Genomic DNA, 246,312 nt, shown 5'->3' with positions numbered 1-246,312 from the left:
GCTCTGCCCTTGGCATCTGCTGCGCTGCAGCTATAGCAGGATCGCCTGTGGGAGAAAGTGCTGCCGACATGGCCCTGGGGTCCAGGGACACAAGGCCGTGTTCCCCCAGGATGGTGTCACCCACGGAGGAGCACAGGGAACAGGGACAGGTACCAGGAGAAGAAGGAGGAAAGCAGCGCCCAGAGGCTGCGTCAGGGAAACAGGAATTTATTTCCAGCTCCTTGACCCAGGAGGGGCCAGGGCCTGTCTAGCGCCGCGGGCGGAGCTGCATCTTGCAGGGCTGTGGAGAGTCCTGGGTGCCAGCAGCCCTCCTCTTTCTGGGGCGTCGGGTTCCCCTGGGCAAGCTCACCTGGATGGGGAGCGGAGAGGCTGTGGCCGCTGCCCTGGGCAGAGGAACCAGCAGCCACCTGAGCTGCCTGCCCCCGTCTCCTCCTGGGGCTGCTCCTGCTCTGCAGCGTCGGGTGCAGACGGGGGACATCCAGGACCCTTGCTGAGGGTGGCCTCTGATGTGTCGGCTTCCTTCTCGCCATGGGAGCCTGCAGGGCTGCTGGAGGAGGCCAGGCTGGAATTGGGAGCCCCCTCTTGGGATGTGGTGTGGCTGGAGCTGGAGGAGCTGGAGCCTGAGGAGCTGGAGCTGGCCACAGGGCTGTTGTCCTCATCCCCCACAGCAAGCGACTGCAGCAGCCTCTGGGCCTCCTCACTGCACTGTTCCACAATGATATTGATGATGCCCTGGACCAGCCATGCCGTGTGTTCCCCAAAGTAGTCCTGGAGTATCTGAACCATAAGCTCCCAATCCAGACCGCAGATGCAGAGGCATTGCAGGATGAATGCCTCTGCAGCCTTTGTCATCCACCAGTGTGCCCCATATATTGCTGCCAGCTCCTGGCGCAGCCAGGGCAGCACGGGATCCAGGAGGTGCTCTTGCCTTTTGAAAAGTTCTGCCCAGACTTCAGGCAGGAGGCCACCCACAGCCTCTGTCCTCACAGCTCCCTCCTCAATGGGGGATGGCATCCTCTGTGGAGAGGATGGAGGGGATGCCCATGGAGTGAAGAGGGCTGTTTCTGGCCACACGGTCAGGAGCTCCACTGGTCTGGCTGCTGGCATCTGGCAACTCGTTGCAGGCTGTGATGACACACTGTAGGTAATCGTCTTCTGCCCGCACAGAAAACTTGACATTCTCAATCATTCTTCTGCAAAGGGGGCATGACGTGCCCATTTCTACCCAGCGCATGATGCAGCCCAGGCAGAACAGGTGGTTACAGGGTATTACATAAGCAACCTCCTTTTCAGCTTCCCGGCAGATGGGGCAGCTCCGCTCTGTCTCCTTGGCCATGTCTGTTTGTTGCAGCAGGCTGGGGAGAGCTGCTCCCCCTCACTGGTGTCACACGCTGCAAAATGGAGAGTCTGCACTCAGTCGCTGCCTCGAGGAAGCGAGGGGAGAAAGAAATGCCTGGGGCCCCTCAAGGAGGACACCCTCCCGGCTCCCAAAGTCCCACCACCTGCCCCACAGCCACCCTGGGGGACGGTTCCCCGCATGGCTCACCTGTGCTGCTGCAAGCACAACCCGCAGTGCGCAGTTGCCTGATCCAGGCAGGGCCGGGGAAACACAGGCGATGGCTCTGGGGTGGACACTGAGAGCTACCGGCAGAAACACCCGAAGCACCACCCAGCATCAGGAGAAGCCTCGCTCTACCTTCAGACCTCGCAGGCACGCACTTGGCAGGAGGCCAGGCACGAGCCAGACTGGCCCAGGCTCTGCCGGCGCCCAAAGATAAGCGGTGAGGGATGTGAGGTCACAAGGCCATCACTCGCTGATGTCACAGTGGGTGACGCTGGGTGACATCAGCTTCCAGAACACGGTGATGTCACAGTGGGCCTTCCACCCCCATAGGCGCGCAGCATGAGGAGAGAAAAGAAAATAGCGTTTATTGTTTTCATCTTCTACATTCCTGTGTTGCTCCAGCTTGGACCCCTGTGACCTGCACCCCTGGCTGTGTGTCCTCGTCCTTGCTCCTGACGCCCTGCACGGGTCTCCTGCAAGGGGGAGCGTGGTGGGACCAGTCAGCGTGTATTGCACACAGCTGGATGACGCCTCCTGCAGCTGGCTGCCTTTCCCTGTGCAGTGCCAGGATTGCCAGGGAGGAGCTGGGCGCTCAGTGGCCAGCCTTGGGCAAAAGTCTCCCACCTGGCTGGGTTGTGCCCCCACCACAGGGAGAAGCCTAAAGCAGCATTCTTCTCCAGCCCGCATCCGCTCCCGCTGGCACTTGCCCACGGTGCCAGGTCCCTCTCTGCTTACCACGTTTGCCATGCTTCTGGTAGTTGTTGCTCCCGGCCAACTGTGGCATTGGTGGTCCCCAAAAGCACCAGCAATGGAGCCCGATCCGCTCTATGCCGCAAGGAGTTGTAGTCGCTGTCCCACCGGAGTACGGTAGAAGGGGTGCAGACACTCTGCTCAAAACCCCAGGGAGCCAGGACGTATCAGCGTGTGGGCCGTGCTGTCCCACCATCCCTTCTTGCCTGTGTCTTTCATGGTCACCTCTATCCGTTGGTCTAGGCAGTTCTGTTTTGTTTTGGAAGAGCATTGCCCGTGGTTTTTAAGTCTGACTGCGTGAGAGTGAAGGATGCTCTGCCAGTCAGCCCGTGGCTCTGCCCATTAAAATCTCCTGAGGCGGCAGCCCGTCTCTTCTCCTCACAACGCTTCTCGTCTACACCAATGGGAGAGGCAAACGCATGCAGACATTTCAGGCCAGTGTGCTCTGCACCAACGTTTTGCCAGGTTTGGTTTTAAAGCCAGAGGGTTTCCTCTCTGCAGCTCCACTGGACTGGGGGTGATGGGCACACGGACACATAGGTTCTCTTTTGCCGGCACTGCTTGCCCAGTGAAATGGGTGCCCTTGTTGCTGCCTAGCGGTAGGGGAAGACTAAAGCCAGGCAGGAGTTCTCTCTGCAATTTGTTTTTGCCGCGGCTGTTTCATCTGCATGTTTAGAGGGACAGGCCTCCATCCGGAGAGCCTACCTGAAATGACAAAGTTGTATGCACAATGACAGCATGGAGGTATCTGAATAAAGGAAATCTGCACCTTTACAAATGCTCCCCACGGTTCCGGTGTGTGGCTATACTTGCCTCCTCCTTCTGTCTTCCATCATTTTGTTGAAGAGTTGTCCTAACCATAGGAAGACGTAAGGATTTGAAGGGTACTGTGCTAGCAAGCTTTGGTCGTTGACACCTTTGTTGCTGACAAAGGAAGGCCCCTTCTCGATTCTTCAAGCTACAGAAGTATCTGAGGAACTAAAAGCGTGTCAGAACTATACAGATCCTCAATTTATGGGACTGTTTCAGAAGACAAAAATGCTGTTTGAAGAAGTGCTTAACTTTCCCAGTTCAGCTGCATCTTCAGGCACACCACCATTTTAATGGCTTAGGCGTCAGGTCATTGACTTCCTTAAAGCCTTCCGTAGCTCTCATTGCATTCCAAAATCCTGTTGAGAATGGACAGGTGCCAGAGAAAGAGGTGCACAAGCAAAATGTTGAGCAAAACCATGAAAAAGGGGGAGGCAAAGGTATCCTGCCATGCAGTCGTTGCCCCCCTGTGCTGGTGTGGGCCACTGGCTGGCTACCCGAGCAAGGGCAGGTCTCCCTGTTCTTCTCCTCGCTGCTCGAAGCTCCCAAAGCTGCTTTGCGTGCTGTTTGCAAGGAGCTGTAAATCAGTGCAGCCAGGCCCATGGCAGGGTGTTGCCTGCCTCCTGGGGCTGCTGTAGTACAGTCAGTGGGAAGTGACCAAGTGAAGCGTCGCTTGAAAGTGGGCTGGGACAGAGGAGGGGCTGTGTGTTTAAGCTGTGGGAGGAGAGTTTCCCTACCTGTCCATTACCATCTTCTGAGGACTACCTCCGAGGGAGAAATCCCTTGGCACGTGTCAGGAGTCCGAACAAGCCCGCTTCCTTCAGCCTTCAGTACCTAGTCTCAGGCAGCGCTGACCGAGCAGGTAGTTTAGCTCATATTCAGTACAAACTGGAACTTCTAAAGCCCGGCATCTCTGGCTCTGCAGCGGAGGGCTGCTCTGAATGCCGTCTCAGCTCTTTCCCTGCACTGAACCTCTTCAGTGCCCAAGACGGCACCCCAAGCTGTCACCTGGCCCGTTTCTGTGCCCGCATTGTTGCCATTCTGAAGGGCAGGATCCCTTAAGCATCCCTAGAAGGGTTCTGGCTCCTTCGGGGAGGAAAAAGTTAACACACCACAGACCCCCCGAATCATATCTCTGCTTGGATCACAGACATACGTGAGCATCTTTGGAGATGAAGATCTCTTGTGCTGCTGGCAATGGGGACTGGCTGAGCCTGGCTTGCCGTGCCCAGACACCTCGTGTTTATAAGCAGGATGGGTTGCGTTTCTCTAGGGAGATTTGCTTTTCCACTGGCTACATTATTTACAGAGCCCTGCCATGCTTGGTTCAACGACTTGTCTCTGTCAGGCCGACATCTCTGTAAGATGAGCCTACTCCTTTGCAGCTGTGCATTTCCCTTTCCTACATGATACGTCACAAATCTGGAAATCCAGGTTGTAGACAGCTTAGAATCACAGCACGATAGACTCATTTAGGTTGGGAAAGACTTGTAAAGCTATTGAGTGCAACTGTAAACCAAACACTGCCATGTCCACCACTAAGCCATGTCCTGCAGTGGCCCATCTCCACCTCTTTTAAACACCTCCAGGGATGGTGCTCAACCACATCCGTGGGCAGGCCTGTTGCCATGCTTGAGAACCCTTACAGTGATAAAATTTTCCGGCCTTTTGCTCTGGTGTTTGGGGAACACTATACCACTAGGTGTCACAGAAGGATCTCAACCAGGGACAGAAAGAAGGGGCAAAGAGAGGGAGCAGGGAGAGGAGGGAAGAGAAGAAAAGTGGAGGAAGGACGGGGGGAAGGAAGGGAGAAGGAAGGAAGGGGAGAGGGAAGCAAGGAAGGAATGAAGTGAGGAAGGGAAGAAGGAATGAAGAGAGGAAGGAGAGAGAGAGGGAGCAAGAAAGGATCGAGCAAGCAAGCAAGCAAGCAAGCAAGCAAGCAAGCAAGCAAGCAGGGGACAGAATGTGAGGTCTGGGAGTCTTGAGAGTGGCCAGCCTACTCCCCCATGGACAAGAGGTGCTCCCTCTCCTGAGGTGCAGATGGCCTTTGGTGGCTGCTGTCCCCAGCACAGGTCCACAGTGCAATCTGCACATTGCAGCTGTGATTCACACCAGAAGCCACTCTCTCTAATGCGTACTGGCACACTGGTAATGAGGGATTCAATGACACTTGCCCCATTTATGAGAAATGGGGAAATGAGAAGCAATATCTGTCAAAGGGCGGATGGAAGCGGGAAGACCAGTAGCCTGTTTTGGACAGGGAAGGTGAAGCACAGAGGTTGGTAATGCTCTAGGAGGTGCTGTCACCTGTGAAATACTCTGCCTGACATGAAGACGGCTTTTAATGGCACCGGTAGAAACTCAGCATGACGCGGCAGCTGCCAGTGCCATTGCTCATCTTGAGCTGACCCTAAGATGGCCAGCAATAAACAAGGACACCAAGTCAGAGCGCAAATGTCACTTGAGTGGCACATGCCAAATCACGTGTTGGAGTAAGGGCAAAGCTCAGAGGTGCTGGCATGCCCACGGGCATCCTGGAGAGCTGGGCTAGGCAGGCTCAGTGGGATTCCATGTTGGCTGCCTGCCAGTTTGGTAGGAATGGTGCAATAAGGTGTTCAGGGGGCGCAACGGCACTCTGCGAGGAAGACCCTGGGAGCAGCAACTGCATCACAGCGATAGGGAACAAACCAGTGTCACAGGACCCATGGGCGGAAAGCAGAGACCGACAGCAAAACTGTCTTTTTCCACTGACCTCCTTGATCAGGAGAGAGCGATCAAGAAGTAGTAAGTAGGATTTGCAAAGCTGTGGATTTTGGTCAGGCAGTAATAGGGGGATTGCGACCCCTGGGTCAATGACTTCTCAAGAATGAAGTGCGGAGACGCCACCTCTGGGTGCAATGAACAACTGCTGCCTAAGACAACTAGTCCTAGAGCCCGCAGGAGAGGAGGCCATACAGCATTGCTCTGGCGTGGTGCATCACATGCATGCCAGCTGAAGAGGTTTTTCTTAGCAGGGCTCTTGTCCAACGAGAGCTAGCGTCCAACTGGATTCAGCTGCATAGCAGGGGTGGACAGGCCAGATGAAGGCCACCTTCAGGTGTTCTGGTAGTCCTGCTCAAGAATGGGGGGAGAACAGGGAAAGACGTCCTGCTGGGTGCTGTTGGAAGACGTCTAAAGAACAATGCAATCACTGTCGCCCTGTCTCTGGATCTACTGCCTCTGTCCTTATGGATGATCTGAGCTTCTCAGACATCGGCTGGGAATATCATGGAGTGGACACAAAGAGGCCTAGGAAATCCTGAAATGTGTTGAAGATAACTTCTGGGTGCAGTTACTAAGGGAGCCGAGTTGGAAAGGTGCCCTCCTAGAGCTGTTGTTTGCAGCAGAGAGGGAGTTGTCGGCAAAGTGGTGATTGGTGCTGCCTTGGTCACAGTGACCCCCAAGGAGTTGAGTTTCACACTGTTGGTGAGCGGCCAAGAACTGCCAGCAAAACTTCGACCCTGGATATGCAGAGAGCAGAGCTGGGGTGCTGAAGGAGCGAGCTAGTAAGGTCCCCTGGGCATCTGCTTTTGAAGGTATGGGCATCCAGGGGTGCTGGTTGCTTTTTAAGAGTCACCTCTTACGAGCGCAGGGTCAGGCAATTCCAAAGTGTCAGAAGCCAAGCGAGCCGGGCAGAAGGCCAGCTTCTCTGAGCACAGATCTTCATCTGGGAGTGAGGCAGAAAAAGAAACCGTGGGGACACTGGAAGGAAGGAAAGGAGACATGGGAGGACTAGAGAGATGCTATTTGCCACCGTAGGGAGACAATCCACGTGGCCCAAACTCAATTAGAGTTGAAGCTGGCCAGCACTGTGAAGGACAAGAAAAAGGCCTTTTTAAAAGATGTGAACAGCAAAAGGAGAAAGAGAGATAACATTGGTCTGGATAAGGTCGGTCAGCTCGCTCACAGATTGGGATGCAGACAAAGCCGAGACATGTCATGCCTCTTTTTGCCGCTGCCTTCAACACCGATGGCGGGCCCTGGGAGCCCCACAGCCCAGTGCTGGAAGACCTTGACAGGGAGGGGCGATAATAAGCTCCCATCTGACCCTGAGCTTGCCTGAGACTTGCTGCTGGTGCTGGATGCGCGTAAATCTACAGGGCCCGATGGGATTCAGCCCAGGGTACTGAAAGAGCTGGCCGATGTCATTGTGGGACCTCTCCGCAGTGTTTTTCAACAGTCTTGGGAGTCTGGAGAGGTCCCAGTTGACGGGAAGCTGGCCAATGTTGTCCCAGAATATGAGTCAGCTGTGTGGCCTGGCAACCAAAAGGGCCAGCTGTGTCCTGGGGCGCATCAAGCCCAGCAGAGCTAGCTGGTCAAGGGAGTCCCACTCTCCACTCTCCACTGCACTGGCGCAGCCCCACCTCGAGCACCGTGTGCTGTTCTGGATGCCTCAGGATAAGAAGGACATCAAATGATTAGAATGTGCCCAGAGAAGGGTGCCCAAGATGGTGAAAGGCCTAGAGGGCAAGACTTAGGAGGAGCAGCTGAGGTCACTTGGTCTGTTCAGCGTGGGGAAGAGAAGGCTGAGGGCTGACCTCATTGCAGCCTACAAGTTCCTCTAGGGGGGCAGCGGAGGGGAGGTGCTGATCTGCTCCCTCTGGGGACCAGAGGGTAGGACTCGAGGAAAAGGAATGAAGCTGCCTCAGGGGAAGTTCACTTGGGACGTCAGGAAAAAGCTTGTCACTGAGGGCATGGTCGGACACTGGAGCAGGCTCCCCAGGGAAGTGGTCACGGCACCAGGCCTGTCAGAGTTCAAGGAGTGTCTGGACCATGCTCTTAGTCACACGGTTTAGCTTTAGGTAGTCCTGCAAGGAGCAGGGAATGGGACGCAATGATCGTTATGAGTCCCTTCCAGCCTGAGATTTTCTATGATTCTGTGATCAGGCACAGTCAACACGGGTTTACAAGGGCCAAGTCCTGCCTGACTAAGCTGATGTCCTTCTACGATAAGGTCACCCGCCTAGCAGATGAAGGGAAGGTGGTGGATGTAGTTCTTCTGGACTTTAGTGAGGCTTTTCACAGTGTCCCTCACAGCATCCTTCTGGACAAGCTGTCCACCTGTGGGCGGAGCGGGTTCACGGTGCGCTGGGTGAAGAAGCGGCTGGACAGCAGGTCTCAAAGCGTTGTAGTGAATGGGGCTACATCAGGCTGGCGACTGGTCACCAGCAGTGTTGCTCAGGACTGGTTCTGTTCTATATTTTTCTGAGTGATCAGGATGCAGGAGTTGAGTGCACCATTAGCAAGTTTACTGATGACCCCAAACCGGGAGGTGCTGTTGACTCTCTCGAGGGGCAAGAGGCCTTGCAGAGGAATCCAGACAGACTGGAGCATTGGGCAATCATCAGTGGCATGACATGCATCCAGAGGCGGGCAACGCAGCTGGGGAAAAGGCTGGGAGGCATGTCCCGTGAGCAGTATCTGAGGATTCTGGGTTTGTCTGGTTTTGAGAGAAGAGGGCTGAGGGACAACCTCACTGCTCTCTGCAGCTTCCCGAGAAGGGGAAGTGGAGAGGGAGGTGCTGATCTCTTCCCCCTGGTATCCAGCGATAGGCTCACAGAATCACAGACTCACAGAACGGTCAGTGTTGGAAGGGACCTCACCCAGTCCAATCCCCTGCTAAAGCAGGTTCACCGAGAGCAGGTTGCACAGAATCGCATCCAGGCAGGTTTTGAAAGTCTCCAGAGAAGGAGACTCCACCAGCTCTCTGGGCAGCCTGGTCCAGTGCTCTGTCACCCTCAGAGTAAAGAAGTGATTCCTCCTATTCCGATAGAATTCCCTGGGTTTCCGTTTGTGCCCGTTGCCCCTTGTGCTGTGGGGAATGGCTCAGAGCTGTGCCAGGGAAGCTTCAGACTTGAGGTTAGGAAGCCTTTCTTTACTGAGGGGGTGGTCAAACCTCCGTCTGAAATTAAATTCGCTCTTCTGTTCTGTTCTGTTCTCTTCTCTTCTCTTCTCTTCTCTTCTTTGTCCTCTTCCTCCTCTTCCTCCCCTACTCTCTCTTCTCTCTTCTCTTCTCTTCTCTTCTCTTCTCTTCTCTTCTCTTTTCTCTTCTCTTCTCTTCTCTTCTCTTCTCTTCTCTTCTCTTCTCTTCTCTTCTCTTCTCTTCTCTTCTCTTCTCTTCTCTTCTCTTCTCTTCTCTTCCCTTCCCTTCCCTTCCCTTCCCTTCCCTTCCCTTCTCTTCTCTTCTCTTCTCTTCTCTTCTCTTCTCTTCTCTTCTCTTCTCTTCTCTTCTCTTCTCTTCTCCTCTTCTCCTCCTCTTCTCTTCTCTTCTACTCTACTCTAATCTATCCTATGCTGTGTTATGCTATGCTATCCTATCATCTGCTAGGCTAGGCTAGGCGAGAGTCTGCATGGTTGATGGCATTGGAGTTTCTACTGCTGTGCAACCTGGGCTCAGAAAATCAGCTCAACCCAAACCCAAGCCAAGCCAAGCCAAGCCAAGCCAGCGGTCGTTGTACTTTCTCTCCAAGGTAGTGCTGATAGGATTCCACTGCAAAGGTGACACTTCCCTGCCAAAGGCCTCCTGGTACCATGACTGTGAGAAGTGAGGAGAACATGAGGACACGGAACAGATGCAAGGAAGTAACACCTGAGCACACGCCTGCTGTCAACATCTGCATCTTCCCAAGTTCGTGCTCCTTATCTCTTCTCCTCTGGTGATATTTCTACGCTTCTTCTCTCACTGCCCTGCCCTTTGTCCCTGCCTCCTCGACAGCTCTCCCAGTAGGGAGCTTGTCCTGGTTGAGAGGAAACCAGAGCAGAACAGTGTCACTAGTGGGCAGAGGGAGGGTCTGGATGCAGGCTGAGGGCATTGAACCTGCAATGAAAGCTGCTTCCTCTCCTGCCCGCTCTGCCCTTGGCATCTGCTGCGCTGCAGCTATAGCAGGATCGCCTGTGGGAGAAAGTGCTGCCGACATGGCCCTGGGGTCCAGGGACACAAGGCCGTGTTCCCCCCAGGATGGTGTCACCCACGGAGGAGCACAGGGAACAGGGACAGGTACCAGGAGAAGAAGGAGAAAGCAGCGCCCAGAGGCTGCGTCAGGGAAACAGGAATTTATTTCCAGCTCCTTGACCCAGGAGGGGCCAGGGCCTGTCTAGCGCCGCGGGCGGAGCTGCATCTTGCAGGGCTGTGGAGAGTCCTGGGTGCCAGCAGCCCTCCTCTTTCTGGGGCGTCGGGTTCCCCTGGGCAAGCTCACCTGGATGGGAGCGGAGAGGCTGTGGCCGCTGCCCTGGGCAGAGGAACCAGCAGCCACCTGAGCTGCCTGCCCCGTCTCCTCCTGGGGCTGCTCCTGCTCTGCAGCGTCGGGTGCAGACGGGGGACATCCAGGACCCTTGCTGAGGGTGGCCTCTGATGTGTCGGCTTCCTTCTCGCCATGGGAGCCTGCAGGGCTGCTGGAGGAGGCCAGGCTGGAATTGGGAGCCCCCTCTTGGGATGTGGTGTGGCTGGAGCTGGAGGAGCTGGAGCCTGAGGAGCTGGAGCTGGCCACAGGGCTGTTGTCCTCATCCCCCACAGCAAGCGACTGCAGCAGCCTCTGGGCCTCCTCACTGCACTGTTCCACAATGATATTGATGATGCCCTGGACCAGCCATGCCGTGTGTTCCCCAAAGTAGTCCTGGAGTATCTGAACCATAAGCTCCCAATCCAGACCGCAGATGCAGAGGCATTGCAGGATGAATGCCTCTGCAGCCTTTGTCATCCACCAGTGTGCCCCATATATTGCTGCCAGCTCCTGGCGCAGCCAGGGCAGCACGGGATCCAGGAGGTGCTCTTGCCTTTTGAAAAGTTCTGCCCAGACTTCAGGCAGGAAGCCACCCACAGCCTCTGTCCTCACAGCTCCCTCCTCAGTGGGGTTTGGCATCCTCTGTGGAGAGGATGGAGGGGATGCCATGGAGTGAAGAGGGCTGTTTCTGGCCACACGGTCAGGAGCTCCACCGGCCTGGCTGCTGGCATCTGGCAACTCGTTGCAGGCTGTGATGACACACTGTAGGTAATCGTCTTCTGCCCGCACAGAAAACTTGACATTCTCAATCATTCTTCTGCAAAGGGGGCATGACGTGCCCATTTCTACCCAGCGCATGATGCAGCCCAGGCAGAACAGGTGGTTACAGGGTATTACATAAGCAACCTCCTTTTCAGCTTCCCGGCAGATGGGGCAGCTCCACTCTGTCTCCTTGGCCATGTCTGTTTGTTGCAGCAGGCTGGGGAGAGCTGGGGGTGAGGAGCTGCTCCCCCTCACTGGTGTCACACGCTGCAAAATGGAGAGTCTGCACTCAGTCGCTGCCTCGAGGAAGCGAGGGGAGAAAGAAATGCCTGGGCCCCTCAAGGAGGACACCCTCCCGGCTCCCAAAGTCCCACCACCTGCCCCACAGCCGCCCTGGGGGACGGTTCCCCGCATGGCTCACCTGTGCTGCTGCAAGCACAACCCGCAGTGCGCAGTTGCCTGATCCAGGCAGGGCCGGGGAAACACAGGCGATGGCTCTGGGGTGGACACTGAGAGCTACCGGCAGAAACACCCGAAGCACCACCCAGCATCAGGAGAAGCCTCGCTCTACCTTCAGACCTCGCAGGCACGCACTTGGCAGGAGGCCAGGCACGAGCCAGACTGGCCCAGGCTCTGCCGGCGCCCAAAGATAAGCGGTGAGGGATGTGAGGTCACAAGGCCATCACTCGCTGATGTCACAGTGGGTGACGCTGGGTGACATCAGCTTCCAGAACACGGTGATGTCACAGTGGGCCTTCCACCCCCATAGGCGCGCAGCATGAGGAGAGAAAAGAAAATAGCGTTTATTGTTTTCATCTTCTACATTCCTGTGTTGCTCCAGCTTGGACCCCTGTGACCTGCACCCCTGGCTGTGTGTCTCGTCCTTGCTCCTGACGCCCTGCACGGGTCTCCTGCAAGGGGGAGCGTGGTGGGACCAGTCAGCGTGTATTGCACACAGCTGGATGACGCCTCCTGCAGCTGGCTGCCTTTCCCTGTGCAGTGCCAGGATTGCCAGGGGGGAGCTGGGCGCTCAGTGGCCAGCCTTGGGCAAAAGTCTCCCACCTGGCTGGGTTGTGCCCCCACCCACAGGGAGAAGCCTAAAGCAGCATTCTTCTCCAGCCGCATCCGCTCCCGCTGGCACTTGCCCACGGTGCCAGGTCCCTCTCTGCTTACCACGTTTGCCATGCTTCTGGTAGTTGTTGCTCCCGGCCAACTGTGGCATTGGTGGTCCCCAAAAGCACCAGCAATGGAGCCCGATCCGCTCTATGCCGCAAGGAGTTGTAGTCGCTGTCCCACCGGAGTACGGTAGAAGGGGTGCAGACACTCTGCTCAAAACCCCAGGGAGCCAGGACGTATCAGCGTGTGGGCCGTGCTGTCCCACCATCCCTTCTTGCCTGTGTCTTTCATGGTCACCTCTATCCGTTGGTCTAGGCAGTTCTGTTTTGTTTTGGAAGAGCATTGCCCGTTGGTTTTAAGTCTGACTGCGTGAGAGTGAAGGATGCTCTGCCAGTCAGCCCCGTGGCTCTGCCCATTAAAATCTCCTGAGGCGGCAGCCCGTCTCTTCTCCTCACAACGCTTCTCGTCTACACCAATGGGAGAGGCAAACGCATGCAGACATTTCAGGCCAGTGTGCTCTGCACCAACGTTTTGCCAGTTTGGTTTTAAAGCCAGAGGGTTTCCTCTCTGCAGCTCCACTGGACTGGGGGTGATGGGCACACGGACACATAGGTTCTCTTTTGCCGGCACTGCTTGCCCAGTGAAATGGGTGCCCTTGTTGCTGCCTAGCGGTAGGGGAAGACTAAAGCCAGGCAGGAGTTCTCTCTGCAATTTGTTTTTGCCGCGGCTGTTTCATCTGCATGTTTAGAGGGACAGGCCTCCATCCGGAGAGCCTACCTGAAATGACAAAGTTGTATGCACAATGACAGCATGGAGGTATCTGAATAAAGGAAATCTGCACCTTTACAAATGCTCCCCACGGTTCCGGGTGTGTGGCTATACTTGCCTCCTCCTTCTGTCTTCCATCATTTTGTTGAAGAGTTGTCCTAACCATAGGAAGACGTAAGGATTTGAAGGGTACTGTGCTAGCAAGCTTTGGTCGTTGACACCTTTGTTGCTGACAAAGGAAGGCCCTTCTCGATTCTTCAAGCTACAGAAGTATCTGAGGAACTAAAAGCGTGTCAGAACTATACAGATCCTCAATTTATGGGGGACTGTTTCAGAAGACAAAAATGCTGTTTGAAGTTGCTTAACTTTCCCAGTTCAGCTGCATCTTCAGGCACACCACCATTTTAATGGCTTAGGCGTCAGGTCATTGACTTCCTTAAAGCCTTCCGTAGCTCTCCATTGCATTCCAAAATCCTGTTGAGAATGGACAGGTGCCAGAGAAAGAGGTGCACAAGCAAAATGTTGAGCAAAACCATGAAAAAGGGGGAGCAAAGGTATCCTGCCATGCAGTCGTGCCCCCCTGTGCTGGTGTGGGCCACTGGCTGGCTACCCGAGCAAGGGCAGGTCTCCCTGTTCTTCTCCTCGCTGCTCGAAGGCTCCCAAAGCTGCTTTGCGTGCTGTTTGCAAGGAGCTGTAAATCAGTGCAGCCAGGCCCATGGCAGGGTGTTGCCTGCCTCCTGGGGCTGCTGTAGTACAGTCAGTGGGAAGTGACCAAGTGAAGCGTCGCTTGAAAGTGGGCTGGGACAGAGGAGGGGCTGTGTGTTTAAGCTGTGGGAGGAGAGTTTCCCTACCTGTCCATTACCATCTTCTGAGGACTACCTCCGAGGGAGAAATCCCTGGGCACGTGTCAGGAGTCCGAACAAGCCCGCTTCCTTCAGCCTTCAGTACCTAGTCTCAGGCAGCACTGACCGAGCAGGTAGTTTAGCTCGTATTCAGTACAAACTGGAACTTCTAAAGCCCGGCATCTCTGGCTCTGCAGCGGAGGGCTGCTCTGAATGCCGTCTCAGCTCTTTCCCTGCACTGAACCTCTTCAGTGCCCAAGACGGCACCCAAGCTGTCACCTGGCCCGTTTCTGTGCCCGCATTGTTGCCGTTCTGAAGGGCAGGATCCCTTAAGCATCCTAGAAGGGTTCTGGCTCCTTCGGGGAGGAAAAAGTTAAACACCACCACAGACCCCCCGAATCATATCTCTGCTTGGATCACAGACATACGTGAGCATCTTTGGAGATGAAGATCTCTTGTGCTGCTGGCAATGGGACTGGCTGAGCCTGGCTTGCCGTGCCCAGACACCTCGGTGTTTATAAGCAGGATGGGTTGCGTTTCTCTAGGGAGATTTGCTTTTCCACTGGGGACATCATTTACAGAGCCCTGCCATGCTTGGTTTCAACGACTTGTCTCTGTCAGGCCGACATCTCTGTAAGATGAGCCTACTCCTTTGCAGCTGTGCATTTCCCTTTCCTACATGATACGTCACAAATCTGGAAATCCAGGTTGTAGACAGCTTAGAATCACAGCACGATAGACTCATTTAGGTTGGGAAAGACTTGTAAAGCTATGAGTGCAACTGTAAACCAAACACTGCCATGTCCACCACTAAGCCATGTCCTGCAGTGGCCCATCTCCACCTCCTTTTAAACACCTCCAGGGATGGTGCTCAACCACATCCGTGGGCAGCCTGTTGCCATGCTTGAGAACCCCTTACAGTGATAAAATTTTCCGGCCTTTTGCTCTGGTGTTTGGGGAACACTATACCACTAGGTGTCACAGAAGGATCTCAACCAGGGACAGAAAGAAGGGGCAAAGAGAGGGAGCAGGGAGAGGAGGGAAGAGAAGAAAAGTGGAGGAAGGGACGGGGGGAAGGAAGGGGAGAAGGAAGGAAGGGAGAGGGAAGCAAGGAAGGAATGAAGTGAGGAAGGGAAGAAGGAATGAAGAGAGGAAGGAGAGAGAGAGGGAGCAAGAAAGGATCGAGCAAGCAGCAAGCAAGCAAGCAAGCAAGCAAGCAAGCAAGCAGGGGACAGAATGTGAGGTCTGGGAGTCTTGAGAGTGGCCAGCCTACTCCCCATGGACAAGAGGTGCTCCCTCTCCTGAGGTGCAGATGGCCTTAGGTGGCTGCTGTCCCCCAGCACAGGTCCACAGTGCAATCTGCACATTGCAGCTGTGATTCACACCAGAAGCCACTCTCTCTAATGCCATACTGGCACACTGGTAATGAGGGATTCAATGACACTTGCCCCATTTATGAGAAATGGGGAAATGAGAAGCAATATCTGTCAAAGGGCGGATGGAAGCGGGAAGACCAGTAGCCTGTTTTGGACAGGGAAGGTGAAGCACAGAGGTTGGTAATGCTCTAGGAGGTGCTGTCACCTGTGAAATACTCTGCCTGACATGAAGACGGGCTTTTAATGGCACCGGTTAGAAACTCAGGCATGACGCGGGCAGCTGCCAGTGCCATTGCTCATCTTGAGCTGACCTAAGATGGCCAGGCAATAAACAAGGACACCAAGTCAGAGCGCAAATGTCACTTGAGTGGCACATGCCAAATCAGCGTGTTGGAGTAAGGCAAAGCTCAGAGGTGCTGGCATGCCCACGGGCATCCTGGAGAGCTGGGCTAGGCAGGCTCAGTGGGATTCCATGTTGGCTGCCTGCCAGTTTGGTAGGAATGGTGCAATAAGGTGTTCAGGGGGCGCAAACGGGCACTCTGCGAGGAAGACCCTGGGAGCAGCAACTGCATCACAGCGATAGGGAACAAACCAGCGTCACAGGACCCATGGGCGGGGAAAGCAGAGGACCGACAGCAAAAACTGTCTTTTTTCCACTGACCTCCTTGATCAGGAAGCGAGCGATCAAGAAGTAGTAAGATAGGATTTGCAAAAGCTGTGGATTTTGGTCAGGCAGTAATAGGGGGATTGCGACCCCTGGGTCAATGACTTCTCAAGAATGAAGTGCGGAGACGCCACCTCTGGGTGCAATGAACAACTGCTGCCTAAGACAACTAGTCCTAGAGCCCGCAGGAGAGGAGGCCATACAGCATTTGCTCTGGCGTGGGTGCATCACATGCATGCCAGCTGAAGAGGTTTTCTTAGCAGGGGCTCTTGTCCAACGAGAGCTAGCGTCCAACTGGATTCAGCTGCATAGCAGGGGTGGACAGGCCAGATGAAGGCCACCTTCAGGTGTTCTGGTAGTCCTGCTCAAGAATGGGGGAGAAACAGGGAAAGACGTCCTGCTGGGTGCTGTTGGAAGACGTCTAAAGAACAATGCAATCACTGTCGCCCTGTCTCTGGATCTACTGCCTCTGTCCTTATGGATGATCTGAGCTTCTCAGACATCGGCTGGGAATATCATGGAGTGGACACAAAGAGGCCTAGGAAATCCTGAAATGTGTGAAGATAACTTCTGGGTGCAGTTACTAAGGGGAGCCGAGTTGGAAAGGTGCCCTCCTAGAGCTGTTGTTTGCAAGCAGAGAGGGAGTTGTCGGCAAAAGTGGTGATTGGTGCTGCCTTGGTCACAGTGACCCCCAAGGAGTTGAGTTTCACACTGTTGGTGAGCGGCCAAGAACTGCCAGCAAAACTTCGACCCTGGATATGCAGAGAGCAGAGCTGGGGTGCTGAAGGAGCGAGCTAGTAAGGTCCCCTGGGCATCTGCTTTTGAAGGTATGGGCATCCAGGGGTGCTGGTTGCTTTTTAGGCAATTCCAAAGTGTCAGAAGCCAAGCGAGCCGGGCAGAAGGCCAGCTTCTCTGAGCACAGATCTTCATCTGGGAGTGAGGCAGAAAAAGAAACCGTGGGGACACTGGAAGGAAGGAAAGGAGACATGGGAGGACTAGAGAGACGCTATTTGCCACCGTAGGGAGACAATCCACGTGGCCCAAACTCAAATAGAGTTGAAGCTGGCCAGCACTGTGAAGGACAAGAAAAAGGCCTTTTTAAAAGATGTGAACAGCAAAAGGAGAAAGAGAGATAACATTGGTCTGGATAAGGTCGGTCAGCTCGCTCACAGATTGGGATGCAGACAAAGCCGAGACATGTCATGCCTCTTTTTGCCGCTGCCTTCAACACCGATGGCGGGCCCTGGGAGCCCCACAGCCCAGTGCTGGAAGACCTTGACAGGGAGGGGCGATAATAAGCTCCCATCTGACCCTGAGCTTGCCTGAGACTTGCTGCTGGTGCTGGATGCGCGTAAATCTACAGGGCCCGATGGGATTCAGCCCAGGGTACTGAAAGAGCTGGCCGATGTCATTGTGGGACCTCTCCGCAGTGTTTTTCAACAGTCTTGGAAGTCTGGAGAGGTCCCAGTTGACTGCAATGCAGCATTATCAAGTCGAATGGAGTAGTATGCACCATTAGCAAGTTTGCCGATGGTCCCAAACTGGGAGGTGCTGTTGACTCTCTCGAGGGGCAAGAGGCCTTGCAGAGGAATCCAGACAGACTGGAGCATTGGGCAATCATCAGTGGCATGACATGCATCCAGAGGCGGGCAACGCCGCTGGGGAAAAGGCTGGGAGGCATGTCCCGTGAGCAGTATCTGAGGATTCTGGGTTTGTCTGGTTTTGAGAGAAGAGGGCTGAGGGACAACCTCACTGCTCTCTGCAGCTTCCTGAGGAGGGGAAGTGGAGAGGGAGGTGCTGATCTCTTCTCCCTGTCATGCAGCGATACGCTCCCAGAACCACAGGGTCATGGCATGGTCAGTGTTGCAAGTGACCTTTGGAGATCGCCAGCCCAGGCACCTGCTATAGCACGGTGCACAGAATTGCGTCCAGGCAGGTTTTGAATGTCTGCAGAGAAGGAGACTCCTCCATCTCTCTGGGCAGCCTGTTCCAGTGCTCTGTCACCCTCAAGGTAAAGATATTTTTCCTCCTATTCCGATAGAATTCCCTGGGTTTCCGTTTGTGCCCATTGCCCCTTGTACCTGGGGGGAATAGCACAGAGCTGTGCCAGGGGAGGTCCAGACTTGAGATGAGGAAGCATTTCTTTGCTGAGAGGGTGGTCAAACACTGGAACAGGCTTCCTAGAGAGCTGGTTGATGCCCAAGCCTGTCAGTGCTCAAAAGGCCTTTGGAGAGTGCCCCGAATAACACGCCTTAAGCTTTGCTCATCCCTGCAGGAGTCAGGCAGTGGGATGAGATGATCGTTTTACCTTCCTTCCAAAGGAAATATTCTGTTCTGTTCTGTTCTGTGCTATTCTATCCTCCACTAGGTGAGGCTAGGCATGAGTTTGCATGCATTGATGGCATTGGAGTTTCACACAGCTTGTGTATCATCATCATCATTGACGTCATTATGCTGTTTTTTATGTCCAGAATATATGCATTAATTATTGTTTAGCAGGTTTTTTACTCACATTTTTGTTCCCCCTGCCACACACTACCACCACTCTCCCAACTCTTACAGTATCAAGAAAACCGTTTTGCTGCAAAATCTCTCTTCAAGCTTCTGTTTACCACCAGAGTGTCTTCAGAATGAGAAACCACGGTAAGATCAGTGTAACTCTGGCACTTAGGTTTTTTTCTTTTTATCAGTGAGCATAACAATACATTTTTGTAACCCAAAATGTTAATACTGTTAATCCTTTTGCCTAAAACCCCAACATACGGTTTATGCATATATCAGGTACATAAATGTGCTTCTAGTCACATAGATGAGATTTAAGCTCTCCTTGTTAGATTTGAAACAACACAAAGAACATTTTTAAAACTTATTTAACTAAAATTATTGAACAAATGTCTGCCTTGCCAGAAGCAAGGCATATGTGATGCTTTATAAATATGTAAGTCATGTTCCTTGTGTTGCAGTATTTTAAATCCTTCTTCCCTTTTTTTTACTGCATGGATTTCAGGTATCAGTGTACATCAAATTTCACCATGTTACTGCCCTGTCAATCAGTCTCATAAAGTCCTGGCACAGTGCTCTTGACAGCCCACATCCTTACTAGCCTGTCTAACTTAGCATCACCAGCAAAGTCACTAGTGTCACTCTTCACCCCCTTTTTTCACAAGGTTACCTTTAGGAATGTACTGGGTAGCCTGGGTCCTGGCACTGCAAACCTATGTTGGCAACTTTCCTCCACTGCAGGAGTCAACTGTTAACTCAGATTCCCTTCCTCCATTTCCCACCTGTTAATTATTTAACAGACTTTACTATTAATTCATTCTTGTAGGCTGAAGGCTTCTTTTAAGGCTTAAAGTTTCTTTTAAAAGCCTTTTGGGGACTTGGTGAGAAGCCTTTTGGAAGTCCTGCATATTATATTAACTAGAACTTCGTTGCTCACTAACCCCTTTAAAGTAACATCAAAAGACTGAAAAGGCTTTAAAAAGCCTTTCCCAGGTGAAGTAAACAAAACCAAAGTTTGCAGTGCATTTTAAAAAATCGTGTGACATGAGACAACCAAGAAGCAAGTTGTTACCATGTATGGTATGTGACCCAAAAATCACTGTTCAGACAGATGGGTCACCTACACTATGTTAATTACCTCTAATAAAAGGTTTTGTGTCTTAACTAAGGCTTGACCATCCCAGATTAATTAATTTTGCAGGCCAGGTAATGATAGATCTACATAATAACTACACAGTTGATGGACAGCAGGAATTCGGTCTTCTGTGGAAGCAATCTGTAAATGTGTTATGGTAATGTGATAAACACTTTGAATACATATAAAGTGTTTTGGTATCTAAAATAATGTATCTTCTTTAGTAACTTGGGTGTATACCATTTCAAGCTTTAACTGAGAGGAACTTCAATGTGTTCTGTGGGTTATCATGTAGCTTACGTAGCGTTGAGTTCTGGGCACAAATCAGAAGATGGGCACAGGGGTATAAAATGTAATATTGATGGTAGCGATGTAAGAAAAGAATGTGTAGGGCTTGAATTAATGGTGGTGAACAAAGGCTATTACTGCCAGAAAATGAGCAAGCATCAGTGAAGGGGGAAGACTTGCATGGTGCGTGGGCAGTCTTTTCTACAGCAGTTTCTGTGCTGAGAGAGCAGGAAAAGTGGGATTTTTTTCCACAGTAACTTACCATTGCTGTAATAATTTTACAGGTTAAAGTTTGAAACTCATGCTGATAAAGATCCTGGAGTACCAGACTGACTCCAGCAGGTGGATCCTGCTGATGTGAGTGCTGTGGAGACAGCTGTGCAGATGGAGAAAAGCAAAACCAATGTAAATGAATGGGATGCATTCCCTCTCACTTCCAGCTGCTGCCGTGGAAATTAACTGCCTTGCAGTCAGCCTCTGCCAGCTGCAGCTCAAGCAATCATGGAGGAAGATGAATTAGAAATAGAAAAATAGGATGGTGGCTGAATGTAACAAACCATCAACTGGTAACCCACCACAATAGCTGAACATGCAACAATTGCTAAAGAAAGCACAGTCTGCACGAGAATAGTCCTTTAGCTACGGCGGTGGGCTAGCAGGCCAAGTCAGCATCAAGTTTCCTCAGCTTCCCCTTAACTTTGCAGGATCAGACCTGAGCTGAATACTAGGCCACAAGCCATTCCCTGCCTGTTCTGAGCCGTAAGAGCTAGCCATGTTTAGGAAAGGAGGCAAAAAGAAATTAAGACTAACAGATCAGAAAGAGACTGTAGATAGGTAATAGGTAATGCCACTCTTTCTTCTGAACACATTTTTATTTCCTTTGCATTTGTACAGCACGTTTCCAGAGTCCACGTTTGCTAACCTGTCAGTGTTAGAAGGTTTTATGAGAAACCATACTTTCCCAAAAAATGGCTGTTTGGAAGTGTGAACCTTCTGGGAGCACTGACTGAAGTGTCCACGTAAAGAAACTGACATCCCACACAAACGATGCGAGTAAAACTCCTCCCGCAGGAATGCTGCACGTACTCTGCCGCGGGCAGTTGATGTGAACCTAAAATATATAAAAAATAAAATATATTTTTACAATCTAAAAGATATTAACAAAATGTGCTAAGGGGACACAGGCTGCACAACAGATTTGTGCGGGCTCCTTTTTTTGCCACCGCCCCCCTCCCGTGTCGGGAAGACGCCCCCCGCCCCGCCCTGCGGCAGCCACGCCGGTGCCGCTCTCCCCTCGCACCGCCTGCGCTGGGGGCCGTAGGCTCGCCCCGGCGGCACGGGGGCGGCGGGTGGGCTCGTCTGAGCCGCCCGCTCCTCCCCGCGGGGTCTCGCCGTGCCCGGGACGGCTCCACGCCGCCCGCTGCCACGAGGCACTGCGCTCCCCGGCGCCGCTCCGCCGCCGACCCGCAGCAGCGGACGGGGGAGCGGCCGGCCCCGCCCGCCGGCTCGCCGCGCCCGGCTCGGGCAGGCCCGCCCGCCCCGCCGGGGCTCGCCGGCCGGAAGCTCCCGCCGCCCCGGGCGAAGGCCGCTCGGCAGCCGCGGGTGAGGCCGCCCGGGCGGGGCGGCGCAGGTGCCCGTGCCGAGGGCGGCCGAGCGGCGAGCGGGGCCGGGCGCGCAGCGGAGCGCGGGCTGCTCTCGGGCCGGGCCTCCCCGTGCGCTCTGCGGCGGCAGCGCCCTGTTCCTCCGCCCGGCGCCGGCCTCTTCCCGCCAGGTGAAGGAGCGGCGGCCGAGCGGGGTGGGCAGCGCCTGATGCCGGGCCCGGCGCCAGGCATGTCGAGGAGCGCCGGCTCAGAGGGCGGGCGGCCCGGCAGGTCCCCGCCGCCCCGCGGGGCCGGGGCCGGCTCCCCGCTCGCCCGGGACGCGGAGCCGGGGTCCGCCGCCCCCCTGCCGCCGCCGCCGCTCCCCCTGCAGCCCCCGTTCGGCCCCGCCGCCAGCCCCGGGGAGGGCCGGCGCGACCCGAGCGGGCCGGCCGAGCTCAAGCCGGTCCGGCGGTTCATCCCGGACTCGTGGAAGAAGTTCTTCAGAGGGAGACGCCGCAACGGCTCCAGCTGGGACAGCACGGCCTCCGACATCAGATACATCTCGGACGGGGCCGAGTGCTCGCCGCCGGCCTCCCCGCACCCACCGCCGCCGGAGCGCAGGTCGGTGCCCGGCTCCTTCAGGGACCCTTTCGGAGGATCGGGCGGGAGCTACAGCTTGCGGCAGGAGGCCGAAGCCATGCTGCCCGCGGACCCCTTCGGGTCACTGGAGCGCCGCGCTGGCACCGGCCAGACGTACAGCGAGCGGGTGGAGGCCTACAACCAGCGGTACGCCTACATGAAGTCCTGGGCCGGACTGCTCAGGATCCTCGGCGTGGCAGAGCTGCTGCTGGGCGCCGCCGTCTTCGCCTGTGTCACGGCCTACGTACACAAGGATAACGAGTGGTACAACATGTTCGGGTACTCGCAGCCCTACGGCTACGGGGCTAGCAGCATCTACGGAGGCTACTCCTACAGTGGACCCAAAACGCCTTTCATCCTGGTAGTGGCGGGAATGGCGTGGGTAGTCACGATAGTGCTGCTGGTGCTGGGCATGTCGATGTACTACCGGACTATCCTCCTTGATTCCAACTGGTGGCCTCTGACCGAGTTTGGAATTAATGTGGCCTTGTTTTTTCTGTACATGTCAGCTGCCATAGTGTATGTAAACGACACCAACCGAGGCGGGCTGTGCTATTACCAGTTGTTTAAGACACCAATAAATGCATCTTTTTGCCGTGTAGAGGGAGGTCAGACAGCAGCAATCATCTTCTTGTTTGCCACAGTGATAATCTATCTAATTAGTGCGGTGATTTCTCTAAAGTTATGGAGGCATGAAGGAGCTAGGAGGCACAGGGAATTAATGGAACAGGAGGTAAGTAATTAGTTACCGTTTTGTATCTGCTGGGTATGGTGTGATGGGGAGCAGCTGTAAGATCTTTCCATGCCACAGACAGAGTCTTAGCAATTGTCGTCTCTGGCATTTTTAAGATGTCTGATCCAAAATTTTGGACTTTTTTTTATTTTTTTAATTCACTTGAGTAAGGAGCTAGCTCGGTTCTCTTTGTGTACTCAGCTTTCTTCCTGCGTCAGCTGATGGAACTATTTCCTGGTGTGTGTTTTCCAAACAAAGGAAGAAATGAACAATGCACTTGTTCAGCTGTTCAGTAGGGTTAGGCTTAAAACCACCAAGCATTTATTTGAAAACCGTGCTTTCAGCACATTAAGTGCTAGTGTGAATATAAACATGAAATACTTACTGTTACTTTGCAAGCAAAACTTCAAGCTGCTTCTTTATGTCTTTTCAGCTTTCCTTACAGTAGTTAGCAGAAATTAATAGTTGTAACAGAATTGGCAAGATCTTGGTGTCTTAGATTTCAGTCAGTTTCATCTTTTGCACATCAAGTATTTTGCATTTCTGCTGGGCTTGCCCTTAATAGAAGCATGCAGTACCCACCTAGTTAATGATAAACTGTAATGGTAGAGAATTGCCACTCTCAACTAGAGAGTTCAAAGGAATTTGTGTAAAACCTCCTTCACATGAGAACACCAGAAAAACCTTTTAACAAATGAATGAAACATAATATAGCATAAAAATTAATGTATGTGAAGTCTACATATGCCTAACTTAAGGAAGGGTCAGCATTTAAGTGATTTTAGTAGGAGAGAGTGCGCTTAAAGTTGTATTTCCTCTGCTCTTTGACTGCAGTCTCATTTGCAGTATTTTCATTTAACACTGGTTTCTGTTCCACCATCTTGCATAAAACTGAGATCCCTTTTGAAAAGTACATTGCAGCTCATTGAGAAAAGTTTTTTAACCAACTTTCAGTATGTCCTTCAAGAGTGAGGTGAGTGCTGAAATTATATAGAAGGTGTTCAATCACTCTTCCCTGTTGCTATCCATGTTTTTTTATTCCAATTACTTAATATTTCTAAAGGGAATACTTTTATAATATATGGATTAGGCTGTGGAGAGTACTGTGCAAAACAGCTGCTGGTGGAGCTGCGGGTTAGTGTACTGTTGTATTTTATAAACAATGAATTAGGCTGCAGGGTGTCAGTGTGGGCAGGATTGTGAAATAATAAAGGAGACTGAGAAGTGGATGGATTATTTCCTGCAAGCAGTTCCTTACAGCTATGATCTGGGAGATCCTGTTTTTCTGGGGTTTGGGTGGTTATTTTAGTTCCACAGTTCTTAAACAGTCTTTAAAAAATCAATTGATCTGAAAATATTCCTTATACTAACTTTCTTCATACCTGAATATAAATGTAATTCTCTGTACAGCGTGCTTTTGAGAAAGTTTAGGTTTTAAAGAGTCAGTGCTTTTGCATACTATTTTTGCTGAAAATAAAACTTACAGTTCTTTCCATTTTTTGACAGATGAAAACACAGTCCTCTTTTCCGGAAAAGAAGGTAGGCAATAGGAATTTATTTTTCTGCTTACTGGTATTTCCAAATGGTTGTCTTTTTCTTGGGACTGTTTTGATTGACCTATTTATTTATTTACTTATTTGGCTTGGAAGAGATTAGGTTTAATTCTTTAACATAGCACAGGCAACAGTCTTCTACTTAGAAGATTCGGAAGTTTGTAAAGACGCTACTACTAGGTAGGCTAGGTTGTAAAATTTACTTTAAATACCAAATCTGATGACAGCCTCTGTATGTGCTTTTACCCTCTTTTATGAGGTGACAAGTTCTGTAGCATTTATCACAAGAGTTTGGCAGACATGGCTAGAGCAGCAGGTCATCTGAGGTGTTAGAGATTTTCGAGACTCTTTCCTCCTAGCTGGCTGCTTAACTTGGAGGAGAGCGAGTGGAAGCACAATGGTGGGTGCTCTGTGAGTTGCTCCTTCCTGTGTCTGAGTGTGCTTCAAAGACATTGTTGCCAGTTTTGAAGTATCAGCAATGTTAGTGCTTCTGCCTCACAAAGATGCAGTTGCTTACATTGTAAAGATTGCTTAGGATCTTAACAGCAGATGTTGATAATTCCCAGAGAATTTATGGTGTATTTATTTCATCCTTAAATGTCTCCTGATACCGTGAATTTCCTACCACTGTTTTCTCTGTTGCTTCATTACTGGATCAGGATCCTTTTTTATGTGTTCCAACAAGACTCCGCATGTTTTTATTTCTGGATCAAGGGATAAATTGTGCAAGAGGAAAGAAGGGGGAAAAGGGAACTCCAGACAACTGAGTGATTCTGGTTCATTCACAAACTAGATTGATATCCAAGGAAACTTCCTTAATATTTTATTCTTTTTTTAAATATATAATAAAAATCTTTCCAAGCCCCAAGAAATACTTACCGATCACTGGTACTGCTGTTAGGACGGATTGAAGATGGATGCTGTGTGGGAAACATTACTGTAGATGTTTACTTACTTTCTAATTATAGTAAGTGTTGTAAGAAATATCTATGATTTGCTTCTACGCTGCTTGTCAGTACTTGTATCTCTTTCTTCAAATGAGTTGGGTATTTTGTGCTTTATGTATATTGCAGGTGATGTAAAACTGAGTACATTAAGTCCTGGTTTTTTCCTTTTAAAACAGTATGAAAGTGATGACAGACCGAGAGAAGAAGTCACTGACAGGCAGCTTAAATCTGTGGAAAGAAAACCAGAACTGCGTAATGGTCATATACCTGCAGGTCACATTCCTAAACCTATAGTGATGCCAGATTACTTAGCGTAAGTGACTTAACTTTGATGAACAAACTTAACGGAGAATGCTTGAGTTATGTTTTTCACTCATCATTTCTCATGTATACACTCGTGGTTTCTCTGTCACACATGTGCTGTGGGAACTTACAATTCTTTATTAAGCTAATGTTAAAAATAGAGAGGATGAGGGCTGGTATCAGTGGCATAGAACCGATACTATAAATAAAGAATCTTAAATTTAAAAAAAAAAAACCACAACATCCAAACCTCAAATGTTAAAGCAGAATGTTAGAATCTAGCAGGTACAGTAACTGCCAAGGGAGCAGAAGACCAGCACATAGACAATTTAGGAAAAAATAAAATAGGTGGGAAATTACTTGTCTTTTTAGCCCCTGAAATTTGACTACTCTTGTACTTTCTAATTGCTAAATCTGTAACATGGTCCCTTTTAAAGGGTAGGCCTTCTATGGTGAAGTATGAGATCATATATTAATTTTTACACTATTCGCCATAGACTAGGGCACAAGCTGAAACACAGGTTTCACCTGAATATTAGGAAAACCTTTTTTCACTGTGAGGGTTAGCACAGGTAGCCCAGAGAGATTATGGAGTCTCCATTTTTGGAGATACTCAAAAGCTGTCTGGACAGTCCTGGGCAACCAGCTGTAGATGGCCCTGCTTGAATAGGGTCATTGGACCTTCCAGCTGCAGCAATTCTGTCACTGAAATTACAGAATCACACAATGCTTTACAGACATGCAGATTTCAGCAGGTTATGAGATTAGCAAATAATACAGAAATACACTATCAAGATGAAGTGTCCAGGTGTTTGTTGAAGTCTTATCTTTAAAACTAGTCCTTGAAAACCGGGGTTTTTTTGGCTGTTTCTCTTTGGGGTTTTTAGGAAATACCCAGCAATTCAAACAAATGAAATGCGAGACCGATACAAAGCAGTATTCAATGATCAGTTTGCTGAGTATAAAGAACTGTCTGTGGAAGTTCATGCTGTATTAAAAAAGTTTGACGAGCTGGATGCATTGCTGAGACAGCTTCCTCACCATCCTGAATGCATATATGTAAGTACCTGTGAAATGGGCTCATGGAAAACAGGTGTGGTATTAGGCAATTTCTGGCTGCCTTTAGGTAGGGCACAATGCCTTGTAATGCTGGGGGTGAATTGGTGGAGGAGAAAGTTTCCCTGAATATGTTATTTCTTGTTTGGTCATCAGTCCAAGGATACTAAATTGCAGTTAAGTTGTATGCATGTTTTTTTCTGTTGGTTTTTTTTTTGGGGGGGGGGGGGGGGGGCGGCGGGGTACATGCTAGTAGCTTTCAAGTTTGAGTGAGTTACAGTTCATATACTTTCACTGTTTCTCAAGTACAAGGTTTACATCTAAAATGTCACAACTGGAATGGATTGATCAAATGAGATTTTAACTTCTGACAAGTATTTTGTAGAATTTAAGTGAAAATATGGAGCACACTGGAAGTGTTTAAAATACGGTCTGTCTCTCATTAGGAGCAGGAAAGACTATCAAAAGTTCTGCAAGAATACAAGAAGAAGAAAAATGTGAGTGTTTTCATCTTTATGTTGCTAATAAATACATAATGAATAAAGAGAGTGTAAATAGCAAACATGTCTGACACGAGGGAGAATTTGCTAGGTCAGGGTATCTGTAGCTACTACAGGGCTTTGTATATTTTGTCTTTGACAACTTTGGCAAAGTTAGGACAGAATCCGCTGTGCTCATGCCAACAACCTGTTTTAAGAATAGTGATTCCATTAGCAAGATGTGGGGGTGGGGGGAAGAAAACCCCACAGCTAGGCATTTTCATCTTCTGAGAGTATGTCTAATCTCTTGGCATTCAGCATTCAGACAACTGGGGCTTTTTTGGGGCTCCAGTTTGTTTATATTCAGTGACTTACATGACCAACAGATAAGTAAGCTAACAACAGAAAACAAGTCTTATCCTTGAAAAGAAGTTTGTTGGGTTTTTTTGTGGCATGGAACTTAGACTCTGAAAAAAGTAATTTTCAGTGTAATCCAAGAGGTTTTACATTGTCATTTTTAAATGCAGACATGGAATGTGTACCTGTGTTCCATTAAAAACATAATACATTATAAATACTTTTTTTATCATGGAATTCAAATTTTGTGCCCATGTTACCACTTTTTTAGGGGGAGGGATTTATTAGACATACTACAACGCAGAATATAATGTATGTATATTACATAAATATAAATTATAAAATCTAAATTATGTAATAGTATGACTTATTTGCAGATTTCTGTTTAAAACCAGCTCTGTTTACTAAGTAACTGCAGCATATAAAAGCAGAATCTCTTTTTTCCAGCCTTTCATGAAGGAATGGGAAACGGGAAATAAGAAATTGTAGCCAGGGAAGAAGAGTGATTTTGGAGACTTATTTATATACTGTCCTTAATCAAGAACATAATTGATGATAATAGGCTATTCTTGGAAGAGTCTGAAAGTGTAATACATTAATGTAAAGGGTTTTATGTTTTTGGCAGGATCCTGCATTTCTGGAGAAAAAGGAGCGTTGTGAATATCTAAAGAATAAGCTTTCTCACATAAAACAACAGATTCAGCACTATGATAAAGTTATGAATTGGAATGTAGAAACTTAGCTATGCCTTTGTGGATACTATTTTCTATTTTTTAAATCGATATGTGCATTTTAAACTATTTATTTACTGTCAGAACAGTACACCTATGGGGATTGCTTTATCACTTTGTCACTTATTCAGATGTTGTACACTACTGGTAGTTTTGTATGCATATCCAATTTTAAATCATTGTTATGAAGTTATCAGGTAAGTTTAGAAAACCTGTGCTAACATTCTGTTTTTATTAAACAGTACACAGCCTGGCTTTTTAAATACAAATACTTTATTTGAAAATACTGTATTTGCAAACTTGCAAAGCCCATTAGAGAAAGTAGTTCTAAATACCATGTCAAAAGTTTGCACAGAAATGCCATTAACAATTTCAGATTTTATTTATAGGTGGCATCTTCATGATATCAGAAGGAGTTGAGCTGTTTTGTCTGGCTGGGGTTTGGTGGAGTGCTCAATCATATTGAATAATTCTGGCAGTTGAAAATTAGTTTAAGAAGACTTTTTATACTGGATTTCTAAATGCTTTGCTGTATGTCAGAAATTATCTGGAATTTCGCCTAACAAGATGCAAAATAACTTCCTATTTACACAACTGTAGTGGGGCCAGGGGTCGTGGTAGTGGTGTTTGGGTTTGGGGTTTTTTTTCTTTAGAGGTGATGCAATGAATTTATACATGGCCTTAAAGCAGAGGTCCTCAAACTGTTTAACCAGGGGGCCGGCGCGGATGCAGTGGCAGGCAGCCATCTGCGGCTGCTTGGTTTCCCCCCCCAACCCCCGGCGGGGGGTTCTGTAAATACCAGGGGCCGGATTGAGGAACCTGGGGGGGGGCGTATCTGGCCCGCGGGCCGTAGTTTGAGGACCCCTGCCTTAAAACAATAGAGATATAGGATGAGACTCAAGTTACTGTTGCCGTAGGCCAGTATGCTCTGCATACCTTTTCTGGGTCATCTCAGTAGGAATCCATGGGTTTAAAGGCAAAACACTTTATTCTTCATCAGCAAGTAACAGGACTTTTTGTCTAGGCAGCAGTTGTTTGTGTTGGGATTTGGAGAGTAAGTAGAGCAAAATTTATTCTCATTCAACGTATAAATTATTAGTATCCTTTATAAGGCCAGGTAAAGTGTTTTAATAGACATGCTTTCCAGAGCATATTTGCATAAATGCAATATACATTTTTATATTTTATCTTGGGGATAGATTTGCATATTCAAATGTTCCAATATGCCAGTAAATTTTCTCTTTGTATCCTTTTCAACATCTTTGTTTACTATTTTTACTTACTAAAATTGTTATAAGCATTGATAGTTTCTTTGTACAGTTTTCTACAACTGCAATTTGTCTGTTCTGAAATACATTTTAATTTGGAAAAAAACCACCATGGGTGCAGCCACATTATTCTGTTGCTTATAAAGGCATTTTGTTAGGAGAAGGTGCTCTGATTAAGGTTATTTCAAATTTTTGTTAGCAATTATTTTTTCCTTAAAAGAAAGTTTTCAACTTTTGCCTTAACTTAAAGGAAAGACATCAGGAAAGCTGTTTCCAATTTAGAACAGTGATGGTAATACCACCGCCGTTCTTCCATACTGGAAATGCATTAATATACCTCCCTCTGGCAGTTATATCCCTTCTGATTTTTGAGCTCTTGTCATTCACACTACAGTCCTGATGGCTACCGAACCTGCTTTCATATTTATAAAGTCGACATTCCAGTTTTATCACCAACTTAGTTCCAAGAGCTTTAGTGGATGAAGTAAACACAAGGCACCATGGGAACACAGAGAGTTTGAAAACTTAGCACCTCTTCATTTGAAAGCCTTCAGTCTCATCTACCTGGAAGACATCTCAGTATTTTCATTAGTCTGAACCAGAGGACAGTCGCTGCTACCCCTTCTTCTCCCTTTCTGTTCCAGGTGCCTCTCTGTCTCTGGTTCATGTTTCTATTATTTGCAAAGAAGTGGTAAACCTGTCTACCTTATAAAAGATCTGGGCCAAGTGTTTTGTATCTATTGTGCTGTATACTTGTTAAACTTTGCTTTGTAAGAGAGGTCCTTGTTCAAATCCCTGCAATCTAAATGACCTCTTGCTACACCCAGGTTTCTCATTTTTTTTCTCGGTGGGAGTTCTGGGCATTGCATCAGTACCAGGAGAAGAAGATGAATCCAAGTTTAAGGATAAACTGATGTTTATGAAGTGCTTAAAAGAAGCTGACTGATGTTTTCATTGGAACATCACACCCCTAGTAGGTATTCCTTCCATAGGACACTGAGACCCAGCTCCAGGCTCCCTTTGACAGTGGTCTGAGTTTCAGACCATGTTTAAAGTCTTCATCTTTGCCATGTATCATGTACAACAGGAATCTTAAGACAAAACGTCCCTTCTAAAGATAAACCAAGTAGCAGTCTGTACATCCGTCATGTGACAATAAGGGTCCTTGGACATTTCCCGACTTTTACCTAAAGGATGATGCACCTATGTTTAGTTAAGCAGTGCAGCATTCACTATTCAGTGCCACAAGTGTGGCTGAGTGGATTTTTCAGAGCTGGGGAGAGAAGATAGGAATACCCCCTTCTGCCAGCCTTTTGGGTTTCAAATCAGATTAGTGCAGTGGATGGCAGTGAGCCATGCTGAGCATGGAGCCCAAGGAGAAGGCATTTATTTACCTTTGCAGCTTAGGAAGTCCGGCAGGGCAACACATGGTGACCATTACAGTAAATCACTTGCTCAGTCCTGGATCTGTTATGGACATCAGCAGTGCCAAGCAGGCACTGTTGGTGTATACAATTGTTGAGCTGGTTTTGTTCTAATCATATCAATGGAGGACTGAAAAGGGTCTTGTCAGCAGTGCTCCTAACGTGCCAAAGGAAAATACTCGTCAAAGAAACATTTTTATCTCTCAGAGGAATTGAGATTAATGAACTAAGAATCAACAGCTGGGAGTTGAAGCCAGTCAAATGCAAGACAGAAATTAGGAGGAAATTGAGTGAGAATTAGTTAAAAACTCCTACAAGGGACATATATACTGGAAGGAAAGGAGTATAAAACCACGAACAAAGGAGGGTGTGGTGTGCGCCTACTTGTCGCTTGCTTTAATAAATCAAATCTCATTTAATTGGACAGGTAAACTGTAACAGGTTTGCATGGCAAGGTTTTGGCAGTCAGGGGACTACAGGGTTGGCTTCTGTGAGAAGCTGCTAGAAGCTTCCTCCATATTTGATAGAGCTGGCTCCAGCCGGCTGCAAGATGGACCCACCTACGCCCAAGCCCAAGCCCATCAGCAATGGTGGTGGCACCTCTGGACACCATATTGAGGGGGAAAAAATCTGTGCAGCAATTGCAGCAGGAGAGTGAGAACATGTGAGAGCAACAGCTGTAGTTCTCATTAGTACTACTCTGATGTGAACGGTAATAAATGAAACTGGTTTTCCTAAGTTGCATCTGTTTTGACGGTGATGTTAATTGCAGAGTGATTTCTCCTTGTCCTTATCTCGGCCCACGACGTATTTGTTGTGTTTTCTCGCCCCGGCCCATCTGAGGAGGGCGGCGCGGCCGCGGCGGGCAGTGCCCAGCGCCCAGCCAGCCCAGCCCGCCACGCGCGGCGGCACTTCCGGGCTCGGAAGCGCCGGCGGCCGCCGCTCACCGGGGCCGCTGACAGGCCCAACTCCCCCGCGACGGTCCATTTCCCGCCCGGGCTGGGCGGGGGCGGCCTCAGAGAATGCTAAAGCGCAGGGCCGGTCCGACCCGCCGCTATCGGTGACAGCCACCGGACCCCGCCTCGCTCCCTCCCGTGAGGGCATGTCAGTCCCCGGGCTGCTGGTGAGTGCCGCCCTTCCTCCCGGAACCACCGCTCCGCGGCCCATGCGGCACCCGGGAGGGGTTAGCGGCGCACCGAGACTGAACGGCGCGGCCGCTGGTGGTTCCGGGTCGTCGCGGCGGGACGCTTGGGCCTGACAGCAAGGGCGGGCGACGTGCCCGGCCGGGTCCCCTCAGCGCTCCCAGCCGTCGGCGGCCCGCCCGGGGCCGGTCCCGCCTCACAGGCCCCTCACCCGCCGCGCGGCACTGTAACGGGGCTTTTCTGAAGGCAGGCGTCGCGCCTCCTGAGCCGGAGCCAGCCCCAGCCGCCCATCCCAGCGGCAGAGCGAAGCCGCGGAGATGGAGGACGAGCCCGAACGGACCAAGCGCTGGGAAGGCGGTTACGAAAGGACGTGGTATGCTTTCCTTTTCCCTCCTCACTTTCTTATTGACGGAAGACAAGAAAAAATCTCCCTTCTGCTCAGTAACAGTCTGTTTTGCGTAGGGAGATTTTGAAGGAAGATGAATCTGGCTCGCTGAAAGCGACCATCGAGGACCTTCTTTTCAAGGCAAAGAGGAAAAGGTATGTGTTGCCTCGAGCTTGCTAATAATACTGGTCTGGTCAGTTGTAAGGACTTAATCATTCTTAAAACTGCAAGCTCTAGCTTGAGTAAGCAGGCTGGCAATGTATTTTTGTGTCCTTACCCTGTCAGAGCAGCCAAGATGCACGCTTCTTGCCTGCTACTTACTAATTGTGCCAGAAAAAAAGCAGTAACATTTATTTTGATCTTGAATCTTAAGGTTTGATGCAGGCTAAATAATCCAGATGTAGACTAGCTAAAGAGATGAGGTCTTGATCTGAAGAAACATGGTGCAGAGCACTGCAGTTGCAATTTGCACTTTTTAGAGAAAATCCTTAAACTTTTTTTAATATAAAAATTGTGCTTCAAGCTGGGTTTTGGTATCGTGGCACCACATTTGTGTTTCAGATTGTGACAAAAGTCGCTAGATAAATCTAGATTTGTTTTATTTGAGGTTATGTAAAAATACTCAAATTTGGGTAATATTTTTAAATTCCCTTAAATCAGGTAGTAAGCAGTAGATTTTTGTTTTCTGAGAGGCATGAAATATGCTTGTAATTCAGTTGTCTTTTTTTAGTGTGTCTGTGGTTTGTTATTGCTTCATATTTGTTAGAAGTTTAGTATTAGATTTAGTTTAGGGCTTTTTGGACTTATAGGACAATTGGACTTTTGTTTTAGGAACCATTCACTCATTTGTATCTTACTGAAATCCTATTTTGTTTTATTAGACTCTGTGAACACCATGGACAAGTTCGACTTGGAATGGTATGCTAATGTCTTAACGCTTGTCTGCTGTGTGTCTAAAACTACTTGAATAGAGGTGGTGTGCCTGGTCTGAAATACACTTTTGCTGACTTAATGTGCTTGAGACCAAAGCTCGCATTTTTCTACCAAACCTTTTTTTTTTAAAAAAAAACATTCTTTGTTCATTGGCAGTGTGGGATATGAAGAGTGTTCAGAGGTGGAGGTTTGGCATGTTCACTGTATCATGGTATGTTGTGCAACAGCAGTGAGATCATCCACACTGTGTGGACATGCACTGTCCTTTTTTCTTGATGTGAAAAATGGGCATAATTTAAAATTAGTTGTAAACAACAACGTGGTACAACACTGAGCTCTTCAGATGAAGAGGCGAACGTGTGAACTGTGCATATTTTGTAGCTTGTCGTGAGAGGAAAAGAACAGCGTGCATTTCTCAGTATAGCTTTTTTCTTTCATTTTCAAGGAGAAGAGGAAAAATTGCATTATTTTTTCAGCTGCTGTTGATTGTATAGCTCAGTGTACTGCATTTTGCCTGCTTGGGGGAGTAAGTAGTTGTTTTTTAAAGTAAATGGCATAGTGAGCAGTTCATCTAAATATCTGTTCTGTTAGTGATTATCACTTATGGTGAAAATGCAGATGCGTCACCTTTACGTGGTTGTTGATGGATCAAGAACAATGGAGGACCAAGATTTAAAACCAGACAGACTTACTTGCACTTTGAAGGTATTTCTGTACTCAAAAGTTGTATCTTACTAATCCATTGTTTCTCTGTTAAACCAGTTCCATCTTGCATTTAAAAGAATGGCAGTCTCCTGTGATGAGATCACATTCATAGCCTCATCTCTCTAATCTATACCTTTTTCCCCCTTTATTTCTGTTGCTAGTCTGTAATTTTCCTGTTTCTGAATAGTAAAATCAATGTGACATTAATTTGCCTTGCACAAATACTTCAGTACAGGAAAAGCACTTTGTAAGAACATACAATGGAAAGACACATTATGAAAATGTGGAAATTAAGTTAAAGTGTTTCCTGTAATAAAGGATAAAAGAACAAACGTGCTTTCATGACACATCTAGCTTTTTTTTTTGCCTTTTTTTTTTTAATCTTACAGTTGTGTTTTTATGAATTCTAGTTTGAAATGGATGCTAGACAGGAGTTGAATTAGATTGCTGGTTCAGACTGTGAAGGACTTGACCATATGGTACAAGATGTACAGTTCATCTCAACACACTAAACGTTGAAACCCTGGAGTTTGATGATTTTGTATGGATTTGTGCTTTTTGGTGTAGCATAAACCTCTGTTTGAACCAATAGTAGTCTGGAACTTTATATGTTAAAGTGAAGACTTAAAATACATGTAGATGTGGCACTCAGGGACATGGTTTAGTGGTGGACTTGGCAGTGTTGGGTTAACAGTTGGGCCTGATCTTAAGGGTCCTTTCCAACCTAAACGATTCTGGTATTCTATGAGTAAAATAAGGGGTGGCTAGTTTCTGAAATTTACATTGCATTGGTAACATGGGAGGAAGGAGAAAGAGGAGTATGGAAGGGCAACACTGAGAGGAGAATGGAAAGGAGAGGCTTATTTCCCCCTATTTTTTTCCCCAACTTTGTTTGTTGGTGGGGGGTTTTTTGTGATACTGGATGCTTTGCAAGCGAGGACTACTTAATGCATGTGGAATGAAACTGTATTTAGTTTTTAATGGCCTTAACTTTTCTTTATAGTTACTGGAATATTTTGTTGAAGAGTATTTTGATCAAAATCCTATTAGTCAGGTATGTACAGCCATGCAATAAACAACTGAAAACTATATTAAGGGTTAGCTTTAGTTTTACCCCTATCTAGTAAACTCTTTTCAGTTGATGTGTTCTTCCCACCCCTACTGGTTCTTCTTTCCTTCCACTCTATCAGTCTAGTGAAATTCTTGTTTCTCTGCCTGAACTAATGAAAATAAGAACCCATATATTCTCTTTTTCCTAAACATAAATTCTAATACAGAAGACCTGATTATATGTTTCTTTCAGGCGTTTAGAATTTGAAGGGGTTTTTTTTGTGCCTTGTGGCAAAAGTACTGGAATGTATGTTGACGGATGCATAGTGTTCTGCTGCTGTTTTACACTTAGAGGAAAACTTTTATTATTAAGTAATTTTATCATGAAGAAGTCTTGGGCAAAATATAGCAAAAATTTAAATCAACTCATTTTTAAACTTGGTAAGAAAAGTTTTGCCTTTTTTTTTTTTTTCTTCTCCAGATTGGCTTAATTGTAACCAAGAGTAAAAGAGCTGAAAAAATGACAGAACTCTCAGGTAGGGAGGTAGTATATTTTCTTAAAATTGGAGATGTTTTCATCTATTGCATTGACGTTGTAAGTTCTGCCTGGATGATACTGCTGAAAGTGAAGTAGGGTTAACATAGTATTTTTAATGTAAAGAGAAGTTATTGCAAGTTACATGAAACCAGAGTCTTTATTTTGATCTGTTTTGATCTAGAATTGTTATTGTGTGCTTGTTCATGATGAAGTCTTATGCAGGTTGCAACTAAAGTATTTTGTTTCCCCTTATAGTTAATTTCTTATCCTGTTTGTTAATTTTGTATTTTATGACATCTGTCTTCTGATCAGATGTTAAAAAGCAGAGTTTCTTCAGTTCCTGCCTCTCTCACTAGCAATCCATGTGGCTTCAGAGATGAAGTCATAATTTCTTCTGTTTATTCACCTGTAAGACTGGAGCAACTTTACAGAGGAATCTGAGGATCAGTCAGTCTTTGAACAGTACTTTGAGAATAACAGAGGAAACTAAAGTCTGGTTTTGCTGAAACACTTTGTGAGACACTTCACATTCATGTTAAGCGTTTATTGATATGCAACAGGGACCTTATTCTTTTTGACCTCCTAAAGTTTCTGACAATTGAGTGCCTGTGGAGGAGATGTGTTTCTGTTAACATATTGTTTCATCCTTTTCTAAATTCTGATCAAAAGGTCAGTTTCTAAGGAGAAACACAGAGTTACAAGTCACAGTTTGAAAACTGTTGTACATTTAATAAAATGTGTAGTTTAAGTATTTTAATTCTCTTAACTTGTAATTTCAGGTGAATTGTTTTTTTTTCACTTACAGGTAACTCAAAAAAGCACATAACTGCTCTGCAGAAAGCAGTGGATATGAACTGCAGTGGAGAGCCGTCTCTATATAATTCCCTAAATTTGGCCATGCAGACTTTAAAGTTAGTGTGTACATGGAAGTTTTTTGTTTTCTTTGTTTTCCATAATCAGTATAATGCTGATTGTGAATTTTTGGAGGGGTAGAGACTGTATTTTTTACAAGTAGCATCTTGCATTGTGCTGACTTGAGTCTTAAAAGGCAGCTTTATGTCTTCTTACAATACAAACTGCTAAGAAGATAAATATGCTAGTAGTGCAGAAGTTAGTTTTCTAATGCAAGATGCTTCTATTTAGAGGTGTGATGCTTGTAAAAGGCAATAGTATTTAAAAACAAAGTAGATAGTTGTATATTGTGTATGAATATGGTGATTAAAGACCCCACAATTATTTTTTGACTAGCAGGCTAAGGTATGAGAGAGGGCAGAGTTAGGGGTTAGTGATAAGAGAACGGGAAAAGAAAAATGATTGAATCACAATATTGTGGGCCTTCTGGCATACTTTAGAAAGGTAAATTTCGGGGTAGGATAAGTTTAAAAAACTTTCTTTCTCTGTGAGGTATTGAGATGGAATAAAAATTTGTGTAAGACTTAAGTAATTGTAGCTAGAAACAGTGACAGAACAAAGCTAGCAGTTAATGTCAGAAAAAATTATGTGACTGATGTTTGGAAGAGTTTTCCATTAAGAACTAAAAGACAGTAGTTAATAATAGTGGATTCACATTTATAAACTGGTTAGAGATCTTTATTTTAAGAAGTTAGGAAGACTTACTGCAGTGTTGCTAGTTTGAATGTGAATTTGACCTGTGAGAGTATGGATAAGGTACAGGGATAACTTAAGCATTGAAATAAACAATCAGATAACAACTGCATAATCAAAATACTGTATTTTAGATACTGGAAAGGTTTGGCTTTTGGAAGGTGAAATTCTAGAGCTTAGAGAAGGATCTTACCACAGTCTTCTATGATTTGTAGGGGACTTCATATCATGTCATCTTCTGACTTACTATGTTAAAAGTCCTTGGAAACTTTAGCATACAAGTAGCTTAATGTACAGAATTAAATTAATTGCATACTTTCTTTAGGCACATGCCAGGACATACAAGCAGAGAGGTTTTGGTAGTCTTCAGCAGTCTGACAACATGCGATCCAGCCAACATCTATGATCTAATTAAGGTATAGAAGTGAAGTTTGACTGTATTATAGCATTGAACATCCAAGCTATTAGACCAAACCCAGACAGTTGCAGTGTCATCAACAATTAATTTTCATTTAAAACTTTGAACATTTTTACTGTTTTCTATTCTGCATATGAATTTGAGTATGCTTTTTTTTTTTCCATTTGAAGTGTTTAAAAGCAGTTAAGATCAGAGTATCTGTCATCGGCCTAAGTGCTGAAGTTCGAGTTTGTACAGTACTTGCCCGAGAAACTGGTGGTATGTATCCAGAGTTCAGTAGTTAACACTATTAATACAAGTTTAAAGTTGAAAATAAGTCACTAATTTTGTCATATATTCATTAATGCATTTTGATATTTTAGGATGAATATTCTGTTGTGCTGGCAGAAGATGTAATGGTTTGTAATCTACAAAATGCACAGTATTGAGAGAAATTATTATCAGCTAGTAGCTGCATCTCCAGAGAGAAGAAATATATATATTTTAAAACCTAGTGTTCCATATATAAAGCAATGTGATGTGGAGCTTAATTAATTTAACATGTTCATATCTATTACTACAGTGGTAACTCTTACAATATCATTACTACAATGTAATGTTGGAGAAAATGCTGGGGGCTATCATATCTAATTACATTCTGGTGTTATTAACTTGTAATTTTCAGTAGCATTAACAGGACTTCTCTTAGAACAGGATTGGCTAAATTACTTAAGTTGTTTTCTGTCATATGGAGAATATGTTTGTATTCTTACCTGCTCATAATGTGAAAGTAAGGCATCTCTTTCTTTGTGACAGGAACATACCATGTTATTTTAGATGAAAGTCATTATAAGGAACTGCTGATGCATCATGTTAGTCCTCCACCTGCCAATTCAAGTTCTGAGTGCTCCCTTATTCGAATGGGTAAGATATCGTTTTGTTAAACTCCTAGCACAAGATTTGCACATCTTGTCTTTTTCGTTGCGTCTTCTGTGTTAAAGCCATACAAATAATTAGAAGCATATTAAAGACATTGCACAATTGGGTTTTCTTTAACTTATATTTTGCTAAATAGATATCAATTTTCTTGATGTTTTTCCTGCAAAGTAAAGTTAAGAATTAAATAAGACAAATTACTTGACTGCAGTTGGAAACTATAAAGTGGAATGATACTGCTTGTACAGTAATTGGTATAAATGTAATGCTCAGAAATGAAGGACAAAAAACTATTTTGTTTCTCCCTGGTTTTTTTCCCCTGCAGAAAGCAATTATTATAACCTTAATTGCTATCTGCTTGTCCATGTGTAGCACATGAGGAGCACTGTTGTGGTGTTCTTTCAACAAATGGATTAGGTACCTTTTCTTCTGCTGATGTATTTTGCAATAAATTTAAGCCTAGAGTTAAACCTGAAGTTAAATCACAAAAGAAACTCTAATGCCACAAATTAGATCACTGGTTTCTCACTTTCATCCACCCATTTTCACAGATAAGAATGTATGTATTTTTATGTATAGATTTAAATAACTGAAGAGATTTATTGAAGTCTGAGTAGCAGTCAGAAAAATTAACTGCCCACTGGACATGAGCTGAAAAAATAAATGGTAAAAAGAATTTTATCTGTTGCAGCCTCTGTGAAGTGGTATAGTCTCATCTGTCATATACTGCACTTGGAAGGGGAATATAAGCTTGGTGTCTGCATATAAAAATATTTTCACCTTAATTAGAAACCATTGTTCAACTGAACATTTGTGTAGTGCTTTTTTTGCTTTTCTGCTATTGCACAGCTTTTTCTTTTTAGCTGTTCTTCACAAATGTGTTTCCAGTTAGCTTCAGTTAATATGAAGTCTGAAAAGACTTTTTTTCAGTTGGAGGAAGTACAATGAAGGATTTGTTGGTGGATGTAGGTAGAGATCTTTAGGAAGAGTTTGATACCTACTAGGAGTGTATTACTTTTCCTGTAATAAGAAACACAGGGGGGGGGAAAAGAGGTAGGCCTTAATGTTTAGAATAAACTTTGAACGTCTCCATTGAAGTAAGAAGCTGAAAGATTACTTGCATGTTTAAAATTGATAATACAGGATGTTTTTCTCCTTAGGTTTTCCTCAGCATACTATTGCTTCTCTATCAGATCAAGATGCAAAGCCATCCTTTAGTATGGTGTAAGTAGAGTTGATTAGAATTCAGTGAACTGATCAGAATTCAGTAATAATATGTCATATTTAGAAAACTTTGTCAGTGAAAATGTAAAATAACATGAAAAAAATAGTCACCTCTTGTGACTTCTCAGTAGAAATCGGTATTTTCATTTACACATTCAGTGTGTGGCTATAGTAACCTTTATTAAATACACTTTTTAAAATGTACATGGACATTTTTTTGAAGATAATAAGTGGCTTTTAGTTGAGTTCTGCAGTGATTAGAACACAAGGGAGCCACAAGGTATTAAAGTAATTCCCAGTTCTACTTGCATTTCTTGATTCAAGTATTATTATCACTATAAAGATAAAGATGAGGGTGAAGGATATTATCTGGAATAAAGTATGTATCTGTCTACTAATGTGACCTTAAAGGGAAGTTTGAAATAGGGACTTCATTTGATTAGTGTACGAGTGCTGCTCTTGATGAAAGGAATCATGGTTTTCAGAGATGATAGCGCAGTCTGAATTTTCAGAAGGGAACAGTGTCCGCTGCTTGAAAGAATAAGCACTAATGTGCATCTTGGAAGTCATAAAGAATATTTGTGTGTGTGTGTGAGTAGAAATACTAATACTGTTATCGTTCATAACTTTGTTTTTTAAAGATACATTGACTCCTTTATGTGGGAAAATTCAGTCTTCATTCTGTTTCTGTGGGAAAATGTCGTTACTGATACTGACCATATCAGTTACTTTCTGACACTTCCATACATGTGGAATTGTTACCTGGAAGCTACTGAAACATTTGAAACTATTTGCTGTGAGAACTATGTAGTATTTGTAATTACGTATTATAATGGTATTGTTATCTCTTGGGTATTAAATTGTCTCTCTCTGCCCTAGGCAACTGGAAAACAACAGTGAGCCAGGTCTTACACTGGGTGGATATTTCTGTCCCCAGTGCAGAGCCAAATACTGTGAACTTCCTGTGGAATGCAAAATCTGTGGTGAGTAGCAAGAAAAGGTGAATAGACGAATTATGAACTAGAGATAAGAGAGGTAAGGGGTAGAAAAATTCAGCTGTACTTAGGAATTGAAAGCCAGCTCTGCTTTAAGAAACCTGCACTCCTGTGTCCTGGGATGTCAGCTTTTTACAAGAGACTTTCAGAACTATATCTGTAACAGTAAAGCTGTATCATATTCACTAGTGTATAATGTTATAAACTAAAAGCCCTAAAACAAAGGGGAGAAGAAGGGTGATTCACATGTGAATGGTAATAATTACCTCAAGAATCCTGATTTAACAGACACACCAGTGTTTCATACTCCTCAATGCAAGGCCATGAGGATAGAGAGTGGTTTGGAGTAAAAGGACAGAAGTACCCTCTCACCTCCTGGAATATGTGGATGAAAGGTTTCAAAGTTGAACCCAAGGGCAGGCTGCATTGTGACACATGGAAGGCTTTAGAATTGTAAATGGAAGCCCTTTGGTCTTGCATATGTTAAAGGATGTGCAACCAATGGTACCTCTGCCCCTTAATGAGGGTGGGAGGTAGAATTAGCATTTTTTTATAGTATTAATATTGTCTGAGTGGAAGCTGTCCTCCTGTTAGCTTCTACAGGCTTATGACTAAAACATGATAGGTATTTTCAAGATGCGTGTATTTGGCAAAAGAGTAAACTAATTCTAGTTACGGGTCACGCTGTGTTAGTTTCATGTCAAGGTTTTCGTCTCAGTTTGAATTTCATTTCAGGAAGGTAATAGTGTAACTGGAGAAATCCTGTATATCAGCAACAGATTCTCCACAGCTGCAGCTGTCAGCATAACAAGAGCTCGGAAGTATACACTGTACGTGAATGAACAATGAAGAAGTTTGTGCCAGCCCATGCCCCAGCTAACCTGTTGTCATGGTTTATCTCCAGCCAGCAGCGAAGCACCATGCAGCTGCTCACTCATTTCCCCACGGTGGGATGGGGAGGAGAATTGGAAGGGTAAAAGTGAGAAAACTTGTGGGTTTAGATGAAGACAATTTAATATGTAAAGCAAGAGTCATGTGCACAAGCCAAGCAAAGTAAGGAATAATTCACTACTTCCCATCAGCAGCCATCTCCAGGAAAGCAGGGCTCCATCATGGATAACAGTTAATTGAGAAGGCAGATGCCATAACTGTGAATGTCACCCCTCTTCCTTCTTCCCCCAGCTTTTATTGCAGACCATGACATCATATGGTGTGGAGTATCCCTTGGGTCAGCTGGGGTCAGCTGTCCCACTGTGTCCCCTCCCAGATCCCTGTACACCTCCAGTCTCCTCGGTGGTGGGGTGGGGTGAGAAGCAGAAAAGGCCTTGGCTCTGTTTAAGTGCTGCTCAACAAGAAGGAAAACATCCTTGTCTTGTAAATGTTTGTAGCAAAACATAGCCTTGTAGTAGCTACTATGAACACAATTAACTCTGTCCCAGCCAAAACTAGCAGACCTGTGTTTGCTGAAACAGGGCTAAGATGTGGTTTCAGCAGTACTTTAGCAGGCTGCAGTAGACCTTTGTAGTTGGCCACCATTTTAACTGGTGATGTGAAGCAGCAGAACCATTGTTGTATTAGAACCATTTTGTATTAGAAAAGGTTTTCAGTGAGTCCTCTCTTGTGATAAATTTGATGTTTCTGGTTTTGCAGGTCTTACACTAGTGTCTGCACCTCACCTGGCTCGGTCTTACCATCACTTGTTTCCTTTGGATGCCTTTCAGGAAGTTCCTCTGGAAGAGTATCAGGGGGAACGGTATGCAAATTATATTTGTGATAATGAGTGTGCTTGTGGACCCTGTGGGGTTTTTTTTTCACGGAAGAATAGCCAGCAGCAGCTTCTTTGCTGCTGGAGACACTGTTGAATGCTCAGGTGGTTTGCAGCACCTCAGGCAATAAGAAATACTTGTATTTCCCATTAATAGTTACCCTGTGTGTTTAGTTGAATAGTTGAAATAATTGCCATAAATTGTTACTACGTATGAGATTTTTTTAAATTTACACACTCTTGTTATATTTTTCAGTTAAAATACACAATTTTGCTTTTAGGTATTGTCAGGGCTGCCAGACAGAAATGAAAGATCAAAATGTAAGTATGTTGAACTGCATTGGAATTTGCATTGAAGGGTGTTAGAAGTGGAGATCATTCTTCAGTATGGTCTTCTAAAGAACAGAAAAATATTTGTGGAAGTTTATCTCATGGTTGACTGGAGTTCTCTGTTACAGAGTCCATGCCTTTTGGACTGCAAAGTCTATAAAAGGGATTTCCTAGAGTTGTATAAATAAGCTTCCACTCTTAGCCATTTGGAAGCATGTATAGTGACTTGAGCTCAGCCCTTTGGACATACTTGCTATTAGAAATGTTATTTCAGTTGGGTTTCTGTGATGTTAGCAATATAGTCTGCTTACATTGTCTTGAAGACACAATTGTTGCCCTACTGTGGTGCTATGATAATTACAATTTTTTTCTAATTTGACTTGTTTTTTTTATCTTTCCCACACAGGTTTACATATGTAAAGTGTGCCAGAATGCATTTTGTGTGGAGTGTGATGTGTTTGTTCATGATTCTCTTCACTGCTGTCCTGGCTGCATTCATGAACACCCTGCTCCCATATCTGTATGACATCATCTCTGGTTTTTAGGAACTGTCATATCTATATCAATCTTGCATGAAGCTATTCTGTTTATTCAGCCATAGCTTTCACTGAGTCAAAACAAGAAGGACCTGGATGATAACAGAAGGATGAACATTGGCATAGGAACAAACTTTAATTTTCATCTAATGTATTAATGATTTTGCTAGTGTTAATATTCTTGAATTATCTGTATCTGATTTATTTTCTTTGTTCTTGTCTGAAAAGCTCTGGCTTTGTTACTGTGACTACCATATATATTTGTAAATGTGAAAGTGATAAAACTGGTTTCTGTGATAACGTGGTGGTTCGTCTTTTTTTCAATATTTGTGAAAAAAATAAGCCCTGAAAATATGTATCGATGTTATAAGCATGTGTTTTTGATGAATGGTGGAGTTCTGTAGGTCATAATATTTTTTGTAAGAATTTAACAAAGATGTTGAGCAATTAGTCAGGGGACATTTGAAATATTAATGTCAAGTATTGTGGTTATTCACCTTGGCCTTCAGTAAAGCAACTCAAATACAGCTATTACAAATGTGCTGAAAACACATTTTAGGTTTTTATGGGACAACTCAAAGCTGACTGAATTCTATAACTGCTACTTCTGCAGGTGTGTTTAAGTTTCACTTTCTTTTAGGAGTTTAAGGTTACTGAAGGGCAGTGCATTTGCCGAGGTGTAAGACCTCGGTTTATACAAACTATTGCTTGATGATCACAGTATTGAAGACAGTGATAGTGTCTTGATTCTGAGGCTAGAATGAATAGACAGAATTGCAAGTCATATTTTCTCCTTGGCTAAACCCCCGGAGCAACAGACAGTGAGATGGGGGTAGAAAGGCAGGCATGTGTCCTGATCTGAATATTGAGGAATGGAAATTGAGACAAGTGCAAGACATTCTGCCATTTTACAGTGTCTGTTCAAAGTGTGATTGCAGTTTGAACTTGTGAGAATGTCACATGCTAGACCTCAGTAAAATGAGGTTGTGATGGTACCGTGTCCAGAGCAGTACATCGCACTGGGTTTCTGAAGCCATCTTGTGACATTTGTAGTACATCCAGAGTTACTCAGTTGCTGATGTATCTCAATTTTTAAAACTGTGAGCTTTGTTGTCAGATTAGGAACAACAATAACCTGACCTAATCACTGAATTTTAAAAGTGCAAACAAACAAAAAGAGCAAACCCCTATCTTAAGCTTGTTCCCTGTTTCTCACAGTCACCACATATAAACAATACATGCTGCTTTTCAGTTTTCACAGGCAGTTTTCATTTCAAGTCCTTGAAATATGCAAAGTTAAAATTGTGAACATAGCTCCTTCTCTGCTTTTTCTACTATTTATGTATGCAGTCTGGATAGAATGTGGTAAACGTGAAAAATTAGTTTTGGCATCTGTATTTCATTTTGTCCCCAGCCAAACATCCCTATAAACCCTTTGTGCTATCAGGTGATTTCAGTGCCCGTAATTGTAAAGTGTCCTGCAAACTAGCAGAAAAAGGACATATTCATGGCTTTTGGTATGGTTTAGTACACCATTCCAAGCCAAAGGAACACCCTAAGCATCTGGCTTCTAGATAACTCTGATACTGATGACACTGTTGATGTTTTCTGATAATTCCATCTTGAAAATCGGCATTTCTTAATGGAAAACCAGGTCTGTCAAATCAGTTTCAATCTGTTCTAGCTCTTCCTCTTGCTAGGTACCAAAATAAATAGAAGCTGTATAGAAGTTGTGGCCATATACCTCAATCGTCTGCTGGCAGTCTGGGTAATAATTCAGCTTTGTACTTTCACATCCTTCTCACTGGATAGGAAGAGCAGTTCTAACTAGGTCCTGAAAAATGGCTATTGGGGTAGCATTTTTCTGATATGCAAAGAACACAGAAGCTGTGGCCTTTGTTTTTAAAGCAGCATGGAGGAAATGCTTCCTTCCTCTGCACTCTTCGACTGGGATTCACTGGATCTCAAGTCTCCTTTGCTTGTGGGAATCTACAACCTGCTTAATTCTTGTATTTTGTCATTTACTGTATCTGCTACCAGATTAGTCAATCAGAGAGGTTATTAGCAGGCCTGTTAGAAGTTCTTACACTTCCTGAAAATACTGCGTAATACAGTGTGGATCTGAAGTGTTGAGAAAAGAGACAAAAACATCCTGTGGTGGGTTGAGGACACAGCTGTGGCAAGAACTTTGATGCCAAAAGGCACAGTAAGTCTAGAGAGCGCACTGCCTTGCAGAGTGAAGATTTCAGAAAGGTGAGTGCCCTTGCTTTCCTTCCACTTTCTTTATTTCTTTGTATATTTTTATATATAAAGTATTAGATTGATTAAATTAATGTTTATAAAATAAATCTATAAATTTATTAAAAAGGAAATATGTATTTCTTTATTCCTTGCAGGAATAAAAATTACTGTCTGTGTTAATGGTCCTAACTTTTTCCAAGACTGAAAGTGCTGAGAGTATGTTAATTAAAATCAGAGTAAAAGGCATGTCTGGTTTTAGTCTTGCATAACAACTGCAAGTCCTGAAGAGCTTTTATGGCATCCTTGTGTATCTCATGCAATATTAGGAACAGTTCTATTTCTAGACTGTTGTGATGTAGCTTACGGGTGAAAAAATGCCCTAAAGTACTAACTGATGCATTGCTGGATTGTGCAGACTCCTGGCTGAAGCAACGGGAGTAGATTAATTTTTATTTTAAAGGTCATCAAGTTTGAATTAGAGTCACATTTCCATATTCAGGAAAAATAAATGTGGTGCCCATAGTGCAATTCATGATGGTAGTTTTTCAGAATATAGAACCTGAAGACTTTTACAGCTTTTGTAGCACTTTTTGCCTTGGGATTTGAGAACACTTAAATTGCTGAGTGCACATTTACCTGTTAGAGGGGAATGTGATTTTTGTAGCCAGTGAAAAAGTAAAAACAACAGGTTGAAGATTCTGGATTTGGAATTACTTTCTTAAGGATTAATTTGTTTAGTAAATGTAAATCTCTTTAAGATCCCTCAATTACTTTGGGAAACAAAGCAAAGCTGTTTGAAAGCGAGGGGAGCAGAATTTGACTATATGGAGCTGAACTGTAGACAGGTTTGCTGCGTTCTGAACCATCACATAGCAAAATATTTCCTATGGTTGTCTTACCAGAGTACTAATAACAACAAAAAGTTATTACTTCTACAAGATAAACTATATTTAAAAGACTAGTCTAAATACCAAACATTTAATAAAACCACTTTATCAGAGAGAAGTGTTGACAATGAGTTTGGCAATAAATTTCACTGCCAAATTAATTTCATGTTGTGATGATGAAATCCCAGTTCCTTTTCCTTACAGAAAGATTATGCAAATCCTGCTAGTCACTACCTATATTGAAAACAGCGGACATTTTAAAATACTGTAATAAAACATCTTGCTTTGGGTTTTTTTCTGTTTCTTACTTCTACTTCCATTGGCATTGTACATTTTCCCGCTTGTTTTTCTCCTAAATAAGGAGAAATTAAAAATGTGCTAGCAACATTCAGTCATGACTTTGAGATGGAAGAATTGAGAAATTAGAGGCATACTGGTTTACTGGGGTCTTTCTAGGTTTTTAAGCTACGGGATGAATCTCTTAAGATCTGCCAGTCACCTGTGTCATCCTGCTCACAAATCTCACCTGTTTATGTCTCTTCTTTCCCTCCATTCTGACTGTAAAGTCTTCTGGATACTTGCTATTGTTGTTGTAAGGGCAGTGGTCAATCACGGTTTGCGGAAGTCTCAATTTAGCTGATCAGCTTTAATAATACACCTGTTTATACCAACTTTACAGTTACCTTATCTCTTCTTAGTAAGGTGAAATCAAATGTTAATAACCTGTAGAAACCACATTATTAAGGTAGCAGGGGTGATGACTGTTGTCTAAAAACTGCAGGTAATATAATTTGATAGTTGTCTTTGTTCTTTCACAGAATGTCTGCCAAAGAGGACCCTGCTGTGGAGACGAATGATGAAACATGACCTGAATCCTTCTGCATTGCAAGCTTGTTTCCCACAGGTAGCCTTTAAGTTCTGCAAGTTTGCCAAAGACATGGAGGCAGAATTCCAAGAAGTCCGTGAGCAGCTGCAGAAGAGTTACAACCCTACCATGAGAAATGAACACGATAGATTAAAGTCCTTCTTGTCCTACATATCTCATTCATCATGGTCTTTGACCGAAATGGTAGCTGCTGGGTTTTGTGGCATCCTTGTTAAATCCAGTGGTTTGGCTGTGGATTAGTTTTATTTATTATGAAGGTTAGGTGTATCTCATACAAACAGCACAAAAATTTTCTCCCACTTCTGACTTTGTCCTGGGCAAAGAGGTGGGTAATATTTCAAAGTATGACTTACGTGTTCAGAAGTTGGAGAAGAACCCAGCATGCCAACAGTGAGAGCACAGAGGATGTGAGGCTTCAGTCTGTCGATGGATGGCCGTTCTATGCCAGAGGAACAAAGCTTGATTTGCTTGCCAGAACTGGGTTTTTCTTTACAGGTAATCGGAAGTGATGTTTGGACAATTTCTGATTTGATTTATAATACAGTGTGAGTCTACTTACAATACTTGAATGGATATAACATCGGGGGTTTTGTGCTGCTCAGCATTTTATGATGTATTGTATGCCCCATAAACACTTTCTTTCCCAGGCTGAAGAACATAGGCAGCTCAACTATTCCTCACGCTGAAGGTGTTCCACATTTTGTATCATCCTTGCTCCTGTTCCCTGCATGGTTTTCTGGTCTAATACGGTGGTTTTTGAGCTGAAGGGAGCTCAGTCACATGCACCGTTTAAGATGTGGATTAATCATAGTTTGTACAATGGCATAATTACACTTTTTTCTGCTTAGTTTTCTGCAACAGATGCTAGTTTTACAGATCTGATGTCTCTTCCTCTCCCCTAAAGGTGCAGATTGCTTTTTAAAGATTAGCATTATGTTTTCCCCACTCAGCCGTAATGTATTGCATAATTGCTTTGATTTTGGATCCACCTTCTGGTGTATTTCCCCTGATTTAGAAAATGGTAATCTCCCTGAATTCTTCTGCAGTGAACATTTAATGCAAATATTGTAGAGGACATCACTTTGAGTCCTCTGCAATTGCATTGTCCCCTTTGAATCATTCTTTTACAGCCTGGTTAGCAGCTGGCTCTACAAACTCCCTTCACTGGCTTTTTGTTCCTGCTGTCTGGAAGGTTTAGATTGCTTTAGCTTGTTACTCTTGGAAAATTTGTTTTCAGCCTGCCTGATTTTATTTTCATACTTTATCTGCCAGAGCTTTTGAGCCTTCTATTTGCTTTGCTCAAAAGTTTTAGCTTTTTGTTCTAGATCTTCTTAATTTTTGTAATCTGATTTATTTTCCTATCGGGCATACTCCTTTCCTGTAACTTTTCGTAAGTCTTTTCTAATAGGTAGCATTTGCTGGTGCTGCACTTCCAGTAAAATATCTTTCAGGAAATTCTCAAATGCCTGGAAGAGAGTTGTTGGGAGTTTTTTCGATTGGGTTTGGTGGTTTTTTTGGTTGGTTGGTTTTATTTAGTCACCCATTTCAGCTTCCTTACCTTTACATAGTTACTGTTTTTAAGTTTTAGCACAGCCTTAGTAGGTTCCCTGTTTCTGTGGGGAATGTTGCATCTAAGTAAATTACAATCATGTTACACAGTGACACTTCACTATGAGATTTCGAGCTCTTCTCAATACCAATTACATCATCTTGTAGACTGGCTAACCAGCTGCCCCATGAAATTACAACTGATAGCCTCTTAAAAAATTAAGTCATCTCTACTTTGCATTTCAAGGTGGTATCTGTGCATTTAACTTGGGGGATAACTGGAGTCACTGGGTACAATTCTGTTTCTTGCCACAGTACCTGTCCCATTTCTTTGAGCATTACGTAGTCAGTTTTGTTGTCCTGGTTGGTTAGCTGGGTAATATGGACCAAGAACTGTATTATTCCAATAGAGGCCTGAAATTCCACTCTGCAGAAAATCTCTGCTTTTTGTTAGTTTGATTTTGTTCTAAGATACCTGAAGTTCTGATACTCATTTTCCTTCTACCACCGTGTACTCAGTTTTCCCTGAATATTTTGTACTGGCATTACAGCATTTGAGTGACCTGTCTTTCTTCCATCATGTTTATGCTGACTATCAATATGTTAACTTAGGGACAGAAATTCTAGTTCTACCATCTTATTCCATTGGTTACTAGAATTACTCATTTGCTTGGCTTTTACAAATAAACTGACTAGCCAAATGCTAATTAAATGCCAAATTCAATGCCAAATTTAAAAAACAGCCAACAAAAAAGACAAGTTTATTCCATCAAGCCTATACAATTTCTCAGGTATCTCTGAAGTTTTAATTTGATAGAAAGATCTAACTTACGTTTTCAGTTTTGTATCTTGAGTCAAGTTTAGACCCAGAGTGTTCCAACTGAAATGAAATTGAAATCTAAGTTCTGTAAACCTTTTTAGTTTAATTTGCTATAATCTAAGGAGAAGGCTTCCCTAAGCTACTAGTTTTGGACCAATGATATACACTGGTGAACTCATGGTCACATGGCTATAGTGTGAACAAGTGAAATACACAAATGTGTAATTATGTCAAAGATCTGTAACTCTCTACATGCAGGAAAGAAAAGTGAGTATGGTGGGGTTTTTTGTGATAGCTGTCAGAGAAACAGATGGTGATGATCCTTGGCAAGAACATGATAAATGGTTTCCTGAGTATGTCAACTGACTGTCCTAAAAATATTTCTGTATGTACAAAAAGGTTGATTTGTTCTGATATCTCTTTTTTTCCTCAGCAACAGTGTTAGACAGTAAAAAAAACCCAAAAACAAAACAACAGAAAAAAAAACCCAAAAAACCAACCCCACAGCATTTTTGTCTTCAAGGTCGTTATATTCAGACAATTGATTTCAGTAAATCTTTATTTTTGAGAACTGAAAAGTGTAAGTCTGCTACCCCTAACCTTATAAGTATTCTATATTTATTGTTTTACATACTTTCTAGAGTTCTCCTATGGGCTTTTCGGGGCTCAGAAATCTCAAAAAATCTGGACGCTAAAGCCATTAGTTGATGTAAGATGGGAGGACTGCAAATCCTGCTTGGAAAACGCCCTATTAGGTATCTTAAGAGCATCAGCGCTATCTTCCTTTAGAACCGCTACTGTCTGCGAAGAGCCATTTCTTCTCATTAATAGTAACCTGTCACTAGTCAATTCTGTTTCAGAGAATTCTTTCGAAGTATTTACAAAAGTTGATACTTAGTACTAGCCCTGCTTATATATTATAGTTATTTCTTTCATTTAGCTGAAGACTGAAATAAAAATAGAACACAGAAGTATTAATTTTTAATTTTCTGCTTAGGAGAGGCATTTCACAGCTTCCTTTATCAAGGAGAATTTACCTACTGCAACAGGTGAAAACCCAGACTAGCCTGACTGTTAGCTTTTCAGTAGAAAATACTGTCTTCATATTTCTATTGTACATCAACCTTAAAAATGAAAGCCACTCCAGACTGTTGCACTTTTTTTCTTTAAGCAAGATTACAGAAAAGCTTGTTGGTTCTGTATTTCTCAATTTTTTAGCACAAGTTAACATTTCTTCTTTATAGGAGATAATTATAAAATGTACTGCTTAAGTAAATCTATCTCACTTGTATTTGCCTGTGTAAGAGAGGTGAAAAATCAGTAAAACCTAAAGGCTTTGAAAGAAAACCAGATTTTCATTGGTACTATAAATCAATAATATATTTATAATTCTCTGAAAGATATGGTTCTGTAGTAGTGTTTCTGCTTTGCTTTACCTGAGGAATTCACAATCTAAATCTGTCCCTGCTTTGCAGAACCTGATGGCAGGCTAAAGCTTTCCTAGCTAATCAAGTATCTTTGGTTGCAAAAATGATCTCATCTTGAACATATTTGAGGATGAAGTTTGACTAGACTCTTAATACTCAGCCAGCAGAATCCCATGTGGAAGCCACTGCTCTTGTGAAAACCAGGTTCTTCTATACATGTTTGAAACATGTTTGTTAGCTATATAAACACAAGGCAAGCAAAAGATCCACTCTAACCCATGCAGTGGGACAGAGGTTCAAGGTAGTCCTGGTATCTAATCAAAATCTTGCTTTAGCTTTATCTTCAGTCAGAATGGATAGCAAAAGCTGGAGACGGAATCGAAATGGAATGACCCTGTCTGATGTGAAAGCCAGAGCAAAGAGTTGGAAGGAGGGTATGTTTTTAGAAAGGAGAAACCATTTGTTTGGTGACAATTTGTATATTCATCTGGTGTTACTAAAAGGACAATAATAGCACATATCTCAATTCTGTGGCATTTTGTTTTCTTTGATTTAGTAAGCATGTAATTCCAGCAACAGATAGAGGCCACCAAAGTAAACTCATGAAGAAACTGCATTGTTGCAGTTTTTATGCAGCTGGCATGTCATTAAGGGAAAGAAAATTATGTACATGACCATTTTTGAGATGCATAATTTCTTGCTTGCAGGAGAACATGATAGGGTACAGTGCTTCAGCTGTGCAGGTTGCTTACGGGAATGGAAAGAAGGTGAAGATCCTATGGAAGAATGTGCAAAACGCTTCCCTGAATGAGTGATGTTATCTTAAGACAATTTCCTGCTGTGCAATGCTTTTGCTGGTTTTTTTATTTATAATTTTTTTTTATACTACTTCACATGTATATGTCTGTCATATCATTTTCCTTTATTTTTGACATACATTTTAGTATATATAGTGACTTGATGACAAGAGTCCCATCTTGTAAGTAGGCTGACCATAAGGCAACACTGAAGAGCATATGGGATGGTACAGAATCACGAAGAGATTGTTAAACTCAGTATCTTACATCTGTGCAAAGCTGATCTGGTGTCTGACCTACAGTGGTTGTGTAAACTGGCATTGTATTTGTTTTGGTCTGTAGGCGTAGTATTCAGAATTGTAAACACAGTGGTATCTTACTCTACTACCCATTAATGTGCTTGCTAAAGTACCCTCTTTTATCAGTCTTCTCAGTCTGAGTTACCAAAATGCTTAAATGAGTTCAAAGTTCTAAATAATTTTTTTTTTAAATGTATGGTATGTCAGCTTCACTGTATTTTTGTTCATGTCTCGTGTGGGTTTGGAGCATCTTTACAAATCTTTCCTCATGTCTTATTTTTGCAGCAAAGTTTGCAGACTGTGGAGGTTTCCTGAAGCTTGAAAAGCTCTCACTATTAATTACATTGCAGGAACTGGCTGGAAAAACTTCTTTAGGACACTTAATAACATGCCTGCTTTGAAAGAACATATGTTCACAAATCAGATCAAAGCCATTGGATCAGCAGTGATGCCCTTTTGTCCAGTGTGTTTCTCAATTGCCTGGTTTTCTGACAATAGTAATGGTGTGTCTCCTGCTTGATGCAGAAGATCTTAAAGTGTCTGATATCATGAAGGAGCAACACCCCCAGTCTAGGAGTTTAAAATTATCTTGGCAAGGGTCTTGCCACTTCAACCAATTTTTCAAGACTAGAAAAGTTTGAAAGTGTTAGGGTTTGTTGGTTGGGGTTTTTTTCCCTTTCTTCTTGTATTATGAATTACACACCTGCATTGCGCATAAACATATATTGTAACATTTTCATCAGGATGGAACATGCCAGTCTCTCCTACAGCACGGTTATATTAATGTATAATATATAATCAAGAAATAGAAGACAGGACTAACGTAACTCTGAAAACCTGACTTGCTTTCCAAATAGTTACAAGTTGTACCCAACTGGTATCTTCTAAAGAAAAATGTAAAATTTTATTTGAAACCTACTTAAAATAAATTGTTTCTATTCTGTTGTTTGGCTTGCAATGAAATCACTTATAAAAGTAATAAAACCCCTTTATGAGCAGGACTGCACTAAAAATAGTATTATATGCTACATTTTAGTGGTGTTACGAACTGATAAAAGCCACTTTTTGTAACATAGTGCCAGATACTAACACAGGACTAGGGGACTGGGGCAGATGGCAGCTGTGTCTCTTAAGCAATGAACAGTGGCTCTTCAGCAAATTTAGCAGCTTTGTATCACTGTAAGCAATCTTAATTTACTTCAGGTAGACAATTAAGAAAAAGCTTTCAAAGTGGCTTAGGGAAGTTAAGATTATCTCTTTGTCTTTTTGCTCAATTATTTGTGAGAAAAGTGAGTTTCTGACACTTGACCACAGTAGGAAAAGAAAGTGAGTGCAGCCAAGTTGAGGCCTGTATTTAGCTCGTTTCCCTGAAAAGGAAACGACTGGCATGGACTAAATTACTGTTTAGTTTTGTAGCTGCAGCCTCTGCTCTACAAGAGTTAAGACTGTAAGAGCTGAAATCTAAGACCACACTTGGCATTACCTTTCCAGCCTGGTTTTTTCTGATTTTAGTAATGGTACTCAGAAATAAGTCCACAGCAAACCTTTTTCAGCCATTCATCCAACAGACAGGTATCTACAGAAGCTAAAAATAAGAACCGCCCCAAAATAAACCACAACCCTAAAATTCCAAGTTTGGAAAGTAAATCTTTATTACCATAAACAAAAAATGAGCCTTTCTGAATCCAGCTGTCATATTCAGGATTCTAATCAGACCCACAACATATCTCTTAATACGATGCCGTACTGTTTCCCAGGCCATCGCCACCAGTGACCACTGTAACATGCATTGCTGCCATAGCTCTATTAAAAGAGTACATTGTAATTGCTTGTTCTGGTGGTGTCATTCGGACAAAAAGTCAGAGGGAATACAAGAGGTGATAAAATGAGAGATAAATTAAATCTACCATGTGGGGTTAAAGACTTAAATCTATCATGAGGTAAGAAGACTTAGAATTGCTGCAGGGAATTGAAAAATATTTTATTGCTGCATTGCTTTCTAAATACATTTGACTAGAGGTCTTCAAGAAATAGCTCATTTCAATACACATATAGTTACTAGTCTCAAGTTGGGTTTTTGTTATCAAGGACAAGTCAATGTTTAAGAAAATGTCAGAATTCATTGTCTTCATAATGATCTTCACCATCTACCATCAGTGTGTGATATACACCTCTCAGTGGGAAAGATTTGTACCTGGCTTTAAAAAAGAAGCAAAAATTAGTATACAAGAGCTTTTTGTTTTTAAACAAACAAGAATTTACTCAGCTGCACAGAAATTACATGTCACAGAAAATCAGAAAAAGAAGTCCCCAAAAGAACGTAGTTTAGTTCTGTAAGGAACTGAAAAATACACTGGAGAATTGTAAACAAAGGATTTAAAATAAAATTACAGGCACTGAAGTAATGAAAACAGAATTGCTCCACAACATAAAACTGAAATGTTCATCTTGTCCTGAAAACAAAGTTTAGGTGCGCATCCTGCTATCCCATCCGTATAAAGATGCAGTTGCTTCTGAAGATGTGTACACATATGAAAAAACTGCATTTCACTTAATCTTTTCTTTTCAAACTAGCCCATAAACAAATAAGGTTAACTCTCTAATAATTCAAGTAAGCTGCGCTGTTAATCCTGATGTAGAGAAATGCTGTATCTAAACCTTTCACCACAGCAATAAAATACTCTCCTTCCTTCTAGCCAAGAAAAACTATTCCATGGCTGCTAAGCAAAGAAAGGATTAATACTGGCAGAAGTGGTGTTTGTAGACAGCCGTTAGAGCGGGTGGAAGTCCTGAAGCTCACAGGTTTTGCACAGAATTCAGAACTTGTTGAGAGCTTGTACAATGAATTGTAGTTTCAAATTTGTCAAGCAACGCTGTATCTTCATTTAATACAAAATTATGATACTCACAATCCCTCAAAGCAATGATGGATATTCAATTATTTTGCATGTGTTTGTCTCTCCAGTGCTGCTTCCATTCGACTTTGTTTTAAACCCTACAGGACAGAATTTAGTAAAATCTTGTTTTTACTACCATGGAAATAAAAAGTTTAATTGCAGAACAAAAACCTTTTTTTTAGTCTTTTACAAATCAAGAATAGCTTTTAATAGCTCTTTGGGGAAATCAGAATAAGCAGTTTAAAAAGGACAAAGCCAACTACACGTCTTCTTTATAATCTGTGGCTCTACAGAATAATTTCAAATATAAGCTTCCTGTTCAATTAGAAGCAAATTAAAGCAATCCACAATCATATATAATCTGAAATAAAAAAATCCAAAACTAGTCTTTTGAAAACACCCTATGGCAAAAACCTCCCTGATGTAAAGAGTTTAATTCCTCTTGTAATTTTCTTTCTTCAAATCAATACTCCACATCACAGATTTTTCACAACTACGCTGATAACTCCTGCTGGACCTCCACAATCACCTGGAACAGTTACTAATGAATGGTCTCTGCAAAAATGCCAAATCTGATCCTAAACTGACACTAGCACTCATACTCGAATACATAAAAGACTACTGAATAATAAACATAATCAGATTTATTCCACCTGTCTACAAAGACAAAACTGGTTGTTTCAGAATAACTATAAAGCACTGGCTATAAAAGCACCTCATGGGACCTCTCCAGTGGAACAAAAAACTAAACATTGACTATACACATGTGCTGGCTCATGTGACTCCTACTTAAGGACAAGAACACTTATACAAAATACCCTTAAATTTCACTATCATAAATTAGAACAAAAGATCTAAAAAGCAGCCCTCCCTGTCTAACGTCTTGCAGAAAACAGCACCAACAACACAAAAGCAAAACTTAAAAAGACACTTCAAGAAAACAGTTGCACATACCAGATAATACCCAGTGTGATAACCACTCATGTACCAGGCTATCAACATGCTCCCCAATGCTTCATCATCCTCAGAAGAGTCTGGTGTCATAGGTGGTGGAGGAGGAATCAACTAAGAAACGACAAAGGAAATGTCTCTTTCAACAGGGTATACCCCAGATTAGATAGCAACCAATTCTAAAAGATCAAAATGTAAAACTGAAAAATAGGAACATATCTTCAATGCATTCTCTGAAAAGGTGTCAAATAAGATGGCATTTTCTGAAAAAAATCTAATTTCCAAAGCTTGGGAGAAACAGAATTCCAGTAGCTTGACTGTACACAAAAAACTTTTATTAGGGGAAAATACTGATCTGCATCAGTGGAATGCTGTTATTTAAATGTAAGGTGAGGTTTCTTGAAATTAATTTTTCTCTTGGTATTCTTACCAACAGCTTCACTGTCACAAAAATGAGTGCAGACCTGACCTTGTGCATTAGATTATTTTAGTATTTGTAACTGAATGTATTATCAAATACCCGGAAAACACAGACTTTAACACAGAAATGAGTTCTAAAAACACAAGCAGTGAGCACATTTATTCAGAAAAATTGAGATCACCAATACTCATCTCTGACACTTTCTTCCTCATTCTCCTGTCACTTACTGGTGGTCCTACTGGTAAGGGTGGGGGCCAGCAAGATAACAATGATGGAAGTGCCTTGAATTTTGATCCAGGCTACATTGAAAAAAATTGAATAGTGCAAATTAAAAAGAAATTTCAGGCATTAGGATTTTAAGAGATTTGAAGCAATTCACATACCTTAAACTAAGGACAATACAACCCAGCAAATTTAATGAGACTGCAATAACACACAGTAGCTATTTCTGTGGAGCATTTCACGGCCAGAAAAATAAAAGTTACATTAAGTGTGTCACTGAGGTAAACAGTGCTGAAACAGGGTTCCAGCTAATACAAGCATTTAAAAAAGTTTTTCCTAAACAGAAGTCAGTGGTTGTACTCTCACATGAAGAAATGTATCTAATATTTCCCAAAGGCAAACGGGTAATTGCTCTGCTCCTGTGTGGCTGGGGGCACATGCTGACTAAATTCCATTATGCTTGCAAATGTCTTTAGATCTTTACGTGTCTTTAAAAAGATACAAATCTTTTGATAAGAGAGAAAAAAAGACAAAAGAAAACCTTATAAAGAAATATTGCACAAACAGTAAGATTTAGAAAACATAATGGTGCATTCAACCGCACTATCATTTAGATGCCTACAAACCAGGAAAACAGAAGAGTGTATCAATACCCCAGCCCTCATAATTCCACAGAGAAGCTACAGCTGAGAGCTTCCATGACATCTGGACATCACTTTTGTTGCCTTCAATGTCCTGGGCAGTGAAATATATCTTAGCTAGAAAAAGTGCTAGAAAATAAAAAAGCTAGAAAATCTTAAAACATCAACAGTGCTATCATTAACAGCACTATCACAGTCCAGAGACCACCACTCTTCTTTTAAGTTACAAGGCAATTGCAAAGTTAAGTGTTGGCTACAGAAAAGGCTTTCCTCACTAGCTAGCACTGCAAAAGGGCTACACATAGTAACCTGTGACCAGATTATTCTAAAATGACATACCAACAACTTCCAACATGTGTATTTGTATGTTCACTCTCAAAATGCTGTTATTTGCTTTCTAGACAATGATTAAGTATCATCCTATTGTCTCAGAATTTATAATAACATCAGGCCTAACAACAGTATATGAATTATTTCAGATAAGGCTGAGCTTACCCTTCCCAGGCCTGGGGTTGATGGTGGTGAGAGAAAATGAAAATTTTGAGGGGAGAATCTTGCTTTTGTGCAGTTGTTTTTGATTCGAGGTAACTGAGAAGATTTTTCACTTTCATCTGTTGAATATGGTGTTTCATTTTCATTCTAGAAGACACAGGCATTTTTATGGGACGCCCTAAACAAGGGTTTACAGCAAGCAATTTTAGTCTGAAAAAGCCTGGAAAACCCCACCCACATCCTTCCCTCTCTCTAGATAACCCACTTCTACTGAGGAAAGATCTTATAACCTCATAATCTTAACTGCTCACCATTTTAGCTATGTTATCTCTCACTCGTGAATTTCTTGTTGTCCCCTCCCTTTTTTCCATTCAGAGTTCCAGAAGTAAGGGGACTCTTTCATTCCCTTCATCAGATTGTGTCCTTTCACAATGGAATCGGGTATCGATTCTCACTCTGAACAACACAGTGGTACCAGAAATACTGGAAAAGTTGATTCTCCCACTTTCCTTTTCAGACAAACGAAAAAGTGTCCCTCACCTCCCCAAAATTCCCCATCCCATTTACTGTTTCATCACTGGCTGGAGGAAGTAGATCAGACAGGTTCTGCTCCTCCTGATTTCCGTATCCCGTGTAAGTAACAACACATGTGCCTCTCTTCTGATTGATGGAGGCAATAGTTGCTAGGTACACATTACCATCCTCAGACCAAACAGCATTGCAGCTGTCACCAACTTTCCACTGCAACAGAAGAGGTAAGTAAATAGTGACACCAGTGATCAGAGAGAAAGATGCCTTTTTCTAAACGGCATTTTTTCCCCAACCACAAGAGCGACTACTTCCCCTGCACCACCACCCCCAGAAGTTTTTCTGTTGTATTTAGCAAAATCGCTAAATGTAAACTATAAATAAGGTTAATAAGATTACCACCACCACCCCAGAACGTTACTCTCAAGGTGATTAAAAAGCTGCTTTTGAGTACCACAGAGAAGTACAACACGCAATACAAACATTGCTAGCGTCTACAGGTGAGGTGACCTGTTTCCAAGGCACTGCGTTGCTCTTCTTCCTATTCCTGTTCTTTTTATTGTTTTTTCTTTTCATCCTCAGGCGCTGCTCCTGCTTGTCCGAAGGCTCCGAACACTCACCATTCTTTAAAGCGTTCTTCGGGAAGAGAGAGGAGGGAAGCAATGAAAGGCAACCGAGCGGCGCCAGCCCAGGCCCCAGCCTCGCGCGGGCCGCCCCTTACCCTGAAGGAGGCCACCGCCTTGTCGTACGCCTTGATGAGGGCCGTGTCGTCCCACACATCCGAGTCGTCGCTCTGCAGAGGCCACAGACCGCTTTACCGCCGCTCCCAAAGCCCCGCTGCCGCTGTCCCTGCCCCCGCCCCGGCCCCGGCCGGCGCCCACCTGCCCGGTCCCACGCCGGTACACCACCTGCCCCGCCATGGCCGGCCGCTGCCCCGCGCTCACGCCATCTGCGCACGCGCCGAATCGTCACTTCCGGCGCGCCGCGCCACCGCCCCGCGGCGTCAGGGACCCTCCCGCACGCCCTCGGCCGCGGCAGGCATCCCTCGGCCGGGTGGATCGCCGTGTTCGACCGAAGCGTTGCCGCGCGGGCCTGGCAGCGCGCCGGCCGAGCGCCAGCAAAAACACTTGCTCAGCTCATGGCCAAGTGCAGGTGTTAGGTTGCCCAGCCAGCCGCGCTCTCCTTCAGGTTCCCCGGGGGCCTGTTAACATCGACTGTGCTCCAGTCCAGCTCAAGCAAAGACCCCAGGTGCTCTCCTCCGGAGAAGCAGCTCTACCTCAGTCACTGCATGCACACTGAGCCATGCCTGTAAGTGACCCCTGTGTTTTCTCACCCAAAGTTCTTATTCTTGAGGCTAGTTTACGCATTTTAGGGACAATGCAATTTCAACACCTGCAACTCATTAACTTCCAGCCTGCAGCTTCTCTGAAGTTAGTATCAGCAGCAGATTCACCACCAGTGACATGCACCAATGAAGTCTGCAGCTTTGACAGGCATCTTTCTATAGTGCTGACTTACCACTTCCATTGCTTGTAATAGGCATTTAAAGTTTTATTTATACTTGTATTGCACTGCATTTCTCCATTTGTGCTCTTGGTAACTTGTTGGAAATCAACTGATGATCAAGCATAACCATTTCACATTAGGCAGTATTTCATGCAACATTTTATTATAAAAATAATTTAACATAAGATCTACAGTTTAGACCTCTGTAAGATTAAGCACATTTTACAAGTATGTTCCATTCTCAATGAAGCTGTACTTCAATAATTAAGACAAGAAAATCTGGTCTAACTGTAGATTCAGAAATTCATTGTTACTGGAACCACTAAGTTAAAACCAACAAATGCAGCAAAAGCTGCAGTAGAGCTGTCACTTGTACTTTTCATATACATGCAGAACAGTGTAGTCAGTTTTGAAATAGCACACCAGACAATTAAGCCTACATTAACCAGAAAATACTAAACAGAAAAAACTAATGCTAGCTGAAGAGCTCTGCAATACAGACATTTAATCATTTAATAGCCAGACACTTCTACAAATTATCTTCTAGGCCCTTCTGCTTCATTGGTGCATTCTTATTTTTGCCATACAGACAGCTCATTTTGCTCCTGTCTGCATAGACTTCCTTTCATTAGCTGCTTTTTGTTTTTGCTGCATAATTTCAGAGTCTCTGTAAAGAAAAGAAAAAAAAAGTAGGATTTCAGACACCGGCTCACTGTTTTTCTAAGTAGGGTCTCCTCCTGCTTGTTTTTGCCCTTTACCAACCCCCATTTCAAGGGGAAAAGATTCATATACAACTTTTTAAGTTAGCCATGAGCATACACTGTTTCTATTACCCTTTTTTTTCAGTACAGTACCCCTTGAGGTAAACAAGTTACTTCATTAGTAGACCTTACATAATTATTTTAGTTTTAGGACACAATAGATCAAACATCTTCAAGAAAGTACTACACAATCATTTCCTGTTTGTTCCAAACAAAAAGCTGCTCAAAAGAAATAAAAGCTTTATGGGTCTTATGAAAAGTATGTCTCTTTAACAGCAGATATAGTAAAACATACATCCATAGTTTATGCTCTGGCATGTGAATGGACTGTCAATCAAAGCAAAGTACTTAAATGCTGTTTCAGCTATGACAGTGGATTCTTTCTGACCCATTTCCCCCTCCTATTTTGCCCAGCCATTTCAGTCAACTTTACTAGGTCTTACCTCTGTTTTCTCTGAGAAGCAGACAAGCTATCTTCTTTCCTTTTCCCTTTGTGGATCTCCTGAGTCTTTTTCAGGTTCTTTTGGCGGGCAAGTTCACGCTGGTTTCCACCTGTAAGATATTATACAGTTAATACAGGTGCTACCACTTTTTTTTTTAAACCCAGTTTGCCTGTGTAGAAGTGTATTATAAACGTGGTAAGTTTGGCTCAATCTGGAGAGTGGCATGGCAGTATCTTCCTTCACAGTCTCCCCCTCCAGTGCACAATGGGAAGTATGAAAGCTTTTAGTTCTGACATTTATGTTGCTACAGGTCATGTCCAAGAGATGACCAAAATCCATTCCATCAATAGCCCAGGCAAAATCACAACAGTAACTCATCCGAAGAGGAGCGATCCTCTATCTCAAACATATTCTAGCATCCCAATATAGCTTACAAATTAATTTTAGACTGAAAGAACAGCATTAAAGTAAGGGCAGCCTGAAAGAGTTCAGAAACTTTCTCACACTCTTCCCAAAGCCCTCTTAAGAAATCAAAAAGCAAATGGCTGCCAAGTTTTCTCTAGAAATATCTACCTGCTTTCAGTCTGTAATGCTGTCACACAAAGTCACTAACAGATTCCATCACATCCCATGGTCAAGCACCACAAACTTCTGAAGTCTTGCTCATACTTAGTAGTAGCAATTAGGGGCTTCGCATCTATTTGTAGAAAAAATACATTTCTGCAGATGCTACTTAGAAGATGACCAGGATACCTAACACATATGAGAACTTCGGCTTTACTTTTTACTGTATGAAGTCCTCAAAACTACTTAACACAGGGTTCACAATGTATTACTGGGCACTTGTGCCCCAGAAGCCCAGCCAGCACTATCAAATGCTAGAGTTGCCTTAATCTGGGAATCAAGAAAGCAGAGAAGACCACATAGTACACAAGCAGATGTATGCAAGTTTAAATAATTTTGCTCCAAGGCAGCTCACATGCATGCAGTATAGAGTTACAGCAGCTATGGAGCTTCAGCCCAAGATTTTGTTTACCCACCCTATGCCACAGAACCCCTTGCAAAAGAGGTGGGGGAGCTGACAATCTTACCTTATAGCACAACCAAAACTCCAGTTCTTCATCAAAACACCTTGCTCAGAATAAAACAGCCTACCCCCTTCCCAAGTCAGGGGCATGCATGTGTCCCTCTGCAGGGTGGACAACCCTAATGCTGTTCACATGCAAGAATATTTTCATGCTTTTGAAGGAATTAGCAAACAAACATTCAGGAAGGTTCCTTCTACGCACTGTTACAGATTTTCTGTTCACAGCTTTCTTCCCCATGCATGCTTTTTAGATTTCATTGTTAACCAACATCTGCATTTTTCAACCTTCCTCATTTTAGGTATTTCTCTGTGTAGGAGCTCCCTTAACTTGGCAGCAAGGGCACAGTTACATTTTTTCTATCTACTTTGCTTGTCAAGTCCATTCAATTAGTTATGCTCAAATACTATTAAAGAGGTGACAAGATATTTATCATTTGAAATCAAGGGCAGCTCTTAAGCATGGCCTTAGCAAGTGCTTAGCCTCACTCTCAACTAGACATACAAAGACACAAAACCACATTACTGTTGCCAGTATAGAGGACACGTCTTCAGGGTACAACCAGCTTTCCCCTGGAATACAAACCCCCTGAACTGCTGGCAAGTTAGGTATGCAATACTTTTGATCAGACAACATTCCTAAGGGCATGACATCAAATCCAGCACAACACAACTGCTGCTCAGAGCAGAAGCTACTCTGCATCTAAACACTCAGGTAATGGCCACAGCCATCACAGTTACAAACTCTTTTGCATTCGCTGGCAATCTTTCCTTAATATCCATCTCTTTATGGCAGTTCTAACCTGCTGTAACCTGCCAGAGCTGGTTCACTTGCTTGGTATTTCTTCTTGCCCTGCTTCTTTTGGACTCCACATGTTCCCAATATGCTAGGTGTAATCACTTGTGCTGTTGAACAAACATGATCACATTTTTCTATGCTCAAAAATGAAAGATCCATCTCCCCATAATTTCTGTAGTACCTCTTTTCAGATTCTCTCAAGTCTAAAGACTCCCTATGTCATCTTTCAATCTTGAAGACAGAGATCTCTCCAATCTTCAGGTGCCCGTACTTTCAAGTATATGGAAACAGTTTCAGACTAGGTCAATTTTAAACAGCAACCTGTTGACAGGATCCACAGCTTTGTACTCACCCTGTTTCTCTGATAAAGGTACTTGCCATATCAACAAGTAGACAAAAGCAACCCTAGAGAAGCCAGGGTTCTGTGCATTCTTCACACCAGCATGTGTACTGTCTGGCAAGAGGTGCCAGAAGCCCAAATGAAAACAGCAAATTATGACTGCTGCTTCCTAAGGGCTACTCCTGCCTTGGAAGATATATTTCATCTGTGACAGGATGTCAAGTACTACCTTTTGAAAAAACTAAAGAGAACTCCTTCTCCTTAGCGTTCAGTGAGATCCTGTCCCCAGCTTCCATACAGAAGAGCCACTGTTTGTTCAGAAACTGAATTATACCAGCTATCTATCTCTAGCAGTACTGGTGATTACAACCTGATGAGTCATGAGCAGATGATACATTCCAGGCTATAAATGGTTCTTGGGACTTGTGGTGCTCAGGAGGCATCAAGGTCATGTGAACAAGCTAGCAGCAATGAAAGAGCTCTTGTGCTTAAAGAAATAAAGTATGGAAGTCAAACCACACTGCTATAGTCAGAATTCATAGAGCATTTACCCTCTGCCCTTAGCCTTATGCACTTTCCAAGCAAACATCATGCAGGGTGTCTGCAGAGTTATTCCATACACAGTAAGATTGTAATCTTAAGAACCGAACTAAATGGCATTACTGAAAAGCTTGGCTGCCACTCCTGCACAGGAAAGAAGAGCACACAGAAAAGTAGAGCAATACAGTATGCACACAAGGCATACAGAGCCAAACAACTATTTGAAAAAAAAACAAACCCTTGTACTATCTCTATTTCCAAGTCAACGCTTTCAAGGACTGTTTGGCCCCAGTACCTCAACTGGGATGCTGAATGAGTATCCCTAGCTCCAAGTGAGATGGTGTTGCCTCCTATATTCTGTCACTTCAACCTACATCTTCCAGGAAGGGTGGTCCAGTCCTGACAAAAGACAGTTCAGCTTCCTGTAATGTGAAACTCAAGCATGAACTGCCACATAAAGGCAAGTGCACCCTTCCTGCAGATACCTATGCCTGAGCATCCCTCCCCATTCTTGCCTGACTCTGCAAGACATGTGCTTTAGTTCAAATGTCCCTGCTCTTCCACCTCCAAGATCTAGCTGTTCTTGAAAAGAAAGATAAGCAAAAGACCTCTGAATAGCACTGAAACAAGCAGTAATCATCTCTACTGTAAGGAAGTCAAATAGAACGGCTGTAGGGATTGCCTACTGAGGTCATCATCCCTAGAGTTCTTTCTGAGCAGCAAAGGATGTAATCATATCAAAACTTAAGAGAAGAAGAAAAGTGCCTGCCACCATGTCCCAAAAATGGAAAGCAAAATTAAACAGAGCCATTTAATGCTAGAACAAAGCAATAATGGAAGACGAGTGACAAAAAACCCCATCCAATTCATCCAGCCATCACCATCTTCACAAATTTACTCAGTTTTCAGCTACCCTGAAATCTGGCAATGCAACAAGTACCATAAATTTATGAACTCAGAAGCACAGTAAGTAGTTGATACTAAGTAATCCATTCTTATTCTATTTTGCTATATATCCATTTTAAATCACAGGGTCTAGTCTAGGTCTGACTGACAACAAAGCACTGAAACTCTGATAACATGTACTAAAGCTAGGGCGAGACTGCATGGTAGCACACCAGAACTTCCACATCTCTAGTACTTAAGATACGGCATTAAACTTGGTTGTTGTAAGGTGAAATGCTATGCTCAAGTGTGGGACACTGATTCTTTTTAACCTTAAGCTAGCTATATGTATTTTATCTTCACGCCGAGCAGGAGAAAAAAATACCTAAGCCCTAAACCTTCCTCTTCTTCACATTCAAAGTCTGACCTGTGCACAAATACTTTAACAATGCAAATATTCACCTGCACTTCCAGCAGTATAGTGGCTTCAAAGCTATATATTTTTAAGTGTGAATGTAAAAAACACCTCCTCAATCAGAGGCAGGTTCTGTATGGCCAAGAATATGCAGAAGCCAAAACAGCAACCCCACCAGTTAGGTCCGAATATTCTAGATGTGGTTCACAGTTCTCCACCATTTTAGAGCAGATATACCAATGTTACTTTTGCATACAGTGACGATTAGCAAGTTCTGTTCCCCTTTCAACGACAGCTCCAACAACCACCATTTAAGGAACATAGAATTCAGTCTTTGGCAGTGATACAAAAGCCACTTTGTGACCAGACGGTAGCTAGGACTGAAACTGAGCGTTACTGATCTTCTAGCATATGACCATCTTCCTTCCTCCTCTCCACACCCCCACCATCATCCACCCCCCCCAACACAGCTACGCCAGGGGACGAGGTGCGGATGTTTTTACCGCCAGCCTAGGCGGGCGGTGAGATGTCAGAAGCCTCAGCGGCCCACCCACCTGCCGCCGAGTTTTGCCACAGGGGACGCCAAGTCCACAAGGCCCAAGACCCGACAGCGGCCCCAGACCGACCACCGCGCTGCCCTCGGCGTCGCACCCAGGCCTCGCATCCCTGCCGGCCAGGAGGCAGCCGGGCCGCCGCCGGGCCGGTGGAGCGGTCCAAGGCCCACCGCCCACACCGCTCCCCGGACAGGGCCCCAAAGCAGTCCCCTTGAGGCCCGCTGGCACTCACGGGTCATCGCGAGACGCTAGGGCCGCGCAGCACCGTTACTGCCGCCGCCCACCGGGCACCGCTCCCCACCGCCTGCCAAATCTTCCCAGCTGCCGCTAGCCGCCACCGCCCCCTATAAAGCCTCGCCGGCCCCTGACGTCATTGCGGCGCGCGGGAGGCGGTACACCGCCCGGCGGCCTGGGCCAATCAGCGGGCGGGGCGTTGCTGCCGCGCGCCTGTGGAGGCCGCGGCCGTTCCTCTCCTTCCGCCCGCCCCGCGAGGCGGGTGTCGGGGCTGCGGAGGCGCCGGTGCCGGGCTGTCTCGTGTGGCCGCGGGAGGCGCGCTGCCGGTGGCGGGCGGCCGCTCCCCACGGGCAGTTTTCGGAGAATCAAGCTCCCGTGAAGCGGCGAGAGCTAGGAACCCCGCGGCGGGCGGGCCTGGCACGCTCGCTGTCGGAACGAGCAACGGCGGCAGTGCGACAATCCCACTGAGCTGTGGTCGGGGCGAGAGATTGCAAAGGCGGCCGCATCCGCGCGAGTAGTAGTTCCCGTGACACAGCGCGCGGCTTTCGGCCAGCGATCAAGTGGAAAAAGAAATCACTACAGCTCCTTGTCATTTACAACCACCAAAGCATAGTCATGCGGCTCGGTATTAGATCAGGTCACACGTGGTTAACCGAAACGGTCTGCTGAGATTTAGACAAAACACGTAGGTATCTACAATGAAAAAGCAAAGAATTTTAAAAAACGGAGAAAGAATGTTATAAACAGTTAACGAATCAAGGCCTTGGGAGAAGAAACAGACACCATAAATACAGCTAGCTGGGGCACAAGATGAGGAGAACCAAAGGGTTAATGAGACCAAACAGAAAATTACTGTAATTACGAGTGAACTATCCAATTCGCATACTAAAAAGTCCACCCTGGCGCACAGGAAGCCCCCTGCTAACAGAGCCCCTAGCCACAGAATACGAAAGGAGAATGCTGTTCCTTTAAGTGGAGCCGAGGCTCGGAAGAGACAGTGAGAATTAAGTGTGACTAAACGTCATTGTACACCAACGTTCAAAGCGTGTACTATGTTTTACGGTGCGTTTAGAAGGTCGCTAGCTTTGTGCTAGCAGAGCACCCAGCTCTGCGCAGACGTGCGATACACGATGGTGTCCCGGTTCTGTGTGTGGATCGGCTCTCGCTCACCGGTAGGGCTAACGAAACAATTGTACCACGCTGGAATTTTCAATTTTGAACCGAGCGGTTTGTGAGACAACAAAAGATTAAACAAAAAAACGAACCCAAACACTCTGCTGTTTTCCTTGGGCGTTACTCGTCTTTTCTAGCTTTGCTCGCTGAGAGCAGCGGTGTATTCTTCCATTTAGAGAATGCTTTTTTTTTCCCCCCTAAACACCGCCCAAGCCTTCCCGAAGGAAAGCACTTGTTCCCAGCCGCAGGAATCTCCCTTCTGCGTTTCAAATCGATCGTCGCGGGCAGAACCAGCGCCTGGGAAGCTGTCCTCGGTTTGCCCGAGTTACGGCCGCCCACGCCTTCGGAGCCGCGGAAGCACTACGCGGCCGGCCCTGCCGCCCGACCCGCGCCCCCCGCGGGCGGTCCCGCCGGCGCTCCCGTCACGCCGCCGCGCCGCACCCCCGCCGCGGGCGCTGCCCCCTCCCGCCCCTCCCGCCGCAGTCTGATGACGTTGCCGGCCGCGCCGGCCGCGCCGGCCAGTGACATGCCGTGAGGCGACCGCGATCGCGGCCTGCACCGGGCCGCGCGCCGCCGGCGCTATGTTCCGCCGAGCCCGCCTCCATGTGCGGCCCAACGTGCGACCCGCGGGCAGGGGCGCCGGCGGCGCGGCGGACCCGGAGCCTCAAAGCTCGAGCTCCCCGGCGGCTGCCGGAGCAGAGGCGGCGGCGGGAGCGGCGACCGAGCCCCCGGCGACCGAGCCCCCGCCGGCCTCGCAGCGGGCTGGGAGGTGAGTCCCCGCCAGGCCCCGCGGGAGCCCGGTGTGTGGGCAGCGGGGAGGGCCGTGCCGCGGGGCTCCCCCCGCGGGGTCCTGCCTGGGCCGCAGCCGCCGCCCGGCCCTGGATCCCCGGGAGTGGGACGGGTCTGGGGAGGTGGGGGGACCCGCTCGCGCTGCCCTTCGGAAGCCTCTTGGAAAGGTAGCAGTGACTAGCTGTCCAGTAACGCTTGTTGTCACGGTCTGTCACCTCCTGGTTGTCCGTGCTTTAGTCTGAAGTTGTCCTGAAGACCTCCTGAAGTAAGAGATGCTGCACTGCTCCGTGCCTGCTGAGAGTTGTGTATGCGGTACTCGGGCCGCGGCCTGTGGGTGCTTGACACAATTTCAGCCTGAACAAACCCTGCATTTCTTTGCTGCAGTTGCACTGCAGGTGTTTGAAGTAATATGTAAGTTAAGACTGCAAAGCAGGGGCCAAGTGTGACACTCGTTTTTTCTGGCACTGCAGCACCAGGAAGCTTCTCCACTTTGCTGTGTTCAGCAAAAATTCTTTGCACTATACATAACTGAATGACTTTAGTTTTGCATTTTTATAGAACTTCTTGTTTTGTATTCACTTCCTTACACGTTAGCAAGAGAGAACTTTCTGGCTTTTTCCTTTTTGATTGTTGAACAGGTTTTTGCTGCAATGGAAATGTATTGTGAGGTTGGTTCTAGGACTAGTCCTTCAGGACCTCCCTATTGCAAGTTAGCCCCAGCTGGCCATTAAGCTCCACACAGCTGCTTGCTTGCTTGCTTCTTCCCCCCACCCCCCCCCAGTCCCTAGGTCAGATGGGCAGAGAATCAAAGGGTAAAAGTGCGAAACACTCATTAGTTGAGATAAAGACAGTTTAATAGGTAAAGCAAAAGCCGCATCCACAAGCAGAGCAAAACTGGGAATTCATTCACTGCTTCCCATCAGCAGGCCAGTGTTCATCCATCTCCAGGAAAGCAGGGCTTCCTGCATGTAGTGGTTACTTGGGAACAAACACTATCGCTCCATATGTCCTCCTTTTGTCCTTCTTCCTTCAGCTTTTATGCAAAGCATGACACCAGCTAGTCTGCAGTATCCCTTTGGTCAATTGGGGTTGGCTGCCCTGGCTATGCCCCCTCCCAACTTCTTGTGCACCTTCAGCCTCACTGATGGGGTGGGGTGAGAAAAGGCCTTGACACTGTGTAAACACTGCTTAGTGGTAGCTGAAATACAGGTGTGCTATCAGCACCGTTTTGGTTGGAAATCTGAAACATAGCAGTGTGTGACCCACTGTGAAGAAAATTAACTGTACCTGCCAAAAGCAGTACAGCCCAGTTCTTCAGGACACTTTCCCAGTCTGATAATTGCTCTTCAGAACAACCTGCTCACTTCTTAGAACTAGTTGGTTTTGCATCTAGCATCAGTACCTCTGTTGTTTCAGTTGAAATTTGTCCTTTATGGCATAATACAAAATAATCTTACAGTTTTATGTTTCCTGTGACTAGAAATTTAGCTATCAGACTAGTTGGCACAGCTTGCTTTTAGTAAACCCATGCTGCCTTTTATTCAACTTGTAATATGCATCTTTTATACTTAAATTTGTTTTGTGTTACACTATTAGGAAGTTTTCCTTTCAGATTTTATTTATAAAATTTATGTGTTACAGAGATCAGGTTACTGAATCTTTTGTTATTATAGAATCACTTAGGTTGGAAAAAAACTTTGGGTTCATCAAGTCCAACCATTAACCCAGCAGTGCCGAGTCCATCACTAATCCATGTCCCTAAGTACCGCATCTACATGTTCTTTTAAACACCTCCAGGGATGGTTATTGCACCACCTCCCTGGGCAGCCTGTTCCAATGCTTCACCACACTTTCAGTGAAGGAAGTTTTCCTGATCTCCAATCTAAACCTCTCCTGGTGCAACTTGAAAGCTGTTTGCTCTTCTCCTGTTGCTTGTTATCTGGGAGAAGAGACCAACCCCCACCTGCCCACAGCCTCCTGTCAGGCAGCTGTAGAGAGCAGCAAGGTCCCCCCTGAGCCTCCAGACTAAACACCCCCAGCCCCCTCAGCGGCTCCCCACAAGACCTGTGCCCCAGCCCCTTCCCCAGCCCCGCTGCCCGTCTCTGGACACGCTGCAGCCCCTCTACGTCCCTCTTGCAGAGAGGGGCCCAGACCTGAACACAGGGTTCGAGGGGCGGCCTCAGCAGTGCCCAGTGCAGGGGGACGGTCACTGCCCTGGTCCTGCTGGCCACACTGCTGGGGACACCAGCCAGGGTGCTGCTGGCCGCCTGGGCCCCCTGGGCACACTGCTGGCTCCTGCCCAGCCGGCCGTCACCCAGCACCCCCAGGCCCTTTCCCACCAGGCCCTTTCCAGCCGCTCTGCCCCAGCCTGTAGCGCTGCGTGGGGCTGGTGTGACCCAAGGGCAGGACACAGCACTCCAGTATTTTTTCTTAAATTAAGGTATAATTGCTATTTTTTTTAATTATGTGGTACTGTTGCTGTTACAGCAGATTTATTAAAGACTTTGTGTTTGTAATTTAATGGGTTCTTCAGTGTAATCTAACTGCACATTTCAAAACTAGATAACAATGCTGTTCTGAAAGGGAGAGTATTCTAAGGGGTCTATTCATGTAGCTTGAGTAATAAACCTTTGCTATGGAAGTAACAGGCTCATAAAATATTTTCCTCAATAAATGTGGAAAATACCCAAGTATACAAATTCACATCCCACTGTTTTAAAGAAAAAGTGGAGCATTTGTAGGAAGTTTAAGACTGTGGTGGAAGTTGTTCACATTGAATGTAGCGTACAAACCTCTTCAGTTTTCCAATGCAGTGAAATGTATGGGATGTAGCTAGGAAAGAGCTTCTTTGGAGGAGTTTGGAAAATGATGCACTTTTAAGAGATTTATTGCAGAATAGGCAGTATTAGCTTCCTGGGGAGCTTTCTCTCTAGATAGTGCATTTTAAAGATTGGCTGTCTGAGTGTCTCGGAAGATTCAGGAAAATTGAGTTTGAGGAATGACACTGTATTTGATTTTCTGAGTGCAGTAATTGGTGACATACAGCCCTTTGTGTTTGTTGTATGGTCTGCAAGAAAAGTAAAGGCAAATGTGAAAATATATTGCATATTTATACTTCCAACCTAAGGCATTCCTTCATAGCTGCTCAAACCTGTATCTGTAGTGTCAGTTAGTTTCCTTTGATTTGTTTTCTAAATGCTGAATGGATTTTGTTGGTTATGAGGGAAGTGAAAATTCTCTGAGCCTAAGATAATACTTTTTTACATACAGTTTCTGCTGAATTGTATTTAACTCTTCAGAAATCTGATGTAACACTGATTAAAAACTTCACAAAACACAGGTGGTATGGAGAAGATGAACAAAAAGTTACTTTCCACTGTCTCTTGCTGTATGGACTCCAGATATTGTTGAAAGGAACTTGGAAGGATCTCATTCAAAACACACAGACAGGCACCATGTAGTCAGGCTGCTGAACTCCTTACTGAGGGATGTTCTGTGTACTGAAAATGTATATGAACTCACAGTGTGGGGCAAATTGATTCAGCCGTTTAACAGAGGCTACTAAATAAAAAAACATCATATGTGGCATTTGCCTGAGTCACAGATAGTAGCTGAAGAGGATTTGCAAAAGTTTCACTGTATGTTAATGCTTTCCTTCCATTACTTTAAAGTAATTTGCTTCTGACTCTTTGAAGATGACAAAGTGAACTGTGGGTGTGGTTGTCCTTATGCACAGAAACAAGGCAAAGTTCCAATGTAAAATGAAAAAAACTCTTTATGACTCAGTTATAATTCTGCTGCAGTCTTACTGTGAGCCATAGCCAAAGAGCCAAACACTGGAGTCTGCAAATTTGGGAAGATTATAAAGGTTGGCAATTTTGCTTGCACTTTAAAAATTATTTCTGTGTAAGGGATGGAAAAAATACTTAGACAAGAAAGCTTTCCAGGGAAACTAAAAATTGTTGCCTTTAAGTGGCTCCTTTTGATGTGTTCAGTGTGAGCAGCAGAACAACAGCAGCCAGTTTGCTGAATTTTTTTGGAATTCACAGTTCACGTATCATCTACTTGCAAATGTGGAAGAGGAATGTTCAGATTTATTGGAATAAGAATCATCAGACAACTTGTGGCATATAGCTTTATGGAACTGCTTTTGCCGCCTATGTTATATGGGTTATTTTTTTATTTACTATATTGTATATTTGGGATTCTCAGCTGAAAGTAGAGAGCTTTGCCAAATAAGCTCGGAGGAGGGGAAGGAAAGGAAGATGTGGGTTTAGCACTGTTGGTCAACTAGTTTGTAACCAGTAACCTTAATTAATAGTAATTAATACTAGAAATTAGTATACCAGTTCTTGCAGGTGATTAGTTTATGAGGAAGTACCAACTACAGGTTGACTCTAGCGTGGCTTCTTGTATATACCTATCTTTTTCTGTAGCACTGCATTTATTCTGATTGGTGCATAAACTTGTCTTGAAAGTAAGAGTTACAAATATGTCACTGTAAAGTACTACAGGATATTCTTTTAAATTTTCCAGCGATGACAAGGCTGATAGTTCAATTGATGCTGGAGAGGCTAGTAAACCTGCAGAGATGCCTACACAGAGAAGAAAACGGATCTGCACCATGCCCAATCTTGTCAAACCCAGAGCTGGACCTTCGTCTGCTCAGCGTTCTACATCAAAACCACAAAGACGAGCATCACAGACTCCTGATGGCAGTGCTCCACTTCAGAAGGATTCCTCTCCATCAGAAAAGAGTAGTGTTGAAAGCTCTTCAAAGTCTCTCATGCTGCCTGAAAAGAAAACACCCGTGCCACAAGTGCCACAGTTTTCCCCACTAAAAAAAATGGTGAACAAAGAGCAAACTATAGGTGTAGCTGCTCAAAAAAATGATGATACCTTGCAGAAGAACATACCCTCCCCACTCAAGGAGAGACCAACACAGGAAAGGTCGAGAACACAGGAGGAAAAGCCACCTACGAAACCTGCTCCTGTAAAAGAGAAACAAATGTGTTCTGACCGTGAAAGGATCCTCAAAGCTCAGAAGTTAAGAGAAATGCTTAAAGAAGAGCTGAAGAAGGAGCGGATGGTAGGCCTCTGTGTTGAGCAGTGCTGATCTGTGAAGGGCAAAGATGTGTGATTCACTTAACATACAGTATCTCTTTGCAGTAGTGTTTTCTGATGATCATAATTTGCTTACTGCTGATAGTCTGTGATATAACTCTGTTTACAAGCAGTAGTAGTGCTGTGTTCCTTCATAATACAGATTTCACAAGAAATTGTTTATCTTTTCATATGTATAGACCTAGAAGCCTTTTTGACATGAGACTTGCTATTATATTATAGTCAACATTCCAATTAAAAAAAGATCACAGTTGGTAATGGGAAAGTGTGTAGAAAGAAGCCTGTGATTTGGGGTTTCTCATATCTTTTCAGCTTGGTTGTTGACAGAGTTCTGTAGTTTTGAATAACTTCTCACTTTTACTTGTGCCAAGTATTGAATTTCTCTGAGAGGTTAAGTCACTTCAGGGTCTGTGACATCCTTTCTAACAAAGGGACACTTTCAATATAAACTTATTTCAGTTGTTGGGGAAGGTAGATGGAAACAACAAAATTCCCCCGAGGGGGTACTATATAAACAAATAAAAATACTAATTTGTGAAATATAAAGTACTTTCAGGGTGAATTTATGGATATATTTTTCTTTTTATATGGAAGCAGTTGAAACACAGACCTCCGATATTTGAAGGACGTTCTCCACCAGATCGTTCTAAAATGACCATGAGAGACTTGATATACTATCTGCCAGAAAACAATCCTATGAAGTAAGTTTGTCTCTTTTTCTCTTTTCTTAGTTTAAATGATTTTTCTTTTTCTACCAATTTAATAATTGTGGGGGAAAAAAAAAAGAGTTTTTAAATCTGGATTATTAGCACAGGTGCAGTATTGTTGCAATAGTAACAAAAGCTTCTAGACATTTTCACATCTACTCAATCTTCACACAGGAACAAGAACGGAGATTAGTGTACTTGTTGAAACATAAAAATTTGAACCCATTCCCAGTGTTGATTTATATCTGTACAAATGCAGAATAATAGAAATTTTTTTTCTTTTTTTACTAGCGGCTGTGAAATTTTTTGTTAGGGCTGCTGGGGATGTTTTGACTGCCTGCCAAATCTAGTGGACTACAGGAAGCTAAGCATTTCTCCTTCTGAGGTGCTGAAGGGCAAAATGCACTCCAAGACCCATGAGGTCTCTACACTCCAGCTGGATGGATGTAGCTGCTACCTTTGCCTTTACAGGTTTCACCAGTAGGGAGGCCGAGTGAGCATCCCAGAGGTGCACATACACAGGGAGCACTAAGGTAACTGGCTGCACAGACTACCACAGATAGAGCAGGGCCTTTTTCCTGCAATTACCAAAACCAATCTGCTCTGGTTTCAGCTGAGATGGACTTGATTTTCTTCTTAGTAGCTGGTGCAGTGCTGTGTTTTGGATTTGGTGTGAAAACAATGTTGATAGCACACTGATTTTTAGTTATTGCTGGGAGATGTTTGTACTAGGTCAAGGACTCTATAGTTCCTCAGGCTTCGCTAGTGAGAGGGCTAGAGGGGCACAAGAAATTGGGAGAAAACACAGCTGGGTCAGCTGACCTAAAGTAGCGAAAGCGGTATTCCATACCATGGGTTGTCATGCCTGGTATATAAACTGGGGGCACTTGGCTGGGGTGGGTGGATCGTTGCTTAGGGAGTGGTGGGGCATCAGCCAGCAGGTGGTGAGAAGTTTTATTGTGTGTCACTAGTTGTCTTTTCTCTCTTCTTTGAAACCTTTGGATTTCATTCCTCTCCCTTCCCCCTCCTTTGGATTATAACCATTATTATTATTAATATTGTTATTGTTTTTATTTCAATTATTAAACTGTTCTTATGTTTTACATTCCTTTCTGATTCTCCTCCCCACTCCTCTGGGTGAGGGGGGAGTGAGCGAGTGGCTGCATGGTGCTTAATTACCAGCTGGGGTTAAACCATGACACAACCACATAAACATAAGTACAGCTATCCAAGTCTAAGATTCTTCCTCTCAGCAGTGGATGAGTTTTCTGTTACTGTCTGTTACTGCCTGGTTGTTAATGTTTGTGTGCTTGCATGTTTTATTTATCCTTTTCCTTGTTATTTTTTCTTTTACAAAAAATAGCCCTTAAGCAGGTAATGAACAGATACTCTCACGTTCCCTGTACCCTCACACTGGATTACTGCTTAAATATTTTTTTTGTCCTTGCTTATACAACAAGAAAAGCAAAACTCATTAAGCAGTGATGTTTGTTCAGGTAGACTCAAGTCTAGGTGTGGTACAGAAAATGGAAAACCAGCTCTGTGTTTCTTTGTCCATTATCCACTAAAAGCAGGTTTTGTGGAATGAAGCAGAAATGTATCTATGCAAGCATTCATCTCTAGCTTTTTATAAAATTTTAGGTCTTCACTGGCAGAAGAAAAGAGAACAGAAAAAAATTCTGCACTGGGTCAAATGAAAGAGTAAGTCCTGGTGATGGAAGTACTTCTAGTTAAAAAGTTTTCTGATGTTAAAAACCCATGTTTCTGTGGTAATGCTAACAGTGTAGGTGTATTTCTTTTTAGATACTTAGTTTCAATATCAGAGCCCTTATTTATAACAAAGTGTAGTCTGGGATGGGAGGGTGGTTAAAGGACGTTTTGCTTTCAGTATTATGGTTTTTGATTTGTCAGTTTAGAATGCAAAGCAGATTCCAGAGTTTATGTACTGACTAACTTGTTGGAGGGTTGCAGTGCTGGTTCATTAAATTGTTGAAAGTCTGGCATACAGAACAGCAACCCAAAACACTAACAAAAGTAGTATTTTTGCTTGGTCTCTTAACATTGTAGACAGGAAGAGAAAAGTAGTCCTGATCATGAAGATGAGGAGGAGGAAGAAGCAGAGAATGGGGAGGACAGTCAGGACGGTCCACTTCTAGTTCCTCGTGTAAAAGTAGCAGAAGATGGCTCCATTATTCTGGATGAAGAAAGGTAACAAATTCCATGCCTGACTCATGGACAATATATACTACATTGCTGCTTAGTTTGTGAATAGAGAACAGGTACTTTGGGTGGGGACAAATGTGAGTGTATTTGTATTAAAGAGTTTAGCTATCCTAACTTGGGAAACAGTGCAGATATGTGACAAAATATATGCAGCATTTATCTGCATCTCAGTAGTGGTAAACTTTATGAGAAATGTTTTTGGAGAAGAAGATAAAGTGTCATCTTTGGTTAGAGTGAATGTATACTGAATATCTGTCAAACTTCAAAATGTCTTCTGTTTAATTAACTACTTTGTTTCTCACAGTTATATGTGTCTACTTATTGTAATTCATTTGTCAATATGATTTGCTCCAGCTTTGGATCTCGCATGTTGCTGGTTTTTCAGCTGTCACTCTTTTCAGTAACTTTGCTTAGAATGTGTGTTTGTAAAGGAATTAGATTGTCAAATTACTGAGTTCCCTAAGTGTGTTATTAACATGAGATTTAGGCCAAGGTGTAAGGATAGAGCAGTCCTGGTAAAACAATTTGGAAGTATCCTAAAAGGATACAGACAGGCTCTTGTGGTTTTGCAAAGTAATTTTCTTGAATGTTAAAAAGACAATCTTATCTTTTTAAAGATATTTAATTATGTCTATCTGTACTATATCTTATAAAAAGCAAAAAGCAAATTTATTTGCACAGGCAGAGTAGCATAATGATTTCTTTCTGCATTCTCCCAATAAAATACATGTTAATGTAATTATTAAACCTGATTACACAGTACAAACTCTTGGCTTTTGGGAGGGAGGAAAAATCTGAATAGCTGGCTTATAAACACTACTATGTGTCTTAGCAATATTTTCAGGTAAGTCTCTTTGTGTGTTTGCTTTTCCAGTTTAACTGTAGAAGTTCTAAGAACAAAAGGTCCATGTGTTGTAGAAGAAAATGATCCCATCTTTGAGCGTGGCTCTACAACTACGTATTCTAGCTTCAGGAAAAGTTTTTACTCCAAACCATGGTCAAATAAAGGTGAGTATACTATGAGTTTCAAGTTTTGAGCCAACAGAAAAATCCTAATTTTCCATCTGTACTTTGTAGTCAACAATTTTTATTTCCAGTGGTGTAGATGGATCTAGTTACATGTGATGTAGTCTCAAACCTCCAAATGCTTTAAAACAAGCTGAGCTCTGGTTTAGTGTGAAAATTGGCATGTTTAAACAATCCAGTGCCTTATGATATGCAGGCTGCCTGGAAATTTTTTCTGTCATGGATGTTTAGATGCTGTGTGAATGCTAGTCTGCCTTATCAAAAGCGTAATTTTGGATTCTGGTGCCCATATATTTGAGCTTTATATTGGACAGTTAGCACTTCCTAAGAGCTTCTTTACTTGGTTCTTCCATCATGGACAGGAATAAATTATATTAGCCATCTCAATGTGGGCTAATTTCAGTGTACGTGGACAGCTGTGTTTTTGTGAGTGGGTGGGTTATTTTTGTACTACGCCTGTGAACTGATTATTGTCTCTAGGCTGACAACACTGTACAAGACTTCTTACAATTGGAAGTGGGTTTTTTTACAACTGTAGATGGAAAGATTAGCTTCAGAATTCACTGTGCTGCTTTCGGAGTGCACCTGTTTCCTGTTAACAAATAATAATGGAGATGCTATTTTTACACATGCTTTTTTTCTGACTTCTATTTGTGGTTGTGTTCATAATAAAAATAAACGTTGACAATTTGGAGTTGGTTAGCTTTGATTTACTAGCTTTACATAACATATTTCACATTCTGCAGTTTTATCATAGATTAGACAGTTTTTTTCTGTTAATACTTCATTCAGGAAATGTTATTAGAGGTATGCAGGTAAAATAACACACATAGTCCAGCTCAGCTGAACTTGTGACCACAGTAGATAACCTTAAAATTACTGGTCTGGTTGCATTAAGTTTGAAAGGTATGTTTATTTTAGACACCAAGAAGGAGGGTTAACTAAATACTTGTGTGTATCTTTTTTCCCACCCCACTCTAGAAACAGACATGTTCTTTTTAGCTATCAGTATGGTAGGAACAGACTTCTCCTTGATTGGACGGCTGTTTCCTCATAGAGCCAGAGCAGAAATTAAGGTAAAAATTAAAGCGCTCAATAAAGCAATTAAATGTCCGTTTTGACTTTTCTGTTTCTCATGTGCTATTCCTATGCTTCCTCTATTAATATTGGTAATTCTGATGGTAATTGGCTCTGTAGCACTGTTTTTTTAATACTTACTACCTCTTGGAAAAAAGTACCTGAAACATCAATATGCTGCGTTGAATTCTGATCAACATAACTAGTAAATCTAGTGTACCTAGCCACAGTTTGTCTTGATTTTATTTTAACTGAAGAATGTGATAAGTGTAAGTGGATGTTTGGTGATGGTCTTCTGTGTTGCCTCTTTTGTGTTGCGCAGTTCTGAAAATCTTCGATATTTCAAACCCTGCTTAGATTGGAAGGATAAAGATGTTGAAAATAAATAATTATGACTGGTGATGTCTATTGGTGACCCATTTTATATTTGAAAATTAATTACAAACTTTGTGTCCTTTGAGTGTTCTTTTACAGTTTCTAAAACTATAATTGTTAAAAATTAGTTTTAACAACTATAATTGGTAGAAAATTTTGTTGGATTGAAGGCTTATCTTGATCTGCCATTTTTCTACAATGTATTGTTGCATTCTTGCTTACTGAAAAGACAAATACACCTTTGCTTTTAGAACAAGTTCAAACGTGAGGAAAAAACTAATGGATGGAGGATAGACAAAGCTTTCAGTAAGTAAATATACCACGCTATCCTACAATGAAGTCACGTGGTAGTCATCTTTTTTTCATGGTAATTTTTTGTGCTTTGCCTTGCTTGAATTAATTGTAAGAAAAGGTTTTTGCTTATAGGTGAGTTCAAAAGCTGGGGGAGCTTGGGCTTTTATAACAAGCGTGGTTCACTGTAAAGACCTTTAGGTTTAATTTCTGGCTTTTCTATATAATAAATGAGATAAATGTAAACTTTCATATATATATTTAGTTGAAGATTATTCTGATTCATGTGAATTTCTAGCACAGTTACTTACTGTAAACTGCTCTGAGAATCTGTAGCAGCTTTGTGTGTTATTTGGATGAGCTACCTAAGTCCTAGAGCAGCTTGTTAGTATATTATTTGATACTGTGGTACAATTTGTGGTTTTTTCACTCCTTGAATTTTCTAAACTATTAAGCACTGTAACCTTTTTACTCTTTTTTTTAAAACCAAACCACCATAACCCATATACATATATATGATACAGAAAGTATTTGAAAAAATAATTTTCTATTTGAATTAATATAACCATTGGTTTTGAACATCATAACATGTACCTCTGATTATTTTACAAAGCAGAAACTTGGAAAAATTATCACCTTTGAAATCTCTTCTCTTTACTTTATTCTCATAGAAGAAAGGCGGCCCTTTGATTTTGAGTTCTTTGCCCAGTTGCTTGAGAAGGTCTTAGCAGATGAGGAAAAGAGAAAGCAAAAGACTGTTAAAAGCCAGAAGCCAAAGGAAAAGAAGCCATCAAGGCCTCGGAAGAAGCCAAAAGGTACTTCAAAGACTGTCTGAGATAGCATTACAGAGCAGTGGTCAATAATATGTTGCTAGCAGAAGAAAAATCACAGGGAATCTTATCCTTCCCTGTTCCAGAGAGGGCAAGAAGAGCTTGTCTTCATGGCATAACTTTTTCAGATGTGGTTTACTGATGGGTGGCATGGTAATAATTAGTTGCAGCCAGTTTCCTGAGGTGCATTTTCTCTGGGCAGAGTATGAGATCACACTGAGATTAGTGCTGTTTCACAGTCTGAAGCACTGATGTTTTTGACAGGATATTCTAATTTAATAGTTGATAAGTATCTTCATGAGTTGCTAATGAATTTGCTTTTAGAATCCCTGGGCCAAAACTGTATTTTTGGCAAGCTCTTTAAATTTTTCTTACATTTAAAACCCTCTTCTTTTAATGGGCTATTTCTCCTCTAATTATAGTTTGACTTCCTCAGTCTGAAAGGTATGATTCTTTTCAGGGAGTCTTATAAAAGTTGCTTTAGTTTTTTGGTCTGTTCAAAATAAAGATTATGTTTACTTACTATTGATCACCATATAGTGTATTACTTCGGTACCTGTGAGAGGACCTTTCAGAGATGTGCTTAAATTAAACAGTTATACTGAGACCATTTCATAAACTCCCTGCTAATTCTGTGGGGTCGTTCACTTGTATGTTCCACAAGGACCCATTTTCTTGTAAGTGGTATTGTGGATCAAACAAGTGAACAATCTTTTTAAAGCAATGCTATCTAGGAAGCAGCATCATTGGTTTAATTCTTAAAATCACCATAGTTGCTGCTTTTCTAGAGCCTTGATTTTGGATTTAAGTAAAATGTCCCACTTATTAGGACTTAACCACATACAGAAATTCTGTTCATAGGCTTTAATAGTAGATTAAAGGTACTTTATATGTAAAGCTATGTGAGTATGCTTTTCTACTTCTCTTGCATTTGGATTTCTTAATTACAGGGGAACAAGCTCATGTAAGAGTAATAGAAAGGACAGGGAAAGGTTCTTGGTGGTTGATGCTCTGCATAAATATAAGATGAAGACAAAATGCCCTGAAAAAGGGAGAGGGGATAATTTTAGAAACTTGTTAAACCAAGAAGAGAACTTGTGAATTATTAGCTAAATAATAATTCAGCTTTCTTATGTAAATAAGAATGGTTAACTACAGTCTATTTATTGATCAAAATTACTTTTTCATGGCATACTTCCTGCAACCATCATCACCTCTTTCCACAGAGATACGGGAATTCTTTTCAGGAATAGCAATGCCTATTTTTTCTGGATCCAAAAGGGACTGTAAAAAAGTATAGGAACAAGAACATTTACTAAATTGGCTTTACATCCTATGTTGACTTTATGCTGGTGAAGTGTTGTACCATGTGCAGAATGTATTTTGTGTTTAGTGCTGAAGTTAGTCTATGCTGAAGCTTTTCTGTTGTCAGTGACTGACTTCTCATGGTTGCTCATATGTCTGGCAGTATATTGACAGAGATGTATGAATTCACAGGATGTTGCTAGTGGAAATACCTTTGCAATTTATGGCTCCTAATACTTCACCAGTCTATTAACCAGGAACTGTATTTTCTCAGCAGCAAAAGCTGCCAGCACAGAAGCTGCTAATGATCAAGATGATCTTCAGGAAGCCAGAATTTCTGATGCAGAAACAGAAGGAGATGCTGTGATGGCTGAGAAGGAAAATGAGGAATCTTTGAGCCTCTCTAAACAGGCAGAAGAACAGGTTTCATTAGAGCCAGCACTGGCAAAAGAGAAGAGGAAGAAAAAGAGAAAAGATGATCTTGAACAGGAAGTGGAGAATCTTCCAGAAGAAATGTCTGTCCCTGCAAAAATTGCCAAGGAAGGGAAGTCTTCTGAGAGAAGTAAGATGCAAAAATGCTCACTTTCAAATGTTCAAAAATAATTTTTTTATATAAAGACATTGTCTCCTGGTTTTGACTGGAATTAAATTAATTTTCCTCTCAGTAGCTGCTACAGTGCTGTGTTTTGGCTTTAGTATGAGAGTATTGTTGACGGCACACTGGTGTTTTTGGCTGTTGCTGGGTGATGTTTATACTCAGTCAAGGGCTTTTCAGTTCCTTGGGCCCTGCCAGCGAGAGGGCTGGAGGGGGGCAGGGGAAATGGGGAGGGGACACAGCCAGGGCAGGTGACATGAACCAGCCAGAGGGATATTCCATACCATATGACGTCATGCTGAGTATATAAATTAGGGGGGGGGGTTGGTTGGGGCTGGCCAGCCAGTCGCTGCTGGGGGACTGGTGGGGCATCAGTCAGCAGGTGGTGAGCAATTGTATTGAGCATCACTTTTTTTTTTTCTTCTTTTTCCATTTGGATTTATTCCTCACTCTCTCCTTCTCATTACAGTTGTTGTTATTATAATGTTGTGTTTTAATTATTAAATTGCTCTTATCTCAACCCACAAGTTTTACCTTTTTCCCTGAATCTCCTCCCCATCCCTGTGCAGGTGGGGGGTGAGCAAGTGGCTGCATGGTACTTAGTTGCCAGCTGGGGTTAAACCACAACACATTGCAAACTTAAAAATGAGAACTTGGGTTTTGATTTCTGCTTTCATACTAGATCTAAGCATATATTATTTTAGCTAAGAATAGTTCTCTTAAATCTTAATACTTAGGCATTTCTACTGCGTTTTTTTGTCTTAAGTTAACTCTTGCTTCACTGTGGCTAGGATTTGAGAATTGTAATTCTAGGATATTGCCCAAAATGTCCAAATTGATTTAATTCTTATTCGTTAGCAGAAAAAAATGTAGTATGTGATGTAAACGGTGATGGTCATACTACCTGTGGAGAAGAACTGGGTGGTGTTATTGAAGGAAAACAAGGTGAGACTGCTGTTCCAGAGGAAGAGAGATCAGACTCCTGTTTACTAGTGGATGACATAATGGAGAGAGAAAGTGATGTCAATTTATGCAGGTAATGTTTACAATGGAAAGCTTAGGCAAAATAAAAAGTAATTTAGAGTTTTAATGTTGGTTTTGTTTATTTGTGCTTCTCATCATGTTAACTGGCACAGTATAGGCAGGTTTTTGGTTTCTGAGGACTGTCCTTGGTTTTAGTAAGCTGTTTTTAATTTATATTCCCAATATATTCACTGCCCTGATGGGCTGCTTTTGCAAAATGAATTTACATTAATATTAAAACCCCATCCAAAACTGCTTTCACTTTTCTTAGTGTTCGTGAAGACTATCGGCTTATCCTAACTCCTAATATTTCTCTTAAAACACTCCTTAGTAATGTTGCTAAGTAGGGTTGCTATACATTTGGAATTTATATCTGTTCCTAATAAGATGGCCCTTGTGGGAAGGGAATATTGCTTGGACTTCATTTGTGCAGAACCAGGGTCGGAGGCAAGCTTTTGGTTTCAATTTGGACATTCTTTTACTGGAAAGAAGGTGGATGTTTATTAAACTTGTTATGCAAGAATGCGGTAAAACTAAAAAGTCATTATGAAGCTGTTAGTGCTACTTCAGAATTTTGCATGTTAATTGTTGTATTGAGCTGTATTGTAATTGTTTGTTGTTTCATACAGATTGTATGCCTTTAATAACTCAGTTGGAAGCATATGAAGGAACAGTATTTGTCTTTGAACTCAACATAGATTGTTAAAGAAGATCGGGGGGGAAAGCTCTGCATGCAGTGTTTATATTAGTAAAGTCTGTTTTAATAAACAATGTCTAGAATAATCAGGTGGGATTTTAGCATCTTATCCTTGCATCTAGCATTGCAAAAGTACAACAATTGTTCTAAAGCTCATATCCTGCAAATATCACTAAAACTTGTCAGATTCTTTGAAACACATGTGTTTAACATCAAAATCACATAATTTTTTGTACAACTTGATCTATTTGTAAACAATAATAGCTTTTTTATTAGAATACACTAATAAAATGTTTTTGTGTACTTTTATTGATTTCAGCTTTGAAGATAGCAATGATGTTATATTAGAAACAGGATCTGCTGAACTAAGAACTCTAGGTACTAGGGATGATACATCACAGGAAAGCCAGATTTCAGAGTTACCAGTTTCAAAGATCAGAAGCAAAGAAAGACAATCTGAAGAGACTAGAGAAACAAAGGTATTTTTATTTTTTTATGTAGGTCTTACTTATTAAGATCTTCCTCTTTACCATTAAAATTGTTTTTGTAAATCAAAGCCATTTTTTGGTTGGTTTTGTGATGTTTTTACCACTAGGTGGAAAAAAGGCAATTATACTACATTTATTCAGAGAGTGTACTGCTCGTGCCTGGGTATTCTCATAGACAATTTAAATGGCTGAACAGTTTTATTATTCACAAGTGAACCAGTGAAATATCAACACTGAAACCCTGGAGCAAGATTTTGCTGGCACCATATTGGAAACTGGTTTGAGCAGGATGAGCATTGAGTTGTTTGTGCCTGCTCAGCACAATGAATGGAAACCTGTGTAAACTCTTGTCCACTATTACTGGCTGCCGTGAGGTGTTTCAGGAAAGATACAACATACTGAACCAAGATTGAATGATCTTTTGGGTATGTTGTAATTGGGTCCATCAGTTTAAAACTTCCTTAGATGGTGCCTGGCTTCTTTTGAAGCCCATGATACACCTCTTGCTCGTCAGTTTGTCTAGCTGCTTTTTTGCATCTCTGTACCTCTGAGATGAATTGCATGCTGCAGCTGAGAGTTCATTCCTTTAATTATTTACTTAATAAAAGAAGTGGGGTTTTGGGATTGTTTTAAGCCTGATGCCTAGTAGTTTAATGTGCACTGCACTCCCATTGTTACATTCCTGTTCATCTTCTCCAAGCTATTCGTGTTTATAATGCCACTTTTTCCTCTCTCCAGCAACATTGTTTTCAAGCTGAAGAGTCCTAATCTTACATTTCTCATTGTATAGAGAAAGTTCCATTCCTCTGGTCATCCTTCTATCACTGCATCACTGTCATTTTCAGAACTTATTATCATACTGTTTAAGGATTTGTGCTGAGGGGGTATGAAGTACTTTCTCTCATGCTTTCTAAGGTGAAGAATGATCTTATGACTAAAGTCTGTGGTGAGACATCAGAAAAATCGAAGTGTTAGTTTTCCCCCAATGTAGTGTGCAAGTTCTTTGTCCTTTGTCCTTTATTTTAGAGTCTGTTACCTAAAAAAATGTCTTCATCTTAACAGAAAATCAGCTACTTAGGATCTTTGCAAATACTAAATGCCTGTAGTTGGAAATGTTGTAACAATACAATCTCCTGATATTATTTGGAATAATATTTATAAAACCAATTAACTGAACAGGGCAATATGCTATACACACCAGCCTATTACAGTGATATCAGTAGCGGGAGTAGCTAAGCTTTCTGTCTCATTAGTTATGGCTGTTTGATATGAGAAAAAGTCATAATAATTTCTAAAACTGGTAATTTTAAGGGACCTTTTATATGAGTTCTAATTCTCTTGCCCTGCTGTGGTTAATTTACTTTAACTGTATATGAACATTATCACTGACATGAAACTAAAAAACCTGAGCCAACCAGTGATGTGAAACATAATTCCATTCATAATACTGAAGAGGTAAATGGACAAATACTGGTTTTATGCAGTAGCCTTTTACCTTTATTACCTAAATAGATTCCATAAAATCTTTGCTGTAATTGTGATTAGTTTTCTATGTTGTCAATTTTTATTTTTTGTTTTGTTCTTCATTTTCAGAGTGGTAGTCAGTGCTCTTTAGGAAAATGATTTAAATACTGGACCTGGAAAGTAATGATAGCTGATACTGCCTAAGGGAGCCTGTTATCAGCTTCACCCAGTTAAAAGACAAAGCAATAGGCTGACAGGAACCTCATGGAATTTAACAAGAGGAAGTGCAAAGTCCTGTGCCTGGGGAGGAACAGCCTCAGGCACCAGTGTTTGCTGGGGGCCACCCAGATGAAAGCAGCTTTGTAGAAGAGAACCTGGGGTCCTGGTGGATGCCAAGATGAGCATAAGCCAGCAATATGTCCTGGCTGCAAGAAAAGGCTAATGGTATCCTAGGCTGCATTAGAAGTGTTGCCAGCATGTTGACGGAGGTGATACTTCCACCCTGTTCAGCACTGGTGAGGCCACACCTGGAGTACTGTGACCAGTTCTGGGCTCCCTGGTATGAGAGAGATAGACATACTAGAGATGGCCTCTGAAAGGGCCACAAAGACACTGAAGTGTCTCTGCTGTGATGAAAGGCTGAAAGAGTTGGGACAGTTCAGCATGGAGAACTAGGATTCTTAGGGCGATTTCTTCAATATCTATATAAAAAACGAAAGGGAGATTCCAAAGAGGACAGCGCTAGGCTCTTTCCAGTGGTTCCCAGTGACAGCAAGAGGCAACAGACATAAATGAAACAGAGGAGATTGCTTCTGAACATCAGGGAGTACTATTTCACTGTGAGGGTGAGCAAACACTGGGACAGGTTGCCCAGAGAGACTGTGGAGTCTCCGTCCTTGGCAATATTCAGAAGCTGCCTGGACATGGTATTGGGCAACCAGCTGTAGATGGCCCTGCTTCAGCTGGGGGGATGGACCAGATGACCTCCACAGGGGCCTTCTAACACTCAGCCATTCTGTGAATCTTGTTTCTGCTTTCATTTACATTATAGCAAAGAACTCTTCTATATTTATTGTTTCTTTTCTACAACATTTTTTTTTCCTTACTCAGAACAAAGGTGTATGTGACTTACACAGACCAGATAAAAAACAGAATGTATCAGAAAGTGATTCTCAGTCTGAAGTCACGTAAGTAGAATTATTTTACCTTGCAGTGATACTTGAACTAATTCTACGTACTTATTTGGATATAATTTTGATTGACCATAGTAGGTTGAACTAGACAGTAGATCATGATAACTTTTTTCCATATTCAGTGAATTTTTTTGATAGAATTTTCATCAATGAGGAGCAATGCTTTGACTAAGATTTAAAATGTTACATGGAAATGAGGAGGAAGACTTAAGTAAGTTTGGAGAAATCTATCCCCTCTACAGTCAGCAAGAATGAGAGATAGAGGAAGTTTTAGCATATTGTGGGTGAACCTTGGTTGTAAAAATTGGTTGGCTTTTTTGTTGTGTTTTTTTTTAAGGGCTTCACAGTATTCTTTTAAATTCCCGGTTGTCTGTCAGAGCTTATGAGCTTACACACTGTGTGTATGGTGTATTCACACCTTCCTAATTGGAAACTGTTGCTCTTTGGAACTCAGTACAAGAGTCTAAGTTGTGGCGCACATCTCTAGAAGATAGTCCAAGCTGTGTCTGTCTTACTTGTGCTCCATTGTGAAGTTAATCTTTGTGACTATTTCTTATACTTGCTGCTGTAACTGAGCAGTGGTATTTAAACAGATCTGCCTAAAGTTTCTGGTTTTGTGTGATAAATGACTTCCTAATTTGTGATACAATTTTTTAAAGGTGATTTAGGGATGGACTGCTAGTTAATGCTAAATTGTTTTTCATGCTTCTGTCTTTCCCTTATTGAAGGGCAGCTTGCTTTTATGGTAAAGACTGTCAAAGCTTTTATTTGTCCTGTCCTAGGAAGAATATAAGGTAGTAGTTCCCAATCTCAGGATTGATTGTAAGCTCTAAGACTCTGTCAAACTGTGTGTGAATCCCAGGACACACTATTGCAATCGTTAAGGACACGGAGGCTGATGTGTGTACCCCATTTTTCAATAATATGTGGGTGTTGACAGTAGGATGAGGTGTTTGAAAGCAGCAGTTCATAGTTCAGTGACTGACATAGCTTTGAAAGGAGATGGAGGTACAGAAGAGGCAAATACAAAATCTTGCATATAAAGCAAAATTGCTTTACTTTGGAGCAGGTTTCTGTTGAAATCAGTAAGCCTGTTCACCTTGTCATCAATTGGGGATCCCTAGGAGAAGACATATTCCTATTTAGTTAACAGCAAGAAACACTTCTTCAAATAAATTTTAAGTCAGCAAAGTTGTTAACGTTTATTTGATACTCTTTGCATTAAATAATAGCATATTGTCTAATATCAGAAAGATCCAGTGTAATTTTTTTCACTTTATTGTCTTGCTGCATTACCCATGCACCCATGTGGTGCTCTTGAAGTACATCTTGGACCATATAAGAATTTAAGTTTCTCTTTGGTAATAATATATACCACCTCTTTTTACATCTTAAGGAAAACTGAAAAGCCAGCAGACAGAGGGCACTTGCAAAGACCTAAACCTACTTTTAGGAGATCATCTGGAAGGAGTGAAGCAGCAATCCAAAAGAAAATGGAGGCTGAAACTTCCACTCCAAACCTTGTGAATACAGATGAAAAGGTCAGAAGGGGGAATATTGCTTAACATGATATGGTCTTAACATATCTGTTTTGGTCAGTGCTGGTACTGTGGGCTAGCTACAGTCCAATATTCTGAGAATGGTTTCTGAGGTATCCACACTTGTCCAAGACAAATATGCCTTGCCTTAATTCCAGTACTCTGAGGAGGACAGTAGAAGAAACAGAAATGAAGCCACAGAAGCAGAGAACATGGATTTGGATACTAAATCTGAGTAAGCATTGAGATCGCTTTTCCAGTCTCCTAGAGTTAACTGACTATAATTGTTACTTTATTTTATGTAGTGCTCTTATAAAAAGACCACAATAATTGTGAAGTCTTAATATAAATCTTGAATTTTACTGTAGTATTTTCTTGGATGATATCAAGTGGTACTATGGTGTGTAAGGTATGTGCTTCTTTTCTGGGAGGCTGGCAAAAGCATTACTTCATGGTACAGTACCAGCTATGCTTGGAATTTGGGAGGGGGAAGAGGATGAAGTGCTGACTGTGGCTTTGCCTTCCTCAAGGTCTCAGTTGCCAGCTAATGGGTCTGCTTCTGACACTTGCAGAAACAGCTATGATATGCAGTCTAGTTAGGTTCCTCCCCTGTGTGATAAGTTAATATCTTTTTAATAGGTAGATAAATTGAGTTTCCACACTGTAAGACTAAACAGTTTGGTTCTCGTGTGAAGAAACTTACCTAAGTTTGTGCAAATCCTTTTGAAGCCAATCCATTTCCAGTAAAGAAAGCTGTGCAAGTCATTAACTATTACATAGGCTTGGGTATTATGGAGTAAATGTCACTGTTGTGGATCCTTTGTGCAGAGAACCTGAGAAAACTGTAACTGCAAAGGCAATAATTAGAGGATGTCGACAGAGATTTAAGCCTAATGTTACAAGAGCATCTGGAAGGAAAGAAGAGCCTCAAAAAGATGCAGGAAAGGATAAAATGTCCCATCCACAGCCTAAGGGGGAGACTGAAAAGGTATTTAATAAAGTAACTGGAGATGATCTGTTAGCTAAAAAGCTGCTGATGCCACAGCAATGTTACCTTTTTCTGCTTTTTCTTTTCCCCTAAGTATGACCAGGAATCAGGTACTTAACCTGCAGTGACAGTGTGATATTGCTTGGAGGCCACAGCTAAGCTGGGACCTTGTCACACAAACAGTAGATGCCAGTAGTCTTTCCTGTCCTGCAATTAATACAGCTTTAGTTGTTTGATCTAGATTTTACTGCACCTTTTTAGCTACGTGAAATGTACAATGTATAGACAATTGCCTGTTCTGTTAGGTAATGCTGTACTTCATATATCTAAGGGAGTTAATGTCTTCATGTTTTACTTCTATTCAGAATACTGACCAAAATAATAGTTCTGATGCTACCAGTGAAGAAGCTGCAGGAAAAGATGATAAAGTCCTGGAGACAGTGTCTCAGTAAGTATGTGAAAATTGAGAAGACGTGCTGCATTCCAGCCATTTGCCATCCCTCTTGCTTCTGGTACTATTACGTAGTGTGGCAATTATAGAAGTTTCTGAAGGAACAATTGCAATGAGACAGAAATTGAGGGAAGAATAGAATTTTATTTTTTTAATGCATGAAACAAATAGATGAAACATTTTTATTTTTAAAGCAGTGCTTTTAAATGATATTTCAGTCATGATAAATGCAAAAAACCCTGAAAAGTTAATCCTTTGCAAACTAAAACAAGCTTTCTCTGCAAGCTTTCTCTGCTAGCTTTGATACTGAAATGCATCAGTTTCAGTGGTTAAAGTGTAATTAAGTGTTAGGTGTCTGGTATTAGGAGAAAAAATTCCAATGTGTGGAAAATTTGATGCACATGTTAATCAAGAACTGTTTCTTTTTCTCTTCAATGGAGAAATGGCAGCTGTAGTGTAAAAGGAGGAATATATTTTACAGGAGATACTGTAAAAACAAACAAGTGAACAAAACTAAAAAAACACCTACAAAACAAAAAAAAGCACAACAGCAGCAACAAAAAACCCCACAAACTTCTGTTTTTAGAGGGGGATAGTTGAAGAGGATGGAGGAGGGTAAACTGGGTTTCATAACCTGCTAGGAAAATACTTCAGCAGTTGTTAAACAGCATGTTAATGAAAGAAACTTGGTGCTCAGGGAGAAAGGCATAGAAGCATCTGACAGTTTTAATAATGTGCATCTGATACTTTTACGTGAGTAAGATTATGAAGTTATTTATGTGTTTTCTGAATGTTGGTGATTTTTAACCCTACATTAAATGAGGTCCATCTGCCTGTAGACCAGATAGGAATACAAGAAAAGCCATTATGGGTCAGAAAAAGGTCTTTCTAGCGCGGTATCCTGTCTCCAGTGGAAAAAGATAAAGAACAGGGCAAACATAAGTTTAAACTTGTCAGGTACTTTTTCAGTCTCTAGCAGATACACTTCTGACTTTGTTGTTTCATGAAGTTAGTAATGCATAGCTCCATTTTAGATAAGTGTATGTTAAAAAAAAGAAAAATCACCACTTCTCCCAGACTCCTCCAACTTCCACATGTGCTATGTACTTAAGCATCTTATGTATTTTTCTAGGTCTAATGAAACAGCTGTTTTACAAAAAGACAGCAAACAGAGTGTGCTGAAACCAACACCTCTAGAGAGAGGCAGAGTGCAGAGACCAAAACCAAATCTAGGAAGAACTGCTGCAAGGCAAAAAGACGTGACAGATGAAAAAGATCCTGAAAAGCAGAAAACTGAAGGTGGAGAAGTAGAAGAACATGCGATACACCATAGGGATGAAAAGAACGACCCAGACCTCAAGAATGTAAGTTTCTCGAGCAGTTTTGTAGGTACACTGTCTTGCTGGCTTCTAAGTAGAAACCTTAAGTAACAAAGATCTAGGTACATACCACATAATTTGTAAGTGTAGCCTTTGCATGCTTTGTTTATTGTTTCAGAACAAACTGAATTGTCATAAAATTTCCTCATGCTTGGGTTCTGGTTTCCATGTTGTGGTATTTGTGATACCAGATCTGAAAAGAGAAGTGTAGAGAAAATGGTCTCTTGGAAGAGGACCACTTCAGGGAGAAAGTATATATAAAAATGGCAAATTTTTACTTTTTACTGTCTACTGGTATTAGTTGGATACACAGGAAGCAAGAGAGATCTTTTTGAGTGTTTTTGTAAGAGATGCTAGAATAAACTTTTTCTTTTCCTCCTGCTCTTCTAAAAGAGAGGTCAGGCAAATCTTTCATCTTAATAGAGTGAAATTTTTATTCCTCTTAGGATGTGACAATTCATGAAGACATTCAGCTGTGCAATGTCATGTTAGAAGGGGATGTTTCTACAGATTCTGAGATGAACTCAACACCTACAAGGCAGTGTTCCGAAGAAAAGTCCTCAGAAGCAGAAAGTTATGAAAGTGAAAAGGAATTGTCAGATGTCTTGAAACAGATGTCAGATTTCAGCACAGGGTATGGTTATTTTTTAAATAGAGAGACGGGAGGGTTCAAAATCATCAATATCTCTAGGTATTCTACACTTCTGCATTCAAATAAACATTAAAATCTGTAATGAGATGTTTATTCAAGACAATACTATACTTAAACAGACAAAACCCGAAGAGCTTGAAAGCACTAAATTAATATGCTGTTGGATGTTAATTTTAATTTTTAGACTGTGAACGCCGTTTTCAAATAAATACATTTTTCTAATGCTCACTTCCTGTGATTATCTTCTCCATGTTGGTCCTAACAGTGCATCCCTGTGTGCTTATGTAAATCCTTGATTACAGGGTTTGGTTTCCTATTAAAAGTGTCCTTTAAAAAAAAACAACCAGAAAACTGCTGTAAATCTACAGGGTAGTTTTAAAAATTACTAGACAAAGGCGTTTGTAAAATGTTTGTGTTCCTCTCAAAGTGTAACTGGAAGTTGCAGTTGCTCAGAAATGGCATCTTTTTTTAATTTATCTCTTTTACACCTGTTTATAAGATACACAGGTTTTTGGTGATGTTGGATGTGGATCTTTATTGGGTCTTTTTTCACACTGTCAGTAACTTTGTTATTGTTCTAAGAAAGCTAAGGATTTATACTTGGCTGCTGTATTGAAGAGAGCTACATACAATTATGTCATGCACGACTTGGAGAACCACTGTTGTCCCGTGCCTTTGATTGTTCTTTGTTTTGTTTTTTAGGGAGTCTGGTCCTCGGAAGGAAGAGGAGAAAACCGTTGCATCATCAGCTCCGCTGCTGAGGAGTCGAGTCCACAGACCAAAGCCAAATTTAAGAATGACACCTACTAGAAAGGAAGTGCTGGATGTAAATAATAAGAGTGTATCACAGAAAGATACCAACAAAGAAGAAAGTCTGACACAGTGTGACAGTGAATGTAGCATCCTTCCTGATACAGATGTAAGGCTTTTTTTTTTTTTTCCTTTAGTTATATTTGAGCTTTTCGATTTGTAAAATGAAATACTGATGATTTAAAAAAATACAAAGTTAATCTTTTTTGAAACAGTTTTTTCCAAAGCTAAAATCTTCTACATGAAAACTTTTTTCTGCTTGGTTGTGTGTGAGGAGAAAAACATCGCATCCATTCTGTATCTCTTGTTTTGTGTCCAGATGTCTTTCTGACCTGAAGTGGCGTTGTAGAGTTGACAGTGAAGAAAGCAAAGTATTAATAGAAGATGCCAAAGAAGAAATATAGTTGTAAAGTTATTTTGTTTAAAAGATACAACTGTGAGCTTTCCTGAAAATACTAGCAGATTATTAGTGAGCAGTTACAGAGGAGTTTTTGCAGGAAACACTTCACAGGGTGAATAGTACTGAAATTCACAGACATCATAATGTCTCCATTTGGTTTAGTATCATGACTTTTGCTGGTTCTTGCGTTTATATTTTTCAGAAAGCAGGAAAATATGAAGTAATGCAACCATTGGAATCCTTAGGAAAGGAGAAGTCACTTGGCACTCAGGAAGTTTCTGAGAGGCCAAGCTGTAAGTCACCAAAGACATTTTCAAGATCAGAGGATGGTGAACTCAAGTTTTGTCTCCCTGAAATTGTCCAAGATGACACCTCAACTACTAATGCAGAGTAAGAGCTTAGCTACTTTGTTTTCTTGACTGCAACAATGAAAGTATTTTAAAAACAAATTATTGTGCTCATGGATTGCTAACTGGCAAAGAAAATCTGATAAAAATACTGAATGAAATCTCAGTTCTTATAGTTTGATACTAGTGATACTAAAATTCCAGTTACTTCTATGCTAAGCGCTAGATTAATAAGCCTTCATTTTACAACTTTTTTGTCATCTGAAACACTAGATTAATTTAATGTAAGCAGAGGAATACTAGTTTGCCTATCGGAGAAACCATGTGAAAATTGATTTGGCATTATACTAATAAGCAGGACAGTAAGTTAATGCTTCCAGCAAGTTAGTTAATTGTGTTGTGGATGTAGTTATGAGACCAGTGCTTTGAAATTTTTGCTGAAAGTTTTGTGTTTGGGATTTAAATTTAGCAGAACTTTACATTTACATGGTTTCTTTTTAAAAACTCAGCTGTTTTTTTATATATAAATATAATTAACCTGTGTTTGCTAATGGCATGCTTTTGTATTAAGTTTCAGATTTTTTTTTTTCTGTCTGACTTTGCATTTATAGCAAAAATACCACTGAAGATGAAAGTAAGCAAACACCTCTTCAACCTGTCCAGCTAGTGAGGAGTAGATTTCAGAAGTACAAGCCAAGCTTCGTAAGAGCTGTTGGAAAGAAGGAGTTACAAATAGCAGAAAATGAGAGGGAGAAAAATCCTGAAGCAGAGCAGTTGGTATTGCAAAAAGATGAGTCCACCAATTCTGTCATAGTAAGTCTTATCAAGAATAAGCACTTCACCTTCAAAAGTATGGTTCCAAGTTGCGTGTTCTATTTTATGAAATTAAATTAGAACATTTAGTTGCATTCTCTGAAGCTGAGATGCCATACTAGATGAAAAAAAATTCCCTGAACCCTGATACGTTGAGGTATTGCAGATACGAAATCAATGAAGTCTATAACTTGTACTGTTAATGACTTCTGGAAAATCAGGATCTGATTTTGATTGGATTGCGTGATAGAAAAAAGGATTATGCACATTTAAGGTGAACTCTAGAATAAAAATGTGGTTTATATTGCAATACATAACAATTAGCTTTTTCGCTTATTTTATCTTTCCTGTTTGGATGTATCAAGTCTGTGTTGAGAAATCTGGTACAAAGTATCAAGAGAAGGCAGAGGAGATAGCTATTTTTCTGTTAAAAAAATAAGGTCTTATTAATCTGGTAAGTTTTGACTGGCTTCAACACTACATTGCCTGACACTCCTCTACTTTACACAGGTAAATTGAATCATTCACCCACACTGTGTATCCCCACAAATACTTTACTAGGCACTGTGAAAGGTATTGAAATCCTTGAAAGCCATTATAGTATGATGAACCTTGTAACCATTTTGTGGGGTGCTCATGATTCACGTCATGGATGTAGGCATGTCTGCATAGACTTGCCTTAGATCCCAAACATAGCTAAGCTTCGTAAGAGTGACTCATTTTTTGGAGTGGTTATAGCTGGTTTTGTTCTTGAACCTGTGTAGAGCTAGCTGGGGTTACTTGTGTGCTGTGTTCCCTGAGAGGAGCAGGAGTGCACTGCGTCTGTAGTCTCCCTCAGTGCCACAGTGTCAGCTCACCCCAGCTGAGGTATTAGCTTGCGTTTCAGCTTTGGCTGTTCTAGACCCGTGGCACGCAGACCGTGCACGTGCATCTGCTCTGTGCTGTGCAAATCTGTAGAACCACAGCAGGCCTGATGCTCCTGTGTACTAATAAAGCTGTCACAGACCTGAAGTGATCAGGGGGTGTGTTTGCGTAGCTTCTTTGTGGAACCAGTGTGGCAAATACAGAAGTAAAACTAATAAGGCCTGGGTATGAGGTTATCTTTATAATGGCCTGGAGGTGCCTGTGGTATGCTTTACAACGTCCAGTTTTCAAAGGTTTTTCCATTTGAGAAAGTATTTTGTTTCGATTCTTTTCTTGATTGAGATTGGGAAAGATAGCACAGGGAGCTGTAGTTTAATTCTTTTTTTTTATAAATCACACATCTGTTTTTAAAACTTGCTTGATTCTCTTCATGCTTTTTTTTATTGCAAATTAAAGGATGAAAATGAAGCTAGATTGTGTCAAGCAAATGTACTGAGCAAAGAGGAGCAGGAACAAGAAGTGCCTCAGGTGCCTTGTATCTCTGAAGACACACTGTGCAAACAAAACAGGTGAGGTTAGTTTAACAAAATCACATTTGAAAAGCTTTCATCTGGTGCATAATGAGATACCTTCGCAAGTGTCAATTCTTTTGTTCCTTGTTACTTGTCTTTCCTCAGTGTTTAATTTTCAGTGCCTACAGGCAGTTTCTTCCCATGTTTTCAGAGCACATTTTAAGTTGAGGTGAACTGCTTGTCATTGTTTATCTGGTACATAATTGATCTGTATGAACTCATAGCTCTTTTTGACCAAGGTTTTCTTTTATTGTGTTTGTATTTGCATATACAGTGATCATACCTGTAACACATAAATTTTGAAAATTGTCAGAGATCTGTCTTTCATTGATCCCACTGTGCTGTTATATTTTATTGCTACTTTTCTTAAGATAAGATCTTAAGTACATATTAGACTGCAGATACTTTGATGCTGGTATGGTTAGCAATACAAATTTTTTTATTGATGTTAAAAATACCTTGGCAATGAAATCTGTTAATCCTTCTCTCATGTTAAACCATAACTGCCCTGAATGAGAAACATATATTTGAGAAAAGACCATTTTGTTTACAATCAAGAAAATTATATCAGTCTCTAACCCTCTTGTGTAAGTGTTGATTCAGAACTTAATGAACGTAGAATTGCTTTTTTTCCCCTCCCAACGAAAGCGCAGTAACATAATTTTTTTGTTTGTGTTTTGTTTTTTGTTTGCTTTAAATTCACTAGCGCTGAAAAATCCATTTCCCAAGAAGGCAAACTGGGTGCTCTGAAACCAGGACAATTCATAAGGCATGGATGTCAGAGAACTAGACCAAACCTAGAAAGAGCATATAGTGAAAAATCTCTAGTGGCACAACATCTTGGTGCTTCAGTTGAAGAAGAAGCTAATAAAGGAGAGAATCTGCTTGTGGCTGAGGAATCTGAGGAGCCTCTTTCCTCAAAAGTAAGAATTCTGTTCAGATATTTCTGACTATACTTTCTGGTGCTTGGTCTACCACTGTTCTTAAGTCATCTAAACAAGCTTGTTTAAAATGCATAAAATAATTTTGGACTAGTAAGAATTACATTATTGTTTAATATGAGGTCTTCTAAAATTCTGTTTAATGACACATTGATAATATATAGACTTCTGTTAGCAAATCTAAAGACTTCACTTAAACTTTGAAATTTTAGTCATGCTCATGATACATTAATCGTTACCTGTATGCCATATTTCTGTTTCTGGGTTTCTTCTGAACGCCTTGGTGGTTGTTCGTGGAAGACTATATTGGTTACAGTATCTGTTTTTATTAGATAAATACCTTCTCTAAAGGAGCAAAGAACAGTGATGGGTGCCATAAACTACTTTGCAGTTTTTAAGTGATGTTTTGTCTCAGCTTTATTTAACAGGTGATGTATTTTGTGCTAATATTGTTGGGGGTTTTTTTCTCAAATCCTAGGAAGATACGGAAGTATTGTTTGTGGGGAATTTGGCCAAGAATGACAATATAGACATAAATCTAGAACAAGATCATCTATCTACAGATGCTGTAGGAGACATTCAGGATACCACAGAAAGGTAAAGCTAGCTGTTTACAAAGGAAAAAAAGCTCTTTAAAAACTTTGTGTATTTGTCCAGTTGTTTTCATACAGCACTTGCTTTTTGAAGTGTGGGCTCTGAGCCGTACTGGTTGTTATATGCTACATGTTGTGAAGGTCGCTAGGTGGCATGCTGAAGTAATGTAAGAGCAGAATTTTTCTCAAGGCTGTTTTCCATTATAGAAGATACTTTCCAGGTGAGAGCAGAAGAAAGTAGTTAGAGTTTAGCTGTCTGAATTTCTCAGTAATACATTATTAGGGTACCATGCACTACAAATGTGGACCATTGAAAGGAAGACTGAGCATTGTCATTTGCACTCACTTGTAATTGGGACATGGTAGGTACAGTAACATAAAATGAACTTGCTTTCTAAGAAGTATTCTGTGTCTTCACTTTTTCTTTTGAGCAGGAGAAATTCATGCAATGATGTGCAGTGTCCTGGTTCTTTGGTGGAGTGGATGCTGTTTATGTATGTCAGTGTGAGACAGAGATAGCGCCATTTACAATGTAATGGTTCTGGGTTATGTTGTAAGCTGACAAACAGCCTCAAATCAATTTACTTTTGCTCTTTTCTAAAATTAGCTTCTGGTTCCCATCTGTCTCTGCACCTGTGCTTAAAATGTCTTCCAAAACTTTCACTGAAATCCCAGAGTCTCTGTGCTAACAAGACAGGGGCATTCCCTTACAGTCATTTTAGTTTCTGTGATGGTGGAATTTCACAGAATGGCTGAGTGTTGGAAGGCCCCTGTGGAGGTCATCTGGTCCATCCCCCAGCTCAAGCAAGGGCCATCTACAGCTGGTTGCCCAATACCATGTCCAGGCAGCTTCTGAATATTGCCAAGGATGGAGACTCCACAGTCTCTCTGGGCAACCTGTCCCAGTGTTTGCTCACCCTCACAGTGAAATAGTACTCCCTGATGTTCAGAAGCAGTCTCCTCTGTTTCATTTATGTCTGTTGCCTCTTGCTGTGTCACTGGGCACCACTAGAAAGAGCCTGACTCTGTCTACCTTTACATCTTCCCTTTAGGTGTTTATATACATTGGTGAGATTTCTTCATCCCTCCCCACCAGGCTTTCTGTTTCTCCGTGCTGAACTGTCCCAACTCTTTTCAGCCTTTCGTCATAGGAGAGATGCTTCAGTCTCTTTACTTTTGATAGTCCTTTTCTGGACTCTATCCAGTATGTCTGTGTCTCTTTTGTGACCAGTTCTTGGTGCTCCAGTACAGTACTCCAGGTGTGGCTTCACTGTCACTGAATAGAGGGGAAGTATCATGTCCCTCAACCTCTGGCTTCTCCTAATTAGGAGGCTTCTCCTAATGCAGCCCAGGATACCATTAGCTTTCTTTGATGAAGGCCACATTGCTGGCTCATGTTCATCTTTGTGTCCACCAGGATGTCCAGGTCCTTTTTGGCAAGCTGCTTTCCATCTGGGTGGCCCTCAACATGTACTGGTGCCTGAGGTTGTTCCTCCCCAAGTGCAGGACTTTGTACTTCCCTTTGTTGAACTTCATGAGGTTCCTGTCAGCCCATTTCTCTAGCCTGTCCAGGTCTCTCTGGTTGGCAGCGTGACCCTCTGGTGTCCCAGTGACCCACCCTCCTCCCAGTTCTGTCTCATCTGTGAATTTGCTGAGAGCGTACCTTGCCTCATCATCCAGATCATTATCATTAATGTTGAACAGGATTGGACACTCTATTGGCCCCATAGGGTACACTCCTAGTTACTGGCTTCCAGCTAGATTGTGCCACTGATCGCAGACCTCTGAGTGTGGCCATTCAGTCAGTTTACAGTGCATCTCCTTGTCTGCTCATCTAGCCTACACTTCATCAGCTCCCCTATGAGGCTGTTAGGGGAGACAGTCTTGGAAGCCTTCCTGAAGTAGAGGTAGACACTATCTACTGCTTTCCCTTCATCTGTTGAGCCAGTTGTTTCATTGTAAAAGGTAATCAAATTGGTTGTGACTTCTGCATGAGAATCCATGCTGACTGTTCCAAGCCACCTTCTTGTTTTCCGTGTGTCTGGAAGTGGTTTCCAGGATTAGTTGTTCCATCACCTTTCCAGGGACTGAGGTGAGGCTGAGTGGCCTGTAGTTCCCTGGATCCTTCTTCTTGCCCTTTCCCACACATCAGTTTCAAAGCCCAAGATTTCAGTCTTACTGATCCTGAACGTGCTTGAACAGATCTAAGAATTTCATCCTGTTTAAAAGCGGTATCAAGTTAAGCACTAGAACTAATGATTATAATGTTCCTGTGGTTGCTTAATTTTGGGGACCTGTGGTGGTATTGCTGAAACTTTCTGCTATACCTGACTTAATGTTGTTTTCATTCCAAAAGACTTGTCCAAAAGTAATCAGAAATGTCTGCTACTGCAGAAAAGCAAAATTATCTCCTTTATGCATTGTTTTTTCTTCCTTTATGTTTTTTTAAACTTCATGAACTAAAAAGATAAAAATGCAGAACACTTAAGTTCATTTCTAGCTGGAAGTTACTAAATAGTTGATATAAGTCAAGGCTAAGTATATTTTGTAGTTCCTGAGAAGTAAAAGTTGAAAACTATTTTCCTAGGTCCAATGTTAAATTAAGTTCTGGAGAAGAAAGTAAACAGAGTGACACAAAACATTTTTATGAAGCGGGAAAACCCCACTGGAACACAAGGCCAAACCTAGAGAGAGTTACTAGAAAAAGAGATTATCCTGAAGAAGGTGAAAACAGAGAAGAGGGCAATGCTGGCAACAGAAATGCAGAAGTGTGTTTGGTGTCAGAAAAAACAGGTTTATCCTTGGTAAGTACTGATCATGCGTTTTGAGCCACTTTATGCCTCAGTTCTTGAATTGAAGTTCTCTGAACCATAGGTGGCAGCATAGAAACCCACTATATGGCTGAGAAAGGTTAATGTGGTTCTTTCTTTTTTTTTTTAATTCACTATTGCAAATGATGCTGAATAAATGGACTTGGAGTTTAAAAACTGGAATATTTAATATACACTGGTGTCTTACATTTAACAGTTTATATAGTCAGAAGTCTGCATTATCATGAACACGTACTAACACTTGTTACCAGTTAATTTAATGTCTATTATTCATTAAAAAATGAAAATTAAGGCAGCTCTCTAACATGAGATACTATGTAAAATCCATGTCAGTATACTTATAAGTCGAAAGGTATGTGAACAAAGTTCAGGCCTTTTTCTGCTTAAACTTGCTCAACAGACCTAACCTAGCCCAGACTACTTCCTTCTCTGTCTAAAGTTGTGACACCTCAACCAAGTTAGTCTGATGCTCCTTATTCTCTAGGTGGATCACTAAAATCTTTCAATTAACGTATTATTTTAGCCAGGTATCCATAGTTGACAGAACTGTGCTTGCTGATGTTTTTTATGTTCTGTAATACATTTCTCTGTGTATCTGTTTTTAATAATACTTAAACGCTGTTCTGTAAACTAGGGTAGTTTTTTTCTTCCTAGTTTGTTCCCAGGGCATAAAAAATAATTTTCCCATCCCTTAAATTGTTCTTTAAATGAATAATTTTTTGAAACTACCTATTAATCTTTCCAGCTTCTGAAGAGTTGCTGTGCTTGATAAATTGAGCATGGCCTTAGTCTATTAACTAGCAGCAGCACCAGGAACTCAGGCATCATAGATAATACCATCTAATGATGCTTCTGCTGTCGAGCCTGAAATTAAAAAGGAGAAGAATGTTCTAAGCTATCAGAGATGACAGCTGAGCATGTTTTCAAGAACCTCAAACTTAGTCCTTTGAATCTTTTTGTTGCCAAAACCAGTTAAAAATGTTTGGGACTTAATATGGTAGTAATTGTCTTCTCTGTTCAGCAAAGCTCTAGTAACATGGTGGAAGCTGCATCCTTCTCAGAGGCTACAAGAAAACACAATTTTACAGACTCTGGTGAAGAAACATCTTGTAAAAGAATCAGGCAGGATAGTAGACTCCAGTCTTCAGAAAGATCAGCAGAGGGTGAGACTCAAATAGAACAAGAAGATGATTTTCAGCTTTCTACCTCTCAGAAAAAAGATTCAGACAATCTCACAAGGTAAAACAACTAATTTTGGCCTGTAAGCTCAACTGGTAGGCTTTGGTTTCTGTTTTAAAAACTTAATCATTAGCCATAGTTCTGCAATGCGTTATGTGACTGCATGCAGGATGTTAGTCCTTGTGTCTGCTATCTGAAAATATCTTACCGTGCCCTGCAGTCTCATAAAATGAACACAGCCAGCACTCCCACCAGCCCATCCCAGGGTTCACCTTTGGTTTCAACAGAAATTCCTGATTTTAAAGGGAGGACCTTGAAGTACCGATGGCGGGGGGCACAGGGGTTGTGGAATTAACCTAAACAGAAACTTTGGGCTGGAAGTGTCCTCTGCTGCTGTTTGTTTCCCTCTCTGCCAGTTTATCAAGGAGAATGTTTTTTGGGGGAAGCTTAGAATAACTTTCGGTACCCAGAGTGGTCGTGCACATCATTTTGAGGAGGGAAGAGTAAGCCACTGATTATTGAAGTGATTGCTGTCTGAGAAACCGGGGCAGATAATTAGTTATCATCTAACAGTTCTAGTTTCTAGACAGTAGTCTGATCAACTAAACTATCATAGTTTGGGGCTTCCGGTATAGCTGTAGCAAAAGAGAACTGGAAATGTTTCCATGATGCAAAAAGCATGTGATTTCCACATCCCTCCAAATTAAAGTTAATTCAGCCTAACCATTAGAATTAATTAATTCTAATCAAAGAATTCTGTATTTTGTAAATTTGATTGTGCAGTTTTCCAACACTCTGAAACTGCTCAATACACATTTACCATCAGTACTTTGTGCATACATGAAGAAATTAGGATTTCTGATTAAATGGCATGTGGATGCATTTTTGTCACTATACATTAGGAAGTAAATAGGTTGTATTGTTGGTCACAATGATCAGGTTTTATTAATTGATTTTTTTATTTTATTTTTGGAACACCTTGGACTTAATTGTTTTTTAATCATGCTTTTGTTCTGTTTTTTAGAAGGCAGTCCAAAAGGTCATCAAAATGGGTAGAGCTGCCAAAGCATGTCTCAGAGCTAAGAACTGCTGCTGCTTCTGCCTCTGAATGTGAGGCTGATTGCAGTGAGAAGGGGAATCAAAGGCAAGAAGTTAAACTGAGTGCTCCTAGAGGCAAAAGTTTGACAATTACACATAGAAAGAAATCTGGCAAGGAGCACAGAAGTTCAAAGACAACCTTGGTGACCCTCTGGGCTTCTCAAGAAGAAGAGGAGGAGGAGGAGGAGGCAGATGACTTTGAGCCTGAAAATGAAGATGAATGCTTTCCACCAGAGGAAGTAAACAAAGCTCCAGTATTTGTTCCTATAAGTCTTCGATCTCCAGAACCTGTTCCTGTTCAGATAGAGGAAACCATGGAGGAGGTATCATGTAGCTGGGTTCTGCATACGTACCTTTGTTTTGTTTGTTTATACAGCTTTTACCATAATTGCATCTCCAAGTACTTGAATTTTGTCACAATTTAGTCTGATCCATTAAGAATGGTGTTGAGAGTAGCAGGGATGTTACTTGGCACATATATTTGGTTTTGAATAGAACAGTACCTCAGTTGAAGGTCCAGTTATGTTTACAAACTGTATATAGGTCTGCAGGGTGCTCACCAGTTTGTTTATTGGGAGTGGATGTAGGCATAGATTACCACGCTTACTACATGTTTTAAGGCCCAGTGTGGAACAAATGGAGCATTTCAGTTTTACATTTGAGTGTTAGGAAATGAGAGAATAAGGGAGATGTTTATGTGTGTGGAGTACCCCTCGCTAAGAAGCTTCAGCTGTGTGGTGGGCTGACCTGAGCAGCAGCCAGGCATACGTGCAGCCGCTTGCTCACTTTCCTGTCCTGTGAGACAAGGAGGAAATAGAAGGAGGGTAAGACTCATGGTTTAATGCAAAGACAGTTTAACAGGTGAAGCAAAAGCTGCCTGTGAAAGCAAAGCAAAATAAGGAATCATATTATAGGGAATATCCGTTTGTTCAGTTTGAGTCAACTGTGCCAGCTGTGTGCTCTCTTGTCCTCTTGCCCAGCCCAGCCTACTTGCTGGGGCAAAGAGTAGGAAAACACAAGCTTTGGCATTGTTGTTGCTGAACGCTGCTTGTACAAAAACACTGGTTTGATATCAACAGTGTTGTAGTCATAAATCCAAAACACAGCAGCATGTAGGCTACTATGAAGAAAATTATCTTCATCCTAGCCACACCCAGTACAATCTTCACCCTTTATTTCATACCATTTGTAACATGCTCATGTCCTACACTATACAGTACATCCTTATTAACCACAACTTCTCCTCCTGTCCTTTGATATATACATGGATATTATTCCCTTGGTCTGTGAGCCACCCCCTTAAAATGTCTGTCAAATGTCCTTTGAGCGATTTAGTCCATGGCTTGGGCTCTGTATATTACGTGGTTGCTCAGGAGAGGCAGCATGTTGTGTTGAGTTTTTGGGCACCAAAGCCAGCTCAAGTTGATCACTGCTGCACTTGCCTGGTTTCTTGTGAGGCTTGTCTTCCCTCAATTCGTGTTGTACTTACTAGAGCATACAACTCAGATAACGGGTTTAAAAAAATTTAAATGTATATCCATTAAAATCTCCAGCCCTTGTCCTTTTGATTCAGGCTGTAGAGTTTGATATGGCAACACACTCCACTCCTTTTCAGTGTTCCAGGGTGGGTCCTCCATGGGCTGCAGTCCAATTGGGGATGTTCCTACTTTGCTAAGTCTATGGGCCTCAGTCCCTGCTGCTGTCCATGAGAGACCATCCATACTTTTGTCAGGGGTTTTTTTGTGTTATTTTTTTTCTCCTGCAAAAGCTATGCATTTTGACTCTTCCATAGACCTCTTGCAGAGTTGGAAACTTTAAGCCTAGGGTACAGGCCTATGTTTTAATTGTATTCTTAGACTAGTATAAAACTTGAGACTATAAGACTATAACAAGACCTGGTATCATATCTATTAAGACCAGTCACTAGAGAGGAAATGGCACACTTTTCTGTCATCAGGGAACTGTTGAGCTTTGGTATCAGTGGACTCTGTTCAAGGCCTTGAAAGGCGTTGTGCTTAAAGGTTTAGACATTTTTCTGGTCCCCCCCCCCCCCCATGTTGTTCAGTGTGACAACTTTGGGGGTTTTTGTCCCTTCTAGCCTGTTTGATCTCAGTGCTGTGTCTTCACAGCTCTTTTTTCTTACACCTTCCCCGCGCCCCCCCCCCCCCCCCCCCCCCCGTTCCAAATCTGTTTATCTGACCTGTTCCATTCATACCTCAGATCTTTGTCTCATGCCTCAGATCTTTGTCACTACCTCTTTCCATTCACTCCAGTTCTTTCTTGATACTACTAGTCATCTTCCTCTTTTCTCCCATTGAAATTCTGCTTTTTTGTCTACTGAATTAATCACACTGTCTCTCTTCTATGGGTGAAACAGCAATAGAATTGAAAGCTCAGTCAAAACACTAGATGGAGGCTCTAGACCAGGGGTCCTCAAACTGTTTAACCAGGGGCCGGCGCGGATGCAGTGGCAGGCAGCCATCTGCGGCTGCTTGGTTTCCCCCCCCAACCCCTGGGGGGGGGGTGGGGTGGGGGGGGGTGGGGGTGCAGGGGGGTCTGTAAATACCAGGGGCCGGATTGAGGAACCTGGGGGGCCGTATCCAGCCTGCGGGCCATAGTTTGAGGACCCCTGCTCTAGAACAATAATGGACAGCTAAGTTGCTTCACAGAAAGTTTTGCTGAATCCCTTAATTTCAAAGATGTGGAATATGTTATGTGTGGGGACGATCCTCATGTTTCCTGCTTTAACGCACAGGAGCCATGAGTACTACTAAGGGATATGGTTAGATACCTGAGGACTCAGCTGTTACCAAATTTAAATAGATCAGTTGGAAAGTATCTGTAAAAGTGCAAGCCTTTGAAAGCTACCCAGATTGAGCAGTGCTTTTCCTAAGAACCTCATCAGTAATATTGTAACCTTTCTGCCAAATTTCAAGTCCTTGTTTCTGAAAATGTCAAGTGTCTGAAGTTCTAAATGAAAAGACGGTGTTAAAGAAGAAAAAAAAATTACAGGTAAAATGGTGGATGGGTAGGTGTCTTTGTGTGGGAGTGTGTATTCCCTCCTCTTACTTTGGTAAAAGGCTGAACTGTTTTTCCTTCCTGCAGACTTAAAAAGCAGAAAAAGTGTGAAAATTTAACAAAACCCAGTTGAGGTAAATAGCCACCATGAAAGATCTCAGCCACATAACTTAGTCTGGTAGAGTAGTAACCAACTAGAAACAAGGTCTTAGGTTGTCTCATGCTTCTATTTAGTTAGAAGCAGCACTACTATTTCTGCCTCCAGTTCATACAACTGCTGCCGCCTTAAAGCAGAAAGTATGTAATATAAGACTTGATTTTGGGTAAGTGTTCAAGATCTGATAAGTATGTGTGACTTACAAAAATTTGCATTTGACAGATTTTCTTTTGGGGCTGATGAACTTACATACTTTTTAAATTATTTTTACAGCTGGAAATATCTGTGAATATACCAGATGTGCAGGTGGCTACTGATGTTGAAAGTCTCTCTCATGCATCTGTCCAGCCAATGGTACAGAGGGAGGAAAAAGTAAACACCTTAACATCAGTAAGAATTTTGTTTGTTTGTTTCATGGCACATACAAAGCTATGTCAACAGTGTCTGCCATTTCTGCTTCTAACAGTATAGCTTAATAGGCTCTTACTTGTCCCACACAGATATGAGGGACACAGCTATGGGAAAACTATGTGAGTAAATATTGCTAGCCTTTAAAATGCTCTTTCAAAGCCAGGGTAACCTTTGGGCAGAGCACTTGCCCACAAGCATTAAGTTAAAATTTTGGAGTCATTTTATATGGAACTTTGATATTGTTTTTCTTTTTATTTAAGGAAACAACCATACATGAAAATCCAGAGGTGGACAAAGGTAGATATGAAACAATCTTGTTCATATCTTTCCCGTTAACTTGCTACCAATATGTAGTTATTCTTGCTAGAAGTTTATATACCTTATAAAAAACACCTGCTCTTGCGATGCTGGATGCTTTTATGTTTGGAGAAAGTTAAACAATTTTTTTTCGTACTGTTCTCTATCAGTAGTCTTCTACTGCTCTCTGTCAAGTATTGCAAGGTTCTGTTTCCCAGGGTCAGAATGTGTCTTTTGTATAGCCTATCGCTTTCCCATGGTGGTTAGTTGTACCAGAAGAGGAAACTTTGCGTGCTTTCTTGATGTGTGACTGTGTGATACAGAGAGTGGGCAGATTCACAGCTTTGTCAGCAATGTGGTCTCCGACTTAGATATCCTCAACTGGTAAAAAAGCAGGTGTGACAGACTGTGATCCCAGTTTTACAGAAGCAAGTATTCCTTCCATGTGAGATGGTACAATTACAGGTCTACTAATTTTTAGAATAACTTTCATTTCTAAATTTAAATACATCTTCCTAGGATGTAGCCCACTGAAAATTGAGTGAGATACTGTCTCAGATGAAGGAGGGGAAGTCTGCTTTGTTCTTTCAGTTTATTTCAGTACAGTAGCTTTGGAGACTGGAAATGTTTTGTTGGATGTGACTAGTTAGTGATAGGCAAAGGGATGTATTCTGGATAAAGATTAGCAAGCAGGAGTCTAAACTTGGGATATGGATCAACACTATATAGGTTATGGATTTCTGTGATTAAACTGTTAGCTCTTTCTTTCCCATTTATGGTGGGCTGACCTTGACTAGCTGTGAGATGCCCACCCAGCTGCTCTCCCACTCCTCTTCCTCATCAGGATGAAGGGAGAAAACAAAATGGAAAAGCTCCTGGGTTGAGATAAAGATAAGGAGATCACGAATCAAAACAGGCTCAACTTGGGGAAAACTCTATTTAATCTGTTGCTAAACAAAATAGAGTAGGATGGTGAGAAACAAAGACAAAAATCCCTCCCCATCTTTGCAGGCTCAACTTCATGCCTTTGTTTCCCACGCCTCTGCCTCCACCCCACAAGTGGTGCAGGGGGGTGGGGAGTAGCAGTTGTGGTCACTCCCTAACGCTTCATCTCTTCTGCTTCTTCTTGCTCATGCTTTTCCCCTGTTCCACTGTGGGGCCCTTCCTATGGGGTACAATCCTTCAGGATAATTCTGTTCCACCATGAGTCCTCTACAGGGTGCAGTTGCTTTAGGGAGTATCTACCTGCTCCACCAAGGTGTCCTTCATAGGTTGCAGGGGAATCTCCGCTCCTGCACATGGAGCACCTCTTCCTCCTCCTTCCTTATGAACCTTGGTGTTTGCAGGGTTGTTTCTGACACTTTTTCCCCTCACCTTTCACTGCTCTGCAACATTCTTCCCTTTCTTAAATACATTTCCCAAAGGTGACACTTTCTTGGCTGACAGGCTCAGCTGTGTCCTGTGATGGGTCAGTTGGAGCTGGCTGTGTCCAAGGTAGCCCCTGCTGCTGCCAACACCTTGCCACCTTACCCAGTACACAATTAGAGGGAATAATGTTGCTGCTCAGTGTTTTTACATAGTTTTTGTAGTTTGTATTTAGTGGATGAAAGTTGCTGTCTTGTCAACAAGCATCTTGATCTATGAATGGCAACGATTTAAAAAATACATACTCCACTGTATTGATGATAGTGCCAAATGCTTTTTGGATATCAGTAAGTGGATTTCTTGTTAACGTGGTTTTGACTTTTAATGTTTGTTAACAACTTTGCAGGAGCTAATGATGGAAGCGCTGAAGCTGCCATGACTTTACTTGCAATGGGTGATCCAATGTTCCAGTTAAAAACAAGCACTGAAGGTATGATCTGATTTATGGGACAAAGCTTTGCTTGTACTTTCTGGGCCCACCTAAGAAGGGATGGAGCAGTGGCTGCAAAACTCTTCCATATGCTGCTGCGTAGTAGGAGGTCAAAAGACTTTTATGCTTTTAGTCCTGCTGATGGTAATGCATAGTCAAACTAGGCGGTGCAGGTTGGCTGGAAAAAGTAAGGCATCTTACTTGGTGCTGCCAACTGCATCACTGTGCTAGAAAGATGTTTCTGAGACCTGTTTTAGGATGGACATGTTTGAATTAACCTAGTCACATAAATTGGACAGAAGAAAGGAATTGGGCTTAAATAACCGTAACTCAGGCCTTTAATGTGAAGCATAGCTTTTTATCACCTAACTAGCTACAACCTGAAATTACCTGGGTTTAGTTTAGGTTTTAATGGACTTTTATTTAGAATTTATTATCTGCTTTCATTGGCTGAATGTTACATTCTTACTATCAAAAGTGTGATCCTAGGACTGCATTTACCTGGGTTTGAGTTTGCATCGTTGGAGAACACAGACTTTGTGAAATGAGGTTTGAAGCTGAACATGTGTAAAATAGCTTTATGTACATGCCAAACTGAGTCTTTTAAATTATGCTTTTCTATTCTGTTTATTGTTCTAACCAGAATGGACACACATCTTACCCACTCAAGATGAGTTGGACATGGCCAGTAGCCTTATAACCCATGCCTACTCCAAACAAAATACAACTGCTAGTCAGTATTTACTGTCTTCAGACTCTTCTACCAAGGAATTGGTCCCATCTGAGAATGGAAGCAGCATTAATCTAGAGGATCAAAGCACTGGCACAAGAATAGATGTTGAAGAATATTTTGAGAAAAATGCTACAGATAACAGGTTAAATAACTACTTCATTTTCTTTAGGGAGAGAGATCCTCGTACACTGCTTAGTTTTGCTAGGTTATTTCCGGTATTTTTATTGAATTGCAAGCAGTCTTGCTTTACCAAACGTTTCTCAGTTTATGTAATTTTGTATGTAATCTGGAAAACCCCTCTTATCTTTCTTTTATGACTTTTGTGAAGTGTTGGTGTATAATATTGGGGATGTAGAACTTGTTCTTCACTCCTGAAGTTGTTTACCCTGGTGAGGGAGAAAGTGATATTCAGACTTAGTTGGTATGGATCACTGTTAATTACCAAGCTGATTTTCCCAAAGTACTTTACAGCTAATTAAGCCAAGGCAAATTGCTTAAGTGTCACTGCTAATGTGGGATGCAGATCAAAGATTCAGAACAAAGGAACTGGTTGATCTATCATTATGGTTTTTAACTCTCGGAAAAAATTATAGTCAAAGATACCTTAATTTAAGTCCAGTGGTTCTTTTATTATATTATTAACCAGAACTTGTTACCATGTGATGAGTGTTAAATTTCTGATCTTCTTGTACATCTTCAATATTTCAATTACTCATTTTTTTCTGTAGATAAGGAATATCCTAGTTTGCAGTATCCCTGGCTGTTCCAGTTCCCAGATGTTTTTTATTTTTGCTCTGCCAAATAGTGTTCTGTCTCTTCTATCAGCTGCAGCCTGTATTTCAGCTTTTTGTCATCTCATCTACTCCATCTCTCTTGCCTCTTCTGCACCAACTGTCAAAAATCAAGAATATTGGTGGCATTTTTCCTTTTTTACTTGCAGTGATAGCTCTTTGCCTATGGTGAATAGTATGAGACTGACAAAAGACGGACACCTGAAGCTTGAGCCAGCCTTTGGAGTATTGAGGTCAGATGAAAATGTAATTCAGAAGCCATTTAATACAAATGTACTTGTGGAACAACTAGAGCAAGTTCAAAGTGGTAAGCCTGTTTCTTATCCTAGGGTTCTGAAAATGGTTTCTTCTGATGGATTTACATTTCATCAAGAAATGAAACTAAGCTGAAAGCCTTCACTTTCTGTTCATATTCACTAATTATGCATCATCACTGTAATGTAGGGCATCCATTTATGATACAAATAAGCATACCTTTCAGTATAAAATTAAATGTAATCTGAGTAGCATGTTCTCAGTGCAGGTCTTAAATTCCCTGGAAAGCCATAAAATTACTGGACTGCCAATTACAAAAATACAGTATAATATAGTGTACTTTTTTTTTCTATTATTATTGTCTTTCCCTTTTATTAAAACCAGAATGGGAGGTATACAGAATTGTTTTAGCATTCTTTAAAACAGTTATAAAAAAATATGGTCTTCAAACTCTTAGTTACCTTCAAGTCATTGGCAAAATGCACAACATACCAAAGGCAAGATGAGATATGTGTATATTTCCTACTTATGTAAGGCATAAATATGCATGTCTATATGTAAAGCAATATTGTTAGTAATTTTGTAGTGTGTTTATATATACACATCTACATATATATGCATTTTAATATAAAAAATTTCTATGTAAAAATAATATACATATGTATATGCATACACACAAAATGCTATTGTGATTTTTATTCTTACATATCTTAGAGTATACAACCCTGAGAGGTACCGCAGAAATGCAGAAGGTGGAACTAGAACAGGTCAGACCAGCTGCAGGTGATTCTTCAGTTCTTCATGATTTTGCTGCTAGAAGTATGGAACTTACCGTGCAAGTAGATGAAACTGAGAGGTAGGAAGAATCATCAGTTAATATTGACTTCATTCCTAAAGTCTCTTAAAATATGCAGCTGAAGTGCATGTGTAGTACATGTCTGTGATGGAAACAGTGTGCTTACAGGTAGTGTGTGTTTATGCACAGAAGTGTACAGTTTAGACTTTTTATTTTTAAGGTTTTTCTCCTTGCATGTTGTCCTACAGCTTTTGGAGGTAAAACATCAACTTATGTTTGCTGGTTCAGAATTTAGTAGTCCCTATGCTGCTTAATTGTCTCCCATGAAATTGTATGTGAAACAAAATGTTAAGGAGTTGAACAACTTGGAAATGTTAATGAGCTTGCAAGGCTTCCTGCTTGGTCATGCTTTTAGTAGTAAAGTCTCAATTAGTGGTGTTAGGGAGGCTTTTTCCTGAAATATTTTATGTAGACTTGTTCTAAAATTATGCATTCTATTTACTAGAATGATGCAGTTTTTAAACAGGTGCCCTGTTTCTCTGCAGCTATGTAACTGTCATATTAAAAAAATAATCTTACAAAATGTAGCCCATGCACAGGGTACCTTCAATTGGTTTCAAATTAACTAGATATATACCTTACAGAACAGAAAAAAGGATGAGAAATGCTTGTGGAAATTCAGGAGATTTAAGACCTGTAACTGCGTCACCAAAACCTGAAAAATCTCACCTTCATCTAGAGGACCATCCAGGTCAGAGTTCTGTGGATGGACTTCCTGAGCAAAATCTTTGTTCTTCTGAGCACGATAGAGCCACAATTGACTTTACTCAGGTAAAGAACTTAATTTAGTTATAGTCTAGAGTGCCCAGTTTTTGAAATTTTGTAAAGGAAGAGGTTTTTAATGCAAATGTACTCACCCATTTTAAAGACCTCGTACTTCAACCGGTGAGTGAAACTTTCTTTTTTGCAAAGATATAACCAAACTTGGTATTTCAGACAATCTTATCATTGCAAGCCTCAGTTTATAGCATTTCAGCAATGTATTGGCAAATTTTTGAGACATTTTTTAAAGTTGTAATTGAAGAAGTAACCGAGGACTCATCATCTTGGTTTTGGCTGGGATAGAGTTGATTTTCTTTTCAGTAGCCGGTGTAATACTGTGTAATGCTTTAATATGAGAACAATGTTGGTAACACACTGATGTTTCAGTTGCTAAGTAATGTTTCTACTAAGTGAAGGACTTTCAGTCTCTTAGGCCTGGCCAGCAGGAAGGCTGGAGGGGCAGAAGAAATTGGGAGGGGACACAGCCAGGACAGGTGACCCAAACTAGCCAAAGGGATATTCCGTACCATAGAACATCATGCTGAATGTACAAATTAGGGGTGGTTCGTTGGGGCTGGCCAGTCACTGCTGGGGGACTGGTGGGGCATCAGTCAGCAGGTGGTGAACAATTTTATTGTGCACCACTTGTTTAGATTTTTTTCCTTTTGTATTTTATTCCTCTCTTCCTTTTCTTTTCATTACATTTTTTTCGTTGCTAGTTTATTTTATTTCAGTTATTACATTGTTCTTATCTCAACTCATGAATTTTAATACGCACACCACACCATCCCCTGATTCTTCTTCCCATCCCACTGCAGGGGGGAGTGAGCAAGCAGCTGTGTGGTACTTAGTTCCTTGCTGGGGTTAAACCACGACACTTGTGTATTTATTCAGTCTGACCTCTTACTGTGTTATATTTATTTAGATTAAAGTTGTTAAAATGTCACTGCTGGACACAGCATTTTCACTGCTGCCTTCATTTGCTTTGTTTAAAACAAATTACATCCTTGGCTATGCTCTTTCCCTTTTATTTCAAAACCCAGTTAAGTGTCTTACATGTATATTATTATGGACAAACAGTATGTCTTTCACATCTGTTTCTTTGCTGTGTTTTGTGTATCCCTGTTCTAGTATAAACAAGAAGTATTTTTTTAATACTTTAAATTTTAATAAAATAATTTAAAAAATTAATAAGATAATAATTAAACAAACTTTTTAATACTTTAAAAGTATTATTTCTTCATGAAAGAAAGGTTCATTCTCACTTCCCTTAGGTTTTCTAGTGTTGCCTGAGATCAGTGTATGCGCAGTTACGGTGGGCGGCTGAGAGGTAGTAGCTCATTTCCCCAGTGCAACCTGTTGATGTGTCAAGGCTGATCTCATGTTAGAATAAGGTACAAGACTGATTTGGCTTGTACAGGACTGACAGAGAGTATGAGAAGAGGCAGCTTGCAGTAAGAGTATTCCTGTTTTTAGCAAAGGTACATGCCACAAAAGGGAAGGGGTAGATGAGTTGCAGAGCTTAATGTTTTTCTTTGGCACTCGGTGGTTTTGTAATGGTTGGGGGAATTTGTTCTCTTAGTGCCACTGAGCAATTTATGGTGTGAGTCATCTCTGACAGAGTTGTGCTGTGGGAAGTATAAATTTATTTTGACAAACCATCAGTACAGACAATGAACTGTATATAAATTTTACATTGCTCAAGTGTTTCTTGTCTTTGTCAGGTTAATGTCCTTCAGCCTAGAACAGCTAGAAGTAAAAGCTGACAAATGCAATTATGATGATGTCATTAGATACTTTTTTTGGCCCTTCAGCATTTGACATGGTTTGTTTCTTACCTGTTTTCTAGAGTTATTTCTCAGATTTATTAACTAATTTTATTTCAAATGTGTTATTTCTAGAGTGAAGCTTGTGCTCAGGATGCTCAACAACCATGCGTGAGCAGCACAGAAGAGACTTCAGGTATAATGTGCTAATTATTTTAAGTTAGCAAAAGCCCACACTCACTTGTGTAGTTTGTGGTTATGCAAAGACAAACTTAAAAAGTTTTTTAAATGTTTTCATTGACATGATTGATCAATCTATTTCGTTAACAAACATAATGACCTACAACAAAGTACATTCCCTTCCCTAGCCTCTTAGCATTACATTTAAGTAACACAAACTAGATGAGAACTTCCTGAATGACACTTCCTTAAGTTTAAATATCAGTGGAAGGGAAACTTCTTGCTCTCTTCTCCATCCTGCGAGCTTCTGCTGCTTACCTTGTGCTATGCTTAGTAGCGGTTAGAGCCCTTTGTGAGCCTCTGACTCACTTATCCATCAAAAGTTGAACATGACAGAGGGAGAGAACAGGTGTAGTTTTCCACAGGCTTAGTAAGCTATAGTGGCTCTTGAAGTTGTCAAGCGAATGCCAGTGTGAAGAGCTGTGTGAGTGGGAAGGCTGGACTGTGCAAGTGTGGAGCAGGGGAGAAAAGAAGAAGGGAAGACGAGGGGAGATGACAATTAGGCTTTTCTCTGTAGCTGTAGTGAGTCAGCAGATTAATGCCTAACTGATTAGACATGTTGAAAGGTATGAAGGTGATGGCAGCTTTTCCTTAAAACAAATTGAAATGGAACTGGTTTGGAACCAATACTTGGCCAAAGCGTAGGGAAAATCACTGTGTCAGAAGCCCAGAATACTTAGTTTACATGGAAATTGCAGTCCGAAGTTGTAACTCCTGAGCATGTGCAAAAGATAGATCTCTAAGAAGTATTGGTCCTGTTGTTATGCTCTGTTATTGCAAGGATCTTGGGGTGAAGCATCTTAAATCATCTTTGATTAGATAAAGAATCGAAGTGAGTTGAGATTGGAATAACAGCAGCTTTACATCATCAAGAACAAGAGCTGTCCTAAGTAATGGAGCAGCACTGTTGTTTTCCATCTTCTGAAAACTTTACAAATATTCTCTCCTTAAATTCATTCTAATGGATAGCAGTTGGAGTTATCTGTTAATGTCTATCTGTTGACTAAATTATTTATATTTTTCATTTATTAAATTCAAGACTATGCTTCTTAGGTCCTGTTTGACAAGTCTGCAGTGAAGGGAAAAATCCTTGGGTTCCCTGTCAAAACAGCAGATTCCTGCCATTTAAAGAAGTAACTCTTAATACCTGACAGTTGCAATTAAAGACAGAGGGCCATTTGATTACCACTTACACAAGTTTAATTAAACTGCAGATTGTTCTTTAATGCTAGAACACCCATTTAAAAAACTTCATTCCAGCTAGGCATTTTTAATATTCTTCACTCTGACGGTAATCAGGACTCCACTGCAATGAGTAGGCTCCAGGGGGTGACGATGCATATCTCTTCTAAGAAGAAAGGAAGCATATTGTCTCAAGACTCTCCCCAGTGCCTTTTTCCATGGAGAAATGATTGCTAAAATTTAATTACTTAAGGTAGGAAGGGCGTGAAGAGAACAATGTACTTTCAAACTTGAATAATAGACTTCTGTTATTTCTTTATTTCCTTGAAAAAATTACAGTAGTGAACAATGATCATAGATGTCCAGAGGAGGAACAGACATTCATTTTAACATTGGTGGAAATCCCAGCTGACTCAAAAGAGTTTGATGCATCTGCTTTGCTGGAACAAACTTCAGAACCCTTACTACCAGCCCCAATACTTATCAGCCCAATAAACGCAAGTGAAACAAGTGTGACTGAAGTGGACAGGTAAATGCTTTTATTTTTGAGCAAAATGAAACACTTTTTGTGAACCTTGATAGTTTCCTGAATGTGAATTACAGAATCTCTCAAAAGAAGAAAGGCAAGAGGGAATAATTTGGCAAACTGGTCAGAGAATTAAGAAAGTGAAAAGGGTTTTAATCAGATTTGATGAAGATTTCATTGGTGGTTTAAAGTTAGTGTTTCAGCTAGCTGGGATTTTTTTGTCAGCCTTAACTCTGATTTTTCTGTAGAGCAAGTCTTCCTCTTTAATAGAAGTCGTTTGTCCAGCCTGGGTATTCAGCCGTAGATACTTAAAATGAAAAGTAACTGAAATGAAAAGTTGAAGCATGTTTGCTTTTTTACAGTACTGCAACAGTTGTGTGAAGTAGCTGTTAATTCATTTTTAGTATAGATGGTCTTCTGGAGAACATGATAAACTGGACATAAATTCAGATACCATTCTCTTGAGTTAATGCATGTTCAAAAGTCAGAAATGCTGAGAAAGCAAACAAATCGATTACTCCATAGAATAATAGCTGGTTTGCAATACTGTGATACAAAGGGTTTGAGTTTCTTTTACAAGGAGTGCTCTTCCATGCAATGTAACAAAATTATTTCAACATTAGAGATGAACTAATTCTCCTGGTCAGTTTGGGAGAAAAAATCCAACATCAAAGGAAAAAGACATTCTGAAGAATAGGAAGTGTTACGAAGTTGTAAAAAAAATTATATTAATGTAAGTCTTCAGATCATAACTAGGGGTGTGATGCAATTCCACATCATTGTGGTGGACCTTGCCCTGTGATGTCAGATGTTAGTGTTATTCCCTTAGTTATTGAAAGGATAGGTCTTTCAGTGAGTTTTGGCTGCACAATGAGTTTTGGCTACACAGTGTAAGCATTCAAACTTCTGTGGAACTACTGATGATCAGATTGCTGACAGGCAGAGTTGGGGTTACAGCAGTTGGACTCAATGATCTTAAAGGTCTTCTCCAACCTAAATGATTGTATGATTCTATGATCTTCTGTCTCACTGTTCCCTTACTATTTTACCCTATTTCCCTAGTCTCTGCTGCTTCCCTAGATGTCTTGCTGGCTTTTGAGATCATACTGGGGGAGGTGTGGATTGGGGGGATGGAAGGGTGTGGGGGCATGGGGATGAAGATACAACTGCGTATATAAATAATATGATATTTTAGGGTTTTCTAGGGCAGTTAATCAGTTGTCATGTTTTTACATTTTATGAAAATAACAAGTGGAGTCAAACAGAACAGCTTCTGAAGTAACTAGATTCAATTAGACTAGAAAAAGTCAATTCTCTAACTCAAGATAGCACAGCAAAATGTTTCTTGGTAGTAAATAGTGCATTTGAAGTTAATATTGACATTAAGCAAGGAAGAGTATCACCATAGATCCATGTGTAATTTCTATACAGAAATGTTACACAAAGTAAATTTTGGCTTCTTGTACAGTCACAATAATGACTTTATGTATTAACAGCATTGGATCCTTGACAACTGCAGCTGACGAATTTGCTGCACCTTTAAACAGCAGTAGTGAAACCAAACACCTGGAGAGTGCATCACCAGAGCCCATTTCAAATTTGAAGACAACTCAAAAAAGGACATCTGCTGAGCTTGAAGATGATGATTTTCCTCCTGCCAAAAAAACATCTGCTGTTGTACTAGAAGGTAACTCGGAAACCATTTATAAGGTGAGGTCATAATTTGGTAAGTGAGTATGCATAGTGTAGATGCATAACACATAATAGAGCATTTTAATTATGTTTTTAGTTCAACAGTGTAGCTTAAAAATGTACTGCCTGGAGAACTTAAAAGGAAAATCAACACCCATAGACTGCTTTTCATTTTGAACTCTGAAACAGTTTTTGGGCTGTTGATTTAGTATTAATTTTTGGAGAATCTGTAGGCTCTCAGGGTTTTTTATTAGACTTCCTAGTAGACAGACTGGTAATATGTCTTATTTGGCTCATTCACCACGGCCTTTTCAACAATGACATGGCAGGAGGGGAAACTGGAAATATACTGAATGACTGGCAGACTGTCTAGGTTCATTGAACACTGTTATGATTTGTCACGGTATGTGTTACATGAAAAAGTGGTTAGATATGTTCCTACCATTTTTCAAGGTAGCAGGTATTGGTTAAAAAGAACAAGCTGCAAACAAAAACTGGCCAGCACTTTCCAGCTTCCCTCTGTGCTTTTAGAATATGACCAAGCTCGTGGCAGTGACTATCACTGATTTTTGTGAGTAGGCTAAGATTGTGTGGTGTGTCTGGGCTGAGGGGAGGTGAATGGCAGATGAGGGAATAGGTGGTAATTCCCGACATGATTCAAAGAGCTTTTCTAGGAAGGACTGGATAACAGTCCTCTTCCTTCTTTGATCTGTTATCTTGACATCCTTGTCTTGGGTAATTTATCATAAGAACACCTTCAAAAGCCTGCTCAGGAAATGAGTTAAGTGATGAATGATACTGTACTGAAAAAGTAGTCTTCTGTATCGCTCCTGTTTAGAAATGTAAACATGTGATTTGACTTCTTATCAACTTTCATTGTGTCTTCTATATTGAGAGAAATAGAGAAAACAACTTCGGTTTTTCTTTTTAAAATACAGGGTTATTCAATTACATCAACAAATGCTCCAATGATAGTTTCAGGTAGGTAAACTTAAATTTGTAAAACAAAGTATATTGGATGTAAATGCTTAGTACATTGCAGTTTAATAGTGGTTGTTGTGTGAAATAGTCCTGTCTGAGGCTGTCTAACATAAAAGTAGAAACACGTTTTCCCAGTAATACCCTAATACCACCATTTCTTGCCTTCTGCTATGTTGGATTATGTAACTGGCTGTTAATTTAATAGTGGTTCTAAAACCATTACTGTAGCTAGTCTATTTGTGAAATTTGGTAGGTGTTTTGGAAAAAATGTAACTTTTTCTCTTAAGCAAATATGTCTACCTGTTGGAGAGTGCTAATTACCAGAGGTATTAAATGGTGTTTTAACCATACTATGTCGAAATCATTTATTTTTATCTTATTTTGTATTTACCTTAAAAAAAAAAATACATGCACAGTGTAATTGCTTGAAAGCTTAATCTGCTTCTGAAGGATCAGAGGGAAGGCAGAATTGCTGACAATGCAATCTTCAATGATCTGAGCCTGTGAAGGGTTTGGAAAACTACTTTTTGGCCCTGCAAAAGACTTCAAAGGGAAATTGTAGAAGCTGAAACAGCCAGATGACTTGACTAAGTTGTTGAGGGGCAGCATGGGGAGGGGGAAGTGCTGTAAAACCACATTTCTACCAGCTTTTCCAGCTTTCCCCCATAACATCTGTAAGATCTTACAGACTTTTAAAGTAGACCATGAAGTTTTAATTCTTAGTCGTGACTTCAAAAAAAATAAAATGACAAAAAAAACTCAATAAAAACTCAGCCCTTCTTTTGTAACGGTGCAAGCCATCTTAACATCACACATGTTTTTTGGGCTGTTTTGTAATCACTGAAGTTAACTAAAATCTTTGAATGACTCCCAACTGCTTTTACAGGGAATCCTTTTCAAAAAGCAGAGGCTTCAGCAAAGGAAAAAGTACTTACCTCTATGTTGGTGTCTGAATCTATGTCACAACTGCCTGAGAGAAGCCAGCCTGAGACTTTGGAGAACTTAGGGGAAGCACCACTTGAGAATTCGGCATCCAAACAGGAAGAGGAGGTGATGTCTAGATTAACCTCTAACAGTAAAGCAGATGCAAGTGGACAAGGAAAGCAGGGGGATATGTATGAATCTGGACAGTTGGAACATACTGGAAGCCTAGCATCATCTTCAAAAACTCCGTTAGTCAGGTATTTATGCAATAATGTTTTGTCAGCCTTTTCGTAAAAAAAGACCTCTTGTCCGTATTGAGGGTTTTATATCCTTTTTCCACTTAGTCTTACAAAAGGGCAGTACCATTGTTTGTGACCTACATGGCCAAGGGTTACAGTGTCTATGCTTTTCAGCAGATTGGGAAGGATCAACCTGTCAGCTTTGAAATTTGAATTATTTTGTCCATTAAATGAGCAGATAGACCAAGGGACACTGCTGACGTATGTTATGTTTATTTAGACATTGATGCCTCTTTGTATCATAGCCAGTGGATGTCTGCCTCACAGATTTAGGATAATTGTTGTTTTCCTTAGCTCAGTCTAATATTGTGATATATATGCCCATCCACTTGCTTTGATTTTTGTCCTTCTGTCCATAAGATTTATTACTGGTATAGTACTCAGCACACTGGATTTTTAGGACTGCCTTCATATGTGTCATTTCCCAAAAGGAGTTTCAATCTTGACAGCTCAGAGGATAATCCTCTTATCTATCCATCTGACTATTGATTATTTTTTAATACACCTTTCTATAAAGTTTATTTAAGTGGTTGAGTTCCTGCTTTCTATTGCTCTTGCATTCACTGATTCCCATTGTGGTGCTCCACTGGTCTTTTCTGATCCTGTCATCTACTCTTTTGTTGTGCTTGTGTGAGTACTAGAACAGGTTATCTGTACCGGGGCCATCCACAGCAACTGGGTAATGATGCATTAACATCAAAATCCTTGTCTTAAAGTTTACTTTCTAAGTTGTAAACTCTTTAACAACATGAAAAGTTGATATTCTGTATACCCCCCCATCACTGTGACTTCTGCAAGTTCACTGTACTAGGTACGATGCCGTTAATAGGCTGCAATCCTGCAGCAGATAGTTGTCTTTCTGGTGTTCAAGATAGTCTGCTGTGACCCCATCCCTGGGAGTCAGGTTTCTCTTTCCATTGATTACATGAAGAATGCTCTTTTCAGTTTGTTCTTTAGCAGTATGCCTCCGTTCCTCTTTGAATCTCTTTCTGAAGATCTGGTACCTTGTTACAGGCTCGGATTTAGTAGCAAATAGTAGGTTCCTGTTCTCAGTGTTGAAAGTTGTCAAAAGTCTGTCTAACCCTTCAGAAAAACCCTTGTGCCAGAATTTTCATAATACAAAAGTCTTTCTCAGAATGACTTTTTGGTTTTTTTTCTTAGCATTTTCGTAGATCTCGGAGATGTGTGTTTGTTTCCTGTGTAATGAATTGGACTTCTGTAAGGCTACTTACATCTTTTATGGAACAATCCTATGACACCCTGACTGTATTTGTATTAAACAGGGGTGGACGAAAACCGTTGGGATTTTTATCTTTAATTTGCAAAAAAAGTAGTTCTGAATCTATAGAAGATACCAGACGTAATAAAGGAAAGATGCAAAAACCTCGGATTGTGACTCCAAAGCTAAGTCTAAAGAAGCCCACTCCATCCACTAAGGATGATAGGGAATCTTCCTCCCTTCCCTCTACAAGCACATCATCTGTGGAGTATGAGAATGTAGCTGCTGATGCTGCAGTTATGGTATGTGTTTTATTTTTGAACGCCCTTGCATTTTTGAGAGGTAAAGAACAGTGCTTTAGTTGTTTCAGGAGTGGGTAGGTGGGTGGGCACGTAGAGTTCATGTTTTGGGAGGGGTACCTGCTCCAGTGATAAATTCTGATTTGTGCATGTCTAGGAAACTTAAAAGGGAACTAAGCTGTTTTTTCTCTGTACATACATCTACTTGTTTCCCATTTTCAGCAAACTCTTTAATTGTTTGTCTAAAATTCCTGTCTAAATTGGAAGTGCAAGTTCATATATATACACACACACAAAAACAGATTAAGACTGTTAAGAGCAGACTTTTCTTTTTCTGTTAGGTTCCAAGTAACAAGCCATCTGAGAAGCCACCCCCTGGTGCTAAAGATCAAGAGAAGGAGGAAGAGCCAACCAGAATCTCTGAGTATTTTTTCAGTGACATTTTTATGGAAGTGGATGATTCAGAATAGCAAATTTGCTTTATAAAAACCTGGGATCTAAGAGTATAATGCAACAAGAAGAGTATTTTTTAAAAGTTCTGATTTGTTCTGATGTTCATTATGCCACACTTACTGTCAGCCAAGCTGCTGTTAACAAATTTCATAAAGATGAAATGGATTGCTTCTAAAGCAACCTGGATACTTTCAAAATTTGACATAATCTAAACCATTATACTGATATCATTGAACCAGACTAGTGGCTGGTGGCTTACAGTTTCACTTGTTTAGATGCTTCATAATGGGTGCATGACTATCTTCCAGAAAAGTGCAATGAAAATATGCTTAATCTTGTGACAAGTATCCTTTTGAATTTTAATGCTAAAGCTTGTGATACTGTCTATACAAGTTCTTTACTTCTTTTTGTGAAGTATGGTATGTCAGTATGTTAGAAGGAGGAATGAACCTATTATGTATAGTGTAATCTTTCTAGATCAGGATGCAAATACTGGAAGTAGTGTAGTAAATACATACATATGTTCAGCACTGCAGATATTTTTGTTAGCATCTCCAAAATACATATTTTTGTAAGAGTTTTTAAACATGAATTAAAAGATCCTAAGCTGAAAAGCCAAACAGGTTTAGTTCCTTAAAAATATATTGAGAGCAACCAGAAAAACACCATTTACTAAAAGATGCTATACAATGTTAATCTTTGCAACTGTTCTGTTGGAGTGGGAGGAAGAGGTTAATGGTTTCTAGTATAAATGCCAACTCCCTTCTAAATTTGAAAAAAGGAGAAAAAAAAATTCTCTTCCTTAGTTTTACATGTAGGTGTTTGTATATTTGCTGACTGCCTTGGCTTCCCTTGTGCAAGGTAGAACAAACAGACTGGATTTAAACCATGACTATACAATGTGGTTGCTTTGGGGGTTTGCTGCTTTGAAGCAGTTAAATTTGAATAGTTTTCCTCATGTTGCATGTCTTCTTGTACTGTAACTTGCCATACAGTGATGTTGTAGCTTTAGATATGAGTCTGATTTTTTTACTTGCCTCATCAAGGAGGTTGTCTTGATGAGGTAACAATGTTCATGCAGTCTCAAAGTCAGGTGGTAACTGAAAGATTCAATATTTATTCTGAAACTCCTTCTTACACAAAAATGAGTGTGTAGATTTAAGTAGTCTAAATTTTTCTCCTGTTTCTTAATACCTGCAGGTACTTTTGGAAAACAAATTATTTATTATAAAAGTGAAACCAATGTGTAAATGGTATTGTTATGCTCTCGAGACACCTGTCTTTGGTCTAGAGAGTCATTTACTGGGAAATCTTTTCATGTAACTATCTAGTTACCAATTCTGAAGTACTTCATGAGGTTTGAGAATGTCTTTTTCAAGTTGTTGATGAGGCTTCTGAAGGAACCTTTAAAATTTTGTCAGCATCTTTTTGAGGTGGCGCAAAAGGGACCAACAGTCCCAGTGTAAGGTAACTTACTTGAAAGCATACTGTCACCGCCACACACACCCAAAAAAACCTCGCAAACCAAACCAAAACCCCACTACCACCAACAGTTTCTGTTCAGACAGTATACTTACGCTTTGCCTAATCTATTTAACTTGAAATGTTGATCTCAGTGTTGTCTTAACTGTAAACATGAGGAAATGGATTAATCTGTACATAAAACTCCATGTGTTATATATATCTTGTAGATATTATTTTATATGTGCCGGTGTTTAGTTCCTGATCCATGTGGCATGTTTAAATCACTTGCACTGATAGAGCCTAAAAATAGATGTTTGGGGAGTCTATAAAATAATTGCCCTAAGTACTTTCTGAGGTGATAACCATTCTGTATTTAGTTGGGTACATTTTAGCTTGCATTTGTATTACAAGGGGGGAAAAAAGCCAGAACAACTATTTCGTTACTAAGATTGTAGGTGCCTTATCTACCTTGTTAATTGGGGCTACACATTTTTTTCCCTGCAGTAAATCGCATGCACTTTGTTAGTGGTTTGCTGTTGTTTTTTTTTAAAGAACAAGTTTAATTTGCGTAGAAATAAGACAACTTTGTGTTGTGTTTTATGTATGAAAGTTTTATAATGGTGAAGGATGTAAGAAAAGATTGGTAAAATCTCAGTGCGTATTACTTCAGCATTTCTACAAAAATGTGGTGTAAGATTGCTTTGCTTAGGGCTGTCTTGACACCTTGTATCATTGCATATAAAGGAAGTAGCCATACTGCTGTATGTAAATTATGTGAATAAATTATTTTATATTACCTGTGGGTTTTCAGTTTCTTGGAAATGTTACAGTTTTCAAATGCTCGTAGGCTGTATGGTAAGTTCATGAAGGTGTAGGCTGAATGGACTGGCCGTAGCACTGGGATACCGGCCCGCTGGTGCAGGTGGCACAGACCGAGTGCACAGAGCAGGCTTTGTCATCGTGGTTTGCGTGGTTGTGTTTTAGAGGAGACTTGCTGTACTTGGTGTCAGACTTCCCCGTGTTCTCCCTCTGTAAATGCTACAGCCTTGTTTAAAACCCAGGCTGGAATGCTGGAACACCGCAAGGCTTGCCAACGGGGAAACAACTCGCGCACACAAGTTAGGGTTTAAAGAAACAGTATTAAAAATCTGCCACTGTTGCTGTAGCGTTTTAGCAGCTCTACGGCGAGGAACGGCGGGGGGGTGTCCGGGTCGGGCGGGCCCGTCCTGCCCGAGACGCGAAGGTGCAAGCAGGCCTGTTTCTGGGAGCGCTGCCGGCGGGCCTGCTCCGGGGCACGGCGGCCGGGTGGCGCACGCAGCCGTGCTGCGCTGACGCCGACCCGCCAGGGGAAAGGCGCTTCGGCCTTTCGCGGCTTCAGTCCCAAAGCCGCGGCGGGACGGGACGGGACGGCCCTGCGCGGCTGCGGGCGGCTCGGCCCGGCCCGGCCGCGGGGCCCCGCTCTGCCCATTGGCTGCGGCGGGGGGAGTGGCGGCGGCCGCGGGCCTGGCACGGCCGGCTCGGCTCGGCTCGGCCGCCATGCTGCTGCTGGGCCCCTGGCGGCTGCTGGGTCGCCGGCGGCTACCGCGCTGGGCGGCCGCTGCCCCGCCCGCCCGTGCCTACCGCGGCGAGGCCGTGGCGGCGGTGGGTTCGCACCCCGACGCGGGCTCCGCGCTCTACCAGGTACAGGCCGGGCCCCTGCGCCCGCTAGGCCGCGGAGGGGAGGCCGGCGGCGGCCGAACACCGCCTCCCCCTGCGGCGGGGGCCAGGGGCGGGCAACGGTGCCGAGCGCTGGGGGCGGGCGGGCGGCGCACAGCCCTCTCGCCAAGCCACGGCGGGGCTTTGCCTGCGCCAGCCCACGGCGGCCGGGCTGGGAGCGGCCCGCGGCGCTGCCGGTGCCGACCCTCCCTTCCGCGCCTTGGCGGTGGAGGGGCGGCCCCGGGCTGCGGGAGGTGGGGGTGTGCCCCGGCCCGGGACCGTCCGCGGGCGGACAGAGGCGGGGGGGGCGTGGGCTCGGAGTGAGGGTGCAGCGGTGGCCATTTCATAGCTGGTGCTGCGGTGGCCGTTCGGTACGCGGGTGAGGCCGCCCGAGGCCGCCCTGCGCGCCCGCCGTGCCGCTCCCCGCCTTCGTCCGGCCCGAGGGCCGCCTCCCCGGCCTCGTTCGGGCTGAGCCTGGAGGTACCATGGAAAGAACGTGGGCTTGTACCATGGTCTGCCTCATCACAGATTTTTTTACGCTTTTTCTAAAAAAAAAAAAAAAAACAAAAAAAAACCCAAACAAAATAGCAGTTCTCACTGCAGTTTCGGTGCCGAAGGGCTGATCGATACCGTGGTATGAAGAGCAGAGACGGGGAGTCTGTAGGCGGGTTTAGGTGGTGTCTTGACGATTTCAAAGCTGTAAATTCTCTTGTGTTTGCAGATTGAGTCCTGAGTTAAAGTCAGGTGGAATAGTTCTACAAAGTCACGGGCATGCCTCCAGAGCATAGGATACCAGCAGAAAAAAGTCATCCTTTGAGAAAGAGGAAGGGAGATAGTCTTTATGAAGAGAACAGCACTTGTATCTGGTGTTAATTGTTTCAATTTTGTTGGAGTGTTATTAACATCATATTCGAGATAAAAATAGTGTTTATAGTTAGGCTGAGAAAAACGTAGTTTTGGGTGTGGATCAAAACTGGTAGGAGGGCATGAATTTGTCTTCAAATTTGTTCCAAGTAAAATACCGAACAGCAAGTGAAGTAACAACTATGTGTATACGCAAAGCTTGTGTATATGAGGATGTGTGTACATGTATTTTTTTTCATATTTTGCATACCAAAAAACCCAAAGATTAGTATTTTAATAAATGTGTTTACTCAGCTGAGCTGTCGCTAGATTTGCATTTGTGTGTTCGTACCTTTTGATCTCAAAAACAAAGCCTGGTAAATTGCTAATAGCGTTAGTATCTGGTAGAAATAATTTATAGAGCACTGTAAACACATGTACTGCTTTACAAACATGAAGAGCTGAGGTCCCTGCTGTGAAGCACTTAACCACCTGAATAGAAGTAATACAGAGAAGAACAATGCAAACACAAGAAGGCGTAATGATACGTGATAAAGGTCTTGCCTTCTTTAGCTAATGTTTGCCTTTCTGGCTGTGAATTCAGCTAGGCAGGCTGGCCTTCATAATGTAAATGTCTCAAAGCAGACAGGTGAAAATGTAATTTAAAAATGGGTGAGTCTAAATTCTGGAAATTAAGGGAAAACCTGTGGAAAGATTGCAAGGGTTAGCTCTTACAGCCACTTTGCTTGGGTAGCAGTAATTCAGTTAGCTCATGCGGTAACTGTCGGATTAATCTGTAGGGTTTGCCTCTTGATTTTGCACAGAAGCCCTCATATTAGCAGTGGAATTTTATAGAACTTACTGGTGCAAGGGCCAGTTTCCAATGAGGACTTGTGTCACTTCGCTAGCCTTTGTGCCATTAATTAACAAAAAGCCCACAAATATGTTGTAGAATTAGTATGTTTGGTTCTGAGAGGAGCCTTTTCTATGTGTATTCAAAACCTACAGTAAGGTTTCAAGGCACCTTTTTCTTTGTAAAGTATAATGATGATGTGTTCTGGTTAAAGGTGTGAAAGATAAGGAATTAAGTGAATTTAAGTAACTCAAATGTTTGAATGCAATATTTTTTAATAGATTATCTTAGAAGTCCTTTCACAGTTTTTCACGTAGGGTAGCTAGAGTAGCTACAGTGAGTTGTTAATTCAGAGTCTAATAAGCAAGCCTATGATTGTGATTGTTTTTCCCCTTTTAATTTCCTCTACGATTTTTAGCTACTTTTCCCCCCTATATTAAAAGTGAGTTTTTAAGCTCAGTACTTTGTGCAAAAGGGGAGTGTATTTAGAAAAAACAGGCAGACTGAACAAGGAGAAACGAGAATATTTTATGTGTAACACTGCAAAATAAGCCAAGCTGAACACACACGTACAATAAAACTGGTTGTTACAACAACTGCATATTTTAAAAGTATGGAATTACAATGGCCGGTTTACAGATTTTTCACGGGGAAAAAAGTTAACTTGTGAGCAGTCTTTTGGAAAGGATTAAAAGCAGGTTTTGTTTTCTTCAGTGCTGCACGTGTTGTGTGAGCGCAGTTGCTGTGTGTGGCTGCACTTACTGTCCATAGCGTCTCCTAGGAGCCGCAGAGCGAAATCACCAAGGCGCAGCTTCCTTGTTTCTTGGTTTGGGGATGCTGTGACAGTGGTAAAACTGCACAGTTGGGATATTGCAGTGTGATTTCCCAGGTTAGGAGGAAGAACAGTTGTAGAGGTAGGTGTTGGAGCTGTGCTGTGGGTGGGGCAGGGAGAGGGACGATTAAAGCATCAAAAGAGATAGACTGAAAGGGGAATAATCTGGTGGGCATACTGATAGAGCCTTGCAAGGGAGGGAGGAGATGCAGAAGTCTGGTGGCCTCCCATGTCCTCCGTAGTCAGGGGGGGCTGCAGGGTGGCACCATGCATCAGAAAGATTATGTTAACTGAAGCTGGTATCTTGAGATGGGTGAGGTGTTGCCTAGTGATTGGGTGGTACAAAATTTGCACAAGTGCAGGCTGTGAGCCATATCGCAGGTAGCACTTTGATAGTGCATGGCGAGTCCTTCCCCAGAGCCAGCAGAGGCACAAGAGCTGGACTTCAGTGTTATAGTACCTCACCTTGATGTTGCTGGACAACCTCTAAATGCTGACCTTATGTATTATCTGTCTATAGGAGCTGATAATATTGCTTAGGCTTGTTTTCACCTGATAAATTTTAACCTTTCAATAGAGTATTTTTAATCTATTTGTAGCAATTACAAAGGATGCCTTTCAGTGATGAAGAGCTGAACAAATTTCACTGCAACACTTGTTGCTTCTAGGGAAAACCTTAATTCTGAGTGTTAAGTCCAAATCTAAAGAACCACCACATTATTTTTTTTTTCTGTCACAGTAGACTAACATCTTCTAAATGAGAATTAGACAAGGCAGTGTAACTTTTTTATGCAGCAGTTATGTTCTTTTAATACACTTACACTTTTTTAAGAGGTAACATAGCTCAATATGTCTGAAAAAAAACTTAAGCCTGACTAATACCTTTTAATTCCTAAGAAATGGTAAAAAACTGTTGTAATGAGCACACAGAGTTTGGAATAATTCTGATAGAAATGGTGAGTTCAGCACTGATCATTAATAGTCAAAACTACAGTCTTTGTTTTTCTAAGAGGGATATTGACAAGAAGACCAGACTTCTTTTAAAAGCTTTTTAAATCTTTATGTTCTACTTAAGTTTTATCTTTGTATTCTACTGAAACCACAGGAATGAAAAAAGTATTTACCAAATTCTGTTTGACCTAGGTCATTCATCTTTTGGTACAAGAGATATAGCAGCACTTAATTTGAATCCACTTGACATTTTTTTACAGAATTAGATTAAAAAAGCAAATGAAAAAATAGCAAAACCTGAAAAACAGAACTTAAACTCTGTAATGACTAATCCTGTTTTTGTATGTAAAAGACTAGTTCCAAATTTAATAATCCTAATGCGCTCAGAGTTCTTGTGAAGCACGTTTATTAAATGCTAAGGGTGCTTGTGGGAAGCCAGTACACCGGTAGGAGTGTTACTACTTTAAAGACAGTACAGAGCCAGTATTTAATAAGGTAAAACGAAGTTTGAAAGAGAAATTAATCTTGTACATTTTGTGTTTGGTTATTAAAAAATAATACTGTCACTCTTGGGTAAACTTAAAATGCTTTTTTGTTCCCCACTTAGGAAAACTATGAACGAATGAAAGCACTGGTGACTGAACTCCAGGTGCAAGCAGAAAGAATCAAATTAGGTAAGTATGGTAGTCTAGCTTTTAGAACACTTGTATAATTTGATCCAAAACCCAGTTTTGCTCTTTGGGTTTTTTTCACCTATTAATGAACTGTATGTTAAGTTCATTTAGATATGATGTACTTGCAGGATTATATAAGTCATACTGAAATTTTAGGTCCTCTGTTTAAATCTAGATTTACCATCTTCTGTCTATTGAAAATCTTGAAAGGTTTACGTCCAAACTAACTTGGTTCAAAATTTAGGGTGTATTTTTAAGTAACTCAGGCTAGCTAAGAAAAATGCCTGTACCATTTAGCACTTTTTTTCCACAGTATCTAGTGTGTTTAACATTTTTTTGTTTGCCAGTTGAATAGGCTGATTTAGTCAAACAGAAAATTAATTTAATTGCCATTAATTTTCATTGCCAGAAAGGCAAAAAGATAGTGAAAAATGGATATTAAAAGTTGGTTAATTTTTAATCAGTTAAGATCTTAGTAATCAATGGAATGTACCTTTCTAATGGCAAATATTATTTTTTTTTAGAATAGATAGGATAATTAATAAAAGGCTTCTACTGATACACCTTTTACTTCACCTGCTTCCTTGCTTCATCCACTGCTGCCAGCTTTTATAACAAATTGGTCTGGCAAGTGCGCTGCTGTTTAAGTGGTACATGCGAAGAGGGTTTCAAAGACCCTAGCTGTAGTTCTGCTGGCAAACAAAAGTAAGTCTGTAATAATTTAAAAGACTGAAATCTGTGTTTCATCTTCTTGACTTGTAAGACTAGCTGAATTAATTACAGTTGACTATAATTAATGGGGATGATAAAATGAAAATTGTTTATAAATGCTTAACTGTACTGCCAGAGGTTGAGCATGCAACTTTAATTCTCCCTTTCTTGTGTCCATCATGATGCTCTTTGTCTTGTCATATACTGTTCCTTACATAATGCAGTTTCTTTTACAGCTTTGGAATGGAGCACAGTTAAGATTTTGTGCTCAGTATTTTTCTTTCTTCGTGTGAAACAAAGCTCCAGGATTTCCTGAGGAAATGCTGGAGCCCATGGGCTACCTGTGTCTTCTGTGGGTGTAGAGACTGTTCAGCAATTTCCTGCCTGGTTCATGAACTGATGGTCATAGCCTTCTTCACTGCTGCACATTTTCCTGTTCTTGCTTGTTACATGGTAACAGGACAAGAACATGGCTGTCATCTTTCCTCCATCTCAGGGAGCTCTAAATACACCATTTTGAGAGGCATCAATTGAGATTGCTTTGCCTCTCACTTCAGTGTTCGAGAAGAATTAGGTACTCATACTGAAAACTTTTGAAGGATAATTGCAACATCTTTTTTCTTTCTAGGACCTGTCTTTTAGAGGACATGGTTTTGCTTGAGGCCTTTGTAATGAATATTTCATTCTTTATCTGTTACTTCAGTGGGTAGGGCTTCTGTGAACCCCTGTCTCATTCTGCTAGGTAATCCCCAGCTGTGCAACAGGAAGATGGTCCTTGCCCCACAGAATTTACAGGCTGTGATAAATTATAACAGATGAATTTCTGATAGCAAGTACAAGAAACAACTGAGATACTCTTAGTCTCTGACTGGCAGCAGTCATAGCATATCAGCAGTCACAGTGAAGTTTTTATAGACATTACTGTAAAAGAGAAATTAAAGTAGGGATTTAAAATTAAATGCCTCCAAGTTTGTTTCATCGTCAGCGATGCTGCTGCTCACAGTCTATAGAATGGAGGCAAACATCTTGATCTTTGAAGAGAAATGTTCAATAGTATGGCTACAGGGCCTGGAAGGCAGGCATTTCTGATTAGGTTGTGAAGAGGGGGAGTTCACAGAGATAATTAAAGTCACAGGATGAAAAATTATTTTTGCAGCATTACTTTGGGTGTAAATGAGAAAGGAGGTCAGAGAAAATGTAATAATTATGAAGCTAGGGTCTTCAGAAATCGGATGAAAGCTCTGTGGGTGGATATGAGAGGTTGTATCTTAAGAAGCTTGTACAGAAAGAGTTTACAAGATCTAGGCTTAGGCTGGATATACAGACCTAATTAACAGGAATCAGAAATAAATTGTCGGCTTTGTGGCTTGCCTAACAGGTAGGAAATTATGTGCATAGTGACCAAGGAAGGAGGTGAGAGAAAGGGCTTGAAGGGGAGGCTTAAAAGCTCTGTTTTCAGTGATGCTTAGCTGACAAAGGAGTCTGGAAGTCTCGGGAGAAGTGTTAGCAAAATAGGACCTTCTTTATTTTGGATGGGGGAGACAATTTTAGAGTGATGAGGTGGATCAGCTATCTGTCTACATAGAGAGACAATGTTTGTGTAAGCTATTATAAAGAGGCTGCGATGTGTCAACAAATCTTAAATATTGAATGACACGAAGCTCGAGAGCAAAAGATATGATTTAGCATGACCTCAAGTAAAGGGCTGAAATGAAGCAAAGATAAACCTGATATTAAATGGTGTGTGTCTGAACTCTGTTTACAGTTTTGGAGTAATGTAAGGAAATGAATCCACATGGTGTTTGGTCTTTCAAGACTGGATTCAGCGCAGCTAATTTGAAGCAATTTTGGGAGTAGTATTTTTTATAGTTCTTAGTGCCATGCTTTTGTCTTTGTGTTTCTCTTTTCAGCCTTTCTGTTCATTGCCAAGCTGTGGGGAAAAGTTTCAGACAGTTATGTTTATTAAAATCTTTACCTCAAGACTAACTATAAAAAATGAGAGGGGAAATAGAGTAGATTCTGAAAGACAAGCATTTTTATAAATAACTTAAATCTGTTTGAAGTGGAAATGATTATTTATTAAATGCATTGTTAAGGCTGGTACTTCAAAAAACTGGAAATTCATCAGTGCTTCCTTTCTAAGTTTTAATGTGAGTGGTGATTTATCTATCTGTGTCCACAGTAAATCTAACAGTTTACTATTGTATCACAGGAGGTGGAGAAAAAGCACGTAAGCTTCACACATCAAGAGGAAAGCTGTTACCTAGAGAGAGAATTGACAGGCTTATCGATCCTGGGTAGGTACTTTCTTTTCTGTTGCACTGTAACAGGCTTGTTTTCTTTTTAGATTCCATAAATGCTGGCAAATAACAAGCTGAAATTTTACAGAAGGATTCCTTGAAATACTCATCTCATCTTTTAAAAAAAACACCTAATTTTTAGAAATGTAACCTTTTAAGTGAGATTCAATGGCAAATATGACCAATTAATTTTAAAAAATGTGTTATATTTGTTGTTATTCAGGTCTCCGTTCTTGGAGTTCTCCCAGTTTGCGGGTTACCAGTTGTATGGTAATGAAGAGGTGCCGGCAGGAGGCATTATCACAGGCATTGGACGAGTATCTGGGTGAGAGATAGCAGTGATCTACATTATTGATGATATGAAAAGGAAGAAGGTATAATTTTGTTCAGTTTGCAGTATTAAGCTATTAGCATTTTTAGTGTTTTGTGTCTTGACACCCAAAAATCAACAAAGTTGGTATCTTAATGTGTTCAGTCTTAGCTAAAAGGAAGTGATTTTTTTTTCTTCTAGTTAGTGTAGCCCATATTAAAGCAGAACACACTTCAGAGTTTCTGGTGTCCAATGAACGGAAGAGATTAGTGCATCACTAAGGCGATTTTCAAAAAATAGGGTGGTATTCCAGGCTAAGAATTAGTTTTGCTCACTAAGCGTACCTCAAGGAATATTGCTGAAATTAAGTATGATGCTATACAGCATTATTTTAGGGAGGTAAAGGACTGTGAAACAACATCATAGTGCTGAAACTGCTGTTACAATGTGCATTTGAGAGAATGCAGGTGAGGAGGGCTGTTTTTGAGCATGTTGCAGTTCTTAACCAACAAATATACTTCCTCATTAAAATATTTTTCTCTCTCATAAACTTGTTTTATTTTTAGGGTGGAATGCTTGATTGTGGCTAATGATGCAACTGTCAAAGGTGGTACCTATTATCCCATCACTGTTAAGAAACATTTACGTGCTCAAGAAATTGCAATGCAAAATCATCTCCCTTGCCTATATTTGGGTAAGTCCCATTGCAGAAATAGCAAAAAAATTCATTGTTAAGGGCAGCTCAGAATCTAGGTAAGACACCACTTCTTCAAATACATGTTGTTGAGACAATGTGTCCCCAGGTTTGGCTAACCAGACATGTCTCTTAGACAGACATATTAAAATGTTTTCTCACTGATACTGTGTTACCTCTACAGACTGGTTGCAAGTCTTAACTGGAGGGTACGCATAGCTTCTCAGCACTATCTTCTGCACTGCTGTAGGGCTGGGTTCATAAGATACAGGTGTGACTGTGCCATTGTATTACTTTCTTATTCCCTTCTATTCTGTCATGCTTGAACAACCTATCCTATAGTCTCATCCAGTCTTAATTCAAATTACAGTTTAAAAAAAAGAAAAGTTACTTTGCCTTTTGGTAGAGCATGTAGTTGTATGAGATGATATACCAAAGAAATAAAGCAAGTCTCAGTGCCAAAAGTGTCAATAATAGTTTGGATCAACATATAATTACAATTTGAAATTAATTTTACTGAAGCAAAAATGTCATTGTATATTATTTTGCATTTCAAGTTTAGGCTATTAAATCAGTATTTAGCCAAACCTCTATGTAAGTTTTACTTAAGTATACTTTTACTAAAGATAAAGATCAGAGTGCTAGATGTCTTTAGTATATCACAGGGAGTATTTTCTTAGCCTGGTTTTATACAAATATAAGTGCTTTCTGCTAGTGTCTGTCTTTCAGCCCCAATTCCCAGTGTATAACTTTTGAGCCCATTAGCCAATTTCAGCCAAATTTGACAGAGATATGTAAGAGTGTGTATTCCTATGGATTTTGTGTATGTCAGTATCAGCGGAGGAAGATCTTTCTACTGTCTCCATTTGGAAAGTGGGGTGGGTTAGTCCTTGTCCATTCTGTTTGGCTTAGCAGCTTACGTAGATGTGAGAGGCATTAATTGGTTTGCCAGTCAGGAGAGTTTTACTTGGCAAATAGTCAACATAAATGTCGGTCCTGGCTAGCATCAGCATTTGTAATTTCTTGCCCTGCTAACAGAGCAAACATGCAAAGAATACCAAGAGAAGGATTAGGAGAAATAAGAACTTGAAAGTGTTGGTGGGGTGGATGCAGGGTCAGCATTGGTGGGGACTTTGTGGGGTTGTCATACAGCAATGGGAAGTCTTGGAGGCAAGGGGAGTGCTAAATTTTATCCTAGTTATGAAAAACAGAAGAAACCTAGCTTTTCTGTTTGCAAAACTGATTATTTTTTTTAGTCTGAATTAATGAATTCTATCTGTTCAGGCAATTCATTTTTTTAGTGAGTTATCAGTGAGAAATTATGTGTTATTCTACTGTTTCAGGATCTTATGGAATCAGGAACCGTGGGACATACATATGCCTTTGGAACAAAAGTTTAATTTTTTTGTTCCAACTTTGGGATGTGTAGTCCGTGTAAATATACTGCTTGTCAATCAGACCTGATGAGTTGTTTTACCTTCGCAATTTCTGTACCCAGGCTTGTTTCAGTTTATTTCAGTTGTGTGATCGAGAGGGAGTGCTTTGTAGTCAATCAGCACTTTGCTGACCATGTAATTTTCATGCCATTTAAACTGCCTTTTCTCTTGGTGGTAGTTGCCTAGGTGTTGATTCCGGTGTGGACACCATATGCCCTTTGTCACCGAGTCAGTCACTGGGTGTGAGCATTTTCTTTTGTGTTCAGGGATGTCCCATTTCACAACATTGGTGTTTTGGCAGGGTTGGAGTTTGTCTAGTTGTCAGAGTTGATGCTGGTTTGGGAGAGTGGTTCTGCGGGAGTGGGGAAAGAATCAAACCCCTGCTTCACAGTAAAGCTGAATGCAGGGCACTACTTGCTGCAGTGAGGGAAAATGAGAATGTGCCTATGTGCTGTTGTTCGTAGTTAAAAGTTAATTACCAGGGGCCAGAGTTCTCAGAGAGGCTTGGCCTCCCTGTGCATTTCCTTCTAGTCTTCTATCCTTCTTTGCAGTCTTACGACATGACGTTATTTTCATTATTTGGGAGTGGAGAGGTAGCTGCAGTTGGAGACCTGTAAGCTGGAAGGTGCGTCGTGAGGGAAGGACATGTAGTAAATAAAGGTTCCTAAAGATAGTAGAAGGTCTTTGGTATGTCTGTGTAATCAAAGTATGAAAGTACACACACTATACCTCTTGGACTCAGTGGTGGTTAGTCTCGTCCTTTTGTGGAACTTGTGACAAAGTTGCAATAGAATAATGGAGTTGAATTGTACGTTGAAAGTATTCTTAGTTTAAATGTTTTGGAGTAAGTAAGTTTGTATAGGGAGGTACAATTGCATCTCTAAGCACATCTGAATTTATTTTCCATTGGAATGATAGGGACAGATGTTTGGGGCGGGGGGAATTCAGGGTTTTTTTCAGGAATAATATCCTAATATACCTAGATTCACGGAAATACATGTAGTGTTAGTGATAGTAATTGCTGTATATTTTAAGTAACATGTAGATACTTTACCAACAACTTAAGTATGTAACACTGTTCAAAGACAATATATTTTCATTCACTCTAGTTGATTCAGGAGGAGCAAATTTACCTCGGCAAGCAGAAGTATTTCCAGATCGAGACCATTTTGGCCGTATTTTCTATAATCAGGCAGTCATGTCCTCACAAGGAATTCCACAGGTAATTTGCTTTTACTTAAGAATGAAGTGTATTAATTAGTTTTCACACTTGCTGCCTTTATTTGGTTTCAAGGCTTGTACCCATGCTTTGTTTTCGACAGCACTGTGTTGTGCTGACCTGATGACCCAGTCTGGGGGTTGGGGGCACTGTAAACACAGTAATTGTCCATTACAGTTTTGAAGAAGGTGTTGTCTTTGTTGGCCTTAGAGTTAATAACATGACCTACCTGCTCCTATGTTGGAGTGGGAGAAGAAGGGACTTGACAACATGGTACATAGTGCCATGTGAGGAAGCATTAGGAAATCTCTTGCAACAGTTGATTATTCTGCAGCAACTCTGTAAAGGTGAAGACTCCTTTGATGATGGCTAGTCAATGAGACATACCTCCTACTAACAGGGGTATGTGTGTATTTATATATCCATTTTACATGCTGTTGTGCTGTGTGAGAAAGCTGCTGTAATGATGAGGTTATTTTCTAATGTATTAATGATATATAGAATTACTGTTAGTCACAGTTCCTGGATTTAGAAGTGTTCTTGTGTCATAGGTGGTTCAGGAGTGCATTGTGGTCAGTTTTTTGACGCAGGTGGCATGCTAAGGGCGGTGCACTTCTGGAGCTATTACTCATGAAGAATGTAGAACCGTCTGAGGATGTGATTGCTGATGACAGCCTTGGCTGCAGTGAAAGCGGAGGGCAGAGTATGAGGTCCTGATGGAGGTGAGGAAGGCAGGTAGCAGATTAAAGACCCTGGACTTCAGGAGAGCAGTCTTGGGCTTAAGAGAATTGTCAGCAGGGTCCTGTGAGAGGCTTCCAGGGAGGGCAGAGTCGTCCATGGTCTTTGAAGATAACCTCCTCCAAATAAAGAAAGTCTCCAGGAAAGCAGTCAGGTCATTCCTACAGAGCTGCTGTCTAATCAGTCAACTCCCAGCATCTTCATATGGTTGTGTAGCCCTCATACCTGCCTTGTACTCCCCTTTGCAGGCTAAAAGATTCAAGTTTACTTAGCCATTACTCCTACAGAAAGTGTTCCACAGCTTTGATGGTCCTAGTTTGTCTGCTGTAAACTTTTCCCCAGGTTCATTATCTTTTTTGCAATGGAGGAGCCAGACTGCATTACTCAATAGAACAACTCATGAGATATATATATATATATATATATATATACTGATAAACACTACTTTTCTTTTCTATTCCTTTGCCGGTAGTTCCTAACATCTTTGGGCTTTTTTTGTCTGCTGAGCAGTAAGCTGGCAGTTTCACTGAATTATCTTAATGTCACTTTATATTGGCTGAATGAAAGAAGGTGAAGGAAATTTTCAGGATATTCCATCTGAGAAGAAAAATTGTTTTGGAACATTAGGCTTAGAAATAGGTGTTGGAACCTCAAGCAGAGTAAATGTTTAGCTAACTTGCTGTTTCATCTGAGTACTGTCATGATATATTTCACCACCATATTGTTTTAACATTAATTGTTGAACTCATCATTGATGTAAAGTGGAAATAGGACTTTGTTTTTTTCATTCTTACCAACACCTGTCATTGAGAGGCATAGTTGGGCTGGCACCATTTTCATTTGTTCTCTGTGAGAATCTGTGCTTGTTTGACTCTTCTAGTCCAAAAGGAGGAAGTAGAAGCTAATAGTTCCTTTCAGTGTGAAGTAGATGCACCAGTCAAAGATACAGTATCTCATCTGACAACTCCTTACATGGCAGACGTTGGCTTTGCCTGATTTCTGAGGAACTACATATGTTACTTTGACACCTTTTTGGCATTTTGGAACTAAGTCAGACTTCAGATCTTCAACCATCTTTTCCTCTACCTGAAATCCTTTTCCTCAGAGAAATCCAAGGCTGAAGATTCCAACAATGCACTAAATCTCTTTGGAAAGCCTGACATAATTTAAATTCTGCAGTTCTCTTCTTTCTAACAATAAAAGTGGAGCAATTGTAGTGATCAGCTAGGTCTTCAGAAGAAAAGCACTGTTCAGTTAGAACAAAAATATTTAGGAGAAAAGACAGTTTACAAGCTGGCCATTCTGCAGAATCACTGATAGGTCTAGATTGTACTTTAGATTTATATGTGTGAATTAAATTCGTCCTGGCACTTTTGTGGAACAGCAAATGTCAAAGAAGACAGTCACAGGGCTGTTTTACCAAACTTCTCCTAAAAACTTAACTTGGTAAATCTTATTTATGCTGGGGACTAATCATTATCTGATATGGGAGTAGTGACTTTTAGATTTTTTGTTAAAGATTAATATGTTTGCAGGGCTCAAAGTACTGATGTTAGGCAGGACCTTTCTAGAAATGCCTGGCCCTAAAGTCATGCTGGCATTTTCCTGAATATCTTGAAACAACCTTAAGGTACTTTGTAGAGTTCCTTATAAAATTGAATTTGTTTTTATTTTGATTACCTTATAGTGTTATATTAAGAGTAGCGCTGTACTCCTATACAATAAAAACTAAATGTAGGAAAGATTTACCTTTTGCTGAAACACATTTTTGTTTGGTATGATTCTGATGAAAGTTTAACTTCCTTAAAATATTTATGGAAGGCTGGGAGAAATGTTTCATGTAAAGGACGTAATGTGGGTGGATTTTGTTTGGGAGATGTTTCTATCCTTCATTTCATTCCAAAAAGGCACTATTAACACTTGTAAAGCTGGTATTGATTCTCTGCTACCATACTGTGGTAGCTAGAATCATCTTCCCTGTGTGAGTGGGTGTTTCATTAGGAAATGGTGTAAGGAAATTATGCTCCCTCTGATTTCCATTCTGGTTAATTCTTCTGACCTGGTGATCTGGGTTTTGTTAGTTTTCTACCTGCTCTTCTTTGTTGTGGCCTACCTGAAGGTCTGTTTCATCAGTTCATCAGCCCTTTTCAATTTTGCCCTTACAGTGCTTGCTTCCCCAGCCCACCCCAACCCCGTTGCCTATGGGCCTTTTAATTTCCCCCTCCACTTTTTCCTGTGACTAATCTGTTATACTCCTAATGTAGCTTTAAATTGTGATGATGTCTGTATGGCTGTGAATCAGAAAGGTGTGATTAGCTTCTCATTAGCAGGTTCCTAAGCTTGCTCTCACTCACACGCTGCATGGATACAATGGGAAGTTGATCAGTGGGTATGAAATACTGTATGTGCATTTAGAACTGTTGATTTTTATTCTGCTCTTAAGTAATTTCCTATGCAGTAATTCAAAGAATGAAGTCAGGAAGTAGCACATTAGTTGGGAATTCAAAGCTGTGCTATTTGACAAGCAGATTCTATTTTTTCCAATATATACATTTTCCAATTTATCTATTGGAAAAAGTAATACCCGAGTTAAAGTTTAAATGCAGGCACATTTTTCAGCATAATGCACAGCAAAATTAAGAGTAGGGAAGAAAACCAAAAATTCTGGGGGAAAACTCAAATGAATGAACTTTTTCCCATTTCTAGAGGCTTATGTTATCTTTGTATTTATCAGGAGGTATTTATTAAATGCACAACAGAAATACTTATGATGAAATGTGACTGAATATAGTTTAAAATACTGAAAATAATATGGTGAAAAAGCTGTTTGATTTGGTGGTAGCAGTTTGACATAGTTCATCTACTCCTGCTTTAGATACAGGTAATAAGATATGAAATTTTTATTTCTGTGTGCTGTTTTCTTTTAAGAGCAAACATTAAATTATCATTTAACACAGAACACTGCTTGATGTTGCTTTAGAAATACTTCCAAACAAAGTTAACACAAAATAACATTATTGTTTTGTGACTGTGAAAGAAAGTGTTTCTTTTTGTCTGTCTTTTCCGTGAGAGTATTCAATTTGTTCTGCTTTACAAGCTGTTTTGAAACTGTCTTTGGAGGAGCTCCCCTGAAGGAGAAGAGAGAAACTTCATTTTCATGATCATATACTGCTTCATATCTGGGGTCAAGTCAGTTTTGTAAAATTGTCACCAAAATATTACTGGTGGAAAGTGTTCATTGTGTAGATGTTCACCTCAAAATTAGGCAAAAGGATGAAGCAGAGATTATTCATGCTAAAGCCTATAACATTGAGATACTCAACACACCTTGAAGATGCAGAGTTAATTGGTTGATGCATTGGAGAACTGAAGTTACATACTAGTAGATGAGAAGGATTTTCTTCAAAGAATGTTAACATTGGTGAAATTATGCCCATAAGCAACAACTGATGCTCTGACAAGCACAAATAATGGGAGCAACCTGTAGGTTTCAACCTTTTACCGTTCATCAGTAAAAACAAATTCCATGGTAGAACATGCACCTTTTCAAATGTTTCACATACATAGCTCATGGTACTTCATATATGAATTTTCCTGCAAGCTAGCCTGAAGATCATAGAGAGACTGTGGAAAACTAGAGATTCCCCATTTTTTTTTAAGAAAAGCAAAAACATAAATAAGAAGTTTGTTCTGTCAGTCAAAAATAATCTTGCTGTGCTGTCCTGGAACCTGTATTAAAATCAGTACAATATGTAATAGTAGTGTGAGCACTAGCTATTTTGAAGCGTTGGACAATTCATTAATTTGTGATTTTTGTTTTCCCAATAGATAGCAGTAGTAATGGGATCGTGTACAGCAGGAGGAGCATATGTACCTGCAATGGCTGATGAAAGTATTATTGTTGGCAAACAGGGAACAATATTCCTGGGAGGGCCACCACTGGTAAGAATACAGAAGTTTCTAGTAACAAAGTGTGCTGCTGACAATTGTACAGATTAAACTATTGAGATCTTTCTTTGTGAGATATTTCCAGATATTCTGTAGATTAAATGCAAACTAATCTACATTTTTAAAGTATATCTGAATGTTTATATCCTAAATTAATCTTTTTCTTTTAGAAGTGTACATATAAATCAGACTTCATTCAAATGTCTTTATAGCACTGCTTTTAGATTGCTGTGCACATTTTGGATGATAAAAATGCTTTCCGTATTCAATTATGTAGCCTCTAGGTTTGACAAGACATAAATTACAAGCATGTGTATTATATCTCAGAGTCAAGATAGAGAACTTCAGACAATCTGCTATGTTTTATGGCAGTTTACAGACAAAGGAGACACACTGATGATGGAGTTTGTCATCATTTCCTTACTTTCTTAGTAAGGATTTTTTTTCTAAGAAAACTGACCTGAAGAATTCCTGTGAATTAAAACTTGCCTTATTGTGGAACTCATAGTGGAATTTGTGATTGTGCAAAGTATTGCAGCATAAAATAGCTTTAAAATTAACAGTAGTGTGGCTCCAACAGGAAAGGGAGTCCTTGAGTAGGGTTTATTTTTTTAGAAACAGATGTACCAGTGTATGTTCTCCTGTAGGCTCAGTTCTATACTGATACAAATAATAATCTTTGCTGACAAGGATAATTTTACTTAACCACGAGATTTATGAGAAGAAAGGAATTTCCAGTAGTAAATGTTATGTTAGTGCTAGAGCAGCATCCAGCACAGTTGTTCTAGTCTCGGTGAAGTCTGACTTGCTTTTTTTGAAACAGTCAAATATTTGTCTCATTGAACAAACTGGTCTGAGACAGCATGTTGGCTCTGTTTTGGTTGTAGTCTTTTGGGAACTTTAGGCGAGCTTCCTGTGACAAAGTCAAGTACAAATCAAATGTCCCTCAAAAAGTCCTTCCAACCTGGGCAGGCCTAAATGGAGAAATCACTTTGTAACAGCATTGTTAATGAACATACTGCTCTGCTCAATTCCTGTAGTAATGGAGGAGGTGAAGTCTGCTGGAAGCCACTTCTTTTCACCACTTAAGATTCTGGGAAAATTTAGGAGGTCCCATAAGCTATGGGAAGACAACCACTGACAGAAATTTTTTTTGTTGACCAGTTGCTAAGCCATGAATGTGTTAATTTCCTTAAAAGCATACATAAAAGAACCTACCCTGTGATGTCATTTTGTGTTGACATGTATAGCACTGCTCTCATTTCCACAGTATGTTTTTGCATTTCGGTCTTTTCCTTTACTTTAGGGTGTTTTTTTTCCCCACTGTGTCATCTTCATGCTGAAGGTGGATTTAGCATTTTATACCCTTTTTGATTCCAAAATTCATTGTATAGGTTGATTTAAAATTCTTGAGCAGCTTAAAAAAAAAAAAAAGTCTTATCATTTAGGCAGACATACTTTTCTGTGGCTGGTAAAGGCTAATTACTATTCCAGAACATCTTAAATAAATTTAAAATGTAGCTGGCATACCAAAAGCAGCAGCAGGGGACACACAGCTGTAAGACAAGGATACTTTGTTGTCTACCATAATAAAATAAGCATTTAACTTGAAGTATCTCATTGTTTCAGTGGAGGCTTTCCAGGCTGGCAAGAAGAACAAAGTAATCAGCAAAAGCAGATGAAGTAATTTATAGCAGCTATGTCTTTGAACATTAATTTATTAACTTCTCATTAGAATTTAGAATTCTACAATTTCTTTGTTGGAATTTCTTTGGCAGTAATTGTTTTAAACATCTTACCTAGGTCTCTGTCCCTTTTTTTCTTGTGTTAGTTTCTTTCAGCTTGTTGTTTATAGGTGAACAAAGACAAATCCTCCCTTAAAATTAAGCAATTTTTCTGTAAATGTATCACTGTCATTTAGATATTAGGAGTTTCTTGGTGAAAAGTGCCTTAAATATGAATAAAGATATTAGTTGAGAATAATATTAGTTGAGTGAGTAACATTTGGTGATTCATACATCTTTTTATTGGGAAGGAAATCAGCACAATGAAAGAAATGAACTTTTCCATCAGACTGTTATTAGCTTGCTTATTGTGTTACAAATAATTGCCCTGGTTGCAGGAACACCTGAGCTGTCTTAAGTACAAACCCCTTCCAGGTCCAGCAGAGTTTATTAGCTTAGAACCAGTGACACTTAAAGTGGCAGTACCGCCTCTGGGGCTTGCTCAGGTTCAGAGTAATTTTTTGCAGAAGCTCAGCTAGTAAATCTGAAAGGCCTGAGCAAATTCAGCTCTTCTGACATGGCATTTCCATTGGCTAGAGTGCTGGGGAGTGCTCTGCACTCTGCGTGATTCTGCTTGGAGCTGTTAGAGCTGGAAAGTTTCATCAGACTCTGGGAGAACCCTTGGATGCACTGAGTAATGTGTTCTGGAGAGCTTGCTCAGAAACAGTTTCTTTCAAGCTCCAGCATTAAGCAGGTACAAAATAAGACAGCTAATACCCCATGCTACCCAGGAAGCTCATTAGGAAGCTGAAAAAAAGGGAACCAGACTTTCTTGTATTGAAAGGGCAGTAATCATTAATATCACAAGGGAATTTAGGTCACACGTGTATATAATTGAGACGTAGTGCAAGAGAGTATCGCCAGGGTAGGCAGCTGGAAAAAGATGGCCTAAGTCAGGTCTCCAAGGGAAGACTTGGCTAGGGAAGCCAGTGACTGCAAGGAGGTTGTGAAGGTCCAAAGGATGAAAACTTTTCACCACTTCCAGAGGAAGATGTCACAACTCTCCTTCAATTTAATTTGTTCCTTAGCAACCTGCAGATGTAACGATCCCTATCTTTGTGAGTATAGATCAAACTTTGATATCACTACCTGTCAGCTTTTCTGTTCAGTAGAGCTTTTCATATTCTCACTGAAAATATTTTACTTGCCTTTCTCTAAACATCAAAATTACTTCAGACTCCCATAGAAACTTACATTCCATGTTGTAGCAGATATTGTAGCCATTATTGTGTTGCTCTGTTCCCAAAAATGTCTGTCCAGTATGAAAAAAATTGTTTAGGTAGGTGAATGATAAAATCCAATCCAAAGCATCCTAAGGAAGCAAAAGAAAATCCCTGTTGTTAGTTATAATTAGTTTTGGGATGTGTATGGTAAAAGAAAAAGTGAAGTGCAGTTACAGTCCAAAATCTGAAGTGCAAGTTTCCTTGGTCTTCTTTTCAGAAAGGTGAGGAGTAGTGACTTCATGAACAGATAAATGTCAATAGTAACAGAAGTGTCACAGTAGTAGTAATACGTAAGGCCTTTCTTCTGCACTCCCCCAAGCTGCGAAATCTGTATGCTCACCACTGGCAGTACTGCTTGGTAGCTCAGCGTGGCGTGTTGACCTGTGGGCTTTTCCATCCCATTTCAGAGACTTCCAATTCTTCTTCCCCAGGGAAAATTTGGTATTCTCTGTGCTCAGTAGTGAAGGAAAGCCTGGTAAAAAGGGATAGGTTTGTCAAAGTCATGTATATTTATGTTCTGGGGACTGAGCTACACGACTGCCTCATCTGTTGTGGGAAATGCACATTTTATCCAAAGTCTGTATTCATTTATCCTGGTGATTGCTAGCTGAAGTAGCTTGAACAGAGGTTTCCTTGAAAATGCCCACATATCTTGTCAAGGCTCTACTTGCAGTCTGTTAGAATGCAGTAGAATGCTCTACTGCACTGTAGTACCTGGGAAGGTGATGGAGCAAATAATCCTGGAAGCTATTTCCAAAAACACTACAGACAAGAAGGTGACTGTGAGTGGTCAGCACGGAAATCATGGCCTGACCAAACCGATAGCACTCTATGCTGGGATGACTGATTCAGTGGAAGCAGAGAGCAGTAGATGTTGTTTATGTTGATTTTTGACAAGGCTTTTAACACCATCTTCCATAACATCCTTCACAAACTGATGAAGTACGAACTGGGTAAATGGGCAGTGAGGTGGTCTGAGAACTGGCCGAACTGCTCAGCTCAAGCTGGAGGCTAGTCATTAGTGCTGTATCCCAGATGTCAGTACTGGGACAAATACTGTATAATATTTTCACTGATGACCTTGACAGTGGTCCGAAGTTCATTGTCAGCAAATCTGCAGATGATAAAAACCTGTGAGGAGTGGTTAATGGAGCAGATGATTGTGCCTTTCAGAGGGACCTCAGCGGGCTGGAGAGAGGGGCTGAATGGAACCTTTGGAAGTTAAATACAGCAGGCAAATGCTCCTTGGAAGGAATAACCCTGGGCACCAGAACAGGCTGGGGACCAACCAGTTGGGAAGATGCAGAAAAGGCACTCTAGGTCCCAGTGGAAACCCAAGCTGAACATGACCCAGCAATGTACCCTTGCAGCAAAGGCAGCCAGCAACATCCTGGGCATGCATTAGGGAGACTGTTTCCAGCAGGTCAAGGGTGGTGATCCTTCCCATCTACTAAGCCCTCATAACACACATTTGAGGTGCTAGGTCCAGGTATGGGCTGTCCAGACCAAGAAGAATGTGGACATACTCAAGTGAGTCAGTGAAGGTCCATGAAGATGTTGAAGGAACTGGAGTATCTGTGATATGAGGAGAGGCTAAGAGAGCTGGGACTGTTCAGCCTGGTGAAGAGATGGCTCAGGGGGAATCTGTCCCATGTGTATGAATACCTTGCAGGGGGAGTAAAGACAGTAGAGCCAGATGTCTTACTAGCACCCAGTGACAGGTCAAGACGCTGCAGGGCACAAACTGAAGTATAGGAAATTCTGTTTAGATGGAAGAAGACACTTCTTTATTGCAAGAGTGGTCATGCCAAACCCAGTGGTCCAGGCAGGTTGTGGAGTCTTCATCGTTGGAGATACTCAAAACTCAACTGTACACGGTCATGAGCAACCTCCTCTGCTTGACCCTGCTTTGTTTTTAAACTAGACAGTCTCCCAGGGTGGCTGACAGACCCCACAACTCTGATCTTGTGATTTGAAGAATAAAAACTTCAGCTCTGTGAAAGAGGGAAAAATCCTTTTTTGTAAAGTTTATTAGAATGAGTGTCTGGATTCCTGTGCTAATAGGAACCAGTGCTGTATTCAGATTTGTTAAAAGTTTTGCAGTAATCACAGAATCACAGTACGTTATAACTGCATACTGTGTCAGATGTGTAAAGAGAGATGTGTGGAATTATTCCGTAGAATCATAAGAGTAAAATCATAGCATTTTTTAGGGTGGAAAAGAACCTTAGGATCATTGAGTCCAATTTTAAACCTAACACCCAAGTCCACCACTAAACCATGTCCTAAGTGGCACACCTACATGTCCTTTAAGTGCCTCCAAGGATGGTGACTCAGCCAATTCCTTTGGCAGCCTGTTCCAATGCTTTCAACCCTTTTGGTGAATAATTTTTTCCTAATTTTACTTAGAAGTATGTTCTTCTGTTTGTTGTTCAATGAAGGCTCAAGTTAATTAGTCTCTGACAGAAACTTTTCGTTAATTAGTATTGGAATGCCACACCTTTGTATTAAATGGGTAGCTGTTCAATTTAAAAGCAAAAATCCTATTAGTAAAGAAATATCTATAATTTTACAAACTTGACAGTTTCGAAGCATGTGTGTTATGTATTTACATATTTAGTGTGCTTTGGTTTTAGACATGGAGCTTGGAAACTGAAATCTCTTTTGGAGGTGATGCTAGTTGTCTCTTCGCTTGCCTCTTGCACTACCTCTGTAATCTCCATCCATGATGAATAATGGTTTCACCATCTTGCAAGGAATCCTTTTCCAAAGTAGTTACAGTAGACTGGAAGTGCATCAAGAAGTTATGGTTGGTTTTTTTACCATGCAGTAAATGATACTGCTTTGTTTTAGGACGGAGTTTACTCACTCTCAAATTATCTTGTCAGGTGTAAGATCTGACAGTTAAGAGGATTTAGAATTATGCATTCCAGGTATCTTTATGGACATATCATACTTGATCTGAACAGTTTTATGCCACTAATATGCTTTGTTAAAGAAAACTGTTCATACTAAATTACTGTGTGTTTAATGAAAGATTTATAAAATAAAAACTTCTAGTGATTGTTTTATAGTTAATATTTTAAAAACTAAGAATTCACAGAATAAGAATTTGTGTAAAGAAGGCAATGTTGAAGAGTGCTGAGTTTCAACTGATGTATTGTTAGAAGCAATGCAGGAACATATGTTTGAAATACTTGCTACGTGCTAAAATTTTTTTTGTGAAAATGCATAAATCTAAAGAATGTGTACGTAAATGCACACTAATAATGGACACAGCAATAAATACAACAGTTATTGGAGAATCTTTCTCAATTAAGCCTATATATTAATGCTAGTAGAAGGATACAAGTCAGAGAAATTAAGTACTTTTGACAAGTTTCTGTGTCATCACATTTAAATGCTCTGCGGGAGAGTAACCAATGAAATATTATTCATGAAGAAACATTTTGCAAAGATCTCTCTTACTGCTATAACTAAGCCAGTATATATATTAATGCAAGACAAGTGTCAACTCTAAAGCTTATTTTCCTTTTCCTGCGGTAGGTTAAAGCAGCAACTGGTGAAGAGGTATCAGCAGAGGATCTTGGAGGGGCAGATCTTCACTGCAGGTTTAAAGAATTTTTTTCCCAGAGTTCATTTATTCTATCCTTTAGACTTTAGTAGGGTGTATTTTATTTTATTTATTTAATATATGTATTATAAGTATTTTTTTAAACTCCATTTAGATTTTGAAAATTAAGGTTTTCTATATACTTAATCTGGTGCTTGATGAATCGCTTTATTGTTAGACTATTAGACTAGCATAGTTACCTTATGCTACTCTAGTTAGGAACTTGTTTCCTTCATTTAATACTTTAAAATACTTTTGTGTCAAATGTACTGCAGCATCATGCATAATATGGAGGACTTTTCTATAGTGTTTCATACTGAGTGTTCATAGAAGAATGCACATTGAGAAGGATAATGTATTTTGCAGATTGTATCTTTCATACTGTCCATTAGAACTTACTACAAATAAGATCAAAATAGCTTTTTTTTTTTTTTGTAAGAGAATACTTGTTATCAAAACAAAGAACTCTGCACTTTCTAGTTCTAAAATGAATAGTAACAAATTCAGGTATTACTGTAAAATGTTAGATATTACAGTGCAATAAATGCATAATTTTTAACTCAGTTTACTGATGTGAATAAATTATTTTTAAGGCCAGTTCAAAACATTTTCGTAAACAGAAGTTGTATTTATAATTTCAAACAAATTTTGATTTTTATTTGAACAATAATTGTCATCTTTTATATTGTCATTTAGATTCTTTTACTTGCTACAGTTACTGTTTTATGTCATGTCTGATAACTTTAATGTACTGCTTCAAAGAACAGTTCAGGCATGGGTTTTATTTTGAAAATAATTTCATAACGAATCATGGAAAGCTGTATTGTAGCATCTGTATTTTAAAGATAAATATAAAGCTTAAAGTCTTAAAAAAAATTTAAATCTCAAATTTTCACTGTCAATTTTTTTTTAAAGTCTTCATATTGTACATAACTGTTGTTATTTATATACAGAAAATCTGGTGTAACAGATCATTATGCTTTGGATGACAATCATGCACTTCATCTAGCAAGGAAAGTTGTAAGAAGTTTAAATCTCCAAAAGAAAGTAGACGTAAGTGTATAGAATCTGAAAACACTGCATTGTTGAAGTTAGGAATGCTTTTCTTCACCTGATTTATACAACGTTTTTTGTCTCTGACTTTAGACACTTTAAAAATGGAAGTTATGGTTCTTGTCTTGAAAGATTTCTCTAATGTTTCAGTTCTGCAATTACATTAACTGGTGCATTATTCCCAATAAAATTACTAGGATTACATGCATGAGTGAAGCAACTAGAACAGTGCTTCAGAATCACAGAACTGCACTTAAAGATTAACCTAGTCCTGCAAGGTGCTTGATTTGATTTTAAGCCCACGTGATCATTCCTCTGGACTAAAAATTAGATACCTACTAAAGCATCTTTTTTGAATACACATTTTTGATGATTATTAATGAAAGGTATAAAACTGAGGGAATAGACCTAAATCATGTCATTGTATTGATTTAAAAATTCCTTGTAGAAAACAAGATGGATAGCATATGGAGGAGGAATTGCCTTAACTTATTTTGGCAGGAGACATGAAAGGTTGAAGCTTAAAGCTCAGCAGCTGAAGGAATGCAAGATTTTGTTTTCAGTTGTGTGGCAAAAATTTTCATTATTTTTTCAGAATACTATGTGCCTAATAGGGCACAGAGGAAAGCAAATGGAGGACATGCTTTATTTTTAATAGCATGGAAAAAATGTGGAGTACATATGGAGGTATATGCAGGAGTAGAAACAAAGATAGCAGTAAGTAAGTGAGAAAGTATTACCAGTCTTCAAAACTACCAGTCTGAGAAACTTAATCTTTGTGCAAAATGAGAACAAGCCAATACAGGCTTTTGTTGTGGTGGTTGAAGAGGAGACTGTTTTCAAAGCAGTTGGCAAATTAATTGTTGTTTATTTTTTTAAGTCATAATGTGTACTAATAATTCCTTTGCTGTGTAAATTATTTTCTTTAATTGCTTCAGGTGGCTATAGAACCATCAGAAGAGCCTTTGTTTCCTGCTGATGAAATATATGGAATAGTCGGTGACCAGCTAAAAAGAAACTTTGATGTCAAAGAGGTATGAATGTAAATGCAAGATCCACATGCCTATACATACATGCAATCAGTTTTCTTGCAGGAAATCACTTTTTATGTCATTATAATTTGTCTACAGCAATCTGATTTGGGGTATATAGAGAATATTTACATTTCATAAAATCTTTTAACGTATTTTTTGTATTTTTGTTCAGCAGATCCATTACAATGGCTATGGCATGTTGAAATAAAGTGCTTTTTGGTTATACTTCTAAGAAGGATGAGAGATTGATAATATTCTGAAAAAACTGCCAGGACTTTGTGCTGCAAAGCATTTTACAGACTTGCTGAGTGACATGATAGCTTTATTTAAAGATTTATGGAGTATAACACCCCAAACAATTCAGTGGTCTTCCAACCACATATGGAAACTTACTGTACTTTACTGCAGGTCTAGTGTAATTATTTGCCTTGGTACCTTCAGCCACAACCAGAGCTTTTCTCATACTTTGCGTAGATCCCCATCTTCAGCCTTTTTCACTACCAACCAAGTATTTATTTTAGAAAAAGTCTTAGTGTGTGCCTTTCTTTAAATACTTTGTCAGAAATTATTAGGATTTGCTTTGCATCAAGGGAAGAAAAGATGAACACTTATTATTGAGTCTCACATTGCACCCTTGAAAGTTGTAATACCTTGGTTTTGTTTCTTTTAAAGTTGAAGTAAGTATTTTCTGGCAAATGTCTTGCTAGCAATGAATCTATATTTATATGAAATGGCTCCTTTGCATCTCAGAGAAACCTCAGAACAGATCTTTATTTTTGTACGTCACAAACTTAAGCAAAGCTGAAAATAAACTTACTGTTTTTCTCTTTATGATTGTGAGTCTGTTGATTAATGTTTAATATAACCAGAGCTAGCAGTTTTTCTTTGAAATGTAACTAATCAGGAAAACTTTGTTCCTGCATAATTTAAACTGTTTGGTTAGAAGTTAGATTTTTTGTAAACATGTAGATAAATCATACTTAAAAAAGTAAATAAGCTTTCCCTGACATCCAGACTATTTATATGGTAGGCTGCTTGATGTTCTCTGGAAAGTATTTAAGTTGTATGTTAGTGTGGTCTTTCTTTCTAAACAAATTTAAAACTATGAAGGATTAGGATTTTCATTTTCTTTTTCTATTTTTTCTTAAGGTCATTGCTAGGATTGTAGATGGAAGTAAATTTGATGAATTCAAAGCCTTGTATGGAGATACTTTAATTACAGGTATTTAGAAATATATTATAATTATTCTTTATATGTTCCATCTGGTTTTATAGTTGGATTCATTCTGTTTGGCTCACCTGTTGATATTTTTAATAATGTTTTTCTTTGGAGGAGTAGCAGTTTCTATTACCAAGAGAAGGTATTACATTTATATGCTATGGTAAAATAAATATATATGCAAATTTACAGATTTATCTTTCTTCTTTAGGATTTGCGAGAATATTTGGTTATCCAGTAGGAATTATTGGAAACAATGGAGTGCTTTTCTCAGAGTCAGCAAAAAAGGTAAATAAATAGATTATTAGCATGTTTGCAATTGAGAAAACTTCTGGTGGACAACTTGATCTTGAAATGGGGAACTTTTTTAAAGTGGACTGGCTCCATGTTTTTCATGTAAACATGAAATAGCTTCATAATGTAAAAATATTTGACCATATTTTAATAACAGTGTTTGATAGATTTTTCTGGTATGAAGTACATAGGTCAATATGGAAGTACAGTTAGAAAAAACACATAGACAAAAACATTGTTGTGTGACTACAACACAGTTGAAATAGTGTATCTTGAAACTTGCAGCTATTACAAGAAAAGCCCTTGCTGACTGCATAAAATACCCTAGTAGTTATAATTTCTAGCCTATAAACTGTGAAGTACAACAATAAATCACATACTTTTTTTTTTTTTTAATAACTGGAAGCATTCAACCTGGATTCCAGTACTCAGTTCATTGGTTTGCCAGAGGTTTAATTTTCGTACTTGGCTGTGGCAGCCTCCTGTCTTAGACTGATGAGTGAAAACATGTGCCATCTCATAAAATCTGTGAATTGAAATATCTGTTTTGTGAATTAAAGGGCATCTTTGATGGAATATTGTGATTGCATTAAACACACACTTATTAAGATTGCTTTACAGATTAGTCTTGAGGAATTGGTGGTGATGAGGAGTGTCTAAGTATGGCAGAGTGGTTACTTATTTTGTTCTGTGTTGTTTGTTTTTTTCAAGGAGCTACTGTCAGTTGAATCTTTTTTTGTAATAGCAATTGTATATGGTAGTTTTGTTCTAGCAGACCCCTCAAACTAATGGTGAGCAAATCTGTACTAAAAATCGATAGGAAAAAGGAAGCCATGATGAGAGACTTGAAGAAAGGAAGTAATTTTACTGATTATTGCTGTAAAAAAAAATATATATGAAATTTAGTTTCATGTACTGAAGGAATACTTTCAACTTGGAACACTGCAGTAAGTTACATTGGTTTTGGCTAGTGTTTGTTTTAACACAAGTATTTCCAAGTTGAAAATAACTCTTTCAGTATTTCCAATATTCTTGGTATATTTGTGATAATTGAGTGCTGCAAATTTTGCCTAACAATGAAAAAGTGTGTAAGGAATCTTCCTGTGCTGACTTCTGCCAGTGTATCAGTACTGTAAAAGAAGATGGTCAAGTTTTACTTTTTTCACTTCTAGAGAGACCTTTGTCCAGATGTTGCTTTTGTAAGCACCATAATCTAACAACGTTCCTTTTTTTTTCTTTTGCGTTTTTGTAATGAGTTGTGACATGTCTTTTTCCCATGATCATCACTATGCTTTTCTAGTGCTTCTCTAAAAAAGCTAGCTAAGGATTATGCTTTATGATTTTTCTCTCCTTTTTTTTGGTTTTTTTTTGTAAATTTTCTGGTTTTCTGTTGTGAAGAGGTTAGAGGTTTTTTCAGTTGCTGTGCTACATACTTTTTTTTTCATCAGCAGTGTGTAAATAATGTGAGGAACTTTATTGATCTAGATTATTTCTAGCTGAAACGGAAGCTTGGAATCTACTATCTTTATCTTTCTTATGAAATTGATCTTTTCCTAGAAAATCGGGAGAGGGCATCTGCCCTGAGAAAAAGGAAAGAGCGTTAACAGCAGCTGGCACAGCCATGAGCTAATAATGTGTGTGGACCTTTCCCAACTTCAGAGAATAGTTTTCTTTCATGCCGGAAATGGGGAGATATTTTTTTGCTGACTGGTTGTCTTAATTTCCATGACACAGTCTTACAAAACTCCATGTTGGGTGTCACACTGTGAAACTGTCTGTTGTTTAACTGCCTCTTGGGCTGAGTCAAAACAGTTGGGTTTTTCAGTATCAGCAGTAATGCTTTTTGGGGTGTATTTCTGCTTTACACTTGGACTAATGCATTTTTGATATTTTCTTTCTTCTGCTAGAGTGAAAGCATGTTTTGCAGTTGACTTTGGATGAAGCAGTAATAGTACAGCACTTCCTGATGGAAATACTCCCAGGAACCAGTGGAAGGAGACTTCAGAGTGCTGATAGCGGTAGCTTCACTGATCCAACTTGTAATGACTTACTCTTTTCTTTCTCTCTCTTTTTTTCTTTTTTTTCCCCATCTCCACAGGGTACACATTTTATCCAGTTGTGTTGCCAGAGGAATATTCCCATTGTGTTTTTGCAGAATATTACAGGTGAATAAGCTCAATATTTTGAAGTTGTACTATGTGGTGAGCTTTGCTGTTAAATGTTGAGGTTATGACTTTTAAACAGCTTCTTGTGTTCTTTGTTGTACCTACATCTCCAGACTGTTCTGAAATCATTTTGTCAGCAGCTAGTGAAGGCCTTGCCTTATGATTTGTTCTTCAGGTTTTTTCTGCATGTGCCATAAAGCATAGTGTGACATATAGTACCATATAATAATATAAATTCAGTAAGCCATTTTTTCATGTTGGAATTCTTTAGGTTTCATGGTTGGTAAAGAATATGAAGCTGGAGGGATAGCAAAAGATGGTGCCAAGATGGTAACTGCTGTAGCTTGTGCCAATGTACCTAAAATAACAGTGATTATCGGTGGTTCTTACGGAGCTGGAAACTATGGAATGTGTGGAAGAGCATATAGGTGAGTGTTACTTCCAATATGGCAGAAGATAAGACTTAAGAGGCCATGACCTTGAAATATCATTCAAAAAAAACTGTCTAAACTCTTGCAGAAGTTGTGCTATTATGAAAATAAAGCAGTTCTCAATTAATATGGTCATAAGTAATAACAACCTGAGAAACCTGTAGAGATTGATAGGCTCATGATTAACCTTCATTTAGGTGAAGGAGGTCATCTAACGTGTAAACATGCTCACTTGCTTTTCTCCCTTTTTAACTCTTGGAGGAAAAATTGTATACTCCTAAACAATCATTATGCCGTATGGGCTGATCCTTTATTCTGCATTGATAGAAAAAATACCAGCTTGTGTAAAAAAGAATCCTTATTCACTTTAATGAGCCTGTTTTTATGAGTAATGTTTGCAGAACTCCTAAGGATTATTTTTTTGACCCTTTGTACATGACTCACATACATGTTCTTTTCATTTTTTCAAGGTCCCTGATACTTTTGAAGTTGTTGATATTTTTAAAGAGAAAAATCCCTGGGGGGAGGGAGGTGTAAGATGAAGAGACTCAAGAAAGAGAGAACTAAGTTTTTAAGGTGCTTAAATATAGGAAATGAGCAGAATTTTTGCATTTTCAAACATAATGCTGCAAGTATTGAAGTGCATTGATTTGCATTCTTTAAAACCCAATACATTTACGATTGTCATACATAAAAATGAATTCTTAGCTGAGTGAGAATTATTTCTTTACTAGGAAATAAGGCAGTCTTATTGTAATATTTAATACGTATTTTTTCAGTCCAAGATTTCTATATGTGTGGCCAAATGCTCGTATATCGGTGATGGGAGGGGAACAAGCTGCAACTGTTCTAGCTACAATAGCCAAGGACCAAAAAGCAAGGGAGGGAAAACAGGTACATCTTTCTTCTTTCATTTGCAGTAACGTCATTCTCATTTACTCTTTCACTGGAGTTGCTCACTTCATGATCTAGGAAGGGATCAATGAAGTGATCCCTAGAGTGAGACATCAATGAACTATTGTTCTCCCAATGCCACCTAGTGCACTGAGAAACATGAAGCATTTGTGAAATGTTGTTGTTTACATCTTCTAAATGTGAAGATCATTCATGACATTTCTTGTCTTTGCTTAAAGAGTAGTATTTCTCATATCATCATCTTTTTGTACTTCATGCCGCAGCTTATTAGTTCCGCCTAAGAGAAGCAGCCACAGATCCACCCTGGTTTGGGAGTATGAGGAGGAATATGTGAGAATCAAAAGTGTCTTTCCAGTTATTTTTGAAGACAGCATTTTAATAGATAGCTGATCTTCAAATTATTCAGTGACTAAGATTTATGAAACTTTTAACAGCAGAAGTCTGTGGAGGTGTGGAAAAGAGTTTGACTCATTTCAACATTTTAATTGAAAATTAGTGGCATTTTGTTTAATAATCTTGTCTAGTTTCTCTGCACTCTTCTGATGTGTTTTTTAAATTACACGGTTTATGTTTATACTGGTGCCTTGATCCCATAAGAAGTGATTTTATTGTGATGTCTGAAAATGTCTGGTATTTATCATTAGTAGCTATTCAGAATAATGAAGCGGTATGTATGTGTTATCTCAATGTGGGTTTTTTTTTCAATACTTTACTTGGGCTTTCTACTGATAGAATATATGCACCCTGATCTCTCTCTTAATTTCCTAAATCCCTAAGACAGACAGGATGACACCTAGAAAGAAGTTTGAGAAAAATAATTGTAGTTAATGTCATTAGAATGTGTTAGAAACTTGAAAACTTTTGGACCAGTCTGGATCATAGACCAGTCTGGATCATAGAGAAACCCAGTGTTAGAATAGCACACTTGTTTTATTAAAAAAATCTTGCTAAAGGCAACTCAGAATGGGGTTTATTCAGTACAGTAGTTTCAGTAATTTTTCAGATGCTAATCCCCAGTAATTCTGATACTCAGTTAAATATATATTTTACTCTTCCACCCACCCATTTTGAAAAGAGTTATTTTAATTTCCTTGTCAAATATGCTAAATAGGCAATTCTGTGTAAAAATGGGGGGATCTTTGAGGAGATCATCATTTAGGCAGTTTCTTTGGGTTTGATGCTGCATACAAACCTCTGCTGTCATTGTGGAAGAAAATATTAAAGAATATCTTATCTGTATTTGTTTATTTGCCTGGGTTTTTTAGTTATCTGAGGCAGATGAAGCAGCTTTGAAGGAGCCAATCATTAGGAGATTCGAGGAGGAAGGAAACCCTTATTATTCCAGTGCAAGGTAACGTATAAATGATCTTCCCAAAACTTATTTGTAATCACAGGACGTAACAGTAACACCTAAATCCTGGTACTGAAGAACAGCAGAACAGAGCAATGTGAAACAAAGTGTGTTTGATGTGCAGGCATACAACACAACAGGCTTCAAATAAATGTTTTGTCTGTCTTGTCTCTGTAGTATGTACTGTTTCAGGAGAAGGCATGCACTCATAGGAATTATTTTGCTGGTTCTGTAAGTAATTATATGATAACATGGAGTTTATATTCTCTGTATTTTATTCTGGGTAAGTTTCATATCATTCTCCCCAGTGTAGTATCTTGTAACCTTTCTTAAGACTATTGAGTAGTGTAATGAGTGGCTGCATGTGAAGAATTCATTTTAGTGGGGTTATGAAAGTAGAAGAGGCCAGTGTCAAAGAAGTTTCAACAAGACCTGAAGTCATTTGCAAGTTTCAGGTCATGATCATGGTAGGTGACTATACTGGATGATAGCAATTTGGATAGGGCATTAGCTGATGAGTGCAGCATGTTTATGTTTGTTGAGAAGTTCTTTGCAGCATTTTATGCTCAGGTTAATAGAACATTAGTAAATGCCTAGGAAGCAAGGTCACATCATGGAGTGTTACCTCTGGCAACTAGCTTGGAAGTCTTCTCGATCTCTGATTGTGACTTTACATTAGTTCCATCCTGTCTGTACTAGTTTTCCTGGACATTTTTCTGCTTACAGTATCCAAAAGCTAATTCTCCACAGGCTCTCAGCTGCTAATGATGGTAGAGGGCAGCATATAGTAATGGGACTTCAGTGTGCCTCTACGGCTTCTCATTTTGCAGAAAGAGTATTAGTCTTATACAACTGTGGAGTCTTCTGTATGTATGTTTTTGTTTAGCTGAATTAGGATTACTGATGGTTTTCTTACCTGCAAGCTGGGAAGTTTAGAAACAAGCTGAGTACCAAGTGTTTGAGATACAATAAATTTTGATGGGGGCATCATAGGCAGAAATCAGTGTGAACAGGGGGGTGCAAGATACTCTTGCCAATGTCATAGGGATGCCAGTAAGAGAGGGAGTTTGGGAGCCTTTTTGTCTAACTTGATACCTGCTTAATCTCACATCTGACAATTCTGATGCAGTGGTAACAGCATCAGCATAGCATCAGCAAGCTCCTTTATGCATAGTTTATCACAGTCTGAAGGAACATACAAAATTAATGGTAGCTTTTTACTCTGTTTTCTGTTGAGATGGTGGAATGAACTTAGCTGAAAGAAATCGTAACTGAGGGATTCATATTCATTTTAGTGTTTAATCAAATGAGTGTCTTCATTAAATGGAACCTCTTGCCATTTACCCTGGCTGGTGCTGTAATGGGATAAGTATTCTCAGTAGAATACGTAGCACAGGGTTTGTGGTGTCATCTAGGCAGATTTCAGTGGTGCAGTTTTATAGCATGTGGGTCATGGATTTAGGGAGGGTTTTAGTGTCATCACTGTTTGGTCTCTGCTTGTGGCAGAGGCCTATGTGGTAACGTTGCAGAGTTTCATATGTATTCTCAGCTTCTGGAGGTTTTATGCATGTGTACAACCCTCATTGCTACTAAGTTACAGTTTATGGGGGTGTTTATGTATAATCAATGAGGATACTTTTGTGAAATCCTGAATTGTTATTGATAGGGGCTTTCTGATGGCACACTGGTTTTGATATTTGTTTTTAATAGCTCCAGTCTGTTTAAATTTCATAGTGTTTTCCCCAGACTGAAAGAAGCTGTCAGCTGTTAAAAACTTCTGGCTATCTCTTCTAGTACCCATCAATAATCAAGCCTAGTACTTGTGTCACAAAACTTTGTGCCCTGAGGCAGGAAAGAAAAATGTAAACACATATTGTCATCTTTTATAACTGGATTTTAAGAAGAATTTTTCACTGATACAATAACATGTAAAAAAACGAGTCAAAACTATCTGTATCTAAACTTAATCCCTACCATGGAGGAAGAGATGAATGGTTGTGGGTTTTTTTAATTTGCTTTTTTTATGTGTTCACTGGTAACACAGTCATAGTCTCTTTGTACTCAAGATTGAAAATAATTGCATTTAACATTCAATATATTCAGTATATTAGCGATACGAAAACTTGTCCTCTTCCAGAAACCAATGGACCATTGTCAGTATTTACAACAGTAAGTTACTAATCTGCAAGAAAGTAGTTTTACATGTAAGATTAAGGTTAGAATCAAAACAGATTCTAAATTTATAATAATGTCCAGTGATTTTGAGACTTGAAGGTTGAGTAACACCAGCTTTGTGGTCTCTACTGAGCAACTTTTATCTTTCTATGCTTCCAGAATATATGGCCATTTTGTGAAGTTAGGCTGCAAATCCAGAAAGCACCTCAATAAACAGTTTAAGTTTGCCTAGCCTAGGAAGTGCTCTTAATGCTGGTGTCCTGTCCTTCATTTAAAAAAGTAGGGCAGTTACGTACTTCTTATTGTGCCTGTAGCTTGGAAGGGAAACTTAATATGCACAGATGTGAGCTGGCTGAGAAGCTAATAAGCCCAGCTGAGACAGGGAGTCAAATGTCAGAGCTGGAATCCCTCAGAGGTTCATCTGACTAAAAGCAATGAAAGTAAAACGCCCCTTTTCACTGAGGAGCGCTTGCGAGAACAGTGTGTGACTGGCTCAAGTCAAGACAGTCCAGGCTGTTTTCTCTCTCTGTTTGATCCGTGTAGGTACAGTCTGCATTGTCTAGGAGCATTCAATTGCTCTCTGCTGTCTTGTAGAGATAACTGGGTGTAGTGGTAGATGCTTTTGCGTTTTTCTGCCCTGATTGTGTGCCTTCCTGCCACTATTATCGTGTGTGCCTTGTTCCTTCGTTTATTGCTAGTTCCTAAGCAAGATGTCAGACCAATAGCCCAAAAGTTTTCATTACTGGGGAGTAGGCTGCCCAAGCAGAAACAATGAGATGAAGTAGGATTACAGTCTTCGCAGCAAGTAATGTACTTGAGGGAGGAGGGATTTAGCCACTGTCCACCTTGGAACCAACCCATTTGTCAGCCAACATCAGCAGCTGCTTATTGGCAAGTGTTCACTTTAGGTCAGGAAAAAGTAGTAACCTGTTCCCTGTGCTCTAAGGGATGCTTCCTGTCTGGTCCCAAGCACGGTAGAAAAGCCAGCTGACCATCAACCAAAGGTCAGGGTGCTGAAACTGAATCTGGACAGCCTTCGTTGTGTCAGATGCTAACTAGATTCCTCCGCCAAGGAGACCAACAAGAAAAGTCCAACAAACAGCTTTGCGTTACTGACAGGAAAGAATGATAGATGGGCAGGAAGACTGCTGTCCATGTGGCTGCTTGGATGCAGCCAGTTTGGAGGCTCCCTCACGCTGTCCTCTTGCTAAGGACCGGTCTGCCTCGCTCCTAACGTCCCTTGAGATTGCTGTGACTCTTCCAGTTGGCTTCATTAGGCTTTGAATCAAACTTTTAGCGGTAATAATGAGAGGGAAGGAAAATGTCCTAATGATCTTAAAATACAAGCAAATTTCCCTATTTACTCCGCTTATATAATTTTTCTTATAAAATATAACTTTCATGTACAGGATGTCAATACTGTTCCCTGCAGTTGTATTTTCTAATCAAAGTTTAATCAGCTATTTGATTAGAACCTTTCACAGAGAGCCATCTTAATTAACATGAGTCATTAGGCAGCACCCTCTTTAATGAGTTATATTAATCTGCTTCCAGGTTTCTAAAAGGATTTTAGCAGTTTGCATCTTTACAAATTACATGAGCATTTTATTTTTCGGAACTTTATTTCTTTTACTCACAAGATCTCAGTTACAAATATTTTATGAGTGTGGTTGTGACTCATGTTCTAGCAATGGTGTTTTAATAGATAATTTAATTATTAATGTTACATCCCAGTAGAGAATGTAGTTTTCTTTAAACAAAGAGAAGCAGAAGCCAGGGGTGACTGTATGAAAGCAGCTTGACTTGCACAAACATAAAATCTTTGTGATTGTCAATATAGGCTAATTGAGCATTTACAAAAAAAACCAATCTGCCAATAAAATGTACTTCATGCTTGGAAGTTTTTGTTACAGTTGTAGTCACTAGAAAGTTGCAGCTTGGAAGGTACCCCATTAAACTGGTAATTCTTTTGGATTCAGTTCATCCCTGCCCTCCCCAGGTCCTTAGCAAATTTATTAAATGCTTTTAAGAAATATGAATTCTTTCATTCAGTTTCGATGTGTTTCATAATTAAAGAAGTTAATGGCAAGTGTTTATTAAAAAAAGTCGATATGCAGAGCCAGGTCAGTGAGTGCCACAGCTACCACGGTGTCAAAATTTCTTCAGTCAAACTTCTATATTCAGTCCCAAAAAAGAAACAGCATAATTTTGCCCAATTAACAATGAATTCTTCCCTCCTCCAAACCCCTTTCTCCTTTTGCATTTCAGTGTTGCTCTTGTGCCCTGTTTAGGGTAACAGTCTCCTTTACTTGGGGAGCTGTACTATGATAAGGTGTATTTATAGTAGAATATTCTTTCTGAGTTGGGTATCTTTTTTCTCTCTGCTAGTTGGAGAGCAGGCTCTTAAGGTGAGTCTGATCTTTTGTGCCTCATCGTGTTAAGGTGTCCCTTATTGTGGTTCCACTTTGTGCATCCTAGGATAGATATGTGTACTTGTTGGAAAATAAAAAGCACACAATGTCAATCCCTTCATATTTTTATTATTTTATGTGTTATTTATATCTGTGACTTTCATAGCAAATGGTGAAATACAGGAAAGATTGAAAACACTTAAAAGTGTCTGCTACTGCCTTGAGTTTATCAGCATGTATTTATGTACAGTTTGCAGTCCTTTTTTCCTTTTGGGGGTGAGGTTGGCACATTTAGTGTTGAAAGAAGAGTGCAAAATATATCATCTCCTGTCTAACAGATTGTTTTCAATTAATCCTCAAACAATAGGAAATTGGCAGCTAGAAACTTCAAATAGAAAGGAATGGCTGTGCTATCTCTTGGTAGAGTCAGTCTTAGCTGCATATTCATGACCCTTTCTTGCATTTTTAAATACTTTTTCTGTGGAAAATTTAACCTTAGCCAACACTGAAGTTCAAAAAATAATGCAAAATAAGTATCTCTGGGAAAAGATGGGATGGAAGAGGAGCATCACTGTCTTAACCAGAGACACTGTGCATAATTTGTCCAGACCCTGATTAAAATGCATGCTTATTTAAGTGAGACTGGGTTGTGAATGAGCAATGTGGTATCTTGTTTATCTTGCTGGGGAGGTAGTAGTTATACAGTATTTTCAGTTTTGTGGCTTACTGGGGGTTTTGACATAGATTTTGTTTTGGGTAGGATGGAGCTGTCATTGAGAACTGAAGCCACAAATACTTTAATTTTTTTATAATATCAAAGAGACTCTTTACAAGTGTTTGTGATTTTGGGGACTTGGGAATTTGGTAATTGCGCATTCATAATTTAATTGCCTTTAGGGCTGGGTTAAGGAGGGTATTTTCTTACAGTTGTTTAGAAATGGACTTCAGAAAAAAGTAAACACAACCAACACTGGAAATACTTGAAATTTACTCTGGGTCTTTAAATGATGAAAGAATAAGCACTTGTATCATCCTCATCTGGCAGCTGAACTAACCTGAATAATGTAAATAATGATGTGACATAATCCTTAAAATACTAGCATTCTTGATAGAAGAATATAGGTCATGGACAAAAGGTCATTTGCCATGTGAATATTAAAAAAAGAAAGAGGGTCTCTTCTGTCTAAGGCAATGATTTCACACTGAAAGTATGAAGAATCTCATCTAAAATATGTAGACATGACATTCTTAATTTATCCAAAATTTATACTTTGTTCCAGAAGACAAATTCCACAGAGTAATACAATTGCATTGATGGTTAAGGTGAATTAACTCCATGGCTTCAAGTATAATTTAGCTCTGTAGTCCACTCTCTCTAGTACCACTATTTCCAGTTTCATGTGCTTTAAAATCTACCCTTTGTATATGTTAATTTCCTTATTACTACTGATTGGGTTTGTTGTTTCTTTTTCCTAGACTATGGGATGACGGAATTATTGATCCAGCTGACACAAGACTAGTTTTGGGCCTCAGTCTCAGTGCAGCATTAAATGCACCTACGAAGAAGACAGAATTTGGAGTTTTCAGGATGTAAACTTAAATGCACATTTATCAGAATTACCTCTGTATATTTTAATTGGGGCTGGAGAACAAACTAACTACAATGCTGAGGTGGTTAAAAAATAAAGATTTGTACAATGCTATTTTTAATGGAAAAGTGGTAATTATTTGTTTTCAGTGCTTCAACGGTTGTTAGTGATTTGAGATCAGTCACTTAAAGTACTTGTATAACTCTGCATTGCATGAATAAGCTGCAACTTCTAGCATTATATTTAATGTTTGACAAGAAACCACTGATACTATTTCTTATATAAAAGAATCTTCAAAATAAGCTACGTATTTTTGCTTATCAGCTCCTTTATTTCTTTTAATTCTTCTATGTCTCCTATAAATGCAAAACATTTTTGCAATCCAAGAAAGAAAAAAAATCCACATTTGCTAGTAAATAATTTTTGCAGAAGTTAAGTGCTGTAAGGGCAGCCAGGGAGTTCAAGACAGCATGAAATTACAGATTTCATGCCATTGGGGGCATTTTGGCCTTTCTCTAGCTTTCATCCAAAAAAACATTGCTCTTCTGTGTGGTTCCCTGAAGTCAAAACAACAAGAGAATCTGATGGATGCATAGTGTTTTCTGGAAGAGCTGGGGAACATATGCTGATATCTGTGGGAGCTGGAGGTTGCGGAGAGCGCTTCTGAGGACGGGGCTTGGATACAAAGGTGTTTCAACATCATGCTGTGTGATCCCTGTGGCAATTACAGTTTCAGAAAGACACAGCATTCTTCCCACATGGATCAATGCTTCACCTGGAGCACATGCCTGAACCTCACTCACTTTAGGGCTATTGAGATACTGAAGTGCTTTTGTTAATCTTACTTATTTATCATAGTTTTTTGCAGTGTAATATTTGTCAAGAATTCAGTGTCTGCCATTTCATTTGTTCTCTTTAGAAACATGGCACTGTATAGAAACTAAATGCTTGGCATGTAGTGTGCCTAGAATAAGGAGGCAAATACTGTCCTAGCTGGGACTAGGAAGTGATTTTATCTAGTTTTGCCCTAAAGATGCCCAGATAACCATTGGTAGAAATATTCTTCACTGAGAATCACATCCAAGAAGAGTTAATATACATGGATGGAGGTCCTATCCTGTGCTGGTCTGTGGGGAGAGGAAAGATTGCTAGTATGAGTAGTTATCCTGGAAGATATGCTAGCTGTAGTCTTCCTAGACTTGTGGGGCAAAGGAGTTACCCTCGGACTCGGCAGGTGGAAGGAAGGTCTGCTAGCTACTAGCCCTCTCACTTGTGTCACAGGCAGATGTAAAAGTGAAAATGAAGTAAATCTTTGGAATGTGGATTTGCAATGCAGAATACAGACAGCCCAGCATATGTTAAGCTGTGGGGTCTCTGGTACACCTCTACATTGCACCTAAAAGACCAGTTTTCTCTCTCACTTTATTGAGAAGAAACCTATCCAAAATCTGGTGTGCTTTGCACCACTAGAAACGTTATTTCTGTAGGTCTGCACACATGTATTCTCACTGTCATACTCACATGCATGTTCTTGGTACATTAAATATATATTTAGCAGAGAGCAGTAGTTTAAAATACCACAGTAAATGGCAACTAGGGACAGAGCTGTGTTTTTGTGCCACTGATTCTTGTTCTTGTCTCACTACATGAATTTGTAAACACGTTGGGCATGGCCCTGGGATTTCTTTATCCCAAAAGAACAGCAACATTATTTATGGTTGCTGGACTTCTGAAATGCCTTTAAAAATACCCTACTTTTGAATAGGTATGTATAAAATATACCCAGGGAGAAAAAAGGTTTCAGACCCTGAAATGATTGCTATGGTTTCCAGTAAAAAGAAACAGTCAGTATTGAGTTGATCAGTTCAGGCACCTGCTGTCCTTCTGCTCTAAATTATGTGGGGTGATTTTCCCCATTCTGTTACTCCCAAAGCTGTAAGGACTACTGCCTTTTTCTGCTAAGAAAACTGATCAAAATAATATTTACTTGGAATATACTCTTTCAGTGAGACTGGCAATGAAATCATTCTGAGTTGAAGACTGTAACAGATAATCTTGGGCTACAGATAATGGAAGTAGGTTTGGGAAGGTTCATGCTTCCGAGAATGGTAGCTCCCTATTGCTTGTTGTGTCTGAAAGGACAGTTATTTGCGGTTGTCAAAATTTCTTCCACTAAGTATGTGTGTAAGCCAAGTCAAGATGCATCTCTGAATAAGTAAGAACATTCTGCCTTAATAGTATTTACCTTTTCTAAACTTCTTAAAAGAAATTAATCAGCACAGGATTGGCATCCTGTCGACACACTCTGCTTAGAGGAGGTTACAGCGTGGGACCTTGACTGCAGAGGAACAATTCAAGGAACCACTAGTGATTTATTCCCCCACTGCATAGCAGACCGACTATTTTGGAAAAGCTTTTGCAGGTTAACGTGCTGTGCCTCATATGTAGGCACTGACTGTGCAATGCCTGTTGTGCGTGATGTCACTCTGATGGCAGAGATGGCCTCTTGCCACCAAGAAGTTTACTTGAAACGCCTCGTTCTCTGCAGACCCACCAGGAGTGAGGAGTTGAACCCTGTGCTCATACCATTTGGTGATGTTGGTAGATAACATTTATACTGTCCTGAAACAGTCACCCCACAGCTCAGGTTGCCTCTGCTGTCAGGATTCTTACGCCCTTGCAGTGGCAGCTACACTGCTACACTTTCATTTGGGTTTATATAGCATGGACTGCATTGCATATTCTTTCTCACTTCCCATTGCCATTTCTCTACCAGCAGGATGTCTTTTGGATGTTTGATGAAAAGAAATCTTACATAAATGTAAATAAAAGGTAGCTGCCACTGCAAAGGCCGAAGATTCCTGATGGGAGAAGCAATGTAAGAGCTGTGGGTGTCTTACTTTGAGATTTGTCCTACCTGTCTCCATTACATGTTGCCTATTCACTGTAGTATTGGAGCAGTTCACAACCATTAACCTCTTTACCTAGCAGAAAGGATGATACTTGGGGTGACACTGACTTTTCATGCAGAAGTTGAGGAACAAGGAAAAAGGTTTTGCCATATTGAGTGTACAAGCTGTGGTGGACCAGCTCTTTGAACTTGGTGCTCTAGGCTGCCAGGGGTCCTTTCTTCTCCCATCTGCTCTCACCTCAGCGATTGCTCTTTCAGCTGTATGCCTCCCTCCTGCCTCAGAGCCGTGGCAAGGCTAAGAGGTTACCTAGTTCCAGCTCTTTTTGGTAGCTCGACATGGCCTATTTAAAAGAGATCAACATTTTAGTACAAGGAGTTAAAAAAGGATGATACTGTGACCTTGAGGGTGTTTTCCAAGGCTTTGATAGAGGAAGTGGAAAGCTGTGAATGAGGTAGGCTAAGCTGCTCATCCTGTTGCTAGGACCTGCTGCAGCAGGACCAAGGGTGCTTCCCAAATTACCTGGGCTGAGATGGTGAATTCAGAATGGATCATGAAAACCTACCTATTGCCCTTTTTGTGTTTATTCTCATGGCACTAGAAAGGTGCTGGGAACCACTGAGAGCCACAATCCAGCCACCAACCAAAACTGGTGGCAGTTTGTGTAACAAACATCAAGGGCAGAGCCTCTGGTACACGATCATTGTGACGCTTGCATGCCTGCTTCCAAGGCTGAAATGTGGCTATGAACAGCCTCTGGCAATAGCCTGCCGGGCTGCAGAAATGGTGAGCCTATAAAGGTAATTTCGGAGAAGCCACTGGGCGCCTGCTCCCACTCTTCTTCCACCCATTCTGGGGTTAGTTTAATGGGGATTTGTAGCCTCAGTGTTTGTGTTGACATCTGTGTATGTGCTGTTCTTGTAAGAACCCATCTTTTATTTAGATGGCATTTTTCCAACCTGTTACTCATCAGGATGATTTGGTATCTCCTGCTGAAACAGATGATACCTTTCAAGTATGCCTCTGGACTCTATTATTGCTTCAAATGTGGCAGAACCCTGATTTATCTCAGATTTTCTTCACTGTTCTAAATTTCAGCCAAAGAAATGTCTTGATTCGGAAAACTAATGATGGTATACTATATTAACTTTTTTTTTCTAAACTGAGGTTTATAAATTAAGGCAATTCAACAAAGCACTTATAAAAGCCTGCTGCTTTTCAGCAAAGCCTTAAAGTATCCACTTAAAGCTGGATGTCCACTTTCATGTCTCTGATTCAGTAGAGCACTTGAACAAATGTTTCACACTAATCTCTGTGGTCTAGTAGTCATAAAATCCTGCCGACCCTATGTCTACATCAAGCCAAAACTAGAACACATAAATGCATCAAAACTGCTCAATGGATACTCCATTATTTTGATATCAGCACCAACAGAAACCCCCATTATTTTCCTGCTTTTAGAAGTACATTCAATTAATTGATTGTGGTGGAAGAGCGGGGTGTGATTACGAGACGTATATACCATGTACACATTCAAAAATTACCCATTTGATGTACAGATGTTAATGCACATTGGCTGTGTCTTGTTCATACCTCATCTGCACTAACATTTTTATGGAAAAAGTTAGTTAACTTTGACAAGCTTGAATTAATGCATAGCTACAACAGACTGTCTGAGGTCTGACGGCATTTTGTGTAGATTTATCTGGACATGAGCTCTGTACTGGCACAGACCCCTAATTTCATAGCCAGATGCCTTGTGACTGGCTACTGATGCTGTCAAAAAGCACCTGCCTTTCTGTAGTGATAAACAGTGATTTTGCATTTTTATACCTTGACCCTGTTCTGCTCCTTGACATGGTAGCTTCTGACACTTTTATTTAGTATTCAGCTATCCTGCATCCTATGACTTTTTTTACCCTCTAGTGCTGGAGACAAAGAACAGCTGAATACGCAGCAGGGGACAGTGATATTTGTGGAGACAGTGTGACACAGGCAGTAAAAGCCACAGAAACACATGGTTCTCAGAGTGTCTGTAGCCAAGTACAATGACTTTTGGAAACAGAAATGTGTGATTGCCTCCACATTCAACAATAATTTTACTGGGAAAGTGACAAATTCAGCTTTCTAGTAGAAGTGCAAATTGGAAAGAAAACAGTGATGTTTTCTGAGCATCTCTGTGGTGTTTTCAACACTGCATGAGTAATCCTTGTACTATAAAATACAGCTTGAATTTTTGGTCAGGCTTCACAGATGCTGCTATATATCTGCCTCTCCGTATGAAGTGTTGTGCTTTTCTTAGCCCACGTTATTTCTCTGCTCTAAGAAACTTCACTCCGGCAAGCCCATCCTTTCCAGTACTTCACATAGCTGCATTTTTTGCTCCAGCCTGGGATGTGGGATTCACTATGAGTGGTTTGCCACCAGCTTGGTGTCTGACATGTTAGTCTTCCCTGTGGCAAAATGAGGCTGGAGGATTCGTACAAACACACAGAGGATCTCTACTCTGAGTGGCAATTACAAATGAGACCTTTGCTGGATGTGATGATCATTAGGCATGTGTGGGAGACATAAGAGCAAGAAGTGAACGTGTAGCTCTGGAGGCAAGCAACATGATCATTGAAGACACTGGAGTCTTTTTCTTGCCTCAAACAAAATGGTGCCATTGAAAATTACTTGTTAAGCCACAGTCCTCTCGGTCCCTTTAAACACTGCCTACCTGTTTGGAACAGTACGTCCCTGAGACTTTTGAATTTTCTTTAAACAGTTCTTTTTCTTTTTTGCTCACATTGATTTGCCTTTTCAGGCTGCTTCTAGCTCCCTTACAAACAACCTGCTAGAAAGGTTTTGTTAACAAGGTTTTCCAAATTACTCTTTCTCCAAACGATCCAGCCTTCACCTAGGGAGACACAGCCCAGCTCCTGGTGCCATTGGCTGGAGGTCAGGAACATCCCTGTGCCACTGCAGAGCTGAGAGCTGAGCCTCCTTACAGGGACCCTGCTCACTGCCTCCTTGTCCCCACAATTGTCATGTCAGGGAACCAAAGGTCTCGTGCCAGCGAAGTGGCTGCTCAGCTCCCCCTGTTTCACCCCATCCTTGGCCCAGAGGCAGGAGCCTGGAGAGGGCTGAGCGCTGCCCCTCATCCATGCTCTCCTTGGCATGCTGTTGCTTTTCTTAGTAGGGGAAGATGCTCCTGTCTTCCTCCTGTCCCCACCATAACCATGAGCCTTGGACAGGTTTGTGCCTGCCAGGGAGCTTTTCATCCACGGTGCTGATAAACATGAGGCCACCAAGCTTGCAGACCCAAGCATCAGTAGGAAAGGCTGAATGGAGATGAGTGCACTGATGCTAGGTCTCCTTTTGGCAACTGTGCTTTTTCTCTCCCCAAAAGGAGGTGGCCTCATTTCACAAGCAGGCTAGATGATGCTCACTGAACACCTCCTCAGTAATACGGTATTTGGCCTCAAGCACTATTTCACAGTTCTTCTCCAAGTACCAGCAATTACTTTCATCCTGGCCCTTTACCAAACTTCTCACCCTGCTCTGGGTGGCCCTGAGCCTTCCTGCACTGTTGGCCATCCCACCTGTCCTCATTCAAGCATTTCACCCTCATCAGATGGTTGCTCACCATCTGTATCTCTCCCTGTCCCTGAATCCTTCAGGTTAATCCTCCCATCCTGGCTCTTCCTCCCATCACACTGTGCTATCCCTCAGCCCACAGGCTACGAACTCTCCCTCCTCTCAGATCCCTGCGTTGATTTCCAAGCCTGGTCTCCATGTCCCAACCTCCGCTTGCTTCTCGGGTGCCAACTGGCCCCCCTCTCCCTCCTCCTTCCCGACCCCCACGGGCGAGGGAAGACCCTCCCACCCCCCTCCCACGACAGGAGGGCGGCCAGGGCCTTCGCCATGGTGGGGGACATAGCGCGGGCGGGTGGGCGGCTTTCGGGGACGGCTCCTCCGTTTGTGCAGGACAGAGGGACGCCGCGCCGGGCTAGAATGGCACTGGGGCACTCACTTCGGCGGGCAGCAGCGGGGGCGCTGCGCGGTGCCAGGCCGGAGCCGTGAGGAATATTGCCGAGCCCAGGCCGCCGAGCCGGGCCCAGCCGAGCCCAGCCGAGCCGGGCCGAGCCCAGCCACGCGGAGCCGGGCCCAGCCGAGCCGAGCCGGGCCGGGCCGGGCCGGGCCGGGCCGGGCCGGGCCGAGCCCAGCCACGCGGAGCCGAGGCGCAGCGCGGCGGCGGGGGGCACTGACGCACGGCGGGGCGGGCGCGGCGCTATAAAGGCGGCGGCGGCGGCGGGGCGGAGGCGGCGGGGCGGCAGCACCATGGAGAGCTGCCGGGCGCTGGCGCTCTGCGCCGTGGCGGCCGCGCTGCTGCTGGGCGCCCGCGGGCAGGGGCCGACCCCGCCGCGCCGCGCCCGCGACCTGGGGCCCCCCGGCGGCGGCGGCGCCTCCCGAGAGAAGGAGCTGGTGTGGCGGGGGGCCGGGGCCGGGGCCGGGGCAGGGGGGGCGCCGGCCGGCCGGCCGGGCGCGGCCTGACGGGGGCTGTGGGGTGTCTCGGCAGATTGAGGCGCTGCAGGAGGTGCTGGAGAAGCTGAAGAGCAAGCGGGTCCCGCACTACGAGAAGAAGTTCGGGCAGGTGCCCATGGTGAGTGCCCCGGCGGGACGTCGCGGCCGGCGGCGGCGGGACGGGACGGGACGGGACCGGGCGGGACGGGGCGGCCGGCGGCGACTGGCCTCTCACCGCCTGCCGCCGCCCGCAGTGCGACGCCGGGGAGCAATGCGCCGTGAGGAAGGGGGCCCGCATCGGGAAGCTCTGCGACTGCCCCCGGGGGACTTCGTGCAATTCCTTCCTCCTCAAGTGCCTGTAGGCGGGGCCGCCCCGGGACAGGCCGCCGGGAGCGCAGGCACTGGCGTCTCCCCGCCTCGACGTGCCGGCCCGGGGCGGTGGCGGAGAGTTCCCGTGGCTCGTCCGCCCGAGAAACGCAGCGAGGAGCCCCCGCGTCGCCCGTGTAACGCCGTCCGTGACATCCAACATCCGTGGAGCTGTTTTCTTTCTCTCTTCCCCACACCCCTTCCCCTCCCTCCCCTCCTTCCCAATCTGATTTTGTCCATGCAGGGAAAGCCCAGACCGTGCCTTCCCCAGTAGAGGTGCCGGCACCGGGAGCTGCAGTGCCATACCGGCGCAGAGTCGGGTCGTGCCGAGCCGTGCTCGGGAGCGGGGCTAGCCCCGCCGGGATGCCCGACTCCTTCCTGTGGCGGGGAGCAACGTCCCACTGCCGGCCGGCGGGGCTGGCCCGGGGGGATCCCCTGGGTGGTTGCAGGGGTGGGCTGTATGTGTTCAAAGCACCCTGACCCCCTCTTTCTTGCCCCGCAGCTGAGAGGGCTCAACTCGGCTCACCCCGGAGGGAGCAGTACCCAGCCACCAGCAGTATCCACCCGCACCGCCGGTTTCCAGCCGCGCTCACCCTGCGCTGGAGAAAGCCCCGCAGGGGATACGGGTGGCGTTCAGGGGTCCGGCACTAGCCTGGCTGGGGTGGGGCTGGCGGGGGAAATCGGTTGCTTCACTGGAGCCACCACGGAGAGGAAGCTGTCTGGATCCGTTGCAAACTACCAGGGGATATCCTAGTCATGTAGACCAAATTGCTCATGTTTCTACAATGAACTGATGTATATAAATGTCTGTCCCCCACAGGTACACTGTGTGTTTCCTCAAACTCATAACATGTTTTAATCCTTTGTTTGTCTCCGTTAATAAAGTCACTGTTCTGATGACAGTGTTTTGGAAGAAGTTTTAATTTCACACACTGGAATCTCTAGCACTCGGAGGGACAGGCTGAGGGTTACTCCAAAATAACTGCAACCACCTGCATTACTGTGTACTTTAGTCAAGCTGTCAGCCAGGTCAGGACAGGGCTGGAAACTGAAGTTCGTGTCTTCTGGCGCTGGCTCTGCCGCTGGCTGCTCCCTGCCCCATGAGCATCCAGAGGGACCATGACAAGCCCAGATGCTTCAGCAGACCTCAGGTTTTCCCTTGGGAGAGGGCAGGGTCCATCCCAGGTGCAGGGACCAGGCTGGGGAGGCAATGCAGGGGAGGGCAACCACTGTGGGCTGGATCATTTTTGCTGCTCTGTGTTTTGTTCCCATAAAAGAGGGACCACTGAAGGAACTTCTTGCTTCTCCCTGCGTGTCTGTGCCAGAATCGGCTTTTATTTTTACCAGCAGGGAGATGATGGGCTGCATGGGTTAAGGCAGACATGGGGGAAAAGCACTCCTTCAAACAGATTTCTATTTGGTGCTGAAGAGAGCACAAATTTAGATGAGAAACCCAGAGACTTGTGAGGAAAAAGAGATTTCTATAAGGCACTTACTTTACTCCTGAAGAGTAAGAGCACATGAGCAGACCTAGCTGAAACAGGTACAGAAAAACTGACTGTAAAAGGAGACATGCCACTGTTTATTATGATTATTACTATTATTGTCATTACTATTATTGCTGTTGTTGTGGTGTTGTTGTTGTTATTATTTTTGTTTTCCAGGACACGGATGAGCTTTTCTTAGCCCAGAGAAAGAGAAAATAAACAGCAGCTGGCAACATCCAGAGAGAGTGTGAAGGCTGGTGGATCGGATGAGGCCACAGGGCTGGGGGATACCCTGCACAGGGAAGGTAGTACTGATTTGGGGGCTGTGCATGTTGGGGACAGGGGCAGGAGGGGAATGTTACAGTAGGGCAGGAGCCATGGTGCAAATGGTGGGAACACTGTCGAGGGAGGACTTTACAAAGAGAAAAGGGTATGAAGTGAGCAGGGATGGAGCAGTGGGATTTTCCAGGCAGAGGTGGCGACCAGCTGTGACTGCAATTTTTGTGCCTGTGGGTGGGTGCTGGCCTGCGGGGGAGAGGTGTGATCGTGCATTCGCAGGGCTGGAGGTGTGCTAGGTCTTGCAGATTGGTAACTGTGCTTGTGGATGTCTTTCTAGTATTTCCCAGAGATACTGCAGAGGCAGTTACTCTAGATTTCTTGTGGAATAATGAGATAATTTTTGTAACATCTAGGTTTGGTGTGTATCCCCACTACATACATGCAATAGAAAGGACTTCCATTTAGGTGCTGGATGCTTTCAGACATGGAGCATGTAGGCTGGTTGCCCAGTGGTCCCCTCAGCGCTCAGTCCAGCCCCAGATACTGTGGCCATCTTAATAAACTGAGTTATGTGTAGATTGTCTCAACACGTAACATTTTTACTGAAGGTTTATTTACACAAAATAGGAGTGAAACATTAAATACTAAAATGTATCAAGAATGATTCAGCTTGCGTGTTAATTTATAGTTCTTGTCTTGCCTGATGACAGTGCTCAAAATTACAAATGTGCTTTAAATAAAGATCAAAATTCTAAATATAAAACCTAACTTAAAGAAACTGGGATTTATGGTTCACTTGCGTGATGCTGTCATTATGAGAATACTCTGTAATATTGTGTGCACCAGCCTGAAGGCTGTTATCATGTTGATTATGCTCATGATCACTTATATTACAGTCCAGTTATTTCTGTTGTACAGATGGAAAGAAGCAGGTGAGGAGGGTAACCTGTGCTGTAACAGTCAGGATAGAGTTTGCATTTGATTATTTTTCACTCCTAAAATCAATGATGTGAGATTACATGATTTTTCAGTTAAAAACCCATTTGATTTCACCTTCCCTTTTGAAGGGTTTGGGCACACTGACATGGTGTTTTAGAAGCAGGGGAGTGCCTATACCTCTGTGAGTCACCAGTATCCTTTGAACAAGAGGTTGTAATGTCCCCAAGGGCAACAACGGGCCTCATGGGCCATTCCTGCCCACACACACCCCCCCGCCCCCTGCCTTAAGTCTTCTTCTCCCCTTGCCCATCACCCAGGACCCCATTTCAGTCCTGGATGGGGCCCTCAGCTCATGTTCCACTGGTCCTACAGGGTGCTGGTCTCCAACTCCCCACAGCACTGTCCTGCTCAGCTGTGGGCCCTGTGGGCTGATGTGCCAGCTTGGTCCTGGCCCTGGCCCATCCCCATCCCCATCCCTGGGGAGGTGCCTGATGCCCCCTGGTGTGCCCGGCTCCCTCTGTGAGGGGTGGGATGGGTCTGGCTGTCAGGCTTTGGCCCTGCCACCCCGGAGGGCAGCCCATAATGGTGCCAACCCACCGCAGTCCCTGCAGGATGTACCCCAGTGCCTGCCAGGATGCACCCACTAGAGCTGTGGGAGGTGGACAGCTGGAGGCCAGTTGTCAGTGGTGTACCTTAGGGGCAACACTGGTGTCAATACCATTTAACATCCTCATTAATAACTTGGACAATGGCCAAAGTGAAAAATCCAATTCGACACAGGGCAATGCCTCAGGGGAGGAGTACCCACACACACCAGGACAGGTTCTGTTGGCCCACATGGAAGGGTTGGGTCCTATCACACAGCTGAGGACCACGCCACTCAAGAGGAACTTAACATGGCCTTGTATTAGCCTCAGCTTCACATCTTTGCAAAGAGTCTGGGTTCTGCAGATGTCCTTTTTTACCCACCAAAAGGAGAGAAGGGGCAGAGCAGCTCCTGCCCAGTTCTCTGTGTGCATTGATCCAGAGTGTGAGGTTAGTGATGAGATCAACATCAAGGACACATTCCTCAACAGACTGCTGGATGAAACAGAAGTACAGTCTTGCAGATGGCAGGAAGGGGGACAGCCTTCCAGAGCAGCCTGTGGAGAGACCAAATGCTTACTTAGCATGGTTCTGGTCTGTCATGGAAAGACTATTCAGGAATAACTCTTCTTGTACTATCCTGTGCCTCTGCTGACTCTAGAGACTGCAGAAAAGCTAATAGAGACCTGTGGCTGGATTGGGGCACCTATGAGAACAGAAAGCAAGGCTGTCTTAGTCAACATCAGTGAAAGGGCCAGGGAACACACCAACAGGCCCTACACACAGCTTAGCTGAGCACCCAAAACAAGCACTGCAGCTTTCGAGAGTTTGCCTTGGGCTTAGATAGCAAGAGGGTTGAGAAACAGTTTGACAGTCCTATGGTTCAGAAATAGTGTGTTTATTCAGCATGAAGTAAAAAGCCCAGCTGCCTCAAGTGTCAGCCCATTAGGACTCAACCATGGTGAATCTGACTGCCTGCTGGCAACTCCATTTCAAGATCATAACTTTCTTTTTGATTGGATCTTCCACCTGGAAAGATATGTGAAGAGAAAACTATTCCTGAAAAACTGGCTGGAAGGTCCTTTCTCTCTGTGCAGTGGGCTGACCAGCAGCTTCTGCTGGCCCTGCTGCCCAGGGGGTCACTGCTGTGGGCCTGGGCTCCTCACCAGCTTCTGGGGCTTCTGGCAGCTATCAAGCATCTGGGTCTGGCTAAATACATTACACCCCTTTTCAACTACTGTACACACCAAGACTGAAACACAAAGGGGCATAATGAGAAGGGCATAGAAAAAAGTGTTAAATCAAGATGGTGTTATGATCCACCTGAAAGAAAAAAAAATGAAATATAGTGCTAGAACTCAAGGAACCCATGCACAAAACCCATCTCTGTCACTAGTCTAACTGCAACCGAATGAACTAGTGGCATGGCAAGCAGCCGGACAAAAGGGGTATAGCTGGATTTTGCTGTTTGTCTCTTCTCCTTGCTTTCTGTGGGATTTCCCTGTGTTGTATCTGTTGTATCTCCTAGCACAGAGTTTGATCCACCATCTTCTGGATCACCTTCTTCTAGGGCATGCTGAACCTCTTCCTAGAAACCACCTAGTCAGAAACTCAGACAAAGATGATCAACTTCACTGCTTATCTGCAGTCAAGTCTTCTCTGGGATGTTTCCACATAATTCACAGACTTGGTGTCCCTGGTGGAGGCAACACAGGCACTGCTCTTCATTAAGCAGCATCACAAAAATACATGCTTTTGGGTGGCAGCCTCTGGGGTAGAAGATGGGGCAAGTACTGAGAGGACAATTGAGATTCACATCAGGAGAAGTCACAGAACTTGAAAATAAAGTTGCATGGCACAGTACATTTCACACTCTGGAAAAGTCCCATGATATTTTCTGCTCGGTGGTCGGTTTTGCTGTTGCTTGGGTTTTGGGTGTTTTTGTTGTGGTTTGCTCCGCCCCGCCCCCCCCTTCCCCCCCCCCCCCCCCCCCCCCCCCCCCGTTTCAGTACCTCATTCTTTTGAGTTACCAGAGAAAAGAGTTACCTATCAGTCAACACTGCTACATGTTTGTGGCTGTTTTCACGCTTTCTGCTTCTTTGTAACTTGTGTGGAAGTACATGCTGTTGCATCTACTCAGTTGCTATTCCTTGTAAGGTTTCAGTGTAACCGAAGTGGTGAGGTCTGTGTCTTTGGGCTGGTGGTGAATCCACCACAGGCTGGAGCCGGGCAAAATAAAACGCGCAGATGAACAAGAGGTGGCAGTGTTGGTTGGAATAAAAATTCTCAGCGCGCAGCTGTTGCTCGTCTACATGGTGTGTTAGCTTAACCGTAATAAATGGCATTTTTGCGATTGATTCCCCCCCTCTTTTTTTTTTTTTTTTCTTTCAAATAAAGCTAGCTGGAGCACACAGCTATACTTTGCCTGGCTAGAGGATCTGTGATCCTTTACAACCCCCAGCAAGTCACCTCTAGATCTCTGCATGGTGTCACAACACCCCTTGCTGGAAAGGGAGGGTGCACAAAAAGGGACTTGGGGACCTAAGCAGACTTACTTGGGGCCTTCGCTCCCCACTCCGATCCCTCACTCCACCTGTGTCACCCCCATTTCAACTCAGACATGCGCCTTCAGACCCCAGCCTTGTCTCCTGGAGGCAGCTTGGACCTGTGCTGTAGGCATCTTGTCTCCTGCATGGAGCCCTTGTCCAGATGTTGTAGCTTGGCTCCATTTCCATCTCCTTCGACTGCACTCACCGCACGTCATGCAAACCGCATGTCAACCAAAAGAACCAGCTGGTGGGTCTGTGAACTCCAAATTACATTTCAAAGTGTGGCACAGAGAGGGCAGATGGTGGCAGGGAGCATCCTTTGCCTGTGGTTCTGCTGGATCTTACATGAACCTGTAAGACCATGACAGGGTGCAAGCTGGTGCTATGTGTGCTTCCTATAAGGTCTATAAGATACACAACCCTACTGAACATTTTAAAAAACTCTGGCTGGCAGTCTGAGCATGTGAAACTGAAGTGTGCTGTGACCTCCTGGTGTTCCTGTCCAAACCAGAAGCAGCCAAAGAAAGAGGTATGGAAGTGACAGTGGTATTCAGTGGCAGAAAAGTAAAAAGCCTGGAGAAGCCTGACGGGCAATCAACTCCTCCCACACCTTGTTAATAAACATTCTCCGTATTTGTGTTACAGTCCAGTGTTGTATTTTGTACATGTGTTTAGTAGTGGTGCGTCAGCAGGCATGTCCACAACACCACTTCTGTTAAAAGACATTTATGATGCTCTTGAGGAGGTAGGAAGCTGTGGGGGTATAAACACCCTTTTTGAAGCTGCTAAAAGGCAAACTGCCAATTTGAAGAGAGGCCTGTCTTGCAAATTAGGACTCTCACAGCTTACACAAAGCAACAAGAAAACACTTTGAAAGAATTAAGGCGATTGTGGCAAAGGCAGATGCACAGTGGCAGGCAGATTTGGTGGACATGCAACAGTCTTCCAAACACAATGGCAGTGCAACTTATGGTGACAGACATGATCCAAGCATGCCTGGGCATTGGTCTACAAGGCAAAACAGGTTATGAAATAGCCAAGGCTTTTACAACAATTTTTATGAGGGAGTGCTAGCCTCAGAAATTATGGACCAACCCAACACAAGAATTTTTAAACTAACCTTTAAATAAGCTATTAGAGCAGTGTAAATGTTCACCATATTTTTTGAAAATAATGAAGCAAAAGCCTCTGTCGCAGAGCATTTTAACAAAGACCTAAAAACCAAGAAGTGGAGATATTTTGCAGCACACAACAGTTTTTGCTGCATTCATGTGTTGTCAGCATTTGTAATGAATGACAGTCATAACTTTTGCAGAGTGATCAGAGCCCAACATGTGGACACAAACCCTTCAAACCCTGTGAGGATCTGGAAAACTCTATGGGTGTATGTGTTTAAAATTAAAGAATCTGTGCCTCTGTTGAAAAAGAGAGACTACATCAGAATGAAAGAGAGATCTGAGCAAGGTTTTGACCCTTCCATGCACATGGATTGTTACACAGCCCAGGTTGGTAGTGGTGTGACTGGTTTTCAAGGTGTCCTGTGGTGTATGGTACAGATGCTGGAGGTACATTCTGTAGCTTGTGTCAAAATTATCAAAAAAGAATGTGGGGTGCCCAGGCAGGTCTTGCTTTATTTTGTTGATGAAAAGACAGACGCTAGTAAAATGACAGCAAAATAACTTTTCATCAGGGGCTGCTTTGTAACACAGACAAATAGCTTTTATGCTGCTGCCAAAAAGCACATCTCCCATGATCAACAGTACAGGCAGTTTGGTCCTGGCTAAGCATTCTGCAAGCTTCCCATGTCATTTTGTCATAGTGACCCACTCATGTGCCCATAAATGTGTTAAAACACATTCTCTTTAGGTGGTCCTTTTGGGTAGTTTTGAAAAAATGGGGTAAATAACCTTTGCAGCTTTCAATATCCAAAGCATGGGGGAGACTGCTTGTGGGTAAAAATTGTAAAGACTCTATGAAACATATATGCAGGCTGGGTACATGTATATGCATGAGTTTACAATCTTGGGTGACTAATTTCTTCAGAAAATGACTAACAGTAAAGTAGACTTCAAAGCCTTTAGCATTGTGTGCTAGGAGAGTGTAGCCCTGGACTCTGTCAGTAAAGAAGTGAATAAAATGTGAGATGTCCCTTTAACTTCTCATTTTCGTTCAGTTTTCTTTTCTGCCCCCTCTTCAGCCAAAGGGTCATCCAGGGCTATCTTCACATAAAAAATGTTGTTCGGGAAATACATTGCACTTTGCTGTGTATATTCCATGTCATAGTCAATATAACCCTGCCCCGCCCCTGGATTTTCGATCATGGGCATGATTTACAGTTGGGCTCAGTGATCTTTAAAGGTCTTTTCCAACCCCAATGATGCTATGATTCTGTGATTCTGTGATTCTATGATTTTTGATCCCTGTTTCTTGTTTACATTATAGATTTGTTCTTAGCATGTTGCACACTTCAGCCCTTACACCCATGACGCTTTTTTACAGACCTTTCGTGTCTCACAGAAAATCACAGCCAGGTTTTTAACAACCAGGGCCTTGTGCCTTTGTAAAAAGTCCCCAGCACAGCACAGCGGCCTGCAGCCAGGACACCTTATCCTTGCCCCCACGTTAACTGCACAGATGTGTGGTAACAGAGCCAGCAGTAACATTTACAGCTCAGTGTTTGATGAAGCCCACAAAGCTTTCTTGCCCAAAATATTTCCTGATACCCTTAACATCATAATAATGTTAATTGTGTAAAAGGAGGAAACCGCTCTTGGCATATCTAAGAGTGCTGTTTGGCTTAAAGACACCTCAGCCCTTTTCCCCTTTGGATAGGAGGGTGATGCACATGTTAAATCCTGGGATCACCTTCTGCCCCAATGTGAGATATTCACTGGCCCAACATGTGGAGCAGTCTGCAGTTAAGGGCCTTTTTGTCCCTTAAACCCATTGCTAACAAGATGCTTAAACTGGTGCAGAATTCATTTACCTTTCCTAATTAGCACTTGTTGTAACAGTCCTTCCTCTTTTGTTGGCTTGTAAGACAAGGCCACAGGCATAAAAGCCCCACCAGCACCGTTACCACCATCATCCTGCCTGCTGCTTTTCTTTGCCTTAAAATAATCGTGTCCTGAGCTGAAAAGCTCTGCAACACCCCGGTGCTCCTACCGATCCACAGGGCTGCCTTGGCCGGCTCCTTGGAGGGTTCCACGTTCCCCGTCCTGGTGTCCCTGATGCACTGCTGCTGTTTCTGCAGCCAGATGGTGTGCGTGCAGGGAGGGCAAACCTGCCTTCTACTTTAACTACTTTTTATTCACATTAAAGCTTCATTATTTGTCCCATTAGCTGTCAGTAAAAGATGTTTTCGCTACTTCATACCTATGCATTTACAGATGTGTATTTAATTTCTGTATCTTTACACATGCACAGACATTGGCCAATACTTGAGTATATAACTGTAGACGTATAAATCTATATGAACTAGTTTGTCTATGTGTAAAGAAATAAAATATGTATTTATACATATTTTTATGCTCTTCTATGTATCTACTTCGATATTGCAAGCACTGTACATGACTGCACATGTTTCCCTATCTTAGCGTTCCCTGCTCCAGAGGAAGCAGTGAGCTGGTCAGAGGGAGACCAAGAGACACATGAGTAGAACAGGAGCCAGCCAGCCACAGGGCAAGGCAGTGGCAATTCCTTGCCATAAAATGGTGGCTGAAACAAAACAGCAGCTCCCAGTGCACAGAGGGAAGAGACTTCCTGTTCTGGTGGGTGAACTGGAAGCAGCGGCTGGTCTTGGTGGCCATTCACAACAAAACTTGTGTGGGGTGTGAGGGGGCCTGGGGCTCCGGGCTGGCCCCAGGAAGCCTCTGCGCTCCCACCCTCCCTCAGGCAGGTTCCTGCCTGGCAGAGGCTGCTCACTGGTGGCCCTTTCTGCTGAGAGGCTGCACCATAACCATCATGTGCTTCTTGCAGGCTGGCACCACGCTGTGTACCCTGCTGGGCCCCTCTGGCACGAAAGTGGTTCCTGCCAGAAGAGGTTAAAAGGAACCTAAGGAATGGCCATCTTTCCTCCCCTTCAGCTGAACTCATGCTACCTGCCGCCTATCACACAGAGCAAGTAACAGCCCTCCACATGTGGCAGAGAGAGCAAGCTGAGGGCAGAGAGAGGACCTCTGAGGGTCCCTCCCATCCAGACATGCTCTCCCCTGTGCTTAGTGGCAGAGAGGACAGTGCTAGGAACCACAGGTAGGGTGTCCCTCTGCTCTGGTCCTCAGAGCCAGGTGGGTCCATGCTCCTCAGCAGCAGGAGCTGTGCTTTCTTCTCTCAGGAGTGTTGCAACAGAGGTCTGGCACCCCAAGCAAGGACGTTTCCTGCAAGAGCAAGGAAACTTCCTTGGCAGCTGTGGCTGAACTTGTTTCACCAAGCACACACAGCTGCTGTCAGCATCCTGGGGAAAAGCATCAGCAGGGCAGGGTGCGATGTGGGACAGTGTGATGGCATATGCCCTTTAAGGAGCCACAGACACCACTGAGTCTGAGCTGCAGCATCCTGGGTTTGGCTAGGATAGAGTTAATTTTCTTCATAGTAGCTGATGCAGTGCTGTGTGTTAGATTTAGTATGAGAATGATGTTGATAACACACTGATGTTTTCAGTTGTTGCTAACTAGTCCTTACCCTAAGTCAAGGACTTCTCAGGTTCCCATGCTCTGCTAGAGGAGGTGCACAAGAATCTGGGAGAGAGCAGAGCCAGGGCAGGTGACCCAAACTAGCCAAAGGGATGTTCCATACCACAGAATGTCATGCTCAGTATATGATCTGGGAGGAGCTGCCGCGTCCAGCTGATCACTGCTAAGGGGCTGGCTGAATGTCAGTCAGCAGGTGGTGAGTGATTGTATTATGCATCACTTGGTTTTTTTCCCTTTGGGTTTTATTATTTTTTCCTTTTTCTCTCCTTTTCATCACAGTTGTTGTTGTTATCATATTTTACTTTATTTCAATTACTGAATTGTTCTTATCTCAGCCCGCAAGTTTTACATTCTTCCAGTTCTCCTTCCCATCCCACCAGGGCAGAGGGGGTGGTGGGGAGTGAGTGGCTTCACGGTACTTAGTTACAAGCTGAGGTTAAACCACAACATGTGGTTTCACTTTCTTGGCCCCTGCTTTTCCTGCTGCACTGCTTAGAACTGCGTGGCACACAGGAGAGGGTAGGAGAGCATTCACCTGCTTTTTCTAAACTGATTTTTCTTTTCATTTGCAGCAGGTGAAATATCAAAGTGACGTGCGGAATTAGACTCTATAACTCGAAAGTTATAAAGTAGGTATGTTTATTGCGCGCAGATGCACGGGGGATCGCTCCTCCACAAGCGTGCATGCCCGAAGTGACCAACCATCTCACATTTAGACAATGAAACAAATGAATATTCAATTAACGCCTATACATATTCGTTACCTAAACCCCGCTTCGTATGTTAATTAGCTTATCAGTCCTTTGCCTGGAATGTGGTGGTCTTGCAGGTTTGTAGGTGATTCATGTTCTTGTGACCATCCGATCTTCTTCAGGTGATTCATGTCCTTGTGACCATCCAATCTTCTCCAGCAAGGAGACTTAGCACTCCCTCCCTCTAGATAGCATTTGAATGTCTCTCATCTTTTTCTCATTCTCTTTTAAATAGCCCCTTTGTTAGAGAAAGAAGGGCAGGCGTCTCCCCGTCTCCCCTTTGTTAGAGGAAGAGAGGCAGGCGTCTCCTCAAAACTGTAGTTGTCTCCTCAGAGCTGTGTGCCTATGAGACCAGACACCGCAGCCATGACCAGTCACCATACCCACATTCCTCGAGCAGACACATACAGTCACAATCGATGTCCATTGTCCCCATTTCACACTATTTCTCCATATCAAAAGAGAAGGAAAGTGCTACACTGTCCCTTTGCTCTGCGGCAGACCTCTACTGCCGCATGTGCCAGGGCAGTTGGGATTTGCCTGCAGAAGAGCATCTGCAGGAGGGGGCCTGTAAATCAGGACCATAAAGTGGCAATCAGTTAACTGAAAGGAATGTGCTCGAGCTTGCAGGCCACAAACCCTGGGAGGACAAGGAATGTGAATAGATAACAATTACCAGGATGAGTCATGCTGGGAATGAGGAATGGATGGGCCAAGGAGAGGTAACACCTTGCTGTTAATTGATGAAAGTGCCCTTTGTTTGTAGTTAACCACCAATCAGGGATTGCCTAGTGTGTAATGCTTAGCTTAAAGAACCAATCTGTTTAAAGCACACAGCTTCTGAAAACATATATAAACTCGTGATGGCGTACAATAAATCGACGTCTTGCTTGCATCAAGCTGCGTCCCGTCTCTTCATTCGCAGCAAATTGGTGACCCCGACGTGATCCGTTTAAGGATCCGACGTGAAGGGCTCTCGAATCGCCTGAGCGACTTGCAGCGAATCCCACAGAACTTTGAATGGAGCGCTGAAAGGGAGCGGGAGCCGGCCTGAAACCCCTCCGGAGCTGAGGTGAGCTGTGGGAAATCCGTAACGGGGAATCGGGCTTCGTCCCCAGAAAGAGACGTATATGGACTCATGAAGGGTCTTCTAGTCAGATCCGGGAGTCCGTGCCTCAGTCTCCTCAAATGGTGACCCCTGTGGTGGTGTCCTGAAGCCTTGGAAGAATAAGGACGGAACTGGTCGATACAAAAGACAGCTCGTGGAAGAGGGCTGCGTTCCGGAGGAGACGTCTTGGCTCAACGATAGTCTTGCTGGCTGGACCAGGCGGACAACCTAAACCCCGAGGATAACACCTGTATGCATCGAGACAGGTGAGCAGCCAAGAAACTTTAGAGATTTTAAATATTTGAAGAAATTTTAAGAAGCTTTAGAAATCTGTACTCATTGAGACAGGCGAGCAGTCAAGAAACTTTAGAGACTTTGAAAGAAATGAAGGTGGTCAGCAGACAATTGTATGATGCTGCCGCGGAGGGGGACTACGCGTCGAGAATGCATTTAGCACCTTGGTGGCAAATTTTGACTATTCTTTGCCAAGTGTGGACTAATTCTACTAACGGTGCTAAACCAGAGGAAACTGTAAATTCCACCAAGAGTGTAAGCACTGAACTAGAGGAGGCTGTAAATTCCACCGACAGCGCGACTCTTCTCAACACACTGTCAACGATGGCGATTCTGTCCACACCTCCTCTGCCCCCCAAAAGCTTCTGTCACTGATTGCAGCTACCCTCACAGCACAGGACCAAGCACGGGAACAGGATAACTCGGACAATGATTCCATTGTCACTGATAAACCTTTTGATCCAGGTCCTATAGATCTGGAAAAGGAGCTAGACCTTCCCCCCGGCCTCCGTCGATGCATTGACTGTATTTTCAGGGAGGGTGAAAGGGGGTCTGAGGGATTGGTGGCAGGAATGCAAGTGGGAAACGCTTAAGTGAGGGGTTTTGGGAGTCGTTATGACATGTTCAGTATTTTGTCAGACAAATCAACCTCGAGAGTGGCAGTCTGTGCAATACGAGGCTGTTAAAGAGTTAAGCAAAGCAGTGTGCGGGAAGGGAGGATTCATAATACATTTGTTATGTCCCTTCTTGAAGTGATGGCAGAGCCTTATACACTCACACTGCATGATTGGAAGTTATTGCGTTGTATGGTACTAACTCTGATACAGTATATGTTGTGGTTATCTGATTTTTGTGAGCTATGTGTAGTGGCCTTGATTGAAAACCTTAACCGGGGAATTGCTGTTAACTATGAGCAGTTAGCTGGAGCAATTAACTGAGCCGATTCTGTGACTCAGGCAAGGTATCCCAGGGACAACTGTTTGCAAATGAAGGAATGGCTATTAAAGCAGTCAGGATGCGGGAGTCTTGCCACAGTCTTGCAGGGTCCTAGAGAGTCACTAACTTTAATACTAACTTTATTGGTTAGCTTCAGAATGTTTTGCAACAAGTCGAACATCAGGAAGCTCAAGGGTTGCTTTTAAAACAACTAGCTGTGATAATGTCAATGAAAATTGTAAACGGGCAACTTTCACAATCGCAACCCCAACATGTGTCAAATGATTGTAACGCAGAACTCACGGCAGACTGTAACTCTCAGGCTGAGTTCTGGAATGCAGAATAACACATTTTTGCTTCTCTATTCTGTAAGAATAGTACACGCTCTTAAATTGCTCAGTAAATTAGGCTGCTAGCTTGCTAAACAAAGTAATACTACAAATACTATTTTTTTTTTCTGGCTTATTAACAGATGTTGATTCTGTCCGTCATATGTTGCTACAGAACCGAGTTGCTATTGATTTTTATTATTAGCACAGGGACATGCATGTGAAAACTTTGATAGGATGTGTTATGTGAATCTGAGTGACCACTCTGAATTAATTTACAAAAGTATACAAAACTTAAAAGCCCTAAAACAAAGATCTGCAGCAAAGCCAGGGGTGGGATGCCTTTGGTCTCTTCTCACAGCTGGGAAACTTTGGGCCATGACTCAAAAGTATTACAGGATTTATTATAATTATCTTTAACCACCTTATTGATGTTTGCCTTATGTCTCCCATACCTTTTTTTCCTGTATTCAGTGTTTAGTTGATTGTAACATAAATCAGGTCATGGTCACCCAGCTACACACAACCTTTGCCTTGTCGCAATTAACAAGCAAAAAAGAGGAGAATAGAGAATGTCTGAAGAGAGGTATAGGAGAGGAAGCTGGAGAATATTTGACCTAACAAGAGATGAGAGAACAGCTGGGTATTGTGAAGGAGACTAGGAAAGATAAACATGGTTATCTAGTGTTTAATAGGTGTCTGCACGCTTGTAGAGATATATAGCTATGTAACTGCATGAATGATTCCTGCCCTGAGGCTGGTGGCGCATGCAGCTGCGGTTTGTGTCTGGGCTCAGAGGTGTAAATATGGGCTTCTCTGTTAATGGTAAAGTGTCTCTGGTTGGGTAAAAAAAAGAGAGGGAATGAAGGGAATGACCCCAGAGACACGTTCAGAGAAAGCATGCTATGTTTTGAACTTTTTGACTGAACCAGTTCTTGTTTGGTGTGCCCTTCCTTGAAACTGACTTGCAGACATTGCAAAAAAGTGAATGTATGTGGGGAATGAAGAATCTTACTGAAAGCCTTGATATTTGGGATAATCGATTACCTCTGTATAATGTTAATTCAAAAGAAGTAGTTATTGTTTACACTTTTGTGATAAACGCAGTCATGATTCATGTCAAAAATGGAATGTACTGTGATAAGTGTAATTGTTGTACCCCGTGTAAATCTGGGACCTGTATCGCAGTTGTGGTGAGTGGGCGTGTGTGGTTCTCCTTTAAGACAATGTGATGCCCCCCCCCCCCAGGCAATCGCGGCCTGGCAAAGCCCGCCGGCCGAAGGAGATGAGGAAAGCGAAACCACGCCAGGGAAAGCCCGACGAAGGGGACAAAGACCTTGAGATTTGAAAAAGCGCGCCAAAGGAGAGCCAGTAGGAGGAGAAGGCGTACCCTAACGGCCCGGTGGGGAAAGAGCGGGACGAACAGCCGGCGAGAAGGGATTGGTCAAGATCCGGGGATAAAAGACGCTGCTTTTAGGACTCAGGTGTGCGCGTGGTGGAACTAATTGAGTTCTCCGCGCACCCAGCTCTGTTTTTGCTTGTTGCTTCTCAATCTAAATTGATTGAACCCAAAATAAAATTGTTTTAATTGTTATCGTTTATAACACTTTGAATGTCGATAATTTTCTTTCTGTAGATGCTAATGTAGTAGGAGGCTATGATGGGAACGTATTGCAGTGGTTCTTCTCTTATCCGGAGTAACAGCAGGGAAAGCATTAAAGAGTTAAATCACCTTGTTTGGTAGGCAGTTAAGAATGTGAGTCAAAATTGCCACTGCTTTTTGTTGTTGGCTCAAGGACACGGCTGTGAGGATTTGGATGGTATGTGCTGAACGGATTTTAGGCACCCCACTGCAGCAACATGTTATCAAAATCTGAGAAAATGTCAGCCTTTTTGGCATCCATTCACTCAATTGGCAGTACTGTTTATTTGCTGTTACCTTGGTTGCTGTCATGGTTGCAAGGGCCCTGCAGAACATGGCAAACCTGGTACTAGCTGTTCAAAAACAAAAAGGGGAGATTGTAAAATTGTACGGAACAGACAGCGTGTTGTTTTGACATTGATGTGCAGTTTTAGCCTTGCTTTGATGAAGTGCAGCTGTGATCCTGCAGCAATGAGTTAAATAACTTTGAGGGAGTATAAGAAGAAACTAGGGTGAGACAGAAACAAAGGAGGAATGTGATCTCACCTCTAGAATATAACGAAACAGCATGAACAGTAGAGAGTAGCCTACAGTGAACAGCACTAAGGAAAGTGTTTTATGAATGTGACTGATCACTTGAACTCTATTCATAAGCAGCTTGCTGAGTTAAGAAAAAATGTACAGGCTGTAAAGATTGAGAATGGGTTAACGGACTGGCTTTCAAGCCTTGGGTTAGGGGGCTGGTTACAAAATATAATCAAAGGAGCATTGATGGCATTGACAGTATTGTTGGTTTTAGTATTATGTGTTCCTTGTTTGTTTCAATGCTTACAATGAGAACACATGTTTTAAAAAAACGGGATTTCAATTGCTCAAAAAAAAGAAGGGAGAGATGCAGGAGGGGGCCTGTAAATCAGGACCATAAGTAACAGTTAGCTGAAAGGAATGTGCTCGAGCTTGTAGGCCACAAACCCTGGGAGGACAAGGAATGTGAATAGATAACAATTACCAGGATGAGTCATGCTGGGAATGAGGAATGGATGGGCCAAGGAGAGGTAACACCTTGCTGTTAATTGATGAAAGTGCCCTTTGTTTGTAGTTAACCACCAATCAGGGATTGCCTAGTGTGTAATGCTTAGCTTAAAGAACCAATCTGTTTAAAGCACACAGCTTCTGAAAACATATATAAACTCGTGATGGCGATACAATAAATCGACATCTTGCTTGCATCAAGCTACATCCCATCTCTTCATTCGCCACAAGCATCCTTTGTCCAGCCTCTGGTGGCTGTGGGGAATTGTCCCAGCTGACCCAGGCAAGAAAGCCTGGCAAAGGAGTACCCATTCCTCACCTTTTTTCTGAACAGCAGCATTACTAGGAAAGACACCATAGACCTCAGGAGATGGGTGATTTGGGTGTTTTCCTCCCTGCACACACTTCTGACAGCCATGGCCTGCAAGTTAGGTCACAGCCTAAACATGACAGAAGCCACATCTGGGGGTTGGTCTGGCCCAGACCCCTTCTGTTGGAAGAAAGCTCCAGGGGAGAAAGCCCAGAGCTGTGAATAAGAGAATCAGATGTGGTGTTTTGCACAAATCTTTGTGGTTTAACAGAAATTATTCAAAGAACTCTTGTCAGCATCAGAAGCTTCCAGGGATTTCTGTGTTTCCAGAAAAAAAAAAAAAAATCCTCAGCAATGGGTTAGCACTGACTGTAGCTAAACACTGTCTTTGGGATCACAAGTGTCAGTGACAGTTTCCCCACAGGGAATTTTTCCAAAAGACAAGCTGTTTTCCCCTTTTAAACAGTCTTTGTGGGGGACACATCCTGGCTTGGTTGAGCAGGAAGGGACAGGGAGATATTTGCACATGAAGACTTGATCTGTATCCTGTTTCCCTCTAGGAAGGGAATGGGACTATCTTCATGGCAGTGGGAGGAGTTCACCAGCACGAAGTGACATCTGTGCTGGCAGAAGGTGAGGCTTCTCCCAACACCATCTCCCTGGAGCAACATCTAGATCCCATCATAGTGAAAGCAGAGTACTCCTCCCTGTCCAAATTTGCTTCTGTCTCTAAGAGAGGTTTACATGGCATAAGGCCTCTCTTCATCAAAGTCCTCATTCTCCCATGTTTCCCGCAGAATTCCTGGATATATTGTACATCAGCTGAGTGAGAGCCATCAGCTGAGGGGATACTTGGACCAGCTGCCAGCAAGAAACCACACCGGGAGCTGAAGGAAGCTCTAGACACAGGAGCAGATGTTAACTGGGAAAGCCAAAATGCACACCTGCTAGCAGTGATTCGAAGGTGAACTCTTGATTTCAGGCTGTAAGAGCTCACTGCTATGCTGCAGGTCCCACCTCAGTGACTGGCTTTGACTTAGCTGGGAGCACACACTAAAGCCACAATGTACCTCTGTTTTTCAGACCTACACTTCCAAGTTTGGTGTTTTCCTTCTCTGTCTCCTTTGTTGTTCCTCTTGTTCTGCCCCTGGTTTCTGGTGTGCCCGTAGGAAACTCACTTCATGGTGGTCCTGAGTGTTCTCCTCAGGGAGTCACGCAGAGATTTAGGGGACAGCAGAGGGCAGAGAAGAGTGGAGAGCCCTGTTACCAGGCTAGTGCAAGTTTGCTTGGCTCCATGCTCCAGCAGCTGCCTGCTCTGTCAAACCTGATGTATAGCTCTGACAGAATCGACCTGCCTCCTCCAAGCAAGGGTCACCGGGATGTTCCCTGTGGTATCACAGGGAACACTCACAGCCTTATTTAAAACTCTTGGCCTTGCAGGACTTCTTTCAAAACATCCCCTTGATTCTTTTGCTGGCTGACCTCTATCAAGGACTGGATGTGACCTTTGGAGAAGCTGAGTGAGGAGGGAAGACTGGAAGAAGTTAAAGTTTTGCAAGTACTCTGGTATGGAGAGACTGCTAGAAGCCTGGGATTTCCCTGCAAATTGACAGTTTCCTGTAAAATCCCGTTGGTTCTGACAGCTGTTTATTGCTGCTATAGAGGGGGATTTAGGGGGAAAGTGGCACAGTAAAGCATTTCTTTTGTCAGACCACTTCCTTAAGGCACTTGAGATTGCTCCACATAATGAGTCTTGTAAGGAGTGGTCAGCGGTCCTAGTGTCTTAGTGAAAGTAGTCCCCCTGCTGTCAATCAGACATGGACAAGTAGTCTTCCTTTGAGGGGGCTTGAGTGAAACCAGGAGCTGACAACTACCATACTTCCTTCCTGACCAGTAGATTTGAAAGCTGGCTTACAGGACCTGGAAAGCTACACGACACAACTGTGGGCCTTCATCTGGTTTAGCAAAGCCTGCAGTGATTTCTCTTGACAACATATGATTTATTAATGTTGCTGATCTCCTTAAAGACATGGGCTTCAGTAATGCTAGCATGTCAGTGCAGATTTTGCAGTTAACCCACTACTGAACTGCTAGTGGTGATTTTTGCACGGTACTGCTGCTAAGTCATAGAAAAAGCACATGCCTTCCTCTCTTTAGAAGTTATGTCATTTCTATGAGTTTAATGAAATACATGCTTTTAAAGAAATAGCAGCCACTGAAGTGGTTCTACATGATGTTCATGTTCCCTTAGGGTGGCCAACAAATTGCCTAGAGCCAATCTTCTCATCCTCAAGCAGTTGCTGTCTCTGCTGCACCACATCAACAAGCAGGATAGACTCCAGCAATCTTGCCATCTACATTTGACCAATGTTGAGTGTGGAGAACATGCTCCCACTGGAGGTACAGATGGAGGTAAAAGACAAGCTATGGCTATGCTGAATGTACCAACCAGCTACACCAGTCTGGGCCAGTCATAGCATTCCTCTTGAGAGGTATCTTGACGTCTTCTCTCTTGAAAGTTTGTGGAGGAGCTTTTCAAAGGGAAGTGACCCAGATGCAGCTTTCTGCACATAAGAAAGGGCTAGGAATCAGAAAGGCTGTTTGATGTATCTCTGCCCCTTCGATTAAAATCAGTGGGTTTATGTGTACAGGTGAAAGTGCTGCTAGAGTTCATTATTAACAACTGCATGGAAGTATTTGGGAAGGAGATCATTTGCGTTCCTTATCCCTCAGTTGAGGAATCACCAGTGCCCATAGACAGCTCCACAGTTATGGAGATGGACAGAGAATCATCACAGGCTGGGACTGCTGATCCTTTTCGCTTAATGTGTTACTGCATCTGTGAAAAGCCAAAGAATTTCTAAGTGTCCAAGATACTACAGCAGTGTTTTCCTAATGGAAGACTGCCCAAAAGTTCAGTGACAAAATTCACAAAATAAAACTGCAGATGTTAACCATCTGGCCTTCACATGTACATTAGGTGGGGCTGGAGACAAAGCATTGCTCACTCAACCCAGCTTATTCTGCAGTCCGTGTTCTGCCGTGGCCTCTCAGGACAAATATGCAATGAAGAAAAATGATTTTTTCTAACACCTGATAGTGATAACAGTTGTTTTGAACTTGTGTTATCACAGTTAGCTCTGTTTACTCTTGAAGGTGATCTGAAACCTGATGGTCTAGACTCTGATTTCTGAAAAATGCTGACTGAGATATCATTTTCCAAAGCATTTCCCATCAGTGCAGCAGACATTACAGAGAACAGGGCATCAGAACAGGGCCTAGAAGAAAACTGATACAGGGTTTAAGGTAGGTTTTGCTTCTGATTTTATTACTTCTGATCAGAAGTCACTCCATTGCACATGCTTTTGCTTCCTAGAGCTGTGCTCAGAAGACCATGGTGACTACAGAATAGAGGTAGATACAAAGTGTCTGACAGACCTTTGTCAAAGAGGTAGATACAAAGTGTCTGGACAGACCACCCTCTGCTCTTACTCCTCCTAGACTCAGGGGCAGATATGCAGTGAAGTGTGTCATGTATGAAGGAGTGTCCTGATGCAAAACTGAAGACAAATATGTGTAAGGTCATCATCTCACAAGGAGAGAATGAATGTCCAGTCTCTACTGTGAGGTTAACTGTGAAATGAAGGCAGGTTCTCTCTTCTCTATAAGCTGTGGTTCTCCCTTCTTTCAGCTGCTGATTTCCTTGTTGAGAAATAGCTTCCCACTGCAGACACAGGATCAAGCCCAGGAGAGGTGAGGAACATGGACGTGAGCATGGACTACACAGGCTGAGAAAGTTGTGGCTGTTCAGCCCAGAGAAGAGAAGGCTCACCTTGTTGTGACCTTTGAGTACTTAGAAAGAGCTCATAAGAAAGTTGAGGACAGATTTTTTAGTAGGGCCTGTTATGATAGGACAAGAGGTAATGGATTGAAATTGAAAAAGGGTAGATTTAGGTTGGACATAAGGAAGGAATTTTTTACGATTAAGGTGGTGGAACCCTGGAACAAATTACCCAGAGAGGTGGTAGATGCCCATCCCCAGAAACTTTCAAGGCCAGGCTGAACAGGGCTCTGAGCAACCTGATCTAGTTGCAGATGTCCCTGCTCACTGGAGAGAGATTGTACTAGATGACCTTTAAAGGTCGCTTCCAACCCAAACAATTGATTCTATGATTTTATGAAAATACATTATACCCTACCATTCTTCACCACAGTCTTACTCGCACCAGAGGTCACACTAGATGTGCTGATTGTCCCCCTTCTGGAGCTGGAATTCTGGCATGACTCTTGGCACTGATCTGGTCAAAGTGATTTCCCCTGACTGAATTTCCAGAGTATTTAGAGTTAATTAATGGCACAAGATTTTCAGGTACACTCTTTTGTGTCATATCAGCTACAAACTTATCTGCTTTTTCCAAAAAGATCTGTAGAACAATTGTGCATTTATTCAGCTTTTTGTTTTACCTTCAGAAAAGTCAGTGAGTTTAGGAATATTTGCAATAAGATTTTAGAACTCTACAGATTTTCCACTTCTTTTCTTATTGCCTTTTCATACACCTATAAGGAATTAAAGGAACCACCCCCCAGAGTCAATTGATAAATACAATAACTAAGCATTAAAAGGTCTGTCTCAGTATCTTCCAAGCCAAGATAAAGCCTTCTTTAATCTACAGAGTTGGTTAATGTTTGATTGAACTCTGATTGCGAATTTGGGAGACAGCACTGGCAGTTGCATCTGCTTGCATTTATCCATAAAACATGTAACAAACACTTCAGACCAATATGCACATCCTTGCCAAACACAGATCACTGACATGAGACTAACGATGACAGTGGTCTGATGTATTAAACCAAATGCAAAAAAGATGAAGAGTATAATGAAAAGCATAAAGGCAAATGAGAGATTATAACTTTTTGTGCGCCATATTCATGGAGGATGCTGTACAAGCTGTAGTTCTATTATAACTTCACCTCTTGTTTGTATGCCTGAAATTAACATCTTTACAAAGTCCAGCAGGGGGGGATATTCTTCTGCATTTGAGCATAGAGTATTAAAAAAAACAACACCTGTATTACCAAACTCACTTGAAAAGCAGAGTAATACTGTCTCGGTGTTGTTATTCAAGCTACTTTTTGTAGGCAAAAGATGGCAATTCTAAGTCTCTTTAAATTGCAGAATCAAAGATGGATTAGCTCATTTATTTGTAGCAGTAGACACCAAAAGAAAGTGGGATTTTTTTTCTCCTGACTATATTACAAACACTAGTGGTACAACTAGTGCTCCATAATGCACCAATGGAGGCTAGTGAATGTGAAAACGTACCACCCAAGGAGAGTGCGCTGCAGCCCACCTAGTCTGCAAGGGCAGGCTGCCAGCTGCTCATCCCGTCATATCCATACATTGCTGTATTCCTGATAGACATTAGGCAACAGAAATCTGGAATATGTCATGCCCTCATTTGAGCTGATCTAGCAGGTTTTAGTATGTAATATTTCACCCTTATTATATACCTAAAGAACACTGTGGTTCAGGAGACAAAGCTGTTTTTTTGAGGTACTTTAATTACTTACGATGGTAATAGTGAGACAGTGCCAGGCCCAGAAGTTTCATTAAAGTCTTTTCCTCAGTGCTGAATGAATTGCTGTGGCCAGAAGTATTTTCTTCTTTAAATATATCTTCATGAGTGCATACTACAGCAATATTATTGCTTCTCATATTCTTCGAATACATTTTGCATGTATTCAACTCACCTGCTACAAACTCTTAAACATCTTTCTGTATCTTGCACCTTGTGATTTTAAATTGGATTCAAATTTACCTAGTTTTACTAATATCCTTATGTGGAAAAGTTATTCAAGACTCAGCTACCAAAGATGACAAAAATCTATGTATATAAACACTAATACAAGCCTGATACAATATGGTTGTATTCATATGCAAAATACGTCAACCGACTTCTTTGTTCATAGAGAAACCCATAGAATTCAACCAAAAATGGAGATCATACTGGAGGATCCATGGAGAATCATTGCTGTGCAATAAGGACAGTATACGCTACAAAATTTTGTAGAAGGATTTTGAAAAGCTGAAAAAATATGTAGTTCTCTATTAAACTCTAGAGCTGTTGAGTATCTACAGAGAACTGTTGACAAACTATGTGCAATTCTGATTTTCTGTATGAAGTAATCCAAACAGGAAAAGATCTTTATGAACAGTTTAGGGGATGGCAGTCCTCTTCATTTTTTAAATAAGAGAACTGATCCACTGGTAGTTGCATCAATTGTGCCTTTACTTAAGTACCAGTGCTATAACTTAGCTAAACCATGTATTTGATCTGCTCTGGATCTACTTCGGTCATTTAATTGCTATTGCACCATTTCTCGTGTGATTGCACCATTTCTCGTGTGATTTACACCTTGTATGTTCTAAAGTACTGGAGATTTGAAAAGCATTTTGAGGACTTTCTGCCCTCTGTTGATGACATAGTGTAAACTCTTTTTTTAGGGAAACATCCATGCTTCCTGGAAATTTAGTGGCAGCTCCAAAGAAATACTGCAGCAAAAGTTGTTCAGACTGAAGATTTCTCATGGTATTTGTGCTAATTAACATGTGAGGTACCTTTAGCTGTGCTTATTGCTGCTTTCCTGTCTGGGCAATAGCCAGCTATTGGAGAAACACGTGTGAGTCTCCAGGTTCCTGCTGTCACATCAGAATTAGGGCAGGAGAAGGTGCACTGTGCAATGAATGAAGCTCTGGAGTCACCTAGTGCAGTTTAGCCTCTGTGCACCATGAACACAAGAGGATCCTGGTTATTCTGTGGAGACTTCTGCTTTTGTTAATAACTTTGTTGCAGTTTTCAAATGGAAAAGCTGGAAGTACAGTGCCCTAAAGAGCTGTATGTTGGGAACTGAAGAAACATGATCAAAGTAAGCAGTATGCATGAAATCACAGTCGCTCAAATAAACTTCCTTAACAGCACTGAAGTAAGGGGTATTATATCTCTATTGTTTGCATCCTTCTTCATCCTTTCTCGACCCAGTCTGAAGTACAAGATAGTATTTAAAAAGGATCTTGTAGCATCATTACAGCAGGTCTGGACATTTGGATAAAGGAGCTGCAGAGCTCCTCCAGATGAGGCTTTTGCAAAGTTACCTCTACTCAGAAGTAACATTTCAGTTGAGACCTTTCATGCTACCCAGATTCTGGATGGGCTTTTCTACTCCCTTTTGACCTGCTTTATCACCTCATTATGAGAATGCTCATCCAAGCACTTTTAAATATATATACAGATGAATTATTACATCCTATTTTATAACCTCAGTGGAAGATGGAAGCAGTGGAGTGCATAGTGTTTGTTGGGATATTGCTGGAGAACAGTTTAGCAGTTGGTAGAGAAATGATCACATCAATTTGCTGCATTATGTGTATTACATCTGAAAATGTGGTATCTGCATTAGTGAGTAGTCAGGAGCCCAGGTTAGCAACCATCTGCTGGTGTTACTTCAGCAATCTCAGTATACTGCCTGAACAGATACCACCTTAATTAAAATTAGGCCAGATACACGCTTCGAGAACAATAGGCATTTAGAGATAGACATGAGCAATTTCTTGTGCTCCTAATGATGATTTCTTACGAACAATATGAATTTATTTACCCGCTTTTTGACAGTAAAACAGGGGTGTAAGAAATGTTGACTTTATTCAAGAAATTGCAAGTACTCCTTTTTGTGCTGTGTAAAGGAATGAAAGATAAGTTTATTTGTGTTTGTGGTTGTGGGGTTTTTTTTGTTTATTGTGGTTCAGCAAAGACTGATTTTGAGGTCAGGGAGGTAACTAAAGAATGAATTGGTGCTGTGTTAATTTTAAAATACCTTAAGTAGAACATTACCAAGATATTTCAAAATTGCTACAGTGCACACACATACATACTTACCTACCTATGAATCAAACACTAAAGCTTTCTGTATACACTTATGCACACAGGTCAGCAGCAGATATAAGCAAGTTTCATCAGGTGATGCAAAAAGAGAAAAGAGCTTTGAAATACTTTTCCTTCTGTACATGCCAACTTCCCTTCAGTTCCTTCTTGTTCTTGAGCAAACTACTACTTTCTTTAGTACCATTATAAAACTTGTCTGGCCTTTCCTAAGTAAGCATACTTTTTTCTCCTTAAATGCAATAAGTGGACAGTTTCATTCCATTTCCTACTCAGTTATGTCCATTTTCCTTTTCCATACTCTCCAGTTAGGGATGTATTTCAGCACTGGAAAACTTTTCAGGTCTAGAAGAACAGAAATGCAGCAGTGAATATAAAAAGTGAGCTCCCACAACTTAAATAGGTAACTAATCTTAATATTATTAGTTAATAGTGTAGAAACTATCTATCAGAAGTAATGCAATTTATCCCTGAAAGACTCAAGATTGTACCTGCTCTAAAGAGCTGGCAGAAGCCATGAATAAAACTGCTTCTAAGCACATCCAAAATACTTAATGCTAGGGAACATTTGTGAATCGAGCTATTGAACTGAGTATTCTGAAAGTACTATCATGAGTATGCTCTTGGTTATGAAAGAGGATATTTTAAGAAACTGTTATCAACAGCCAACCTAGATTCAAATTGATTTATGTAATCAAGGTGTAACTTCACCGTGTCATCTTCTATACTTGCAATTACACTCACTATGGCAGGCCAGCAAAATCTTTGTCACTTACTGACAAAATTTACAAGGTAAGAAGCAAACAATGGTTGACAAATGGCTTTTAATACAGTGCTTTGTTTGAGGACCATTTCTTTATGGTCTTTGTGTGCTATGAGAGAGCAACTGTAATCTCCTTCTCTCCTTCTGGAAAAGAAGGTTTGCACTTGATCTGGATGAGGATAGGCCTTTGTCTTCCAGAACAATTTTCACAGCTACTCTTCAGACAAGTCAACAGACTGAAATAAGCAGGTTTTTTTCACTTGTGCCATGATCATAAAAGTACGAAACAGCAAAAACCTTTGTTCTGTACCTTTTCTTGCCTCACTGCATGTCTCAATTGGGGTAGCAATTATCAGGCAACAGGTGAGAGTAAAGTCAATGCTATATGCAACATGTAGTCACCTGAAACCAAATATAGATTCTAAGCGCCGAATCTACTCCAGAGGATAAGGGGACCACTGGAGACAGAAAGTCTCTTTGCATCCTCTTCCACTTATTTCTGAAGATAATTTATGTTACTAGTTTTCAATTACCCCCACTCCCTGCATGTTCTTGTCCTATCTTGGACAACCTTTGTGCTATATTTACGCTATATCTGCATGATTGCAGGAGCTGAGCTTACCAGCTGCTGTTGAATCTTGATGACTAATGAAGGTCACTCACTGATCTGCCTGGTGAAGCGCTTATGTGTTGCATTCCTCAGCTGTCTCCTGGATAAATTCTCTCCTCTGGCAAGACACAGGCCTCCAAGTTCTGTCTGCTGCTGTGTCAAAGGGTGAGCAGGGTAAATAAGCACTAGTTACAAGGAATACTTGTTAGGACGGTAAGTGAAGCACAATACCTGAGCATTTTTAATGATTGTAGTTCCTAAGAGAGAAATTTCTGAAACAGACCTCATTAACATGGCTATATCTTCATCCTAAACAAGGATGGAACCGTAGTTATGCTGACAGCAGCAAGGCCAGAATCTCACCCCAAGCCCTTGCCTTCCCTTTCCTTATAATTCTGCCCAGTCTTGTATTTGGCAAGAAAGATATAATTTTCTTCGTTCTTGTTCAGCTCTTTTCTGCACTGTTTATCATTCTTTGGAACTATCAGACCACCTTTAACATAAATTTTAAATCTGTGCACACACAAAACAAGTAAACCAGTTATCCTTTACTTGAAGTGCACTTATTGAGAATGTTTGCTTCTTATGATATAGTAGATATGATTTACAGTATCTAAAATATAGTAGACACCTTGTTTCAACAGCACAGTTGTTTCCTACAGAAATAAAAAAGTTTTGTCATAATTTATCTCTCTTCACAGAATATGCTTATTTCTATGTAGTTTGTTGAGAATAAGGCTCAGTATTGTTTAGGCTCTTCAGATTCTAAAAATGTATTACTAAAACACTGCATTGTGTAAAGTTGGAGCTGAAACAAAATGTTTCAGTGCAGCTGAAATGCAATTTTTCAGAAATGCCAAGCCAAAACTTTTCATAATGTTTAAAAATTTTAACTTCTTATCCCAGTCTGGCAAACCTCAAAAAATCCTGAATGCTTTACAAGATGAGAATTCTGGTTTCCAATCCATTCTTACTTGAATGAAATCCAATTTAAAGCAGCAGACAAAAGGAAATGCCTAACACACTAAAATAAATACCCAAACAGCTGCTGCTTCTGACAAACTGGGAATTTACAATATTATATAATGTCAGATTATTGTCAAAAGCATCCTATAACATGCTGTCTTTTGCAATGAATGCTGCTACATTCCATCTAGTTAACTGGTTAAGGCTTTAGTCAGTTCAGTCAATACCCACTCCAAAACTTCTTCATAATCTGCTGTTGAAATGCCTTATTTTTCAGAGTGAAAGGTATAAGCAAGCTATAGTCTCCATGTTAGTACAGTTCCAAGTATGTCTTGCCTGGTTGTTTTACCTGGAATCATTTTTTTTAACATCTTGAAGTTATGAGACAGGAGTAACATGCTTGCATTATGACAGTGACATTTATTTGGGAGGACAGTCAGACAAAGCATGTTTGATTCATGGAGTGTTTTGGGTTTTTTTTTCAAAAGTGACTCCAAATTTTAAAAGAAAAAGCTCATCTATTACTAAACATTTGAGGATTCTCAAATGGAACTAAATTGATTTTTTCCTTTTAAATTTGGAGTTGCTCTTTTCTGGGGTTTTGGGTTTAGCTGGGGTTTTTTGAGACCTATTCTAATTTAATGGGTTCAGGAGGTGGCACATAGCAGACTTCAAGCTCTGAAGCAGCTCTGGGGTGAAAGAAGGCTGCTTGCCCACAACTGCAAGACTATTCTAAGCATCACCACTCTGTAACACAGACTATACAATTCAGCATTCAAAATTAAATTTTGTGTAATTAAGTATGTAAAAATACAATTCAGAGCTCAAAATTAAAGAGCTGTCATGAAACACCTATGAAATACCAGTACGCAAATGTAAAATAACTCTTCTTTCTTAATAAACACAAAGGGGAAAAAAAGCAACTACCTCCTTAAATTGTGCTATCATTTTTAAAGAGTCTTATCTGCACCAAAATTGAGAGAAAAAATACAGAAACAATTCCAATGTGACTTGTTTAGTAAACATAAGTTGAAAAAAAGACAAATAGCTTTAGAAAATTTTGTGAGTTTCCAGGAGAGGAGGGAAAGGAAAAATATTGTAACTGTATGTCACACTCATGAATTGTGACTAAAAGTGTCTTAGGACATGTAAACTGCCCTTTAGACAGAAACTTTTATTTTGCAAGACCCAGGACCTGTTATTTAGGTGGTTACTCAAAAACTGGATTTTCCTGGTACTTTTATAGCATTCTATATCCACAGCTTATTAGGAACAAACCCAAAAAGCTATTGCCTAGAAACTCATCAGTAAGGAAGTACATTCCCTGCAAGCCTGCTAGAAACACAGATAGGCATACCCTGGCTTAAGACAGGAGTCAACAGCACTGTGTCGGGTTAATATGCTACTCTGTGGAAAGCACAGAAAAAGTTTTTTCTAAACAAAGAAGCATATTACTTTGATGAATGCTAGAAAAATGAGTTTATGTTTTAAATTTTAGAAACTTAAGCATTAGCAAAGCTACAAAAAATATCAGAATTTTTGGTTTTGATGATAAAATACCAAGCCTAAATTCTATTGAATCTATTGAAGACAGCAGGAGTGCAATGTTATTAAGTTCAAAGTACACACTGTCTGTTTAATAACCTCCTTTAAATTTAGGATAATGCAGTCTTCAAATGGGTGTATTTTACCTGAACTTGAAACAATTTCTGTACAAAGTAAGACAATACGTAGACAGCAGGACTCTGGTATTGGATAAGCAAGTAAAACTTGCGTCAGTAAGTACAAAGTACAGTCCATTCTGTTATTTTCAGAGTTCAGATGATCCTGAGGCAATGAAAGGGAAATGCAGACACCAGTTCCATTGCTAGCATTCACACATTGATCATGCTAGTGGTATAATTTGCATAGGACTGGAATATTGTGTACACATACTTTAAACTTGTTCCCTTGAAAGTAATGAACAATGGTACTCTGGCAGATGTCACTAAGCTCCAGCCAAAATACAGTATTTAGAAGTCAGTAATACAGAGGTCTGAGTTTTCTTTTAAGGTTTGAGACAGAAGAGCTGTTACTTTGCAGAAACAAGCATTCTGCCATCTCTGCTTATGGGGTGCTATATATAATGTTGGTTCTATAGCAGTTACTTGAAGACTTGATTGCCACTAAAATGAGGACCAGATCATTATGTTTTCCTGTATCACCTTTCTCCATTTCTCTTTAATTCATTCTAAGAGGTTAGATAGCCTCCCACCATTTTTTCCTTTCAGAAAACCAAGTAGGGTTTATTTTATTATTAGAGCAGTAGCACCGATAAAAGGTCCAGTAACAACAGGCTAGGCACTTAAATAATGGGGTGCTACTTGTTGTTAGAGAGTGAGAAGTCAACTTGCAACAAGAAAGATGACAGCTGCTCTGTGGACCCATGGTAGGCTTGGGGGAGGAGAGGGAGCTGAATTATTAGTTGTGTCTGCATCCTGCTTTAAGAACCAAATTAATGTGTTTTGTTCTTCAGACCTTATTGTTTATACACCAGATTAGTTTCAGCATGGATCAGGAGAGGAGAATTCTATATGTTTGCAAGAATGATAGAATTTTCTACAACTGTATTTAGTGTGCTGCTCTATGTTTGTGATCATGAGTACATTAGAATACTAAAATGAAACATTCATAATTACCTGCTTGACCTCTCAGTGTACATACATGGCTTAAGCGTAGATATCAAATAAAACTGAATACTAGATAGCTGAAAGTACAGGAACATTTAACTTGTAATCCTTTTGTTATTGTGGGTGCAGATACTAAACCCAAGTTAGGTTTGACAATGACAGAGCCTAGTCAAAACAGATTTATGGGTTTTTTTTCATATGCAAGTCAAACTCAATACTTGAGTGACAGGAGTAATTATGAGTATAAAAGGACTACCGCAAATGTACATAACCTGGTATCAAGTTCTGTTTCATTGTGTTTTTATTTTAAGTGGCACTACTACTCCTGATCAGAACTGTAATTTTAGATTTTTTTAAGCAAAACTCAAAATTTGTGAAGTAACCTCTTATGTAGGATAAGTACATGTAGCATTTTCATAATTGATGCCATTTACATTTTATTGAGGTTCTTTGTACAACAATCATGACAACTTTTCCAAGACCAAGTTTTACTGTCTTTTTATTGTTATTTAAGCATTGGAAACAGATCAGTGAAATGCAGCTACAACATTTCTTTAGCGGGTGCTCATGCGTTGTTTTACCAGCACTGTACTCACATTGCTCAAGGCCCTTTACTACAAGACTTTTAACAGAAAGTACAAGCATTAAAAGTACATAGAGAAGAATTATATAATCAGAATTAGGGAAAAAAATATGTAAACAGAATTATTGTTATGCAGGCTGCTAACTTACAACTCAGTCTCTCCACAAACATGTACAGTTCAGGCAGTGAAACATCCATTTCTTGTCCTGTCCCCTGACAGCCTCCCCAAGACTCCCCAGCCCCTTCCCTACTGCATCTCTACACTAATATTTTCAGAGCAAGTAAAGCTGTTTGTCATTTGAGTAACAAAAAAACCAATTTTTCAGATTCTGTCCCTCCTTTGGTAGTTGTACAACTAATAAACACTTGCTGAATTCATTCAAAAGTGGGGCCACAGAACTGGCATTTCAAGTTATCTATAAAGACTAAAGCCATTCCAAATGCCCATTACAATGTAGAATTTTCCTCTGCCGCAAACAGACAGGAAAGATGACAATATGTTGGCATAGCAGGTTTTTAGGTCAACAGCTATGCCAACATCTTGCCTCCCCTCCAGCTCTGCATAAAGGAACTTTTTGAAAGGCATCTGTGGGAATTGTATAATCTTTTACTGTGATTTGTTTGATCTGAAATAGAAAACCAAAATTTAGGTAGAAGCTTCACACTGTTATGCAAAACATCTGAATATCAATCTCACAGTACCGTGTACAGTAACTCTAATGTGAGTTGTCTTTTACCTCTTAGGCTTTGAGATCTAAAATAAAACACTGACAAAGGGCCCAGTTGTTAATTCTGTGCCTAGTTGTAGAGAAGAGACAGTGTTCGCTTAACTATTTTTCATAAAACAATAATGTATTCAGGACTTTCCTTACCAACGTATCAACAAAATCAAAGAGAGGGGATGGTTGATCTAGAGATGTATTCTATACACCACAGTAGAAGCATATTCTCAGGTGCCTTTATTTTAAATACTCATTTTCTGGATATGGTCAGGCTCTTTGTCCTAGGCTCATCGAAACAAAACAATGATGCCAAAGGAAGAGATTTAAAACACTGACATTTGCTATTATAAAGATATATCAGCAGCTTCATTCATACTTAGAAATCACACAACTATCTTCCTGTAATCTATTTCCATTTGCACAAATATTTGCAGAGCCAGGGGGTGGTGGTGGGGTGGGCATCAGATTTGCAAAGGAGACAGATTTTCGGGAGGGAAGTGGTACTCGTTACAAAACTGGAGACAACCTCATGCAATTTACTTTGCTCACAGTGCCACAATTCGGCTGTTTGGAGGTCGGTTTGTGTTTTTTTAATTTCTTTTAAGCAAAAGATGAGCCGGGGATGGTGGGGGTGGGGGTGTATTTGAATATATTTCTGTTACCATGTACCTGGTGCTGTACAGTAGCCAAAACAGCAAGACTGAAATATAAGAGTCTAATAAGCTTAAAGACATTTAATAACTGTATCTAGAACACATTGACTAGCTCAGGCATTTGCAACACCAAACATATGCATTACTGAACAGACAATGTTGTCAGCTGTGGGAACTGTCAACTGCAACTTTAATTTCCATTTCCAAACTCTGTACTCAAACCTGATGACTTAATGTTATATCAGCACTGGGGCTTTTTCTTTTTCCCAGATTGGGGATGAGGAGAAAAGCAAAGGAAAAGTTATTTATTTACATCGGCTACAATATCTTTAACAAAAGACAAGTGTATTCATGGTAGCACAACATTTTGTAAGGAATCCTTGAAGAAGCTGTGTTCCTGTAAACCCTTCTAAAGCTGTGGTTGTTGCACAATGTAGTCTCCTTCAGGTGTTACTGTGCTAACAATGATCGAGTCACTTAACAATACACAACCCAGAACTGCCCCAAAAGAGGAGTGAAGACAAGGCACAGGTTTCCATACTACATAAATAGAATAGAAAGCATTATGGAACTAAGCACTTCAAAATACAAGAGCATCTTTTGTTGTCTTTGTTAACACTTGTGCCTTTAATTAACATTACAACTAGCATGTAAGCTGTTGATGTCTTACACAACTGAAAGTGTGGTTTTCCACCAGTTATTCTCTTGTAAGAAAACAGTGCAGAGTTGAAGATATGTGAATGACATCACACTCTGGAGTACCTTCGGAATTATTTTAAAATCCAGTTTAAGGAAAAGCTTTTAAATCTACCATTTGGAAATATTACCAGTGAATTCCACTAGAATCTTACATTTGCATTACTGTATCTCAGGATGGAAAAAAGTTTTAATTCTTCAAAATAGGAAGCAATTTGTAAGTTCAAAAGACTTCTTTTGTTTAAATTGTGGATACATAGAAAAAACGCTTACTTGCCCGTTTTGTGTTTGCTAAGCCTTTTGGCCTTTAGAGTTTAGGTTATAAATATATTCAAAGCATGTATGTTGATATACAACTTTTCTTTACCATTACTTTATAGATCTCTTATAAATGAGTACAGTTATGTTAAAACTTCTGTAGTATCTCTGCATTTGCTTAAGCTAACAAATTTTCCAAAACTTTTTTTGAATTGAGAACTGCCTGTATTTCGGATTGATTCTGCAGAATGTTGTGTGTCATTGTACTCACATCAGTAGGGGGGTTTTATACACTGACATGACATATAATAAACAAGAATTAAACTAAACAGCAGTGTCAGCAGACAAGATCAGGGTGTGTTAACATTGATGTTCTCTGACCTGCCAATCTGATGTCTCATACAATCACTTCTGTCCTAACAAAGCCTGTTGTTTTGGAGGGCAGTGTATGAACTGCAGCTTAGTCTGGACTTAGGCCAAGGGAGATATTATTTCAAAGCTGCATATCCTAGCTGTGCCACTAACCCAGAGTCCGGATTTGGCATGCTGTGATAACCCAAAATTTAATCAGTTCAAACTTCTGGCAAGGCTATGCTTTGCAGCAGTAACAGGCTGCCACTGGAAGTTAACATCCCATTTGAAAAATCCATCACTAAAACTGAAAGCAGAGCTGTGTAAAGCTTGCAGAACTACCATAAGCAGCTTGCAGGACAGGGCAATTCTGTCAATCTGGTGATAAAGTACCGTTGCTGCCACAACTCATTTTAGACAAAGTTTATTGTTAAAGGAAGCTGTAAATAATGTAATATAAGTAATGGGTTTTTTTGTAGATTTTGCAGATTTCTCCACAGACCCTAGCAGCTAACAAGACAAACAGGTTAACTACCTGGCAATACATCAAATGCTACCAAATGCGAAAAGCAAATCAGCTGTTGAAAAAAACATGTTCTGATTAAGTAGAAAATTTAATTGGAACCGATAAAACCAGAGGTGGGATGGGGGAATGCAGACTGTGCATTTTTCTTAACGATTTGCCAACTTCGTCTGTTCTCTTTGCTAAAAAGTTCAGTAGCAGTGCACAACTTCTCTTCAGTACAGCCAGATAAGAATATAAACAAGAAAGAAACAGCTACAGGCTGATTTCATTTGATGCACTGGAGACTTTCCCACTCTCAGACTGTTCTTCACAGTTTTCAGACATGCTGCAACAGGGGAGCAGGGAAGAGAAGACAGTAAAAGAAGGTATAACACACACAGAAGGGAGGGGGTCAATAATGCAGCAGAATGGAAGCTTGCAATGGCAAGGACCTGCAGGAGGAAGAGGCTTCCGCTAAAGCCTGAGGTGCCCTTGCAGAACTGCTTCACCACTCTGCACACTGAAGAGGAAAATCCTGTCACATCAGGAGACACTGGAGCCGAGTAAGGCAGCCCAGTCTGCTCCTCATATAACAACCAGTGCAACTAAGAAAAGGTGGCAGGTGATAGCAGTAGGCGACTCTCCTCTGAGAGGTACAGAGGCACCCATCTGCTGGCCTGACGTGCTCTCTAGAGAGGTGTGGTGCTTACTGAGTGCTTGTATCAGGGATGTCACTGAGAGACAACCAAGCCTCATACAGTCTGCTGACTGGTATCTGCTGCTGTTTCATGTGGGCATCAGTGATACAGCCAGGAGCAGTCTGAGGAGCATCAAGAAGGATTACAGAGCCCTAGGAGTGGCAGTAAGGGACTCTGCAGCACAGTTAGTTTTCCCATTAATCCCTCCAGTTAAAGGGAAGGGTTTTGAAAGGCCCAGTTCAATCCAGCAAACAAAGTGATTACAGGGCTAGTGCCACAGCCAGAGGTTCAGTTACCTGGACCAAGGGACACACTTTGAGAAACCTGGGCTGATGGCGTCCATCTGTCAGAGAAGAAGAGCATCTTCGGTCACAGGCCTGCCAAGCTGGTGAAGGTTTTAAACTAAAGTTGTGGGGAGGGGAACCTCAGTCCATCCCACTCCTGTGATTTTGATGCCAGTGCCAGGACGAGATGCCCAGAGCCTGGAGAGGGATTGCAGATCAGCAGGAGAGAACCTGAAGAGCTGAACAAAGGAATTCCAGCCAATAAGTAGACTTTATCGGGGACCAAACTTAAATGCCTCAATGCAAATGCATGTAGCATGGGGAATAAATAGACACACTGATGAGGGGACACCATCCAGAAAGAACTTTGCAGGCTTGAGAGGTGAGGCCATGCAAACCTCATGAAGTTCATCAAGACCAAGTGCAAGGTCCTGCACATGGGTTGGGGCAATCCCAAGCACAAATACAGGCTGGGCAGAGAATGTATTGAGAGCAGCCCTGAGGAGGATTTAGGGGTGCTGGTGGACAAGAAGCTCAGCACGATCTGGCAATGTGTGTTCACAGCCCAGAAAACCAACCAAATCCTGGGCTGCATCAAAAGAAGTGTGACCAGCAGACTGAGGGAGGTGATTCTCCCCCTCTACTCAGCCCTGGTGAGACCCCACCTGAGTGCTGTGTTCAGCTCTGGGGCTCCCAGCATAAGAAGGATGTGGATCTGTTGGAGCAAGTCCAAAGGAGGAACACAAAGATTATCAGGGGGCTGGAGCACCTCTCCTAAGAGGAAAGGCTGAGAGAGCTGGGGTTGTTCAGCTTGGAGAAGAGAAGGCTCTGGGGAGAACTTAGAGCGGCCTTCCAGTACCTACAGGGGGCCTACAAGAAAGCTGGAGAGGGACTTTTTACAAGGGCATGTAGTGATAGGACAAGGGGGAATGGTTTAAAACTGAAAGAGAGTAGATTTAGATTAGATATAAGGAAGAAACTATTCCCTGTGTGAGGCACCAGAACAGGTTGCCCAGAGAGGTTGTGGATGCCCCCTCCCTGGCAGTGCTCAAGGCCAGGCTGGATGGGGCTTTGAGCAACCTGGTCTAGTGCAAGGTGTCACTGCCCATGGCAGTGGAGGTTGGAACTAGCTTATCTTTAAGGTCCCTTCCAACTCAAACCATTCTATGATTCTGTGAAAAGTGGTTGAATCAGATGAAGAATCAGCACCCCACAGAAGCGAAGCCATAGGTATAAAAGGATCTTGAAACAAAGGTCAAACTCCACATGAACATTGCAGACTAAGCTTTTGCAAGGGGAGAAAGGAAGGGGGAAATAACCATTGTTAATACTGATTCACTGGGAACCTTGCACTAGCGAACACAAAGATGTCTTCTACCCCCAGCATCACCTGCTTATTGTGTATAGACCTGCTCTGAGCAGGTTTAGACAACCAATAATTAAAGTGCTGGCAGCTGCCTGGAGCTTCTTCTATGATAGAGCTCCCACTATCAGAACCAGTAGCTGCACTGGCATTAGCAGTGTGTGTGTGTGAGGGAAAGCATCAGGAGAAAACCAGGAGCCTTACGGGCATAGTTTAATCCCTATAATTATGCAAGCCTGGTAATGTAAAGGTCTGCAAACAAATTCTGAAAGTTCATAAAACTGGGAGTTTGGGACATTCCCTGAAGGATCTTTATTTTAAAAACAAGTATTTTGGCAGCCTCTGACATGCATTATCCATTTCAGTATATTTACTTACTAATTATAGAGACTATGCCTAATTTCCTCAAAATAATAGCCTGAAATTTCTAAAGATAAGAGTCTGTCATAAATTGACTTAATCTCATTTTAATTAATTTTCACTTATTGCATTGGCTGAAGTATTTTTTCCCAGTAAACACAAAATAAGTACATTTTTGAAAGAAAGAAATACTTCAAGACCAACTCAATGTTTTCACACACAACACTGCTGAGGAGTCACACAATCCTACAGGACTAGTGAATAACCAAGAGGTACTACAAATTGTAGGAGACCAAGACCAAAGACATGGCAGCTCTACTGTGGACTGTGTTACCAAAGAATGTGTAGTAGATGTCTGAAAATCTGAAAACACTGCACCAGGAAGATAAGAAGAATGAGCAGGCAACCATTTTCTAGTAGATTCTGCAATCACAGTTTGCATGGGAAGTTTTCAGCTGGGAATGCATCGACAAGAAAAAAGCAGCAGCTGGAAACAGAAAAACATGCAGCTGATGCAAATACTTTCTGCAGAAAAAATTAAATGTTGTCATATTTGTTTAAAAAAGATTCATATATATTCATCCCTCACATCAAATTACTTGGCAATGGACAGTTTTATAAATTCTTCATCCAGAAATATTTATTCACTTTCTGCAGCATAAAACATTGTTAGTTCTAACTGGATTTGACTGAATAGAACTGTCCTCTTCCTTCAATTGCAGGATTCTTCCATACTAGGTTTTTCAGGGTATTCTTCAGGCTAAATTAAAAAGTTCCTGCTTTCTCTCCCCAGGTCCCAACACCTATAAGAGTACTCCAGAGCCTAATTCATATAATTTTCATGCACAATCTCAAAAGACACACCAGATTACAAAGCCTGCTGTAAAGATTCCAGTTAATTTCTGTGGGTTTTGAATTGAGCCCATTAGGCCTACACGTCGGTTTTTTTATTTTGTCTTTTTATTTTTTTTAAGGTACGTCCTGATTTTGCATCTCTGAACATTAAAAAATTAAAATTGATTATGCAAATTTTTGTGGATCTTTACACCTCCATGTTGAAGTTAGCTAAGTTATAACTGATTCTTATCTTCCCCCACAAATTAATATATTCATCCCTCTGATAACTTTTTAGCTCAAGCTAAAAAATTTAAAAATTACTTTGAAAAAATTTAGCCAGAGCGCCTTTGATCTTTGCAATGGACATTATTTCAAGAGCTGAACTAATCTTCTTTAAATTGTTTTTAAATATTTTAAAAATACCTTTTTGCAGGCAGCTGTGGGAATAACAGAGATACATAGTATAGACTATGTCATTTGAGAAACCACAAAATCCCAGAACAGTCAGGGCTGGAAGGGACCTCTGGAGATCATCTACTCCAACCTCCTACTAAAGCAGGTTCACCTAGAGCAGGTTGCACAGGATGATGTCCAGGTGGGTTTTGAATGTCTCTAGGAGAGGAGACCCCACAGCCTCTCTGGGCAGCCTGTTCCAGTGCTCTGTCACCCTCAAGGTAAATTAGTTCTTCCTCATGTTCAGATGGAACTTCTTGTGTTGCAGTTTGTACCTGTTGCCCCTTGTCCTGTCGCTGGGCACCGCTGAAAAGAGCCTGGCCCCATAGTTTTGACACTTGCCCTTAAGAGATTTGTAGTCTTGGTAAGATCCCCTCTTAGTCTTCTCCAGGCAAAACAGGACAGGCTCTCTCAGCCTTTCCTCATAACGGAGATGCTCCAGTCCCCTCATCAGCTTCGCAGCCTAATGTGTTATCTGTCTTTGGATACTGAAAAGTGTAGTTTCAAAATAACAGATTATTTGGAAGATCCCAGATTGAAGCATCCCATGGAGGCCTGTTTTCTCAGATTTTGCTGAATTCTAAGCCTCTGGGGCAATCAGCAATCTTAAAAGGTGACCCCAGAACCAAGGAACTGAGGTATGTGATTTGGATGGGTTTGTCTGAGTATTTAACTACGCAGCACTGAACATTGACAGCCCTGACCTCACCCGATAATCAATAAGCTGACCCTTAGGTATCAGATTCTAACTATTCACTTTCAAAAAATACTGATCTGTAAGTTTGTTTAAAGACAGTGTTCATTCATTTACATCTATATTTACGTAGATATAAATAAAATACCCATTTTACCAATATTTGAATTAAGCAATACACTTGGCATGTTCCAGTGGTAAAGTCTGCAGCATAAAGAACAGCTGTGAACCACATGGCTTATGAGTTAGAAAGAAAAATAATTTCAGTGGAATCAGCTAGAACCAGATAGCAATGTAAGTAACTAGCCAAAAAAATCTGATTCTACAGACACATCACAACTCCTGTAGTCCATATTTATGAAAGAAATTCCTGTGTTTTTAACGTCAGCCCTTCCTTGCATTAAAAAATATTTGGACTAAAGACATGGGGTTTCAACTTCCCTGCAGGTGATGGACCCAGCTCCTCAAATAACTTTTAAAGTTATCTATAAAGTCCATTTATTATGTCAACTATTAGATGTTAAAAGTGATACTACACTATCAGATATTTAATTTTGTTTACGTAGAAAGTCATCATACCTGTTATACAAAATTGAACTACAAACTTATAGGAGGTACCAGTAAAGTAAGTCACATGACTAAGCAGGAAAATAGGCATAACAGTATATTCCTAAAAAATTTAAACAGTAATTTTTTAAGATCAAACACAGTGGTGTCCACCATCAGTAAATCTGGTAAAGATGTTTATCAAAATTATGTTAAACCTCTTACCTGACTTTAAGATTAAAAATTGGATACAGTAAGGATAGTTTTGGAACACAGGGTGGTCCTTAGATTTCTCAACCCTATATTTGAATTCCGAATCAGTTATGTGAACACGTCTCCTCCTTACTGGATGTGAAAACTCCAAAATACAAATTATTTGGCAGCTGACAACTCAGCCTTCTTGATAAAGGGGATTTTGCCACTGAATGGGTGGAAGCAAGGATAGACTAATGCCTATGTTTGGAAGTCAGAATGTGAATGAAACCAGAATCACGTAACAGTATCCCACTCCCCTGTATGATTTCTGTCCTTTCAGCACACTCTATGAGGCATTAGTATGTCAGGGGAAATTACTATGTTCCCCTCCGCACACACACACCCACCCCAAAAAAAAAAAAAAAAAAGAAACATGAAGTAGCTCAGATTCCCTGAATATTTCTCTTTCTCCAGTGAGAACCGATTAAGTCAGTTCGCTAATGTGCAGCCAGATGCAGTAAGATGTGTCTTCAATAAATTGCTAGGACTGAGGTCAGTGATGATGGGAAATTCTACAATCTCTAAATAGGAACAGAGTATTCTTTAAGCTCATATTAAATTAGCTTTGTCCCTGGAAGACTCATTTTAATAGTATTTTAATAATGAAAATAATGGGTGTGATTTTTTTTCAGGAAATTCTTGTATACTGCTAGTATGTAATTCCACAGTGAAGGGTAGCTTCTCCACCCATTGCTTAACAAGACAATCATCTTGCCTTTCAGCTCAGAACAAGGTTTGATATAAATGACAATCTGAAGTGAAGCAACAAGGGTAAATGTGGTTGTGTGAAAATGTAAGCCAACCACATACTTGTATATTCTCTATTGGCAAAGAAAAGGCCTTGGCTGCTTCCTTTATTTGCTCAAGTAGACTAAAGTGAAGCAGCTCTCAAGGCACAATGGAAAAATTCGTAGCAACATGGAAGTGTTATCGACATTATCCTGTTCATCCAAACAACTTTGTTACTACTGCTGTCCTAAATGGAAAAACCCCACTTTGTATGTGATTGGTGTAGGATGCATATGCTGAACAGCCACAGGATATAGTAAGATATTGACAATGGCTTTGGTGTGTAAAACTGTACTTAACTGCACCATAATGCATCTAAGGGCTCAGCTGGGTCAGAACAACAAATCAAACATGTAACCAAATCACCCTGTCATCAATAGGTTATGGTAACTAACAAAAGACATACAGAGCCAATAAACAGAACACAGTGATCTGTTAAGAATGTCTAAGCCTTTTGTTATTTCTACCTGTGGGTTTCATCTGGACTGCACAGTAAGGCTTATATAAGAGACGTGCATGCATATCGTGGCATTAGTTATTGACCTCTGCTCTTCCCCAGTTTAATAAATGAACCACTAAATCTGGAAATAAATGATGTACATCAACATGAGGTATACATTGTTCCACACCTCACAGTCTGTCAGTTGTCCAAATTATTCAGCCCATTTTTTCCACTTGGTGTATGTAGCAACTAGAAACTGATTCCTGAACATAGGAAAGCACTGAAGTTGTCAGGAAAGTTACTGCGGTGCAGTCCTCAGGCAGGTATACATGCTAATTATTAACATTTATGAAACATGTTTGTATTACCCACCATATAAATGATTGTTGTCACCTTTTCTAGTTCACTGACTGAATTCCAAAACTGCACCTGGTTACAAATGAATGCAGAGATAGTGCAGACTATCTATCTGTCTTACAAGGAGCTGGAGATGTGAAATTTTAGTGATTTTGCAATCAACATTTTTTTTTAATTTAATCTAATTATGGAATCCATTATTCCGTGTTTTCTGCTGTTTTGTTTTACTGTTCCTGACCCTATCTATCTGAAATTCTCAGTTGCACAAGTTGTTAATTACTATTCCTGGGTAAATTCTTACAGGGGCAGGTGTCTTGCAAATGTGTTCTTGCAACTTAAAATGTTCTTAAAATAGCTTACTGTGAGCAGCATGTTCCTAAGTAGGTCTAAGAAACACTGATTAAGTAAAGCACCCTACTGTGTCAAGAACATCTTTATTGGAAAGAAATTTGCAAATTAAGTGGGGTTGATCTGGATTTTTGGTTTTACGTATGGGTTAAACCTGCTCCAGGCCAATCCATGAAAATTTTGTTTTTCAATTTGGGGCTCAGACCTTTTCAGTTCACTGCATAGAAAGCTGTCCAATGTCTACAGCAGCACTGCCTTTCTCCCCACTCATCCCATGATCTACATTTCTGATGCTGCTGGTAAAGATAGGACTGGTTATTGGAAGTTTAGGTGAATCAGTGATGATATGCTGGGGACACAGAAATTGTTGCAGGAATTGTGCATTTTCTTGTATTTTCTGCTTCTTTAATGTGTAGTTTTTAAAGGTAATAGATACAGTTTAATAACTTGGCAATTCCGAAGCAGAATCATAGGGAAAAGGTATACCATTGATTAGCCAATAAAAATTGTTTGGATAGCACACAGGAATTACTCTTTTTCATGCAGAATAGGTTAAAGGAGCAATCCCTCTGTACAACTGGTTAAAACCAGCAGCCTTTAAAGAATGTGTTTCTGGGGGCACACAAGTAGTGTGGCTGGTGGGTATATACACTGCATCCTATCTATGATGCAACAGGCATCACTACAAAAGAATTTCCAGAGGGAATGATCGTTTCTGCCGCAGGATTCCTTGGGCAGTCATTGCTGAGAAGACCCACTAAACTGCTCTCTGGGAGGTGAGTGATGTCAAGACCAGAAAAAAACCCTCTTTTTTTTTCCCTGCGCTGTTCATAAACATGGCAAGAATTTTATGTTCAATAAGTGTTTTCCAGATATCTGAGCATGACTAATTTTGCCAGAATAAAGCTTTAGCATAAAGTCTGCAGTTAATTTATTGCTTTATTTGTTGCACCCCGTAACAGAAAGATTCACTGAAAACACTTATCCCATTGGAGAAAGTCTACATAACTATTGTCAGGGATATGTTAACCTCTAAGTGGATTTTGAAAATAATCCCATGGTGTTCCACTGCTTATATGGAGCTACCTTCTCTTTTTAGGTCTACTTGAGTAAAGCTACAGAAAACATATCAACTTTGTCCTTGTTCGGTTCTTTGGAAATTAAGGGAGTTATTATCTTCATTTTTAAATTCTAAGATAACAGAATGAAACCTTCAGAAGAGTCATTTTAGGTGCGTATTTTATATTTAAAAAAACCCCCTACAATGGATTGACATTTTCTCATTAGTTTTATCATGTATTGAAGTGGGTTATACATACACGTGTACACAGTCACAGGCAGAAACAGCTTTTTTTCCCTAAATCATACTAATTAAACCAGGATTTGGTCATCTTAAGATCTCTATCAACAGATTTCTAAACCACCCTTTTGTGCTGTACTTATGCATTAAGTAAAAAAAGGCACCTTACAAATAACCATCAATACTGTGTCTGTTTAAGAGAGAATAAATATTGACACTAGACTCTAGTCTTATGGGTTTGATTTTTTTTCTTTTTTAATCATTTTTACTAATTTTAGGTGTCAACGTGTTTGTTGGCTTGTGCAAAGCTTTAAAATGCATTCAGAGAGTAACAGTTTGCTGGTCATTTGCTCCATTTTAAAAATCTGTCCTTACATATTTTACCGTCAGTAATTTTCATCTGTTTAACTTGAGTATTTGTGAATACTATTTGTAAGAATGATGGCTTCTTGTATTTTACTACATGAAGTATTGGGTCAAGTCCTCTAAATAGCAGGTCTTATTTTAATAACGAAGTCTGTGGAAATGACTGGTGTATAGTACTTCACCAGATCAGATCTCAACAGATAATTATTTATTTACTGCCAAATATGAACTTAGTTTTTATTTCACATTCAGAAATAAATTTGCATTTGTATTAACAATAGTTCATAGCTATACGCTCATACAGTATCTTTTTCTAAAGTCTTCTACCTTGTACAGTCCATGCAAAAAACTATGTTCTGAGAAGTCAATAAGCCTGGTAAATGAAAGGACAGGCTTTGCTCTGTGTGTTGCAGAAGTTGCAGGGTATATGTGAATTAAGTGTAAGGGCGGGAGAAAGGAAAAAAGTGATCTTGCCGTACAGTCACTGAAAGCCCCCCTGGCAAAGTGAATTCCTTCTCAAGTCTACATTTCCTGTGCAAAGCTGAAACTTGACTTCTTTCAAAGTTTTCGCAAATGCCTACTAATTGTTAGCACTTTGGTTTCTGAATAGCCAGGATGAAATACACAGAAGCAGAGCAACAAATGTGAGGAGACACTCTCTGCTTTGCTGCAGAAACAGCCGCCGCCGAGAATTTCAAATCCAGCCAGGATACCCAGAACTAGCAGGCATCTAAATCGTATTTGCCCTAGCATCTATGCAAGATTTGCAGGTCTTGCAAAATTCAGTTAGTTTTTTATGAGACACTCAGAAATCACACACAATACTTGCGTTAAATGCACATTCAGGAAGAAATTTTAAAAATGGTCTTTGGTGCACAATGGATAAAATTAAATAAATCCATGATCTGACTAAATAAATCAGATGAAGGATATAAAAAAAGTAGAGAACAATTATTTCACCAAATGATGTTTGGACTTTAATAGGCGGACAAAAGTCAATCTGTAGTAATGTCAAACTTGTCAACACATATACAAGCTTATAATGCATGTATACAAATTCAGGGCAGGAAGACCACGAGTCTGCTTAACAAGAGTTCTTGTCTTTGCAAATAATAAATTTCTGTATTTTTTCTTTTCTTTTCTTTTGTCACTACATAGAAATGTAATCTTGTCTAAAACAGAATGGCATCTCACATTATTTTAAAACTCGTACCAACACATCTGCTAACACTGAAAACAGGCAGCAAAAGTCAAAATCCAGAGAAGGAAGATTTACAGACTGTACAGTAGGACAGCACTATACTATCTCTCAGCATTATGACTCTCTTAAAAACAAATGGCAGACTTTATGAACTCATTCGTCTGCCCTATTCTCAAACTTCCATAGCTCCTTCACACAGAGGCATTCCTCCTACCACTAACCTTTCCTCTGATGGAAAATTCTCAAAGCATCTGTTCATCTGCCAACTGAGCAGCATCACTAACAAGTGAGGGAAGACCAAGACACAAAAGAGGTTGCCAGAGTTATTCTGAGCTGAGCCTGCCATTAAATTCACCTATAATGTACAGGCAAATTCCTTTGTCTCCTTCCCCCAACCCCCTCAAAGAACAACCAAACCCACAGTATTATTTTTCACTGAACTGTACTTTTATTGTGGGTTTGGAGTTGCAAAGAATAAAACTTTGCTTAGATTCTGTACTTCTGCCCATCCTGTAACTCTTCTGCCCTCCAGACGTGTTAGTTCTTACATCATGGGAGGGGATGAAGTGCCTTGTTGCTCTGGCCAGAACTTGACTGTCCTTCCTCCCTACGCATTTTTAGGGAAAAGTAGTACTGCTTTAGCCAGTGGTTTCCTGAGGAAACACAATGATAGCCACATGGATTACTGAGATAAATGGACATAGCACAAGAAAAGGAACCCCTAACTAAGACAGCAATTAGGATTTGCATAAGGATTTCTTTTTATTCATAAATATAATCTCTTTCATTTTTTCCAGCCCTGTGCTTTCTCCTTCTGTTCACAGCTCTTGCACACAATACTTTTGCATTAAGAAACAGAAAAATAAAACTGCACATACTAGAACAAACCACTCCTGTATATGACATTTTAAAGTTTTAAGAAGCCTCAAAAAGAGAACAGCTTCCTTAATTTCTTGGAATAATTTTGGTCAAACACAAATTGAAACGTCAAGACAACAGACTGCTCAAAACTAAGCACAGACAGGGCTGCTTCTTGTAGCTCAGGACACCACTAGCTCGCTCTTTGCCAAGCATCTCAATTACACTGACAGGCACCACCTTGAAGCAAAAATCCTGTTCCTATTCCCAGGCTAGACACTCTTCTGTAACTGCAGTGTGCTGGAAATATTTGAAGCTGCTTGTTTGCTATTCAAAGTTAAAGAAGCACAAAATCCCTGCCACAACTACTTTGCTCAAAAGTCCAAAATCTGAGGTCAATTGTTGTGCTAATCAACTTCCTCTTAACTTTAAGGTTGTAGCTGCGATAAAGTTGGATACAAAGATTCTACACAGTTAAGCTATTCCCTACCAGGAGTGAGCTACTGCCTTGCAAACACCACTTAATCTTGTTTCACTTGATAGCAAAAATCCACTCTTGACTTCACAGGTATAAAACTCATTCCCTATGAACCAAAGTCTTAATTGAAATTGAGGATTCAGTCATAAACTAGGCTAATTATAAAAGCCTATCTAACTTTTCTTTACTCCTCCCCAGACCAGATGCAAGAAGGGTTAAAAAAAAATCCATAGCTACACACAACCATGATACCTGGTTTAGAGTCAAGACATCAAATACCAAGGAATTATGCCTGTTCAGAATAGACTTTGCCTAGTCAGGTGGTGTATGATTTTTTTTTCTCCTCCTCCTTGTTACTAATTCTATTGCAAATGGGCTCAGATGCTCCTCCGCATTAAAAGTTACAAAAATCTTTCCTTTTTAGAAATGAATAAGGTATTTTATTCATTACTATTACAAGGTCTATCTTCAAATAACCTGTAACTAAATCCCCTCTTAAAATGATGTGTCCCTGAGTACATGTGCAGGGCAAACACTTAATTCTGTCTTAGCAGTACCGTTTTCATTTAAGAAGTTTTCTGAAAAACTAAGGTAAGTGGACTTAAACTGATGTACCATCAAAGGGAAGTCGATTGATGAGACTGCACTGCAATAGCTTTCAGGGTTTCCTTCTTATTACAAAATTGAAAACCAAAGATTTCAGCAAACCATGGGCTGCAGGTCCACGGTCTCTGCCACTGTTTTGCTCAATTAAGAGACCTCATCTGATGAAGATGTCAGTGGCAGTCTGTAACAGAAATGTCTCAAACACAGTAGCACAGAATAATGACTGGCTTGCAAAAAAAAATAATTACTAAAATAGCTCATGAAACAAAACCGAAGTGTATATACAGAGAACAGCAGCGAAGTGCAGTTTTGTAGTGTTTATGAGGTTTTGCTTAGTAAAAGCACGGCCTTCAGAAATGTATTGCACTGTGGCCTCAGGTCCTGTCACAAGAATGAAAGGATCGGGTTAAACGTGACGGACGACCACTCGTGCAAGTAAAAAGCAGTATCTCTAGGAAGAGATACCCGGGAGATCTGCACAGAGCTAAGGACAAGAATGAGATGCAGCAGCACATCTTACGAGTAGCTAGCAGCTAGCCGTAAAATGCTGCAGTTGGCCTATGAAAGCATTTACCTTTAGCCACAGCTGAGAATCACCATGGCCCGGTCTGGCTATGGCTTCATCCCTTTCCCCATTATTTAGGTAAGAGAAATTCATTCTTCCATCCTTACCGTCCGCTCCTTGAGCACATTCCAGCCAGCCCGACACCCGTCTGACGTTAGCGCAATCAGTGCGTACCAGGAAAGCGGCTGTCAGCACTTCGACGCTCCAGCCGACGGGAGGATCCACCCGCCGCGGCCCGGGATCGCGGCACCAGGGGGCCGGGAGCCGCCGCCTGCGGGCCGGGGGGGCCCGCTCCTTCCCCACGCACCTCCACCCCGCCGGGGAAGGGGCTGTGGGGCAGCGAACCTCCTGCCGGCTCCCCGCGCCCACTCGGAGCCTGCGGGACAGGGACACGGCGCTCCGCGCCGCCCCCGGCCACAGGTGCTGGCAAGGGGCGCTCGGGTGCCAGCCGCCGCCGGGGTCCTCCTCCGGGGGACGCCGCGCTCCTCGGCCTCCCAAACAAAGCGGCCCCCGGCGGGGCCGCCCGACGGGAGGGCTCCCCGCCACGGCTCCCTCCGGCCGCGGAAAGCCGGGGCCGGCCCCGCCCGAGGCGCTGCGGACTCAGCGCGGCCCGCGGCCCCTCAGGAGACCCCAACGGTCGCCCCGCGCGGGCAGCGCCGCCCGCCCCGCCGCGCCGCGGCCCTGTTCGTACCTTCAGCGGCGGGCGGGAGCGCGGGGCGGGCCGCGGGGCGGCGGGGCGGGCGGCTGTCCCCGCCGCCGCACACCTGCCGCCCGCCGAGGAGCGGCCACCGGCCCCGCCGGCTGCCCGCGCCCGCGGGGGGACACGCCTCGCCCTGCCGGGGCGGGAGCTCGCCGCCGCCGTCAGGCGGGAAGGGGCGGGGGCGCGGCGGGCGGCGCTGCCGGCGGGGTCGCGGGCTCTGCCCCGACGGCGGGGGCCTCCCCGGCCTCCCGCGCTGCCCCGCCGCGCCGCCGCCGCGCCTGCCCCGTGTCCTGCCTGCCCCGCTCGGGCCCTCCCGCCGGTGCGTTCGCTCTGCAGGCGCACCGCCGCCCAGCTGGCAGTTCTCGCCCGCGGTGCCAGGTCCCCCGCGCCGCCGAAGCGGGATGCGGCGGGGCCTCGCTTTGCACGCATATCCCCGAGAGCCGGCGGCCGCCCGGCGCCCGGCCCCCGCCCGGCAGCGTTTGCTCCCGCAGGTCCCGGCCGCAGACGCGTCCCTCGCTCCCGACCCCGCCGGCAGCCCCGGGGGGCTCGGCCCGCAGCGGCCCTGCCTGCGGGACCGCGCAAACCCACCGCCTTAAGCGCTCGGACCTCCGCCGCTGCGCCGGGGCCGGGTGTTGCGCGCCGGCCGCTGGCAACGGAGAGAGCAGATTTCCCGGTGTGGGTTTATAGACTGTTCGTATGGGCGGTACTCACATGCACACGCGAAAGAATATGTAGACTGTCAACTGCATGCACCATTTCAAACACACACACCTCGAACGCAGTCTTTCCAACGTTGGGTGTTGACCAGCTTTTGCCACTTTCAGTTAGTTTTAGGGTAACCGGCAAGATACTGCAGCCTACGTACGATATCAGCACCACTGCTCCTTTCTACAGTTCTTACCACAGTAAAGGCAACCACATCCTAACTACTTTTAATTTCTTTATACTCAAATGTCTTAGGTTTCGTGTGTGTAGAAAACACATTGCTCATCAGACCTGCCAATACAGTTGGGAAACACAGACAAATTTTTGGACCTACTTCCTTGCAGTGGCTGAAAAGAAGCAGCAAAATGCAATATTAAAAATAAAGAAAAGGCCAGATAAAAATGTTTAAGTGATCCATTGGGCTGCTGGAGAGTGAAAGTAGCGAACACCTGTGGAGCAGAGCAGGGAGACAGGCAAGCTTTCTATCCTGTTACAGAAATGTGATTTCTCTCTTTTGCTCTTTTGCTCACAGTCTGAGTGGAAAGTTTGGGCTACAAGCTGCAGTACAGAAAAGTTAAAAAAAAATATGTTTAAAGTGTGACTTTCAAAATAACACTTCTGTATCAGATAGTCAACTCAGCCTTTGTTCCAAGACACAGGCATACACCTGTGCTATACAGCTGTGCTGTAGCATGCTGCTAATTAAAAATCTTGCTACTTTCTAAATTTAACTACATTTACTTCCAATATACGCTATTATAAAGCAACTATTAAGCAACTACATTTTTCTTTATTCCAGTTCTGTTTTGTGCTCTTATCAAATCTTTGTACATAGTAATTTTTGATATTTCCTTCTATGCTCAGCTAATTGTGTAGCACCATGCTCTTTTGTACAGTGTTGTCACAGCAATTTGAAGCATTCTTTTGAAATTAAAAGAGGGCAATTGTAAACCTGCAAAACAGACAGAGCAGCTAATGAGATAAAATCTTCATGTGCCTTGGTAAGAGGATTTTCAGTTGTGCCATGTATGGACTGCTTTTCCTTCATGGCTTCCGTAAGAGATGGCTCAAAGGTCTTCCAGAAGAAAGTCGGCTGACTCAGAACAGCCATTAGTTCCCCACTTTCTGTCTTGCAAAACAACTGGCTATATATTTTTTACCAGGTGTGAAGTGTGCCAGTTTTAACCACCTTCTACTTGGTGAGGGAGGGAAGCAAGCCATCCCTCACTGATTTACTCCATGACCAAGCAAGGCTTGCATAGATTGCGCAGCACATACACAATCTCTGCCTGTGTCAGTGCATTACAACTCAGCTCAGTCTGGTTTGAGACTACTGCTGACATTTCATGCTGTGGGAGCTGATGTGCAGGTGTTTTCTGTGGCATGGGCAATATTCACATGTGTTGAGCAGGCTTCCTCTGCTCCTAATTATGTTTAACACCACCTAACTTTGTGAGAAACAGCAATTGTTTGAAAAGTAACATTAAAGAAGTATTCTGTAAATATCCTGGTCATAGGTGTAGGGCTGCAGCTGCAGTGTCCTTCAGGAAAATCTGTCTTTGTTTTTTTTTGTTTGTTTGTTTGTTTGTTTTAATAATTAAGAGTAGGAACAACTGAAGATGACAGCTGGAGAAAGGGACCACGAAAGCTAACTGTTTTCCTTCCAGCTCTCTGCTGACTATGCAGCGCTTCTGCAGTGCTTACCAGTGCCAGTCTTCCAGCCTTAAGAGTAGTTAGCTTCTGTGAAGACAGTTGAGTGTACTCAGATTATTGTGGAGTCAGGCCCCTAGCAGCAGCAGCATTATAATTATTTTAATGATTAAATTGTAGTCGAACCTTTTAGATATCAGTAGGATTATTCAGAAGAGGAATGCAACGACAACCACACAAGGCTGAAAAATGGTATGTATCAAGTTGTTTTTAATCACTTCCCATGGGTTTGTTTATGCTTTATGGTTTGGAATATATCAGGAACTGACTGTAGATTCCACAGGTTTACAAAGTAGTGTGTGTGTTAATTTAACACTTTAGATTGTCCATGCATACTGTGATACTGATGTTTAGTCTAGCCAAACCTACTCCTTATCTTGTAGTAAAATTAGAGCTATGCATGCTTATTGATTCACAGCATATGATGATGTGTTAAGGTTTATAAAGTGCTTTGCAGACATCAGCTACGCTTTTGGTTTTTTGTTTAGTAGTTATTCTGACATCATTGGGATTTGTTTCAGAAGCTGGTGACAGCTTTCTCACCTTCCAAATGCCTTTAAGATGCACCTTAAATGAAATCTCAAACTACAACTACTCAGTTCATCTGGCAAAACCTGAAAGCTTTCAGACTACATACAACTGTAGATGAAATGAGAAAGAAGAAAAGGGATATAACTAAAAGGATAACTATTTTTGTGCTGAAAACCTGCATTTGATTTCAACAAATGTCAATAAACTGAATGCCATGTATGGTATGTCTGTCTATCTAACGTTTAAAACTGCAATTGTCCAAACCACTTTATCTTCAGAAGCACCTACAAACACACTGACAGAAGCTTTTGTCTTGGTATACGTTGCATGGCTTTAAATAGTACACATAGTTCCTTCTGCCTGTTTCTGTGGAATGTTAAATCTCAAACTTAAATTCCAGTCTCTAGGTTCGGTGGCTGTGTATTAATGCAGCTTTCTCACACCCATATAACTGTTTTTACTCAAGAATGTAACCACTGAAGCAAATAGTTCTTTGAAATGCTGTTACCTGTTAGCTGTGTTTTGCAGGTAGAAAACAGGGCTCAGTGAGCTGCCCAAAGATGTGTATCAAGTCTGGGGTGCAGCTGGGCAAGGGACACCAAAGAGAAGATCCTGTGGTTGCTTGCCATAAACAAAGCAGAGCTGCCCAGGAGAAGGGGACAGCTCAACTCAGATAGCTGTGTTCGCTGGATGTTGACTTCCTTTGAAGACAGAAAAGTCCTCTGGTAGATTTTGGAAACTTACGGTTGGTGAGAACAGTGGAGGGGATGGTATCTTAATTTACAGCGCTCTCCCTCTGCAGCATACCATCTCCTGTGCATCAAGATCTGAGATGGTCTAGGGGAAGCCACTTGCATGGTCAGCCATATCTATCTTGTCTTCTCAGGCAAAACTGGGAGTTTTACACAGATCTGGCCCTTCACATCAACATTATAATGTGACAACAGAAGTAAGGACCTCACTCAGAATTCATAAATTCTATGTATTGTTCCAGCGCAAGCAAATGTAGAGGAGGTAGGAAAACTTCTCCAGTTGCTTTTCTGGCAGTTTGTAAATAGTTGTTTTACTAACATGTTACACAAAGTAACTTTTGCTCTGACTGTATTTTATGTAGTCCCTTGAAAGAAAAAAGGCAGCCCAGAGTGGTACAGAAAGCTTATAAAAAGTTTAGTAGCTCCATGACATGCTTGTCTCTCCCAGTTTTATCCTCTCTGTTCAGGGCTGACTTCACCTTAAAATTTGATAGAAAATTCAGTATGTGATTAAATTGTATTTTTCATAAAAATTATCTGTTTGTCTGGAACATTTGATTAGTTTTATCAGAGAATCAAAAATTCCTATTGGTTTAGAGTCCAGGTTTTTTAAGAGCATCTTTCTTCTTCTTTTGACCTGAAGATTCTACCATTTTTCTAGCTAACTGTGCTCCTATGTTAAAGGATTTTTAAAGCAATCTCTGGGAACTAAAAATTACTGGGAACTTTTCTTCAGAATTAAAAGACAGTGTTTCTTTAATCTTGTATAAGCTCTTTTAACCTTACACTGTGATTTGGAGGAAGGAAAGAAAAATGGCTTAGGATTTTTGAAAGCCTTGGGTTAGCAAAAATGTGGAGGACAGGGGTCCTCAAACTACGGCCCGCAGGCCAGATACGGCCCCCCAGGGTCCTCAGTCCGGCCCCCGGTATTTACAGAACCCCCCCATCCGCCCCCACCAGGGGTTGGGGGGGGAAACCAAGCAGCCGCAGATGACTGCCTGCCACTGCATCCGCGCCGGCCCCCTGGTTAAACAGTTTGAGGACCCTGGTGTAGGAGATGGTATGTTTAAAATTCTTGGTTTATGGAAAGTAACTTTCTAAGATCTCACTTTTTTTTCCTATTTGTTGGGAAGAATAGTAAGTGATAAAAAACACAGTATGGACAGGACATTAGTAAGATGCAGAGTGTCTCAGATCTATACCAGAAATCCTGAGTTCTGGGGAAATGCTAGTCCAGCTTGAGGCAATAGTAGGTCTTTTTGAGTGATAAGAAACAGCATGAAGCATCCTGTCTGCCAGCTTACCTGCCCTGTTCCTTTGCCCCAACCCACCTCCCTTCTTCACTACTTTCAGACAGACAACGGGGGCTGCAGACATGCCAAAAAGGAGAAGTGAATTCAAAGGAAAGCGTGTGGCTTTCAAACTCCCAACCTTCATGAGGAAATCTAGAAGATGCATGCAGAGATGCAGAGAGCATGAAAGAGCTTCACAACCCTGTATGGTCTGTTTTGGTAAAACATTTGTTTGGCGGTAGCTTTTTGATACTCTTTTGTCCTTCCTTTCTGGATAAAAGAGACATTCTTTGTGAAATTAGTTTTCTCACCTGTAAGACAGAGGCATTAATAGCACATACCAGCTACCTATCAATGACCAATGTTGCAGTTGATTAATTATCACAGTAACAGTATTTAAAAAAATGAAAAATTGAAATGAACCTGCTGCTAGCCTGCAGAGTGGCAAGTGATTTCTTAAAGGTTTCTGAAAAGTTTTCAATAAAATTGAAGAGCCTCTTACCTGAGGAACAGGTAATTGAACCAATTTTCCACGGTGTCTCTTTAATATGCAAGCAATTCATTATGTTGCATGTACAAGTTCACATAGGTTTAGGGTGCAACAGCACTTCCCCTGTTCTCTCCAAGCTCAAAGTAAGCTCTGCTTATTTATTGTCAGTACAAAAGGCAGCTCAACAGCTTCACATTGAACTTACTAAACACAGAGCAATTTGCTGCTCTTTCTGCCACCCTGCCCCATCTTTAAATGTAAGGCAGTTCTCTTGTCAACAGCTAGACACCTTTAACGGTCAGACTACTGGATTGTGCACAGCAGAAGAAACACAGTTAAGCATTTCCTCTTTTTTTTTTAAGTGGATACCTGAAATGGAGAAAACTTGTAGTGCTTTAAAACAATACAAGACCTGGAAAGCCATGTGGATAAAAGAACAGAAGTTTCTAAAATACAAGTATTTCTGTCATGTAGGAAATAAATTCCTAAAAAATGCACTCCAAACCTGATTAGCAACCTGTGGATTCTGGAATTTAGGGTCTTTCCAGAAACGTGAATGAATACTGTGTTTGCTTTGCATGCGTTCTTGCTTGACACAGAGGACCAAATCCAGCCCAGGCTATGGCTCATATGGACCTGTCTCATCCCTCAAGTGGGCCACTAAGCTGCCCTGAACAGGTATCAGCACTTTCCCAGTGTGAGCACACCACTGCATGGAGCAGCTGCCAGCTCTCTGTAGATGGCCAGAGAGGGACAGGCACTTTCTTAGTGGGTAGCAATTCCCTCTCTAGAGTGGCTGGCAGGCACTGCTGGCTGACCCAAAGGAGGAGACAAGCACCTGGTCTGGCATTTTTTACCTCCATGAAGTCAAAAAAATAACCATTTTCCAGTTGGGCTTTGTGGAAGAAATGGCAGTATTAGTGGTCGGGGGGGAGCAGGAGGCAAGACCAGGGGGCAGGGTGGCTGCTTGTCTGCTCTTTACACCCATTTCTGTGTTCAGAGGGGAGCTGCAGACTTTGTGTCATTTGAAGTCAAGATGAAGTCCCGTAGATATTACTCTGCTAATATACTTACTGATTAATGCCCTTCACTAGATGCTTTGCCTCTTGTGACGGTTGCAGTTTAGCATTCATTGGTTTTACCCTGCTTTACATTAAAAGGTGAAGGACTTCTGTGAGGTCAAGACAGGCTGTGTTGTTATTCATATTAATAGTGGCAGGTGTTCTTCCTTCACAACTACCAGCTAGCTCTTCATTAGGAGTTTAAACCCCTCATAAATACGTATTTCATTGTACCACTGCAGAAGCATTACGAGAGTCTGCAGATGTGTCAAATGTAATAACAGTCTGTATGAGGCTGACCACTAAAAAAGGCAATTCTCCCACAAAGCAAGACTAGAATATGTATTAGCTTCCTCACACACTTCAGATAGGAACTTGTGGGTTACCGTTTCCACAGACCTACTTCATCAGAAGAGCACCAGCTCTGTGCTTACTTATTTTTTAAGACCATTGTTTGATAAATTGTGGTACGTTGCATGTAGAATAGGTATGTAAGTTAAAACACAGTAGATAATGAAAGAAATAAACCTGTATAAGTGCATGTATATGTATGTAAATACCTCTTCATATGGGCTTGATGTGAATAGCTATTGAAGTACTGGACCGATAATCAAACAGCTCCTTCTACGTAAGTGTTCATTATCCAGCTCTTCATAAAAATCTGATATCAGATTTCTGCAGTTTTTGAAAATTAAGTTGCTCTAACTTCCAATACACAGAGTGTGAAGGTAGAAATCGGAAGCAATAGTGTTTCTCTTTCACCTGTATTACTGACTGGCCTTAGCATTTTGCACCAGAAAGTGCTTGGTAGGTGTCATTAAGTTGGTATTATGGCCTCATATTATCAGTGAGGAGGCTTGGGGTCAGAGAACACAGCTAATTTGGGTGAGGACATACATTGTCATAAAAAAGTCTTTTCTATCTTCTGCATTAAAACAGAGATCCCAGTCTTGTTCTCTTAAGGGACAGAAGTTTCAGGGTGGGATTTGCCATATTTTATCCTGCTGTGAATAGTGTGCTGCTCTGAGCTTGGATCTGCACTCAACAATCACTGAAGACGATAGGGTAAGAATGATGACTGAATAAGACTCATGGGTCCATGATTTTTGATATTGTATGGAAGTGAAACTGATGTTTAGAAAAGACATCCCTTACTTGAGCAATGCTGTTGTGTGGGTTACACAGAGGGAATTTTAGGAAGCCCCTAATCGTGTCAGGCAAGCTGTAATACTGGAGATGTTTACCAAATTCCTCTGATTTGTGCATGGGCTTCACCAGCCTGTAACACCACTGATTTGGGAAATCTTTGTGTTTAATCAGGAAAAAAACTTCCTAGAAGGATATCACACAAGATTCTCCTGTTTCTTCTATCAAAACTATTACAGAGTAAAATTACCATCTCTGCTCGTGTTAGGTTTTGTTTGCTTTTAAAGGTCTGAGCACAGTATCCACGCTTTATTGGTCTCCCTTTTCCCTCCATATCTGTGCAGCGAGTGTCTGACAGGCTAAAAGCTGTTCATCTTTCTTTGGATCTCATGGCTGATTCTCCTTGGAGCTTTCTGCAGATGGTGTCAGAGGAAGCAGCAAGGTCAGAAAGGAATGAAGAGGGCCAGGCTTTACACCACAGCTGCTGCTGGTCTGCTGGTGTGATGGAGCTGTGGAATAGCAGCTTGTCTTGTGTGGGATCCACACGTTGTAGAAAGAAGGGAGTAGAATGATGGCACGGCTGTTGGATCTGGCACATGGTTGCCCGTGGATGCAGGGGTGATTGCTTCTGGGATTCCCCTGGGCTTGTAGAGCTGGCATCATTTATCCCTTCCCTCTTAACTCTCTCCTGAAAGCAGCCATGAAAGGGGACATCCATGAGAAGTAACACACAGGGTTGCATTTACCTCTGTGTTTTGTGGGTTGCACAGAAGCAGGGGAGATGCTTGGCAGCATTGGATGGGAAATTCTGTTGCCTTTCTGTCATGTTTGAATAACTATTGTGTGATTCTAGAGCTCTCTTTTTTCAGTCTGAAGTGGAAAGGATGTGTGATTTAAATTAAAAGCATGAAAGCTAATTAAGCCCAAGTTAATGTTCTGTCGCTAGCTGTCTTTGGTAGGTTGGAGTGGTAATTTTTTGATCCCTAAACTTGCAGTGTGTCTTGTATAGTTCTACCTAATTGGTTTTAGCTTAGATCTGTTTCCTTGGAACCCTTGCTTTAAGACATTGAGTTAACTCTCATCTTTTGAGGAGAATTTTCTTTAGTCATGTATTAGCCATTCCTAGTGAAGCAGAGGTGGTTTATTGTGGTACAGAAAGGCTGTGCAAACAGCAAGCATCCAATGAAAATACATTTAGAAATTGCTGTTTACTTGCTATGACTGAACTAAATTTGTACAGAGAGGGATGTTTGAAGACCACCTACTATAATAAACAAAATCCTCATTTTATATGGAGTTGGAATGTGCTAAATTTGTTATCTATCTTATAAATGTATTATACATTTACACATTCAATTTATAAGGCTGTTTTTGAAAACTCGGTCTAAGTTGTATCTGTTTAATACAGGTATTGCATCTGATTGATAAAACAACTTGAGATATATAAAGTTTCTAGTCACATGCATCTGAGGAATAGCTGAAACACACCTTTTGGAGAACAACGCCCTGTAATATGCAAATCAGTTAAAAATATTTAGAAAGAATCTTCAACACTCAATACCTCTAGGTGCTGGGGAGATGAGTAGGAAAGGGGCATTTTACTGTACTCTACTGTTGTGTGAAGTTCGTACAAAAGCACCATTTGAATTTAATTGAATATGGGTTAGGCTTTCTGAATGCAATTCATGACCATTTACTAGCCACTTCATAATTTCATTAATGTCGAGGTCCCCTTTCCACCAAGATCTTTTTATTGCTGTTGATAGGAATGACTCATTTCCAAATAGCTGAGGTGACTTCGCTTGGCCCTAGGTGAAGCAAACAGAGCAGGGCCTGTGAGGTCCCAGGCCTACTGTCAGTAACAAACTGCCCAGTTCTTGGGTGGACTCCACCAGATGGAAATGAAAGGGACAAAACTTTTTCTATGTTTGTACTAAATTTTCCTTGATAGGTTTTTGAAACAGAAGTAATATTTTTTTTGCTTTGAAACAACCTTTTATCTTGCATGTTCCAAGCATCAAATAAAGAAACATGAAAAGGATAAAGAACCTGTTTGGTTGAGAAAATGTCAATAGTTTGAAGTGAACATCAGGCTTGTCTGTAAGGTCGAATAAAAGAAAATAATCTGAGATCCAAGCACTGTGTCATCTAAAGCAGATTCCTTTTGTCAGTGTCAAAATCTGGGATCCATGAATATACAGGATTATTCTCAACGGTATCTCTATGTATCTGTATCCACGTGTAAAGTATGTATAAAAAATGGAGTGTGTGTATGTGTATATCATTTTTTGTCATTTGATTTATCATCATTTCAAAGGATCATTCAGCATGCAATTTGGCTTGCTTCAGATTGAGCTTGTCAATTAGCTCAGTGAATATGGAATTTTTAGAAGGACTGACGGGTGTGATTATACCATGGTCACTGCGGCTTCTATGGACACACCTGAGTTAAGTTCCTAACTGGATGCTGCTGGCAGCACTGAGTGTGGTGCCGGCCACTGCATGAATATTTATGCAGCTGTTGGAGACCAAGATTTGCAGTCTGCTGAGTTTCATGTTACTACTGCGGCTGGTGCGCAAATATTTTAAGGGATGTGAATGCACAAACCCTGTCCAACACAACTGTTCTTGGTCTCCTTTGGAGACCAAGGAGAGGCTGAAACAGTGCATTAAAATGAGTTGCAAAGATCCTCCGGTGGCACTGGATGAATGAGTTTCAGAACCCATCAAGCACAGAGCCCCCTCCGTGGGGCACAGCACCTTTGACAACTACTCTGAGATGTCTTAGCTGAACATAGCAATGGTAAACAGAGTAATATGGCTGCTGAGATCTGAGTCACTGTCTAATCTCAAGGACTAATTATACTACTGAGCTGACTGGTTAGCTTGCTTCCCATGTGGCTTCCCATGACAGCCACAAAGTTGTGAAAATGATGCCTTTATAACTTTTTGAAATTGGCTACTTTTCCATAGTGGTAACATCTGTCAAGCAGAATTTCAATCATAGTGAAACTTACCAGATTTAAATTTTTCCTGTGAAGTTGATCAAAATTTCTACCACTTTTTCATAGTCTTCAACATGACTCTAAAAGACAATAGTATTTTGCAATCTCTTTTAATAGGCATCTACTGACCTCATGATGTCCACGCCCATTGTGGGAGCAAGTAAATTCGATTTTTCATTATCAAAGTAGCATCCACAGGTAAGTGCCAAAATAAATATCCATAGAACATGTATCACTGAATGGTGAGATTATATCTGTAGGATTGTAACCACTCCCAAGTTTGGTGGTAGAAATAATTGGTAGTGTGCCACATACGCACCTCTTATTCTTTGAATAGTTTTGGTTTTGTTTTTAAAGCATTGCAGAGGTGTGAGGAAAGCAGAACTGCTTGTCATAGCAGGATCAGCCCTGCATCACTGGTACTTAGGTAAAGTGTATCTGTTTTCTTTATCAATAGCCCTTATGAAGTCTGAGATCTGTTTCAACTGATTAAGGTATCACTTTATTCTGAAATACTTCTTGGACATCTTTTGTCTGAATTCTGTGTTATCAGTATACAGCTTAGGATTCTCAGCTGCAGTGTGGAAGAAATAAAAGACCACATTTACTGAGGAGTCTGTTTACAAAGGTACATGGTGGATGAAGGTCTGGTGCATAAACATCAGCCAGCTTGCTTTCAGGACTTGTTTCAAATAGTGACCCAGGTCTGAGACAAAAGTGGGTGACATTCTAAGAATACAACAAAGAAACTAATTCAATAGTAGTCAAGATGTATCTCAAATGTGACTATGTTGGAGACACCTAGGCACATTTTGTAAGATAGAAAGTATTTTGTTTTACCTTTGTTTCATAGTGGCTATGAGAATTGAATAGCTGGACTTCACAGATCAATTGGAGAGATCACTGGAGTATACTATATAGAAATACAGGACAATTGCTGTGAACATACCTTTTCCTTTATGATTTGTTTTCATTTGTAGATCTTGGAAGATGGGGGCAACTAGTATTTTGTTCCTTCCACAATGTGTCATTTAGGAACCAAAGGACCCTTGGTTAAAATAGTCATGGTTTATTCTAATTGAAGTAAATATGTGTGAACCTCCTAGAGAAAATTCAAGTCTGGCTGCATCCTGTATATTTGTTGCCACTGACCTGCTTTAATTTAAATGCAGATGAAAGGAGCCCATGCCAAGTGTCAGATTTCTCTTAGATAAGCAGAACTAAAGTAGCAAGGTTTTTATTTGGAGAGGTATTGTAGTTTTATTTTGACATTCTTGCTGTAGTAGGTGTTCAGGGACTATCAGAGGTACACTAATCCATCATGAGCATTGTTTAACGTAGTTCTGATGACAAATCAGCTCAGGGTTTCTTTTGTATTAAAAAGTACAGAAAAGCCTGTGTGAAACAGCACATTAATTTGTTTAATCAGAAAGCCTGTACGATGTAGATCAAATTATTTCAAAGAAAACAAGCCAGAAGTACTATCTGAAAGCATGAAAGCCAACAATAATATAAAAGCATGCGTGTAACATTATTCTAGAAATTTTCATGATTTGTGTGGCCCATTCTCTGCTTCTAAATAACATGATTTTTCTGTTTTACCTAATTTTCCTGCCTTTTTAACCAACCACCAACTCTGATACTAATCACAAATAACCTCTTCTTCATTGATGATTGCTGTGATCCGATTTTGGATGGAATGACTAAAACCCCAGGTATGCCTCCTCCTGCCTGGCTTCTTCTTATTTTAAAGCCCCACTGGATATTTCTAACTGCATGTTGATTCCTTCACAGTTTTATCTTCAGTGTCCCATGATCTCCCATTATTAGAGATCAAAATGAAAAGTAAACACAGTTTTGTATTATCGGTAGCAGTGAAGGTGTAATGATTTGCAGATTAGAGAAAATAAATCAAAAGAATGTATCAATTCACAATTTATTGTTTATTTCCTGTGATAAGCAGTTGCTGGATGTGTTTGTGAGTGTGATCAGGGGTTGCAATAAATTGCTGCTGTCTGCTGTTGAGAGTTGATTATTTATTAATGTAGCTCTAGGCTTGCAGCTTCCTATAAAAAGCAGCTTTTAACAAGAAAATTAGATTTTTGAGGTTTGGACATTTACAGACCTGAGCAATGCTACTCTGGGTCTCTCCCTGTGTTTTCTAAGCATTATTGTAGTTTGAAGACAGTCAGTGATGGAAGTGGGATTTATTGTCTGTAATCATCCCAGTAAAGAGTCCTGAAAGACCACAGTGGTCATTACTGTGGTTCCTCTCACTCTGGCTTTTTTTGCACCGTATCTGTTGTCTGCTTACAAACCTCTGTGAGCAGATGGTCAAAGTTCAGAATATTTTCTCAAAATCAGGGAGAAAACCCCTTAACGCTTTTCTCCTTATGCAATTGTAAAGGTGTATGAGGAAGTTTGAACAAGTTTTGGAGTGCAAAGCCACGAAGCAAGAGAAAGTAGTGAAGCAGAGCAGTCTGGACCTGAAGAGGACTCTAGCATTTAGCAGCAGATGAATTGCATGGAAGAAAGGCAGCCAGCTTCTTCAATCCATTTCTTGGAGAGATTGCAATGTAGAGTAAACGGGGTCAGGGGTCCAGTTTTGACCTTCTTCTACGGAACAGTTTTTTCCCTACTAGCTGCCCACAAGGGCACCCATTAGTTTCCTTTTGTAAGCCCACTGTAGTGGTGGGCTGAGCTAAACCTTACTGAGACCGGTTCCAGAGTAAATTGGTAGGAAAACAATCAGGTATGTGCAGAGTGCACCCTACTTTATTTTGTAATATGTTCCTCATGTAGGCAAGCTGTTACCTGCATTTCCAAACAGCCCACACAGCCAAGCCCTCTAGGGTGGCTTCAGTTGGTGGCGGCATGCGTCGTCTGTGCTCTTATCAGTGTGGCTCTGCTCTCACGCTCCTTTGTGTGGAGGAATGGAGTTGTCTCATTTACAGGTTTTTGCTCCTTCTAGTTAGCTTTCTGATAGCAACTAATAAGAAAGCTCACTGTCTTTTTCTTCTGGTGACATTGAAGTATCAGACACAATTAGAGGTAATAAACAGTCTCCTGTGCTTCCAGGGAGATAGGTTTTCCCGTGGAATATTTTAAATATGTATTTACTACTTATTCAAGTATCTGTTGTCCCAACTCTCAGTTTGATTCTCACCTTATGTAAAGCATGGCAATTAGTAGGAAGACCAGATTCTCTCTTCTACCTTACTTAAGTCCTTACTTCTGTATTATCTAAAGTGAGTGAAGCATATAGTTATCTTCTTGGTTCTGTATTATATATGGGTTACAGCACACACATTCTTCCAGAAAGCATAGCATAGTTCTTGCTTTTCCCTAACTTGCTGTCATTTTTCCTTTTATAACCCAGATTTTGTTGATTTTTATGGTAACAAATATGGTTGCTAGTTGTTCAAATACTGTTGAAGGACATAATCACCCCTTCATTTATGGTAGCTATGAGAAAAGTCTTGTTTAGACGTGATTTTTTAACATACCAAGTTTATGCTTAAAATCTTCTGGAAAAAGATCTATCTGCACATCTGTTGGTGTGTTTACCCTTCATAATAACAAACATTGTATATTTGCTAACTTGTTATCAGAGGGACTTTCAGTTTGGGCTTTTCTGTTTCCTTCCTGCTTTCTCTAGAGGCAAGTATATCTGAGATTTAAGGTTATTGTTAATAACATTCTTAAGAATTTTTCCTGTGGGATATGATATCCAGTAGTCTCTGAAAGATTTCTGCATTGGAGAAACAGATCAAGTCCTGCTTATATTTCCCCTGTAACTACTTATTCCCAGACTGTCTAGATCTGTCAACGAATGTTAAGGAATAGTCTCATAAAGGCTACAGAATTAGGATCCATATATTTTAAGTGTGTAGATACCACTTCTAGGTGATTTAAATTACTTGAAGAAAGTGGATGATTTTGTTCCCACCTGTGCAACAGTAATGCGTTTTCTTACTAATACAAATCATACAGGAAAGGACTTATTTTTGATGCTATGTTAAACCCCTAGATTTGTTTCTTTCTCTGAAAGACGTGGTTCAGCTTGGATGGGTTGTTATGGAGTGCTTGGTTCAGCTGTGTGCCCAGCCAAAGGCTTTGTCTTGGGGCACTTCAATACAGCAGCCTTTATCTGCAGTTACTTTGCTGTCAAGTTTAATGAAATTGAACAGATTTCAAAATTAGTATCAGGCTCACAAAGTATTAAAGTTTGTCTGTTATTTTCAAATATTTTTGTTATGAGCTGGCACTTATGGGTCTTTGTGAAAATATGTAAACTTTAACCATCATCTGAAATGAAAATATACTCTGCAGGGATGCAGTCCTCATCACTGTCTCATGGTTATTAACAGCTTATTATGTACACCTGGGAAATGCTTTCATCACACAATCCATGAAATCATGTCCAATGCTGAAAGGTAACAGCTGCTTTTGGCTGGATGTTGAACACCTTCAATCCTTAAAAATTTTTGCAGGACAAAAGAAGGCTTAGGGCCAACAGGAGATGCTTAATATTTTACAAGGTCAGACTGAATGAATTTAAAATGGAAGAAATACCTAACATAACCCCGCGCTATTGCATGCAGTATCTCTTGGATGTATTTTGGTCTCTACTTAACAAACTCAAGGATGACAAACAAGTCAACTTTATGCCTGAATGAACTGAGATCAGTGGTTCCTGTGTTATTTGTTTCTTTTACTTGTGCCTAGAATTTACCCTGCATGTCAATAAATGTTCTGAGGTATACACAGTCAGTGCCATACAATTTGTGTGTCCTTTAGAAATGATACAAGTCCTACCCTGGAAGCAGAGGTTAGTGGATCGATAGGAAGGCTGCCTTTGCTGTTTGGTTTAGCTTTTACTCTCTATTATAATTCTCAGCAGTACAGCAGTAAATTCCTTTATGTAGCATCTAACAAAATGGTTCAGTAGTGATTTTCAGATTACACTACATAAAGATTTTTAAAGCTGTCTAGACACACTTTTGCATTGGAAATAATGAAGTAATTTAGTGTGTTTTTTAATTAAGTGTAGTGTGTCTAAATCCCATAGATTGCCCTGAAAATCATATTAAATTTGATTTATTATTTGGCATCAAGGATTTTTTATTTAGTCCTTAGTTTGAGTTAGATGTGGGGTTTGTTCTGTCTACAACAAAATTCCTCTGTACTTCTCTGAACACAGAAAAGGACATAAAAGTAACAGCAAATTAATATTGTGAAAACTCCCCATAACTCCTAAGCATAATATGTAGAGCAGAATTGTATTTATAGAGGATGCATAAAGCAGAAATGGATTTGTAGAGGTTGTTGTGATTATAACTGAGAGTTCTTGTGTACAAAGACCTTTTCCCAAGTCTTTTGGGCATATTTTGTGCTTTTCTGTCAAATAAATGGTTGGTCAAATCTGATATTTTAATAGTGATCTCATTCTTGTGATTTAATTTAAATGCTTCAACTTGTTAGACTTCTACACATCACTGCTCAGGACTTGGGGAATACAAATGAAGAAATTCTCTGCTTAGGAAAGCTAGGGGAAATGTGGTCATAGATAAGTGAATACTGAGATCTCTGAGAAAATTTTGTAGACAAATGGAGAACTTAAAGCTTCAGAGGAAACAACACAGATAATAAAGGCCTGACAATGCTTTTACAGTCCTTCTGGAAAGAAATATTTGCTCCAAGGTATTAGTTAATGATTAATCTGTACTCTGGGAACTGAATTTCACCATTTTGAGCGTGGAGAGGTAGTTGGCCAACAATTTGGGTTTTTTTTCTTTGGAAAGCCTAGACCAGATATTTGGGCCATCCACACATCTAAAAAGATGATTCCTCTGAGACATGCTCACATTTTATTTGAGGGAAAAGTCCACAGGTTTCCTCAAAATCAGTCTCCTAAATGGATCTTGCCCATTTGGAACAGAAGCATCTGGGAAGTCACCTATCCTGTGGGAACTCTGGCTGAGTTTGCAAGTATTTCTGTGCCATCATCAGTGCACTTTTCTGTACAGAATGGATGTTCTAATGGCTTGCTTTTATGAACCTCTGACTGAAAGCACATTGAAGAGACAAATCCATACAATCCAGGGTACTAGATTACTAACGCTTGTCATTCCTCTGCCCTCCCAAAACACGGTGTTGTTTTGTTCTATATGGCTAAGAGAACAAAAGTAGTGTTTTACCATATAACTGTATTTCAGAAAGTGGCTTGAGTGGCCAAATATTTTGAAAACATTACTTCTCATGTCAGCAATCTAATAAAAAGCATTTGGACAGTTGTGGAGCTGCTCAGGCTGATCAGTGAGTGATATGCTTCTGTTAAAACACATCAGTCAAGAAAGACACTGCTGGCCAGTAAGACTCCTCATCCCAAATAGGTGCTGAGTTTCCCCTTCTCTCCTGGTTCCTCCCAATGCTTCAAGTCTGATCACAGGCTGTGCCTGAGTTTTCTCAGTGGAAGAAGGTTAAAATCAATGAATAAACTGCAGTTTGTAGTGCCTGTTGCACAAATTTGATACTAACTTGAATGGTTTTGACATTTTAGCTGTTTGTACTGTTATATGGGGCTCTGCTTTGTTTCTTCTTACTCTTAGCAGCAAGCCCTGGATTAAGCTATCTATTGCCTGCAACTAATATAACTAATATTTTCTTGCTTTAAGAGTGGAGGAAGCAAGGTTCCTCGTGTAGTCTGCTTCCTGCATTTGCCAATACACTTTCTCAAGATACTTCTGATGAAAGTCTCATCTAGCTTTAACACTATTGCTGCAAGGCAGATGTCAACTTCTCCTGCTTTTTTTGTTTTGTATTTTATTAATTTCCCTTTGATAAGTCCCTCTATGCTAGACAGGCAATAATCTTTATGGCACGGCTGCTTCTCCTTTCACCCTGCAGCAGGAGAAATGCACTTTAGAGTCAGTGGTGTCCTCAAGGTAGATTTTTCTTACTATTAATATTTCAAGATTCTGCCTTTAGAGGAAATTTGGGAAGTACCATGTTCTTGGTGGAGCTGTAGGAGAGGAGCAAGGGTTTCTTCTAGCTTCAGCTGCAGTATGATTGACACAGACGCTGGAATAGCAATTACCACAGTGAGTTACCCTAGGGTTGAGCACCTGGACTATTTAAAAACACCCAAAACCTCTAAAACAACCTTTTAATAGATGCAGGCTACATTGGCCTATTTATCTATTTTTTAAATCTGAATGCTGTAGTGAACATATATTGCTCAGTTCCAGTTTTAAGCCTGCTTTGAACAGCTACTTATTGTGGCTTTCCATTGCAGATATCTGCTGTGATTTCTACATTTTCCATAAAATTGATTGTAATTGCAGGGTGTTTTCTAAAGACATGAAGAGTATCGAGGTGTCACTGTTCCAACTAACTTAAGACTTACTTCATTGACGTGCTGTTAAAATGCACATGACTGTCATAAGAAAAGTCCCCTTAAGACTGGAGGTGACTATAAGCTGTATAAAGTCTCTAAACAGATCTTTTATTATGTCTTTACTGGTTTCCTGATTATTGCTATCTGGAGCATGACAGTGACCCAACCTGTCTGCCATTTCACTGGTAAAGCCTGACAGGAGAAGGTGGCACATTTGTGCATCCATTACCAAAAGCAAAGAAAAGCTTGCATTACACTTAGATCTGTGGTGCAGACACTGTATGAGCAACTATACAAACTCAGGCTTAATAGAGAAAAATGGTAGTGTCCTGAAATTCAAAGGTGAAGCAGAGGTCTACAGTAGTACCTAATTATTAGTAATCTTAATTACTGTAATTAAGTTACTTGCATCTATAAGCTGAATAAGAATATTTTTGAAGTTGCGTGGAGTGTTTTGAAAAATACCATTTGCTAAACTGATAAATCAGGGTGTAATTTAGGTCAAGTAAAAGCACTGCATTAACAGAGAAAGACATTTTCCTATTTTTCTTACTGAAGTTTTAAAATAGCTTTGCAACTCTTTCAAATGTTTGCATTCTTTTGTATTATTATTTTTGTGATATTTTTGTAGAAAAAATGCAATCTTTCAAATATTTAGAGTGTTAATAGCTTTTCTAAAGACTGGTATGAAATTATGCTTTTCAGAACACGTAGCATACTGCAATACTTCCTTTATGTGTATTCAAGAGTCTGTTGCAAACATAAAAGTAAAAATTTCTAAAAATGCAATACATGAACAGTTGTGCAGTTTTCCTTTTCACATTATTTTTCTCCAGAAAAGGCATCAACTGCTGGATAGAAAACTTGTACTACATGTGCTGCTCAGTGCAGAAAAAAGAGTGGCTTTTTCCAGGTAAATTTTTCATTCTTCAGGTGTTGCAGCTAGTTTCTACTGTACTATTAATGTTAGTTTATTTTGAAGTTTCATTTAAAAACAAGGTGTGTTTCCCCCTTTCATTAAGCAGCCTTTGACCGTTGAAAGATTTCTGCAAGCAGTAACTTCCTACATGTGAATACTCCAGCTGACAGGGAACAACGCTCATGCTTTATGTAAAGCACTTCATTCTTTTTAGAAAAGGGAAAGGATCCATAGTAGGTTTAAATGTGCGAGTTGGCGTTACTTCAAAGATAAATGCCAGAATAATTTCCAAAGCCAGCAGTAAAATTGTAAAAGTCCTTGCTGGTGCATATATGAAGTCCACATCAGAGATACGAAGGTTCAGCTGGGGCTGAACAAGCATGAAGTATGCATCACAACACACACAGTCATTTATTAGCAAAGTGAGTCATCTGTATTGTTAAATTCAGCAGCATTTAAACTACGTGACCAACAGCAGTAAACAGTGTTTTAAAAGCACCTATTTTAATTTGTAGCCAGATTCACATTATACGCAAACCATGCGATATTCCTGAAGAAATTTTTCTAAATGTGGGAAACCTTGCATTAGAAGTGAGATTGCAAGCTAACTGTATCATTGGACCATATTACAAAAGCTAATATCCTACCTAAAAAGGAAATATTTCTAGTATGCATATTAAACCAAAGGGAGGGGGTGAAATGATGGGTGGGGAAAAAAAATTAATCATTCTAAATGTGTTTACAAATCTGATGTTTTCTGGATGGCATCCTGGCCTCTGGTTGTAAACCTGGTTTAAGAGGTAAAGGAGATAGATCTTACATCCTGTAGTTGGCATGAATGGGCAAGGGGAGGAAGTTGCTATCATCCTTTAAAAAAATAGAGGACGAAGAGTATTCACTGTCAAGTGATACCAATTTTCATACTAACCTGTTGTAAGTTTTTTTAATCTCTGCTGTTCAGTTGGCCTGTTCAAACTTCATAAGGACTCATTGGCCAGTAACCTAGTGTGTTACATGAGGATGAAGTGAGAGTGGACTGGCCTATAGCACTGTGTTTTAGAAAAATCCACCACAAAAGGCTTGGAAGTGTGGCTAAATGAATGGATAATTAGAAATTAATTTACAGTGTGTTTTCCCATGTCATAGAAGTTTTGAAAGCGATAGCATGATATATATTAAATTTTGCTGAAATAAAAATCCATTCTTCCTAACATGGCTGTAATCTCTGAATGTTTACTAGTACTGTCCAGAATCTTTTTATCTCCAGACATACTCACATAAAGACAACAGTGATGCCCACATGCAAATACATGCAATATCAATATTTTAGAGCTGCACAGAATGCCCATCAGAACTCCAGTTGAGAAAAATAAAAATAAAAAACCCCACTGAAACGTTGCCCTTACCTTCTAGTGTCTGGCATCTGAGTGTCTTTTTAGAGCTGCGCAGAATGCCCATCAGAACTCCAGCTGAGAAAAATAAAAATAAAAAACTCCACTGAAACGTTGCCCTTACCTTCTAGTGCCTGGCATCTGAGTGTCTTTCAAAGTGATGGCATTAATGCTGGTAGCTCCTAAAACATGCAAAAGACGTACTCCTCTGCTTTGTTTCTCTTTTGTGCTCACATTTTGGTTGGCCAGACAAATACGAACCACATATAGATCAGTCCATGTAGGTCTGAAATTGAGAAGAATGAGTCCTGCCATCCACAGGGAGAACTTTTGAGCCATGGTCTTCAGAGACACGTAATTCTTAGTCAACAAATTGTCCTCTCACTGGTGATTGATTTACTGTGCTCCTTCTCCCTAATCCTTTTTGTGATTCTTCTAATTGACTGATGAGCGAGATTAGCCCAAGTGATTATGGACAAAGGGAAAACCCAGCCTTAAGGGAATATATTTCCACTGTTTTCTGCTACCCTTTCTTTTTTTCCTCTTTTTCATGTAATTACTACGTAGGAAGAAAATATTGCAAATATCGGCTAGAATGACTCATATCCTGGGTTTGCCAGGTACACCTCACTGTTGTGGTTTTTTACACCTACATCCAAATGTGATATTAAGAATGACAAATTCTGAACCTACTGTCTAAAGAGGCAGAGATGTTTTCATGTCAATGTGTCATTAGGTCCAGTTGAAACACAATCAGACACAGAACAGCCAAATGCCTTTGGAAGTACTCATGAGCCTTTCTCCCTGTTCCAAGGTGTTTGGATATACTCCTATAATCATTCTAGAGTTGATCCCAATATTCTTGGGCACACAACTGCTTTTCTGTGGGACTGCTACTCAATACAGTGAGTATATCAGCTTTATGCATCTTTGATGATTCTTGACTGCGTATAAAATTAGAATTGTGCAGATTGACTATACTTGATTTTGGGTGAAATCTTTCATACAAAAATAAAACTTCAAAGTTTTCTGAACTAATTTGAACCACCAAAATGACTTTATACTAGATCAGCACTTTGCCACATGTGACTGAAGTGTTTTTCATGTGGTAGGAGAAACCCTAAAGGCAAATTTATTTCTTTACAAAACCAGTCTTAAATGAAGCTGTTGCATATGTTTTTGTCAGAGAGAAACTTCAGCTTACAAAATATGTAGTTTATAACAGTTCTTATAGTAAATCCACCTCCACAGCCTTTGAACACTTTACAGACTTACTACAGTGATTACAAAAGCTCTTTTTCATTCTGTGAATGTTTTCTGTAACTTCCTGTATTTATAACTCCTGTATAAAGTTTCTCATTTTGCAGGCTAAAAATGGAGTATTTTTGGAAATAGATTAACAAAAGCTGTGGTCTTTAAAGTTAATATGCTAACTAGGAAAGGAGAAGAAGCCATTTTTTAGTATTTATTTTCTGTTAAGAAGTAACTTTTTATGGGTTACAGTATCTCAAAGAAGTAGCTCTACTCTCCTTAAAGCTGAAGCATTTTTTGTTTAAGAAAAGACTTTTCTACACTTCAGCTCTTTCCAGGACTCTGAGATCTGCTGGTGTGCCTCATACGGTCACATGCTATTTTGCATATTCCCAATGCAGAGTAATATGAGCAAAAGTTGGTCTGTCTTCCCAAAACCAACACAACAGGAACAAATTTTCTTAACATATATTTTGCTACCATTTTGGCCTTTGCCAGGGGAGAAATTGCAGGCAGTGGCTTCAACAGTATGATATTCAATTTGTGCTACCAAGAATCTCTTCAGTAAGAGGCAGACTGAAGATTTATCTAAAAATCACTGATTATTGCATGTGGCTTTGAATCCAGTGTTCCCAAGCCCAGAAGATAATGTGGTGGTATATGTGTGGGCACCACCACCATACCAGAAATAGATGAAGGAAGGGAATTGAATGACATGGCTGGGATGAGGTTGTTGAACCTGTCGAGGAGGCAAGAGGGAAGAAACAGGGAAATATGGTACCAGAAGTGAAGAAGATAACATTCCAAGCCCTCCTATTTTGAACTGGTTTGTTGTTTGTTTGTTGGTTTGTTTTTGTAGATGCTCAAAACTTCAGCTTTTAAGTATATTTTCGACAGCTTTTCCTGTCTAAGAGGAGGCTGGGTTGTTCATTGCTCTGAACTAATTTTATAAATTAATATTAATATATTATTCAATATAGCTGTATATAAAAATTTAAAACTGTCATCTCATGTAAGAGACACAATGAGACTTCTGGCTGTAAATATTTCTGCTGCTTTATTACTTATATCCTTATTGTTTACAACTTTACAAAGAAAGCTATACCTCTAACCTTGCAAGCAAATGTAAAAGAATGGATTTATTCTTGGTGCTGCCAGATGGAAAACATGTAGTCACCTGAGAAGAAAATAACTTCAAGCATAGCAATTTATGGTGAAATTATGATATTTTAACTGCTTCAGAGTAGATGAGAAAGTCGTTAAGCAAAACTTGAGATGTCATATATTTTTCTGCCAAAATCAAGGTTCTAAATGGAATATCCAACAATAGGGAAATAGCAGAGAAATTTGACTTTGCTTTCTCAGTCACAGTCTTTATGACCATGGCATGCTGTCACCCTTAGCGCAAACCAAAAGAATGACAGCATCATGAAAGAGTCATCCAATTTACTTGCCCTTTTTACTGTGGGATAATTTGTATAGCCCTGTTTCTGACAATTTTGACACCTTTTCTTATTTGATGGTTATGGAATTCAAACTGGAGCCAAAAATAGAGGCATGACAACCAACTGAGATATGCAACAAATAGAAATGCACTGAATTTCCTAGGAAAGCTGAGTTGGAATTAGTCTGAACCAAAGCTACTTCATAACAAGGTATATGAAAGGAGTAAAAATGCTGCCAAGGGAAGAGACCAAAGCCAGAAAGGCATGGATTCACTTTGCATACTGAACATTTGTCTCCTCCCCTCGAGGTAATGAATTGAAATTAATTTCCTACCACCTTATACCTTATTTAGTCAGTAGTTCCGGATGAAGTGTTATCTCCTGCAGTTTAGGGTTGTGAAATATACTCATTAACATGCATTAATACAGGTGATTACTCTGATACTGTCACTGCCCTCAAGTGTTTGCCTTAAGCCCCTGTTACATTCAAAAGGAAGCTTATAACTTTTTAAGGGTATTAATCATCCCTTAGTCAGATGTTCCCCTGTGAGTGCAGGTGAGCTGGGTCCAGGGGGTATCGCCCTCAGTGAAGAAGGTGTTGCCTCACAAGTGTGTGCCAGTCGTGCCAGTGCTAGATCTGAAAGCAGCAGGTAAAGACAAGGCTTAACACTGAGCCCTGCCTGTATTAAAGACTCTTTGCGTTAATGTAGGATTGGAATTAAGGAATTAGTTATTCAGTGAGGGATGATGTCTCTCAGCAATTAGGGTGGAAAAAGAGTTGCGTTATCCATACAAGGGCTGACATGCAGTTGGGGTCTGTCTGCTTGCCTCTTGGGTTTGATGCCTTTGTGAACCTCCTTATTGCTACTGTCAGGTGATCAAGATGATGTCCATGACTTGCAGATGAGTTTTCTTTCATGGACTGCTGTGTGAAGAATAATTTGTATGTAGTTAGTGAGGCTGAGTGACTTCTAAAGAAAACTCCTTGTAAGGTGTCTGAATTGCCCTGTGGAAGAGGCTGTCTGTGCCCATTCACTACGGATTAGTGGGCCAATTACATTTCTAAATTTTGAAGAAGCGTTAACGCTTTTCAGTCAGTTTCCATATCGTGTAGGGGTATTTTTGCTTTCTTTCATTCTACAAATAATTTTTTTCTCATTTTCAACGCCCATATTTATTATTACAGGTATTTATAGCACTGATTTTACATTTGAGTCATGTTCTCTTTGGTCTCATCAATAGAAAGACCATTTGGGACACTTTGTCTTTGCAGCAATATTTGAATCCTAGCAAAATCATGGTCCTGAAAGGTTATTTTCAACAGGGCACATGAGATCCGGAAAGTCAGGACCAGCAGAGATATCATACTCACTCAGCAAGATGAGTGCTCACACTAAATACAGTGATCCTCAGAGCTTGACATCACCATCGCTATTCATGATGTGGGAAGAACTGGATCTGAAAAGTTCAGCTGTAGATCATGTCCTTTCAAAGCATAGAGATTTTTGGGAATTCCCTACCAAAATGTGCAGTGGTGACAGAAAAATCAGACAGTTGTGTGATCAGCAGATATCAGGAATCCTGTTTTCATGTGAGCTTGTACATCAAGACTGAGTCTTTTAAGGAATAAACTCTAGCCCTGAAAGGCACAAACAGTTGTGGGTTTTTTTTCCTGTCCTTGGCTGCAGTGTTTCTGAAGCCTCTGTTCTTCTGTCCCATTTGGTTTAATTTGGCCCACTGATTCAAATATAGTTTGTCAGGGGAGTCAGGCCCTTTGGCCATCTTCCAATATTCAACCAAATTCCATGTTCTCAGTGCTCTAGTTTTACCACAGACTGCACTGAAAGCTGATGATTTTTTGCTTTGTATCCATCTTTCCTGTTTGGAAAATGAGAGGAATGGTTTCCCTTCATCATGAAGGACCATAAGATCTTCATCCATGTTCATGAACCTTGTTTGAGATCTTTATAAATGAAAATCAAAGGGAATTTTTCAATTTTTGTCCAGCAACATTTCTTAAAAGGTGGCATTAGCACTGTATATTAGGGTGACATTCCCCAGTATGGTTTCCTGGTGATAGATCTGGTTTAAAGCTTTTCATCAGATCACCATCCTTAGTAGCTTGTGGGGAGTGTGCACTATGCCAATAAGTGAAATGAACTGAGTTGCAAATAGCCTTCTGAAATGTGGAACAGTGACTTGGGCAACTCAATCTGTAATGTTCTCAATGAGTGACTTGCCCTGCATCACAGAGGGATTCTCTGGTAGTAAAGTGTGTTTTCTAAGTCATAAGATAGCTCTACTACCATTTTTTGTTTGTTTGTTTTCTTCTTGCTCTAAGTAAAGGTTTGTTGTGTATGAATTTTTTAGTTCCTTTTATTTCTGGACAGTTACAAAGTTCTGACCCTCTCTGGAAAATTACTTTAATTATTTGTACATTATTTTGATGATTTTTTTGTATCCATATATAGTTACTTTATATACAATATAACAAGTTTGCTCTGTAGATGATTTACAGACTGCTGTCTGGACTGTCCAAAGCAGTAGAAAATCTTACAAATCCTACAATGGTACGGTGATAGCATAAAATCTTACAGATATGGGATCTCATAAATTCATTGTCTTTGCTCCCTTCCTTGTGATCTTTCAACAGTACCACACGAAACACAATATGGAAATTATGTAGACTGTAGTCTTTGAAGCACTTAATAATAACATAAGGACAGGAGTAAGGTAATGGGTTGTGTAAAGGTATGCAAGCTGGTCATCTCATACTAAATAAATAGTTGTGAGAAACAAATTATTTCTAGTCACTTTCATGATTCCTCCTCCATGTCTTCAAACTATTTTCCCTTAAATATTACCAGTGGAAATAGCATGAAAGCATAAAAAAAGAGAGATAAACAGAACTTCAGTGTCACAAAGAGAAAATGGACACATTTGGCAATGGATGCCATGTCTCCTCTATCAGAAGTGCCAGAGAATCCCTGACCAGTGATACACGTGTGATACCTTCTCCAAGAGACCATAGCAGATAGTGCCATGGCAAAATGAAATCAGGAACTCTCCCTGCTGGAAAATCACAGACCTGTTTCTTGTGAAAAAGGGTCCAACCATCCTAGGATATATAGGTTTTCTGTAGGTGCTGTGGTCCTTGAGTTTGTTTTTGGGGGCAGATGTGGGACATTGCCACTGGATATAGTGAAAGCACAAATGGTTCCTTTCTGTCCTTCACGTGTTGATCTGTTTCACTGTATAGCTTTTGTGTGAAGGGTTTATGGTGTTCAGAATATCTTCCTTGTATTGCTGGGGCAAGCCTAAGGCAGAAGTTTCAAAACTGTGTCCAGGGAGGGCCAGATAGGGAATGGGGCTTTGTGCTGGGGAGTAGGCAGCAAAATGTATCTGCCGTGTGACTTGGGATGGTGAAGATTTATAAAGTACCTTTCTGAGCTGCTTGCAAAAGTTGTGCAGGCCATGTTTGGGAATCCCTGCTCTCTGTCACCCTGAAGAAAGCAATTACATTGTGACAGTTTTCACTCAAGGGCATCTGTGTCAAAATCATTAATCAGATAAAACACTTCTATGAACAGAGACTGCAGGTTCAAGCATCAAACGTAATATAACTGTATCTTCCGACAACTGGAAAAAGGCACTTAAGTTTTAACGTTGGATGGGTGTTGTCATTTTTGACGACAGCAGAGCTCCAGAATTTGTATTAATTGTAAAAAATGTGATGACTGTACTGTTTTAGCAGTTGGCATAAGGAAGACCTCATTGAGAACAAATGAGTCATAAAAAGAACTAGGTTTACACACAGTAATTAACTTCTCTTTGTCCTGTTGTATGATATGTTAGATGCTGGCACTGGGCCATTATGATAAAGGAGATCAAGATACCTGTTAAGAAAAACTGCCTACTTCTCCTTTTTAATTCTTCTTTACAAAACAGAAATTCTACATCTCCTTAAAATGCAAAGTTTGGAGATTTAGTAACAAATTGTATTAGTTATGAAACTATAATGAAAATAACAGCAGAAGTGCAATGCAGTATATATATAGGGTTGTGCATATGTGGTGATATGTATGTGGTTTTGTAAACCTTAACATATAAGCAAGTTTTGCACACTGTGATCATCTTGAGTCACCCTCCTGGCAGCAATTTCATTTGCTTCTGTGAAATGTCTGTATGGGTGAGGAGTTAAAAAACTTGCAGAACTGTGTTGGTAAATTGAAGTTTGCAAGATCAAGGCAGTAAAGCATGAAAATTATACTTCATTATAGATTGTTCTGTGTCCTTATGTTTATTTTAGTTTTATTTACAGTACAAATCATTTACCGAAACTCAAACCCTTGAAAGGTACATTAACAAGATACAATACCAAAGCTTCATAGAGCGGTTGCTTTTTTCTGATCGGCTGTCTTCATCTGAGTTGCGGTTGTGCTTTTAAACATAAACTTTATTTATTAATGGATATATTTGGCATTGGTTTAGTAACCAAAATTTCTCAACTGACTATATTTAGCACAACTGGGGGGCTCTGTTGGAGAGAGAGAGAGAAAAGGAACATCTGTGAAATAGCCATGTAGGTTTTAATTTATGACCATAATATTAATATACGTTTTCATACCAGTGAAATGCAAATACTTTAGAATTCCTGTTCATTGTTAGCAAGTGAAAACTAAACACATATTAGCATTAAAATGATGAGAACATATGTGACTAATACAATTTTGCTGTCAAACATAACACCAAAAGAAAAAAAAAACATAAAATCACTTAAATTGTAATCATTTGTCTTAATTTTATACATTATGCTTAGTGCCAAGAGCTATATGCTTGTGTGCTCGAAATCACATTTTTACCTATATGGTGTACCTTGGTGTTTTCATTGTACTTATTTGTTGAGTTCAAAAGTAATAACGTGCTCCACTTAATGATTTTTTTGAAAGCAAAATCCTATCACTGTACTTTGATTTGTATTTGTGACCTATCTTAACATGCTGGGAACAGGCAGGTGAGGAAGGTAGGCCTGGGAGCATTCATGGGACTAGAATAGTGTCCATGCTGGAACAGTGGTTGACGTGTGACCCAAGCTGGCAGTAACTACAGAAGTATCTGGTAGCTAATGCTGTTCTAGATGAAATCAGGTTAACTCTTCTCAGATCCTCCTGGCCAAATGAAGAGCCATATTAATCACTAGCTGGGACTGCAGTCTGAGACTTTAGGGCTTCCTGGCAGGTATTTGTTTAAAGCAGGTCCTGCTGCCAGCAGCCTTGGCAGCACAGCAGCAGGACCTCACTGGGGACTGGCCACTTAAAAAAATGGACACGGTGTAAATTTAGTGCTTGGCTGGGAGAAAGCAGAAAGACAGCATCACCCTGTTCCCACCACAAGTCACACTGCTTTGGGTTTTAACAAGTGTCCCTACCGATTTTCAAATAGAGGTTGATTTGGTTTCTGTTTGTTACTTTTTTCTTGGCAAAGGGTCCCTGTGTAAGAGGGTTGTATAAAGAAATAAATGGCATAGTAATTTTCTTTGCAGGTGTAAGTTTTTCAGTATGCAACTGAAATGCGTCCAGCAAAGCTTGAAGCATGTCCATAACTCTGCATATGGCTTCTGTGGTGAATCAGGCTGCTGTTGTCCCTGGAGTTATGCACAAATTTAAGTGCTTTGCTGGATCAGGGCCTAATTTTAGAATAATTTCCAGTTCTTTCAGCTCTCAGCCTTCTAATGTTGGTAATGCTGTGTAGGAAAAATAGCTTTACTATGATTATGTTAAATGAGCTGCACCGCAGGCATGAACTTTTTGGAGTAGGCAGTATGCTTTTCTAGATGGCAGTCTGTATTTTGTCTTACTTCTTACACATGTTCTCCTTTCCACTCAAAGCAGAAATACAATATTATTTCTTAGCCTGAATACAGAAATATCTTCCTCATCCCTGAATACACAAATGCACTGTAGCAGAATTAGACCTCAGTGATTTCTCTTTCTTATTTTCATTAATCCTTTTTTATAAGCATTTCTGTTCCTGGGTTTGGACTTTCCCCCCTTTTGTTAGAAATGTTTCTTTCTAACTATTAAAAATAATAGCACTGCTTCTAGTTGATCCTTTACTTTCTGCTTCTTTCAGCTTGGATATTTAACTACATAGACACCCAGTCTACATTTTTATCTACAGTTTCTAGATTATTGACTTCATGGTTTTTTTATGCATTTGTGGCAATATTTGAATTGTAAATGCTCTGAGGGAGTATTTACCTGTAAATAATATTCTGCTTTAAACCACAGATTTTTACTTGTCTTAGGCATTGTGTGATTTGTGTATATTAGCTGTTATTTTTATACAGTCGTAAGCAATCATCCTATTTCAAGGACCACGTAAACAGAGCTTTTTGATATTTTTTTCTGCCTCAAAGGGGAAAAGCCTAAGAATGTAAGAAAAAATAACCTTTAATAGATTAGAGGTGAGAAAATTCTACTGAAATGCATGTGAAATACATATATAAAGGATAAGTTGGTAGAATTTATGAACATAATCCATGTGAGGCACCAATATACTTTTACCGTGAAAGTCGGTATATGCTTTTTTATTTGTGCTCTAAATTTTGAGCACATGTAAGAAACTAAGATCTCACCAAAGTCAAGGACAAAACTGCTTTGGCTTCACTGGACTCAGGGCTTCACCAACATAGGGAATCGTTGTCTAGGAATTACTCTCTGGAGTGAAAAAGTACTGGGTGGTCACAGAGAACTGGCAGATTGATGTATCCCCTTCACTTTAAGCTTATGACTAATCTCATTGAAACTAACATAAAGCAACCTTAACACTATCTCATTTATGTTTGAGCTTAGGCCCACATGTGAAGCTTTAATCTGTGTTTTGTGCAGCATTCTTTCCAAAAAATACAAGATTGGGTTTATTTGTGATTTTGTTGTTTAGTGCTACTTATGCATCCCTAATAGTGTTAGTAACTTGATGACAATAAAGCTATCTTGTGACAGTTCTCTTCCCATAAAAATAGGTACCTGGCACCAAGTGCCAAGTCAGATACCCATTGCCTGAGAGCAGTTTGTACTCATCCCATGCTATGCTAAGGCATAAGAAATGAATCAGTGCAATACCTAAAGCGAGCTGCTTGTGCTATGCAGACTATCATCTCTTACTGAGGATTTGCTGATTTATTCTGCAGAACATTTGTGTTCTTTACTAAAATATAGGCAAAAATAATTTTTTTCCATACAAACAGTCTGCAAGCAGAACAGACACTGTCTTGCTGTGATGTTATTTCTCATTGCTGACTCAAAGCGCTTATGTGGTAAAGTGCTGTTGTGCAAATTGCAAATGGGAGTGAGTCGGACCTCTAGGTAGCAATATTCATATGGATTACAGAATTCAGCATTTTCTTTGAAGTTTGCCCTTGTGCAGAGCAGGCCTACTTAACATGTTACCTACCACGCTTGTTGAAGGCATATATGGAAGTGCAAATATTGCATAAATGAAATGCTGGACGCTGCTCAGGCTTGTATTTTACTCATAGTTAGTATTCCAGCATTGGAATTTAATATTTGCTTTTCTTCAACAGCTTTCAACATTTCAACAGCTCAGAAGTGAATATACAATTAAAAGATTACTTAAATTCAAATGTGTTGAAGTGGTCACTTTCACTGAGCCCTATCTCAATTCTTCTCTTTCTTCAGCAGAATTATTTCTTCTTTTGTACAAAGCCTTTTCTTTTGTGACCAG

General features: G+C 41.4%; 7 protein-coding genes across 22 annotated transcripts; 5 read left to right on the top strand and 2 right to left on the bottom strand.

Moving 5' to 3' along the window:
- The first annotated feature begins 21,387 nt into the window (after positions 1-21,387).
- Positions 21,388-30,304, top strand: MARVELD2 (MARVEL domain containing 2). The gene is made up of 6 exons (XM_056324856.1): positions 21,388-22,788; positions 24,295-24,327; positions 25,465-25,601; positions 26,479-26,650; positions 27,094-27,144; positions 28,109-30,304. The coding sequence occupies exons 1-6, from the start codon at positions 21,646-21,648 to the stop codon at positions 28,223-28,225; spliced, it is 1,653 nt and encodes a 550-aa protein (XP_056180831.1). The 5' UTR covers positions 21,388-21,645; the 3' UTR covers positions 28,226-30,304.
- A 1,510-nt stretch (positions 30,305-31,814) lies between these two features.
- Positions 31,815-43,747, top strand: GTF2H2 (general transcription factor IIH subunit 2). Of its 6 annotated transcripts, none has more exons than XM_056324860.1 (16): positions 31,815-32,029; positions 32,299-32,421; positions 32,511-32,588; positions 33,315-33,351; positions 33,985-34,071; positions 35,075-35,125; positions 35,603-35,657; positions 36,465-36,570; positions 37,590-37,680; positions 37,853-37,940; positions 38,478-38,585; positions 39,758-39,821; positions 40,701-40,804; positions 42,467-42,569; positions 42,863-42,902; positions 43,318-43,747. In XM_056324860.1, exons 2-16 carry the CDS (start codon positions 32,366-32,368, stop codon positions 43,435-43,437), a joined length of 1,188 nt encoding a protein of 395 aa, XP_056180835.1. In that variant the 5' UTR covers positions 31,815-32,029; positions 32,299-32,365; the 3' UTR covers positions 43,438-43,747. The 6 variants fall into 6 exon arrangements, with proteins under 6 accessions (XP_056180835.1, XP_056180836.1, XP_056180837.1 ...); XM_056324861.1 differs by having other exon boundaries at positions 32,295-32,421; XM_056324858.1 differs by lacking the exon at positions 31,815-32,029 and having other exon boundaries at positions 32,082-32,421.
- Positions 43,748-54,312: 10,565 nt separating this feature from the next.
- Positions 54,313-59,536, bottom strand: LOC130142609 (survival motor neuron protein-like). 7 transcript variants are annotated; one of them, XM_056324865.1, is made up of 9 exons: positions 59,386-59,536; positions 59,226-59,297; positions 58,988-59,140; positions 58,517-58,717; positions 57,980-58,123; positions 56,849-56,920; positions 56,204-56,314; positions 55,262-55,347; positions 54,313-54,550 (listed from the first exon to the last, which is right to left on the bottom strand). In XM_056324865.1, the coding sequence occupies exons 1-8, from the start codon at positions 59,422-59,424 to the stop codon at positions 55,291-55,293; spliced, it is 849 nt and encodes a 282-aa protein (XP_056180840.1). In that variant the 5' UTR covers positions 59,425-59,536; the 3' UTR covers positions 54,313-54,550; positions 55,262-55,290. The 7 variants fall into 7 exon arrangements, with proteins under 7 accessions (XP_056180840.1, XP_056180841.1, XP_056180842.1 ...); XM_056324866.1 differs by having other exon boundaries at positions 54,313-54,546; XM_056324867.1 differs by having other exon boundaries at positions 59,015-59,140.
- A 615-nt stretch (positions 59,537-60,151) lies between these two features.
- LOC130142616 (small EDRK-rich factor 1) lies at positions 60,152-66,205 on the bottom strand. Its single transcript, XM_056324878.1, has 3 exons — positions 66,064-66,205; positions 61,215-61,323; positions 60,152-60,677 (listed from the first exon to the last, which is right to left on the bottom strand). Exons 1-3 carry the CDS (start codon positions 66,068-66,070, stop codon positions 60,605-60,607), a joined length of 189 nt encoding a protein of 62 aa, XP_056180853.1. The 5' UTR covers positions 66,071-66,205; the 3' UTR covers positions 60,152-60,604.
- Positions 66,206-67,756: 1,551 nt separating this feature from the next.
- On the top strand, positions 67,757-122,877 carry BDP1 (B double prime 1, subunit of RNA polymerase III transcription initiation factor IIIB). 5 transcript variants are annotated; one of them, XM_056324849.1, is made up of 42 exons: positions 67,757-68,007; positions 72,564-73,116; positions 73,749-73,852; positions 75,500-75,559; positions 75,926-76,066; positions 76,956-77,089; positions 78,089-78,183; positions 78,811-78,865; positions 79,522-79,665; positions 81,260-81,547; positions 82,439-82,616; positions 83,620-83,779; positions 86,363-86,439; positions 87,842-87,986; positions 88,142-88,218; positions 88,812-88,971; positions 89,337-89,419; positions 90,555-90,786; positions 91,248-91,435; positions 92,156-92,372; positions 92,866-93,053; positions 93,622-93,823; positions 95,144-95,256; positions 95,966-96,182; positions 96,679-96,797; positions 99,381-99,597; positions 100,646-100,863; positions 101,828-102,224; positions 105,350-105,466; positions 105,748-105,784; positions 107,556-107,639; positions 108,283-108,514; positions 109,313-109,470; positions 110,133-110,274; positions 110,859-111,045; positions 112,938-112,998; positions 114,564-114,753; positions 116,247-116,460; positions 117,381-117,423; positions 118,310-118,604; positions 119,930-120,167; positions 120,506-122,877. In XM_056324849.1, the coding sequence occupies exons 1-42, from the start codon at positions 67,820-67,822 to the stop codon at positions 120,632-120,634; spliced, it is 7,077 nt and encodes a 2,358-aa protein (XP_056180824.1). In that variant the 5' UTR covers positions 67,757-67,819; the 3' UTR covers positions 120,635-122,877. The 5 variants fall into 5 exon arrangements, with proteins under 5 accessions (XP_056180824.1, XP_056180826.1, XP_056180823.1 ...); XM_056324851.1 differs by having other exon boundaries at positions 73,746-73,852; positions 81,263-81,547; positions 82,442-82,616; XM_056324848.1 differs by having other exon boundaries at positions 73,746-73,852; positions 81,263-81,547.
- A 538-nt stretch (positions 122,878-123,415) lies between these two features.
- MCCC2 (methylcrotonyl-CoA carboxylase subunit 2) lies at positions 123,416-160,656 on the top strand. The gene is made up of 17 exons (XM_056324857.1): positions 123,416-123,761; positions 127,863-127,929; positions 130,853-130,937; positions 131,164-131,265; positions 131,817-131,944; positions 134,490-134,602; positions 139,166-139,279; positions 145,839-145,903; positions 146,859-146,958; positions 147,897-147,992; positions 149,142-149,214; positions 149,423-149,499; positions 151,604-151,670; positions 151,942-152,098; positions 152,881-152,995; positions 154,282-154,367; positions 160,430-160,656. The coding sequence occupies exons 1-17, from the start codon at positions 123,618-123,620 to the stop codon at positions 160,545-160,547; spliced, it is 1,707 nt and encodes a 568-aa protein (XP_056180832.1). The 5' UTR covers positions 123,416-123,617; the 3' UTR covers positions 160,548-160,656.
- Positions 160,657-167,740: 7,084 nt separating this feature from the next.
- On the top strand, positions 167,741-169,205 carry CARTPT (CART prepropeptide). The gene is made up of 3 exons (XM_056325286.1): positions 167,741-167,918; positions 168,013-168,096; positions 168,212-169,205. The coding sequence occupies exons 1-3, from the start codon at positions 167,775-167,777 to the stop codon at positions 168,317-168,319; spliced, it is 336 nt and encodes a 111-aa protein (XP_056181261.1). The 5' UTR covers positions 167,741-167,774; the 3' UTR covers positions 168,320-169,205.
- The last annotated feature ends 77,107 nt before the right edge of the window (positions 169,206-246,312 follow it).

Source organism: Falco biarmicus, chromosome Z (genome assembly GCF_023638135.1).
Source record: "Falco biarmicus isolate bFalBia1 chromosome Z, bFalBia1.pri, whole genome shotgun sequence".
NCBI lineage: Eukaryota > Metazoa > Chordata > Aves > Falconiformes > Falconidae > Falco > Falco biarmicus.
Note: the sequence above shows the minus strand (reverse complement) of the source record. Positions and strands in the feature narration are given on the sequence as shown.

Bases quoted from the DNA above. Each gene is read 5' to 3' on its own strand.
- CARTPT (XM_056325286.1), top strand. From the start codon at position 167,775: ATGGAGAGCTGCCGGGCGCTGGCGCTCTGCGCCGTGGCGGCCGCGCTG. The intron at 167,919-168,012 runs GTGTGGCGGGGG...GTGTCTCGGCAG, and splicing joins CCTCCCGAGAGAAGGAGCTG to ATTGAGGCGCTGCAGGAGGT. The intron at 168,097-168,211 runs GTGAGTGCCCCG...CGCCGCCCGCAG, and splicing joins AGTTCGGGCAGGTGCCCATG to TGCGACGCCGGGGAGCAATG.
- LOC130142616 (XM_056324878.1), bottom strand. The intron at 60,678-61,214 runs GTAAGACCTAGT...TTTTCTTTACAG, and splicing joins GCTTCTCAGAGAAAACAGAG to AGACTCTGAAATTATGCAGC.
- GTF2H2 (XM_056324860.1), top strand. From the start codon at position 32,366: ATGGAGGACGAGCCCGAACGGACCAAGCGCTGGGAAGGCGGTTACGAA. The intron at 35,658-36,464 runs GTAGGGAGGTAG...TTTCACTTACAG, and splicing joins AAAAATGACAGAACTCTCAG to GTAACTCAAAAAAGCACATA. The intron at 37,941-38,477 runs GTATGTATCCAG...TCTTTGTGACAG, and splicing joins ACTTGCCCGAGAAACTGGTG to GAACATACCATGTTATTTTA.
- MCCC2 (XM_056324857.1), top strand. From the start codon at position 123,618: ATGCTGCTGCTGGGCCCCTGGCGGCTGCTGGGTCGCCGGCGGCTACCG. The intron at 123,762-127,862 runs GTACAGGCCGGG...TTCCCCACTTAG, and splicing joins CGGGCTCCGCGCTCTACCAG to GAAAACTATGAACGAATGAA. The intron at 146,959-147,896 runs GTAAGTGTATAG...TAATTGCTTCAG, and splicing joins ATCTCCAAAAGAAAGTAGAC to GTGGCTATAGAACCATCAGA.
- BDP1 (XM_056324847.1), top strand. From the start codon at position 67,820: ATGTTCCGCCGAGCCCGCCTCCATGTGCGGCCCAACGTGCGACCCGCG. The intron at 105,467-105,747 runs GTAAGAATTTTG...TTTTTATTTAAG, and splicing joins AAGTAAACACCTTAACATCA to GAAACAACCATACATGAAAA. The intron at 120,168-120,505 runs GTATGTGTTTTA...TTTTTCTGTTAG, and splicing joins CTGCTGATGCTGCAGTTATG to GTTCCAAGTAACAAGCCATC.
- MARVELD2 (XM_056324856.1), top strand. From the start codon at position 21,646: ATGCCGGGCCCGGCGCCAGGCATGTCGAGGAGCGCCGGCTCAGAGGGC. The intron at 25,602-26,478 runs GTAAGTGACTTA...TGGGGTTTTTAG, and splicing joins GTGATGCCAGATTACTTAGC to GAAATACCCAGCAATTCAAA. The intron at 26,651-27,093 runs GTAAGTACCTGT...GTCTCTCATTAG, and splicing joins ACCATCCTGAATGCATATAT to GAGCAGGAAAGACTATCAAA.
- LOC130142609 (XM_056324865.1), bottom strand. From the start codon at position 59,424: ATGGCGGGGCAGGTGGTGTACCGGCGTGGGACCGGGCAG. The intron at 58,718-58,987 runs GTTTGTATTGCG...CTTCTGTTGCAG, and splicing joins CACCTGTAGACGCTAGCAAT to TGGAAAGTTGGTGACAGCTG. The intron at 55,348-56,203 runs GTATGTGCAACT...TCTGTCCTGTAG, and splicing joins ATCACACTGGGTATTATCTG to GGTTTAAAACAAAGTCGAAT.